At 37.7% G+C, this 288,358-nt stretch overlaps 2 protein-coding genes and 3 pseudogenes across 7 annotated transcripts; 3 read left to right on the top strand and 2 right to left on the bottom strand.

Moving 5' to 3' along the window:
* Positions 1–14,033: 14,033 nt before the first annotated feature.
* On the top strand, positions 14,034–100,376 carry A1CF (APOBEC1 complementation factor). 4 transcript variants are annotated; one of them, XM_004462395.4, is made up of 12 exons: positions 14,034–14,120; positions 43,116–43,259; positions 58,899–59,033; positions 60,818–60,948; positions 65,470–65,708; positions 74,466–74,630; positions 81,183–81,280; positions 84,642–84,915; positions 86,889–87,070; positions 89,728–89,864; positions 90,491–90,642; positions 94,131–100,376. In XM_004462395.4, the coding sequence occupies exons 2-12, from the start codon at positions 43,161–43,163 to the stop codon at positions 94,277–94,279; spliced, it is 1,761 nt and encodes a 586-aa protein (XP_004462452.1). In that variant the 5' UTR covers positions 14,034–14,120; positions 43,116–43,160; the 3' UTR covers positions 94,280–100,376. The 4 variants fall into 4 exon arrangements, with proteins under 4 accessions (XP_004462452.1, XP_004462451.1, XP_071071898.1 ...); XM_004462394.4 differs by having other exon boundaries at positions 86,865–87,070; XM_071215797.1 differs by lacking the exon at positions 74,466–74,630 and having other exon boundaries at positions 86,865–87,070.
* Positions 100,377–134,199: 33,823 nt separating this feature from the next.
* ASAH2 (N-acylsphingosine amidohydrolase 2) lies at positions 134,200–234,560 on the bottom strand. 3 transcript variants are annotated; one of them, XM_058298869.2, is made up of 23 exons: positions 234,306–234,560; positions 214,439–214,527; positions 211,382–211,564; positions 210,672–210,803; positions 207,392–207,588; positions 203,657–203,806; positions 189,428–189,604; positions 187,698–187,825; positions 186,485–186,562; positions 171,571–171,691; positions 169,460–169,585; positions 165,611–165,697; positions 163,218–163,322; positions 162,999–163,080; positions 158,338–158,453; positions 157,082–157,176; positions 155,395–155,434; positions 153,490–153,585; positions 150,498–150,593; positions 148,297–148,443; positions 141,921–141,980; positions 139,161–139,249; positions 134,200–137,233 (listed from the first exon to the last, which is right to left on the bottom strand). In XM_058298869.2, the coding sequence occupies exons 4-23, from the start codon at positions 210,796–210,798 to the stop codon at positions 137,044–137,046; spliced, it is 2,307 nt and encodes a 768-aa protein (XP_058154852.1). In that variant the 5' UTR covers positions 210,799–210,803; positions 211,382–211,564; positions 214,439–214,527; positions 234,306–234,560; the 3' UTR covers positions 134,200–137,043. The 3 variants fall into 3 exon arrangements, with proteins under 3 accessions (XP_058154852.1, XP_058154853.1, XP_023445701.1); XM_058298870.2 differs by having other exon boundaries at positions 211,382–212,311; positions 234,306–234,387; XM_023589933.3 differs by lacking the exon at positions 211,382–211,564 and having other exon boundaries at positions 234,306–234,432.
* On the top strand, positions 234,238–236,829 carry LOC101416576 (zinc finger CCHC domain-containing protein 10 pseudogene; annotated as a pseudogene).
* A 7,672-nt stretch (positions 236,830–244,501) lies between these two features.
* On the bottom strand, positions 244,502–245,392 carry LOC101416150 (centriolar and ciliogenesis-associated protein HYLS1-like; annotated as a pseudogene).
* Positions 245,393–283,870: 38,478 nt separating this feature from the next.
* Positions 283,871–284,976, top strand: LOC101415715 (gamma-aminobutyric acid receptor subunit gamma-3 pseudogene; annotated as a pseudogene).
* The last annotated feature ends 3,382 nt before the right edge of the window (positions 284,977–288,358 follow it).

Below are 288,358 nucleotides of genomic sequence, written 5' to 3'. Positions count from 1 at the left end.
CAGTTGGGCTCCCATCTACCATATGGGAGGCCCTGGGTTCACATTCCAAGGCCTCCTTGTAGAGGCAAGCTGGCCCATGCACCACGGAGCACTGACACAGTAAGATGACACAGCAAAGGGTGACAAGCAGACACAGAAAAAATGTGCAGCAAATGGACACAGAGAATAGACAACAAAAAACAAGCCACAAAGGGGGGGCGGAATAAATAAAATAAATAAACAAAATTTTTTTTAATTAAAAAAAGAATTCCAAGGGAAGCGGCTGTGGCTCAATCGATTGGGCTCCCGTCTACCATATGGGAGGCCCTGGGTTCACGTCCTAAAGCCTCCTTGGGAAGGCAGGCTCACCCGCACCCTACGGAGAGCCACCAGCCTGGGCACCGTGGAGTGCCGCTGGCCCACAAGTGCTGCGGAGAGCCAACTCAGCAAGGTGATGCAACAACAACAATAACAAAAAAGGGAGACAAGCAAAAGAATGCAGAAGAACACACAGTGAATGGACACAGAGAACAGACAGCAAGCAAGCTGCAAGGAGGGGGAGGGGAATAAATAAGAATTCCAAATAATTTCTGTAGAATGTCTACCCTACAGGAGGTGGAGCATAAGTACCCTCTCCTTAAGTGTGGGTTGTGCATAGCGACTTCCTTCCAAAGAGTGCAATATGAACCAGGAGGAATAAAGAGCAATTTTACAGTAGAGAAACCTGACAAATACTATCTCAGTCAAATGATCAAGGTCAGCATCAACAGTGATAAGTCATGTTGATACTAGGTACCCTTGATATGATGTGACAAAAATGGTAACCACAGTCTAATTTTGAGAAAAAGATCAGACAAATCTCAATTAAAGGATATGCTGCAAAATACCTGACCAGTAATCCTCAAAACTGTTAAAGTCATCAACAAACAAGTTTGAGCAATGGTCACGGCCAAGAAGAACCTTAGGAGACACGAGGACTAAATGCAATGGGGCAGGCTGGATGGGGTCCTGGAACAGAAAAAGGACATTAGGCAAAAATTAAGGAATCCTGAATAATGTATAGATTTTGGTTTAGAATAATGAATCAATATTGGTTCATTAGTTGCAACACATGTACCAAACTAGTGCAAAATGTTAATAACAGGGAAAACTGGCTGCAAAGGTATAGGAAAAACTCTCTCTACTATCTTCATCATTTTTCTATAAATCTAAAACTATTGTAAAAAATAAAATTTATTTAAAAATACATTTGCAAAAAAGAATCTACAGTGCACTTGTTCTAAACTTTAATAAGCATTCTTTCAAAAGCTTTAAAATAAAATGTACCTAAGAAGAGACTGCAGAGCTATTAGAGCAGACAATTGTCCAATTTGACTTCTGTATGTGTATGTATATAAATGGAGAAGCGGTTTTCCTGTGGCAGTATAAGCTGAGCTTAATTTGGATTCATTAAAGTTCAGTTAATTTTTTTTTTTTTTGAGGAGGTATCAGGGAATTGAACCCAGGGCCTCATACATGCAGGCACTCAACCACTGAGCTACTCCCACTCCTAGCTAATGTTTTTATTCTGATGAGCTTTACCCATTCAAAACTGATGTCTGCCTCCTTAGCCAGAAGTCTACACTACTAGAGTCACTTGATGAGTTAGGTGAGCCAAGGCTTACCTGGGAATAAAGGTAAAATCCTCTAGGTGTGAGGGTTTCTTCCGAAACCTTGCCAGTGCCCAGCAGTCTTTGAACGAAACTAAGGAGCATTGAGTACAGTAGTGCTCAGCACAGTAGCAAGCACTTTACCCAGAATCTCTCCCTTTCTCTTTACAGCACTCTTGAGAGGTAGGTATGAATACTCCCATTTAACAGATGAGGAAACAAAGGTTCCATGATGACAAGGCTATTATGCCAGAACTCAGACGCAAACCGAAATCTTTCTGACATCCCGCTTTCTCTGTGTGACCTGGAATAGTTCTGATTTTGTATGACACAGGCAGCAGAGCCCTAAAGTGATAAAATTATTTTTAAAGGTCTTTCTGGCCACAGTCAATGGAAAACCTTCTATGAGAATGTATAAAGTTCACAGAATGGTGAAAATTTCCATCAACTTTCCTACTAATTTCTTTTTAAATCAAAAAACAAAAACAAAAAACAAAAAAGTCCACTGGCATAAAGTCAGTAGTCAGATATTTGAATTCAAAGGATCTCAGTAAAGTAGGTCTTGCTGGATTAATTGTGCCTTTAATTGGTGTTTTGGTTCAATACCCTCTTTGCTGCAAACGAATCCTCAATAAATGCAATTAACATGAAGCTCATTTTCCAAATGAGTGAACAGAATTGGGTAAGGTTGTAAAGTTTCATTGTTCCATTTTCAGTGGTACACCATTGTATGAAGCTAATGGGTTAGAAATAATCTGTGTGGACAGGCCAAAATATTTCCAGCAATGGAATCCAGAAATATTTTGGTTGGCCAAAGCAAACACAATGTGGGATGCATTTTAAGCCATGAGCTGCCTTCCTCTCCAATTCTCTCACCCCAGGATGCAGGCATATTAGCACTACCCTGAGCACTAAGCACGTGTTTTAATTCGTGCTTTAACATGAACTGAACACACTGTGAGCCCTTAATCTTTCCCTTTTACATTTCTGTCAAATAACAATAACATTAATAAATCTTTCTGGATAGCAAACTGATCATATTATCTGCTTTATTTCAATAATCAATAGCTAACATTCAAGCCTACTATCATATGTCAGCCAGTGGGGTAAGCACTTCACAATTCTTAAAATATCCTTATGACATAGGCATCAACATTATCCTCAATGTAAAGTAAAGGAAATTAAAGCATCAAGAATTCAAGCAATTGCACTAAGAATTCACAGTAGTGGGGGGTAGGAGTGCTGGAATTTAAATAAGCAGGAAATCTAGCTTGAGAGCCAGAATGCTTAGCCAGTACACCTTCTGTCCAAGTCCCTAGCAGCACTTCCACTCAGCCATATGACCCCAGGGGAGTTCTAGTACTGATCACCTAATTCAACCCTAGAATCCACCAACTTGACCAGATCATAAGATTGGAATTCAAGTTCCGGATCTGCTTGTCCCGATTCTTTTCTTAATGTTCCCCTTCGAACTGGAACTTTTCCAGCCTTTCATAGTTCACTTCTTTCCAGGACTCATATTCCTCAATTACAAGAGGATCAGACTAAAGACGTTTCCAAATGCCATATTTCCCTTTATTTCCCTCTGTGGATTGGAGCTTCTGATTCAGCGGTTCACCTGAAAGTCCACTCTGAGTTCCTGCTTGCCCAGAACTATAACTACCACCAGTGCATTTGCCTGACAGGCGCTCATATTCCAAAGAGTTGGTAGAATCATGATCATGGAATGAAAGAATCACAGAGTTTTATTGCTGGAATGGAAGTTAAGGTTTAAAGGGTGTTGATGATGATGGTGAGGGGCAAAACTGGAGCAGAGATCACATCTCCTGATGTCATTCCAGGATTCTTCCTACTATCAAACTGAAATTAGCTGCACATCTTCGCATTTGCCCAAGGTTGTGTTTCTTTCTCTGTTTATTTTAATGGTGCAAAATGTAAGAAAGAGATTGGTGAAAGCTAAATGAAGACCAGAGAATTGGAAAAAAGTGTGGGGGAAAAAAAACTTCCCCATTCTTTTTTCCCCATGCTCACTCCTTGAGATACTCTCAGCTCCATACAAATAAATAACACTCTGCAACCAGCCACTTGTCAACACCTTCTATACAAAGTCACTTCTGTTCCTACGACAAGAAAAAAATTTAAAGTGAACCCACTCAGGCTTGTCTTTTCTTGGCCCAAATGCATTCTAACATATCAAATTCAGTTTTGGTTAAGCACCGTTTTATTAGCCACCTGGAAAAAGAGAAAAAGAAATAGTATTGTGTAGATGTTATTTTAAAAACAAATAATATACTAAATAATATCTAAATGTATTTTTCTTATAAAAATCCAAACAATACTGAAGCAAATATTTTCAGTTGCCCAAGTTTCTTCTTTATAGTAGCCGGTACTTTATTGTGAATATTACTTCCTCTCAAACATCTTTGAGAAAAATAACTCCTGGACATTCTTCCTTTGGATTTGTTGCTTTTAATTCATAGTTGCCTTTCCTCAAATGCTTATTTATTTTGATTGTTCATTTCTTAATTCCATCATTGTCAAATTTCAAATATTGTTACTTTGGGTTTCCTATTATATAAATCCAAACCTAATTCAATATAATTCCATTTTCCCTAAAAATGACCTAGAAATATGAGTAAAACCTAGCACATCCACACAAATGCATAGCTGTGTCACAAGAAGGAATGGAAATCCCAAGGAGGTAAAAACAAGAAGGAGCCAACAATTGTCAGGAACTGATATCAGCACCAAAGGGGAATGAATTTGGGTAACCTTGCATGGTCTGCGGGCCTGACAGAGACAGGGTGTTGATACTGAGCTCCCTCATAAAGCCAGGACTCTTGAATGGATCTCCACCACCCAAAATGAAAATATATCCTGAAAAAAAATATTTGCCTACTGGAAAAGGAAAGTCGAATTTATCTACCTCAAACTTACTCTGGATGAGATAAAATTTCTTCTGATGTTTATAACCACTGGCATTTCCTCATGCAGCTTTTAAGGTTAAATGTGTATATATATACAAATGCATGTGTATATGAATTTATGTATACATATCCATGTAGTAAATATATGCATATTATCTGTATAGTCTTAGAAATCCCAAACTGAAAAATTAATATTAAAAAAATATCCTAGAGGGAAGCAGCTGTGGCTCAATCAGTTGGGCTCCTGTCTACATATGGGAGGCCCTGGGTTTGCATCCCAGGGCCTTCTTTTTTTTTTTTTTTTTTTTTTTATTGATTTTGTAATAATATTACTTTAAAAATATATATGTGAGGTCCCATTCAACCCCACCCCCCCCACCCCACCTCTCCCCCCCCGCCAGCAACACTCGTTCCCATCATCATGACACATCCATTGGATTTGGTAAGTACATCTTTGGGCACCTCTGCACCTCATAGTCAATGGTCCACATCATGGCCCATACTCTCCTCCATTCCATCCAGTAGGCCCTGTGAGGATTTACAATGTCCGGTGATTGCCTCTGAAGCACCATCCAGGGCAGCTCCATGTCCCAAAGACGCCTCCATCTCTCATCTCTTCCTGCCTTTCCCCATACCCATCAGCCACCATGTCCACTTTTCCCAATCCAATGCCACCTCTTCTATGTGGACATCAGATTGGTTGTGTCCATTGCACCTCTATGTCAAGAGGAGGCTCAGATTCCACATGGATGTTGGATGCAATCCTCCTGCTTTCAGTTGTAATCACTCTAGGCTCCATGGTGTGGTGGTTGTCCTTCTTCAACTCCATCTTAGCTGAGTGTGGTAAGTCCAATACATCATATTGTAGGTGCTGGAGTCTGTTGAGGCTCAGGACCTGGCTATCACATTGTCAGTCCAGAGATTCAAATCCCCTAAATATATCTTAAACCCCAACATTAACTGCACCTCCAGCACATTAGCATGAAAGTCTTATGAAGGAAGATCCCATCTGAGTCCAGATTCATCACACATAAACACCAGTTCCAAAAAGGGGCCATCTGACCTGGTAGTTAACCCCATCGGCCATGACCATAATTCCCATGGGTCTCTTTAGCCCTCGAAGGAACCGATATCTGGGGGTTGTATCTGCTTTATCTGTCTCTCTGACTCTGCTCAGTTGTGCATGAGGGCAATCCTTCTGCCAGCCTCCAGACTCTTTTTTAGAAACTCGTAGCCATATAAACTCATTTCTCTTTTCCATTTCCCCTTTACTTTAGGTCAAACAGCATTTTAAAGTCATGTTATTTTATGTAGACAGGGATATTCTGCTGATCCACATTGAACCTTCCGTATAAGGTCATTTTCCAGTTGCATCATCAGTTGGTAGTTGATAGTGGTCCCTCCGTTCCAGGGAGGCTCATCCCCGGGTGTCATGTCCCACGCTGGGGGGAAGGCATTGCATTTACATGCTGAGTTTGGCTTCGAGACTGGCCACATTTGAGTAACATGAAGGCTGACAGGAGGAAATTCCCAGGCACAGTGTTGCTCTAGGCCTTGTTCTTATTATAGGCTTATCAGCTCACAAGCATAGTCATTAGCATCCAGGGCCTTCTTGTGAAGGCAAGCTGGCCTGTGCCTGCAGAGAGCTGACCGCCTGTGCCGCAGAGAGCTGGCGCAGCAAGATGACGTAACATAGGGAGAAGAGCAGACACAGAAGAATGTGCAGCAAATGGACACAGAGATCAGACAGCAAAACAAACCACAAGGGGCAGGGGTATAAATTTAAAAAAAAAAAAAAGTATCCTAGAGGAGGAAGCAAATGCAAAACCTCTCTGGAAGGAAATACCCTGATCCCAGGTGGCAAACCCAGATAGCCCAGGATTCTAATATTAAATATATAAAAGCATCTGCTGTATATAACTTTACAATATAAAATGACAAAACTACAAGGACACAGATATCAAAAAGAGAGCTGACAGAAATAACAAAAAAGAAGACAGACTACAATAACTTCAGATACTTTATTGTGTATAGATTATAAAATAAGTATATTTATGATGATTTGTGAAATAAAAGATGGAATTAAAAACAAGAAAAAGAAACAAGAACGTATAGCTCTATAAAAGAACCAAATGTAAGTTTTACAAAGTTTAAAAGCTCAATGGGGGCGGCGGACTTGGCCCAGTGGTTAGGGCGTCCGTCTACCACATGGGAGGTCCACGGTTCAAACCCCGGGCCTCCTTGACCCATGTGGAGCTGGCCCATGCGCAGTGCTGATGTGCACAAGGAGTGTCATGCCACACAGGGCTGTCCCCGTGTAGGGGATCCCCACGCTCAAGGAGTGCGTCCTGTAAGGAGAGCCGCCCAGCGCGAAAAAAAGTGCAGCCTGCCTAGGAATGGTGCCGCCCACACAGAGAGCTGACACAGCAAGATGACGCAACAAAAAGAAACACAGATTCCCGTGCTGCTGACAACAACAGAAGCAGACAAAGAAGACGCAACAAATAGACACAGAGAACAGACAACCGGGGTGGGGGGTAAGGGGAGAGAAATAAATAAATAAACAAACAAACAAACAAATAAATAAATAAATAAATCTTTAAAAAAGCTCAATGGATAAGTAAAATAGATTTCAGTGTTTGAAGGAAATTGGCAAATTGGCAGTTGTATCTGAAGAAATTACCCAAATGTATATAATCAGAGCTCTAGAAAGAGAGACTAGAGAGAATGGGTAAAGGGCAACATTTGAACAAATAATGGTTGAGAGTTATATAGAATTGATGATGACTTATGTCTGCAGATTCAGGAAGCGCCAGGCTTCTCAAGCAGTCTTAATAAGAATATGAAATTGTTTGTGGTAGAACTAAGAACCCAGGTCTACCCAATTTAGTTAAACTTAATCTGGAAAAATCATGGAGACCTGGAGAGGTGATAGCAATTTACTATGTGCCAGGCATGGTACAAATATATAGCTCATTTAATCCTAATAAAATATTTATGAATTAGAGATTATCAGCCCCATTGAACAGATGAAAACACTGACATTCAAAGAAGTAAGTAACCTCCCAAGATGCCTCAGCGAGTAAATGGCCAAGGTCTGTGCTTTGTGCTCCACCCTCATGCACTTTCCTGGTATAAGACCACTTTAAATAAAATGTCTCATCTCTTACTTTCCTCTTCAAAACAGCGGAAGTTCCCCCCCCCCACCCCCAACCTAATCACTTCACAGAGTTGCTCTAAATATAAAACACAAATACATATAACAATGTCTTAATTTCTATAGTGATCTGCATATTTATATTATTTACCCCGCAAGGTAAATGCCTGGTGTTAACCACCTCAAGTAGATAATCTTGAACACTGTGTCAGAGTTTTTAAAGCAGTGTATTTGAGACCATGTAGAATCATACTTTTCTATTAGCTGGGATAATGGAAGAAGTACAGTTAACCTTTAAGACTCCTTTGAAAACCGGTTTAATATAAAATTAATTTAGGTAAATATTTACTATGAATCTGGCACTAGGTTAAGCACTTTCCTTGTCTTCTCTCTTTTGAGTCTCAAGGGAACTCTGAAGTAGATGTAATCTTTATCCCCATTTCCTGAAGTGAAAATAGAGGTTTAAAGAGGTTAGATAACTTGCCTGCGGTAAGAAGCTAGTGAGAGGTTGTGTTAGGCTTTGCACCCAAGCAGCCAGACTGCAAAGCCCATGCTTTTAAATCTTATACTTTCCAAATCCTTATAACTGACAGGCCATTGTAAAGATCCAATAAAAGTGTTTTGAAAACTGCAAAGCACATTTCAAAGGAAAGCTTCCATTTTGTATAAACCAAGATGAACTCAAACTAAGAATTAGGCTCTTCAAGTAGTAGCTTAGTTTTGTTTGACATGTTGATATTCTCTTTACAAAAATCTTGCCTTGACCTTTAGGTTTTCTTTTTTCATTGGACAATATAATAACACATACAATTAACATTCTATTATTCTATTTTTAATTTATTCTTAACCCCCAAGTTATTCTAGTATTTAAGAAAATTAGAAAATGTGCCCTTTTTATTTCATTGAAATATGTTATCTTACTGGAAGGTTTACAAAATTAGTCCTGATTTGAATTCAGGCTGTTATTGTATCCACATCTGTCTTTTTACAAGAAAAAAACAAACAAACCACGAATGCTGCCTAAATTGCCAAAAATAGCTTCTCAGATTCTTTGTTAGCATGAAGGATGCAAAATAGCAAATAGTTGGAAACAGTGTAAGTGGAAAAAAATCTTGTGTGGGGAAATGTGTGTGCATGTGATGAGGACACATAAATGCACGCATGTATGTGTTTTAACTTTCCTTCTTCCAGAATGTCCCCTACCTTTCGAAAGTAATATATCTTTTGTCAAAACTTAGTAAAATTAATTCAAGGAAATATGTAATGACGTGGTATTTAAGAGAGAAATTATGTGGTAATTCCCTCTATACAAGTTATTGAAAAATTAGTGGAGATTTTTCTAAGGGAATTACTTTCTTAACAGAAAGGTGAATAGGGCATAACACAGATTAAATCCCCAATAATCAGTGTTCCCTGGTATTAATTAAAGAAAACCCAGATTTGGCCACTAGATTCTAAAATTTCCCCTCCACAAAAATCAATGTTTGTTTTTGGGTTGTTTGGATTACACAATCTTTCTTTAAAAAACAGAAAGTGGTTTTTAAAAACTTTATTTTCAAGAAGACTTATTAAAGAGAAGAGCAGCTATGAAAAAAAAAAAGGATTGACGTGGAGAGATACTCTATCCACCTGCTGCCATAGGTTTTTAATGTAGCATGGACTTCAGATAAATTCTCAAGTTCTCATTTAATCCTACAATTATGTGATGTTGAAAATTCCATTCAAATATGCCAGGAAAACCAAATACAATTTCATAAACAGAACAAAGCTAGAGAGGATGGGAAGTGGATGTGTGGATCTGTATGGAGGTGTTTAAGCATGTGTTTTAATGAGTTCAACACTAGATGGCTGTAGTTACAAAACCAATACATTTCACAATATGATATTGTGAGAACAGATGGGTTCTAACCCATTAAAACAAATTCTGCTATCTTCCAAAACCTTGTTGGAATGAAGAAAAGCAGCATCAAGCTTTCAGGTTTGAAATGTCATGAATTTCTAAAAGAGCGGGCATGAATCCTAGGAGTCCTTATTTCACACAGATTAAAACAAGAAGTTGCACTGTCATAGCCTCAAGGATGTAGATTGAATCTGCTCTGCATTTAATCACTGTATACTCCAGTAGTACTCTCTTATTTTCAAATCATTTTCACCTCCTCCAATTCACTTGACCCTTTCAATAATCAGTGAATAAGGAAGACAGATGTTTTCTTCATTAAAGATGTAGACACTGAAACTCACACAAGGGGCAGAAACTTGCTCAAGGTGACCTAGCTCATAACTGAGCACTCTGGCTCAGAGCTCTTTCTATACACTATGCAGGGAAAGAGAATTGGGTCTTTGCTCTCTGTAGTGTGTTTGACATGGTCCTTCCATTCTTTAGAATGCTCTCTTCTGTTTAGTTAAATCCCCTACCTACCTACTCAGCAAACATCCACAGCTGAGTTTTAAATTGCTTACTAACTGAAATCGGTGAAGAAACATTTTGGTAGCACAGGAGAGGGAGGATGGCGGAGAAGGGAAGCTTATTATACTTGGTAGGTAATCTTTGGCTTTGAATTATAATTCTTTTTTTTTTTTTTTTTTGAATTTTATGTTTTACCTAACCCAGAAATGACCAATATTTGAGGGGGGGGTGGGAGTTGGTTTTTTTTTTTCCTAAATATGCCAGCTCTACTGGGTGGCAAATTTAGTCTGGCATTAAAAACAAGATTAGTTTAAGTCCATATGTCAGATCATTTGCATGTGAATAATCAATGATCACTATCATTTAATGAGAATTTACCATGGACCTGGTATAGCTTACTTTGCAAAACTTTTCTTTCTGGAACATTCACATCAGGGTAAATCCAGTCAATTGCTGCATCCAGTAATTTGGGGTCATCCTTTAGACTTTCTCTCTCAGTTCCCACATCCTTTCCATACAAAGTCTAGTTGATTCTACCTCCTACACATTTCAGGGAACCCCATCTACTTCTCTCTATCTCCTTTCCCATCATCCTAATATGAACCACCTCCACCTGCCTACCCTATGAGATGTCTTGCATCCTTCCAGTCCAAATCAATAACTCTTATTTGAATGTGTAAATGAATAAAAGAATTCAAATGATGATTATTTAAGACAAGCATATTTTGATTTAAAAATGGAGGGAGGGAGGGAAAGAGGTAGGCAACATTATCCCATGGCAATTTGTTCTCATGGCTGCAGATGAATATTCACCAATAGATCTGGGGGCTCCCCTTCTTAAATCTTTCACTGATGTCCCATTGCTCCAGGAAAACATTCTAAACCTGTAGCAAGTCTGAGCCTGGCCATTTAGGAATTAACCTTGGCTTCATCACCCACTCCAGCCACTTTTGCCCTCTTTGACCCTCTTGCTCTTCAACTGTCCTTCTATAAGTTGTTCAAGTAGGCAAAATTGATTCAAACTCAGGGCATCCACATATATGTTTCTACTGTCTAGAGTGCCCACCCTCCATCCACACATCCTTCAAATTTCAGTTTAAATATCTTGTGTTTAGGGTAGTCTTTCCTCAACTCCCTCCCTTACCCACTCTCCCTGCCACAGATTAGGTCCCTGTGTTTTATGTCTCTGTTTGGCACTGCTTCATAGTACTTATTATAATTATAATAGGTAATCACAGGAGTAAGCATTTGCTGAATATCTGTACCTTCTATATGGCTTGTTAACTGTGAATTCCTACACGCTAGCATGGTATTCTGCAAACTTTTAAAATTGTGATCCACAACTTAAAATATTACATCATAACCCAGAACACATATACACATACACATGCAGCTAAAACAAAGATTTCATGAACACTGTTTACCCTTTCAATATGCAATTCACTTGGTATTTTCTATTCTATATTCTCTGCTTTTAATATGTTGGATGCAAACTACTTTGTAGATTTTATAGCCTACTAACAAGTTCAACCCTCATATTAAATAAACATTGATTGAACATAATGTTTAGCATATCATAAGTCCTCAATGAATTTTCTGGAATAAATCAGTGAAATAATAATATTTACCAGTCATTATTTAAATCAAGTTTATTTTTACAAAGCAAAAACAAGCCTTGCTATCCCTTGTTAGCTCCCTTGCTATCCCAAGTTAGCTCCCTTGATTAGACTGATGAGATCAAGGTCATGAGTTTAATCCCCTTCTAGTGGCTTGGTTTCTCTTTGTTCCAGGACTACTGACAGTACCCCCTCCCTTCAGGCCTCAGGAAAAAGAGAGACTGGGTCTGTAGTAGTCAGCCAAAGGGGTACTGATGCAAAATACCAGACATCGGTTGGTTATTATAAAGGGCATTTATATGGGATAGGAGCTTACACTTACCAGGCCATAAAGCGTAAGTTATTTCCCTCACCAAAGTCTGTTTTCACATGTTGGATCAAGATGGCTGCCAACGTCTGCGAGGGTTCAGGCTTTCTGGGTTCCTTCCTTCCCGGGGCTTGTTTCCCTTTCCTCTGCAGGCTTACTTCCTGGGGCTCCAGCTTAAGGCTTCAGCATCAAACTCCAGTATCAAAAACCCCCAACTCTATCCTTTGCCATGCCTTTTATCTGTGAGTCCCCACCCACCAAAGGGTGGGTACTCAATGCCCTACTGACACAAGAAGTTTACTTGATTAAGTAATCAAGTAAACCTCTAAATCCAATATAATCTCATATGCCCAGAGGGAAAAATCAGTTTACAAACATAATCTAATATTTCTTTTTGGAATTCATCAATAATATCAAAACTGCTAGAGGGTCCATTACTTTTCACTGTGGAAAGAAAATATCTTATCATTGCAACAAAAAGGTTTTTAAAATAGAAAGGAAAAATGTTTTCCAGCTATATCTTAATAATGCCACTAAACTGATAAGTGGCATTGGCTCTTGTGAGCAATAACTGAATTGCCCTACTTGGAACTGTCAGGTTTTAGGGCCATTTTCAGTGGTTCCCAAACATTTTGGACTAACATGATTACCGTAGTTGATTCTGCCTTGTTGAATGCCAGGACACATCGGGTAAGAAACTAACAGTGTTTTCTAACTAGTTAATATAATTCCTTCTCTCACCTCTTATTTTTTGCTGGCCACTAGGTACTACAAACCCCAGCTTTCCTGTCTTCATCTCCACTCATCACCTCCCAGACACCAAGAACACAAAAAACAAAGGAACCCCTCCCTGGCCCGGCAACCTTGCAATATCAATAGTTCTCTGTAGGACACGGGCAAACTCAGGGGAAGAATTCCCTGCATATTTGGAACCTGTAAAAGCCCAGACTAAGCTTTCACTAGCAAAGCCAATAAAGACAATTTTATGAGGGGATCCCCTCCCAAAGAGGAAGTAGAGGGCAGTGTCCCTTATGCTCAGTCAAGCTGGGTGGGGCATCAATGTTTCCTGCAGGCCTCACTCCAGGGGCACAACTTAAGGGGCAAAACAATTGTTCTGCAGCCTTTTGGGTTTTTTCTAACCCTCTAATTCTAGTTTGGGGGCCTGTGGCTTATAAACCCTTTAACCAAAATTTACTCAAAATTAGGAAGGTTTGGGTCTTTTTTCTAAAGAGGATTTTATTATTTTCTAGGAAAATAATAGACTAGAGCTCTGACCAGAGAATTTAAAATAGGTTTTAGAAAATATAATTTTTTTTAATTGTCAAGAGAACACAGTTGCCACTGGAATTTCAAGCAATGACCAATAATCTCGACTCTATTCCTAACTCTCATATAAACTCAGAATGTAACACTGATTATTGAGCTCTCACAGTCATTGTTTCCACTTAAACTGTGAATCAGCAGCTTGTATAAAAAGCAGCATGTTTTCCCCAACCTGATCTGGTCCTATTTCCTTGGTTATGTAAATGTTTCATGTATTTTCTGTTTGTAAATCAGCATTTATCTACATACTTGACCAAGAATTTTATACTTTACTCCATGTAATACAGTGACATAAATAGTGTAAACCAGAGAGGAGAAATATTCTCCTAAATTATTTTAGGATTAATGTCCATTTGGCATAACAGAAAACAAGAGAGCTAATACAAAGAAAAACTTAGCTACCCAATTCACAAACAGCTCTACTTTTAAAATACATAAATCACTAAATCACCTTCAAAATAATATTTCCGCCAATGGTTTTTAATGCAAAATTCATTTTAATTTTGTAAACAAACAACAGCTATGGTTTTGTAAATTCTGTCTGGGAAGTAGTGACCCAATTATCTGGTCAAAGGGCTACATGGATGTGAGAAACAGAATGAGTTAAAGTTTAACTCCTAGGAATTGTAAACCAAACCTACAGCCACTGAACCTTTGGAGTTTGATATGATGATTAGAACATAACCAGAGTGACACGTTGAATTCGCCATAATCAAGGAAACCTTTTCCGGGTGGGGATCTCTGAAATCATTCAGGTACGGTCCATGTGTTTTTCTTTTTCTATTTCAACTCTGTGAAACTGTGTATTGTGGTACCAGGGGGAATGCAGTGAAAATAGTCTTTACCCTCTTCTATTAGAGAGCCTAATCCAAAGAACTGTATTGTTTATTTTTATACCAGTGAAGTAACCTGAAAACAAAAGAATACCTTGAAATGATCATATAATCTCAAAATGAGAAGCCTGTCATATTTTGTTCCTTTATCTAATAAATTTCCGGGGCAAGAAAATACAAGATTTGCCACTCCAGGTTCAAGAATCGGGCTAATGTTCTGAGAAGTTTATTTAGCTCTAGCCAGAGAGCAGGGACAGCCGTGGTTGACTGCCTGTCCCAGTCCTAGAAACCTGGAAAACATTAAAATGTAATTAACAAAGGAAATAGCATTAATATTCACTGGCAGATTCCAATATCTCTGTATGGTCATAATTCCTATCACACTTTAGAATTATATATACAATATCGCCTTCCCTCTCCTTCACCCTGCATCGCTACCCCCACAACCAAAAATCAAAAACAAACCCACTTTGGTAAAGTCTTGATATCCTGCTAATTCAAAGGAATTCCCTAAAGCTTTTCACTTTTGACTCTAGCAGAAAAAGAAAAAGAAAAAGGGAGAAAGGGAGGGAGGGAAGGAAGGAAGGGAGAAAGGAAGGAAGGAGGGAGCGAGGAAGTGAAGGAGGGAGGGAGGGAAGGAGGGAAGGAGGGAAGGAAGGAAGGAAGGGGAAAGGAAGGAGGGAGGGAAGGAAGGAAGGAGGGAAGGAGGGAGGGAAGGAGGGAAGGAAGGAAGGAAGGGGGAAGGAAGGAGGGAGAGAAAGAGGGAAGGAAGGAAGGAGGGAAGGAGGGAGGGAAGGAAGGAAGGGGGAAAGGAAGAGGGGAAGGAAGAAAGTACAGAAAATAACTGGCTTTTGAGTGTGTTAAATCCCAACCTTGGGATCGCGAATCATTAGGTCTTTTCTTCCCAGAGTGGTTTGGCAACTGTGCTAGAGTGGATGTATTTTCACATTATCATTTTGTTCAGTTCACAAAGATGGGTCCCAACCAAAAGATGATGGTTTTTTTTAGAGAAATAAGTCAATTAGAAACCTTACCAGGAATATTCCATTTCTAACAGAAATTTCCTAAACTCTCTTACTGGAATATTTTTGTTCTATGATTACTAAAGTAAGTTCCAAGAAGAATGAGCTGCTAAAAAAAGTTTCTTTACCATAGGATGTGTATTGTGTATCTCCAAGGAGATAGAGCATGATTTGTGCATTGTACAGGATTTCTGTTTTGCAAAACATACATCAGTAAACGACTCTAGTTATAATATAGGAGCATCAGAAATGTGTTGCTCTGGTCTGAAAACATCCTTTATAATCTCTATTGAGGAACATGTAATGGGAACATAGGTCTGGACACAAAAGTGAAATCACTTATTGTCAAAGTGCTGAGGCCTTACCCTATTGAATCAGCATAAAGGTTCATTTTTCAGGGCCACATTTTCTGGAATAATATTGACACTGTCCATTTTAGAAAATTCTCACGTTTTACTGGCCTAATTTACTATTTATCAAGTGTAAGGGAATGGTAAAGATAATTGGCAAGAAAATAAAATAAATTGTCACGGGCAATTTTTACAAAACGATATAATGGATGTGAACACATGGATTATTTAGTCATTTCCCAGTGGGCTAGTACCAAGTTAGTTTTGTGTCCTTTCAAATATTAACATTCCTCCCACTATATTCAGCAAACATCAATAAATGAGGCTCATGCAAAAGGGGCTGAATCTTCTGGTAAATTGAGGAATAAGGTGGTTAGACAAATTATAGCAGGTTTTATTATTATATGAGCACTTTGAGTAATAATAACAGACATTGATTGAACACTTATTGATCACTATAGTACCGAGTACTATTTTCTGCACTCTCCTGGAATTATCTCATTTTATTCTCAAAATATCAATATGAGGTAAATACTACTAAAACATTTCACAAGTGAGCAAGTTGAGGCACAGCTAAAGTTTCCTAACATGCTCAATGACACCAGCTATCAAGTGGCAGAAATAGGTTGCATGACTAGTTAGGATGGACCTGACTCCAGAGTGTGAGCGTGTAACCATTACTGTGCTCACAAGTACTGGGGACTTACTATTTATGTAAATACATTCATTCCACTGTGAATATCCAAGGATGTAGCCATGCTGTGTTTCTGTATTTACAACAGAACCTTTTTTTAAGTAAACCCTCATTAATATCCCGGAGAATTGGTATTCCTCAGAACACAGTTTAGGAAAGAATGAATTATTCTCATAGCCCATCCCAGCATTCCTCACAAGAGTCAATCGAGATATCATTTTAACATCTAAGGGACTTTACAGTCTAGTCATCCTCCATCAGACAGGGCCATGCCTAGCTCAGAGACTTTTAAAATTAATTATGAACGATTAATGCCTCTGACAGATCTGGGTTGGAAAGTCTGTTACAAAAGTCTCTAGGTTTGTGACCTTGGGCAGGTTTATTTAACTTCTTTGAACCTCAATTCCTCGACTATGAAATGGGTTTATAATCTGCCCAATAGAATTTTGTGATAATTAAATGAGATAAGATAGATGAAGAGTCAAGCATAGTCCTTTGTGCATAGTAGGAACTCTGCAAAATTCTGTTTTCCATTTCCCTCTTTGTAACAACTTTCAAAACAAGGAGTTTACTAAAAGTTTCCAAGCATACCCATTAGTTCCTCTTTGTCAAAACTATACTAATATAATTTAAATACAAATCTGTAGATAGTCAGATTTTTATTAATCACAAATAGTGACCCCATTCCATTTATTTCGAGAAACAACTCTTAATTCTATTTTTATTATTTAAAAAAAAAATAGCAAACATTTATTTTAAAGAATGATGCTCAAGAAAAGTCTTGTTTAAAAGCCCAAATCTCCTTTCACTGAAACCCACAGGACACACTATCACAGTGCAGGTTCATTTCATCACACAGCCTGCTGGTGCTAATAATCTGTTTCAATAACTGTCTTTTAAAATATTATTACCCCTTAGAAAGCTAGGCAGTATGCTCAGTACTATTGCACAATAGTTTTCACTACCTTATGTGTCTCTAAATGACTCAATAAGTTCAAACAAGACAGTATTGATTGAACGAGGATAAACACCATTTTATCTTATTCATGGAAACAGTAACCAGGCTGCTCTAAAGTGCAGTTCTAGCAGTTCATACTCACCCCAGGAAAAGCATCCAGAAAACAGCAGCACTATTGCAGTGACATTTTATATTAGAAACCTAAATCCCATCTGCGACTTGGCCATGTTTACTGTTGATTGGACCAGGAAAACTAATGTATCATTTTAGTCCATGAAATCTAACAGAATTAGGTTATCACCATTAAAAATTGTTTAGATTTTTAAATTTAATATACTTAAATTTTGTTTGGAATGTTCTTCATTGATCCAAATAAAAAATTTAATTATTAAATTTAATTATTTTGAAAAATGTTTGTCTTGACTAAAATGTACTGGCATCTTAAGTTCTCTGATGTTTTTTAAGATCTGTTAAGCTAAGCTTTTTTTCCTATATGGATATGTATGTGGAATTTTACATAGATAGGTATTAACAACCATATGGAAATCATTTTCCTGGTTTGCTTATTCCAAAAGGGCTCTTGCTCTGCTGGTAATATTAAGGGGGAAATAGTAATAAGGATATGTTAACTCCCTCTACTTGGAAAAGTTGTATATAGTGTTCTGTCCCACAATGCTGTGACTAAGGAGAATTAAAATAATTAGACCAGAGGGAATGGCTAAATGAGCAAATTGATTTGCAATTCTATAAAACCCCACCTTCAATGATATAGTGATGTCTTTCCTCCCTACAGCAATTAAAAATAACTGTTTTAGAATGCCCAATTGATTCAAAGAACAATGGATTTAAGCAACAGAAAAACTACTCTTACACCTGGCTTCCTTAGAATATTCTAATTTACAAACTGTTTCATGTGAAGAATTTATTTGCATTCTTTTAAATACCAAATTTCTTCATAGCCAATTTAGTATGCCCACTTTCTTCTTGATAATTGAGCCAGTATTCATCATCCCAACCGTGCAAAGCTGGTTAATTAAAAGACACTCTCAACTAGAGTTTATAACCTAGCTTTACTTTGAGTTTATAACCTAGCTTTACTTTGGTAGCATAGTGCTGATTATGCAGTGGACATCCAACTATTATGCTAAGCATTAACTGTCTTATTGATTATTTAAGAGGGGAGGGAAGACAATGAAGAGAGGACATAAGGGACCCATGGAAGATGAGAGGAAAACCAGTCTCATGCAAGTTCCTGAAGAAAACAGTCCGAAAAATAGTTAAACTGGTCCAGATGCTATGACTAATATCGTGAAAGAAGTGAAGGCATGGAGGATTCTTCAAAATCTCCTAAGAGTCCTCTAAGAAGCAGACTGACAGGGCACTGGCGAAGCATTACAAACAAATATGAATTTTTCCCTTTTCCGTAGCTCATCTTTAGGACTTTCTCCATTTCTTCTCCTGAGATTATGTTTAATATTTATCTTTCAAGCTGGAGCCTTCTGCATGTAGGAAGTGGGTTTATTAGATACACTTAAACCCTAATACCTATGATTATTTGCAGTGGAAGTCAGAACTGAGAATCTGATGCCATAGGGACAGAAAAGTTGTGCCAGTGCACGGAGGTAACTATAGGAAGAATCACCTTTCCGATCTTTCCTGAAGATCCCTCTCAGAGCCTCACATTCAGGCATTTGCCATCAACCAATTAGAACTGGCATCCTGTGATGATAATAGTGGTGATTTTAACAACAGCTCCTTATACACTTATGTAGTTCCTGCCACGTGCCAGCACATAGATTAATTCATTTATTAATCACGATCCTTTGGCATAGGTACTATCGCTATGCCATTTTTCTGATAAAGAAGTGGAGACTTCAAGACATGGAGAAACTTGCCCATGGTGGCACAGTTAATAAGTGGTCATTATAAATTCCACTGTCCAGCATTTCTAAGTCAGCCACATTCTCTGCACAAATGTGGGGAGACAGATTAATAGCCCCTCCATGGTTAAGTAGAATATTCCTTCTTGAGTCCTACCCTTCTTGCTACTCCCAGACTCATGCACTAATGCAGCCAGAGACCCATTTTGTGAGTTCAAGAAGCTTCCAGGCCCAGATGACAGAGGGAATATGTGCATGCAGGGGCTCCATGAGCATAATGACAGGCCAAGTCACAAAAGCATCACTGAAAATACAAAACAATTGTTCTCAATCACTCGGCTGCCTTAAACTCAAATTCTGTTAGTATCTGAGCTAATAAAGTTAGAAAGAAAGAATTAAATCTTTTAAAAATTATTCCTATGATTAAATTGTTCACAAACAAGTAAGTTGTTTACTTCCTGTTACTAGAGTGTTTATTTGCCTTATTTATTTAAAATGTGTGATAGGTATGTTCATATGAGATATGCTTATTAAATAATGGGTTCTTTATTATGTGCAATTTTCAACTTACACGAAAGGTCTTAGAACATATTGGCAGCATAAAATGAGGTCCTACTGTACTCTAACATTGTGTGGAGAAACTGGAAAATTAGGGAAAAGAGAAGAAAGCCGGGGATAATAAAAGAGGCTATGTTTGATATCCATTCAATTCAACACAGATGTAATAAGTAGCTTCTAAGAGCCAGGATCAATGCTAAGGGCTGGGGTTACAAAAATCAATGAAAAATGTGCCTGTCCTCAAGGAGTTTATGGCCTCCCTCTCTCCATCTGTACTTGCACAATCATGGTTCTGCTCTTTTTCTTTTTTTTTTTTTAATTTAATTTAATTTTTTAAAATTTCTTTTACCATCTTTTTGAAAAAATTTTATTTTTGTCTTTTTTTTTTAAGATACATAGATCACAAAAAATGTTACATTAAAAAATATGAGGTTCCCATATACCCCACATGCCACCCCACCCTACTCCTACCTTATCAACAACCTCTTTCATCATTGTGGCACATTCATTGATTTGGTGAATACATTTTGGAGCACTGCTGCACCACATGGTTTATAGTTTACATTGTACTTTACACTCTCCCCCAGTCCATTCAGTGGGTTATGGCAAGATGTATAATGTCCTACATCTGTCCCTGCAACTCCAAGTCCCAAAAATACCCCCACATCACACATCTTCTTCCCTCACCCTGCCCTCAGTCAGTCCCATGGCCTCTGTCTCCACATCAGTGATGCAGTTTTTTCCATTGCTAGAGTCACAATAGTTCTGTAGTAGAATACCAGTAACTCCACTCTAACCCATATTTTATTCCTCCATCCTGTGGACTCTGGGATGGCGATGTCCACGTCACCTCTAAATTGAGAGGGGGCTTTGAGCCCTGCCCTTTTTTCTTGACCTATCTGACCCTTAACTGATCTTTCTGCCTCTAATCATTCTCAATAAATCTCCCAGAGTCATCTTAATAAGTCACACAGGATCCAAGATTTTTCCATACTGACTGCAGTGATGCCATTTTCATTTAATTCTTGCCTACCTCACCAGCCTTATCTGTTGTCACTCCCACTCCCTTGCCCCCTCCCAGACACTGCATTCAATATTCTAACTATACTCAACTTCTTCTAGGAACCCAACACATCTATGCTATTTTCACTCATACTTCTGCCCCTAAAATCCTTTCTTCTACCTTCTTCACCTAATTCCTAGTCATCCTTAAAACTGGTTTGAGTAGACAAATGTTTTTATATTTGAAATTAATATAGGTACAATGTTAGGTAATCATGATGGTAACAAAACTAAAATTGGCATTAATTGAAAGGTCATGAAATGTGAAACAATTAAAAGTTATGGTACAAAAAATAACATAATGAAAGGAATGTTTAAGAAAATTACCCAACGTCATGCAGACTGTATTAAATTTGAAAAAACTAGAGGCAGAATTGAGACAATAATCCAAATATGAAGTGGTGGTAGCATAGATGATAAACAATGGTGGTGGGAATTCAAAAGTTAGGCAAAGTATCAGGTCTTGGTAACTGACTAGAAATGATGATCCAACAACTAAATAAGGGCAGTTTATTCAGATGCATGTAAATTATCACAAAACCATTTTGGTAGATTGAATTATGTCCCTCACAAAGACGTGTTCAAATCCTATACCCCAGCCAGGTTGGTGTGAACTCATTTGTAAATAGGGTCTTTGAGGATGTTAAGGCCTAACTGAATCAGTGTGGACCTTAGTGTAGTATGACTGGAGAGCTTATAAGCAGAGGAAATTGGGCACAGTTACAGTAGAAGCCATGAGAGACTTCACCATAGGATGAAGACAAGTTTATTACCAGCAAGACACTACCAGAGATGACATTATCAGAATGCTACAGAATTTGGGAAAAGTATGACCTACCAATACCTTGATTTTGAACTTCTAGCCTCCCAAACTGTGAGACAATAAATTCCTGTTTAGGGAAGTGGATTTGGCTCAACAGATAGAGTGTCTGCCTACCATATGGGAAGCTCAGGGTTCAAACCCAGGGCTTCCTGACCTGTGTGGTGAGCTGGCTCATGCACAGTGCTGATGCACGCAAGGAGTGCCATGTCACACAGGGGCGTCCCCTGCATAGGGGAGCCCCATGCGCAAGGAGTACACTCCCGCAAGGAGAGCAAAAAAAGAGCAGCATGCCCAGGAGTGGTGCCGCACACACAGAGAGCTGACGCAGCAAGATAACACTACAAAAAGAGACACAGATTCCCAGTGCCACTGGTGAGAATGCAAGCGGACACAGAAGAACATACAGCGAATGGACAGAGAAAACAGATAATGGGGGACAGGGAGGAGGGAAAGGGAGAGAAATAAATAAAAATAAATAATAAATTTTAAAAAATTTCCTGTTTAGGCCAATCGGTTTGTGATATTTTTCATAGCAGCTGTTAGAGTCTGAAGCTGGGTAGACCCCAGAAAATCTTGTTCATAAAGCTAACCCATTCCTGTGCATATAAACCTGCTATAGGTGGGACCTTTTGATTAAATTACTTAGTTAATGGTGTTTGCTTAGATTGTGTGACCCAGGGTGGGTTTTAATCCTCTTACTGGACTCCCTTATAAAAAGAGGAATAACAAGCCACAGACACAGAAAAAAGCCACAGAGACAGAGAGAAGCCTCTAGAAGTTGATGAGCCTGGGAGAAAGAAAAGCCACAGCAGAAATCCAAAATGGAAAGCAATGAGGACCAGAGGAGAAAGCAGAGACCAAGACCAGCAGATACCACCACTGTGCCCTGCCACATGAGAGGAGTCCAGGACCATCAGCAGCTGGTCCTCAGGGAGAAAAGCACCACCTGGTGAAGCTTGATTTGGACATTTTCACAGACTCAGAACTGTAAGCTTTTAATCTAATAAATTCTCATTGCAAAAGTCAATCCATTTCTGGTATATTGTGCCCAGAAGCCTCCCCTGGAGGCAGAAGCCACCTTGGGAGCTGTTCTGCAACTGGAATTGGAAGCTCCACTTCCCAAAAATAGGGGAGGAAGAGATAGTTGGGCACCAACTTCAGCTACTGTTGGGTAAATTCAGTGGAGTAAAGTATAATCCTAAGAGAAGCAGATTGAGCCTGTCCAAGTCAGAAAGAGGCCAAGGCCACTATTTTAACTCCATATGTGGCACAAGGGGAAGGAGGGTGGATGGAAAATCATAGTGCTGGTAGGGACCGGCTTCTTTCTATCCAGATCAGATTCTAGGTATAGCCTAATCACCAGCCCCACCTTTCAGAGGGAGGAAGCTGGGAGAACCTATGACAGCCTCTCCAGGAAATTACTGGCCAAGCCTCAGAGGCCAGTGATTGTCCTACTTTGGCAGCACAAGCTGCCCCAGGAACTATTCTGTGGCTAGAATTGGAAGCTCCATTTCCCAAAAAGCAGGGGAAGAGGAGATGTGGCCACTGATTTTGGCTACTGATTAGTAGACAATGCTGGCTAAGGTATAACCCTAGGAACAGCTGGGGTGTGAATCTCTCCAAGTCAAAAAGAGCCCGAGGGAAAGTTGGGCTGACTGAAAATCACAGAGACTATAGGAAGCAGTTTCTTTTACCCAGATCAGCATGCAGCCCTAACCTAGGCTTCAGTCCCACCTCTGGCGAGGAGGAGACTGGCAGGCCCTACACCACCCTATCCAGGTGACTACAGGTACCTTTGGCTGCCACAGACTGAATAATCTGAAGTCTACAAGGGCAACTGCAGTCATCTTGGACCCACTCTGCATAGCTCGCTGCCCACACCTGCAGCTCTAGCCCTACCTCAGGCAGGGAGAAAGGAGTGTGAAGCCTCATCAGTCTCTCTGGGCAACTACAGTCTAGGTGTGGACAGCTTGGATTATTCCATACTGCTGTGACTCTGTCCTTTCCCTGGCAAAGGAGAAAGTTGGAAGAAGCTTCATTGGTCCCTGGGGCAATAAGGGCAGCTTGAGCCTCCACAACTTATAGCACCAACTACATCCTTGGCTCCTACTGCAGGAGAAAGTGCAGAAAGCCCTAAACTAAAGAGAAAAATTGAACCCAAAATAAATACACTAGTAAGCCAGATGCCAAGACACCAACAAAAAATTACAATCCACACCACTTGACAGGAGCTATGGCCCCAATAAAGGAATAAGATAAGCCTCCAGATGACATAAAGGATTTGATACAACTAATCATAGATGTTCAAACAAATCTCTTTAATAAATTCAATGAGATGAGTAAAGAGATTAGGGATATTAAGAAGATAAGGAGATATTGGATGAGCACAAAGAAGAATTTGAAAGCATACATAGAAAAACAGCAGATCTTATGGGAATGAAAGGTGGAGTAAATGAAATTTAAAAAACATTGAAATCATATAATAGCAGAAGAAAGGATTGGTGGCCTCAAAGAAAGGGCCTCCAAAAGTGAACATACAAAAGAACAGATGAAGAAAAGAATGGAAAAATTGAGCAAGGTCTCAGGGAACTTAAAGACAGCACAAGATGTGCAAACATATGTTTCATGTTTGTCCCAGAATGGGAAAAGAAGGGGAAAAGGGCAGAAGGAATATTTGAAGAAATAATGGTAGAGAATTTCTCAACCTTATTGAAGGACATAGTTATCCATGTCCAAGAAGCACAACATACTCCCATCTGAAAAAATCCAAATAGACCAACTCCAAGACACATACTCATCAGAATGTCAAATGCCAAAGACAAAGAGAATTCTGAGAACAGCAAGAGAAAAGCAATGCATAACACAAAAGGGATACCCAATAAGGTTAAGTGCTGATTTCTCACCAAAAACCATGGAGGCAATAAGACAGTGGTCTGATATATTTAAGATACTATAAGAATAAAACTTCCAGCCAGGAATCTTATATCCAGGAAGACTGTCTTTCAAAAATGAGGGCAACATTAGAATATTAACAGATAAACATAAACTTAGAGAATTTCTAACCAAAGACCAGATTTTCAGGAAATGCTAAAGGGTGTGCTAGAGCGAGAAAAGAGAAGACAGGAGAGAGAGCCCTGGAAGAGAGTCTAGAAATGAAGATTATATCAATAAAAGTAAATAAAATGTCAAAAAAGTGGGGAAAATAAAATATGACAGACCAAACTCAAATAGGAAGAAGCCTAACCAATAATGTAAAGCACTTATATTCAGAAAACTGCAACTCAGTGTTAAAAGAAATCAAAGAAGTTCTAAATAACTGGAAGAATATTCCATGCTCATGGATTGGACCACTAAATATTATTAAGACATCAATTCTACTCAAATTGATATACTGATTCAATGCAATCCCAATAAAAATTCCACCAGCAGGTTTTTTTAATTGAAAACACAATTATCAAATTATCCTGAATAGCCAGAAACATCTTAAAAAGGAAAACGGAACTCTCATCTCCAGACTTTGAATTATATTACCTAGCTATAATGATAAAAACAGCATGGTACCTTCATAAAGACAGACACATAGATGAATGGAACCAAACTGATGGTTCAGAAATAGACCTCACATGTAAGCTCAAGTGATTTTTGACTAGCCTGTGAACCCTACACAGCTCATGCAGTACAGTCCATTCAACAAATGGTGATAAAAGAACTGGATATCCATAGCCATAAGAAGGAAAGAGGACCCCTATCTCACACCTTATACAAAAATTAACTCAAAATGGATCAAAAACGTAAAAATAAAAGCAAAAACCATAAATCTTCTAGAAGAAATTGTAGGAAAATATCTTCAAGCCCTGGTGGTAGGTGATGGATTCTTAAAGGAGATAAGAGGAGAACTGATGAAGGAATGTGCACACAACTATGTGATTTACCAAATACCATTGATTGTATACTTTGGATGAATTGTATGCTTTATTAATACATATCAATAAAATTGATTTGTTTTTAAAAATAAAAAAAAAGAGGAGAACTGAGATGGACTACTGGTGTTTAACGTATGTAGAACTTTTAGTTAGCTTCCATGTAAAAGTGTGGAAATGTATAGAGCAGATGGTAACCAAATAGTGAGTAATAGCTAGCTTATAATGGGGAAGTGGCTGAAAATGGTAGTCTAGGGATGTAAATGCCAATTGACAGAATGCTAGAGAATAATCTAGGAACTGAATAGCACAGTAAACCAAAACGTGGATGAGAATTGTGGTTGATGGCACAGATGCAAGAGTCCTTTGAGAGCTAGAGCAAATGTACATCACTACTGCAGGGTGGTGGGAATGTGGAGAAGCATGGGAAAAATACAACTGAAGTGACCTATGGATTTTGTGGTTAACAGTAATAATGTAATATGGTTGCATCTATGCTAAAGATGTACTGTGTTGGTAATGGGACAGTATGGAGAATATGTGCCAAATGCACACTATGGACATGACAACAATCAGATATTATTTTATCAATAATAAATGTTCCACCACAGTGTGGTGTATTGATAGATGGATGTTGTTTGGGAATTCTGCACATGTGCATGATTGTTTTATAAGTTTACAACTTCTGTCATAAAAAATATATATTTAAAAAATAATAATAGGTTGAGTTGGGTGAAAAATACACCAAAAGTAAGATAAAGACTATTATTACTAGTAAGATTTTGACAATATTCTTTCATAATCTGTAACAAATGTCTCATGACAACGCAAGGTGTTGGTGGAGGGTTGATGTATGGGACCCCTGTATAATGTTACACATGTTTGCTTTTACTTATTTTACTTATTGTTTATGCATGTTCATACATAAATGATATAAAGATATTAATAGGGTGGGTTGGGGGAAAATACTTTGGTTAGTAGTAATATTTTGACAATGCTCTTTAATTTTTAGTTTAAAATGTTTAACAACAGTGCAGGGTAGGGTGAGTTATGAGAGTCCTGTATGATGCTATGTGTGTATGTTTTGTACATTCACAACTATTACTATATACTTGTTGTTTATGTATGTTTATGTATGAGTGATATGCTTTAATAAAATAAAAATAATTAAGCCTATATCCACACAAAAACCTTTACCTGGATGCTTACAGCACCTGCCAATTTTCATAGTGCCAAAAATTTGAAGTGGGAAGTGGACTTGGCCCAGTGGTTAGGGCATCTGTCTACCACATGGAAGGTCCACGGTTCAAACCTTGACCCTCCTTGACCTGTGTGGAGCTGGCCCATGCGCAGTGCTGATGCGCGCAAAGAGTGCCGTTCCACACAGGGGTGTCCCCGGCATAGGGGAGCCCCATGCGCAAGGAGTGAGCCTAGCATGAAAGAAAGTTCAGCCTGCCCAGGAATGGCGATGCACACAAGGAGAGCTGACACAACAAGATGACGCAACAAAAAGAAACACAGATTCCCATGCCGCTGACAACAACAGAAGCGGACAAATAAGAACATGCAGCAAATGGACACAGAGAACAGACAACTGGGGGAGGGGGGAGAAGGGGAGAGAAATAAATTAAATAAATCTTTAAAAAATTAAAAAAAAAAAAAAAAGTTAGAAGTAACCAAGATGCCCTTCAAAAGGTAACCGGATAAACAAACTGTGGTACATCCATATAATGGAATATTATTCAGTGGTATAAATAAATAAGCAGTCAAGCTATGAAAAAGACATGGAGAAACCACATAAACCTACTGCTGTGTGAGAGAAGCCAATCTAAAAAGATATGTATAATTCCAACTATATGACATTCTGGAAAAGGCGAAACTATTGAGACAGTAAAAACATGGATTTCTGGGAGTGGGGGTATAAGAGGGATGTATAGGTGGAGTACAGGACATTTTTAGGGAAGTGAACCTAATATGTACAATACCATAATGGTGGATACAGGGCATTGTATATCTGTCAAACCCTTGGAACTGTATAACACAAAGGCAAACGGTAATGTAAGTATAAGCTGTGTTACTAAATGAATTCATTTTGGTTCATCACTTGTATCAAATATACCACAGTCATGCAAAAATATTAATAATAGGGGAAATTTTGTAGAGGGGTGTATATTGGAACTCTTTGCTTTCTGTTCACTTTTTTCCGTAAACCTAAAACTGCTGTAAAAATAAAGTTTATCACTTAAAAACTAAACATATATGCAAAGAAATTCAGCTCTTCCCTTCAGATTTTGTCATTCCAGGATTTTCTAAGCTCTACCACTTTCTTTCCCAAGGGACCTTGAGGAAATTTGGAGATGGTGAAAGGGTTGCATATTATTACTGAGTGAAGACAACGTACAAGTCTTAGGAAAATCGCAGCACAGAAACCAGGACTTCCCTGGGTTATGTATAACAGAGGGGAAGTAGAAAGCTATTAGTGTTTTCTGACTTTATTAAGCTCCTTTTTCTCCCCATAACCCATCCTCCTCCCCCCACACATGCTGTTAAAATTTTCCAAAATCCTCTTGGAATTAAAAATTCTTTATCATTCATCTCTCAATCTTCAATATTGCCAAGGACAGGCCACTTAGGAGAATTTCTCTTTCAGAGTTTCTGATATTCCTGTCCCAGGTGAGCCCAGTTGGAGGCTGGGTGAAGTAGTGTTAGTGTCAGAGCTGGTTACGAAAGGAAAAGTTGTATAGACAAGGTCTCTTGTGCAGAGCCTGCTGCCAACACTGGCACCAGGAGTTTATTCAGTCCTCATATATAGATATTCATGTGTACGCATGTGCTCATGAATACATACACACACACACACACACACACATACACACACATAAGGCCTTATGGGGACGAGATCTCTCCTCTTAGCCAGAGAGATTGGGGAAAGAAGAGGATAGGAATTTGAGGCACGTGGCAAATGGAAAACGAGATCAAAGGTACCTAAGAAGAAAGATAAGAAGTAACTGACAGGCCTGGAAGACCTGATGGGCTTGAGTACAGAACAGCTCTAGGCTTACAATGCAAGAGAATCAGGACCATAGAAATAGGACTAACAGGTTAGACTCTTTCTTCATAAGTAGTGATGGCACCAGGGAAGGATTTTAAGTAGGAGAAAAATAGAAGGGGTCACTTTGGGGAGATCAATCTGGTAGTGGTATGGAGAGCAGATGCAATACCTAAAGGCCAGTAGGCAGTTAAGTTTCCTTCTACTTTTTTGGCAGAGCTCAGTATAAGTGTAGACATGGAAGAAAGGGTGGGGCATGGGAGAAGCAATAGGTAAAGATAATGTATATATGTATAGAAAGCAGGAAAAAAGTCAAGATCCAAACTTCATGAGGCTAAAGCAGGGAGTCTGTTCTTCTCCATAGTGCCTCCATTGGTTGGCTTGGCTAAGGGGATTCGTAAGCGATATTTTTGGTGCTAGTTCAGAATATGTTTAATAGTGGTACATTATTTTAAGGATAGAATCCTGCTTAGCAAGTTATTATCACAGTTAAGTAATACACTCAAACTGGACAACTCCTTTGTTTGAGCTGAAGATTCTGGTGAAGTTGTTTGTAAGAGCATGATAAAAATAGAGAAAGGAGAGATTTAGTGGAGTAAATATCGCTTGCTAAAATTTACAAAACCTTGCAGTTAAATTTCAAAGTCCTATTTTGACAAGACGTACATAGGTTAATATTTTCTCTTCTTGTCCTTCCTTGTGTAATTTATAGTTTCAAACAAAATCCCAGGGATTTAAAGAGCTTCTTATTGATATTTAAAGGGCATGTTAAGCAAATATAATGGTGAAATGTCTTTTGAAACACATAAAATGAGCCTCTATAATATCCGCTTGCTGAATATATGCTAAAAAGCAAAAGGTATTTTAGTTGGACCAGAAATTATGCAATTGTAAACAGATTTTAAAATGAAAATAAATTATTTTATTTCAAATAACTTTTTCCTCAAACACAATAAAAATGACTTGCAGATGCCAGGATTATTTTGTAAGAATGATGATCTGTGAGCCAAAGACACATGCTTAACTTTCCCAAGAGTTTGGGCATTTTAAAAATGATATTGTGTCTTATTCCTCATTTTGAAATAATAGAGAAAATCAGGAAGAATGCCCAGCCCTTGCATATTTGTAATGGCCTGATTTAATCCAAGCATATCACACACACACTGTAATGCAATAATCACTTGATTATTACACATTGCTAGTATACATTGGTTTGTTCTTTTTCTCTAATAAATTCTAAGTCAATAAATCCAACAGTATTTTTTCCTGATACAGACAGTTTTACTTTTTCCTATACGTTTTGCTATTTTAAGTTACTATATTCAGGAAGGTGAATGGATTTTAAATAATGTCCTATCAAGAAGCAGTAATCAAAATATCAATGGTATCCCCTGTACATCTTTGCAATAATTACCATTTCTCTTCCAAGTTGTGTCTGTCAGCACTGCTTCTCTGCAACAGTTAATACTTTGTCTTAAAAGTATGATATAATAGAAAAAGAACTAAAAGTATGATATACATTCTAGATGGGATCAGCAATTTCTTTAGCCATGGATGTTACAGAGGCAGCAGAAGAGAGACTAAAGTAAAGGATTAAAGTATATGGGGATCAGAGAGTAAGAGACAGGAGAGAGGGAAAAGAAGAACAGAAATGGTGAGGATTTATATGGTCCTCTGAAGATGGTAGTGGAGGAAGGGGAGAAGGTCCTCTCCCAAAATGTTGTATTCAGTGCCTTTGAGAAGCCGTTGTAGCTTTAGTTACTCCATTAGGTATTTGGTCTATAAGGCCATTCACACTCCAGAAGAGCTCAAGATCAATGGAAGGAAGGAGCCAACACTTTAAAATAATAATAACCATCATGAAAGCCGAGTCAGATCCTGCCAAGTGATACATCACTTGGAAAACCACAGAAACTCTACAATCTGCTAAAGAGTGATGTTCCCATGAAATGTGGCCCAGCGTATTATATAGAGCAGGCAATGACCATGTTTCCTTATTAGACCACATCCAAAGGGGGAAAGATCCTAGATGTGTCCAAGCAAGCTGTCAGATAATCCATCCACAACACTACTTGGAGGAGCCACTAGAGTAAGAGTCCAGCTCATTTCCATTCTAGCAAAAAAGCTAAATAGATGACCAAGACCATCAGTCCCTATAGAAGAAAACACAGACTCTCAGTATTATCCTTATCAGCTGCATCGTCATGTCATGTGTGCTTCACAGCAACACTTTAAGGGTAACTGGGTAGATATTATCTCATCCCACCTGCTTATTTTTTAAGATGAGGAAACTGGGAAGAAGTAAACAAATCATTGGTCTGCTATATATTATCTGTGAGAACTTGGGCCCATTAACTAACCTTTCCCTGCCATGGTTTATTACCTGTATCACAGAAATAATAATACCAATCCCATTGAATTGTTATGAGAATTAGGAAAATGATGTTTCAAGTTTTTAAAACATAGCATACAAATGTTCAGAATTGTCATGACAATTAGATAAATTATGGCTCAGGTTTTTAGACATAGTATACAAGTGTTCAATAAATGCTACCTATACTTATTGTTGTTATTATTTTTATTTCAAATCTTTTAAAATTTTTGCCACTTGATAGACTAAATATGGTATCTTGTTTTTATTTGTCCTTTCCTGATCACTAAAGAGGGTGGCAACATTTAAATAATTTTATGAGCCATTTTATTTCTTTTTTCTGTGAATTGACTATGCTTTTCCTTTGCCCATTTGTCCACTGATTTGTGAATCTTTTGTTATGGATTTAAAATTACTCTTTGTATATTACAGATATTAATTTTTGTTTATTGTATAAATAGCAATCACTTTCTTCCAATCAGTGGCTTCTTTTTAACTTTGTTTATGGTTATCTCTTGCCATTCCAGAAGTTTGTCATTTTTATATAGTCAAATCTGTTGGTCTTTTCTTTGTGGCTCTTGATATGCTTAGTTAGGAAGACCTTCTGTACCACAAGATTATAAAAATATTCTCCCATATTTTTTATTATGGTAGTTACACAATATTTTTAAAGGTTTTTTATTTAATCTACTTAGAAGTTTGGTATCATTTATGAGGTTGTGTGCCAAATTTATCATTTTTTTTTAAATTGTTCACACTCTCCCTGTGATTTCAGATAGCACTTATTGGAAAATTCCAATATAAATAAAACTTTTTGGGCATAGACTTTTTATTCCATTCCAGATCGATTTGCCTATTCCTGTTCCTATTTTCATTCCTACTTTTGATTAGGCTTGTTCACCAAATCATTCCATATTTTCAATACATGCTGTGGTTTTGTTGCACATTTTTCCTGCCAAATGAACTGGGGAATCAATTTGTCAATTTTCAAAATAACTTCATTAGGATTTTAATTAGAATTGCATTAAATTAATTTTGGAAGAATTGACATCTTTACAATATTAAGACTTCTATGTATCCGGACCTTTAAGACCTTTATTAGAATTTAATCATTTTCTTCATAGGATATAGTATAGGTCTTAGTTGTTACTCATTGTTTATTTCTATTTGTTTTATAGGTTTTGTTTATATTATTCTAACTTTCTCATTTTATTTGTTATAGAAAATATGTATCTTGTAATTGCCTTTATAGTATCCTTTTATTAGTTCTAACAGTTCATATAATTGAATTACTTGTTTTTAATGGGAATGAGTAATTGCAGTGTTTCATTACTAAGTATAATGTTGCTGCAAGTTTCTGATGTTCTTTATCAATTTAATGACATTTTATTTGGTTGCTATGTTACTGAGAGTTTTTAAAAAATCAATAGTGGATATTGAATTTTATTATGTGCCACTTTTACATTTACTGGGATGACCTGTGTTTTTTCTTCTTTATCAAATAAGTGAGTTATACTAACAGAATCAATTCAATGAACAGTGTTGAAATTCTTTGTATTCTTCTGACAAAACCATCTTGTTTATCATATTTTATTCTTTTGATAGTTTGCTGTATTCAGTTCATACCTATACCCATAACTAATATTAATCTACAGTTCTCTATTTTGTGATATCTTTGGTTTGTATCAGAGATATGATAGGTCTGTAAATTTTGTAAGTGTACCATCATTTCCCATGCTTCAAAAGACTTTATATAACAAAAGAATTATTCGTGACTCAAATGATTTCTGCAACTTGCCGTACAAAACCAGTTGGATCTAATAATGTTAGTCAGGGAGAAAACTATTGAATATTTTTCTCTATATTTTATGATTACTAGTTTATTCAAATTTTTAACTTACCCTTCAGGCAATATTGAATGTGAACTGCAGGTGCACTGAATTTTTATTTTTCAAATTATTGGTAAGAGCATTCTCTTTTTTTTGTTAACCTCTAGATGGATCTGTGCTTATTTTCATTTTCCCCTCTCATAATTTTAAAATATATTTCTCCTGTTTTCCTTGTCAGACTTGCCAGAGGTCTGTTAATTTATTGATTCTTTGGATTACTTTTATCTATTAACTCTACAGATTTTTCTATTTTATGAATTCTTTTATCTTTGATTCCCTCCAATTTATTTTATCTCATTTTGTTTTTTTCCTATGTTCATTAAAATGCTTGGTTATATTATTTTCAGCATTTTTGCTTTTTAATAAATTATATAGCTTCCTCAGAATATGGTCTTGAACACACCTCAGTTTTTTATATGGTGTTTTCATTGTTATTCACTTATTAGTGTAATTCTTAATTATAAGAGTAAAGATTTATATTATAAAAAGCTAAAATTCATTAAATAATTAAAATTGAAGAAAACAAATGCAATATATTAATCTATCACCAGAGATAACCAGTTAGCATTTATAATCAGATTTTTTCTATAAATATAAAAATTGTTAACACAAATGAAATCTCACCACACATTTTGTTTTGTAACCTGTTTTTATACTTGATTAGATTGCATAACTATCTGTCTAAATCATTTACTATTATTATGGATCATCAGATTTATTGTACCATTTTTTATTTAATTTTTCTGTCACTGGATATTTAGGTTGTGCCTAACTTTCATGGCAATACTAACATACTCTGTGAGAGATGACAAACTTACAGAGTTTCAGAACATTAGAAACTTTTCCTACTGAGAAGTGAAAACAAACATAAATGAAATAACTAAGTCAATTATCAAAGCCATATGAATGAGCTAAAAATAATGGATTCAAAAATGCATTTCTCTACCCCTCAGACAATTGCTAGAAAGGAGAATAACCATGTAACAAACCACAAAGATGGATAATCATCTTATCCAGTAAACCTTATTAAGAAAAATCTTCAGGTATCTCAGTGTTCCTATTTTTCTTAGAACATGAACACTGGACCTTAGAAAAATTAAAATCACAGTGGCAGATTTGAAATTTAAATGCACATTTGTTCTTTTTGAAAAATGTATAACCTATTAGAGAAGGAGGATTTTGTCAACGATTACAACTAAAATTAATATATTCCCTATGACAACTTTAATATCTTATCTTTTTAAATTTGAAGCCTTGGCTAGGCCCAAATCAATAAGGCTCAAATTAATACACGATTCATTAGTTTATGCCTTCACAACATAGAGAGGATTCTGGTTAATTAATTTTTTGTTTGTTGATATATATTGCTTTTTTAAAATGAAAGGTCACATATCAGATATTCATGCAATGCTTATTCTCTATTAGTTTTGTTATGGTTCATGATATGGTGGCCAAATGAAGAAACTATCATATTAATTTACTTCCAATAAAATCTTAAAAGCAATTTTAAGTCTTATTCCAAGGTTAGAAGCTAATTTATATTTCTAATCTATAAATTAGAGCTAATTTTTATTTCTTTTATCATGTAATGCATTTACAGCATATGAGGAAACTGAGGTCCAGTGTATACTTTGATCATAAGTTCTTCACAAACTATTTCGGTTCAACCTGGAACTCCTTCTGTGTAAAATTCCTGGGGAAGACTAAGAGGCTGAAATTCATAACACAATTGGTACAACTTTCATGTTGCATAAGAGTTATGTCCAGCCTGCATCATGCAATGTCAGTGTATAATAAAACACTTGGGAAAGACTGGATTTGGTTTGGAGAGGTTCCAATGGCAAATGAAGCCATCACGGATGTGAAATGCACGTGGGGCACTTTGCTAGCACAGCCCCTTCTCAATTACAAAAGAACACCTCTCCTCTGCTTACCAAGCCAGGCTTTCCTCTGATTCAGTTTCCTTCTCCACCCTCTTCAGAAAAGCCAAATAAAATAGCAAAATAGAAAATATAATATTAACAGATATTCCCAATTTCCTAACTCTCAGCTGACTAATAGAATGCTTGGTATATAGCAGATATTCAGCATTACTTGTTAGTAGGTGTTGACCTTTTTTGTTAAAGTTGAGGATAATTAATTCATTCAATTTTTAACCAAGCAATCTTCTAACTTTAATTCTCTGTTTTTATCTTTCATTGCCTTTGGTTCTTTTTTGTCTGTCATTCACAGCTACTATTTTTTCTTTTCTTTTTTCCAAGCAATTCTTTCTTCATGGTTTAAGTGTGCTTTTCCTGAACACACTTTCTTTTCTCATGTCTTGCCCAATTTACTATTTTGAAAGAGTAAAAAAATAAGAAAACATTAGTTTTCCTGCTTTTTCTTTCCCAGCTTCCAGCTTATGTTCCAGTAGCATATTAAGATCTTTCAGTATTGTCATAAGTACAGCCAAATCTAGAAAACAAATCTCACTTAAAATCTCTCATATTTCCTCCCCCAACCTGGCTCTTCATGTAGGAATGATTTTTTATGTAAAATAAATGCATTTCCTCTCTGTAGATCAGGGTTATAATTATATAGCAGCACATAGTACCCAGAAGACAAGTCCAGATTAGAAAAGTCAGAATTTACCCACTACCTGCTCCTGTCTTCCAACTTTTATCTTATCTTTGTTTCCCTGGCACCTTTCTTGAGCCAGGACCCATGGGTGCATAAGGCTATCAAGGTCAGGGTCCAAATTGCAGATATGACCTTGTCCAATATTGAACTCTGGCAATTACCATTGAGCAGTCTCAGCCAAGTGATGAGGTAAGTTGTTCTTTCCAATACATTCGTGACTTTCAGGAAGGCAGAACTCTTGAGTCCCAAAAACTTTTTTAAGTCCTCCTTTTCTTATTAAATGGCACTGTTGCAAGTATAAAAAAAAAAAAAGAACATGAATCCAAATGTCAACCCTATTTTTCAATCATTTTGTACTCTTAAAGTCTTACTATTCTGTCTCTCTCACAAATATGTTGGCATATCCATAAAGACACCACAAAAACCAGTTTCTCACATAAAGTAAGGTCATTTCAGGATAGAACTTTCAGGAAGTGATTGGAACAAAAGAAGTAATAAGATTAGAGTGTTAGATTAAGATTAATTTTACTTCTGATCATGTATAAGCCAGTGTAATTTATAAATTGTAATTTATAAATTGCTAATCCAAAGTCTTTAATGTATTTATTGAGCACTTAGCATAATGTCAGACTAAGCCTTCAGGGCAAAGGTGAACATAACATGATCCCTAGATTCAGAAAGCTCACAATTTATTGAGAAACATAGACATGTAAACACATACAGTGTAACAGGGGTTCAGTGTTTCTTGAGAGCATTGATGAAGGGGCACATAATTTTACCGCTGGATAGCATCAGCGAAAGCTTCACAGAGCAGGCAACATTTTAATCAAGTCAGAAAGTAGTGGCAGGGCCAGTGTAGTGAAGGTAGGAGATGTGAACAGAAGGGAGGGGAGGGGACTTCCTGGCAGAAAGAGCAGAGGCATAAGAAAACATAGTGATTCCATCTGGGGTGTGTGAATGATGCTACAAGGGAAGTCTAGAATCTAGTCCTGAGGGGAAGATGTATCGTGCAGAGGATTTGGGAACTCATCCTACCCACAAATGGTTTTAACAGTTATCAAACATCAGTAATCACTTAAAGAATTTAAAACTTATTCAATTTAATCCTCAAAACAACCTATGAAGTATAAACTATTATTATCCTAATTTTATCTATGAGGAAACTGAGGTTCGGTGAGTTTCCATTAGGATGAAGGTAGAGGAGTAAAAGACAGGAATATTTTTCTATAGCAAGTTTGGTGGTAAGTAGACATTTGAACAAAGTGTTCCATTCTCAAAACAGAAATATACTACCGGAGGGGGTGAGAAGACATTGATCAGATTAATGAAAGTTAACAGAGGTACAGGAGACCACACCATTTCCCACACCATTTTTAGAATCAATATAAGGGAAAAAGAAGGAAACTATACAAGGAAATACTGGCATCTTCAACAGGCCCTTCCTGGAATTACCTTTCTATTCTTCCCTTGCTTCTCTCCTCCAACATGGTATATTAATAGTAATGGTAAGTCATGTTGGAATGCTACCTAATGAGGAAACTAATGCTTCAGGGGATTATATGATTCTCTCCTGGAATACTGAGTATAACTTTCCTCCATTCAACCTCAATTTCTTTGTCCCTTTCTTCTCTGAGCCATTCTCATCTAGTTAACCACACTGTTAAACGAACATGTGGAATTTCTTATTGTAGAATCTCCGAATTGAGAAGTTGAGTTGTTTCATGATTATATTGCTTCTCTCTCTCTCCTCTTTTAGATTTTGTATATCTATGCCTAACTCTAATCTAGCACTTCTTCTATGCCAGGAACTCTTCCAGAGCCCCTTTAATATATTTATTCATGTAATACAACAACATAACCCCGAGAGAGATATCATTAGTGGCTTAATTGAGCATTTGAGACAACAGGAGGTTTAAGAACTTCCCAGGGCACAAAGTAAGAGGCAGAGTGAAAATGTGAGCATGGGAAGTCTAGCTCCAGGGTCTGTGTTCAGGCTCCATCTTACTTGACTCAGCAGCATTTGACATAGCTGATTACCCATTTGTCCTCATACTCCTTTCTTAGTTTCAAAAGCACCTTATTCACCTGATTTCCCTCCAATCTTTCTGGTTGCTCCAGATCCAGTCTCCTTTGCTGGTCCGTCCTTACCTTCTTGTCTTCCCTAAGTTGAAGTGCCCCAGAGAAGGGTCCTTGGACTTGCCCTCTACTCAGTCCCTAGGTAATCTCATCTGGTTTCATGGATATCGTCCTCTATACCGATAACTGCCAAATCAATATCTCGTCCTTGACTCCTCCTTTTCTCTCTCAGAATACACACAATTTATCCCTAAAATACGTCCAAGATCTGACCACTCTTCACCACTCCACTGTCACCATCCTAGTCCGAGTTATTATCAACTTTTGCCTGCATGTTGCAATAGCTTCCACCTATCTCCTTTCTTCTCTCTTTGATGCCCCCTCCCAACTAGAGTGAGGCACTTACCTGGAGTGCCAAATTTAAGGGGCCACCAAAAAACTCAGCAACCAAGACAAATAATATTTTAATGCAATATTTTAAAAAAGGAAACAATGTAAAACATGAATAATGGATAAAATACCAACATTTAAAATAAAACATATCAAACCCTGTATATACATGACTTACCTCACTTGCCCTACCCCAGTCCTGGCCCTGACACCAATCTCTTGAATGTACTCTCAACAACCAGAGTGATCCTGTTAAAGCATAAGTAAAATCATGTCACTCTTTTGTTTCTGCATCTCAGTGCAAAAGCCAAAGTTCTTACTGTGACCTGCAAGTTCCTCCATGACCTGATCTCTCATTACCTCTCCGACCTCAAATCCTCCTTATTTGCTCAGCTCTGGACTCTACCATACTAACCTTCTCACTATTGTCATTAACAGGCTATCCCCTCAGGGCCCCTACACTTGCCAATACCTCTCCCTGGAATGCTCTACTCCAAATGTCTCTCTTAACTCTAGCAGGTCTGTTTCCAAATTCACTTTACCAAGGTCACACTATCTAAAATTTCACCCATACACATATATCACATTCCTCTTGCACTCTTTCTTTTGTCTCCTTATAAATTATCACAAGCATACTATATATTTTACATACTTATCTTGATTATTGTCTCTTACCTACTAGTAAATTCTAGAATATTGGGAAGGGGGAAGATTTGTTTTGTTCTCTGCTACATTCCTAGGAACTAGAAGAATTCCTGGCAAATTGTAGTATTCAATAAACAATGGTTTAATTAATAACTGATATATACTCATCAGTGCCTTCTTCTAACATCAGAGTCTTAATGACTGTGATATAAAGGTTTTGAATCACGTTGCCTCAATAAACTAAATTGGGAACTCAGAATACAGTATTCTCAGGTCTGAAAAAGCTATAAGGTACTAAAATTAGCAAAAGTATTTCAAAATTTTATTTCAAATTGACCTAATTTTTTAACAAAAGCTTGACCTGCTTAAAAGATAAATATATCTGAGAGTCAAGTCTACTCCTTAGATTAGGTCAGGGTAGAAAGAGAGGGTTGTTTTGAGAAATAAAAATTGAAGATTTTTCCTATCAAACTCTGCAATTTATTTCCATGTCCTGATTTCCAGTGACTTGAGACTATATTGATGTTATACAAATTGTTTTTTTTCCTTTTTTGCCTCTTTTTTTCTTTTTAAAGACGTTTTAGATTACATAAATGTTACATTGAAAATATAGAGGGACTTCTCATGTACCCCACATACTTATCCCCAATAAAAATAACAGATTATTTTTGATAAATTAAGAGTAAACTTGTATGTGGTCAAAAGACCTTTCTGATGTCAAAATACCTTCAACCTACTTTTCTAATTATTAACCAAAACGAAGGGTAAGTTTTGCAAGTGCAAACTTGTTTCACCATTAACTGTTATCTTTTTGAAGGAAAAGATGAAGTTCAGCAAAAAGCAAATCTAAAACCTGGCCAAGAGACTGTAGACTTTGCCGTTAATCAGCTGTAAGGCATACATAAACAACCCCATCAGATCCCAGTCCATCCATGGTCTCTCTACTCTTGTAGATTAAATTCTGCAATTCATACCAGTGGGAGAGTGTGAAAGTGTCCTGATGAACACACACAATTTTAGTAACATCTAGGTAAAGTGGAAGAGTTAGATCTTGTCTTAAAGGCTAGTTTTCTTTGTAAATCGTCACTATGTCTTTTGTGGCTTTATCTGTTTGTGTGTTTTAAAATGATACCATCTTAATTTGTATTTTTATAGAGATTTCTATGAATGTATTCACCAGCAGTTTAGGATTATAAACTGAATCCAGGTTTTACTTTACCATTACTTAGTTGTGCCCATAGAAAGTATATTTACACTGTAAAAGTGTCATTGTAAGTACAAGTCCCAACTCAACCTGCATTACTACATATATATCAAATCTCCACTATGATTTATCAGACAGAAACTTTCTAATTTGTCTTGGTCACAGTACAAAGTTAGGGTTTAAAAAAAAAACACTGCCTTTTGCAAGGTAGTACAAAGTATTTTTGCACTGAACTGATTTGCTAACTGAAGGAGTTAGCAGAATGCCCATAAAACACAATGAAACTGGGACAGTGCATGGAACTGGCATACAGACAGCACTAACTGGTCACTTCTTGAAAAAATGAATGAGTGAAAATGGAATTGGCCAGTGTAAGAAGCAAGAACTATCAGACAGGTCAAGGGCAAGAATACCCATGCTTATTTACAGAGGATGACATTGTTCTACAGCTAATGAATATTCTCATTCTGGAATTTCATATTTTTTTCCTTTGCTTTTCTAAATTACACTGAAAATGTAACTTTTTAAAATGATGCTTATCTATTACTCTGGGAACTTATTAAATTCTATTACTTCAGTAATACAATGCCTTGAAGCTGCATTTTACTGCTTCACTTTTTTCCCTTGTCATTCAGTTTTTTACCCAGTTTCCTATTTTATTAATTGGTCTATTCATTCTGATTCTTTAAATGACAACCAAAAGCAGTATAGGAAATCTAAATGAATTGGACAGAAAATAAAAAGAAGGATATTTAGACAAATACCTTAGATTTGCATTTTATTCCAACCACTGTGTAACACATTTACTCTGTATTGTTTGGCAGAACTGTTTAAATACGGTGAAAACCCAGCATAAAACCTGAACTGAACCACCCATATCCTAACCCAGCAGGGCAGCATATGCCTCTACAGACATGGGACCTGAGGGCCTCTCATCCCCAAAGTCTGGAACCTTCATAATGGCCATTATCCTTGCCCCAGGAAACTGGGGATTTGATCAACTATAGCATTAGGAATGGAGTTCCAATCGTGTTCCCCAAAAAGAAAGTATAGATAAGAAAATACTGGTTTAAGTATCTATATCTATATACACAAACACGGACACACCTAAACTTCCATAATTTCTTAGAGTTTGCAGAGGTCTTCACATTCTTCCCAGTCAGGTCTACTTGTCCATGAGCCAGGTGTTCGTAGGACCTTCCAACAACTACTCAGAAAGACCCATCTTCCTGCTTTGTTAGAAGTGATGTCACATTTTTATTCCATAGAGTAGTTTGAATGGTGATTTCTGTGTATCTGACACCAGCACATCCTGTTCTAGGCATTATCTTTGGAGAGTAATAAGTGGATAAATGTGTTAGGTAAGACAAAGAATAGATACATGAAGTTCAATTTCTGAAAAATTTGACACCCTACTCTAGCTGGTCTGATTTGATGACGTGCCCTTTCCCACATCTGCCATGACCATTCAGCATATTCTTTTTTAAAATTTTCTTTTATTAGAGAGGTTGTGAGCAGAATAATCATGCATAATGTGCAGAATTTCCATCCATTACCCCTCCACCAACACCTTGCATTGTTGTGGGACATTTGTTATAAATTATGAAGGAATAGCATCAAAATATAACTACTAATTATGGCCCATAGCTTACATTTGGTACATTTTTTTCCCTACACACCCCCTATTATCAACACACTGTATTAGTGTTGTACATTTGTTAAAGTTCATGAGCGAATGCTCTTATATTACTGTTAACCATAGTCCATCATCTACCACATGGTTCACTGTGTTATACAGTCCCATGCCTTGTACCATCCATTCAAAGCGTACACTCAGTGTCTCTCACTTTCATCACAGAGTTGTACAGTTATTGAAAATTTTTTTATTCTTTTATTCTTAAAGAAGATTTAGATCACATTAATGATACATTAAAAATATAGGGGGAAGGGGAGTGGGGGGTATATGGGGACCTCATATTTTTTTAATGTAACATTAAAAAATAAATAGACAAAAAAATATATAGGGGGATTTCCGTATACCCCACCCCACACACACAGACTTTTCCCCACTAACATCTTTGATTAGTGTGGTACATTTGTTACAATTGGTGAACACATATTGAAGCATCGCTACTAACCATGGCCAATAGTCTACATTACAGTTTACACTTTCAACCATACATTTTTATAGGTTTTGGCAAAATATATAATAGCCTGTATCCATCATTCAGAACAAATCCAGTGTCCCAAAATGCCCCATGTTACACCTATTCTTCCCTCTCCCTCACCTCAGAAACACTGGTGTCCATTGCATTTATATCAATGTTACATTTTCCATTGCTAGAATAATAAAAATAAATCTACTTTAGTCCATAATTGTATTCCTCAATGTGGAGGATTTGGGGAGGTGATGCCCACTCTGTTTCTGATTGAGAGGGGGCTTGGATCCAATGCGACAGATGGATGGAACTGTCTTGCTTGTCATTGTAGATACTCTCTGTTTTTTGGGATGGGTGTTGTCCATCATCATCATTTTATCAGTTGTCCACCTCAGTAATTTTTGAATGTTTCCAAAGTCCAAAAGAAAAAATTTTGTATTCTCTCTATTATGTTTCATTAGCATTGATACAGAACTTTCTTTTACACTGATGCATGAATATTACAATACTACTGTTAACTATAGCCCATAAGTTATATTAGATGCATTTTCCCCCTCCGTCATCATATTCTTACCACCTTGTAATAGAGACATATATTTGTTCTAGTTCATACAAGAACATTCTTGTATTTTTACTTTTAACCACATTGCTCATCCACCACCAGGTTCACTATGTTATTAAGTCCCTAAATTATTCTCTCGTTTTTTTTCAATTGACATTTATGTCCCTAGACTACCACTTTCAGTCACAATCACATTTCTAAACCAGCCGTGTTAGGTATACTCACTACATGAATTTGGCATTTTCTTCTTTTCTTTTTATTTATTTTTTTAGGAGGTACTGGGGATTGAACCCAGACCTTATACAAGGGAGGCAGGCACTCAACCACTGAGCTACATCCACTCCCCCTCGCCATATTCTTTTAGTTGAAGTGAGCGAATTTGTTTTTGAGAATTTGATTACATCCTCAGAAAACTGGCATTATATTGCTAACCTGCATTCTAATTGGAGATTGGGTAATATTCATTTTTGACTTCTACATTTCAACTAAAATTGGACATATTTTAAAAACTCTTTTTTAACTAGGTAGCAGAATCTGACATTTGACCTGCCTGAGTGTGTGTGACTGTTAGTTGCTCTAACCATGACTCATTTACAGAGAATGTTTCCGAAAGATGTCCTTTATGAAAAGGACAATTTGGACTTGTCAATGGTAATTTACTTAATTTATCTTAAATTTGGTTTCAGTGAGCAACCCTAATTAACCTGATTTTTTGCTGATAATCACTCTCAATGGAATCAAATCAAAAATCCGGGGATGGATTGAGCGGCATCCAGAAGGAAGCAGCGCTCCGCGCACTCGTCCAGCGCACAGGATATAGCTTGGTCCAGGTAGGAACTTCTTGTGACATCTGCTGAGAACCACTGAACTTGCAGAGTGGTGGGAATATTAGTAGTCCTAAGACGCAAAACGTGAACAGTCATTTCTGTACCTCTTTAAGTGAATGCCCTGTTTAAGGTTACAATTTTCCAAAGAAGAAGGGAATTGCATCATTTCAGCTTTGCAGGTGACCTTGAAGGTGATGTTCTTACTACTCTGAATTAGCAACTCAGCCTTGACTCATTTGAAAACAAAATCAATGCATACTTGCAAGGGCCATCATAAGCCATTTTAATACAAGAAAAATTGGTTTGAATTTCTGAAGAGCTATGTGAAAAAGGACTAACTTAGGATTTGTGGGGATGAACAAAGAATTAATTACCCAAGAACTAGCCTTAATTTCCAGCGTAATTATTGTAGATGTAGGAAATCACTAGGGATGGGAGTGAAGGAATGACCATTGAATCAAACTAGCTATTACAGTTTTTTTTCTCAGAACATCCACCCATCCATCCTAGGATATATAAGATTAATGCCTGTCCACATTCAGCATTTTTAAAAAGGAAAAAAGAGAAGGTCACAATCCTAAAACTGCCTAATCATAGACATTGGTTATTCAAAAGTGTTCGTTATTATGATTGTCTTAATGATCACCTCCTTTGAGAATGTATAATGCATTAAAATGCAAACCAGTATTAGGTATATAAATTATCTTATTTAAGGAAATAAGGCCATTCTTGTTACAGTAAGACAAAGTATTTTTTTTAATTTATTGAAATATATCACTCATACATAAACATACATAAACAATAAGTGTATAATAGTTGTGAACTTACAAAACAAACATATATAACATCAAACAAACATATATATAACATTTCACCCTACCACCAATAACTTGCATTTTTTTAAACCTTTTTTAACTAATAATTAAAGAGCATTGTCAAAATGTTACTACTAAACAAAGTATTTTTCCCCTAACCAATCCTATTATTACAAACAAATCTCCTTAATAAATTCAATGAAATGGCTAAAGAGATTAAGGATATTAAGAAGACATTGGACAAGCACAAAGAAGAATTTGAATGCATACTTAGAAAAATAGCAGATCTTGTGGGAATGAAAGGTGCAATAAATGAAATTAAAGACAAAGTATTTTAACTCCTAAGCTATTGTATTTCACACACCTACTTTTCCAACTTTACTAAATCTGAGTACTATTATGAATACAGATGTCAGATATAGGTATTAATAAAATAGGCAACAGTATCTTTTTATTAGATGGTCCTTTGGTCAGATTGCAGCAAAATGTACTACATTTAGTTTTCAATTAATCTTATAAGTTGTGGTAAGCTTTTTTAGAGATAAAGGATGCTCAAAGTTATTTATAATTCTTCATGCTAATAATGCTTATTTAGACTCTTCCTATTTTCTGAAAATATTTATTATTATCTGGTTGAATTTTTTAAAGTGTCATTTAAACCATGGGATATAATGACATATTACAAATTTTATTTAGTGCTTAATAAAAGTCAAATTATCTTAAGATTGTAGTAAGTTTTTGAATGTTTTTCTCTTCAAAATTAATATTCTTCAAAATGAATGATTGATTCCATATAGTTATATGCAGCTTTCCAGAATATACAAGGGATATTTTATAATTCACAGAGAAAATTCTATACAGTCTATGAAACAAATATATTCAGAATAATAATTTTTAAAGGTCTGCTGAGATACAATTAGCTGAAAAGAGCTTTTTATTTCCTTTGTAATCAATATTCTCATAAATGTTTTGAAATTTTTTAAAATTTCACTCACTTTTTTTCTTAACTTCTCGATGTCCTGAAACATTCATACAAAGTCAGTGATAACAGAAAGCATTTCAACCCTTCTGAGAAACAGCTTATCAATATTTATATGTAAGCATGTTCCCCTTCTGGAAATATATTTCTAGTAGTCCAGATTATAATAATAGAAATATGTGCAAACCTATCAGTGTGACATTAAGTAAATATACCTCAATATCCCCAAATGTAAATGTATAAAAATAATGAAATTATTAAGTAAATTATGAATTATAATTATTACACTGAGCAAGCAGAACTCAGGGGCAATACTCCCCAAACAACTTAAATTGTTTATTTAATTTTATTCTGGCACCTGCTTCTTTCTTTTCCTCCAGATGAAATTAAGGGCAAGTTGTAACTTTTCTGGTAACTTTCAGATAATAAAAGATGTTCCAATGAATAATTAATATGTCTAGTCCAGTATAATAATCAAAACTTCACTTCAAAATTACAGCTATTTCCCTTTCCCAAGTAGGTGGGGGTGGAAGGTGATTTCTTTTCCTATTTCCTGAAGTATGGTTTTACTTTTCCTGTACCATGTTGCTAACAACAATTTCTAACTCTGGGTTGAAGCAGTTGGGAGGAAATAAAAAAACAGGAATCCCTTCCTTGACTGGCATTAGGCTCTGTGGGCCTGACAAGTATTTAAAGCTTGTGGGGTATTTTTTAGGATTGTCAGAGACATCCATACACAGTACTGGGGTTTGCTCACCTGGCGGTATTCTCCTCTGTCTAGTCAATCTCCTCAGCCTCAGCCTTATTCTGTTGAGCTTTTTGACCCTCCAGGCAGCCCATATGGACAGGATATAAAATAACCCCTGACTCCCACATGTGGCCAACTTCTAATCTCCTGGAAACACTAACACATTCACTGACCCAGTAAAATCTGGAAGTGCATGTGACACAAACCACCACCTCTCCTCTCCAACATCAAAGTAGTAGGCCAACCCATCACTCAACCTTATATATTTTAATAGCAAGTTACATCCACCAGCCTTGAGTATTCCCCAAATACAGAAACTACATATGAAACCCTGGGTGCTTTCCTTACTTCTCTGTCCTGATTGAAGCAAAATGAGAAGCACCTCCCAACTCCTCCCATTTAGGGAGCACTAGAATTCACAACAAACCAGTAGTGCTCTCTAAAAGTACTTGCACAAACTCCAAAACCTCTCTTCTCAAACTCTCAAACCTCTTTTCTGACCTGGAGGGTGTTCAGTTAAGAAGGCATAAACAGTTTCCTGTTTCCTCTTCTTACAAGTCCTCCTTGATGGTCTAGTAATTTGGTTTACAAAGTGGGCCATATCCAAAACAGACCAAAAGAGTCGCATTCCATCTTGAAATCCTGTTACCAATGAAATATTATTCATTAAAAGTGATCATTTAAAAATTCCACGGGACAGAAAATTGTCTCAATTATTACAGCTATGCAAATAGTGTGTGAATTAAAATACTTTAAAAAATAGATTCAAATAACCATGTAGATAATTTTACAAACCTAACACTAGGATTCAAGAACATTTGAACATTTTGCTCATATAGAGAAAAAGCATTATGACTTTTTTGCCTTTGAAATTAAAAATATTTTTAAATAACATACCCCTAAATATATTTGGTCAATCTGCATATTACTTTTATCTTATATACTCAATTACATTCAGAAATGTTAATAAAGAAGATTTAGATCACAAGTTAATAATAACAATAATAATAAAAACAAAAAATAATAGTAAATATCTATTGAGCACTTACATGCTAAGTATGTATTAGCTTATATAATCCATACAACAACATTAAGAGGTAACTTCTGTGGTTGTCCCCAATTTCCAGATGAGGAAAACAAAGCACAAAAAAATTAGGTAACTTGTCCAAAATTTAAAGGACGGGATTCCATTGCCAAAATTTCTGACAAGATTTATAGAACTTTTTTAATGCACATTTTCAAAGAAACTTTTATATTAGATCTATTTAGTCCATTATGTTTACATTTAATGAAATTTCCCCCCCAAAATATTTTACAATTTGGCATTTTGAATTTATATATATGAAAATTAATTTTTTCTTATGCATTGAACTCCATATATTGCAAATTCTAATAAACATTTTGAAGATTTAAAAAAAATTGATCAAGATTTGTAGAATTAGGAGTTGTTATAATGTGATCTTTAGGATAGCAATTTTAGAGATGAGTTTGCCAGGACAAGCAAAAAAATAATCTTTTATTGGAACATAAACTTTGTAACATGATTCACTTCAAGTAATATTTGACATCAGAATGATTATTGGAGCAGAAACCCTCTATTAATATAGAAACTTAAAATTTCAGAAACTAGCTATCTAGACCTACACCTCTAATCAAGATATAAATACATACATGAGCCAGTTCAATCATTAAAATGAATTGGAAAAACCTTCTGCCTTTGGCACAAATTGTGGAAAATCATCAAGACTTCATGTCAGAAGACCCGTAAACTAATCCGATCTCTACCACATACAATATTGGACAAGTACCTTAACTACTCTAGAACTTAATTTCCCAGAAGATCAACTAGGTTCTACCCCACGTTAATAGTTTTCATTTGGTGATTCTAGTAACTGTCGAATATGGATCTAGTCACTGATTAGCAAGCTGATTTGGCTGAAAGAAGAGAACCACTTTCTAGACACATCCTCAAATTCTTTGCAGCTTAGGGAAAATCCTTTAGTCTGCTCAATACTTCAGTCTTCCTTTTCGATTATGGGAAAAATTAGTATGATCATTCATCAAAAAGAGGGCAATTTCAGGTTTCCTTTTTCAAAAAATCCCTGTGAAGATAAAGAAAAGGCTTAATACAATCCAGGTAGCATACCCATGAAATAGTAATTTAATGATAATTTAAAGTTTTATGATATTTACCAGTTAAGATTTGAAGGATTTCAATTTGCTGTATCTTTGCAGTCTCTGATATTGAATATTGAATACTTGCAAAACAAGAATTAATAAATAGTGGATAACTAATTTTTGCTTTCATCACTAGCAGGACAAATTCAGCTGTCAAAAATAGAATTTTGTGGGTTACTTAATAACATGAACCAGTCTTTTATATAGCATCTGATGCAATGACATCAGTTATGAGGGTTTGAAAATAGATTGTGATTTTTTTTTTATAATTGGATGTCTTTGACTATTCATGGCTGTAAAATTTATCAGAGTACTTCAGAGAATAAAATAGACTTAATGGAGTATCCTGCAGACACTAAGCATTCAATAAATATTATTAATAAAAAAATGTATAATGCTGACAAGTTTAATTTTAAACATTGCAATTGCATAATTCCATATAGAAATATTCTGGAAGGAAGTATGCTGCATTTGTCTCTGGGTAATGAAACTGCATGGGTTTTTCCCATTTGTTGCAATCTTTAATGTACTTCCAAGATTTTCTAAAACTAGCATACATTTCTTTGATAATCAAAGTAAAAAGAATCACATTATAATGTTCCTTTCCTCAAAGAAGCATTAATGATTGTGAGCTCTGTGACATGTGATGTGATTTCTACCTGATATTTCCTCCTTAAAACCAGGAAAAGAGATTTTCTAGGTTAGAATATAATCTGCAGTTTTCTAAGAAAATTCCCAGTAACATAGATAAGCATTTAATCTTCCTCAAAGGAAGGGGATGCATCCTTCTGTGTCCTGCCCACTTATGCTAACTCAAGCGCTGAACCTTCATTCATTTATTAACTTGCTTATTGATTCAGCAAAGAGAGACATGGTTCTTGCCTTCAAGAAGATTATTCTCAGGAGGAAGAAAGAAAATAAACAAGTAAAGAGGGAAACGGACTTTGGCCCAGTGGTTAGGGCGTCCGTCTACCATATGGGAGGTCCGAGGTTCAAACCCCGGGCCTCCTTGACCCGTGTGGAGCTGGCCCATGCGCAGTGCTGATGCGCGCAAGGAGTGCCCTGCCACGCAAGGGTGTCCCCCGCGTGGGGGGAGCCCCACGCGCAAGGAGTGCGCCCGTGAGGAAAGCCGCCCAGCGTGAAAAGAAAGAGCAGCCTGCCCAGGAATGGCGCCGCCCACACTTCCCATGCCGCTGACGACAACAGAAGCGGACAAAGAAACAAGACGCAGCAAATAGACACCAAGAACAGACAACCAGGGGAGGGGAGGGGAATTAAATAAATAAATAAATCTTTAAAAAAAAACAAGTAAAGAAAAAAAAATTATTCTAGATCATGGTAAGTGCCATGGAGGTCATAAACCAGGTTGTGTGACAGAGAACAGCAGGGGCAAGATGACAAGCTGAGACTTACAGAATGAGAGCAAACGACCTTGCAAGGAGCCAAAGAGGAAACCGTTTCCCTGGCAGAGTTGATCACTCGGGCAAGATTCCTTAGCCAAAATGTTTGTAAAAGCGTAACACCTTTGAACAGTAAAGACATTAGTGTGCTTTCATTTCAAAGATTCAGTGATATTACAAAGGAAAAATGAAAGATATAAGTGGGCTTCATCCTTCCCTCCCTCATTTGATCAGCCATGAGCCTGGTTTCCTGGGAAACCTTGTTTGTTCCCTCAAACAAGAAACAAAATAATGCTTAATTTCCATCCCTCAAATCATGGATCCATAATTGTAATCACTTTTAACTCTGATTTCCATGCATATTCCCTTGTATGAAGTTTCAATGTAACTACGTATTTAATGCTAATTTGTTCAATTAATCAACAAATACATACAGGCCAGAAACTAAAAGGGATGGTGGTTGACCAAAATAAATCTGATTAGAAAAACACCCCTCTTCTAAGAGTATCTTGTGTTAAGTTATCTTTCCCCTCTCTCTGGTTTGGGGTAATGCTCTTTGGTAATTTTAATTGGGTATTTCTCAAATTGGTCTTTGTCTACAAATAACACAATAAAAGTAAGTATCTTTAAGAACCAGAGTTGACCAACTGGCTTCATCTAGACTGACTCAGAGAGAAGCAAAGGGCAAAACACTGGAGCCCTGACATTCTTTTCCAACCACTGCAAAAAAATCCTGAGTACAGAAATAGGAATTTGACTTCATAGTCAAATATAACTCCTGAGTTCTGCTCTTCCTTTTATTGCCTATTCCCACCACCTGCTCATGCCCCTGCTATCCAAGGATGAAGTTCCTTTACAAAGAACACCAATACCAATTTTTAAATAGGTAGAAATAAGCATGAGAACAGGATGGGACCAGTAGATCATCACAGGCATGTGTTTCTCCAAGCTTTACACCTGCACCACCCACAGGCCAACTTTATTTTAAAGCTCAGAAGTCTTACTTCTACTAGTCAGACATACATGGTGTGGGGAACTCCAAGTGCAGGAGCAGTTCTATGACTCCTTTGGTGGAAACAACAAGTGCCCAATATACGATGGGAACTTCTGCACACCAAGAAACAGAAATGAGTCCCAGAAGCTATTTACAAACAGCAATAAATTTTTCTTCAAATAATCTACTAAAGCATTGGTTATATATGAGGTCTACGCAACTTTGCATTATGATGCACAAGACGTTTTCTATTTTATTAGCTTAAATACTGGCCCAAATATGTGCAAGCATGGCTAGGTCTTTTGGATCTTGGAGTCTACTTGCAGGTGACTTCAGATTTTGGTTTTTTAACACTACCTGTTTGGTTTGGTTTTTTTAATACAGATCAGTAACCAAAAATAAGTGACTCTTCATCATTAGGACCTACAAGCTGATCACTATCAGGCTCAAAGACAGCTTTCAAACACAGCAAGGCAAAGAAGAAAAAGTGCAGTAATGGATCTGTATAGGACTTGGCAGTGTGATCTTTAATAACATGTAGCCAAAGTTCAGGGCAGAGAGCTGAGAAGATGTTAAATGGTATATTGACAGGGAGTTAAGTATCACTGAGTCACGTAGTGAGAGGATTATTCAACTTTCAATTCTCTTTTAAGCTTTCTGATAAGGAAAGTTCATTGTTGCAGATAGTCTTAAACACCCATTCAGGCCCTGCCAATCTTTTTTAACAAAGAGAACATGACTAGGGCTCAGAGCTTTTAGTGGATAACAGTCTACCTAGAATGTGATTATGCTTTCCTTCTTTTATAATTGTTTTTATGATTACCTTCCACTTCTAGGAAGTAATATTGATTCCAATTGTGAGAACAATATATATTTTCCTTTTTACTCAGGTTTCTTTAAGTAAAAAAGTGAATCAATGCAAGAAAAATCATTAAGTAATAAAATATGTGTCAAGTAGATATGAAATTGGAGGTACACTGATTTTTAAGATTCCAACAGCATTCCCGTAAAGCTTCCTCTTGGCTAACTCGTAAACCATAAAATATTTTCCCACATTTAAATATGCTGTTAAAGTCAGTATCCCTTTCACAAGTATCCTAACACCCTCACAGGGCCTTTGCAATTATCTAGTCAACAGTCAACCCCATTCCTTTACAGATGTAGAAATTAAAGTCTGAAAGGATTCAGTACTTTGCCAAGGCACTTGGCTTGTCAGAAATTAAAATCCATATGGGTGTAGTAAAGAAAACAATGACAGTATAAAATTTCTCACATGCCCAAAGCAAGTGCATAAAATGAGATTATGCCTGACATCTGCTGAACTAATAAAGAATAAGAAAGCAATTACCCACATTAAATATTTTTTATTATGTCTTTATCAGAATATAGATAGTTGTGCATAATTTAACCAGGTCACTAGGTACTGTCACACTATAGAAAATATTATAGATTCACCTTAAAAAGGCAAATTACATCTGTAAATAAATAAAAGTTGGATAGGCCTATTGAATAAATTATACACTCCAAAAAGATAAAAACCCAAAGTAGATGGAGGAATCACAAAACCTTTCACCTACTTAATTTTGGGATGGACTTCGGAGGTTCCTGTCATTGGAATAGGGTGGTAAGGTGCACAACATGAGCCAGAAGCGAGCAGGAGTACAACAACCCTTGGCCTCTAAAAAGGAATGCAGCTTTGGAGTCCATCATTATGTGAACTTTGTAAACAAAGAGTCTTAGAAGTAGTAGGCATTTGACTTGTTTTCATGTAGAAAAAATGAACACATACAGAAAATATTTTCTGATTTCTACTTTTGAGAAAGGATATTCTTGAATTTAACATTCCAATGAATTGGCCAAAATGTAAATTACAAAAAACTTTAAATGTGCAAGTTATTTTTCAAAGTCTGTTTGCTTTTGAATACTTTCAAAAATAGAGACAGTAAATTTCTAAGGGTAGTATGCCACACACAATCCTCAAAGAGAACGGGAAAATAGTTAAAGATGGTATTATTAAATTAACCAGTTTCACAGTATAAATTGATTCTGCCTCCACAAGACAACTACTTAAAATGAAATTCATGACTATTTTCCTAGGCAGTAGGCCTTCAATAGTCAGCCTTCCAAAGTGAAGTAGGGATATGATTCATAATTTGCTAGTAGTTGTTTCCACAGGAGAAGGATAGCAAACATTTTTTTTTTACTAGAGAAGTTGTGGATTTACAGTAGAGTCATGCATAAATTAGAGGACTCACATATACCACCCTATTATTAACACCTTGCCTTGGTTTGGTACATTTGTTACAACTGATGAAAGCACATTTTTATAATTGTGCTATTAACTACAGTCCATGGTTTAACTTAGGTTTTTCACTGTTTACGTAGCACTTTCATGGATTTTTAAAAAATTCTATTCTATTTATATGAATACAACCTAACAATTCTACTTTTAACCACATTCAGATATATATTTCAATGCTGTTAATTAACATATCTTTAGATCAAATGTGAGTCCTTGTGAATATTGAAACAAATGGATAAATTTTCAAGAACCAGAAGCCATTTTCATCTTTCTTCATGATTTTTGCTATAGACACATGCCACCAGTAATATTTATTTAGAACCCATTAAATCCACTCACTATTTCTATTCAAGTTTTCATAACTAAACTTTTTCTCATTTATTTAAATGGAAAAACCACCAATTTTATGTGACAATTACATTTTTTTCTAATGAACATTAAAATAAATGCATAACTTTTCAAATAAAAGAATATTTGCCCATAGACTACCCAATGTCAGCTCATTGTACACATTTTCAGAAACATTAGTTTGTATGATAAAGTTAAATTAACATTTGAGTATTTTTTTTCCTGCCCTACCTATTTCTCTCTTTGTTTCTAAGGCTATTTCCATATTTTCACAAATTTTAATACCTTATTATTTTAATTTATATGTCACAATTGTTATATCCTTTTTACTTTTAGAAGAATGATATCTACCATTCATATGACACATACCTAGCAAGGATTATGGAAAACAGTGAGAATAATGCCAAATTCTAGAGTATGTTTTAAACAGATTCTGCTTTATAGAAATTCCCAATGTAAAATAGATTTTTACTAACATGAAGTGAAGGTAAACAAACTAAATGCACAAAATGGATAATTGCCTCTTATTAGAATTAATGAAATGAATATTCTCTATCACTGTTTATTATGCTCAGGCAACAAAAACTTGGTAAGCAGACCAAAGACAAAATCCCTCCTAGGAGGATCCTTTTGATACATCTTTCTCAAGGCCCCTTAGATTTACCTGGAACCCTATCATATAATGAGAAACTTGGTATATAGGTGGAAAGTAATAGAAACAATGTCAAATTTAATAAAGACTTTTATTTGGTCTCACAAATCAGTAACTGGGAAAATATAGTTTAAATTCATGAACTGCAATAGATATAGTCCAGAGAGATGTTCTCAACTCATGGGCATTAATTCTAAGAACAGTCTGCAGGAGTTCAGCCAGAGCCCTGTCTGTGCCCACTGCTCTGCGTGTGGCCCTGGTGACAGGCAAACTTGTGAAGTGTAGAAATGCCAAAAAAGCATGTAGAATGGCCAGCACTGGAGCAAACAGGAGCAAAAATAAATGCAAACTCAGTCGATTGGAAAATGGATAGAAGACCATCTGAAAGCAGTTTAATAAGGAAAAGTACCAGTCTCTTCCCTCATGGAGAGAAAATAACAAAGAGAACCACAGAGATGATTAGAGATTTAGAATATAAAATTTCCAAACAGGCATTAAAGGAACTGAAAGTACCACTCAAGAGACTGACTGAGGGTTCATTAATGAAAGCCCTTCCAGTTTATGAATGTGCTTATTTATGGGGGAAGACCACCACCTGGTCTCCAGGTTTAGTGAAGTTGAACAGGGTGAGGTAGGTGTAACATGCAATATGTAAAATTATGAAGAAAAGTCTTCACAACTTTTGAACAGTATATATGCCCTAATGGCCACAAAAGCAGGATTTATGGGACCTTATTCTAGTGGGTTTTTTTTTGCAATAAATTAAACTTGTATGACTTTAGAAAAGTCACATAATCTCTCTGGACTTAGTTTTCTCAACTGTAAAATGGGCATATTGGGCTAATAAAAGAGCCAAAGAAAATTTGTATAATGATTACAAGTATGGGCTTGGGATTTAAAATTTTTCTCTGTCACTTAACTGATTGAGTGACTTTGAACACATTCTGTGCCTTAGTTTCCTCATCTATAAGATGGGAGTAATAACAGCATCCACATAGGTTTGTTGAGAGGATTCACTAAGTAAATATATGTAAAGCACTTAACACTGTGCCTCACTCAGTTAGGATTAGCTGTTTTTATTGCTGCTGTTATTTTGTGCAAGTAACAGAAGCTAACTCTGGCTGATTATGCAGAAAAAGAGTTTATCAAATGGGTATTGGTTCAAGGACTTTGTGTTTAGAGAACTAGTTTCAAGGCTAAGATTTTAGGAGAAAACCCAAAACCACATCACAGATCTGGCATAAGAAAGTGTGTCTACTATCATGGAGTGCTCAACACTAAAGTTTGCAAGATTGCCATTTTTCACCAGAATTCAGTTTTACTTTACTATAACCTTGACTGTCCCAGATAGAAGGGAGCTGAAAAGGTATCTGATATTTTTAACTCCTATAGAAGGCAGTTTTTGCACAGATTCCCCAGATTTCTAAAATGTTCAACTGCTAAGTGACCAAAATGAACTCGGTCCCTCCAACCTTCATACTAAGACTTATTGCTTGGAATTATTTACTGAAGAAGGTTGTGTAAACCAAGGTCGAGAAGATGGTATACATAATCTCTTGAAGACCTATGGCTTTTTTATAAAGGGCTTGAAATATCTGTGATGGAGGAATTTCTAAATACTCTTGACATATGAACTGAGTTACTGGGTAAGCTCAGGATCCATTATTTAAATTAAAGCCACTGGATTTATAGTTATAATTGGGTCCACAGCTTTTAATTTACATAGTTGAAGGTTTTCACCTACATATATGTATCCTAAAGAAAGAAAATAGTTTCCATTCTTCAAATGAAAAAAAGTCCCTGGAATTTAATAAACATTTTCTCATGGAAAATAAAAATCTATATTCCTTCTCTCTGAACTATTAATACATGTGTGTTGCTTGGGAGAATGTATTCCAGGAGAACATTAGCCAGGAGGGGAAAGAGCAGTTATAACTGGACTTTATCTATTTTAAACTCTATAACTATAAAAATAGTGCCTGAAATACCAGCAGTCTAATACTCAACTGTCCTTTCCAAATAATGGAAGCTATTCTAACCCCATGACTAATGACCCCAGTGCCTTAAATTGTCTTCAGTTGGCCTGGACCTCTGCTACTGATGTATTCCAAGCTGGTGGGTGGTTCACAGAGCAAATTGCCTCCAGTGTATGCACTTGGTGATCTCTGAACTAGTAAGCCTCTTTGCTATCCCGAAATGTTTCTTAAGAATTTTTTTCAAGTGTCCATAGAAACCACCAAAAGATAATTAATAAGGTTTCCTACCCATTTATTTGGGTTCGTGAGTAGATGACTCCTTCCAAATACTTGATGTGCACAAAATTGTTTGGTTGGTGATATTTTAACAATTACAGAAAGAAAGTTTAAGGGAAGGTAAGAATAAAAGGTCAATCTGCTGGTTGCATATTTAATTTCATGCAATTAGACAAAGCTTGTCAAATCAGAATTTCTGTAATAACCACTTTACCTAATTTGAAATGAAACTTTGGTTCTCTCAAGCTGAAGGATAAAAATGCTCTCAAATTTATACAAAATGTATTCCAATAATGTATTGAATATTATATCTCCTAACATTTAAGATATACAGAAATGTACTCAGAGACACTATCATGACCCAAATGGAGAGAGTTGGCCCAGAGAGGTAGATGGTGGTTTGACCATAGAAATATGCCTCTCTGCAAGAAATAGATGTGAAATATGTTCTATCCAAATTTTTGGGTAATGAAATGATTGGAAATTAGAAAGAATTTTAAATGCAACAGGGAATTTTCTATTTAACAGCAGGGTCTCTTTTTTTCTACAAAGTAAGGAGTATTTTAATGTATGCATTTGTACTAAGTGACTATGCTTCCATATATCAAGGTAGCAAAGTATAGGGATTATTAAGGCGATCCCAGACTCTGAAGCCAGTCTGCCTGGGTTCAAATCCTGACTCCTTTAGTTCCTAACCATATAACCTGGCATGTTTCTGAATTTCTCTGACCCTCAGTTTCTTCTTCTGTAAAATGGGGATAATAGTCCTGAACCATGGCACTCTTATGAAGATTAGAACATTATCAGGCATGTAATAATACTAGCTAAGTTGTTTGTTAAATAAAGGTTAAATACCTGTAATGTCTCTGGAAATATCAAATTTTTATTCTTAAGAAATTCTTGGGTAAGATATAGGCCACTGAATACAAGTTATTCTCCTATAAAATAAAACATTTTATTTCTCAGATTGCTCAGTGATACAAAATTTTTACTACTGGGTAATCCTATAAAAATATCCTTACAAAAATCCTGTAAGAAAGAAAAACACAAGAACTCTTAAGGCAAGAATGTAAATATTTCGTAAGATAAACGTACCCAGTTTCTTTAAGTAACAAGTTATTGAGGCAAGGTAGAACATCTGATATCTTCTTTTTAGCCTAATTTTTTATTACCTTTTTTAAATATACATAGATCACACAAAATTATATCTTTTTATTATTATTATTTGAAGCAACATGATATAAATCATTAGAAATAAAAAAGTGAATTATGACAACAGGCCTCATTTAAATAACGTGATCCAAAGCACCTTTGTGTTAACATCATAAATAAAATAATAGAAGCTAGCAGATGTTGCTTAAGTGGTTGACACCTGCTTCCCATGTACAAGGTCCCAGGTTCAAACCCTGGTACCTCCTAAAATGAACAAATAAACAAACAACAACAACAAAAAAAAAACAATTCTTATTGAGGAGCAGATGTAGCTCAGTGGTTGAGTGTCTGCTTACCATGTACAAGGTCCTGGGTTCAATCCCTAGTACCTCCTAAAAAAATAGTAATAATAATTATAATAAAGACTCAAGTTGATATACTCTATATAAAGATTCAACAGTAATACTACATATGATTCCACCTTGCTTTTAAATAACAAATAACTGTCTTACAAAACAATGTCTTTAAGCAACTAACACGTCATAAAAATATACATGGAAAACTATTTGGAAAGGCAGACAAAATTTTCATAGTAACCACTTTTAAGAATGGTAGGGTTAGGCATTGGGGAATTTTTCTTTTTACCTAATCCCTTACTATACTATGTTTTTCTGCTGGCAATGTGTATCAGTTTATAGTATAAAACTTTTTAAAACAGCAATTTTGGAAGTTACTAATGAATACTGGTGTTTGGTCCCCTTATATTTTCCTTTCATCAAAAAATTACAACAAAATACAATGACGATGAGCTCCAGCTGTGCTTAGGTGTGGTGTAATTTGTTTGCCTTTACCCAGCAAACTAATAGTTTCAGATCCACACCAATAGATTAGGCCCAGACTTCACTTTGGGACCCCTAAAGTTACTTTTTGGTCTTTAATCCCTAGAAATAATAAAGATGGTTAGCACTGCAGAGAAGCACCAATGCTATTTCTCTACCCCAAAAGGACATTACATTTACCCTAGCTTTGTTAGGATAAAAGAAAAAAAAATCCATTTGGACTGACAGCAGCATTGCTCTCATACAGAAATTCAGCATTAGTCAATACCACTCACCATCTTGTCAGCTTTGGAAACAGATTTAAATCCCTCACTGGCTATCCCCCAAATTAGCCAGTCTACTCCTTCAAATGCTAATCCTCATAATGTTTCTATTTAGGGGCCACCTCGCATTGCTTGGCATATGGAACAATCTAAATCTAAGGAGCCAAGAAGGAAATTAATAACTATTGACTATATAACACATGCCAAGAGCTGTGCTGTACATATTTTATGCATTATCTTCTTTAATCAAAATCTGAATTTTATTAATACATCAGAAAACTGAGGTTCAGAGAGGTTCAGTCATTTGATCAAGTCCCCATAGCTAGTGAGTGATGGAACCAAGCTGTCCAGCTCCAGAACTCATTCACCATGCAGCCTTCAACGCGAAATGAGAGCCCCTGATTCAAATCAGTCAGCTATTTTGATGATCAGGGTTTGGTGACTTTGTATGATAGGAGAAAAAAAAATCATTTATATTTGTTCTAACACTTTACATGTTTTCATGATGTTTATCTCAAGCAATTCTCTGAAGCACAGAGAATAGTATTAAAATCTAAATAAAAGAGACTTAATTTTTATCCTCTGACCAGTCAACTACAATTACTCACCAATGATAAATTATCATAAAATGATTTTGAAAATTAACCAAGGAAATCAAACTAAAAATTCTATAATTTTCTTCTCTCCCTCACACACCCACATCCCACCCTGGATTTGCAGGAAAATGGACAAAGAAAATATGGTGGCCCTCCACCTGGTTGGGATGCTGCACCCCCAGAAAGGGGATGTGAAATTTTTATTGGAAAACTTCCCCGAGATCTTTTTGAAGATGAACTTATACCATTATGTGAAAAGGTGAGTCCAAGAGTAAAAATAATTTTATCTTTCCAGGGAAAATAGTACTCTCTCTTCACTTTGCTTTCACTCTCATTCTTCTTGTCAATGGCCATCTAATTGCCATTTCTCAATCATGGACAAAGTTAAAAGCTTCTGAACTGTTAGTAATTGTCCCCTTATTATCCTGGCCGGAATCAGCTCTTTGTTCTGTTATTGACAGCTTAAACTGCCATTGTTAATGACTTTCAAATCTATATCTTGTTCCCAGTCTCTCCACTGACATGGCCATCGTGCAAACTCAGTGTGTCTATCAATCTAGAATAACACTACAACAACCTGGCTAAAATAAGGTATTGCTCAAATTTGACATTTTAATATGGCTTTATAAAATGCAACACTTTCACATAAAAAGAATGTGTATGTTTGTCATGATTCAAACACATGCTGATACATATTAATCCAAAATGAAATTTTCTTCTACACGTCTGAATTTCTCTTCTGCTGTAATGAATCGACAAAATTAAGAATGTGACTTCTCTAAGTCAGTATATATTTATTAAGGAATACATTTTCTCAGTTTTAATTCCAGATGATATTTTGTTATTAAACCTAAAGTTAAAAGGAAATAACATTGGAATTTATTTTCAATAATTTATCAAGTGGTTTTGAGCAACCTAGAAAATTTAATAAAAATAGAAGCTTAGTTATTTCTTTCCCTAAAAGCCAAAATAATTGTGTGTATATATATACATACATATATTTCCAGACATACATATGTATACACACTTATATATATGTAACTTAGCCTCAAATTCAGAATCACTCCCTATGTTGTATGTACAATCTCATTTGACATGTGGATAAATTATGAGACCTGAAAATGGGCATCAAGAAATACCTCAAACATAGAGATATTGAACGTTTTCCTAAAGAGCCTGGAAAAAATAAGCACCCAATACTGAACACCTCAGTGTTGGGTGAGACTGAGCTAAGGGGTCATCACCCACTGAGGTGATATCATGCACTCAAAGACCTCTTCTGTCTGCACATGCCCCTCATGTTTGGGCCACCCTTCCTTACAGCAGCCAGAAATAATAAATTGCTGGGCCTGAATTGCTAAAAAAGAGTTGAGGTGAGGGAAGGGAGGGGACTATGAGCCAGTAGAGGAGGTGTGGCTAGGGTGATAAAGTATGTGTCCTCTTACAATGGAAAGGCCTGACCCTGTGTCACTTGTGTGAAGACTAGCACTTATCTTCAAGCCTACAGAGTGAGGAAGTGACAAGGATCTGCAGATCATCTTCTGTAACACATCTTCTGTGCTCACTTTGATATCATGGTGAAGGGAGAAAACAACAACAACAGACAAAAAAATTAGTTTAGCAAGGTTCCAAGTGACCATTCCTTGTTTCTGTTCTAAACATCAGTGGATAAAATATGACCAAGTAAAGAAAAAACTTTGGAGACTTCAGAGGTTAGAATCTATCAAGAAATTATACTTCCCATGGCAAATGTATTTTCAGGTCCCTAAGTCATTGAATGAATTCCCAGATAATTGTATGCAAAAGGTCATTAGTTCTGTCAAAACATATTCTATTAACTCTGGCTGAAATGCCAGTTGTACATATTTTCCTAATTAAGCTTGCTTTTTCCCATGAGTCAGATAACTGATCTGAACCCAGAATGAAAACCACTCTACATGAGATACAAATAACAGGAGGCAGACTTTAGAAAACATGGTGTGTATGTGAGTGTTTGGAAGTACAGATGTGTAAATATGAATTTTCTCTCTCTGTTACTTACAGATTGGTAAAATTTATGAAATGAGAATGATGATGGATTTTAATGGCAACAATAGAGGATATGCTTTTGTAACATTCTCAAATAAACAAGAAGCCAAGAATGCAATCAAGCAACTTAATAATTATGAAATTAGGTAAGATCCAGCTCTTGTAGATTAAAAGGGAATAGATAATACACTTGTATCTATTTTAGCCAAGCCAAAAAGAAAATAGGTTAGTTCTTTCCCTTAGTAAAAATCAATTCCATTAAATATTTATTTAATGTAAACACTATAGAAGGCGCCAAGCTTAGTTCTGCAAAATGTTCAAAGTACTAAATTCATTATTTATCCATTACTTAAATATGTTCTGGACACTGTTCAAAATGCTGGAAATATATCAAGGAACATCTCCCTATCTTCATAGCAAAGAAATTAACACACAAGATTATTTAAAAGAAAATGAAAAAAATAAAACTGTGCAATGGGATACAGCTGTGTGAAGTGATGGAATGAAAAATAACATTTTCTGTGGTATGGAAGTTTGATCTGATACTTGCTTGAAAAGAGTCAGTGATGACAGTCACACCTCGGGGAAGATTATTCCAGAGAAAGGGAGTACAGCAAGTGCGAAGGCCCAAAAATGACAACAAGCTTGATGTAGCTGGGAGACAGAAAGAATATCAACATGGCTGCAACAGAATAAAGAGAGGAAGGTTGAAGGTAGTGCAGTTGGAAAGCCTTCTATGCCATAATAAAGAATTCATATTTTATTCAAGTAAAAGGGGGAAATCATAGGAGGGAGGATTTCATTTAGATCTATAGCTTTAAAAGGTCTATTATAATATTCTTTCATCAGTTGTAACAAAGGTACTACAGGAATACAAAATGTTAAAAATGGGCAAAGGTATATGGGAACTCTTTATTTTCTGCATTACCTTTCTGTAAACCTACAACTTATCTAAAAAGAAAAAATAAAAATAAAATTTTAAAAAGCAAAGATAATGCTATCTGCTGGGTACAGAATGGACTAGTATGAAGACTAAAAGAGGGAAGGGGAAGCCTTGTAGTCTAGACTGAGGCAGAGATAATGGTGGTTGGACAAGGAAGTTAGTAGTAGAAGTAGTGGAAAGGGACCAGATTTGGAACATAATTTAGAGATTGGTTTGTCAAAACTTGCTAAATATTGGATTTGAAGCATGAGGGAAAGAGAAGATTCAGAGTTGTCATCTAGAACTTTCACCTAAGTACTTGCAGATGTGGCAGTGTCATTAACAGAAAAGACTGAGAGCATTGCAGGAAACCCATACAGAGCTCTGTTTGGGGCATTTTACATTTGAGATGCACCTTAGACATGCCATGGAAAATATTGAGAGTTGTGGGCTCTCTGATTCTGAAGTCAGGAGAGGGGTCATAGTTGGACATATACATTTGGGTATCAGACAAGGATAGATAGAATTCAAAACCATGGAGCTGGATGTAGGTGCCGGGGCACTAATGGTGCTGTGCCATCAGAAACCAATTTTTATAAACACGAAATAGGGATAGCTTCATGAAACTTCTTGATTTATAAAACTTTCTCTTGGAAAAAGAAATGTCAGAAATCCTTTCTTAAAGGAAGCCCTTGGAGGAAGATTAGTACAGCAGTCAAAAGCAATAGCTTTGGAGCTAGACAGGTTTCCCTTGAGTACAAACAAGTGACAAGCTCTCTGAGCCTCAGTTTCTGCATTTGTAAAGTAGAGACAATAATACCCATTTCATAGGTATTATTGTAGGGATACTATAAAAATTTCAAAACATATTTGAGCTATTCTATATTAGCATATTTCATCAATTCTAAAATGCACTTTTTCACAACTATTTCCTTTTTGAAGTAGAACTGCATCTTAAAATTGATGGTGCCTGAACTTTATGATTTCAGGGATTGGAAAGTCCCCTGATCCTTGGTCTTATAAGGATTATTCCTCAAATGGCTTTTGAGTTGAGATGGATGTCAAATTGATTATGCAAGGAATCAACAGGGTGTGTCATATGTACTTAACACATTGCTACACAGTGGAGCCTGTCAACTCTTTTTGAAAATAGATAGTGTATGAATAATGAATACAATTAATCCCTCATGGTCCTGATAAGTAACAGTGTCCTCTCTGAGTCTCAGTTTCTTCATCTATAAAATAGAGATAAAAATATGCCTACCTCATAGGAGTGTTATGAAAAATAAATGAGATAATGCACATAAAGTTCAGTACTTGACACATATCAGGCACCCTATAAATGTCTGCTGAGAGTGAGGGTAGTGGCGATATGGGAAAGGGAGCAAGAAAAATAACAGAAAATTTGTAAAGAGAAAGTTTTTGTCCAAGATCCTAGTTGAAGTTCAGGTTGGATGTCAGGAACAAAATGAAAGCACAGAGAAACTTTGAAAATTAGGTGGTGGAATAAATGGAACATGAAATAGAGGTCCCAGAGTCAACCTCACCCACTTCCCCTTCTCCTTGGACCAGTCCTGCTGGAGAGAGAACCTTGAAGAAAGGAAAAAGTCTTCAATTTCCTTTTAGCCACAGCTTCTCAGGGAATTAAGACTTATCACAAGGCTCTTTTTATCCAGAAAAGAGGGAAGTGGGTATAGCTAGGGGTTGAGTGCCTGCACCTCAGTGGTTGAGTGCCTGATTCGCATGTACAAGGTCCTAGGTTCAATCCCTGGTACCTTCTTAAAAAATAAAAATAAAATAAAATAAAAAACAGAAAAAAACACCTATTATCCTACACTTTATGAAATATTCACTGAGCATCACCTAAATGCCTGGCTTTCAGAGATGGTAAAGCCATGCCTCAGCTTCTGAAATATGTTTCTTTTTCCCAAGTAATTTTGAGAAGGGAACCTGACAAACCACACAAAAGAGTGGATATGGAAACTCTAGGATCCCCCTGCTGTTAACTCATACCTTACTATAAAAACTAATGTAATTTCTAAATAACCTTGGAAGAGAGATTTTTTTTAAAAAGTTAAAACACCAAAAGATCACTTCATCAATTTTTCTCTCCCAAAAAATGACATACCTGGGACAATGTTTACCAGGCTGCATCTTTGGCAGGTCTGATAAATGCACCTGTGTTCTTCAGCAAAGCACAGAACATATCTAGAGAAATAGCCCAGTCCTGGTCACTGCCACAAAACCCAACACCAATAGTTCCAAGGAGTCAGACCAATCTCCCACTCATCTAGTTGAGAGTCTTCATACATAATTAATAAGTACTTATTAATAAGGGCACTTTTCCAACTTGTAATAACTGGGTTATTACAAAATTTATTCCAGCCTAATACACAACATATAGAAAACCTCAAAAGGCAAAAGCAATAAAAGTTAAAACCATTCCTCCATAATCCCATTACTCAATGATACTCATTATGTTGACATTTTATTGTTGATCTATCCAGACTTTTCTATACATTTTGAATCATAATTGCTTTCTCACGAACTTATTTTACAACCTGTTTTTAAACACAGCAGCATATTGTAATTATTTTTCCAACTAGTAACTATTCTTCTACATTACCATTTCTAATGACTGCAGAACATTCTATAGTATAAATGCCCATCTTTTATTTACCAGTGATTCTCAGCCAAGAACATTACTGTCCACTCTAAGGGGCAATTAGAAAGATGAGGAGAGAGTTTTGGGTGACCTGGGAGGGATCAGTGACTATTAATGGGCATTGTATTCTACAGTATACAATGAGGAAATATCCAGCTCCAAAGCCAGTAGCTCCTCATTTGAGATGTATTAAATCAGTTCTTTCTTGTGGGAGATTTTTCTCATTTCCAATTTGAAGGACGTTATAAACAATATAGCAATGATCATCCTTCTCTATAATCTTGGTGCTCATCTCTATTTCCTTAAGATGCATTCCTAGAAGGGGCATTATTTGGTCAAGAGTTAAACACACTTTTGATACATATTGTCAAATACCGTCCAGAAAAGTTTAAACAATATGCACTCTTGCTGATAAAACTGTACTTCAACTTGTTAATAAGCAACACAATACTGTGGGAGAAACAGAGACTGAGAGCTCAGAGGCCAGTTTCATCCCCTAAAATCTAAATAATCTTAAGAAAGTCACTTAATTTCTTGAAGTCTCAAGGTCTTTATCTTTAAAATTGAAATAACACCTTTTGTGCCCATTTCACAGGCTCCCTCTGTAAGTCAAAAAAGAAAATATGTAATAATCTGTTCAAATATAAGAGACTATTTATTATAGCAATCACATCAGAACAGCTTTTCTTTAGAGTTGAAAAAAAAAAGGGTTCACCAGGGGTTGCTAACTCAAACACCTCCGGGGTCACAGGCAGATGACAGGAGTAAAGCCAACTGGGTACTAAGGCTGTGGCACCTGGCCTCAGTATTGGAGAGGCATTGAGGAGTAGTAGGGATTGAAGATCCACATGGATCCACATCTTGACTAAAGAGAGCAGATGCTACTCAGCTTCAGACAACTTTTTTTCCTGGGAAAATGCAGAGCCAATGTTGACAGATTTTGTTTAAAAAGAATCCATAATTCCCCAAACATTCAAAATCTAATGCCATATCTGGCCCAGGGCCATACATTTTTAAACTCTGTCTTAAACCTGAATCATACAAGTATCTCACCAACTGAAATGCTTGCCGGTTTTGCAGAAATGGGCGTCTCTTGGGGGTTTGTGCCAGTGTGGACAACTGCCGATTGTTTATTGGAGGAATCCCAAAAACCAAAAAGAGAGAAGAAATCTTATTGGAGATGAAAAAGGTCACCGAAGGAGTCATCGATGTCATTGTCTACCCAAGTGCTGCAGATAAAACCAAAAACCGGGGCTTTGCCTTCGTGGAGTATGAGAGCCACAGAGCGGCCGCCATGGCCCGCAGGAAACTGCTACCAGGTTTGTAAATCCTTCCTTCCCCTCGGTGCTTCATCCTCGCTACTCCAGCCTGCCACCCGCAGGCAGGTTTGCTCATTAGCACAGAAAACAAATGCTTGTCCTTTTTTTTCCCTTGTATATCTTTGATTTTGTTATAGAATTATACTGTATTTTAAACTCTTTATTCTTTTTATCCATCCATCTCACAATTGATCCTCTTAAAATTAAATATATAATTTACATATGACAATTTAAATACATCAAATTAAATATATCAATTTAAAAGGATTTAAGAATCCTCAAAATTAAATACATCAATCAGTTTTTTTATATAGAGATTTTATTGTTAAGCTTATTTGAAATAGAGCACTTTACTTATTACAATGTAGAAATGATAAACCTGCAAGTGATACATTATCCCAGTGACAAATGTACTTTTATGATGACTCCCTAGTGATTAATAGCATCTGTCTAATTTGGGGCTGAGAAATAATATCTGTTCTCAGAAAGGCACCCATGTTAGGTGCTCCATTGGCAGTGTAGGTCCCATTTGGGCAATAATCCATCCTTTCCTGAGTTTAAAGGCAGTGTCTTTCAAAACTCAAGGCAAGACACTGCCTCAGCCAGTACCAGGCCTTTCACTCAGATCAACTTAGGAAAAATTGTTTTAAAGTTCTCCACTCATTCTCAAATGTTCACTAAAAAGTACAAAAGGTATTAAAGTGAGTTAAAATTAAAATGATAAGGGGATTTAAAAAATGATAGTCTGGGCACATTGGAACTACCTCTTCTCCAGAACATTATGGGAGCATCACTGGAATTAAACACAAAGCAACAACAAAAACACTGAGATTTTTGTTGCCCTGTACATGTTCTTTAAAACAAAGCAAACTGGTAGAAATAGACTTAACTCTAACTCTCGAAATTTTCAAAATTGGAAGATGGCTTCTGGGCTTAGGGAAATGTTTAAATAATAATTTCAGCTTAAAGGAAAAAAATATGAATTAACTCCAAAAAATGCTGGATCTAGCAAAGAGGTAGATATTTTTTATGTTGAAACTTTCATGTGCTGCTTCTTCCTTCTTCTTACCCATAGTTATGTCGTCTAACTCACAGGTCCATAGAATAACTAAAACTCCTCATGGGGCATGCCTAGTCTCTTGGCCACCCAGACTTAACATTTTGCTATCCTCTTCAACTCCTCTGTCCCTTCAATGTCAACAATTTGGTTGAAAAGTCTCTGTTTCCAACCTGCTCTTGGGCCACCATTGTAGACTAAATATATATTCTTAGCCTTAGGTTATTTTTTTTCAAAGTCTTCTAATGCTTCTCCCAGTTCTACTCTATCTTTGATGCACGCCACTCTCAGCCCTCTACCTGGTCCAACCTGTACATTAGCACCAGACTAATGTTTCCAGAATATTAATATCATGTCATCTTTTTCAAAAAGTTCTTACAAACAGTAGCAATTCAATATCTATCTGCTGACAGACTGAATGACATAACTCACTAGCTCTGAGAGGTCAAAACATGTTTAAAAATATTCACCGGCTTCTTGCTGCATCTGAGATAAAGGCTACATATCTAAGTTTGGTGTCCAAGGCCTTTTATTCATGGACCCAATCCTTGGCAACCTTATTTTCTACTTTCTATTCCCTAATAAAAACCCTTCTTTTCTATTAGGGCAGACCGCAATGTACTAGGCACCACCGTGCTCATCTCTGTCTCCTTTACTTCTAATGCTGCATCCCCTACTACAAAGACCTGCCCTCCTCTCTGCTCACACTTGACCTTGGAGCCCCCGCCCAGCCACCACCTCCTTGAGAAACCCACAGTCAATATTCCAGTCCACACTGATCACTTCCCTCCCTCTACTTAGGACCACTCATTTTCTATGAATACAGATATGTACAATCATTTTGGGAGTGGGGAGGATGACAACTGCAGAGGATCCAGAATGGGAGAAAGACCTATTTCAGAGTCCAAAGAGCCACATTTCCTAGAGAGTTGAATCTTCTATAAGCCTCCCCATCTCTTCAAAATACGTAGCATCCTGGTTCACACAGAGAACTTCTGTCTTTACCTGAGTCAAACTGACAGCTGATGTGGTCGGGAGGGCTGAGTATTTGAACCTCAGAAATTTCAAACACTTTTTAGGCTTCCACCTAAGGCCTTAACTTTTCCCTGTGGGTTTCCTGTCCAGGACCTAGCAATACAGAGTCTATCTCATGCTCCCCATCTTCTTCATGATCTGAGGAAACTCATCATACCTATGGCCCTTTGAGTTGAGCTCAGTTGTGCTTCAATCATGTATTTCATCAGACTGCCTCATCAGCAAATTAGCTAGCTGGGACACCTGGTGAATGAGCTAGTCAGAGAAAATGATTTTATTTTTTTACTTTTAATTTTAATTTTTAAAGATTTAGATTACATAAAAAATATAGGGGATTCCCATGTGCCCCACCCTTCCCCCTCCCACACTTTCCCATATTAACAATGTCTTTCATTAGTGTGGTATATTTGTTACAATTGAACACATCTTAAAGTATTGCTACTAACCATGGACTGTAGTTTACATTATAGTGTACACTCTGCCCCTCACAATTTTGTAGGTTATGATGAAATATATAATGGCCTGTATTCATCATTACGATGTCATGCAGGATAAATCCAATGTCCTGAAAATGCCCCCATTTTATACCTCTTCTTCCTTCTCTGCCCCTCAGAACTTCTGGTGGCCACTGCCTTTATATCAATGATAGAAGTTCTTCCATTGCCAGGATAACAATAAGTCTATAATAGAATAATAATAAGTCTACTTTAATCTATCGTTCATTCCCCAATCTTGAGGATTTTTGGATGCTGATGCCCACTCTGTTTCTAACTGAGAGGGGGCCTAGGTCCCATAGGGCAGATGGATAGAAGCTATCTTGCTTGCATTTACAGGCACACTCTGTTCTTTGGGATGGGCGTTGTCTATAATCATCTCCTTCTTAGCTGTCCTTCTTGAATCCATTTAACAGGAGAGTAGGTATTACAACTCTTCTGAGATTCAGGACTCAACTGGCACGTGAACAGACCAAAGATTTAATCTCTGAGACATATATTTAACAAGCATAGTGCTAATATAGGTTCAAATAAAAGGGGTAAAAGAGTTATGTGTAGGGAAACTATAAATGAGTCTAACTCTGTTACACTGGGGAACAGAAATTCCAGAGTAAGGTCTACTGACGGGAAACCAGATACTTGAGCTTGTCTGTCCTGCTTATAGTATCTGAATATCTCTAGAGGCCCTGGGAGCCCTACTGTTTGGGGCACTGTTTACCGTGGCAATCAATGAGATCCTGCTGAGATTGCATCGTGAAATCTCTGGAATGACCTCCTGGCTCACTTTGGAATCTCTTAGCCATAAAAACTCATCTGTATTTAATAATTCCCCTTTTGGTCAAGGTCTTTTTCCAGATGCATTGCTAGTTGGTGCTTGGTAATACTCCCTCAGTGCCAGGGAGTCTCATCCCCGGGAACCATTCTCATGCTGGGGGGAAGGTAATATGTTTATATGCTGAGCTTTGTTTAAAGAGAGACCACATTTGAGCTATAAGGAGACTTTCAGGAGATAACTCTTAGGCAATATATAATACTAGGCTAAGTTTCAATTTCATAAGAAAAGCTTTCATAAATACAATCATCAATATCAAGGGCCTGACATAATGGTCTCTCTTCCTTCACTAGGCACTGCCCTTGTACTCAGGGGATTCTTGCTACTCTATTAGAGAACGTAGCAGGACTCCCCAGGACGGGAATTCAGTATTCTTTCGGTTACTGTGTGGGTCTCCACCCACCACGGCGACATCCATGAACACTTGAAGAAATTCATATGCCTTAGAGGCATGCCTCAGGTGCACCCATCCCTATCCATCCCCCCTTCACCAACACCCCACCCTAGAAATCCTCCCCTGCCACTGTTGTGACCCTTCTGTGATACAAAATCTCTCCAAAAACAAAGCCAACAAAAGAACCAAATAAAATTAATAAGAAAATGATATAAGAATAGTTCTAAAAATAAATAAAATACAAATTTTTTTAAAAATTGAAAATAATATTAAAAATTTTTATACATTGTGTCTTTCAGCACTGTAAGATCTCTTGTCTTATATAGACAGTAACAATTTCTTCTGTATATTCCCTCAGTGTCTTATTTTTCCATTGTATCTTCAAAGAAGCTTTAGCTTACAGAAAAGTCACATAGAAAATACAGGGGATACCCATATACCCCATGCCCTCCCCCTTTTCCACTCTCCCCTATTAATAACAATTTACATGTGGATGGTACAATTGATGTACAAATATTGAAGCATTGCTATTAACCATGGTCAATGGGTTACATTATGGCTTACATTTTGAACCATATACTTTTTAGGTTTTGATGAAATTTAAAATGACCTTCATCTGTTATTGCAAGAACAATTCTAATGCCTTAAAAATGCCCTATGCTCCATCTATTCCATTCTTCCCTACCCCTCTCCTTGGAACATATGGTAACCTCTAAGTTTCAATTTTTGAAAATAAGATTCGTAGTTACTTGCAGTAATATTGAGGGTTTAACATATTGGTCTGTTTTCTTTTATCGGGTACTGTCTGTGTTCTCAAGGAATTCTTGTCCCTCTAATTGAGAACACAGCAGGACTCCCCAGGATGGGACTTTAATATTTTCTTGTTTATTGTGTGGGTCTCCATCCAATGGGATAACACCCTATGACAAGATGAACACTTTCATATTCCATAGAAGCCTGCCCCAGGTGGGCCCTATCACTTGTGGGGGGCGGGGGGAGTTGGGTTGGACTATCCATGGAACTGGGAGGAGGGGTGGAAGAAGGAGCAGGTGAACTCTGGGGATCAGCAGGTCTGTGATTAAAACTACAATACTGGGAATGTTCTTTTGGCAAATACGGTAGACGAGGGTTACTGACATAGGGCATCAGGTGGAGCAGTTTCATCTATAATGAAACCTGAGCACAAAATCTAATACCCACTTGAACCATTCTAACTATTATTTCACTGTATAATCATCAACAAAGGATTTTGGTCATTTTCAACCCTTTGGAAAGCCCAACTTTAAAGAACGAGAGGACCTTTAAGAACCATGATAGACAAGAACCCCTTCTTAATTGATCCAGACTTGGAGACAAAGAAAACTGTTGTCTAAAGTGATATAATTACTCTCCAGCCCTGGCCTCCACTGTTAGTAGCTGTCAGCTCTCCTTTGACATCTTTGCTGACCTATGTATGGAACACAGGTGTTGCATCCAACTCAGAGGCCATCAAAGCTTTGTACAGATGCTCTGAAAAAGAAAGAAACCATTGTAACAGGACTTAAGCATTTATGTCACACTTAGGTTCTCATACTCTGACACAATGGTTTTCAAATTTAGCTTGCATCAAATTCATGAAGAAGTCTTGTTAATATATACAACTGATTCCCGATTCAGTAGGATTGGGATGGATTCTGAGAATTTACCTACCAAGTTCCCAGAGAATGCTGCTGTTGCTCAAGGACCACAAATTTGAGAACCAGTGATCTGAATATTGTCCATGCTGAGTCAATGAGAGTCACTAGGGGAGGTTTTAAACACTACCAGGACCCAAACACAACCTCTGACCAATTGAATCTGCTTCTCTAGGGTGGACAGTGAGGGCACTGTTGTTTGTAGTGCTCTAGATGATTTTATTAAACAGCCAAGTTTTGTTTTCCATGACTAGGTCTATCAGCTAATGACAAAGGGCATTCAGCTGAATGGAAAGTGAACACCCAAACATGGGGAAATCTAAAGTACCTAGCCATTGTGCTCAAAGAGCATATATTCTAAGGAAATTAGATATACAAGAAAGTAGACAAAAATATCAAAAGCAGAGTGAATTACTGAACCAATAATTTAAAAATGATAAACTAAGTCCTTCATATGTATCATCTCCTCTTGTCTTTACAACAATCCTATTAAGTAGGTATTATTATTCCATTTTTAAAGATGAGGAAATTGATGTCTAGAAAGCTTACATTTCCTAACCAGGATTACTGATCCAATATTTGAACACGTTTGACTTCAAGCCTCATGTTCTCAAATCACTCTGCAACATTGACTTCCACCAGAGGCCTTCATGGGGATATTTGTGGAAACCACTGCTTCATATACTTCCTCTCATTTTTTCTGTCCACCCTAGCCTTCTGCAGCTCTTCAGGCCCAGGGAAGGCCTACCATAGATGCAGACTGGTAAGGCAAGTCAATGGGATAGAGCTGTGGTTCTCAACTTTGGCTCTATGTTAACTAAGGAACTTTTAAAAATCCTGAGGTCCAGACCACATATCTCAGAATAGAGGTGAGTGGGGGCAGTGGTGAGCTGGTAAATCTTTAGATGGTTCTCTGGGGACATCAAAAATCCTGATGTCCAGGATTTTTGTAGCATTTGCTGGTTTCTGTGTTATAAATAGTCACACTGTGGCTGATTGCAAGCTACCAACATGATGTAGACTGGTTCATAAAATTCTGAAAATTTAACAGTCTATTCTGGCAAGCCAATAGGGGATGGCTTCAGTAAACCATTGGGTAAAGCCCAGACTTCAGGCTTTTTCAAAGCTCTACCAGGTGATTAAAGTGTGAAGCCAAGTGTGAGAACCCCGGACTCTAGGAAAACAGAGTTACCTGGATTAGGTATCTTGGAATAAAAGGCAAATAGCACAAGCAATTGTTTTAGTTTCCTTGGCAACTCAAACAAATATCATACAATGGTCGGCTTAAACAAAGGAATTTTTTGCTCACGGTTTTCATGCTAAGAGAAAGTCCAAATTGAGGTGTCATCAAGCAGTGTTTTCTTCCTGAAGACTGGCTTTGTGGGACTGGCTGCCAATGATCCTTGGTCCTGGACTCCTCTGTCACATAGAAATGCACAAGTGCAGGCTTTCCTGGCCTCTCCCTTCTCTTCCATATTCTGTTGATATTCAGTCTCTGGTTGCTCTCTCTGGTGTTCTCTCTTGTGTGTGAATTTCATTCTGTTTGTAAAGCACTTCAGTAAAAGGATTAAGACCTACCCTGATTGGGTTGGCCACACTTCAACTGAAGTAACTTCATCAAAAAGACCTACTTTGGGAGATGTGGCTCAAGCAGTTGGGCACCTGCCTCCCACATGGGAGGTCTTGGGTTAGGTCCCTGGTGCCTCCTAAAAACAAAAGAAACAAACAAACAAACAAACAAACAAAACAACTCAGGGGACCTGATGTAGCTCAGTGATTGGGCACTGACTTCCCACATACAAAGTCCTGGGCTCATTCCCCAGCCCTCATAACATAAAAAACAAAACGAAACAAAAAAAGCAAATCCTACTTACTACGAGTTCATACCCACCAGAATGGATTAATTTTAAGAACGTGTTTGTCTGGGGTGCATACAGCACCAAAGCACCACAGCAGTGTAAAACCTAGAAGGGAAGGGAAGAAAAGGAAGGGGAAAAGAATGAAAAGAAGAGAGAAATGTTGCTGGGAATCAATGAAGAACAAATTAGCCACTGCCTGGAGGAGGAGGATCTGGCCTGTCCAGAATAGCGCATCTGTTTATTCTTCATTTGTGTTTTAGAATGCCAGTGCCACAGATGGTTTCACTGACTGCTTCTCAATGAATCAAAAGATTCATTTTGATTGAAAATAATTTCCTTCCATATATAATAATTAAGAAACTAAACTCTTACCAATATTGAGGATTGCTGATTTTGTTCTCTCAAGCTCTTTATTGCATCCAGGACATAACTTGTTCTCATTTGACTAATAAAAAACCAATAAGATTCCCAGTCAAATCGAGAGCTTGAGTTGACCATCACCCTCCCTTCATCATCTCATCATGAATAAGCACTGTGTAGGAGTACAGGAGCTGAGTCACACAAAGCAAAGTGGAGAGTTTGTGAAGTATAACAGCTGGGCAAATTATCCTCTCTAAAGCTCATTTTCTTTTCTGTAAAATTGAGAAAATTTGTAATTCTGTAAAATGGAAAATATATAGTATGGTACAAGATACTCAATATATTATAATTACAGGAATTCAAAAATACATTTTGACATGGATAGGAGGAGTTAAATCCTCATCATATACTCTTCCATTGTGCTTCACCTGTCTTCTTAATTTGGATGCTTTTTTCCAGATTCCCAGGTTGCCCATTTTCTGACAGAGAGAGAATGAGAAGGGAGCACATTTGGTCTGAACTCTGAGCAGGTGTGACAAAGAGAGCACATCAAGGGCTGCCTGGGCCCTGCTCACCCTTCCCCAAGTACCATTATTTTTGACTTCTTAGTAGTGGTGTCTGACCAATGTAAAAATACAGATTCCAACAGCAGCAGTCACACTTCCTCATGACCCTTTTAGTGTTTCATAAAGTCAGACTCTATGTCTAAGCCTTAAATCCATTATTTCCCTTTTTCTCCTTCTGCCATCTCACTTTCAACCCTGTGAGAGCTGTCCCAACACCCACACGTACCCACTGCTACCACTACAAACTACATCCTGATTCCTGTTATACTTCACAGTTTTAATCAGCCACTAGTCACACAGAACTCCCTTCTAACTTACTCTTAAATTTATTCTGAATGTCTCTTAAGATCAATAATCACCTCCTTTAATACTGGTTGTCTTGCTCAGGCAAGACTTCAAGGATCAGTTCAATTTAAAAGGCCATCAGGATGAACTAAGACAGTGTTGTATTGATTTCTTCAATCATGCTTGTGATCACTTTCAACAGGAAGAATTCAGTTGTGGGGACATCCTATTGCAGTGGACTGGGCAGAGCCAGAAGTAGAAGTTGATGAAGACACAATGTCTTCAGTGAAAATCCTATATGTAAGAAATCTTATGCTCTCTACCTCTGAGGAGATGATTGAGAGGGAATTCAACAACATTAAACCAGGTAGGATATATCAAAATGTACTTTAAAAGCTCAAATAATTGAGCTGTTATAAATAGGATAGTTTAATATGTATCATTAAATAGAATAGCTTTTATGTTTATCTTCCTCATAATTGCATGCAGAATACTCAAATTGTAACCCAGTTTTTGGATGTGACAATAAGGATGTACAGTCCTACCATATTCATCATTATAATATTACATTTAACTGTGTGATTATTTAGTAGATACATATCTCTTTCTCTAAACTGTAAGTTCCATGAGGTCTTTTTTGCTTCCAATATCTCTTTTGTCCCTGTCTCTGTGCCTCGGGCATAGTTAATACATAATAAATACTTATTGAATTAATGAATGCAGGCCCATAAATTTAGGTCTAATGCAGGATTTCTCAACTCAGCACTATTGACATTAGGGATCAGTTAATTCTTGGTTGTGGGGACCTGTTCTGTGAACTGTAGGATGTTTAGTAGCATCCCTGGCCTCTCCCACTAGATGCCAATAGGACCCCCCAAGTTGCAACAATCAAAACTGTCTCTCGGCCTTGTCATATGTTCAGGGGCGGGGAAAGGGGGGGCGCGTAACATTGCTCTAGTTGAGAACTATTAGCCCACTGGAATAGAGTTGTGACTTTAAGTATATAAGTAAGGAGGTGACAATTGATTCTAGGAAACTCAGTTGAGTGGAGAAGAAATGTAAGGAAGAAAGGGAAAGTAGAGGGGCATAATTAGTTGCTATTTGTCAATACGTTTTAGTATCATTTATAGGCCATAAATTAATTTATTATCTCTTTTTTCTCCATATGGTAACTACTATACTGAGACAGTAAAGCATTTTAAGAAACAAGATCCAAATGAACATTTTCCAAAGTCTGTTCCACAGAACAATAATTCCACAAACTGTGATAGATGTTACTCATAAAAGATATATACAGTCAAATAAGTTAATAAACATCAGATTCAACAATATTAAACAGATTTTTTTTATTGTAGGATTTGTCAGAGTTCTTAACTTTTTAATGTGCTTTGGAAGCCTCAGAAGAGGCCATATAGGATGCCTTTTTCCTAAACTTTTGGACCATAGATCCCCTTTTTGGTGAACTATCTTATGGAATTAATGTATCTTGGAGCACACTCTGGGTAATGCTAACCTAGGCTTATCACAGTGCTAACAGTATCCTTCCGTAATTGAGAATGTTTCAGTCTCTAAGCAACAGCTCTTTAGGTTGTTGATAAGCATGGGCCACGGTGCCATCATATTCAATCTGCCCAAAAATGCTCATGTCACATACTCCTGTTGCCTATTTCCAACTCTGTTCCAGGTAAACAAAATGACAAGCTGAGGATTGGCTCTGAGGGTAATTAGTAAGATTCACCAAGGATTTATCTTTTTCCAGCCTTCCCTGGCATTTTAATATAATGGTGTGGTTCCATACCAATAGGTGGGAATCCACGACTAACATGGAAATAACGAATGACTGACTGCCTCACTATGTGTCAGGCCTTGGGGTGGGTACTTTCACAGCACCTGTATTTATTCATCACAACAGCCACATGACATAGATTTATCTGTTACTGCCATTATTTTCTAGATAAGAAAACCAAGACCCAGACCAGTTAAGTAGCTTGCCTAGGGTTGAACAGCTAGCAAGTACTAGATCCATGCCTGGTTAAGAACCTCCTCTTAACCAATTCTGTGATCCCAGTACCCATCCTTATTCCATTCTCTCATCTATTCATTCAACTATCATTTCTGCAAAGCTTGCTATATGTTCAAGGAGTTTAAGATGCTCCAGAAGAATAAAGGCAATGGCAACCCCTCAGGGGGTTAGAGGAGACTCATGTTTTGCAGTGAATTTAATCTGTGCTCTGAAAGTTGATACAGTTGTAGACATAGGAATTTGATATATATGTGTCTAAATAATGCCCCACTATCCCTTACTATGCTTCATTGACTTTGTCTTCCCAGAAGAAAAATATTATTTTTATATAATTAAGACAGGATTAATTAAAACAGTAGTGAGAAACTATGGAAAGGCTATCAGCTTTCCCATTCTGCATATTAAAGAGAGATATGTTCCTGAGCCCTGTTAATTATAATGAAAACAATAAAAGGTGACAATCGGCATGCTGATTTAACCATGGTAGTGGTTAAACACGTTTTCACTCTAGGTAAAAGCTCTGTTTTTAAAATTGAGTAAGCAAAGTTTTTTAAAAGTTTTAATAATAAAATTTAAAGTATAAAGTTCAACCATCTTAGTATAGCTTTTTTCTTTTTCTTTTTGTATCTTATCATCAACATGTGTAGTAGTTTCTCAACATAAAAATAAGATTTGATACATGCTACATCATGGATGAAACTTCAAGCATTGAGTGAAATAAGCAAGACACAAATGGAAAGCTATTGTACGATTCTGCTTATAGGAAGTATCTAAAATAAGCAAATTAATAGAGACAGAAAGTAGATTAGAGGTTACCAGGTACCGAGGGAAGGGGAAGTTGGGAGTTATTAGTTAATGGGTAGGTTTCTGTTTGGGGTGATGAAAAAGTTTTGGTAATGGTTATATTGATGATGGTAGCATAATATTGTGAAAATGTAATTAATACCACTGAATTGTACACTCAGAAATCATTAAAATGGGAAGTTTTCTAATATTATTATATTATACTAATAATATAAATAATGATTGCAAAATATTTGTAAAATGCCTATCTATAATTTGAACATTAAATTTCCCTTTGTTCTGCCCAGCTCTTTCTCCTCACTCTTAAAGTAATCTCTACTAACATTTTGGTCCCTGTATTTCCAATTCTCTTTCTGTATAGTGTGTAGAAATATACAGAAATATATTTATATGTATGTATGTAGGAGTTTAGGATTTCAAAACATCATGCTATAAGGCAAATCATTATCAAGTTATGGAAAATTTTTATTTAAAGTCACCATTGTGCTAATTGTTTTTCTCTTTTGTGAGTCAAGACTCTCTTCTGAACCTAATAATACACTTATAGTCAAGATTTTTAATCTCACTATATGAAAGGAAATGAGATTAGTGGGTACATTTTTTATTTTTGGAATGTTACATGCAACAGTTTTCCTTTCTTCTTACTCTTCTGCTCCATTACTCTATTCTTTCCTCCCCTTCTCCTTCTTTCTCTCCCTCTCTTTTTTCCTTTCTTCCTTCCTTTTTTTATTTCTTTATAAATAATTACCCAGTATTTCAGTATCTTCCCTATAAAAGCTGTGGTCCTAATCTCTAGTCTAAGGAGAATACTAAGATATGAGATAGTGGCCTTGACCTTAAAAAATATCTATTTCAGTAAAAGAGAGAAAAAATATCATTCAATCCATAAATAGGTAAATAGAGAGAGAGTGTATTTATGAAAGTGTGTGTGTATAAACATAAGGGGGAGTAATGTCCTGAGAAACTGTGATGATAATAGCACATTTGTGGGAAGTGGATTTGGCTCAATTTCTGGAGCATCCACCTACCACATGGAAGGTCCAGGGTTCAAACCCAGGGCTTTCTGACCCATGTGATGCGCTGGCCCACGCGCAATGCTGATGCATGTAAGGAGTGCCGTGTCACACAGGGGCGTCCCCTGTGTAGGGGAGCCCCATGCACAAGGAGTACACCCTGTAAAGAAGAGCTACCCTACATGAAAAAAGTGCAGCCTGCCCTGAAGTGACGCTGCACACACAGAGAGCTGATGCAGCAAGATGATGCAACAAAAAGAGACACAGATTCCCGGTGCTACTGATAAGGATAGAAGCGGTCACAGAAGAACACACAGGGAATGGACACAGAGACAGACAACAGTGGGGGCGGGAGGGGGGTGGAGGGGAAAGGGGAGAGAAAAAAATTACTCTTAAATAAACAGCACATTTTTTATTTAAAAAAATAATAAAAGTGACCTTTTATTTAAAGTGAGGTAAAATGATGGATAGTGTTGGGCAGAGAAATTAATGGATATTAAGGAATCAGAAAACGAAGCTTTTCTTTTCTACTTACCATTTAATACTAAGAGTTCCTTCTATATGGACGAAGTATGTTACTGATAGTGACATTGATTTCTTGTGTTCAGTACCTCAAGCCTTAGCGCCTCTTTATTCTGACAAGCACTGATAAGGGCACAAGCTCTGCTGCTTAAATGTACTTATCAGTAGAAATCAGATGTGTCTTTGGCCTCCTCTTCCCCCACAAACCCAATCTTGTTAAATGACCACTTGTTGGCTTTTGACATTTATGAAAGAATACAAGCAAACTTACATAAAAATTAAATGACATGGGCTGGGGATTAAATTGAAATGGCTTCTTTTTAAGATTCTCTATGATTTAAAGGACAACAGTGAGTAAATACTTGCAATGCAAGTTTGACATCAGTGAGTGGCCTTTTCCCTATTCCATTATGTTTACCTTTCTCAATAGCAGCTTTATGGACAGATCACCTTTTATTCTTCCTCAAAGAAGTGCTGCAGTGGAATAATGCACTCTAAATGCTACTAACCCTGAAAGTGAAGTATCTGCTAGTTCAGTGCTTTGCTGGGATAAAACTTCATATCATAAAATCCACTCACCTGGTAGATGTAGACACATAGTTTTTAGTTCCTTGACTGAATTGTTAAAAGCTGTTGTTAAGTGTAATTCAGTATAACTGCTGTATAAGTTCATTTATATTATCAGCAAAATAATACCTAATAGCTAAACACTGCAAAGTATAATTAATTATATGCCAATATAATGCCTAGAGAAATAGTCAATATTATAGTCAATATTATTTGCAATATAGCCATTGATGCACTTTATTTTTCAAGACGAATAAAAGTCAATTGTTTTCCTGCAGTTCTTGTGACTGTCTATGAAAATATTTCTTCGACTTTTCAAATATGTTGTTTCATATATGGTTCCTTTAACAAATGACATGGAAGTAGAATAAAGCGAAAACACTATTTTAAAAGAGAAGTACAACCTTTAATCTGTTACTTAGAATTGTTAATGCTTTTTTCATGCTTACTTGGAATTTTTAACTTGAAGTCAATTGTAATAGGGTGAAAATTGATTACTCAAGAATGTGTGGCTGATACAGGGAAAATTCTTCACTGTGGAAAAAAAGGGGGGAGAGCATTTAAAAATAACAAACCATGTTTTGGAAGCTCAGATTTTCTTTTATTATTTTGTACCTTTTAAATTTAACAACAGGGCTTAGATATTTCTATGTACATACATATAGGTCTATTTTATTCTCTTTAAGGATTCCTTGGTGTTTCTTGGTATAAATGCAACATAATTAATCACTCCCCCAAAAATGGAATTTAGGTTGCTTCATTTTTGCTATTACAATAGTAGTGTAATTGGTATCCTTACATGTGATCCTAGCGAGTATTTCTGCAAAAGACATTCCTCAACGTAGAATTAGTGGATATCTATATTGTTCCAGCCTTTAGCCTTTAGATATCATGAACAGAATGGTAGGATACCATCTTGTGTCTCAGATGTTCTTTCAGAAAAAAAAATTTTTTTAATCAAGAGTATTAGAAAAGAAGATTTGTGTTATAGTTCCTAGCTGTGCATACTCATAAATCTCACCTAGTCAGAACCTTAATTTCCTAATCTTTAAGTTAGAAAATAATTAAACTTAAGTAAATTTAATTAAAAAAAAAATAAAGTAAATCATTGCTAAAGTCCCTCCTAATTCTAAAATGCTGTTATCTAAGACAAAATAGATAAGGTATTTCAGGGGAGGGAAGGGGAACATAAAGTTTGAAAAGGCAGTTCCCTAAATATATGTTTATAAGATGACCAATAATTGAGTTCACCTCTATTCAACAAATATTTTACCATGTGTTAGATGCTATTTTTACATTATATAAGATGCAAAGTAAGATGTCATCTCTGCCCTTCAAGAAGTAAAAAACACAAGTCCATAACCAATTATAATAAGGAATAATATAGGTGTCATAAAAAAGTACAAAAAAATCTTCTTGGGAAACGGACTTGGCCCAGTGGTTAGGACGCCCGTCTACCACATGGGAGATCCGCGGTTCAAGCCCCGGGCCTCCTTGACCCGTGTGGAGCTGGCCCATGCGCAGTGCTGATGCCCGCAAGGAGTGCCGCCCCACACAGGGGTGTCCCCGGTGTAGGGGAGCCCCACGTGCAAGGAGTGCACCCGTAAGGAGAGCCACCTAGCGCGAAAGAAAAGTGCAGCCTGCGCAGGAATGGCGCCGCCCACACTTCCCGTGCCACTGACGACAAGAGGAGCGGACAAAGAAACAAGATGCAGCAAAATAGACACAGAGAACAGACAACTGGGGTGGGGGGGGGATTAAATAAATAAATAAATCTTAAAAAAAAAAAAAACAAACCTTCTTTTGAATGTGTAGATTTTAAAAACCTGGACACATGAAATTTTCTTGATGACATCCTTACCTGTGAGTATTGGATCCCACTTCACCCCCCAAAAAGTGAATCAAATATTCTTGGAAGCTAAACGCTGAATATTTCATCTTCAGTGCTATCTCAAGTTTGCTAATGGAGCTACTTTCACTCTATTTACAGGTGCTGTGGAGAGAGTGAAGAAAATCCGAGACTATGCCTTCGTGCACTTCAGTAACCGAGAGGATGCAGTTGAGGCTATGAAAGCTTTAAATGGAAAGGTAATGAAGTAGATCTTTTGATAAGTAACTTACTAAGGACCAAGAAAAATTATGTAGAGATTCCATCAATATTTGGTGTGGAAATTTTATTCAAAGGAACAATCTTACATGACTAGGTCACTAAGGCTTTCTCTGATATGGCTACCTTAGTCCATTTAAGATACACAAAAGAGAAGTGATGAAAATACAATGAAAAGGTGGCTTATATGTCTAACTCTACCTCTAATTTTGATTGATCTTAGACAGGTTGCTGCCCTTCAATTTCCTTAGAGAGAGAGAATTGGAGTATATTATTTCCAAGGTATTTCTCCCACTTCTAATTTTCTGTCATTACCACAAAGAGAATATCACCTTTGTAGTGAAGTGTTTTGGAGGCTGTTGATGAGAAAAGATGTCAAGATAGTTGTTACCATTCTGCCCTTCAGAGTTTGATCTCCCAACTCTGTAAGGCTTTGAAACTCTCACCTTGCCGAGACTGGAGTCTGGGGAAGACCAACTTTTGCACACTTGCTACTAATTTGCTTATAAAAAATAATATAATATTTACATAGCAATCTAATAAAAACTGAAAACCTGCTGTATGTAGTTATAATACTAAGTAACATCTGAGATACAAAAAGAATCAAACCAAAAAAGGGACCAAAGGGCTAAAATTTACCTGAGGTATAATACAGGTAGGTACACAAACACCTTTGCAAAGGACAGAGAGCTAAGAATCATAAAAAAGTGGTAAGAAGGTTCAAAGGAAGGAAAGGTGGTTCATAAACCAGAAAATCCTTATAGAGATGAGAGGATAACATCTAGGAGAAGTCATGAAAACCAGGTAGTAATCCAATAGACAAGATATGGAAAAGGAAAGACAGTCTTAAACAGGGGCACAGAATTTGGAAAGAGGCATGATTGGAGAACAGCAAAAACTAGATCAATTTAGTTAGAACACAATGCATACAGAGCTGTTTTACTGATTGGGCTTTGCATCTGTCAAGGTCTCAATAGGACACAGATGGCAAAGGGGCTAAGTTATAAGGTATGGGGGGAGTGGTAGGAGGATTACAAGATATAGTACAGGAACTTGGGGCTTGCTGCAGTGATGTTGTTACCAACACTCATGGAGTCAAAGTGACAGGGTTCTGGAGAAATAACAGGAATCCTGGAAGAGGAGAGAATTGTGTAGAGCAGGTCTTTTTGAGAGAAATAGTGACCTTTGGCCAAGAAGCCCAGCCAGCCCAAGAGGACCCCTCAGAAAGGAGGCCTGGAGAATAAATATCCTGAACTCACTGTTCGCCTTCTCTTCAATCTCCTACTGGGAATCCCCATTGGCCAAATTCAATCCTATTCCAGACCCTGCACTGGGAGATCCTCTCTTTGCCCTACAGAACTCCCTTCACTGTTTTCCAGCCTCCTCCTTCTCTGGAAGGCTCTGGGAGGCTGCTTTATATGGAATCCTGGACCTTCTGGATTATGATTCCTAAATGGAAGAAATAAAGGTGGAACTAAAGTGGGAATGGAATGTATGAAACAACTTTATGTGGGATTATGGGGGATGAGTTCAAAGGACTCAGGAGATTCAATATATGGATGAGACAGAAGGATGAGTCAAGGCCATTATAAATTTTCAATATGGGGGACAAGGATAATGCTTTAGGGAAGTCAGGAAGGGAAGCCTATTTGGAAAGAAATGTGATGAACTGAGCTTTGGATGTGACTGTTCATTTATTCTATAAATACTTGTGCATGCTTATAATCTGCAAGACAGTTTCCTGGGTTGGAGGCTATACCATAATAAGAAATAGTTCTAACTCTTGAAGTCTAACCAAAGTACTAAATACTGAATTTGAAACACTGTTGGAGGGGCAGAGGAATGCAGAACGAAATCTATTACAAAAAGAAATCTAACTTTTCAGTAAGGAACTATTTCATTCAAAATAGCTTTTGATATGGAAGTGCCTAAAAGCAGAAACCAACTCAACTCTCCTAACTCAAGGCAGGACTAGAGATATAAAGAGTCTTACCTTCAAGGGCATCCCCTTCCTTCAATACTCCAAGTCTGTTTATTCTAATTGCATCAACATGAATATAAGATAGTTGAATATCACCTACCTTCAGACTGTCTCTCAATGTGTCCCATCTAATATATTTGACATTGCTATATTGCTACTAAAAAGTAGAATAGATACATGAAACTGGGGACAAACTGCCCAAGAGGCTGAGTGAAATGTCAGAGCTCAGGATGACAAGCAGCACAAGCTTTGTCTGGCAAATATCAATGATCAGGAACCACTAAGTTGTTCATGAAATCAGAAAATAAGGATACACACTCCAGCTGCTGTGAAAGAGAACTTTTGCACAAACACTTTATATCATTTGTTTTCTTTATATAAAATAGAGGCCCAGCTCATTTTTATTTGAAAGAAGATGCAAATGCTTTCTCATAGGATAAGGAACACATTGATCTATCAAGTATTTCCTGAGAGCCATCTTTTTTGCATGCAAACAATGCATGGAAATGAGGTGCTTATGTAGACCTACCTACATTATCTTCAACATTTTGTAATATCAAAAGTTTCAGTAGGAAAAGATGACATCAATAATTCTTGAGGACTCCTTTTAAGTGGTGCATGATTTGAGAAATCTCAATGAAGCACCTGCCAGTCATCCCCATTCATTAGTTCCAAACAGTTCAAAAGAGATTCCTCTAAATCACAAGTTTGTTTCACAAGGAAGTACCTGTGCAGGACATTGCTATAGCCTCCTAGATTCACCTTCCTTGAATAAGGCCCCACTTAAGCCTTCTTCCCCAGGGAAAACTTACTATTGTACAGCTACTCTAAGAAGCAATATTTTCACTGTCATCTGGAAAGATCTGACTATACCGTCCAAGCCAAGATGTTAATAATTGTTAAGCTCTATTTACCAATTTCTTTTCGCCTTCATTGTACTGTGCTAGGTTAGTGGTGGCCACATTCCACCCACAATGAACCTAAATTTCTTAGGATTATATAATCATATAAATGTAATATTTAAATATATAGAGAGAGCACTAAAAATGTTACATAATTCTCTGTCTCAGTGACTGTATCCAGATAATTTATAACTAATATATGAATGGACAGTGGCCAATATGTTCCTGCCAAACCCGTTGACAGTTTATGTAATTTGCCAACAAAAACAATCAGGGAAAATTAACTGGCCCATAAACACAAACCTATAAAAAGACAAGACAAGCTACATTTGAATTAAACAACCAGTAAAAATGGCAGCAAATGGGCTAACACTTAGGAGGACACACGTTGCTGGAGGTCTGTCATACTTGGTTATCTTCATATTTTCTCACATTGTTTTTTCTTTCTCTTTATAACAGGTGCTGGATGGTTCCCCCATTGAAGTGACCCTAGCCAAACCAGTGGACAAGGACAGTTACGTTAGATACACCCGAGGCACAGGTGGACGGGGCTCCATGCTGCAAGGAGAATATACCTACTCTTTGGGTCCTGTTTATGATCCCACCACAACCTACCTTGGAGCTCCCGTCTTCTATGCCCCCCAGGCCTATGCAGCGATTCCCAGCCTTCATTTCCCAGCCAACAAAGGACACCTTGGGAACCGGGCCATTATCCGAGCACCTTCTGTTAGAGGTAACACCAGCCAGCTCTTGCCTTAGAGTAATCCCAAGATTTCAAATTACTTGAATTGCAATAGCCTTAGAAAATCAGATGGGTCTACTGGGAGAAAAGGACTGGAAAATTGTTTACTAAAAATCAAATATTATACCAGCAGTTTCCTTCCATAAAGATTTTTTTTTTCACATTACAACTGGTTATTAAGAAAACCTGGTCTGAACATAACTCAAATGAGCCTAAAGTACAAACTTGATCTATACATGGGGCCATAAAATTTGCATGTATTAATACTGTTTCATTATCATTAGCTTCTTCCTTATCACAGGACAGCCACCTTGAAGTCGTATGTGACTCATTACAAAACCTCCAGGTGAGAGCAGAAAAATCCAATGCAAACCATGTACTTCAAAGTGCAAAAACATTTTAAGGCATGTGGTACTGGACGGTGACTCAGTAGCAGCATCGTCATGCATAAACCACAAATTATCATAAACCTATTCTAACAGCTATATGAGATGCTCTCATCTGTTCTCCCTCAAGGAATATGTGTTATGCCTTCATAAAAAGTAACACTATTAAGGAAACAAATGTATTTCTCCAGGATATGGGGAGCTAAAAAGCAAATTCCAAAGAGGGGAAGAGGGGTCAATATGACTGCCAGACAATTAAATATTTTCTATTTGAATCCGGTAAGAATTCTAACTGTTTAAGCAGTTTTCAGAGCTCAGTTGTTCAAGCAAAGTAGAAGATAAGGAAAGCACTTTTAATTTCTAAGAAACTAGATTGTTTCTGCCTTATGAGCTCCTTCAAGGTAGTTGTATTGGGATGTGACTAATACCAATAGTGTCCCAGTCCCTTCCTTCAAATAGGACACCCATCTGGGCAATTCAACATTGAGTGCATTTTTAAATCTTTCCATCGGATTGACTTAGAAGAGAGAGTACACCACAATATTACTGTTGAAACACTTATCTTACAGTATTTCGCTATTTTTTAAGAGAACTGTATTGACTATCCTAGGGGCTTTCGTTTTCAACAGCCTTAAAAGTTTGATATTCACAATACAATTAATCCCACCAAAATGTCATGCAAAAGAAATCACTAGAATTTCCTTCAGGTTAACCAGCTATATGATGACAAATTATATAATTAAAACATTCTATATTTATACTCTACAATCACATCATTAAGAATCCACACATTAAATATAAGCTGTCAACCAGTTGGAATGTTGAAAAAAGATAAACTTCACTCCAAGAGAAAAAATATATCCATTTCATAATACGAAAGGAATCAATGAATGATATTTATGGATGAGATTAATCAATTTAATTTGCCTTATTTCTATATGGCACCAATAAGAAATCAAATTAGCAATGTGGCAAAACAAAAATCAAAAGGAATCTATGCATGAGACTCAATGGAAATTTAAGCCTCACATTGACGGAACATAGGAGAGAGGGTGGTAAACTTAAAAACACATTTTCAAAATGTTGGGTTTCCAATAGATCAGTGGGGGTGAGATTACTGGGGAAGCTGGATTCATTTCTGATTTTCTGATCAGTGACAGTCTACTCAAGACTGATTTCAATACATTTTGTCATATTAAATTGGGATATTTTAATAAATGTCTTCCCAATTTTGACTTACTATTTAGCAAAATATCAACAAAAGGCTAACTGAAGACCAAAATTACAAAGTTTTTTCTGTGTACCAAAATGTTAAAGTTTCTCATGTATTTATCAGTAGTTTTGATAGAATTGCTTTCTGCCATAGGTAGTTTTAAAGGAAAAATACCCATGACTAAACCCTATGTTATGTTGAGTGTCATGTTAGAATCCTAGAATTTTCTTCCCATCTTCAGGGCAATAATCAATGTGACTGGGGCTAACTTTTCCATTACAGTAAGATTCAGGGTGATTTTCTGGTGGTTTGATTCGGTTTAATCATTCTTACATTCCTAGAAATTTACATGAATGTACCTGTAGGGGCTGCGGGAGTAAGAGGACTGGGCGGCCGTGGCTATTTGGCATACACAGGCCTGGGTCGTGGATATCAGGTCAAAGGAGACAAGAGAGAAGACAAACTCTATGACATTTTGCCTGGGATGGAGCTCACCCCAATGAATCCTGTCACTTTAAAACCCCAAGGAATTAAACTTGCTCCCCAGGTGGGTAAAGTTATTCCAGAGATAACTTCTTATAGTTGGACCAGCAGTCCGTCATTCACTTTTCATCAAATGACTTGACATGATCTGTACTTGGACTATTGTTTTTTTCTTTAATTTGAGGGAATGCTGGGCACTGATGCTACTGTTCCTTTAGAGACTTTTTCTTTTCTTTCATTGCAAAGTTGAAAACTTAGTCTTCCACTAAAATGCACCAAAGCTGGGAGTTATTAAGAATTGGCAACCAATGCTTAAATAAAAATGAAATGAGGCAAAGAATCCAACTCAGAATAAATGACTTTTGTGTGAGGGAGATTGGTTGGCAAATAGGTTGGTTGACAAATAACGAGTTTTCATGACAAAAAGAAACCTGAATAAACATCTTTGGATAGAAACACTGTATTTTATTTTAAAAGACAACTTCTCCATGGTGTCTAGGTGAATCTTTAACTAAGAGATGCCATTGGTCATATCAAATTTCAAGCATTGGCATAAAGATTATATTTGAGCATTGGCATAAAGGTGAATTTTTATTGTTTTCATTTCACTTTTCTAAGTTTCCATGTTTCTACATTTTATTATTGGAAAATTAACTTATTCCAGTATGGAAAGTGAATAAGAAGGTTAAAAATAAAACAAAACGGGATCTGTGTTAACCCTAAGACTGTTCCCTGTGGTTATGCAGTATAGGCTGACCTCTCTGAAACACACTTTGGCTGAATGACCAATATCCAGTTGTTCAGAGTTACAGTTTGTGTATCCTGAAGAAAGCTTCCCTACCCTCACCCCAAAGGTATGAGCCTCATATTTATGGAAGTGGTGTTTATGAGTGCTATAATAAAATCATAAAATAATTTTTTCTGAAAACTGATCTTGGGTATTTTGATAGAATTAGTGGCTTTTTATACCCACAAATTAGTTCATCTGTCTACTAAGGTTTCTCCTAACCTGATCTAGATAATTAAAAAAGGATGAAAAAAACACCTATGAGAGCAATAAACTTAGTAATCATTTGTTTGTTCAATCAACACATATTAGGCATCTGTTATTCACCAAGTATTGTGTTAGTTCCTGGAAATGTAAAAGAGAATATAATGCAATCCTTGCTGTAAAAATAAAAAATCATACAGCAATCCAGTGGGGGTCAATGATACATAAACAGATAATTATAATGAAATCTGTTAAGTGTAAGGATGGAGCTTTGCTCAGGGAACACAAAAGCTAGTTATCCAATCCCTCCTGGGTTAAAACCCAAAATAAAGAGTCTGATTAAAGTACAAAGATACCTAGAAATCTTTTAAGAAAATAAAATAATAATAAATGCTGTGTTATAATTCTGAGAACTACTATAGCATGGGTCAAGATCTCTGCTTTTTATATTAAACCCAGGCTAGAAATTGGTCACATATTAATATGTGAGTAACCATCTCTAATACCAGTGGGAGTCTTTTAATGAGTTTGTCTCTGAATTTCTGTAACTCTGGCTTAGAAATTGATGACCATGCCACCTCCAACAAATGGAGGCACCTTAACAATGCCATAGTAGACTTATGAACATCCAACCAGAAGAAAAGAGGGGTGAGTACTGTCCTCCAAAGTTAGTAGCTGGAGTTGACACTCCTTTAAGTCATGTTTGCACAGTGGAAATAAATAGGCAGCTAAAGTTATTTTGCTCTTGCCCAGGAGCCTTAGAGAATGCTTTGAAGATGGCAAGAGATGCTATGAAACTCTGAGTATTAAAGAGAAAAGTTAATAGGAAAGATAGGAACAACTCCCAAATTTAGTAAACTGAAAACTACCATACTATTTAACCTGAATTACTGTTAAAACAAATGAGAGAAGAAGCTTCATTAACACATCCTGGAGTCTTGTTCGGGCCTACAGTTATTTTCTCAAACTTATGCCCTGTTTTGCACAGTTTCCTGAATTTGCTGACTAGTGGGAGGATCAGGGCTTGTGGACCACCAAGAATGGCTTCAGGATGAAAGAAATGTGAGCCCATAGAGAACATTTGGTTTGGAGTAATGATAGAAGAAGGAGGAAATGCAGGAAGGTGCTACCATTCTGATAATTGTGAAAAATATCCAATCAAATAAAGATATTGGCACCTTGCCAATCAATGACATTGCAACTGTCAATACCCACCTGCTAATATCATCACTAAATATTAATCCACTAAAATTTCTATATCTATTTTTAAGAAAATATAAAGTTAAACCTCTATGAATAAATAACATGAAATAAGAATATATTCACAGGTTATCTTCTCTGAACAATTATAAACAGAAGGAATTGAGGGTAATAATGAGAAAAACCAACAACAAAATCCTGGAGCACTGATTTATTAAAAATGGAATAAACATTTCAAACAGAAATCATAAAATTAAGCTCTCAGTAAAAAGTTACAGCTAATGGGCTGACCTAAAAACATATTAGAGTAAATGGTATAGAAATGATTTTTATGAATTAGTAGATATAACATCTTAAATGGAGTTCAAATTGAGTTCAGCCTAAATTGTATGAGTCATTAAACCATGTGGCGTTTTATATCATTTTTATATGAGCTTAAACTCTGAAGATTAGAGTTTAAAAAACTGAAAACTGGAGAAATAATGCAAATGTGACATTTGAGGGGAATATCACTTCTTTTCCTCTTACAGATATTAGAAGAAATTTGTCAGAAAAATAACTGGGGGCAGCCAGTGTACCAGCTGCATTCTGCCATTGGACAAGACCAAAGACAATTATTCTTATATAAAATAACCATTCCCGCTCTGACTAGCCAGAATCCTGCAATGTACGTAACTTCTCCACATTCTTAATCATTCCTACCTAGGAATTTTTTATTTAAATGCAGATTTTGAGATGTGTAATTGAAATGTGTGTCCTAACTATGAGGTTTGCATCTGAAACCCCTTTTAGTCAATGAAGACTGTGTAGAAGGTATAATCATTCAATGAAAAATGGCAAGAGAAGTAAAATGTAAAAGGAATGAAAACTAGAGCCCGTTCTTTTATCTTTGCAGTATTTCGGTTGAATCATATGAAACTGCTATTTAAAATATTTAAAATTTTGGGCCAAAGATATGACATCTCTGATAGCGGATATCACCTTCTGAATTTTATCTTGTGGCTGTCCTGCTACATATTTCAGGAACTACTGTGTTTCACATGTACCTTTAAAAAGCCATGAAATGAGTTACAAGTATGTCACAGGAATCTCATCCATTGTGGATGTTCTAGATCAACTGACAAATACACATCCATGCATATATATTTAGAAGCTTTAATAATAAAGAGAAGAAAAAATACCCCCCAACATTCCATCATCCAATTATCTTTAAAGCTAGCAGTCCCTTAGGTTTTGACCGGGCTCAGCAGCTCAAGTTTAATAATGAATACCCTGACTGACTATGCTTTCCAGCCACCCTTTCACGCCTCCAAAGCTAAGTGCCTATGTGGATGAAGCAAAGACCTATGCAGCCGAGTACACCTTGCAGACCCTGGGCATTCCCTTTGATGGAGCTGAGGCTTCGGCTGCAGCTGCCACTGCTGCTTCCACTACTGCTTTTCCAGGTATGGAAAATTGTGCCAGAAACGGCACCCTGCACAGTGTTTGGGAGGCCCCTTCTTGGTAATGTGGACTCAGAGTATTGCTTTTGGAACTCCACCTACAATAACTCTGATTTGCAAGATCTGTGACCAAAGAGTTTGCCAGATGAGTGGACCATTAAAGCACAGGGCAGGAGAATTGGACTGGGCAGTAGAAGTGGGTTCTAGTCTTAGCTCAGCTTTAAGGAGCTGCATGACCTTGAATGAGTCAATCTCCTTGAATCTGATTTGTTTTGTTTTGCTTTTTTACTTTTAATGTAGATCACTGTTTTAGTTACCTTGGCTGCTCAAGTAAATACTATTCAATGGGTCATCTTAACCCGTGGGAATTTGGTTGCTCACTGTTTTGGGGCTGGAAAAAATTTCAAATTAAGACATCATCAAGGCGGCACTTTCTCCCCATAGTATGGTGTTCTGCAGCTGGCAGCCAATGATCCTTGGTCCTGGGCTCCTCTGTCACACGGGGTATTGGTCAGCCAAAAGGGTGCTGATGCAAAATACCAGAAGCCTGCTGGCTTTTATAAAGAGTATTTATTTGGGGTAGGAGCTTACTGGTACCAGGTCATAAAGCATAAATTACTTCCCTCACCAAACTCACCGTCAACATGCAAAAAGCCTATTTTCACATTTTGGAGCAAGGTGTCTGCTGATATCTGTGAGGGTTCAAGCTTCCTGGGTTTCTCCCTTCCAGGGTCTTGCCTCTCTCTGGGTTCAGGGTTCCCTGTTTCCTCCACAAGGTCAGCTGTAGACTATGAGGCTCTCTAGCTTTCCCTTTCTCCACAAGGTCAGCTGGTCCATATGAACTTCAGTTTCTTGCTTTCCATGGCTTTCTCTCTTTCTGCCTGAATTTCACTCTGTTTATAAAGGAGCTAGTCATAGGATTAAGACCCATCTTGATTGGTTACCTGAAGTAACCTTGTCAAAAGATTCTACTTAAAATGTGTTCATGCCCACAGGAATAGTTTAAGTTTAAGAACATGTTTTTCTTGGATATACAGTTCCAAACCACCACAACCTCAGTTTTCTTAAATTATTTTAAGTTAGCAACTCTGTGTGTGTGTGTGTGTATGTGTATGTGTTGTGAGACAGAGAAAGAGTAGAAAGGGGAAGGGGAGTGGGGGGAGAGACATCCTTTCAATATGTGAATAATCAGGCCCTGATTAATCTGTCCTATAATTTTGGTCTGAAGCATATGCTGATTGCTTAAAATACAGTCTACCTGTGGATAAATATGACTTCAGGGGCCACATTGAAATGATTTTTCACCATTTTCATTATTATTTCATTTTTTTCATTAATTATTAGCAAATGCTAATAATTAAAAATCAAAACTCTAGAAATTAAAGGTGACCAGGCAAGAAACTTAGTTTGGAAATTTTTCCTTCAACTGTTAGTTTGAGTAGCTGCATTCTATTTTTATTTCTTTTGAAGAAATTAGTCGTTCTGACTTGTCATTGTGTCAGCGTACCTCCAAAAGGCAAAATTAGGGAGGTCTGACTAGACCTAGAAATATGATATTCTTACTGATTGATTCATATATTGTTCTTGTGTACGTGTGAGAACTTCCTAATTCCTCACACCCACAATACCTGGGGCTCACATTTTTTTTATTCCTTAAAAATTGCACATCGCCTCCATTCCAGCAAGTAAGACTGAAGCAAATTATGCTTCATACATGAATGTGATCTTAATTCTAGCTTTGCGTCTCTGTAAGAGCCTGGAGAAGATGTGGTGAGTCCCTGCAAGGTCACTAGGTCCTCCCACTGCAGTGCTGGGCCATCAGACCCCTGGACTGCCTTCCGCAGAGCAGTGTGTTTACATGTCTGTCCATGGGGAGCAGGGCTTCTCAGTTCTCAGAGAAAGTTGAGTTTCTGTCTTGCAGAAAGCTGCATCCTAAAGACACCTAACTTAAAAAACATGAGCCACTGTTGGGAGGCTTTTCAAGTTTGCTTCCACATTGGAAAGGATTTGCTTTTACCCAAGAATGTTTTATCTTATCCTCTCTTCTATTTGCTCCTGAAACAACTAAAAAATATTTAGGGCATGAGAATTGTCTTGAGAATGACTAAGTATTTGACAACCTCTGTTATAACTTTCCTGGGAGTCAAGCAGATAATATTAGGCTCCAGAGAGGAATCTTTGAAACACAAAGATACCCTTGCACTTAAAAAATTAGCTAAAATGAAAAAAAGAATATTCAAAACCCCCAAAGGTAAAAACCTGTGCATTATATATATATATATATATACACATATACAACATACTCATACTTATATATAAATTCCTTACTTTAGAAAAATTGTTTCCAAAAATATGAAAGTAATTGTTAGCACATTTTTCATATCCTTGGAAAATGCACCAAACTTCAGTAGCACATTAGTCAGCATTACTGCCCAAAATGAAGGAGCCAAGGAATGGATTCAATTTTTTAAGAAATAGTCCAGCCAGCTTCCTGCCACCATTTCCTGAGAAGCCACAAGAAAAAAAAAAAATCAATGTGTCTGGGATAGGTGAGACTTCACAGCACATGAACCAAATAGCCTTTTTACAAAACGAGGCCCTTGTCCTTTGTTTAAGCATATTACTCCCTTTTACTTATTATCTTTCACAATTTTTGGACGGTCTCAGAAATACTCAGGTTTTTGGTCTAAGACACAACAGAAAACTTTTGCCTTGAGATAATAGCTACTGTACTTTCTTCTTCAAAAGTGAATGTTAATCAGCTAGACATAGTTTTAAAGTTAAAGCAAACAGATGGTTTCTTTACCATTCAAGTCGTTTGGGTCTCTGAGAATGCCAACCAGCATCAAGGCCTCTTAATACTCCAAAGACAGTCTTGATGCTGGAGCAAGAAGGAAATGCATTTGCCATTCACTGCTAGGTCTATAGACAGGATAGCTGTTTGCTTTTAGAGTGTTATATAGAAACACATCCAAAAACTTTACAATATTTTTCCTTCTGGTCTACCCAGTCTCTACTGTACTTGGATTAAGACAATGGTCTTTAATGTTTCCTTTGGGCAGTGGTGAGGAAACAGACCCTCATAGTCCCCTCTACCATACCTGTGCTAATCTCACAATCTCCATCTCTCATTTATAAATTCTGAAACCCTGTGATAAAGTACTAAATATCATACTTTAATCAACTGAGGATCTGCTTCTGTTTTTTGGACCTCATCCTCAATGTTTCTAATTCTCTAATTTGTGATGTGATTTTGACACAGGTGACATAACCCCCCTTTGAGGAATGTGGTCCTAGCGTTTTTTAAAAGGCCCTTTTAAAAATACTTGAGTCCAGATATTTGTGTCCCCTGAGAACACCTTTTAAAATGCATATATTCATTTCTAGCTTTTAGCAATGCTTAATTTTCATATTCCTAAAAGAAGATAATAAACCCAGAGAGAACAAATCTGAGTCCTTTTCATGAAGTTTTTCTTTCCTTCCTCTTCCAGGATATGCTGTCCCTAACGCAACTGCACCCATATCCACAGCCCAGCTCAAGCAAGCAGTGACCCTTGGACAAGACTTAGCATATACAACTTATGAGGTCTACCCTACTTTTGCAGTGACTGCCCGAGGGGATGGATATGGAGCCTTCTGAAGATATTTTTCTTTTAAATGAAGAATAAGACACACAAAACCCTATATAGAAGAAATATATCTCTAACTCAGTCCCATAATGATCATAAGCAATGCCTTTCCTAAAGTAATGCCTTTCCTGAGACTGTTTTGCTTACATTAATTGAGAATTGTGACAGAAGAACCTTATTCCTAAATCACATCAAATGGTTAAGAAGCCTTTTGTCTAATGCAGAACACTAAAGAGCCATTGCCCCACAGGTTATTCCTCCAAGGTTCTTGGGTATCCAGGGAGTGTATTTACCAACCCTGACAAAGCGGAAGGAGATCTTTTAGCCAGCAAGAGAGTTTAGGACCTGAGCAGCCCTGGAATGTCAGTCACAACAAAAAGTAGCCAAGTCAACTCCAGTGTCTTAACCTCTGGCTCACAACTGTGTTTATGATATGCAAACTCACAAGAGGTAAAGGGAAAGTAGTGTGGATGTTTTTCAAAACCGTTCACCACTGCCCACTGTATGAGGCATGATTGCTGGCCTGAGCTCATGAAAAGCTGTCAAAGATTTTGTGGATTCAGCATCACTTCTGTCTGATCATTCCATCCAGGCACTCTGTCATAGGTCAGGAGCTCTCTGTTCCCTGCAACCCCTTCCCTAGAAATTGATGTGATGTGTAGCAGGTATGTCTAAAACAAATCCAGGCCCACTGTTTTTTGAAACTCATTACCCCACACATATTTTTTCCCTAGAAATCCTACCCTTCCCAAGGATCCCCACAACACAATAATCATTCCAACTTGAAATAACTTTTTCTCATATTTAAAATTTTGACTTGTCCACCTTGATTTTATTTCATCTCACCTCATTTTGTGCAGCTCCATTGTCATAAAATAGGGATAAAGTAAAAGAAAATCTACAGAATATTACATATGATACTTGTTCCTATTCAGCAAAATGGCTAAAAAGTCATTTCAAACAAACAGAGAAGTGATGATTTACTCGTGTTTCTTTGATCTTTTTGCAGGACCCAGGCTACCATCCATCACTGAGAGACAGTTATATTAACTTGGGTTTAGCCTTGGACTAACTCACTTTCAGCCAAAAAATTCTTCACCCCTCTTTCCTTTTATTTCCAGTAAGCATCAGATAGCTTTACCATATCTGAGTCCTTTTGTCTTGAAGCTGTCACAGGAAAACCTTACACTCATCACTGCTGATTAAAAGCTGTTTCTTTAGACACTCAGGAAGACTATTTACTAAAATACCCTAAAGTTCTGGGCCTTCTCTCCAGGAATATCTGATGGGGAAGGGAGGGCAATCCCGTGCTGGAGGTAGGTTGAAGGCATTACTCTTTTGCCATACTTGTAAATGACTGCTTTGGGCTCAAAAAAGATATCCTCTAAATCCAAACACCAAATATGTATTATTACTACTCTAGGCTCAACAGTCATTTAAAACACACAGTTCTAGAACTTCCATTAAAAAACAAATCCCTTGCCCTTGTAAAATTCTGTAGGACTAAAGGGAAAACAAAGCATAAAGGCACAGAAACTGTTGTCAACTGCTGAATGGAAATCTGTGATCCTAAATCAGGCCAAATTCCATCAAATCAGGGAAATTCCAAGCTCAATTAAAGGTCTTTTAACTTCAAATAGATATCCAAGGCCTTCCAAGCTACAGTTGAAACGGAAAGGCCTGTAATTTCTGCTTTATATTTGGTCTCTCATATTCCCTAGGCCAGTGGTTCCCTAACTTGGCTGCACATTAGAAACACCTGGAGAGTTTTTAAAACCACCAAAGCCAAGATTACATCTATACCAATTACACCAGAATGTCTTGGGGTTGGAGCCTGGCATCATATTTTTTAAGATCCCTCGGTGATTCTAACGTGCAAGTTAATTTGGGAACTGCTCTATTCTTTTTATTTCCACTATATCCCTTAATTTTGCTTCTTTCTTATTTCTATTTTGTTAAATAGAAAAAAAAAAGCAAGGAAAAATTGTCTACGTTAATACAATTTGCATTTTTACATAAATTCATCTCATACAAAGTATGAATTCGAATATAATTCAGAATGGCTTCAGACTGATTCTTGGGCCAGACTAACTCTAAAAATGAGAAAGTGAAAAATTCCCCTTAAGCAATTCATAGGTCTAAATTTACACTCACCCACAGACCTGTTTTTATAATCAAAGAGAATAATTGCACCAGTATAGCAAATGCCCATTGGGACAGGCAAATTCCTACTCAGTTCGAAATGAGCTTTCCAAAGTCCATAAGCAAAAGTTGTAATATTCCTTAAATATTTGAAAATAAATAAAAAGGAGCATCCTGCATGTCTAATCAATGCAAAATAGAAAGCTTAATACAGAAGAGTTTTAAATTTAAGCAAAATGAAAAGGCAAATTAATTGAGGAATTGCCTTATGAGAAAAATCATTATTCTGGGTTAGGTCATAGTTACTTTTGAAAAGAGTAAGAGCAGAGACCTAAATATATAGTAATACCAATATCAAGAAAATTAATGCCAGAACACCATCTCATATTTTTAAAGGAAAAATACAAGTAGTCATGATTTTTGCCTCCTTAGAACTGATTTTTTTTCAAGTGGGTAGACCTAATTTGTTTTTTTACTGAAATCTTACCTCATTTTAGTACTATCTGGAGAATATGTTGAAATCCATTAGAATATGTTCTAAAGTGTCAGCATGTATACTGTGATCTATACTTGTATTTACTGTCTTCACATTAAGTAATGTAGAACAATCAAATGGGATTTTTTAAATCAAGGTTAGACCCTATGGTTTATTCTGCATCAAGTTTATATTTTAGAATTTAAGAAATTAGCTCCTGTTTAACATTTATCACACTTTGTGCATCACTATCCATTTTGCTGTTACTTCTTACTTTATTGCTTCCTAATTCTCATAAGAAAATGAAATTAGCCAACCAACCAAATGATAATAACCAATGCCCAAACCAATAATTTAGAAACATCTAGTAAATGAGAATTCCATTTCAAAATTTTGGTAATTAATAGCTTATTGAAAATTAAAATCAGCACAATATTACTTTAGGCAGGAGGAAATGGAACAGTAATGAGATTAGATATCTATTTTCTTACCTGTAAAAATGCTGGCCCTTCCAGATTGCTGTACTTCAGCCCATCCCATTAATATCAATAGTAGATCACTTTCAATTGCAACAAACATAATTCTCCTAGATAATTGTTTGCTACCACCCTATATCATGCTAAACCACATTGTGTTTATGTAACAGAGTCCAAAATGCTGCTAGAAAGCTACCTTATGTTAAGAAAATATTGACTTCAAAAATATCTAACAAGAGAGGACCTATTTCAAACTACAGTAGTGGTGGAATAGAAACTAAATAATTAAATTATAGCTTTTGTATTGATAAAAGCTATATGGAAAATTACTTTTAGTTTTTCTTAAAGATATAATAAACACACACTCTTTCAGCCACATAGATCAGTTTTTCATAAAGATTATATCAATATAATTTTCAATTTACATTAATTCCCACTATATTTTAAATGACTCTATTTTATAGTCAAGACTTGCATAAGTGAGCCATGATTAGAAATCTATAGGGGCAGGGAGATTATCCAGGATGCCTTTTGTAGAATAGGGCCAAAAAAGAAAGTTCATATTTTGAGTAAATTTTCTTGCATTCAGGGATTCAAAGTTTTTTTTATTGTTTAGCAGCTCCAGCCCTATCCAAAATTTCCTAAAACTAATTTGCAACTAAAATGTGCCCAGGTATTCACATAACTGCATGATCATTTGTCCTCTCCTTGGATTATATAGAAGTTCCCAGGGGAATGAAATCATGCCTACAAATTAGTAATCTAGTTAGAGACTTATCACTTTTTATGATTTACAAATACACTTTTATATACTATAGATACATTTGTTAAAAAAAGTCAGTCTCAAATATAACACTATAAGGGAAGTTCGTGATAAATACTTGTAAAAGAAAATATCAATAGCATAACTTAGAAATTTTGTTATACTTATTGGAAGTCAAAGGAACAAGGCAACAAACATTCCTGTCTGACATACAAAGGTTTTCAACAGAAAATGCTGCACAGAGCTGGATTCCATTGTCCTGTTAAACTGACTGTCAAATTTGATGCTAAAATTTTACTTCATTTGAGTAACATCTTGAGAATACTTTGGATTTTACAGAAAGTATAATGTGTTTAGCGGATTACATGTTTGCTTTTGCCTTGCCAATGTTAAAAGAAAGCAGAGCAAGTCCCGCTATAATGAATAAGACTATTAGGAAAACGAGATCTTTCCGACACCCAGTCCCTGCCTCTTTTAATTCTGGAGTGAAAGAACCAAAAGAAAAAAAGTTTTGATTAAATAGCAAATGATCACAGAAGAATATTCCACTGCCCCACCCACCCCACCCTCACCCCTCCAAATGCCTAGCCTTTAAAAAGTCAGCTTTTTCTTACAATGTTTATACAGAAAGTAGAAGACACAAGGTTAGTATGAAGAGTAGTGTATATATGAAACACATAGGCTCAGTTATGTGTGTTACTTGAACTAATGGAAGGGGCAATACCAAAAAGCAGCACTTAAAAGTAAACAAGCTGCCAGTAGGAATGCCTTGGAGACTTAAGAATACTGACTCGACTCAGGGTTTATCAGTATCTCTCTGGGGTGATAATATGTCCTGGTTTGTCAGAACAGACTTGGCCCAATCCTTTTCTGATCCTAGGATTCCTCCCACTATCCCTGGGCTGTGGGTGCTGAGTTCTTACATCAGCTGGCAACGCTAAGAGCCACAAGGACAGGGTGGGGAGGGAACAGGATGGATGACAGCTCGTGGAGACACTTGTTTGGTCTCCCGCAATTCATAGGGCTGTTGTTGACTCTTAAATTTGCTGGTTCCTTTCTTCTTGAGCCAAGCTACTTCACCCTAAACCATAAAAGATTTCCCCTGTAAGCTTTCACCTAAAAAATTATGTTGCTTCTTTCACTTCTTTTCTGTGTTGCACAAATGTGTTCAAACATTAACTTCTTTGATGTGGCTTCACCATTATGGTTACTCATGAAATATTCATTACCAAAAGTCTTCACATAATCCTGTACAAAGGTTTCATTTTAAATGGAAGCTAATATTGACAGGAATTTTCCTTTTCATAGAACTTCCTTTTTATTCTTCCTCTATTCTTTTTACTAATACTGGGAATTAAACTAATTATATAGCATATATTGCTATTAATCCATAAACCTATTCTTCATAAAACATTATTTTAGTGGGTTTGACTAGTCTATGCTGGTTAAACATACCATGCACCTATTCTTGTGCCAGAAACTGTGAATACATCTATATTTTTAAAATTTCTCTCTTCACTGGGGCACACAGTCTAATGGCCATTCCGCATTTTTAAAACTGAACATAATTGCACTTATTTAAGTATATTAGTAATGAAGTATACATACTATTTTATTAATATAACTTTTATTTTAAAACTTGGCATTTTCTATTATAATTCCTAAGGCTTTTCAGGCTCACATATTGTAGACGTCTATAGAAATCAATCCATCATTATCACTGTTTTAAAAATCTCATGTAATTGCTGATGTTTTTAAACCTATTCATTCATAGTTCTTTTTTATTTTTCCTTTTTTTACTTTTCTGCCTACAATATAGGTAGATATTGTTACCCTCATCTCTTAATGGAAAGCAAGCTGTCAGCAAAATGCATTTCTAGTTTGTAGGTGTTACTCTCACTTACGTTCCTTTTATTATTATCGGTATTATTTATGCAAAGTTAGTTAGTTGAGGTACCAAAACAAAGGGATAAAAACAGTGTTAAAGTGTGTGCATAAAGCACTTATTTTTGTACATTAAGTACAATGTGTTATAGAACTCTATAATCCATCTAAATAAATTAAGTAAAATTACACCATTCATGTATTGGGAACATAATCATTGGTTTGGAAGAAATAAACATAATGGGCACTTTAGGATCATAAATTACATGAAATGAGAAACAATGCAATGTTGTGATAACTGCTGTAATTCAATATGAATAGTTTTAATTGACTTACCAAGTACGTTTATAAAGTTTTTAAAATATCAACATGAGTCTCTGATTTATTTTTTCTTTTCTGAAAACTAAAGAAGTTTTATTCTTTTTGAGTAAATAACTGAATATTAAAGACCCATAATTGCAACCTGCTTTTGTTGACTTCTTTACATGCACATCTTATATAAAAGTTCCCTCTGGTGCTTCTTCTGAGAGTAAATGGAACTTTTCAATAATTAGGTGATTTTCCAATCAATCAGAAAAACAAAAAATAACACTCAAAAACCAAAAATTCAAGAAAGCATGACTCCAGCGAAGGGAAGGAGTTGTCTCTGAAGCCAGCATTTGTCCTAGAGATGTCTGCTGATCTCTGATGGCCTTGAGCAGGATTCTGCAAACTGTTCCCTGGGAGTCAAAACCAGCATCTTGTTTTATGTTGGCCTTTGAGAAAAACATGGTTGGTATGTTTTTAAAGGTTTGAGCTAAACATGGTTTTTACATTTTTAAAAAATATTTACAAAGAAAACAAAAACAGGAAAAATTTGTGACCAAGATCATATATGGCACACAAACCCAAAATATTTACTATTTGGCTCTTTATAAAGCATAAAAAAATTTTACTGTGAAAGGATGGAAGAATGAATATTGAGGAAAACTAGCACAGCATTCCAAAAGTACTTGTGTCACAGGAAGGATGTGAGAAATAAAGTAAGGCACATGAGATCGTTCAGCACTGGGTTTGGCATGTGGTAGATGCCTATGAATCTTGACTCCCTTCACATGCCCTCACCAACTAAAAGGAAACCACCAATATACCCCAGAGTACCTTGAAGTCTTGACACTTCTGACAGTACAGCTTGGTATGGAGGGCTCCCAATGATCCTCACCTCCTGGGTTTCACAACCTTGCGTAATTTCCTCTCCTTTAGTGTGGACTGGACCTAGTCACTCAATTCTAACCTATAGAAATGGCAAAAGGATGGGATGCCACTTCCAAGATTATGTTATAGACAACTATGATTTCTGTCTTGCTGACATCTTGTTGACTCTTCTCACTTGCTCACTCAGATGAAGCAAGTTCCCATTTTGTGAGCTGTTCTATGCAAAAGGCAATTGGGCAAGGAACTGAGGGCTGCCTCCAGCCAACAGCTCATGAGGAGCTAAGTCCTGCCAAAAGCCACATGATTGAGCTTGGAAGAACTTTCCATTAGAGGCCATTTGATCCTTGAAATGACCACAGCCCCAAGTGACACCTTGATCCCAACCTAAGAGAGACTCTGAAACAGAAAATCTAGCGAAACTACTTCTGGATTCCTGCCCCACAGAAACCATAAGATAATAAATGCTTCATTTAAAAAAATGGAAAGCAAGCATGCATGAGGATATGGAGAAATTGGAACCCTAATGCACTGCTGGTGAGAATTTAAGAGAGTGCAACTACAGTAGAAACAGTTGGTTGCTCCTTGAAAAATTAAACATGGAGATGACAGCAAGATGGTGGTAGGGTAATTTGCTCCTAGAGTCAGCTCCTGCTACAGGGCAGTTAGTAAACTCCAAGAGCTCTCTGCAGCTAGGTGAAGCACCTGTTTGGGGGCTTCAGGAGGTCAGAAGGGCATCCTGCAACATTCTTGAAGAAATGGAAGGAGGAGGCTGCCCATCTGCAGAGAAAGCTCATAAGTAGAGTGTTCCACACCCCAGAAGCCAGTGCCCATCCTCCACCAGAGGTGCAAGCCACCCCAGGAGCTGTTCCACTGCTAGAATTGAAAGCTCCACTTCCCAAAAATGGGGGAGGAAGAGATGGTTGGGCACCAACTTTAGCTACTGATGAGTAAAATTCAGTGGGCTAAAGTATAATCCTGAAAACAGCTAAAGTTTATGCCTGTTCAAGTCAGAAAGAGGCCGGAAGCTGCCACCTTAACTCCGCGCCTGTCACGAGGGGAAGGAGGATGGACTGAAAATCCCAGTGCTGGTGGGGACTGGCTTCTTTCCACCCAGGTCAGATTGCAGGTCTAGCCTAAGACCAAGTGCCACCTCTGACAGGGAGGAAGCTACAGGGACCTGCACCAGCTTCTCCAGGAAATTGCCGGCCAAGCCATGAGGCCAATGATTGTCCTACTCTGGCAGCACAAGCCACCCCAGGAGCTGTTCTGTGACTGGAAGTGGAAGCTCCAGTTCCCAAAAACAAGGGAGGAGGAGATGGTTGGCTGCCAATTTCAGCTACTGATTGGTAGACTAAGATGGATAAAGAATAACCTTAGGAACAGCTGGGATGTGAATTTGTCCAAGTCAGAAAAAGGCCTGTGGGGAGGAAAAAGGCCTGTGGCGGGTATTTTGACTCCACCCACAGTCTGAGGGGAAGCTGGCCTGACCAAATATCACAGCGATGGTAGGTAACGGTTTCTTTCACCTGGATCAGCCTGCAGCCCTAGCCTAGGCTTCAGTCCTGCCTCTGGCAGGGAAGAGGCTGGCTAGCTCAGCACTAGTCTATTCAGGTAATTGAGGGTACCTTTGGCTGGCACAAACTGAATAATTGAAAGTCTACTGGGGCAACTGCAGTCATCTTGGACCAGCACTGCATAGATTGCTACCCACACTTGAAGCACCATCCATGCCCAGGCAGGGGAAAAAGGGGCGTGAATCTTCATCAGTCTCTCTGGGCGACTACAGTCTAGGCCTGCATGACTTGGATTATTCCACCCAACTGTGACTCTGTCCCTACCTCTGGGAAAGGAGAAAATTGGGAGAAGCTTCATCCATCCCTGAGGCAATAGGGCAGCTTGAGCCTCCACAGTTTATAGCACCAATTACATCCTTGGCTCCTACTGCACAACCAGCAAGGGAGAAAGGGCAGGAAGCCCTAAACTAAACAGAAAAACTGCACCCAGAATAAATACTCTAGTAAGCCAGATGCCAAGACACCAACCAAAAATTACAATCCACACCAAGAAACAGGAAGCTATGGCCCAATTAAAGGAACAAGATAAGCCTCCAGATGACATAAAGGAGTTGAGACAACTAATCATAGATGTCCAAACAAATCTCTTTACTAAATTCAATGAGATGGCTAAAGAGATTAAGGATATTAAGAAGACACTGGATGAGCACAAAGAAGAATTTGAAAGCCTGCATAGAAAAATAGCAGAAAGGTTCTGTAAGTGAAATTAAAAAACATTGGAATCATGTAATAGCAGATTTGAGGAGGCAGAAGAAAGGATTGGTGAGCTTGAAGAAATGGCCTCTGAAAGTGAACATACAAGAGAAAGATGAAGAAAAGAATGGAAAAAATTGAACAAGTTCTCAGAGAACTAAATGACAGCCAGAGATGTACAAACATGCATGTCATGGGTGTCCCAGAGGGAGAAGGGAAAAGGGGCAGAAGGAATATTTAAAGAAATAATGTTAGAAAATTTCTCAATCCTACTGAAGGACATAGATATCCATGTCTAAGAAGCACAATGTACTCCCATCCGAAAAAATCTGAATAGACCAACTCTGAGACACATACTCATCAGAATGTCAAATTCCAAAGACAAAGAGAGAATTCTGAGAACAGCAAGAGAAAAGCAATGCATAACATATAAGGGATACCAAGATTAAGTGCTGATTTCTCACCAGAAACCATGGAGTCAAGAAGACAGTGGTCTGATATATTTAAGATACTACAAGATAAAAACTTCCAGCCAAGAATTTTATATCCAGCAAGATTGTCTTTCAAAAATAAAGGTAAAATTAGAATATTCACCTTTAAACAGAAACTGAGAGAATTTCTAAGCAAGAGACCAGATTTTCAGGAAATACTCAAGGGTGTGCAAGAGCCTGAAAAGACAGGAGAAAGAGGTCTGGAAGAGAGTCTAGAAATGAAGATTATATCAATAAAAGTAAAAGTGTCAAAAGAGTGGTGAAAATAAAATATGACAGATAAAACTCAGGTAGTCAGGAATAAACTTAACCAATGATATGAAGCACTTGTATTCAGAAAACTGCAACCCAATGTTAAAAGAAATCAGAAAAGCCCTAAATAACTGGAAGAACATTCCATGCTCATTGATTGGAAGACTAAATATCATTAAAATGTCAATTCTACTCAAATTGATATACAGATTCAATTCAACCTTGATAAAAATTCACCAGCATTAAAAAAATAAGTTGAAAACATAATTAACAAATTTATTTGGCAGGGTAAGTGGTCCTGAATAGCAAGAAACATCATAAAAGGAAAAGCAAACCCTCATCTCCGGACTTTAAATCACACTACCAAGCTATAGTGGTAAAAACAGCACAGTACTGGCATAAAGACAGATACAGAGACCAATGGAACCAAACTGAAGGCTCAGAAACAGACCTCACATGTACCATAAAGTGATTTTTGACTAGCAAAATGGTGCTTAAAGAACTGGATATTTATAGCCAAAAGAAGAAAAGAGGACCTCTATCTCACACCTTATCCAAAAAATAACTCAAAATGGATCAAAAATCTAAAAATAAAAGCAAGAACCATAAAACTTCTAGAAAAAATAGTAGGAAAATATCTTCATGACCTGGTGGTAGTTGGTGAATTCTTAATGGAGATAAGTAAAGAACTGAAATGGACTCCTGATATTTAATATATATAGAAGTTTTAATTAGCTTTACTGTAAAAGTGTCGAAATGTATAGAATGGATGGTAAAAATACTAATAGCTAGTTTATAAATAGGGATGTGGCTGAAAATGGTAATCTAGGGATGTAAATGCCAATTGACAGAATGCTAGAGAATAATCTAGGAACTGAATAGCACAGTAAACCAAGAGGTGAATGAGAAGTGTGGTTGATGGTACAGATGCAAGAGGGTCCTCTGTGAGGTAGGACACATGTATATCACTGCTGCAGGTTATTGGGAACACATGGGAAAAACACAACTGGAGTGACCTATTGACGGTGGTTAGCAGTAATATATAATATTCTCGCATCTATGCCAAAGATGTGCTGTGTTGATAATGGGGCAGTATAGAAAATGTGAGCCAAATGTGGCCAGTCTCAAAGCCAAACTCAGCATGTAAATGCAATGCCTTCCCCCCAGCGTGGGACATGACACCCAGGGATGAGCCTCCCTGGCACCGAGGGATCACTATCAACTACCAACTGATGATGCAACTGGAAAATGACCTTGAATGGAAGGTTCAATGCGGATCAGCAGAATATCCCTGTCTACATAAAATAACATGACTTTAAAATGCTGTTTGACCTAATGTAAGGGGGAAATGGAAAGGAGAAATGAGTTTATATGGCTACGAGTCTCTAAAAAAGAGTCTGGAGGCTGTCAGAAGGATTGCCCTTATGCACAACTGAGCAGAGTCTAAGAGACAGATAAAGTAGATACAACCACCAGGTATTGGTTCCTTTGAGGGCTAAAGAGACCCATGGGTGCTATGGTCATGGCAGATGGGGTTAACTGCCATGTCAGATGGCCCTTCTTTGGAGCTGGTGTTTATGCGTGATGAATCTAGACTCAGATGGGATCTCTCTTCATAAGACTTTCATGCTACTGTGCTGGAGTTGTAGTTGGTGTTGGGGTTTAAGATATATTTAGGGGATCTGAATCTCTGGACTGACAATGTGATAGCCAGGCCCTGAGCCTCAACAGACTCCAGCACCTACAATCTGATTTATTGGACTCACCTCACTCAGCTAAGATGGAGTTGAAGAAGGACAACCACCACACCATGGAGCCTAGAGTGCCTACAACTGAAAGCAGGAGGATTGCATCCAGTATCCGTGTGGAATCTGAGCCTCCTCTTGACATAGAGGTGCAATGGACACAACCAATCCAATGTCCACAGAGAAAAGGTGGCATTGGAGTGGGAAAAGTGGACATGGTGGCTAATGGGTATGGGGAATGGCAGGAAGAGACACGATGTGGAGGCGCCTTTGGGACTTGGAGCTGCCCTGGATGGTGCTTCAGGGGCAATCACCGGACATTGTAAATCCTCACAGGGCCCACTGATGGAATGGGGGAGATTATGGGCCATGATGTGGACCATTGACCATGAGGTGCAGCGGTGCCCAGAGATGTACTTACCAAATGCAATGGATGTTTCATGATGATGGGAATGAGTGTTGCTGGGGGGCGAGTGGTGGGGTGGGGGTGGTGGGGTTGAATGGGTCCTCATATATATTTTTTTAATGTAATATTTTTACAAAATCAATTTAAAAAAAAATCCATGTAAAAAAAAAAAAAGAAAGAAAATGTGAGCCAAATGTATATACAATGGACATGGTAACAATTAGGTGATATTATCTTATCTGTAACAAATGCTCCACCACAGTGTGGTGTGTTGATAGAGGGGTGTTGTTTGGGAATTCTGTATATGTGCATGATTGTTTTATAAGTTTACAACTTCTGTCATAAAAAAATTTATTAAAAAAATAATAATAAGTTGTGTCAGGGAAAAGCACACCAAATGTAAGATAAGGACTTTAACTAGTAGTAAGATTTTGACAATATTCTTTTGTAATTTGTAACAAACGTCTCACAACAATGCAAGATGTCAGTGGAGGGTTGATGTATGAGACCCCTGTACGATGTTATGCATGTTTGCTTTGTAAGTTCACAACTTTTACTATACACTTAACTGTTTATGTATGTTCGTATATAAATGACAGAAAGATGATAATAATAGGGAGGGTTGGGGGAAAATACTTCAGTTAATAGTAATATTTTGACAATGCTCTTTAATCATTAGTTAAGAAGGTTTAACAACAATATAAGATGTTGGTGGTAGGGTGAGTTATGAGAGTCCTGTATGATGTTATATGTGTTTGTTTTGTATGTTCACAACTATTACTATACACTTATTGTTTGTGTATGTTTGTGTGTGGATGATATATTTCAATAAATTGATTTTTTTTAAATCTTAAAAAAAAATTAAACATGGAATTACTATATGACCCAGAAATTCCATTCCTAGATATAGAGTCAAAAGAATTGAAAATAGGTGTTCAAACAAAAACTTGTACACTAATGTTCATAGAAGTGCAATTCACATTAGCCAAAGGGGGAAACAATCCATATGCCAATCAACTGATATATGGATAAAAATGCGGTATATACATAAATGGAATATTTTTCAGCCATGAAAAGATAAGAAACACTGATAATATGGATCAACACAAAGGAATAAAAAGAACAAGAAATGGCAACAACATGGTCAATATATAGGATTTTTTACTGATTATTTAAAGGTCTCTAAAAGTAATTGACTAATTTTAAAAATACAATGTAGATGCAAAGGAAACTAATGTTCACATAAAACTGAAAAAGCAAGGCCTAACTATAGGCTGCCTATAAGAAATGCACTTTTTAGAATTAATATGTTAAAATTTAAACTATGGAAAAAGACATATCATGTATGACTAATCAAAAGAAAGGTGGAATGACTATACTAATATCAAAGTCGATTTAGACCAGAGATTATTACCAGAGATAAAGAAGTTCATTTCACATTGATAAAGGAGTCGATTAATCAAGAAGGACATTATAATCCTAAACATGTATGCACCTAAAAAGAGACCTTCAAAAAATATTAAGTAAATTGATATAATTGCAAGGAGAAATAAACAGATATGTGATTATGGCTGGAAATTGCTATAACTCTCACCACAATTGATAGCAGAAGGAGAGAGAAAATCACTGAAAATATGAAAGATTTGAAAAATATTGTCAACCAACTTGACAGTCAACATTTGTAAAATATTCTATCCAGCAGCAGCAGAATACATATTCTTTTCAAGTGCACCCAAAACATTTACCAAGATAGAGCATATTCTGTGCCATAATAATTGTAAAAGAATTCAAGTCATACTGAGTATGTTCTCTGACCACAAAGGGATTAAAAAGGAAATCAATAACAGAGGCATATTTGGAAATCCCCAAATACTTCTAAATAGCCTATGCATCAAAGAAAAAATGTAAATTGAACATATTTTAAACAGAATGAAAATGAAAACACAACATATCAAAATATCTGGGATACTGCAAAAGAAGCACTTGTAGAAAAACTTATAAAACTAAACATCTATATTAGAAAAGAAAAAATCTATATTAGAAAAGTCTCAAATAATGACCTCCCCATCACCACTAAAAGAAAAACCTAGATAAAGAACAAATTAAACCTAGAGCATGTAGAAGGAAGAAAATGCTAAAGATAATAATAAAAATCAATTAAATTAAAAAGAAAACAGGAAAACAGTAGGTAAAATCATTGAAACTGAAAGCTTCTTCTTCCATAGGGTCAAGAACATTAATAATCCTCCAGCCAAACCTGTGAAGAAAAGGGGAAGAAACATCAAATTATCAATAACAGTAATGAGAAAAGGAACACTACAAATTTTACATTTATTAAAATAACAATAAGGAAGTATTATGTACAAATTTATGCAAATAAATTATACAACTTAGAAGAAATGGGCAACTTCTTTAAAATAACCAAAACAAAAGCAAGAAGAAATAGATAACCATAATAGCTCTTGGCTATTAAAGAAATTGAACTTGTAACTTAAAATATTCCTACAAAGTTCTAAGGCTAGATGGCTTCGCAGAAAATTGAAAAGGAAGGAATATTTCCCTACTTAGTCTATGAAACCAGTTTTACCTTGATACCAAAACCAGATAAAGACATTATAGGAAAAGAAAACAACAAACCAATATCCCTCAATAATGTAGCTGCAAAAATCCTCAGCAAAATTTTAACAAATCAAATACGAAAATACATAAAAGGAATAATACCTGATAAACAAGTGGAGCTAAGACAGAAATGTAAATTGATTAACAAATTTCAAAAGAAAAACCATATAAGCATCTCAATAAATGCAGCAAAAGCATTTAATAAAATACAATATTTATTCCCAAATAACAAATCCCAATAACTAGGAAATAAAAAAAGAACTTCTTCAAAATGATAAATGGAATCTAGGAGACGCCTACAGCTAATACCATATTGGTGGTAAAAGACTCTTCTCCAAGGAACAAAACAAGGTGTTCTATTTCTCCACTTCTATTCAGAATTGTGCTGGGGGTTCCAGTTAGTGGAATAAGACAAGACAAGAAAAGAAAAAGAATCCAGGTTGGAAAGAAAAAGTAATGCTTCTTTTTTTATTCATGGCCTGATATTATGTAGAAAATCTAATGGACGCTACCAAAAAACTATTAGTACTAATAAGTGAGTTTAGTGTGGTTGCAGGATATAAGATCAATATGCAGAAGTCAATTGTGTTTTTATATGATAGCAATAAACAATCCAAAATTTAAATTTAAAAAGCAATATAATATAAAATACCATAAAAATATGAGATACTTAGGGAGAAGCTGACAAAAGATGTAAAAGACTTGTATATTGAAAACTGCAACTAATGCTGAGAGAAATGAAAGAAAGTCTAAATAAATGTAGAGTTACACCATGCTCATGCTCATGGATCAGAAAACTCAATGTTGTTAAAATTTCAATTTCTCCTCAAATTGATCTCTAGATTCAATGTAATCCCAATTCAAATCTCAGCAGGATCTTTTGTACAAATTGACAAGACAATTCTAAAATTTATATGGAAATGCATATAAATATGCTAATGCAACTTTGAAAAATGATAAAGTTGGAAGTCTTAAACAATTTGACTTCTAGACTTATTATAATGTTAAAGTAACCAAGCCAGTGTATTATTGTTGTTAAGATAGAGAAACAGATCAATGAAACAAAATAGAGTCCAGTAATAGACCCACACATATATAGACAAGTGATTTTTGACAATAGTGCAAAGTCAATTTGATAGAGAAAGGATAGTGCTTTTTAAAAATCCCATCATGCTCAATTGGATTGTATTTTTGTATGCAGAACAATAAGTTTTGATCCACACCTCACAAAAATTAACTCAAAATAGATCATAGACCCAAAAGTAAAATCTAAAATTATAACACTTCCAGAGAAAAACAAAGGAGAAAATCTTTGTGACCTTGGGATAGGCAAAGATTTCTTAGATGTGACACTAAAAGCATTATCTGTAAAAGAAGAAGATGATAAATTGTACTTAATTAAAAATTAAAACTTACAAAATTCAAGAAAGAAAAATAAACTACAAACTGGGAGAAAATCTTTGCAAAGGAAACATCTTATAAAAGATGAGTATCCAGAATATTTAAATAGCTCTAAATCTCAACATTAAGAAAATAAACTGCCCAACTAAAATTGGGCAAAAGATTGAATGGACACTTCACCAAAAAAGATATAGAGATGGCAAATAAGCACATAAAAAGATGCTCAGAATCAGTTTTAAAGGAAATGCAAGCTAAAACCACAACGATATGCTACTACACATGCAGTAGAATAGCCAAAATTAAAGACTGACCATACCAAGATGGCAAGGATGTGGAGGAACTGGAACTCATCCACACTGCTGTTAAGAATGTAAAATGATACAATCACTTTGAGAAACAGTTTGGCAGTGTCTTAAACATATACTAGCCATATGATACAGCCATTCTGCTCCTATCTGCTTACCCAAGAGAAATGAAAGCATGTTTCCATACAAAAACTTATAAATAACTATTCCTGTCAGTTTTATACGTAATCATTAAAAAGCTATCCAAACAATGGAATACTATTTAGCATCAAAAAGGAATGAACTATTGATACATTAAAACATGGATGAATTTCAAAATGATTGTGCTAAGTGAAAGAAACCAAGTAAAAACAGTACATACTTTATGATTCCACTTTCTAAAATTCCAGAAAATACAAACTATAGTGATAGAAAGCAGATCAGTGGTTGCCTGAGGATGGAGGGGTTTAGGGTGGGGTAGGGCAAGGGAATTACAAAGGATCACAAAGGAATATTTCTGGGTGATAGATATGTTCCCTATCTTGAATATGATGGCGTTTTCACAGGTACATAAACATGTCAAAACTTATCAAGTTACATAATTTTAAAATGTAGTTTATTATATGTCAGTTACACCTTATAAAGCTGTTTTTTAAAAATGTTAAATATATACTTATCTATGATCCAGTCATTCCATTCCTAGGTATTGACCTAAGATAAATAAAGGCATATTTCCATGGAAAAACCTGTACACATATGATCACAGCAGCCTTATTTGTAATATCTAATAGCCAGAGGGAAAAGTCTATTAACACATGAATGTATGAATGAATGAATGTATGAATAAGCAAATGTATGGTATATCTATTCAATGGAATACTACTCAGCAGTAAAAAGAATGAATTATTGATGCATGCCACAACATGAATAAATATCAAAATAATTAGGCTGAGTGAAAGGGACAAGATATAATTCCATTTAAATAAATTCTAAAATGTGAAAACTCATCTATAGTGGGAGAAAGCAGACCAATGATTGTCTGAAGGGAGAAAGCAGATCGGAAGTTGCCAGGGTAAAAAGACAAGCAGGAAGGATTGCAAAGTGGTGCTAGGAAACTTTTGGAAGTGATTGATATATTCATTATCTCGATTGTGTTCATTGTTTTCTGAGTATATGTCGAAAATATCAAAATGCAAAATTTTATTGTGCTGCTTAATGTCGGTCAATAATACCTCAATAAAAATATGTATATGGAATAGTAAAAGCAGCAAGGTGAGCAGAGAAATCAAGGGATGAGGATTCTCGTGATCTGAGAACAAGGAAGAATTGGCTCAGCTAAATTGCCATGGAACCATCAGCAAATCCTCTGTCACCTCTGGTCCCTCATTTCTGATTCTGCAGTGTGAAATGGTTGGGCTCGAAGTTTTCAATACTTCTAATAGGTCATAGTACTACTTTTAATCATTGACATCAGGGTCTTCAGAATCAATTTTTAAAAGACCAGAGAGCTTCCTTAGGAAACTTCAAAATTCATATTATCTAAAATATAGTCACAGTTCACCCTACACATTTCTGAGTCCCTAGAGAAAGAACTATATCCTCCCCAAACTATGTAGAATATCAGAATAAATGCCCTCAGCAATGAAATGTTTTTAAATGAAACCCAATTTCCCTTATCTTGATAACACCAATAGACTTGCAGTTCTGCAGATACTACCAGATATAACTTTCTGCTGTTCCAATGAGAACACAACCAGGGAAACCTAAATTTGAGAGATAATTATCTTTCCCTACCTGTTCTTTCCAAAGAGAATGGTAAAGTGTGAGCTATATTATCCTATATCGTCCATCTGGCAGTTATGAAAATTTAAACTCACATGTTTGTATGGCTCTACATTAGGCCTTATTAGTACTCAGAGCCAGCTGTCTTGGCTTGCTTTCTCTGATAGGAACTGAGATAAATTGGAAGCTTGGCTTTATTTCGTGTTAGAGGTTGTGGATTTTATTGTTAGTCTATTGTGCCTTAAATGCCTTGAGAAACATAATCCAATGCCCAACCACTCTCCCATCCCCCAACCAAATGATTTATGAGCTAAAACACCCAATCTAGTCCTGACATGATGCCAAAATATTCTAAGGCTGGGGATTAGATTGAGCCAAGGAGACAGCCAGGGTCAGATAATGATTCCTCTCATCTGCTAATGAAGCAGGCTAGATAGGGAATTAATAGACGGATCTTGAAGTCCGTGGCAAGATGTCCACGTGTCATTTGGTACCCCCAAGATGGCTGCTGGAAGACCCTGATTAGATTCTGCCATTCGGAATGAGAGTTCTTCTGGAAACCAGAAGCCCCAGATACTTTCCAGGGGCCTCACAATTGGACCCTCCTTGGGATTGATATTTGGGGTAATTAATCAAAACTGCAAAGAGCTGGGACTCCTCCTGTGTCATTAGCAAAGGGGCCAGATAATTAATGGTTTAAAAAAAGCACAAAGATCTTTTGCTCTCTCTTACTTTTGCCCTGTCCTGGTACCAGTTCCTGTTCATGCCTTATTCTGGTTTCTTTGCCCCTGCCTGGATCAATACACAAGTAAACCTGGGCATTTATAATCTATAATAGGAAATTATATTCTGTAAATCATCCCTCTTTATCACTCTTCAGTGCCTTCCTCTCTCCCTGGGGCCTATGCTTTGTTATTTTCTACCATTTCTCTTCTCACCATTCCTTAATAAATCACTGGCGTAACTAACCCAACGTGCTCTTGAAATTCATTTCTTGTAGCTGAGTCAGGAACCTAGACAAAACCCAGTAACACTTCCATATAGTAGAAATTACCTAAACATGCACAACATTTACATGCATCTAAAGCGCCTGACTAAATGCCAGGGACCCACCTGGGAGCCATGAGACTCTAGTTCTGGTCCCAGACATACTGCCAATTAAACCTGTGTCCTTGGTCAAATCATGTAAGGTGTCTGGTGGTTAGACCCCTCCTCAGTAAATGAGAAGAGAGGCCTAGAGCAAGGGCTCCCATGATCCATTGCCTTGAGGAACCAGTTAGGTAACCCAAATGAGTGAAGGGCCCAAGTAGGATACTTGGGAGTCCTCACAACCGAGGTCAGACTAAGAGTGCACCCTCTAATAAATGCCTTCAAGATCAATTAAAACTGGAAAAATGAAATAAAATAAAACGTGTGAAAAATAAAACTTTCCTACAGCCTGCCATTTGCAAACACTGGCCTCACAGATCTCAAAGATCTCCTTCCAACTCTAAAAGCCTAAGACTGTCCAAGCCCAAGGGCACTGGACAGTGTGTGTGCACGTGTGTGTGTGTGTGTGTGTGTGTGTTAGCTTAGATCAAGTGTGACATCCAGTGGCCTGCCTGGCTAATGACACTTTCAAATAGCCTGGGGGATTCTGTTCTCTTTGGCACATAATCTTCCTGAAAAGATTTCTAATGAAGAAAGGGAACTGAAACTACTTTTCTCCACTGGGTTGCAGGCACGTGAGAGGAACTTAAACATGGTTTCCCATTTATTCTACCCATACACCACAGTGACTCCGCAAGGCTCACCAAAATGGTTGGGGAAATAGAAAGAGACATAGAAGTTGACTGATTTGCCCTCCTAACTTCTAAGCTTGTGACTAAGGCATTTCAAATACAGTCTGACTCCTGAATCCAAGCTGTATCTACTCCACTATTTGGGGATTTCAGAGAAGATGTACATTTTATAAACGTGGAAATTAGTCTGAAGGAGGTTAAGAGTATCAAAAAAGGAAAACAAACAAAATGAGGCTTGCAGAAGAGCCACCAGTTAATTCTGAGTTCCAGTCCATAGTAGAGATACTTCACCTCCAGGAAACACCCCTGGAGCACTAACTGGTCCCTAAGACCCATCCCTTTACCTCAAGGAAGGGGTAGACTTACCACTAAGCCCCCACCCTGGCAATTCGATTAGAAGTGAGTCTAGTAACAGTTTCATATGAAGAGTTAATAGCAGAGAGGATTACAAAGAAGAACTGATAATTACAATGTCTTTATAATGTGGGTAGGACCAATTAGTAAAGGGCCAAAACTCCAGCACACTTTAAACTCCAAAGGCTTCATCCTAGATGGCATAATAATTAATATCCATAATGATGACTCTGAGTCATTAAGAAAGAACAAATTATTCCTACAGTCTTATGCTTAATAAAGTAAGGAAATATGTAATCTAATTTAGAAAGATTAATATCCAAAATAATGAGTGTGGACATTTTCTGGGCAGTTAAATAGCTTATCTTGAGGCCTGTATTGGTTTGCCACATCCTAAACCCTGGAGCATATTCTATACTAGTCAGCTGCCATCTCCTATATGGCCAGAAATTGTTCCACCATAAGCCTTTGGTTTATGCCACAAATGTGGAGACATGGTTCTCAGATAAGAACTATTTTCAATATTCACTGCATCTTTTGCTCAGATAAAGACTACCCACTTTTCAGTTCATTCTCAAAGCAGTGTCATGTTCAAGAAACAATTCATAAGGAATTTACTTACATTTCTCAAATGACTTGGAAGGGAATTCAAATAAAGAGTCCACAATAATCTTGGTAAAATCCTCTCTATCCACTCTCTTCAAATGTTGCATCTACTCTGAAGCCTAGCTCTTCTGGAAACGTTTTCTCTATTCTCCATCAACTGTGCCATTTATTCTGCCTGTAATTTCCCCTCAGCTTCTGCCTGCCCTCCTCTTCTCCTTTATCTTCTTAGCCGTTCCCACCTGTCAAAACTTAACCCATGCTTTAGGATTCAACCCAAACATAATAAAATCTCCCCTTCAAAGTAGTCTCCAATCCTCTCAATGAGAACTATTCTCTTCCTCTACTGCTATATTATACTAGCATTTTTATTCTTTCGTGTTCCTATTCTTAATGATACCTTACATTTCATTTATTTGTCCCAAATTCTGTTGCCCCTGTTATTCCCTGAGTTCTCTGAGAGAAGGGACTATCTGTTGCTTTCTTGTGCACATAGTAGTTGAGTAAGATATACCAATAAATTGTTGACTACTGAGAAGCTGTTGAATTTAAAATTTCAGAGAAACTCAAACTCTTAATAATTGTTTTACTTGAAAGATTGAAGATCTTTGTAAAGATCTTTTTGACTTGCTGACATGCAATATCATTGGACTTTTAACAAATAACACCTTTGAGTATTTCAGGGTCCTCATTTAGTCAACAAATATTTATTGAGCACCTACTATGTACCAGATGGTTCTAAGTGCTGACAGTACAGGGGTAAACAAAAATTATTTCATATTTTGGTAGTATACAAGTTCACAGTGTAGGAAATTGGACTTGAAGTTTATTAACTAATACTTATTCAATATGCCAGATTTTCTCTGTGAAGTACAGAGAGAAGAATGTGGATAATTGAGATCTCTGGGAAGCTAGAATCCAGTTAACCAAGATTTTGCCATATTTGTCATCGAAGCAGTTAGGAAATTAACATTTGTGGAACACCTGCTTTACTGAGATCATTTGCTAAGTAGTTTTACTTAAATTATTTTATTTATATCATACAACTTCCCATGAAGCCCTTGTTATCTCCATTTTATAGATCAGCTGAAGACTGAATTTAGGAAAGTTGTTCAATGACACACAGCTGCTAAATTCCAAAGGAGATCTAGACCATGGTTGATGTAAAATTTCCTCTTCTCGAAGATAGTGCTGCTTCTCAAACTCAAAATTACTAACAAAATAACCTTTAAAAGTAAATTTTTCTTCTTTGTTAAGTGAGGAAAAGCATGACCATCTAGAGGAACAAATCCAATGATTTTATTGTATTCTAGGTCCTCCTTACATGCTCCTTTCTCTAAGAAATTTATACCTGACATTTCCTCTGTTGGGAAAAAATGCCCCACCCCGGCGCCTTTTCCTTGTTTTTAACTGGGGAACTGCACTGTTTGGGCCAGTGAGGAAAAGAAAAAGAAAATTGTTTATTTTTAGTTCAAATCTCAGCACTTTCCAGGCACTTTACTACTAATCCACTGTAGCCTCAGTTCAACCAGTGCTATTCCATGTTAGTTTTGGATGTAGGATCACTCTTCTTTGTTTCTTGATAAGTCTTATAAGGGATTTGTTTCTCCACCTCTGCATAAGATAGTAGATTAACTGGCTAATCATTTGGAGCCAAAGTAGTGCTCAGTGAACCACGAAAGACCACCAATACAGGTGGAAAACACATATGACTTATATTGTTAAATTATATAAATTATATTAACTACACATATACATGACCCTAAGCTCTTAGCAGGGTCACTTTGCATGTCTTTGGAAACCACAGCGTACCTGAACTATTTCCAAGATAATATTTGCAAAAGGACTTTGAGAGAAATATATGAAGAGAAATTTACTATTGCTTCAAAGGCCTTTGAGGTGACGGCCTGTGAGATTGACTCTTTCCCCGTCTTTTCTTTGAATTCTCATTTGAAACTTTTTATTATCTCTTCTTGGCACTATTGATGGCTGTTCCTACCTCTCTTTGGGCTTTTTCCATTGCATCGTGTGTAGTCTTCTTATCTTTCTTCCCCAGGAGACTGTGAGCTTCTAAGAATCATCTTCTTACCAGTATTTTTATGACTATTTCATTTGTTCCCTGACCAGTACCTAGGCACTCAATGAAAATTTGAGAAATAAAATAATAAGTAATAAAATATACATGGATTGATTTGGCTTTGGATGTCATCAAGAGCTAGGAATAAGCTTTAGGTTCCAAAATCCTAAAAAGCACTACTTGGGGTGCTGATGTAGACAGTTGAGATTTCCTCTGCCTTATGAAGTCCAGAAGAAGGAAAGAATCTGGGAAATACCTAGAAGATGGATCTATGTAGTGACTGCATATTTTGAATTTATGAGAATTCCAGAGTTCTCCGAATACTCTGGAATACGAACCCAAGAATAACACTATAAAGAGGAATTGAGTGGAAACCCTGTGATATTTCTAGGGTGAATGCAAAGAGGGAACCAACCAATTTTGTTTGTTTGTTTGTTTGGCTACCATTATTTAAGCCCTTGCTGTGTTCCAAGCAGTGTTCTAGCATTTTACATTTATTTATTTATTTATTTTGCCAGGAGGAAACAAATCCGTTTTTATTGATGCTACTTATTTTACTTACTATCATGTAAAAACAATTGAAAAAATTACATATCAATTTTATTTCCTTTTTTTCTCTCCCTCATTTTTTTTGTCTTTATTTTTTTAATATTACATTAAAAAAATATGAGGTCCCCATATACCCCCCTCCCCCTACTCCTCCCCCCATAGCAACAATCTCCTCCATCATCATGAGACATTCATTGCATTTGGTGAATATATCTCTGAGCACCGCTGCACCTCACGGTCAATGGTCCACATCATAGCCCATACTCTCCCACGGTCCACCCAGTGGGCCATGGGAGGACATACAATGTCCAGTAACTGTCCCCGCAGCATCACCCAAGACAACTCATTTAAGCTTCAAGTTTGCCTATAAGATAGTTACTGTGAACCTTGTGGTTTACTAAGTGGCAAACAGGGATTAGAGAAGTTAAGTATCTTGCCAACGGTCACAGGTTAAAAAGTGGTACAACTAAGGTTTAAGCCCAAGTACTCTAGCTCTAGAGCTGAGGTTGATAACCACTCTGGTGGCTATGGAGCGGGGACTACTTGGGTCTCTTTAAGAGAATCTGCCACAAGAAGCATCTTTAGATACACCGTGTCCTTCATGCTGAAACCACACTTACCCTGGGCTTCTCTCAGCCAATGACTGGTGGAGACACTAGAACTGGGTCATTTCTGACCAAAATAGTACTTCTCAACTAAACACCTTTGCTTTTAGGGACTCCCCTATCACCCTGACCAAGTCTTTCTCAAGACTGTGCTTTGGTCTTAGGATCCTCCTACCCAATCCTTCCTTCCCTCCCTCACTCCTATCACAAGGGCCAGATCTGCATTGCAATCGATAGGTTCTCCAATCTGTTTCTGCTCCCTCCCCCTTTTAACTTAAACAGGCACTTTCCCAAATAAATCTCTTGAATGTCTAATCCCATCTTCACATCTGCTTCTTGGAAGACACGGATGGTACTAGGCATTGTCCGAGGAAACAGGTGATAAAATGGGATTTCAGGGTTAGTTCATTCACTATCCAGCTGGCAAGGAAGACCCCACCCCAAATGGAATGTAGGGCACAGATAGTCCCTGGCACAAGGTGGCATCTCAGTTGCTAAATATTTCGCTAATGGGGACCTGTGGAAAATGCCCTGGTAGAGGGGAATGCCCTTGCCAATACAATGATTTCAGGCATTTGAAAGCTATTGGGAACAATTCCTACAGAGATAACAGAGGTGGTCAGTCATTAGCAAGTTATATTAATGCTTCACTGAGGGCTATTGTGAAAATGAAGGTAGTTGCCAAACAGCTAACAGCTAAGTGAGAGACCCTCTCTGGCAGCTTTTCTCCTGCAGTGGAAAAGCAGACATATCTGAGAAGCAGAACCAGAACTTGATAATTAGAGTTGCAGAACTCCAGAGACATTTATTTTTTTTTTTTAAGATTTTTTTTCTCTCCCCTTCCACCTCCCCAGTTGTCTGCTCTCTGTGTCCACTAGCTGTGTGCTCTGTGACCGCTTCTATCCTTATCAGTGGCACCAGGAATCCGTGTCTCCCTTTGTTGCATCACCTTGTTGTGTCAGCTCTCCCTGTGTGTGGCACCATTCTTGGGCAGGCTACACTTTCTATCACGCTGGGCGGCTCTCCTTACAGGGCGCACTCCTTGCGCATGGGGCTCCCCTATGCAGGGGACACCCCTGCATGGCACGGCACTCCTTGTGCACATCAGCTCTGCACATGGGCCAGCTCCACATGGGTCAGGGAGACCCGGGGTTTGAACCGTGGACTTCCCATGTGGTAGGCGGATGCCTTATCCATTTGGCCAAGTCTGCTTCCCTCCAGAGATATTTAAATGTTCAGCAAAGACAGATCAGTTATGCTAAGGCTTCTAGTTGCAGACCCTGCAAGAGCTTACAGAACTGACCCACCCCTCTACAGTAAGAACTAGTACTTATCCTATATGGGAAGATGCTGCCGAAGTTTCTCCCCTGCAAGAAAACAGGTGACCCCTTAGGAGCTGACCCCCTCCTCACCCTACTGCCAGGCCAATTATAGGGTTAAATCCATTATAACCCAGCTTGAAACATGCTGACACTGATAAGAGAAGAAGAGGTTATATCCCAAAGGAATGGCAAGAATTGCCTAGCAAGTACAGCAGGAGCCAAAGGAGTATCCCTGGGATTGGACTGTGAGGGTGCTTAACCAAGGCACCAAAATGTAAGGAACAATTTTCTTGGGACATGGGATTCAACTCTCTGGGCAGGATCACTGAGAATGGGGCAAACTCACTGTATTAGTCTCCAATTGCTGCTATAACAAATTACCACAAACTTAGTGATTTAAAACAATACTCATTTAATATCTTACAGTTCTGGAGGTCAGAAGTCCAAAAGGAGTCTTACTGGACTAAAATGAAGGTGTTGTCAGGACTATGTTCCTTCTGGAGGGTCTAGGGGCAATCTGTTTTTCTGGCCTTTTCTAGCTTCCAGAGGCTGCTCACATTAGTTGACACATGACCCTTTCCTCCATCTTCAAAGTCACAGTATAGCATCTTCAAATATCCCTTTTTTTTTTCTGACTATCCTGCCTCTATGTTTTAATTACATTGGAAACACTTAAATAGTCCAGGATAATCTTTTCATCTCAAAATCCTTAATTTAAGCACATCTGCAAAGTTCTTTTAACCATATAAGGAAACGTATTCAAAGTTTCTGGGAACTAGGATGTGGACATGTTTGGGGGTCATTATTCTACCCAGCACGGGTTACTCATAGAAGCCTGGAGAAACCAATGGCCCACACTGATTGACTAGAAATGCCTAGATTTTCCTGGAAGATGGTAGAGGTAAGAACAAAAAGGCTTAGAGGGATGGCATGCTGGATGGATATATTGTAAGGCCCAGAGCACATACCATCGACCAAAGCCCTCAGGAATGTGCTGGTGACAGGGTTCCAGCATCACTAAGAAGTTTGATCACTATAGTATGGGGCTGTAAAGCAGTAGAAGATGCAGTCTCAGAGCTGAACTTGCTAATACACATGAGGAAGATGGGCCCCAAAGCAAGAGAGGCCAGTGGTCAGTGTTTAAATGTCAGAAGCCAGGAAGATACAATCACCTTAACAACTAACAATGTCAGAGGGGCAACCCAAGGGCCTCGACCCACAGAGACTTGTGAAGATGTTTAATAGAATTCAGTGTCCCTACAAGCAAAATAAGTGGCGAGCCAATAAAGGTGCTGCTTAACAAGTACAACCAGAAAAAGGCAAGAATACAGCAGCAGGAGGCTAAGGGTGACTGCCCCAATAATAAGTCAAGATCCTTTGCTCAGTCCCCAGATCTGAATGAACTTTCAGATCCAGGACCTACTGACTAAAGAGGTGGCATAACCCCAAGAATAAAGACCCAGGAGCACTGTGGCAAATATATACTCTAATGATTCCCTTCCTCCAAAAAGACCTATGGAGGTTGACCCAGGTGACTGTGAACTGGAGAGAGGGGAACACCCATGAATTTAAAAACTATTGGACATAGGATCTAGGTTGACACCGAATCCTAGAGACCCCAAAGTATCATTATCACTCCTGTTAAAGTGGGGCTTATTAGGTGTCAGAAAATCAGTGGAGACTGATTAAAATCTTGCTTACAGGACTCTGCCAGGTCCACAGACCTACCCAATGGCTGCTGCCATTTACTTGAGCTAGTTGGGCACTGGTCAATATTTAACAAATGCTTCTTTGGGCTCTCGAGTCAATATATTTCACACTTAAAAATACTGCTCCAATCTATATACAATTACAGAAGACTGCCAGCTTTTAATGGTGTCCAGAATAGGAAAGGGCTCTGCAGGAGGTCCAGGCTGCACAACAAGCACGTGCTACATAATCCAGCAGGTCTTACACTGTTGGAGGAGTCCGTGATGGTAAAGATCATTGCAAAGTTTATGGCAAGCCATAATGAGACATTCACAAGAGATACCTGGAGTTCTGGAGTCATCTGCAGTAAAGAATATTTGCCTTTTAAGAACCAGCTCCTGGTGTGTTACTAAACCCTAGTAGAGATGAAATGTTTGGCATCTTCTTCTCAAATGATTTCAACGATGCAAACGCTATGTTAAAATGAATCACTGTTATAGCTCCCCCCTCTGAGGACTCAAAGATGGTCCAGAGGAAGCCAGGCTGGAAGCCAGGCTGAGGACCACCTGAGGAACCCAGTAGCCCATCATTTGCAGCTGTACCATCATCTCCATACCAGATGATGCACCTCACTTCTCCATTAACGTAAGTTCCTTTCCCATCAACCACAGGGTTTGGGGTTTAAGTGATTCTTCTAAAACTGTGAGGGGATTTGTTGAGAAGCTGGATCCTAAAAGTCAGTTTTGCCTTCTATCAGCACCTCTATTTCTTAAGCAAGTAGATCCCTGGCAGGCTTGCCTTTAAATCTGTGGAGTTGTCACCCTTGCTCTTGGACCCCCAGAGTAGTTGTCCACTATTCTGCCACTCTATGCCAGAGCACCAAAAACCTCTCTGAATCTCTCAAGCACTCCTAGTTCAGCAAACTACCAGCCATGGCAGTTTAAAGAGAGATTCTGAACAAGGAAGATACAGGCAAACATCAGGCCCAGTTCACATCTAGCCACACAAAACTATAGCTTCTCCTTGGACATGTGGAAACTAAAAAAGGTCTTCTAACTTGGGTACCCTGAAGGAATGGAGGTGCTAGCAAACCTACCAGGCATCTAGATTCAAACCGAGCACACAATGGGAGGGAATGTAGCACACACTCATCATTTGCGTAACACAAATTTATTTCCATGATGTTCCATGATTATATCTCTAATCCACATATAAAGTCTGAACTTTCCTCTTTTCAAACATTTTAAGGCTACCTTTTTAAAATCCATGATTTGAAGGGAACACATCCAAAATATATTCTACAACAAGAGCCAGACATTTAAAGTTTTATAAATCTTGTCAGCAGCTTTCCTATGTGATTGTCTTTATTGGGGGTTATTATTATTATTGCAATAATTTGGAATGAAAGAAAAAAGATATTCAGGATCTCATATGGGCCTCAGTTCAGCTCAGGGAGTAGGTAAGTTCACTTCCTTTTGCCATGAGTGGAAACTGAGCCTAGCACTCACACAGAGTAACAGACAGCACTACAATTCAAAGAGCCCATCTTGCCCTGGCTCCTATCCTAAAGGCCTGTACGAATCCAACTTCCAATATAAAGTACTCAAAATAGCCATATAAAAATAGCTTCTGTACAAGTAACCTAGAATTTTCTGTTCCTTTATATATGTTCTCTATTGGTAAGGTACAAAATCTATAACCCCTTCTAGAGAGTGCCTTTGGAAATTGAATCTCAGGGAATTAGGCTGTAAATCCTGCTTTCATTCCTAAAATATCTAAAGCTTGGTATAGAACTGAGAAGGGATGAATCTTGTACAAATTAAGAATCCCCTGAGACATCATTCCTCACCAGGTATCCTCCAAAACAGGGTAAACTCTGAAAATAGAAGAAGTGACAAACAAAGATCATCCATCCCAAGCAGGCCATGATTTCCAATATCCAGGAGTAAAGAATTACATTTGGGTTAAGGCATTGCTTCTCCAAGAGGAGCCAACTAAAGTGTCTCTAACCCAGGGAAAGGCCAACTGAAGATGAGGTTCCTGTGACCCTCTTGGTCAAGCAGAAGGGCCTGTTCTCAGCCGTGTGATACTAAAATGGCCTGTTGAGAGGCCATTGGGCACAGTGGGAATGGCATGCACTTTGGAATCAACAGGGCTGAGTTTTCTTTCTAGCACTGCCACTTTCTAACTATATGATCTGCATAAGTTGCTTCAACTCTTTCAACTCCCTCCTTGTAAATTGGGTATAAATCAATTAATATATCTGAAACACTTAGCACAGTGTCTGGCCTAAGAGAGATCATAAGAAATGCTGAATAAATAGGCAGAGTTCAACAAATTTAGGAAATATTAAATAAGACATTAAACAGACTTGCCTTCTGAGGCTCTAAAAATTTCTGTTATACTAATGTGAATCTGTGAGAGAGGTTTTGAATATATACTAGTTTCCAAACTTATTGGATCATGGGCCCTTTTTTATGGCCCTAATAACAATTCTGGGAACACCAATTTGGAGCAAAATCTAATAGACCCTTAACAAATGTTACTTGCCTCCCTTTTTCTCCCACCCAGACTTCTTTATCTCCTAAAATTAGCATCCAAAAAAAGCACTTTGGTTCTTGTGGCAACAAGGCTACCAGAAGTGTACTTTTGGGTTTTTAATCTTTTAAACTCTACTGTTTTGAAAAGGAAACAAACGATTCAGCATATATGGACAAGATAATTGTGATTTTTATTATATTGAATTAAAAAAAAATAGTTGTGAGAGCTTTTCAAAAGAGTTCACCTATCAAAAGATTATAATGCAAACTCAGTTAAATTATGAAGTTAAAATATGATCTTCAGTAAAAAGCAAAAGATTTCTTCCCATTCTCATCTGGAATATTTTTACAGTACTACTTCCTTTGTGATTCAGTAGATGGCACTGCAGATTTAATATAGGGAAAATCACACTAAGTGTAGATTCATCCTGGGGTGAAATTTCTGCTCTATTTTATCCTTGCTAGTGTCCAATATTGTCCATTGGCCTAGAGGGGAACTTATGCATTTTGCTGGAGTGTATGGGTCTGGGACAGGGGGTGAAGTGGTGAGTATGTAAGAAATATTTTTTTGCTTCTCGTAGAAACTCTACCTATCTATCTTACCGCCTTGAAAAGGGGACATTCATAGAATTCCACAGAACAGAAAGGGCAAATACAAGACCCTCATTCTGCCTCTATCCCATCTCCCACCAAATTGGATGATGCTAATCAATCACAGCACTCTCCCTTTGGACCCAAACACTGTGTCTCAAGCCTTTTCAATACATTTCTCCAAGCAGTGTTGTGAATCAATCAACAGAGGCACCGAAGATGAAACCTGTTTATAATACTTAACCACAGAGTTCAGAGATTTTCCAGAAATCCTTGATAAGACTCAAGAGTTGTTTAAAAATGTATCCAAAATTTACTAGATGGCTTATGACAGAACCGGGACAGAAATACATGCCTCTTGACTCTCGCTGAAGAGTTTTTATTCCACCCTGTTTTAATCCCCTACTGCTAAGAGTCAGACTATTTATGTACAAGCCCCGAGGGCCAAGTCCAAATAATTATGCTCAAGTGGTCTGTCTGGTCTCAAGGGCCCCATTTCTCTCACTTAGAGAAGGGAAAGGGAAGAACAGGCAGAGGTTAAATTCAAAATCAGTTGGTGCAGACTTATTTTTGTGACTAGCCTCGCAAGCCAATTTTATCTTGTCCCAAGATAATCCTGCTCTGGTGACCCCAGAATGGCAGGACCCTCCAGTTGCTCCTACTCCAGGCCCTGCCACCCTCCAAATGCCAAGGCTTTTTATCCCGTGGCTCTTAAGACAATAAGGTATCAGTTTTGAGTCAAATGACAGGTCCCTTTATTAATACCCCTTTTTAGGGAACTTCTCATGATTTTTCAGCTTCTAGTTCTGTCGTTCTGAAAGTGTTCTGAAGCCTGAGGGTGAAGCTTTGAAACTATATCCTGCTTCTCTTTTTCCCAAACTACTGTTGTTTGCAGAATGAGCATTTCCAGTGGGCTTCTGAGAATTTCTAATTGAAATTCAATCAGAATTTCAAACTTTATGCATCCAAAAGTGGCGTACTAACCTTCTGATTCATTCCTGATTTTCCCCTAGCCGTTGCAACTCTTTTTTCCAGAGACCCAGTTTTGAAATCTCAGTCATTTTCTATTCCTCTCTGTCCTTGACTATATTTGTATCTGTCAAATAACTCCTGTCTGTTCTGTATCCACTCTTTTTAAAAAGTTCAATAAAATATTCCAAGCATTCAGAAAAGACAAAAATAAAAATGGCATAATGAACATTCATGTATCCACCATCAAGTTCTAGCAAATGTTTGCATTTTGCCATATTTCTTTCATGTTTTTTAAGAAATAAAAGCAATGTTTACAGCCAAAGATCTTGTAAACCTATTCCTGATTCCATCTCCCTTCCACTGACTCATTCTTTCAGTCAACAAATATTTACCAAGAATTACGAGGTGCCAGACCTTGGTCTAGGAGTGGAAATATATCAGTAAGTTAAACAAAACCCCTTGCATTCTTAAACCTTACACAACCCAGAAGTTATCACCATCCCAAACTTGATGTAAATTTTTCCCACACTTTTTTTTTTCATTTATTCCATTGCCTATATCCACAAATAATACAGTGTTTTTTGCATGTTTTCAAACTTTCTCTAAATGGCAATTTACTAACATGCTATACATATGATTCTTCAACTTACCCACTTTGTTCAACATTTTGATAATTATCTTGAAAAATGTAGCCCTAGGTCACATACCTTAACTACTCTACAGTCCTCCATTGTATGGACACAATAATTTATTGATCCATTTTTTCCTGTTGATGGGCATTTAAGTTGCCTTGCAAAACTTCACCATTAAAAAATACACTGTCAGGAATATCCTGTCCTTGTCTTAGTCATTTAAGGGAATTCTCAAGATTATATTCCAGGGGATGGAATTGCTTATCCACGTGGTTTACTCCTCTGTAATTTCACAAGATATTTCACCAAATTGTTCTCCACAGCAGTTGCATCAATTTGACCTCTCACCATCATTGCTCTGTATTCCTGCTAACATTTGGCATTGTCAAATTTTTTACTGCTTATCAGTCTAATGCCAGTGATATGCACATGTGTTCCCTGATTACTAAGAGGTAGAGCATCTTTTTACATGCTTATGTGACATGAGACTTTCAACTTCTCCAAATTGACTGTTTCCTAGCATTTGATAGGTTTTTCTCTTAGGCTATTTGTCTTTTTCTTTTAGATTTGTACAATTCTTTATAAATCTTATAAACAAATTCTTCGTTGTTTATGTCTGTTGCATATCTTTATGGGGCTCTTCTTTGAAGTTGTTAAAATGTCTTTTGCTAACAAAAAATATTTAACTTCAATGCATTAAAATCTTTCAATATAGTCTATATGATCTTACCCTTTTTTAATTCTTACTTTTAAAATACTTCCTTACCCTAGCTCAAAAATATTTTCCTATACTTTATTTAAAGTTGAAGTCTTGCTTTAAGATTTAAGTCTCAAAGCCACCTAGATTAGTTGGAATTAATGGATTAGTGGAATTAATTTATTGCTAGGAGATAAAGAACTAATTTCTTTTTCTGACAATCAATAGTAACAGAATCATTTATTGAGTATTCCATCCTTCCCTCACTGATTTGTAATGTCCTCTTTTTCAAATATTAAGTTGACATGTAATTGTGGGTCTGTTTCTGGATCATTATTTCTTCCAAATAAATTTTAGAACCAGTTTACAAATTTCCATGAATATCTCTGTCAGCATAGTGATGGGAATTACTTTGAACTTATAAACTATTTGGAGGGAATCTTCATATCTACAATACTGAGTCTTGTCATCCAAGAGCATGGCATTGCTTAGGCTTCATGTCCTTCAATAATATTTTATAATTTTGTCCACAAAGCTCTTTTACATTTTTCATTAATTTTACCTAATTGTTATTGTTATGGTGAATGGAATCTCTACACTCTTCTTTATATCCCTTGCCCCTCTCTTTCCCATTTCTGCAACCTTCATTACACCTCACCTGAAGTAGTCTATCAGTCCTCCTTACTGTCTGTTAAAATTTTACCCACATCACAAGCCAGACCTGTAATGCCTAGAGACCAGGAATAGCCCTGTACAAACAATTTGAACCTCTAGTCCACCTTTTTCTTAGATTTATATCAATGTTCCTCAAACTTGAGTAATAAATGAACTTCTGTTAAAAGGGAAAAAATTCCTTAAAGATCCCATATTTTTACTTAAATTCTTATTAAAATTAGCAAAGTATGCAGAAACACAATTAGGCAAAAATTCCTTTGTTGTATCAATTTTCCGCAACTATGAAAACAAAATAAACTTTAAAATATGAAATACACTGAGAAATCACAGCACCCTAGGCTTTAGGGCCCAGAGTCACAGTGTTCCTCTGACTAACCTTATGCTCTGTGCCTAGATCTACCTCACAAGTTACCAGGAGTGGCTGACTAAGCATCCAGATTTTCCAGGTCCTGGATCCTATTTTCCTTCCATTTTTCTCACCTCCAGAGATTTAATTACCTAACTTGACAGTAGAGCTATCTTACTATCACAGGTAACCATACCTCGAAATGAAGCGCTTGTGATGGGAAAGCAGAACCTCATCTTCAAAGATCCCCCAAGTCCTGGACAAAAGCTTTGCCTCTCTCTTTTATGGGAGAGTAAGGAGACATATAATATCTCCCTGAAGAATGGCTTTTAAAAAAACAGTGCCCCACCACCAACACTACCAATTAAGGAGATAAGTGAGATGCTCCAGGACTCTACCACTCACAGAGGTTTTAAGCAACAAACAAGAACTGGCAAAACCATCATTCTCAAGACAAGCACCAAATCAATAAAAACTTATACCTTGAAAACCGAAGGCTCTTTGGTGCCCTAACTGGCCCCTCCCTACTCCTTCACTGACAGTGCAGAGCCCACCTATGTTCCCAGGGTGGGTCCAGTACTGATTTGGAAGGAGCAGAGTAATCTTCATGTACTTACTGGACACATGTATGTCTGTGTCAATCTGGTGGCCACCTGAAGGGCTGCACCAGGACATACATCATAGGCTGGTCACCCCAGAAGTTGCTCACAGAACTCTCCTACTGAATGCTACAGGGAAACAGTCAAATCACAGCTGTCTGGGTCAAAGAATTGCCAGCTGTGGGATATACAGGGTAGCACCCAGAAGTGAAAAGACAGTTTCTTAGGTAATAGGGGCATTCATACCCATGTAAATAGGGGAATTCCTAGAAAGATGAATGCATATTCAGGATAAGATACATGTGCAGAAAAGATGGGAGGTCCCTATGCCTTTGTCTCAGGCATGTCTTTAAATTCACTGTATACTCTGAAAGGTATCATTTGTTTGTTGTTTTTGCTTAGAACTTGGAACTCAAGGAAATCTCTGTCATAACACTAGCTTGGATAAAGCTTAAGGAACAGATAACTGAACATCTAAATTCCAGAGATAACATATAAAAATATAAAAAAGTCCAGGCTGGGAGCAGATATGGCTCAAGCAATTGAGCACCTACCTCCCATATGGGAGATCTTGAGTTCAGTTTCAGTGCTTCCTGAAAAAACAAAAACAAACAACAAGCAAACAAATGAAAAAATAACTCAGGGAAGTTGATGTCGCTCAGTGGTTGAATGCAAGTTTTCCATATACAAGGTCCGGAGTTCAATTCCAAGCCCCCTCTATCTGAAAAAAAAAAAAAAGTATAGGCTGCAACAAAAGATTACACACAAAGAAACAGGAAATTATGGTCCATGCAATGGAGCAAGATAACGCTTTAGAAACCTTAACAAGGAATTCCTAAATGTGAACAAAGAACCAAAGGAAAACTATGGATGAACACAAAGAGAATATCAATCAAGAGATATTCATGGCAGCAAACAGTGCTGGAAACCACAATAACAGAAAATTTAAATTCCCCAGAGGAGTCAACAGCAGATTGGAGCTGACAGAATAAAGTATCAGAGAACCTGATGATAAGACTATTGCAATCATCCAACCTGAGAAACAGAAAATAAAAGAATGAAGAAAAATAAGCAGAGCCTAAGAGACCTGTGAACACCATTAAGCACACCAAATACATATTGTAGTAGTCTCAGAAGGAGAAAGATAGAAAGGGTCAGAGAGAAATTTTGAAGAAATAGTGGCAGCAAAATTCCCAGCTTAAGACTTCAGCATCAAACTCCAGTATCAAAATTCTAACATTAAGAACCCTCAACTCTGTCCTTTGCCATGCCTATTATCTGTGAGTCCCCACCCACCAAAGGATGGGACTCAATGCCCTAATGACATGGCCCAGTCAAAGCCCTAAGCATAACTTAATCATGCCTGGGTACAGATTAGATAATAAACATAATCCAATATCTACTTTTGGAATTCATAACCATATCATACTGCTACACCAGAGAATCAAAAACAAAGAGAGATCACCATACCATTTCCCCTAGATCAGTTAGGAAAGATCTGCTTTCCAATTTGATACAAATATATTGATATTTGTTCAAGTCATAGTAGAAGAAATTTTCTAAATTACAGCTTTCATGGATAATCAGTATACTAGCATCAGGTTATAGCTGCTCTAATAGTGAAATGTAGTTGTTAAAAATGAAATGGAAGTTTATTTTTTCAGTTATCATCTTAGAATAATAAGCAGTCCAGGGTTGATTTGACAACTCCAAACTGTCAGGGACCCAGGCAACTTTTACATATATATATATTTTTTTAAGATTTATTTATTACCCCCTGCCCCTTTGCTGTCTGCTCTTATTATCTGCTCTCTGTGTCCATTTGCTGCACATTTTCCTATATCTGCTTGTCTTCTCTTTAGGAGGCACCAGGAACTGATGCTGCAATCTCTGATGTGGGAGAGAGGCGTTCAATCACTTGAGCCACCTAAGCCCCCTTGTTTGTTGTCTCTCATTGTCTTCTCCTCTGTGTCTCTTTTTTGTTGTTGTTGCATCATCTTGTTGTGTCAGCTCACAGTGTGGGCCAGCTGGCCTTCACCAGGAGGCCCCGGGAACCAAACCCAGAACACCCCCCCCCCCCCAAATATGGTAGACAGGAGCCCAATAGCTTGAGCCATATCTGCTTCCCTAGCTTTTTTGTTCTTACCATCTTCAACCTGAAGCTTCCAACTCTGGGCTCAAGATGGCTGCTCCAGCTCTTGCAATCATACTCATTACACAGCTATTAAGAAAGGAATTTGGGCAAGAGAGTATATGTCTATTCCTTTTGAGAACACGTAGAAAATAGAATGCATCACTTCCTGTCCCATACCATTGGTAAAATTATGTGAGTGACACCAGATGACTACACTTGGCAGCCAGAGAGGCTGGGAAATATAGCCCATCCCCAAGACTAAATAAAACTATCACTATGGAAGAATGGAAGAGCAGATATGGGGTGGCCACTAACAGTTTCTGCCACATCCAGTCAACGCAGTAATACCTCCCTGAAATCTACTTCCTTTTTCCCTAGTTCATTTATAGTGCCACTATCACCCCAACATTTCAGTGTTTTTTCCAACTCTTTCTCCCCTTCCTCATCTAATCAATTCATAAGTCATGTCCATTCCAAATGTAGAATATTGTATACCTATACCTTTCCAATCCATTCCTGAAGCCATCTTTCAGGGTCTGGTTTCAAAGTCCATCAGTCTAGCCCACTCTAATAGCTTAATTCTCTTCCTATTCCAATGCTGCCTATACAAGTATCAGAGATGTGAAAAAGGATCAGTAAAAGCAGGGTGTGATTGGGGTCAGTCATGGGTTAAGTTCACAATGGTGAACTTTTTCAGTTCCTACTATTTTCTAGTTACAGGAATTGTCTTATATTACCGTCACTGGTAGCTAAATTAATTAACAGCTAAGTATATTAAGCACTTACCATGGACCAGGTACTGTGCCAACAGCTTTACCTTATTTTATTCTCAGAACCTAAGGAACTAAGTACTATTATTTCTTTCATTTTATAGTTAAGGAAATTCAGATGAAGAAACTAAGGCTCCAAGAAATTAAGTAGTTTATTTGGGGTCTGACATTAGATAAATGGGAGAAACAAGTTTTGAATCAGGCAATTTCCAGAATATTCTCTCTTAACTATTAGCTTATATAACCTCATAACAATCATAGAAAGCCATTAGTACTATCACTATTTCATAAACCAAGAAGGGTAAGTAAACTTCCCAAGGTCACAACCATAATTCAATTGCAAGTTGACTAGATTCCAAAGCCCAGATTCTTTCATCCACTTTATACAACTTCCCACTTATACTTCATGATGATAAGCTACCCCTTAGTCTGTGAAATGTTTTACATTTATGGACTATTGAGGTTAAGTTAAACTGATAAAAGAATGGTAGTAGGTCAGTCCAACACCATCCATGTTCTGGAAAGACACTCAAAGACTCTCCTCTTCATGGTGGTATCAACTTTCTCTATAAAATGACACATGCTAGTTTATTGGAATTCTCTTTAAGGAAGTCTTCTGCATTATGGCCCAAGTCTGTTGGCCGCTTAGGGGATGTGTTAGATCCCCATTTGACTTTGTTCCAAACTCACCATTGCTAAGATATTAGGTTCTTGTGTCCATCTAGCTTACCCTGGAGTTGAGTAAAAGGTGAATTTGTCTTATCGAATAGGAAAGCACAATAAAACAGAGAATATGGTTGAGGCACCTGGGTCCAGGCAGTGGGGTGGTAGATCTCCTATTCTCTGGCTAGTGATGAGCCAATACCCTAAGCTTCTGGTTTGCCCATTCTTCTAAAACACAAGCAGCAAAGAAATCAACAGACTGCATCTTTAATAACTTTCCACTCAGTAGGTATTGAAAAGAAAAATTTAAAAGCATATTTGCAAACACGGGTGGGTAGAAGCAAAGAAATGCCTCTTCTTAATAAACTAAATTCCAAGACACAGGGTCACAGCCCATGAAGTCAGAAAGGAGATACCCAGTAGGTACTTTCATCTATAAAGAGGTGGTTTCCTTAAAGGAACCAATCAGTTTCCTTGGTCATAAGGGGCATGTTCTATTAGAGTAAAGGGCAAAGACATTCACACACATTTATGCCATAGGTAACCGTCTCAAGGTGAAAAATTCTAATACAAGTATAAAACCAACTTGCTATTATGAAGGCAAAGTTCAGTGCCACATCTCTACCACTCTTCTCTTGCATTCTAATTTCTGCCTCCATTAATTGCTTGATATTCCCTCAACATGCAATCGTTTACTGTGCACACACATACACCTTTATCTTTCTCCTAGCCAATTTCTATTATCCTTTAGGTCTTAGCTTAGATGTTATTTTTTCCAAGAAACACACTGCACAACCCCAAAACTATATTAGGTGTCATTTCTGTCCCCTTCAACTACTGTAACAATATGGAATATTCTGTACTTAAACTGCCTGTTTACGTGTCTGCTTATTCCTTTAAACTCTAAGTAACTAGAAAGAAAGAATTAACTGTGTCATTACTATATCCTTAGTACTAAGCATAATATTTGCCACAAAGTATATAGGTGCTCAATAAAATTTACTGAATGAATGCGTACAATTTTATTTACCACATTTGGCTTTTGTCTGTGTGTTTTTTTAATTAACAAGGTTGTAGGTCTGAATGCCTACATTTGTCATATAGAAAGCAAGTCCTTTTCATCTTCATAGTGCCAAGATATGTTCTTTTCTAAAATATATTTCCTAGGTAAATTTAGTTCCAATTATTGAAGAGGGCAGTTAAGTTAGGTGTGAAGATATTACTGCTTACCTACTATGGCAATCATTAGGGCTGGCCACAAATACATGGGTTCTGTCACTTGCCCAGTCAAATGTGAGAAAATATGTGTATAACTCAAGAACAGGTATATGATTCCCCATGTTCATTTCCCCCAATCATTGAAGCATGCTTTGGATGGACCCTCTGTCAGCCTAATCCTTAAGTAAGAAAATGTGGAACAGATCTTTCAAATGATTCTGATGGACATATTGTGAGATCTAGAAAGAAATCTCTACTGTTGCAGCATAACTAATTCACCTTGACTAATGGTTATTTTATAACAGTTACATCCACCATCTCTTTTTTCTTGCTATTAGAACTCACCTCCCTCTCTACTGTCAGTAAATGCCAAATATTCTTTTACTTAGCCTCCCTTAAAACTAACGGTAGCTCTGTGAACCATTTCTGAATAAGGAAATATAAGAGAAATTCTACTTGTGTTCCTACTAAATATCTTCTACCTTCTAAAAAGAATTTCTGAAATCCTTCCTCTTCCTTCCTGCTGCTGCATGTAATTTTAGGAAGACATTAGGAAGCCATCTTTTGACTAAGGGGACAAACCTAAAAATTAAAGTCAAATATGTTAAGAAAAGAGCCTAAGTTTCTGGTGACATGATTGAGTGGATGTATCAAATCTGATTTTTTTTTACCTCAAGAGTTACTGCTATGTGGGATTGTAAATGCCTTTAATGTTTAGACCACTGTCAATCAGGTATATTTTGCAACTTATAGCTAAATGTATTCTAATTAACTATATGGGGAATATACAAATTTCCCTCTCTGGAATCATATACAGTGTGAGATTCCAACAGTGGTATAAACCAGTGGGTCAGATTGGATACAAATACTTAGGAATCAAAAGCATCATTTGAAAGAACTGAGGACTTGAAATAATCAGATAATGATGGCATCTTTTGGCTAAAGATGAAATTTATGTGCTCATATATCAGAAGAGGAGAGTAGGTCTGCTTACACTGGAGGAAAAGAATAATAGTGTACATTAGAATTTACGAGTAAGCTCACTCTTGGTTTTTTTGTTCAGAATTAGCTCATAAAACAATTTTACAAATTGTTCATAAAACAATTTTACAAATACTGCCTAGAAAACTCTTAATTTTTGTTACCCTGCTAGAAAAGAAGGCCGAAAATATGTATTTTCCTAGCATATCTTCAGAGGGTGCAAGTAACTGATGAAAAAGTAGTTCCCTTATGTTTGGGTGGTTTATTTACAGGTCATTTATATTACTATCCCACCTGATTTACATGGAGCCCATCACCTTTTGTTCCATCTGTTTTGGGGGAAAAGTATTCATTTGTCTACATTACCTCTCAGAAAAATACTTTACCAAATGTAATTCTTAACTTATTAATTATTCTATTGAATATTGATAATTTTACATAATACTCATCAAAAGATGTAGACATGGAATAGGTATCTTTCAGTGCTTTTCGAAGACAGAACAGCCTTAAATCAGAGTAGGCAGGGTACAACAAATAAAACACACTTTGACATGAGAGACAAAATATTCTCCAAAGTAGTTCTCCCAAAAACCCAACCCTTTATTTTCCACATTCACCATGAATTTTCAAGCATATTCTCCACATGGTTTGGCTCCAATGACCCAATCTCAGTAGCATCCATAAATATAGATTAGATCTATGTTTTCATACTGACAGATAGTCATTTTGTGTTGTTCTTTCATACTCTGGGGAATAATTTTGGCATCTATAATGCAGGTATCTTGTTTTATTTGTACATATAAAATGCAGAAAGAACAAAAATAAAAAAATAAAAAGCAAAGAACAAAAGAAAAAGAAAAAATCAAAAACAAAATGCAGAAATAGAACTGCATAGGTTGGAGGAGAAGGAAGCTGGCTTGAGAATATGTTTCTATGGGTTATTTGGGACTGAGAGTATGGGTCCCAAATACAGATCTAGGCACATAAGGATCATAGGGAAATATAATGGGAATCACAGGGATACTGAGGAAAGCCTCAGGGGGAGAAATGGAGGGGGTGGACTATAATTCAGATGCCCTTCTGATAATGAGAACTAATTTTTAAAATCATAACATAGGTTCAATATAGTTTTTCTGTCTGGGGTCAACTACTTTCAGAATCATCCACTCTTTTAGGTCACTGAACTTTTACTTTAAATAATGTGATGACATTAGGAAAAATTATTACTACCCTTTGAAGTGAAATTAGGTAACTCTTCAGCAGCTTACTTCCATAGAAGCAGCCTCTAGAATACTGATTGATCAAAAGTGTTCCGTGTTCATTCTATTGTGATTAAGCATGGTTAAATGATTAACAATGTTTCACATTTATTTTTTAAAATAAGTTTGATTTTTCCTAAAATACTAAAGCTTTTGCACATATACTAAAATAGGACTTGGGTTTTGGAAATTTACTTTGCAGACTGGGAGCTTCTAGCTTTGGTAATTTTAAACACATTTAGTAGTTTCGGGAAATCAATGTCAGAGTGTCATATTTCATTCTTTGAGTTATGAGACATGATTCACAATATATAAAAATTAACTTTAGAAGATTATTTTCCAAATTGTCTGGAGCCTCTCCCCCTGCCTCCTGAAGTAGAGTTTCCAACACAAATGATACACAAGATGTGACTTTAAAATTACTTATTTTTAAATGCCCCCCTAGAATCTGAATATCAAATTGAATATTTCCTCCTTCAAAATAGTCACTTTTTGATGCTTATGCATTCATCCCAAATATAACCAGACTGATTGTCAAGATCCAAGCAATAGTACAAAGCTGAGCATATGCATGTCTTAATAAATATTGTATGATTGAATGGGTCCCTGAAGGAGTGAGCAAGTAATAAAAGAACAGATGAATAGATTTAGAGCCTGACCACTGAGGACTGCCTTCCCATTTAGTAACACTGGCATTTTATTATCTACACTAATGACAGAGCTTTGTTTTGGGGGTGGGGGTGAATATGATTAATGAAAACAGTAAGTAATAAGAGACAATCGATTGGGGTAAGGTCACTTAGGGATGCACAGACATGATCAAAATATACATGTCTGATTTTCTTATAATTGGGCTCTGAAGACAATTTCAAAAATGATTTGAGGATCAACAACAACAATGGACTAGGTATATCAATTCCACTGTGACTGTTCTGAATGTAAAATACTCATTCAAGTGTAAAAAAAAAAAAAACTGGCATTTTAAATTTTCTGTCTCTGTAATTGGACTCACACATTTACTGCCAAAGTTTATATAACACTTTTGAAATGTGATTGGGGGAAGGTTCTGTAAACTTATGTTAATCTTAAATTCACAAAACCTTAGTTTTCTCATCTATAAAATAAAGAATATATCTAGATGATTTCTATAAACTTTTCCAGTACTAACATTCAATAATTCTATAAATAAATAAGTGAAACATTCACCCATCTTCATTTAGCCTTACTAACATTTCAGAGTTTTAATTTTGAAGAGAACTGTTCCTTTAAAACAGCCACAATAGCCCCGAGGGAAATCATGCTTTAGGCTATACGTACCTGACCGCAAGGTACACAGTTGTTGTAGCAAGAAAAATGCGGCACAGACATCTGATACACACATGGGGGCATGTACACACCTCTGTCCCATTAGCCATGAACTCTCTGTTCCCAAACAGGAACGGTTTAGAAGTCAATATGGTAGTTTACATTCATGTCATGTGAAATCAGTTATATAAATTACACAAAGCTGCTCTTTAAATGATTTTCCAACTTTTCCCTAAGTAGTTACAATTTTAAAAGTAGAGGAAGTGCCCTCAAATGGAAGTATGACGGCAGGCTTGAGAAAATCCTGCTTCCGATTGTGTCCAAAATATCTTATTCGGTAGATTCCAGGCTGGGCGGTGGCTGGAATATGCCATTCGATCGTTGCATTGCTCTGACCCGCTAATCCCTTGTGCCAATAAAATCTGTTGGTGGAAAACAAAAAGACAAATCCCAATTTTACTCTTAAAAATGTGTGATTAGATAGTCATTCTTCCAATGAATAATCATAGAGTACTTACTACAAACAAGGCACTATTTTAGATATTGGGGTATAGCAATGAACAAAACAGACATAAATTCCTTCTTTCTAGAACAGAACGTATAAAGAAAGGCTATTTGTAGAAACATCTTTTTTTGTTTACCCTTTCTAGCTACCTAAACTCTACACATCTATTCAGGAAGGCTTATCTGATATTCAGGACACAGGTTGTCACCTGCTTTAGAACTGCAATAGCATCCACTTAGCCCTCATCATACACTGCCTCAGCTGACACTTCTTTTCACATCTAGATTCATTTTTCAAAAACATATCTAATGAGTGCATGTGACAGGTTCTATTCTAGAAGAACTGAGGATATGGTAGTGAACAAGACAGACATGGTTCCAAGTTTCATGTAGCTTATATTCTCCTGAGGTGGAGGTGATAAGAAAGGCACTAAACAAATAAACCAATATATAATTTTTAACATGATAAGTGCAATGAAGAAAATAAGACAGAGGCCTCCCTAAAGAGTTGCCATTTGAACTGAGGTCTGAATAATACCAAAGAGCCTACACATATCTAGAAGAATAACACTTAAGAAGAAGAATACAAAGTATTTGAAGCAGGAACAAACTTGGTTTGGGCCAAGGAAGAGAAAACAGGATTAGGGTTTAGTGAACTATGGACGAGTGGTCAAAATGAAAGAAACTGACAGAGTGCAGATCATGGCAAGATGTTCAGATATTCTTCTACATATAGTGAGACACAATAAGCTACCTGACTGATGTCTTCACTTATGGAGAGAGTAAATTCTTTGCGCACAGAGGGTATGTCCAACATTCTATTTTTCTCAGTGATAGACCCAGTGATCTCAATAAATATTTGATGACACTATTGCTGATGAACAAGGCACATTATATATAATGTTTGACTGCTATTCTGATTTTGAGCTCTTGGAAATAAATCATTATTTTTTATCTGTATAGCCATTTTTATAATAACAACATATTATTTGTTTTAAAAAAAATCACCTATACCCCAGAATCCTAAATATCAGAGAAAAAAGAAAGCCTGTTTTTATATATGGCTACCAAATGGGTCACAGGAGGGTCAAATTCTTATTTTTAATTTACTACATAAACTAAATCAACATACAAATGACCACTTAGCTTGATGCAATCTGAATTGGAAACAAATTATCAAATATTTTACTGATTTCCATGCCACTATCCTATGGTATGAATTGAGAACAGAAAGATTTTCTTATTTCACACACATTTTCAAATGTTCAAAATATTTATTTAGTTCAGGAGACTGGTAATAAAAGGCACTGAGATAAGTCTCTCACAGGAAACTCAGTAAGTACATTCTCTCCCTGCTTGAGTGAGGAAGAGCTGAACACTCAAGCCTCTTGTGTTTCAGTAACTCAAATGAATAACTGCTGGTCACATGCAAGTGTAGGAAACATGTCAGGTTTAAGACTGTTGTTATTTTCTCAGAAGAAGTGTCAGTCTCCACAAAGTCATCTCAACACCCTCACCCAGCATCCCTTTCAGGCAGTTTGCATGAAGGCTGGCCAGATTTCATGAGTAAAGCCTGTGGTCGTGGAAAAAAAAGAACTGGCAGGTGTCTGTAAGAACGGAGGCCACAACCTCATTAGCAACTCACCTTACAGAAACACAGCACACTGCTTTGTAGAAAAGTACAATCAAAAGGAAGTCTAATAAATCAACCAAACATAGCCAGAAGGTTCTTTGTGAATTTAATAGCAGTACCATGTATTGAGCCATTCTTCCCATTCATTTTCCCTGCATTACTAACCAACTATTTCCAAGACCTGAAAGACAATTTTCAACAGGCATGCTCACCTAGTTTCCCAGGAGGCATCATTATGCACTATCTGCCATGCAGCTGAAGTGTTTTCATATTTCTCCACAGTGAGGAAAGTGTCATGGGTCTGAAATGCAATTAATATAATCCATCAGGCACTTTACAATCACAAGAAGGAAACTGATATAGATACTCTCCTTGCGGACCAAATGCTAACATACTGATAGCTTGTTTGAAATATATTAGAATTGCACCAAATTCTTAGGTGTTCCTCTTAAAATTTTGTAAAATGTCTTCGGAATATTAATTTATCCAGACTACTAAAAGCCATAAGTTTTTTCAGAAATTTGAATGAAGCATAGTTTTAGAGCTGATAGAAAATTCTGAAAATTAGGGCAGGGTGGAGACTGGGAATTGAACTGCAGATTTTAAAATGCTTTTTCATTACACCTTTATTTGTCTATAGTCCAAGACTTTTGCTAGTCACATCAAGATTTAGAAGAGAAAATGGGAAAGTTTCTTCCCTCTCCACCTCCAGGTAAATGAGTTGTTAGTTAATGTACCTCCCAAGAGAAAAAGAATTGAGAAAACTATAAATTAACCTTGTCCTTAGGTGCTAAAGGCAATTCCTATATTTTGCCACAATGGGCTCCTAATTCACATCATAAGAGGATTTTATTTCTCCTTTGGAAAAAAATGCCATAATTTGTTAAAAGTGATTTAACTTCAAATAAAGCACAGATTTGAATAATATGGAAAAAAGGCTACAAAAGCTGTAAAACTCCAATTTCCCTCAAAATCTTTTAGATTGTGGGCCCCTTAAAGCCAGGACTTGTGTATAATTCACCTTTGTTCATCACTCCCTCCTTACCTCTTATTTATAGGTGCTCAATAAACCTTGCTGAGTTGATCACTTATTTAAAGTTGTTACATAGGATCATTTAAAAGTTTTCTCTAATTAGTTGGTTGATGGATTATACTCAGTAAAGAAGTTTTCATAACCATGGCGACTTGTTAAAAAAAAAAAAACCTGTTTCTGTCCAGTCAGTGCAGTGACATTGGGGACTTCAATGGAGTAGAAGATAGAGTAGGACCCAATGAATACTAAAATAGAAATAGGAGAAGAGTTCTCGACAGCCGACAGCTGATCCTCTCCCCATCTCCCTACCTCCATCTCTTACGGATGCAAAATTAGTTAATGCAAGCTACTTAATCTCTCTAGCCCTCAGTTTACTACTCCTCTGTAAAATAGGGATACTAAAACCTAACTCATTGGATAGTAGAAAATTAAATTAGATTCATGTGATATTGTCCATAAACCACTTAGCCTGGTACCTGCAAATAGTAAGCACTTGATAAATGGCAATGACAAAATGATAACATGATTACTAATAATAAAGGGCACTAGAAATTGTTTTATGACAAGTTCCAGAGCATTTTTAGAAATTAATTCTATCCTCAAAGTGTTTTAAACATTTTGTCCTCCTGCTCCTCCCTATCCATAACAACCATAGTATTTCTCCAACTGAAGGCTATCACATGATTACTAAATGTGAGATTTTGATATAACATTTTGATATCTGCAGAAAAAAATAATGTTATGGACATTTAAATAGCTCCTGGAATAGTTTGACTTCCTAGAGAAATTATTTCAAACAGGTGCTCATTGACTATCCAAGCAGTAGAACATTTTTGCCCAATGTCATATTTGATATCATATTGCTACAATTGCTATCACAGCAATAAAGACATTTTAATAAACAGAAATTGGAAGAAAGGTACTTTGTATTATTAAAGACTGCGGCCCTGGGAAGAATAACTTATTGAGAGAGTGAATGCACCCTGAGCCACACCAAAAAATCTGACCTTGCAATTACTTTCATATGCTCACTCACTTGTTTCCTCTATATAATTACTCATTGTTTGAATTTTTACAAGTAGAATATGTCTATGTATTGCTTGTGTAATTACAAGAACATTCTAAGAGACTGAAGATGAGTAAAATTACTTCCTTTTATTAATAGACATCTTACATACTTACATGTTTTTCATACATATATAATATATACAAATTTATGCATACATACATACATGGCAAAAACAAAAGTCTAAAATGTGTAACAAACTATTAACAGTTATTGTCCTGAAGAGCAGGTTTGTGGAGAAAGGGGTACTTTCACATTCTACTTTGTGTGCTTCTATATTGTTAGTTTTTACATTTATTTTTGTGTGTGCCATTTTTCAAGACTAAATAAATAAATGCTCTACTAGCGCAAGTAGTAAAGTATAGGAAGTAGCCAATGCTAGTAAAAAATAAATAAAACATGTGGGCCAGTGCTCCAAGCCATCTGTGCCCTTCCATGGGATCTGTGGTCTTCCCACAATAATAGTGCTAAATAGGTGGAGAGGACCAAAAAGGGAGCAGGAAGGAAAAAAGATACACTTCACTTGCTTGGACCTTTGATTTTTTTTAACAAAAATAGCAGAATTGCAAATTTGAATACATAAATGAGATTGTGTTCAAATTAACATCTTCTGAAGAGACAATGCAGTTCTCTATGCATTGTGCTATATATGGCCATATGGAGAGGCAGTTAAATGTTGCCTGTGTGCTTTTTTTCCAGACTCAATTCTATAACAACTGTACACACTGAAAATTTACTCATACCTACAAAATATGAGGCCAAAAAAAGTTGCCACATTTTATCTTTGTGTTTTGAAACTCCTAGAGGGAAATTCAAGTGAATGAAAGGCCAAAACATGGATTTAATCTTTTTAAAAGCATCATTAATGCATACCTGGTTCTCTGCTGAATTCTTTGGGTTAGCACCTACAAATACAATTTCAGCAACTTCTCCCTGGAAAAAGAAAACTGATTTTATGAGTTCTAATGCCATGTTTTCTTTACTGTGCTCATATTTAATACATTATTTATTACACGTTCTAGGATTCTTGGTTGCTATGTGGATTCTAGTCTATTTAAGCAAGTGAGTTATCTTCTAAGAATATTAAAGAAATTACTCTTGCAACAATGAACACAGAAATTTTTGCCCAGTGGATATTCCAGTTTGGCCAATAAATTTGCTTGTGGTAGACTCATATGTAGTTGAAGATCAATTGTTCATATTAATAACAGTACCTAAAAATGGATTCTTCAGTCCTTGGTATTTTCCCTCCAGCACACAACATACACACACACACAGAGGATAGATTGAATCACATAAGAGAAGTCAAACGTTTCCATGGACCACTTATACTTACACTTTTTTTTTAAAGATTTATTTATTTTATTTACTTCTCTCCCCTTCCCCCTTCCCACCCCAGTTGTCTGTTCTCTGTGTCTATTTGCTGAGTGTTCTTCTTTGTCTGCTTCTGTTGTTGTCAGTGGCACGGGAATCTGTGTTTCTTTTTGTTGCGTCATCTTGCTGTCAGCTCTCCGTGTGTACGGAGCCATTCCTGGGCAGGCTGCACTTTCTTTCATGCTGGGTGGCTCTCCTTACAGGGCACACTCCTTGCACGTGGGGCTCCCCTACACAGGGGACACCCCTGCGTGGCACAGCACTCCTTGCACACATCAGCACTGCACATGGGCCAGCTCCACATGGGTCAAGGAGGCCCAGGGTTTGAACCACAGACCTCCCATGTGGTAGACAGACACCCTATCCACTGGGCCAAGTACACTTCCCTATACTTACACTTACACAAGATGGAGTACCTAAAACAACTAAAATACTGGACAAAATATGTATATAACAAAGATTTTTAAGAGAGTGGGCATAAAACAGGGAAAGACAGTGATCCATGAGAGGCAGGAAACAATGTCAGCTCAGCAATTTCCCCAGCTTAATACTTTCAGAGAGTTTACAGGTCATGGTACAAGAAGGGGGAACTCAGGAAAAATCTGGAAGTCTCGATAAAAAAAGGATTTGAGGATATGTGGGCATCCATAATGGCCAAAGAGACTTAAGATCACAACACATAGTACCAGAGAGAGAAAAGTACCAAAGAGAAGAGATTGCACAGAGAGAGAACTCCGGAAATTTGCAGACTGGTCCTTTCAACTCTGCAAGCATGAGACCAAACTACTTGAAACCTGGAAAAGAACTACCTAAAAGAATTAAAGGGAACAATCCTCAAACTCAAACAGAGATGTAAAAATTCCACAAGCAGATTGAAAAGCCTCAAAATTTTTATCCTAGACTAAAAGCTGCTCTGGTCCTGTTTAAGAATCATGTAAGTAAGAACCAAAAGAATAAAACTCTTTCCAAATAAATAATCACATCAAAGAACAAAACTCAAAAATATTTACAGGAATAGAAAATATCCAGCACCTAACAAGGTAAAATTTACAATGCCTGGCATCTAATAAAAAGTTATCAGACATACTAAGCATAAAAAAGCAGAAAAACTTTACTCATAATGAGGAAAAACTCAATCAACTAAAACTGAACCATATATGATACAGAATTAGTAAACAAGGGCACTAAAACAATTCTTACAGGGAAACGGATGTGTCTCAACCAACTGGGCTCCTGTCTACCATATAGGAGGTCCAGGGCTCAATGCCCAGGGCCTCCTGGTGAGGGCAAGCTGGCCCACATGGTGAGTTGGCCCACATGGAGTGCTGGCCCACACAGGAATGTCATCCCATGCAGGAGTGCCACCCTGTGTGGGAATTCTGCCCAGTGCAGGAAAGCTGCCCCATGTAGGAGTGCCGGCTGACACAGAGAGCTGGCACAGCAAGATGACACAACAAGAGACAAAGAGGAGAGAAAATAAGAAGACATAGCAGAACAGGGAGATGAGGTGGTGCAAGAGAGTAATTGCCTCTCTCCCACTCCAGTAGATCCTAGGATCAGCTCCCAGAGCCACTTAATGAGAATACAAGTAGACACAGAAGAATACACAGTGAATAGACATAGAGAGCAGACAATGAGGGAAATGGGGAGGGTGGGGGGGGGAATAAATAAAATAAATCTTTAATTTTAAAAAAAACTTTATAACTATATGCCATATGTTCAAGGAGCAAAAAAAGTGAATGAACATGTTAAGTACAGATATGGAAGGTATTTTTTTAAAAAAGAAAAAAAATTCAACACCTAAAACTGAAAATTACAATGTTTGAGAAGAAAATACATTGGATAGAATTATCAAATTAGACATTGCAGAAGAAATGATTAGCAATAAAAACTTAAGAAAATTCAAAATAAAGAAAAAATAAGATGAACAAAATAAACAGAGCAGCAGTGAGCTGTGGGCCAACTTCAAGCTGCCTAATATAGGGTTTGGGGCATTCCCAAAGGAGAGCATAAAAAAGGAAATCTAGGAAAAAATATTTGAATAAATAATAGGAAAAGTTTCAAATTGACTGAGAACCATAAACCCACAAGTCCAAGTTGCTCAATGAGCCCAAGCACAGGTAACATAAAGAAAATTACTTCAAAGTTAATCAAAATCAAATTGCTTAATACTAGAAATAAAAAGAAAAGTCCTAAAAGCAGCCAAAGAAAAAAGAGATATTAAAAAGAGAAGAACAAAGATAGGGTGATAGCAGATCTTTCTTTGGAAAGAATGTAAGCAAGAGGATAGTAAGACCACATCTGTAAGGTACTATGATATATCTGCTGAGGACTGAATCATGTTCCCCACATGTCCCAGCCCCAGTCCTGTGGGTGTGAACCATTGTAAATAAGACCTGCAAAGATGTTACTAAAATGGGCCCAAACTGAATGAGGGTGGATTTTAATCCAATTGACTGAAGTACTTAAATGCAAACAAAATGGACACAGGAAGAGAAGTCACAGGGAGCAGCCAGAAACTGGAAGTCAATGGAACTTGGAAGAGAAAGGAGAAGATGCCACATAACAGAAAAACCAAGGAACACCAAAGATTGCTGGCCAGCCAGATGACCCTCCTAACTGACCCTAGGAGAAGTCTTCTACCCTCTGAAACCATGAGCAAATAAATTCCTGTTGTGAAGTCAACCATTGTATGGTATTTGTTTTAGCAGCCAGGAACTAAAACAATATCCAAAAAATCCAGTATTCAACAAAAAATTATGAGATATGCAAACAAGAAAGGATTATCCATATTAAGAGGGAAAAGCCACCATCAAAACTTTCTGGGTGACCCTCGATGGTAGATTTTGCCAACAAAGACTTCTAGTGGTTATTACAAAAATGTTCTAAAAAGTAATGGAAATGACGTTTAAAGAATAAAAGGAAAGTATTATAAAATTAACATTTTATATTAAAATTAACAAAGAATCTCAATAAAGAGAAAATATTAAAAGGCACAAATATAGAAATTCTGGAGCTCAATTTCAATGGTGGAAATGAAGATTTCACTAGAGGACCTCGACAGCATTTGTGAGATGATAGAGGAAACAATAAGTGAACCACAAGACAGATCAATTTAAATTATTTTATCTTAAGAACAGAGAAAAAGATTGAAGAAAAATTAGTAGAGACATGTGGGACAATACCAATGGGGCCAACACTAGTGAAACAAAAGTCCCAGAAGTAGTAAGAAAAAGACAAAGGAACCCAAAAAAAGTAATAAAGAGACAAAGGAACCATATTTCTTTTTTGAAGAATTATGATTGAAAACTTCCCAAATTTGAATGAACATTTCTTTATAGATCCACAGAACTCAACAACCCCCTAGAAGGATAATCACAAACAGGTTCACATTTAATGCATAGCATGAAACTGGTGGAAGACATAAACAAAGAGAAATCTTAAAGGTAGCAAGAGAAAAATAACAGAACACATACAGGGGAACTACAATAAGATTACAGTTGATTTCTCATCAGAAACAGTGGAGTGCAAAAGGCAATGGAATGACAGTTTCAAGTCGTAAAAGAAAAAAATAAGACAACAAAGAATGCAGCAAAACTAACTTAAAAGATAAAGGCAAAATAAAGGCATTCAAGATAAATAAAGCCTGATAAAATATATTATTAGCAGAATTGCCTTCCAAGAAATACTAAGGAAAGTCCTTTGTCTAACTCTAAATGGTAACTCTTACTAGAAAGTGAAAAGCACTGGAAATGGTAAATATGTGAGCAAATATAAAAGATTCAAAAATATTGTTTCCAAGTCTTCTCTTAACGTCTTTAAAATGCATAAGATTGTGTAATAAAACAATAGTTATTAACATTGTATTGTTGTGTTTACAACATATATATGTAATAAATGTGACAATATAGAATAAAGGAGAAGAAAGTGAAGAGTAATACATTGGAGCAAACTTTCTACATTGTTTGAGTATAAAGTTAACATTATACTGAAGTAGATTTTGATTAGTTAAGATACATATTAGTCTCTAAAATAGCAACTAAGAAAACAATATATATAGTTTAAAAAAGAGGAATAAAAATGGTACACTAAAACATATAAGTAAGCTATGCTTCCAGCTTAATAAACAAGAAAAAGCAAAGTAAAATCAAAGCAAACAGCAGGATGTAATTCAGGGGCAATCACCGGACATTGTAAATCCTCACAAGGCCCACTGGATGGAATGGGGGAGAGTATGGGCCATGATGTGGACCACTGACCATGAGGTGCAGAGGTGCCCAGAGATGTACTTACCAAATGCAATGGATGTGTCATGATGATGGGAATGAGTGTTGCTGGGGGGGAGAGGTGGGGTGGGGGTGGTGGGGTTGAATGGGAACTCATATATATATTTTTTTTAATGTAATATTATTACAAAGTCAATAAAAAAAAAAAAGTCAATGAATCAGAAGCCAGAAAAATATTAGGCAAAATCAATGAAACTAAAGGTTAGTTTTTGAATACACAAATTATCAAAATCAGGAAGAAAGTGGAAACATCACTACTAATTCTACAGAAACATAAAGGATTCTAAGGGAATTTTATGAGCAGCTTTGTGTCAACTTAGACAATTCATATGAAATAGAGAAATTCCTAAAAAGACACAAATTTATAGAAATGTACAGACCAAATTCTTAAAAGACAATTGATTGAAGAAAAAAATGGAAAATCTGAATAGGCCTATATCTAAAGAAATTGAATTAGTAATTAAAAATTTGCCATAAAGCAAAGTTGAGTACCATATGGCTCCACTGGTGAATTATATCAAACATTTAAAGAAGAAATAATATCTATCTTTCTCATACTTTTTCAGAAAATAGAGGAAAAAACACTTCCTAAATTATTCTCTGATCATTATCCTAATACCAAAGGTAGACAAGGACAATACATGAAAGGAAAATCATTGATAAATATCCCTCATGAGCATGGATGCTAAATTCCTTATCAAAACATTAACAAACCAAAATCAAAACAAATTTTAAAAAAAGGATTATGCACCATGAATAAAGGAGATTTATGCCAGGAATTGGAAGTTGACTTAAAATCTAAAAAATCCTTTAATGCAATATACCATATTACTAAACTAAAAGACAAAAACTACATTACAACCTCAGTAGACAGAAAAAAATCCAACACACATTCCTGACAAAAACTGTTAACAAAGTAGGCATGGAAGAAAACTTTCTCAATTTCATAAAGAATATGTCAAAAAAAAAAAAAAACTAAAGAAAATAATATATTAATGGTTAAAGACCAAATATTTAAATATTTTCCTCCTAAGATCAGAAACAAGGCAAGATGTTCAGTCGCACAACTTCTATTCAACATTGTATTAGAGATTCTAGATAGTGCAATAAGGAAAGAAAAAGAAAAAAGAAAGAAAGAGAGAGAGGAAAGGAGGAGAAGAAGAAAGAAGACATCCAGTAAAGAAATACAGAGAGAAATAAGTGAACCTGATATACAGGACATGATCCTACAGATAGAAATTCCTAGGGAATATATTAAAAAACAAAACTACTAGAAGGAATAAATAAGGTTTCAGGGCAAAAGATCAATTGATCAATATAAAAATAGTAGTGGTACATATCCTGCTGCATTTCTTCGCTTTTCCTATCCTTGATTTAAGAGACAACTCTCAGCTGCAGCTGAGTGGTTCCATAATTTGTATTTTACAAATTCAATTTTACATAATTACCATCTGAAAAATAAATATTTCCCCATTCTCAGTATTATTTTTGCAGAGCCTCTGCAAAGATAAGAACAATTGTCAAAATTATCATTGCTACCCCTAAAAATCCACTCCCAAAGAATTCCAAGATTTCTTTATAAGTCTTACCACTCTGTACTGAGGTTTCACTGGCTGCAGTACATCCCCAAAAGTTTTGCCTGTTGGTGTATTATCCACAATATTAGGAGTTAATGGGAATATCAGATTTTTGAAATATGGAGGCTCTGGACCACTGCTCAGATTGGCTACTGTGTCCTGGAACAGAAAGCATTCGCTTACAGTACACGGTGTAGAATCAAAGGCTAGCACCCCTAGATGTGCCTTCACTGCACACATACTCCAAGAGCTAACAATCTCTAACAAAACATGAGGGGAACCTTGCTGAAATGCAGACCTAGACTTCCATAATTTCAACTTTTGCCATTAGAGGAAAGTTTTTCTTAGACAACACTTTCATTCCCACAGGCTATATAGCACATTAATCAGAGTGCAAGCTTCGAAGCAATTAATTCAGATCTAAATTCTGAATCTTCCATTTTTAATGGTGTGATTTTGGACAGGATAAGTCTTTATAACATGACTGTCATTATTCTTTTATGAGGCTTTTTTTTTTAATTAGAGAAGTTATGAGTTTACAAAACAATCATGCATAGTGTCTTATTCTTTTCATTTTTGAAATGTTTTAAGCCTCTCTCACCCAGTTAGTACCAAATCTTTTTCTGAGTCCATCTCTCTGTTATTTAAAGAATATAATAAATATATTTTTAATTTAAAATCATTCTATGTCCTGACTGGCTTAATCTATGTTTTTATCACCATTATTAGTGTTATCAAAACACTAATATCAAATCTGAAATAGCCTTTCATATGTTATCAATGTATACATTTAATATTTATAGCTATATGAGGTAGTTGTGTATTATCATTCCCATTTTGCAAATGAGAAAATAGGCTTGGGCATACTCAATGATTTCCTCAAGATTACATACCTAGTTTTAAAATGTATAACCATAAAGTTGACTGTGAAAACAAAATTTCTCAAAATGAATTGCATTTTTCTTCAATAAATATCCATGGTTGGGAGAGTTATAGCTCAAATGATTGAGCACCTGCTTCCCACATATGAGGTCCCATGTTCTATCCCCAGAACCTCCTAAAAAAAAAAAATCCATGGCAAGAACTATAGACCTATGACTGTAATGAAGTTAAACAGTGGTTAATCTCTAGGAATGGGTTATAGGTTTATACTTCCTTGTATAATCTGATCATTCTATAAGTAGGTATAACTTTTATCATGAAAAATAAGGTTCTACTTTGAGAAAAATGTATCAGACTTAAAATTAAGAGGAATTTTATGATAAAACAATAAACAGATAATTAAAATATATCCCAAATATTTATTAAATTTACATTGTCCTAAAATTTCAAAACCAACTAATTAAATAGAAGCATATGAAATTGCCAATATTCAATTTTTTATCTATAGAATCAGGAATTTCTTTTTTTTTAATTTAATACATCCAAACAGTTTCTTTAAAAGTGTTTTATTGTCTTTACTATGCTGTAATTGTTTCACGCATTTTATTGGGACTGTTGGCTTTATATAAGGGTCTGCTTATTATTTTATATTCTTTACCCTGGTTGTTGACTAATCATCTATCACAGTGCAGCTTCATAAATAATTACACCCAAAAGGGAAGATTTCCACAGGTGAAGTTCCCTTAAGTGAATAACATGTTATATACACAGAGTGTGCCTTCCAAGATATGACAATGTTTCATCAAATCTAAGACTCCACTGGATTATAACAACTATTAATATTTTTGAACCACCAACAAACTAAAAGCATGCTAAGTATTATTGTAAGGTTCTACTGATGCATCGCAAATTCAGAGATGTTATAACATGAAAAATGAGCATCTTAGAATTGATGTTCATTTCAGCTGGCAAAGTGTTTGGATGACAGAACTCTAGTTTAACTTCACTTACAATAAGCCTGGTCACTTATCATCACTGAACCTATTTGCTCACCTGAAAAATGGGGAAAATGATACCTCTTTAACTATCATTATGATTGTGAGGATAATATGAGACAATATATATGGAAAATAAAACTGTCACCACCAAAGGATATTAATTGAATCTGAATTTTACTATCACTTTCATTTCTTAAAGCTATCTTGTAGCTATTAAATTTTTTTAAACCATGAAAGTTTTGAAGGAAATTGAACACTCGTAGCAAAGGCTCTCCTTTATTTGTTCTACACCCTCACACCCCTGAGACACACACACATACAATACTTGGTTACCGTAGCAATGGCCTTAGCAAGGCCTCTGAAGAGCTGGATGTAAGCAGACAGAGTATGTGGTCCATAAATAGTAGATGCTGCCTCATACCGCTGAACCTGCAGGAGAGAGTTGTATGTGGTTCTGCACATCTCAGTCCATTTATAGAGGTGTCACATCTTAGGTGAGGGATGACACTTGAAGATCTCACATAATTCAAAACTGGCAAAACTCAAGATTTATTAGAACAAAGGAGACCAGGCATTTCCCATTAACCAGCCAAAGTGAATGACTCCCATCAACTACATATTAAAGACAACGGGTTCTCTTAGTTTATGCCATTTGGACTGTTAATCCATTTAATCTGAAGTAGAGGAATAGCTCCTATCTTATATCTATTGTAAGTACTTGTAAATGCTAATCTCAAAAAAAAAAAAAAAACCCCACAAAATGCCCTCCAAGGGCACACAGCAGGAGAAAAACAGGCTAAAAAGAGTCTTAGGAACTCCTAGATATATTGAGCGCTCATGGTACTATCTGGAGAAAGATATTTAACCCACCCCAAAGACAACTACATTTCCTATTACCTGAATGCCAGGCCTTTCAATGTTCCACAGGAACATCAAATTAATCAAATCTAAAATGGAATTCATCATCACAGACATATCAGGTTTCCCTGCAGCCTTGTCCATCTCAGTCAATTCCATCCTCCCAGTCTCCCAAGTAAGAATCATCTGGCAGGTATCTTAAACCCCTCTCACTCCCTCATCCTACATCTTGTAAGTCTACAAGTCATGTTATTCTATCCCCTTAAAATCTTTTAAGTTCTTCCATTTTCTTCTGTTTCTACTATTTTTACCTTAATTCAAACTCTTATCTCACCCAGATAGTAACTTAGTAACTACAACATCATAATCAGTTCTCACTTCTAGACCTGCCCTTCCAATTAATTTTTCACACTGCCATCCTAGTCTACATTCTAAATTACAAATTTGATATGAACATTATCTTGCTTTGAATCCTACTGCAGTTCCCCCAAACCTTCCTTAATGAGTCAAAGCTCTGAAGCACAGCACTTAAGTCCCTCCATCAGCGAACCACTGCTCCCACTCTAGAAACTGTTTCATTACCATCACCATACAATTATTTACTCTATAGTACTCAATTAATTACAGACCCTTAAATGTGCTAAGTTTGCATATGTAGTCCCCTCTATATGGAACACCTTCCTAACTTTTATTTGCCTGACTAACCTTTAGTTACTTAGAAACTTTCATTCTCAAGAACTCAGATAATACATCTTCCTGAAAACCTGCCAGTTCCTGTCCTCAAATAGGGTGACCTCAATCTAGATTGGTGTTCTTTCTCGATGTTTTCATAGCATCTCGTGCATACCTTTCACAGACATGTAATCATCTGTTGTAGCCTCTGCTTTACACTAGACCATTAACCTCTAGAGGTCTTGAGAGTTGGGGCAGATTCTTACTCACCATTAGGCCCTAGTCAGTAGTTTACAGAGTATGTCACAGCAGATATTTGTGGAATGAATGAGTGAATAAATGAATGAGTAAATAATAATCCTTTAAGGATGCATGTTCTTAAGCTAGGAGACAATCTAGTAGGGGTTCCTAACCTTGTTTTTGCATGGGCTCCTTTGGCAGTCAGCTAGGCCTATGGACCCCTCTCAGAATACTATTTCTAAATACATAAGATAAAATACATGGAATTGAAAAAGAAAACCGTTTAGAGGGAAATGAGCTTGTCAAACTATAATAAACCAATTTTGTGATTATAGTAATACATGCACCTTTCCATTCCATTATTAAATAAGTTCTAGCAGCCAATCTAATAACTACTGTGATTTCAGAAAGTGATGAGAGTAAGATATTTCCAGATCTGCAATCGCTGTATTTTTGATATGAAAATATCCATGATTCCTACTGGCGATAAAGTTGGAGGTACTGCTATTACTACTGTGTATTTGTTTTGAGTCATAATTGAATGAAATGCAAAATAACACATAGAGATCAGTGAAAAAAATCTGTAATGTTTCCCATATATATTTATCCAAGTTAACTCTTATTCAGCAGAATTTCCTAGAAGGCAGGGACCTTTAGTAAAGCCTGCAGAGAGCATCAGGGGAGATTCCACAGCTGATATCCCTGAACATTTGTCAAGATGTAGACTGCATGCCTCTGTACAAACTGCCAAGATATACCAGCAGCTACACTGTATTAGAAATCATTAATTATGGGCTTCTGGGCTGTTTCAACTTCTGTTGGGCTACTTTCTTAACTTATTATAAACAAAGAAATATTATAGTCACCAATCTCCCTAAACTCTATGAGACTGTATCTTAATCTATACCATGGATATAATAATACCCAATGCCATAGCTTATTGTGTGGATTACTTATGATCATGTGTACTAAGTGCTAAGCTAATGCATTAAAAAAATAGTAACTATCAGGGAGCTGATGTGACTTAAGCAGTTGAGTGCCTACTTCCCACATAGGAGGTTCCAGGTTTAGTTCAGGTCCAAAAAAAAAAAAAGCAAAAACAAACAAAAACACCAAGCTAGAAGAGCCAATGTGGCTCAGTGGTTGAGCACTGGCTTCCCACATATGAGGTCCCTGGGGAAGAAAATGTAGCTATCAAAATGGGAGTTTTTCCAGGTTCTACATAGGGTTAAGGCACCAAAGCACCAGCTGCATTATAGATAAGGTTAGGGATGTTGCACGCCACAACCCAAGATTATTACCAGTACCCTCGATAAAGTAATTAATTTCAGGAAGAGTGGAAGTCAGTGAGACTAGAATTCTGACCTGAACTTGGAAATGGTGAACCTGGAATTCCCAAATACAACCTCTAGTCTATCATTCTCTTACCTGCTCTAAGGCAAAATCATCTCTCAGAAATATGGTTTTTGGGGAGTCTAGAAAGAAAACCTGCATTTGACATTATAGACTTGATCGAGGTATAATTTATTTAAATGATGAGAACTCTTTGTTTTACCTGGTATTCTTCATAGGTGGTAATGTAATGGGTATAAACATTGCATAGACCCGAAATAACAACAGTCATATTCTGCATCCCATAAGAAGCAAATTCCTAGGAAGGAAAGGCAGAGACCAATAAATTACTCTTCACCTTAAACTATACTCTCATTCCAGTTTACATAACATACAATCATAGATATGAATCATCAATGTAAGAGGCTTCTTTTACCAAAATTCTTCCTAATGAAATGTAGAATGGTACAACCACTGTGGAGGACATTTCCTAAGAAAGTCAAATACAGACTTGCCATGTAACCCAGCAATACCACAGTTATATACCCAGAAGAACTGAGAGCAGTGACACGAACAGACATCTGCAAACTGATGTATGTTCATAGCAGTATTATTCACAATAGCCAAAAGATGCAAACAACCCAGATAGCCATCAACTGATGAATGGATAAACAAATTATGGTGTATACCCATGATGGAATATTATGCAGCTGAAAGAAGAAATGAAGTCTTGAAGCATATGACAACATGGATGAACCTGGAGGAACTTGTTGAGTAAAGCAAGTCAGATACAAAAGGACAAATACTGTATGATTGTGCTATTATGAACTAAATATATTGTGTAAACTTATGGAGTTAATAATTACAATATAGGTCACCAGAAAATAGAATGAAGGTAGAGAATGGAGAGCTGAAGTTTAATCTGTGAAGAATTGGTGTTTATCTTTGGAAAAGAATAGAAATGGTGAAAGCACATCATAGTGTTTGTAACTAGCAGAGCCATTATATGGGTATGACAGTGGTTAAAAGGGAATGTCTAAGGACATGTATATTACTAGAAGGAAAGCTAAAAATGTAACATGGGATGGTGTAACAGTGAAATCTCACATGAAGAACAAATATGGGTAATATTGCATATATAAGTTTTTTTTATAAAATTTAAATATAAATAAACTAGAGAGACAGAGACAGAATAGCAGTTACATGTGGCAGGCAGAGCAGAGAAATTAGGAGGTGATGAGTTTTTATTTGTTTAGCAGTTATGTACAGCAGAGGAAGTATAGGGAGATTGAGAGGTCATGAGTTTTTGCTTGTTTGTTTGTCTGTTTTTTGTTTTTTATTATTTATTATTGGAATAATGAAAATGCTTTAATAAGGATTAAAGTGATGACTGCACAACTATGTGATTATACCAAATACCATTGATTGTACACTTTGGATAGATTTATGCTTTATTAATATGTATCAATAAATTGATTTGTTAAAAAAAATTCTTCCTAATGATGAAAACTGCCTGGCAATGCAGAAATATCAAGCAATCCTTTTTGAAAATTTACAGCCATAACTCTGCACAAGTAAGCAAGCCAAAGAGGCAATGAATATCATAATGATGTTGCATTCACGAGGCAGAATCTTCTTATTACTAAAGCACAGATTTTTAAAATCAATTTCCTAATCAGAGTAGTTATTTCCAGCTTCAAGTAACAGGACATGTGCTGATTTTGCCATTTGAGAATCCTTTTCAATACTGAATATAGGAAAGTCATAAATGATGATAAAACACAGAATTCCCCACATGTGAGGAATTTTATTTAGACTGTTGACTTTAAGATATTAAGGTATTTAGGGGTTCGTCACTGTTTAATAAAAAAAAAACGTCAATTGTTAAATTACCTACGCACAAATACCAATAAAATATTTTTAACAAGGCAATTTTCTTATATTGTTAAAGTTTGGCCTTATATACCAGTTTTTCATATTCACATTTAAACAAGAACTATGAAATGTTGGTCAACCAAGGAAAGATTATTTTAAAAGATACCAGATCATAAAGATAGGGAGTTTTTCCTCTTCCCCAATATGAAAGCATTTAGGAATTTAAAATTTAGATATTTTATTTTTAACTTACTGCTTGAACAGCCTCCCGTAGTCTTCGTCCAGACATGGTCCTGAGTCAAGAAAACAGAATTAACTGTTTTCCTATTGAGAATGTGTTCAAAATATGTAGAAAGACTTGCAGTGAAATTCTAAAAGTTACCCTGGCTCTTCACACAATCTAAAGTACGTAGGAACTCAATGACCATGCAAAATGAAAGTTAAGCTTTTTCCCTGACTTTCCTATCGTCCAAACAGATTTTAAAGCAAATTCTAAATTAGAATCAGTCAACTAACCAAAGGAGAGAATCAGAATTGATTAACCCAATGGCAAATAATCAGTCATTTTCCATTCATTGATTCAACAGAATTATGTAGGTTGCTTCTCTGTTATAAGAGCTAAGGAGGTAGAAATTATATTGTTCTGGTCCACAAGGAACTCCCCATTTCACTCAGTCATTTAATCCTTCAATTACACACTGAGCACCTAATACATACCACGCCCACTTTCAAGGTGCAAGGATTCAGTATGGAGCTTACATTCTTCTGAGGGGAGATGACCAATAAGCAGATAAAAAAAACTAGAGGACGGTAAGTCCTATGGAGAATAATAAAGCAGGGTAAAGAGAAAGGGAATGGTAGTGGTCATTTGGTGATGATAGTAGTAGTGGTGATTAAGGCAGTGATAGTGGTGATGGTACGGTGGGTGAAGGCTATTTTACATAGCCTGATCAGGACTAACATCTCTGTGAAAGTGGGATAAGACCAAAAAATGGAAGGAATAAGAGCCATCCATGGGGATAACTGGAGGGAAAGTGTTTCAGGAAGAAGGATCAAAGTTCCTGAGACAGGAGCGTGTTTGGGAAGTCTGAGAACTGCAATGAGGCCAATGTACCTGAAGCAGAGGGCAAGGGAAAGAGCCGTAAGAAATCAGATCAGAGAGGTTGCTGAGGGCCAGCTCAAGAAGGCCTTGGAGGATAATGTAAGGGTTTGAGGATACACCTGGACTGAGACGGAAAGCTATTTTAGGGTTTTGAACAAGAGATGACACAATCTAACTTGGGTTTTAAAGAGATTAGTCTGACTGCTATGTTGAGAAAAGATTATAGATGGGTAAAGGAGAAAGCAAGGAGACCAGATAAGAAGTTTTTGCAATAATCTAGCTGAGAGATAATGATGGCTTACACATGAGGGCAGTGACAGAAATGGTTGTTCAGAGTATGCAGAATTTGATGGAATGAGAGAAAAGAGAAAAAGAGAAGATTAAGGGATGACTTCAAGATTTATGGCCAGAGGAATTGTAGTATATAAAATTGTCATTTACTGAGATAGGAAAGACAGCAGATGGAACAGGATTAAAACATTCCTCCTTGTTTTTATTGCCTAAAGTAATTATTTCAAGTACCAGTATTTTACTATTATTTCAAGCCCTTCTACTGATATGATAATTCATAGCATCATTTTAATTTGGAATGGTAAGTTTTCAAATGTTCATGCTTGCTTCAAAGCTGCCTTGAGTTACCCTACCAGTAACAGAAGTAGAGAAATTTATTCCTCAGTGGATCCAACAAAAAAGGGTAAGAAGAATTGTCACTGTTAGAAAACACAATATAGTAGGATTCAAAAAGACCAATATAGAAATATCTGTCACTGATAAGGATTCCAACCAAAAGGCACAAATAATAAAACACATTTTTTACTAAGAAATAAAAAGAACTTACGTAAACTCCCCAGGGATAGCAGTTATGGCCAAGGACCCAAGAGTAATAATCTGAACATCAACAATATCTGGGTGCCAGGGATGAGGTATTGACAACTAAGAACCCAAACACGAAAATTGTGTTAGGCATATTACTCTTACTATGGCCAAGAAACAAAAAATCTCCTTTATTAAAGAACTTAAAATGTTTTTAGCTGGTTTTGATCTTTAATCCTACAATCATAGATTTTCTTTCCAGTTTATGACATATTATTAAATATTGTATCTGGGTATTTATGTCCTGGTTATAACAGGTGACTCGCAAATGCCAATTTCCTATTAAGTTGGTTTTTTTCTCATCAATGAGGTTTTTGGTTTATTTGTCATTGTGGAATCACAATGTGTAATGGATAAGCAAGAGTTCCCCTAGAATACTACTGTAACTATCCTCATACAGACAATAGAATCAGAAGTTTCATCTTTTGGAATGGCCTAATTTAGTGGTTACCCTTCTTACTCTAGTACAATTTTAAAGTTTTCAATTCCCAAATCTTGCCTTATTTTCCATAGTCTCTCTCAGAGAATCTATCCTTTTCCAAATTCAGATTGGTGTCGAATTTTTTCCTTCATTACTTCTTTTCCATTCTCTCTTCTTTCCCAAGATTTTTTTGTTTGTTTGTTTTGGTTTTAGGCAGTACCAGGGATTGAATTCAGGACCTCCTACGTGCAAGGCAGGCACATCAACCACTGAATTATAGTCGCTCCCTTTCTCAAGAATTTTAATTGAATATTTTAAAAATCTATTTTTTTTACTTTGACAATTCATGCTTTATGAACACAAACATGATCTTTTGACTTGTGAAATACATGTGAAAACACATGTTCCAAAGGAGTGTTAAAAGATTGCATTAGTAAATACTGTTGCCTGGATATGTTGAGACACAAACTGTTCCTTTTTATATAACCTAATATGTTCTCCTCTGCAAAGATTTTTATGTGGATACCCTTCCTGGAGCCAATAAAAATGAATCCAGAATAGGGTAAATGCTAATCCAATCTCCCTTTTCCAGTGTTTGAATTGCTCTGTTTCTTTATCATTTTTACAAAAAGGTTGTCACTTATTCATTAGTGTTAGATCCATAGCATCCATATTTGAAATATTAAAACTTTGATGTGGGAATACCTGAATAACACCTCCCACATCAATAGAGATCTACCATTCATTATTTGACAATTCACAAATTTAAAAGTAAAAATATAATAATCAGGACGCATTACCTCTCCAGTGTGAAAAAGGATTGGCTTTGGTTTATGACATTCTTTGATTTCTTCGGATGGCTTGCCCAGGATCTGGTCCCGAATGGTGTCCCACATTGGACTGTCTGCTGTTGTCCCTATTGTAAATGTTATGATCAATATGATTTATTGAACCAACCTTCTGAAAAAAAGCAATCATTTTCAATAATATTGCCCAGCAATCCTTTTAGGAGGTTCAGAAATTCTATTAAAGTTGTTGCTAAATGATACCAAACAGTTTGAATAATGTAAAAGGCAAAATTTTCTGTGTATCCTAAAGTAGAAGCAATTAATTAGTTCAGTCCTCAGTGTGGTCAAAAGAAAAAAAGAATATGTTTTGTTAAACATCTGTGAAGTGTTATTTCTATTGCTCTTGCTCCCCATGTTGCAATTAAAACAATATAATATAATAAACTATATATCTATGAACTAAATCACTTTTTTTCCTGTTTTGAAAACTAAAAATGACACATTCAATCTGCAGTACTGGCTGTCTTGTTTTTGGTCCCTGAAGGAGCCTTCCTGATTCTCCATTTAAATACACACACACACATATACAAACACACAAGCTGTAAAAACCAAGCCCGAAATCCATACTCTGGGGGAAAATTTGTTAACTACAAATCCTATGACCTGAAAATCTGTAAGCCTTCAGTGAGTTACAATAATTATAAGCATGTATGCACCTAATAACAGAGCATCAAGATACATGAAGTAAAAACTGACAGAAATGAAAGAAAAAGTCAACAATTCATCAATAATAGTTGGAGACTTCAATAGCCCATTTTCAGTAATAGACAGAACCAGGCAAAAAATCAAAAGAGAGATAGAAGACTTGAGAAACACTGTAAAACTACTAGATCTAATAGACATCTATAGTGTATGCCACCCAAAAAGAGAACACACATTTTTCTAAAATGTACATGGAACATTTTCAGGATATACCATATGCTATACTATAGAACAAGCCTCAGTAAACATAAAAATTTAAAAATAATATGAAGTATGTTCTTTAACTGCAATAGAATGAAAATAGAAATCAATAGCAGGAAAAATTGGGGAAAAGCACAAATACGTGGAATTTATACAACACACTCCTAAATAACCAATGGGTGATAGAATAAATACAAAAAGGAAATCAGAAAATACTTTAAGATGAATGAAAATGAAGACATAACTTATCAAAACTTACGGTATGGAGCAAAAGTAGAGCTTAGAAAGAAATGTATAGCTATAAATGCCAATTTAAGAAAGAAGAAAGATCTCAAATCAATAACCTTATCTTCCACATTAAGAAACTGGAAAAGGAAGAGATGGTCTCACACTGAAACAAGGGTAAGGAAGGAAATAAATATTAGAGCAGAAATTTATGAAACAGAAAAACAAGAAAGAAAAAAATAATTATACAAAAAGCTGGCTTTTTGAAGAGAGCAACAAAGTTGGCAAACCTGTGGCTTGATTGACTAAGAAAAACAGAGAGAAGAATCATTGTATTAGAATAAGAAGTGAAATAGGGGACATTACCACTGACTTTTCAGAAATAAAAAGTATTATAAAAGAATACTTTGAATAATAGTATGCATGCCAATAAGTTAGATAACTTTGATTAAATGGAAAATTCCCAGAAAAACACAAACTACCAAAACTGACTCAAGAAGAAATAGACAACCTGATTGAATTAGTAATCAGTAACTACTCACAAAGAAAAGTCCAGGCCCAGATGGTTTCACAAGTCTACCAAATATTTAAAGTATGAATACCAATTCTTCACAAACTCCTCCAAAAACTAGAAGAGAAGGAACACTTCCCAACTCATTCTATGATGCCAGTATTACCCTGATACCAAAACCATTCAAAGACATGACAAGTAAAGAAAACCAGACTAGTATCTTTACTAATATCTTTTATAATTTTAGATGGAAAAATCCTTAACAAAATACAAGCAAACAAGGTTCAACAAAAAATAAAAAGAATTATCAACTAGATCAGGTGGGATTTATTGCAGGAATGCAAAGTTGGTTTAACATCCAAAAACTCAATTGATAAAACACATCATCGCAATAGAATAAAAACAAAAATCACATGATAATCTCAATAGATACAAAAAAAAGCCTGTGACAATATCCAATACCCTTCAAGATAAATACACTCAAGAAACTAGGAATAGAAGGAAATTTCCTCAGCCTGATAAAGGGCATATTTATCACAGCTAATATCATATGGTTGAAAAACTGGTTGTTTTTCTCTTGGGTCAAGAACAAGACAAGGAAGTCTGTCCTTATCTCACCCATTCAAAATTGTACTGTAGATTCTAGCCAGGACAACTAGAAAATCAAAAGGAAATAAAAGGCACCTAGGTTGGAAAGGAAGAAGTAAAACTATCTCTATTCACAAATGACATAACCATGTACAGAAAAAAAGCTTAAAGAATCCACTGAAAAATTATCAGCACTAATAAACTAGTTTAGCAAAGTTGAAGGATAAATTATTAATAGACAAAAATAAATTACATGTCTGTATACTTGCAATGAACAATATGAAAATGAAGACAAGAAAGCAATTCCATTCACAATAGCATTAAAAATAATAGACTACTTAGGAATAAATTTAACAAAAGAAGAGTAAAACTTATAGTCTGAAAACTACAAAATGTTGAAAGAAATTAAAGAAGATCTAAATAAATGGAAATGAATCCCATGTTCATGAATTGGAAGACTTAATATTGTTAAGCTGGCAAATCTCCCTAAATCAATCTACAGGTTCAATGCAATCCATATCAGAATCTCAGCTGACTTTTTTGTGGAAATTGACAAGCTGATTCTAAAATTCATATGAAATTGCAAGGGATCCAAAATAGATAAAAGTCTTGAAAAATAAGAACAAGTAGGAGTGCTTACACATTCTAATGTGAAAACTTACTACAAAACAAAAATAATCAAGAAAGTGTGATACTGGCCTAACAATTGACATATAGATCAAAGGAAAGGGATTGAGAGCCCAGAAATAAAACCATGTGTCTATGGTCAAGTGATTTTCAACAAGAGTGCCAAGACCATTCAGTAGGTAAAGAACAATCTTTCCAAAAATGATGTTTGGACAACTGGATATCCACAAGCAAAAGAATGAAGTTGGACTCACATCACACTAAATGCAAAAATTAACTCAAATGGGTCAAAGACCTAAATATAACAGCTAAAACTGCAAAACTCTTAGAAGACAACATGGGAATAAATCTTCATGACCTCGGTTTGGCAAAAGGATTCCTGGATATGAAACTAACAATATGAGCAACAAAAGAAAAAATAGGTAATTTGTACTTCATCAAAATTAAAACTTTTGTGCTTCAAAGAACACAAACAAAAAGTAAAATGACAAGCTACAGAATGGGAGAAATTATTTGTAAATCATGGATCTGATAAGGAACTTGTATCCATAAAACCTAAAGAACTCTTTCAACTCAAGAATAAAAAGAAAAATAACTCAATTAAAAATATGTAAAGCATATAAATAGACTTTTCTCCAAGGAAGATGTACAAATGGTCAATAAAAACATGAAAAGATGTTCAATATCATTGGTCATCAGGAAAAACACAAATCAAAACCACAATGAAATACCACTCCACACCCACTAGGCTGGATAGAATAAAAAATCAGATGATAAATGTTGGTAAGAATATGGAGAAATGGGAACCCTCAGACACTGTTTGTAGGAATGTAAAATGGTATAGTCTCTGGAAAACAACCTGGCAAATATTTAAACATAGAATTAAACATAGAATTATTACTATATCACCCACTGCTACCGTATCACCCAGAGATTCCACTCCTAGATACATACCCAAGAGAAGTGAAAATATAGGTCCACACAAAACTTGAACATGAATGTTACAGCACTACTATTCATAATTATGAAAAGGCAGAAAAAATTCAGATGGCCATCGAAAGATGAATGCATTAAAAAAATAAACAATGGACTATTATTCAGCCATTAAAAATAATGACATACTGATTGATACATGTATGAACTTCAAAAATACTATGATGGAAGAAAGAAGCCAGTCACAAAGGACCACATATTATATGATTCCATTCATATGAAATGTCAAGAATAGGAAATTCTATAGAGACAGAAAATAGATCAGTGGTTGCTTAGAGCTGGGAGAGGAGCAGGGAGATGAGGGGTTGAGAGGTGAGAACTAATGTGAACCATTTCACATTACTCAAGTGTTCTAACATTGACTGTGGTCATGGTTTTATATCTGTGAATATACTAAATACCATTAATTGCATACTTTAAATGGGTAAATTGTATGGTATGTGAAGAGCTTCTTCATATTATTGATGATACAACAATCCCCTTCCCTACTCTCTCAACCTCATCTCAGCCCCAGCACAACTTAATTAATCATCTATAGATCAAAATGCAAAAAGAATTTGCCTCTGATTATATTTGACTTCATGGAAAGATAAGTCCTCTACCCCTGGGAATTATGGTCTATCATATACAAACCTGCAAAACCTGCATTGCCCTGAGTTTAAAACTAGAAATAATCAATGTACTGGCTACCATGAAATCCTATCAGGGAACAGAACTCTAAAGCTCCATAACCTGGAACCACGGATTTCAATAGACTTCATCTTACCCTGTGTAAAATTGAGGCTTCCAACTCCATCGATTGTGCCAGCTGCAAAGCTGTAACCCAGTGCCGGTTTACAGGTTTTTGCCTAAAGGAAAGATTTTTACAAACAAAACAAAAAACCAAAAAGGAAACAGAAGTTAAGCTGCAAGTACATAATGAGATCAGCCCGGAGCTTTACCCTGTGGCATAATAAGCTTTACCCTGTGACTCACTGACACTTACTGTGTGGGTGGAATTGAGCCAGATGGTGACATCCGTCATATTCACCCACTGGTGAGCTGAAGCCAGCGGCCCAGTTACCTCCTGGGAGGCAGAGGCATACAGTTCCTAGAAAATCCACAGATTTTCTGTTACAAGTGAATACTACTAGAGCAACCCAATAAATATTATTTTGGAATAGACTCCTACCCAATTGGATCTGAAACTGGGCAAGCCAAAACCAGTTTTTGAACAGGGGGATTAGTGTCCTCAGTTTTTGTAACCTTTTCTTCTAAGCTTGTTTAACTGCAGGTCTTATAAGAGCATGAGCAGAAAATACTGACTCTTGTCCTTTAGATGACCTTTGAGACACTGGGAACAGAGATCACCTCTCTCGGTACCATGATCATGAGGTCAGGGAGACACAGGAAGCAGATCAAAAAAGGGATCCTTCAATCAGGACGATACAGCCTAAAATCCACTCTACCACACATGGACAACTCTATAATTAACCAGTTGGACTGTGCCAAGTCAAACCTCCCCACTTCTGTCCCCATCTCTCACCTCCCATATAATCTCCCTTAGCACTCAGATTGGGGAGACAGATTTGAACCTTGTCTACTGGCGCCATGCCAGTTGACTTTGCATTAAAGTTCTTTCTTTTCTCAAAATCCTGATGTCATAGAATTGACCTCTGTGCACATCTGGCAGGGAGCCCTTGCTCCCTAACAGATCTAGCTAACAACCTAAGGCACTTGCCAGAAGCTCAAAGGCTCAGAGACAGTTGACCTGTATCTGATACCCACAGATATGAAAGTATGGTGGTACAGGATGTAACACAAATAGTCCCAATCTCACTTGAAAAGATAGTCAAGAAAACTGTCCCTGCAGCACCACCCAGGACATTAGGAGTGTATCTTCAGGTTTTCCCACATTTCCCTCTCAGAAGCCTTGAGTCTGCTAACAGGGCTGGTGTCAGGGTGGCTGGAAAGACTTCCAGGCCCCACTTAATAAACTGCATCAGCTCCCACACTCACCCTTTGGTGTCCTTTCCTTTATCTTTTCTTAATTTCTTTCTTTTGTACTTTCATTCTTTCTTTCTTTTTGATATAGTCAATTGATGCTTTTTCAATTTTATGGAAAATGTGAATAAAATATGTATGGAATATTTTGTTTTTATTGACCTGTATCATACACCACAGAAACACCCTCCTTCAGCACAAATCTCCTTGCCTGATGCTTAGCCCATTTCCACTCTGTCCCCAGCCCAGTTTCAGCAGCCACACGTGAGCTCCCAAGACATGTCATCAGCAATACCAGCTACAGCCTGCCTCCTCTGATCAAGTTGAAAGTTGTGCCTTACTCAGAAAAGAACTCAGAATGTGGGGCAAACCTCTAAGGGTCCCAGGCCCATAATGGTAAAATTCCTGACACCAAAGTGTGTCACTGGCACATGCCCTAAATAGAATCTGTTTAAAATAATTCACTAATAATACCACAGTAATTAAAAAGAAACTGTAGCAATTAGGCTGGCTGGTACTACCAATCTTGTGTCTGATGTTCTTTAAAGTGCTTTTGTTCTTCCTTAATTGCTCCTGAAATATATTTGAACCCAGGGAACAAGACATTTACTGAAAACACACACACATACAAGACAGAAGTGTGAGTAAGCTGTAAAAAGGAAGGGATTTAACTGTCTTTACCAGGAATATAGCAGTCTGAGGTCACCCTTTGTCTTTTCTATCAGAAATGTGTCTTCACAGAAACTGATGCAAGATATGGGGGCAAAATGGAAAATAAAATGTAGGAGAGGGAGGAGGGTAGAGTAATTCATAGTAATCTGACTCAAGAGCAGATTATCTCTTCATTAACACTTTTTTAAAAAGAAAAGAAAAGATGGATGTTCTTTGCCATATGGAAGACTGCTGGGAACAAATCTGAACCCAAACTGAGAGAGCTGGGAGTTATGCTGCTCAGCTTTGCCTTGTTATTGAAGGAAAAGTTAAGGAACGGTCAGGTGATTGGTAGGCAAAAAACTGCGAGACTTCCAAGAACTCCTTTCCTAATTTGGATCAGTCTGATCATATCTGATTGTACGTCAATTGAAAATTTTACAAGGTTCCTATCGCCCCACTATGGAAAACAAAAGCTCTGGCTAAACTAGAATGTTTTCCTGACTACTTGGTTTTTAAATGTACCTTCCCTAAGAAGTTAGATCTGAGCAGAGAGAGGTTTCCACACGTTTTGTGAAGGCAACCTCTAGAGCTGGCAGGTAACAGCATTCAGCCTTGCAGACTCCAGATGCAGCTTGAGCTCTTGCTGTCTTTCTTATAATTTTGGGCTTCCTAACATTCAGCGTCAGTGGATTTTAAAGAACGATTTGAAAAGGGGATGAAGTAGCTGGGCCCATGGCTTACCTTTGCTTTTTCATACAAGGCCCGTCCTATAATTTGTGTGCTTTCGAACATATCCCTTCCAGGTCCCTTAGCCATGCACATGCTGGGCTGGAACAAAATGAGACAAGATGGGGTTCTTAGTGAAATAAGCCATTATTTTAAGGAATGGAAAATTACAATGGAATATTAGCAGATTGTTTCAAGCATTTCTTTTCATAAATTCTCTCAAATTACAGACTAAGAAAAACAAAACCATGCATGGAATTAGAACAGTGAATATCTTCAGAAATAATCTCTGGCTAGCACCTTAAATTTAAAGATAAGGAAATTGAGGCTCAGGTGGGTTAAAGGATATCTGAGCTAACATTTGAAGGTAGGGCTCTCCATTTGTTACACATGTTTCCACTTCCTTGTTCTTGCCTATGACCCTTGCTCATGATCATGTTAAGCTGAAGCTCAGTTAAAATTACAATTATCCCTTCCACATCATAAATTTCCCCATTTTAGTTTCAATATATAGGGAGTCGGCATATGAAATTAAATGGGAATTTGGGGGGAGTTTTGTGGAAGCCACAGATGACATGCAAAGCCCAGCAGAGGATACAGAAAAAGTTTAGAAACTCAGAAATGCATAAAATATATGTATCGTATTGTATAATATCACCTATGACCAAATACTTAACCCAAATTTTACATTAAGGTAGACTAAATACCCCATAAAAGAAAAAAAAAATTAGACTTCTTCTCTGGTACAAAGAGAGGGCCAAAAATATTTTACATGGATTTTCCAGATTACGGAGGCATTATACCCCTAACCCCTGTAATGTGGAAGGGATAGCTGTATAGTGGAACAATTAGCTGGTCCTTTAGGGTAAAAAAAAATCAACAAATAAAATCTGTCTCTGTACCTTACTTCTTACTTTTTAAAAAATTGACTCATAACATACTTAAATATTATAAGTGGAACCAAAAGAATAATAGAAGAAAGTATGGGTGAATATTCTTTATAATTTTAGGGTATGGAAGACCCTTCTAAAAATTATAAAAACAGGCTTAGCAAATTTGACATTTTAAACATTTTAAACTTCTATATAGGTAATAAAAACAAGAGTGCAAGTGAATGACAACTGTTTAAACTGGGGGAAATTTTGCACTATTATGACAGAACTCATATTTTATATACAGGAGCTCTTAAAAGTCAATAAGAAAAAGTAATGTTTTCTGAATACCATTTGATTTATCCACATTAGTTGGGTATTCTCTTATTTGCAGTAAAGAGCATCCTAATAGATATACCATAGAAGATAGGTGAAATAGATATTCAAAAAAGAAGAAAATGTTCCTTTGAACTTTAAATATGTTCACTCTCATGAACAATTAAATGTGAATCAAAACTACTAAGAGATAACTCTGCATACTGTGTTGACAAAGAGTAAAAGATTTACAAGCCTGATGTTGGTGAGGGTTTGGAAGAACTGTCACTCCTGCATTGTGGGTAAGAATGTAATTGAGAGGGCACTTGGGCAATATGCAGCACGTGTTAAATGTGCTTTCTCTTCAACAGCAGACTCACCTTTAAGAATTTGCCCTGAGGTGAAAATCATACATATGAGAACATATGTTATGACAAGGATAATTATCACAGCAAGGCTGTATGAAGAAAAGAAGAAACAAAGGGATGAGAGGGAGAGAAAAAGTAAAAGAAGGCGGGGGAGAGGGTGAGGGGGAAGAGGAGAAAAAAAAATTACCCATTGGCCAGTCGGGAATTGGTTTACTAAATTATAGTACTTAAAACTGAAAATTACGGAGTTAGTTTAAATGTTATTGTAGAGCATATTTACTGGACATAAGGAAGCATATTAAAGAACAGCATAAAAGTATGATTCCATTTGTGTTAATTTACATGTGCATGTATGTTCATGGAAATATAAATAGTTGTCAGAAATGGCCATTAAAATTTTAACAGTTTAATCATTGTGAGTCAAGGAGGGTGCTCCTTGAGGTACTTCATATTTTATGAATTTTTAAAAGTTTTTTGAATTTTTAGTAAGCACATATCATTTCTTAACATTAAAGCTATTTTCTAAATTAAACAAAAATACTTTTTTAAAAAACTACATTAAAGCAGATGTGACACTACTTACCCATTCCCCTTTCTTTTTCGTCAGAGAATCCTGACTTTGTTAAGATACCATCTCCCACCCCCACCCTGTGAGATCATGTGACCCTATTCCTAACTCTGGATAAATCTAAGGCAATCATGGCAATTCCCTAGCCCTTGCCAATGACTGTTTCAGGAATCCTAGTTTAAGCCAATCAACACAGTCATTCTCTTGGCAATTGTTTTGGTCCAGTGGTGTACAAGTGATTTAAATTGGCCCAGTCAGATTGATGAGAAGAAATTTATTACAGGGTTGGAAGTGAGTTTTTCTCTCTCTCCTACTGTACACATGGGGGAAAGCTCATGCTCATTGCCTTCTTACTGCCAACAGTCATTTTGCGAACTTGTGGGAAGCCAGTCCAGCACATGAATGGCAAATGAAAAAAATGAAATTCTGTTGCAGGATGGTATATGATTTTTGTTGTAATTTTTTTCTTATAAAAGTAAAATACTCTCATTACAGAAAAAATATAAAAACACAAGAAGAGAAAAATGGAATCCTCCCCTAACAAAGAGGGAAAACTATGATTAACAATCCAGTGTTTTTCACTTGGTCTTTTTACTACCATGCACCTATTTTCAAAACTACAACCATAATGAATATGCAATATCAAATCCTGCTTTTTTTACTCAACATTGAAGAGTGAGCCTTGCCCTACATTATTAACATGATAAAATATTCCAAGATAAAATATTAAATTTTTGCATGATATTCTATTGCAAAAAACTATCGTTTATTTATGAATTTCGGAATATAAAAGTAACCCTAAAATCTATTGTGAATTAATAATGTGTGAAAATTTTGCAAATGAAGGGTAACAAAGGAAGACTTTCTATGTAAAAATAATATATATAATACAAGAGAACAATTGTTAAAACTGTATTGCTCATTGGATGGGGTTAACTGGAATAGAATAGCCCAGAAAGAGTTTTTGATAAGAGCAATATCATACATAAAACATTTTTTTAATACAAAGAATAAGAACCGGAAAACCAGCATCTGCTGTTCATACAGAAGTTCATGCAAAAAATCTGAATAAACATGGGAAGGACACAATTAAATGAATGATGGTATAGCCTTACTTGTCTTTAAAAATTATCACACAACTCTGTATATACTCATAAAAGGATTTGCAGGACAAAGTAGGTAGAAAATTCAAGTCCCAGACTAATAAAAAAATACACAAACGTAAGATTTGGTTCATGAATGCATAGACAAATATATAAAAAGCTGTGAGAGCAGTAACTTCTGGGAAGGGCAGAGGGTTGAAGAGATGGAGAGGAATACGGACTTTCAATTAACACTACTGTCCATGCCTCCACATTGTTTGAATTCTTACAATAAGATTTTTTTTCATGTAATTTAAAAAGAAAGTAAAACCAATTTTGATCGTAGAAAAAGAGAAAGCAATAGACATTATAATCTGTGAGAAATGTCTTGGGTAGCCAGTTTTTGGCACAAATTTGTAACTTCAGAAATGCCATTCAAAAAACTTAGCAAATTAAGTGGGAAATGTAACTTTACCCAATTGAAATTTAGTGATTTTGGGGGATGGAAGGGTACTTTTGAGAAGAACAGGTGCTAGGGGTAAATAGGCAGGTATACACTTGAAGAAAATATATTTGTAAATTAATGATGAATATTCAAACATAAAATAAACATGAGATGGAAAATCAAAAATTTCATATTCCACAATTATTATACCTACCCCACCAATAGGACAAGAGCTATTGGCATTATCACAGGACTCCCCCGTGTTGATGCAATGTGGGCCAAGAATATTGGGGGACACATCTCCCAGATTTGATGAAGCAAAAGCAGCTACATATGGACCCTGCAAAAAGAAACATCCAATGGACTTTTATTCTTTTTATTTCTATAGTGACTTCCATTAAATGCAAATATTCAATCCACTCTGGTGAACTATTCAAAATCATTTCTAGACAAAAGCAGGATGTACAACATTATGAAAAAAAAAAACTATGTGAAAAGTCTCACACTACAATCAGTGTGTGTGTGTGTGTATAAAATTACTGAAAATATTCCAGTTACCAAAGAATTTGCTTTAAGAAGAGTGTTTCATACTTATACCTCAAACAAAATCATTTGACAACAGTGTGCAAAAACAAATAACAAATTGCTAACCCATCAATCTGTTAGTGTTTTACCCAGAGCTCAGAGATCCATTTGACCTTTAAAAAGAAATATCTATAAGATTAAAAAGAAAAGAACAAATTCACATTTTCCTGGTGCAAAACTGAACCTAAATGGTAATCCACCTTCCAGATCTGCCCTCTGTGTATATTTCCTCTATTGTTTCATCCTAAAGTAACAGCACATTACCTTTTATTTTATTTTATTTTTTTTAAGATTTATTTTTTATTTATTTCTCTCCCCTTCCCTTCCCACCCCCCCACCCCCCCCATTGTCTGCTTGTCTGCTCTCTGGGTCCATTCGCTGTGTGTTCTTCTGTGACTGCTTCTGTCCTTATCAGCGGCACTGGGAATCTGTGTTTCTTTTTGTTGTGTCATCTTGTTGTGTCAGTTCTCCGTGTGTGTGGCACCATTCTTGGGCAGGATGCACTTTCTTTTGCACTGGGCAGTTCTTCTCACAGGGAGTACTCCATGTGCGTGCAGCTCCCCTATGCGGGGGACACCCCTGTGTGGCATGGCACTCCTTGCACGCATCAGCACTGCGCATGGGCCAGCTTCACACAGGTCAAGGAGGCCCTGGGTTCGAACCGTGGACCTCCCATGTGGTAGGTGGACGCCCTATTCATTGGGCCAAGTCCGCTTGTACAAGTCAGCTTCAACTGGTCTACGATCCCACCTAAAATCCCTCAAACTTTCTTAGGAAAAGAGATAAGCAGGTATGGGAAGTCAGAAGTCTTTTTTGATACTAAAAAAAAAAACTATATATATATATATATCAAAGTGCTTAACACCTAGCCAGTCATCATAAATGGAAACTTTCTTTCCTTTTCCCTGAAGCAGCAGGCTACAATAAAAAATTACAAAGGATGAATTATGTCAACAATTGAGTTAAGAGATTAGACTGACTATTAATAGGGCTAATATCTTTTAATGGAACATTTAATCTGGGCAAGTGCTGGGGCTTTCACCAACCCTGATCATATATTCTTCAACATTTGGGGCATGGATGTAGGGGTCAAATAAAGCTTGTCCCTCCTCCCACTTATCTATCTGTAGTTATGAATTTATACAGAGCCTAGGGTTTTTCTGGAGCACATGAAATGGGTTCCTGACCTGCCATCTCTCATCTTCTTACTCATTGGTTTCAAGGTTACAAGATGATGGATTGGGGTTGCCTCTCACTTAGGCCTTCTTGCAGGAAAGTAGAACAGGGTCCTTGAGAGGGCATTCACCATTAAGAGGGAAGTCTGGCCGGGTGAGAAGGACTCTTCACCTGTCCTCACTCAGATTCCCACACTATCAAGAAGGTGCTTAATACATTTTACAGCTCTAAAAATAAAATTAAATATCAATATGTATTATATTTTCAGGTTGATCTAAAACCATTTTACATTGTAAAAATTTTTAACTTGCTCTTCCTCACCCAACTAATCGTAACTTATGAAACTATAAGTGGTATATAAAACAAAGAGAAAATACATATTTTCCATTTTTAGTTTTCCTTTCCCCATTAGGGAAATAGTGAAGTCCTTCAATCCAAGCATATCAGTATGTGAGGTCCACGATAACACTTTCCTCTGGAGATCTGAATTAATTATTCTGAACATTGCCTGAATTATGACACTCGGAGGATCAAAAGGAAACTTTCAAGGACATAAATTCTCACCTGTCCAGGTAGATTTCCTTTGTTCTTCTCTTGCTCAAAAAGGTAAGATGCATAACCCAAATTGTCACTGTTTACAAGATGGTTGCTGTTGTTCATGCTGACTGGGTGGACGGCAAACCAACTGTCAAAGGGCAAGAAGCCTGAATTAATCAAGGGAACTAGAGACCTGGAGCAAAAAGCAAGGCTGGCACTTGCATTTCCTCCAACAGGAAAAGAAACTTAAATGAAAGGCAGTCTGTATTTAGGCTCTTTCGATGTTAATGAGTTTAAATTACAAATAATGTACTCAAGAAGTCTGACCATTTATTTAAATTAAAAATACAAAACTCCATTTTCTCAAATAGTTCATCATCGTCTTCAACTGACACGCCAAATTAATTATATAGATGTAGATCTTTTCCTCCAAGACAGGTGCACACACAATAATTACTCAAATCAATGTGAACCAATTCAATAAACTTTACTGAGAGTTTCCTGTAAGACAAGCACTGAATAAACTATGATTTACTCTTAGAATCATGCCGAAGATAGGGAAGGGAACAAATGGCTTTAATACAGTGTGACAAATGTTTTAAAGAAATCAGCATAAAGTGTTAGGAGATCACAAATGAGGGAGTAATTAATTCTAAGGGCATTCCAGGGAGGGGGAACAACAGTAAATGCATGGAGGCATGAAAGGATGTTATGCATAATTCACTGTATCCTTATGCATAGTAATACCTCATTTTGATGTAAAGATAAAAAGTTTACAAACTAATTTCCCATCTGTTACCTTATTTGCACCTCACCACAAACCTTGGGAGGTAGGTTGTTAATACCTCCATTCTCCTTAGGAGTAGCGCATTTGTCATAAAGGGTCAAGACTCAAGACTGGGTCTTGTGACTCATTGTCCATTGCCCTTTGTAGAACCAAACCTCTACATAAGTGAAAGAGAAAATATTTAGAGTAGAAGACAGTAAAGCAGATTAACTAGAATGCTCAAGAAAAGAAATATGCCAGTTCATAAAGCTTCAGAGTAATATAAGATTTTTTCATTTTAAAAAATCTTTTGTTGATTAAAGTATTTGCTGAAAATTTTTAAAACATTTCAGTTTACAGATTTACATTCCTATATAAGTAAAATAGTGCACAAAATTGAGCGTTTATTTAATGACTAAGGAAGTCTTAGGACTTCAGGGTTATCATTCCACAATTCAGTTCCCTTTGCACAATAGATGAAAGGTAAGTCAAAAGTGGCAGCTCAAAGCCCACGGAGGCTGGGCAGATAAGATAAATGAGTTAAGCTGGTTGGCATAAAAGGGAGGGTTGTGGACTGTGGAGATGTGAGGGCACTTGCATGGTCTGAAGGCTAGCACCGCTACTCTGCTCCAGCCAAACATTGACGTCTGGGAGTATTGGCCCAGTGCTGCCAGATCTTCCTTTTTCCTTTTTTTTTTTTTTGAAAAAAGAAGACACAAATCCAGGCTTTTATGAAAAAAAATCCTGATTTTAAAATGTTGAATCTGGTTTCTTCAACAAATAAATAGCACGGAAACAAAGGAGGGGGGCTGTTACTAATTAACAGTCTTAAGGCACAGAGTCAACAAAGGCAGTGTGTTGGACTTTGTTTGGATTCTGATTCAAGCAAGGCAACTGCAGAAAAGACTATTGATACAGTAAGGGAAAACTGAACACAAACTACAGTTTAGATCTCATTAAGGAATTACTTTTAATTTTGTTGGTTGTGATAATGGAGAGTGGTTATAGTTTTAAATAAAGAAATCTTTATCTGATAGAGATACAGAAATACATACTGAAATATTTATGGGTGAAATGACATGATATCTGGAATTTGCTTTAAAATATTCTACCAAAACAAACAAAAGGGAGGAGGGCAAGGGATGAAACAGAATGGCAGAATATTGCTAATTGTTGAAGTTGGATGACAGTTATGTGGAGATTCATTACACTTATCACTCTAAATTGGTGTTTATTTGAAATTTCCCATAAATAGTTTTTGTTTGTTGTTTATGTTGGCATCCATTTTGAATTTTTTAAAGCACAGTGTCAGGCCAAATCACCAATCTGTAGGCTTGAGATGCATAGTAATTCAGTCCTTGAGATGCCCATTGGCCACTGTGAAAGGTGTAAGTTTAGACTGAAGATGTTCTAAGGTCATTTCTTGCAAGGCTTCTATATTTAAGAAAACCTTTATATTAGTTTCTTTATTTGGTTTGCCTTTTTCTCCTAAAACCCAAGTACCAAGGGAAACTGTAATCAACAAATTTTTTCCAGTTAATTGGATTCTTTTTGGGCAGGGATTTTACTCTATTTAGTTTGGGAGGAGAATGGGGTAGTGGCCATGGCAGTTCCATAGTTCCCCACCCAAACTACTTTAGTCAGATATGAGTGACACTGAGTTCAGCCAAATTCAGCCAGACTGCAATCCCTCTAGTGCAATCAAAGGGAACCCACAGAATAAATCCATCAACATCAACATCATTTAGCTCTTGCTAGGCCACGCACTTTGTTTTATTCTCACAAAAACCGTTTGAGGCAGCAGTACTGTCATGATCCCCATTTCACAACTAAGGAAAGTAAGTGGCAAAGTAACCTGATCAAGTCTCGCTGACCAAGGTCAGCCAGTCATAAGTTAGAAAGCAAGTTTTGCAGACTGAAATCCATGTTCTTATGCACTGTATGGAATGCTAGCTTTGCCCCTTCTGTCCATTCACTTGCTCATGCAATACACTTTTAGTTGATTTTGATTCTGTGCCAGACACTGGAGACATAGAGATGAATGAGGCATCAGCTTGCCCTTCAAGAATACTTCACAGAGGATGTGCCATTTGAGTCCGTCTTTAAAAATGAGTAGGAACTTGGTAAAAGGACCACTGAAGAAAAGGCCCTCTTTGCAGAGAAAATAGAGTACACAAAGGTACAGAGATATGAAAGAGTACAGTGTGTCCAGAGGATGGATAATCAGAGTGGCCACAACAGAATAGATATGGGCAGGGAAATATGGCAGTTGTTTCATTAATTCAATCAACATAAACTTATTTGTAGCCAAGTTGGTCCTTGGCCTTGTGTTAATCCCAAGAAACATAGCGAAGAATCAGATGTGCTCTCTGTCACCAAGGAACTTTGGGTTAACCATGATAATATCTGAGGAGAAAGCAAATGCTCAGAATTTTGGTCTCCTAATTAGATTGCAGTCTTGAGTTCAATTTTATTTTATTTATTTTAGGCCTTAGTAAATAAATTGAACTTTTTCTCCACAAGACTGAAATAATAAATATTTTTTTAAAAACTGTTATTTGCATTTCAAACAAGGAAGATGTACTTTCCTCTCTGTCCTTTGAAATATTTGCTCTTAAAATACCAGCCTTGTCTATGAGTCTCCAAAAAAGAGCCAGGAGGTCATCAGGGGGCGATGCTTATGCATGCCTCAGCAGGGTACCAGAGACAGCCAAGCTAGATGGAAACCCAGGTGCTGGTTCTCCTGAGGGCTGCAGCGACCCACAGGTTCTATGGCCAAGGCAGATGGCTCTGGAGTTCAGGGCCATGTCATTTGGCCCTACTTTGGAGTTTGTGTTTCTGAGTGTGATGGAGTTGGACTCAGATATAACCTTTCTACGCATGCCTCTTCTGTTACTTTTACCGGACCTATGGTTGGCATTTGGGTTGGTGTATACTGAGGAGACCTGAATCTCTGAACTGTCCATGTGATGGCCAGGTCCTGGGCCTCAGCAGACTTGCAGCTCCTACCCTCTGGTTTCTTGGACTTACCCTGGCCAGCTGACAGGGAGGTGAAGAGGATCAACCACCATACCAGGGAGCCAAGAGTGCCTACAGCTGCAAGCAGGAGAATTGCATCCATCATCCATGTGGAATCTAAACCCCCTCTTGATGTAGAGGGGGACTGGACATAGCCATCCCAGGTCCACAAGATGGAGGAATAGAGTATGGTTTAGAGTGGACTTACTGGTATTCTGCTGGGGAACTATTGTGATTAGTAAGGGAAGAAATTGTAGTAGTGATGTGGAGAGGGTGGCCATGGTGGCTGCTGATGGTCGGGAGTGGGAAGAAGAGATATGGTGTGGGGGCATTTTCAGAATTTGGAGTTGTCCTAGGTGGTGCTGCAGGGATGGATGCTGGACATTGTGTGTCCTGTCGTGGCCCACTGGGTGGACTGGGAGAGAGTGTGGACTACAATGTGGACCACTGTCCATGTGCAGCAGCGGTTCTCCAGAATGTATTCGCCAGGTGCAGTGGATGTGCCACAATGATGGAGGAGTTTGTTGATGTGGGAGAGGTGGTGTGGGTGGGGTAGGGGTTATATGGGGACCTCATTTTTTGAATTTATCATTTAAAAGAAAATAAAGAAAAAAAAAAGAAAAAATATACTAGCCTTGTCACAGCAACCAAAGTGCTATAGTAATAGATGGATACTTACAGAGATCTGCAGGAAAGACATCATTTCATTTGAAAAGGCTGTACTCAAAATTTATTTTATCTGGTCAAAAAAGTATTCATCAAAACAAAGTTCAAATGAGGGGAAGAAAGTCTTGGGTAGTTTCTGAAGAAGTTAGAATACATGAAAGGAATAAACATGTGCCTGATAAAAAACATTTTAAAATAATGATTTTATCACAACTAGGATAGAAAATAGGAAGTGGGGCTCTGCTTGAGTCATCCTGATGTAATCAAGAGTACTGGGGAAAGTCAAGAGATTTGGGATCTTATCCTAGTTTGTGGCAAAGTTAAAATTTCTGGATCTCAGTTTCCTGAGATTAAAAAAAATATTTTTTACTATGTTTTGTGATTCAATAAACAACATATTATACACATATTATAATTATTTTTGCCTCGTGTAAATGAGGCATTAGAAGCAAAAGATCTGTGGGGCCTTTTTCACTTCAGACATTCAATTCGGACATTGCATGCTTGCAACTCAGAAACAGAATAGAAGAGTGAAATGCAATATCAAGCCCCTTAAAAATTTTAAAACAGTAACAAAGCCATACCAAATTCCATTCTCTCATAAGTGGGCCATAATGTCCAGTATGCTGGTAGTACACTGCACAAAGATGACTGACAAAGGGGATAAATAGAGCCTGAAATCCAACCCTACTCAGCTCACCAAGATAGGTACCTCAGGCAGCCCAGAGAAGGGGCTGCCTTTGTGTGACTTACTCCAAGAAACTATGTGCTACATGCAACTCTCTCCAACTTAAATGTCTACCAAGAGGGAAATTGAATATTAAGCATCCGTTTGGGGAAACGGACTTGGCCCAGTGGTTAGGGCGTCCGTCTACCACATGGGAAGTCCGCGGTTCAAACCTCGGGCCTCCTTGACCCGTGTGGAGCTGGCCCATGCACAGTGCTGATGCGCACAAGGAGTGCCGCGCCATGCAGGGGTGTCCCCCACGTAGGGGAACCCCACGTGCAAGGAGTGCTTCCGTAAGGAGAGTCGCCCAGCGGGAAAGAAAATGCAGCCTGCCCAGGAATGGTGCCGCCCACACTTCCCATGCTGCTGAAGACAACAGAAGCAGACAAAGAAACAAGACGCAGCAAATAGACACAGAGAACAGACAACCGGGGGAGGGGGGGAATTAAATAAATAAATAAATCTTTAAAAAAAAAAAAAGCATCCATTTGAAAGTAGTGCTCATGAGTATTTGTAGTAACATGGGAGCTCTTTGACTAAATACAACAAGGGAATCCATATGGCTTAGTGGTTAAAAATATCAGTTTTGGAGTCAGATGCACATGGGTTTGATTCTTAACTCCCCTACTTGTTAGTTTTGAGACCTTGAGCAAATTACTCAACCTTTTGAACCTCAGGGGTTCATATCTGTAAAATGAGGATAATTATAGTATCCACCAGAGGTAGGTTGAACTCTATACCCCAGGAAAAAAGCATGTTTTAATATTAATCCATTCCTGTGGATGTGAAACCATTGAAGATAACATTTTGAAGACGTTATTTTTAGTTAAGGTGTGGACAACTGAATCAGGTTGAGCTTTAATCCAGATTACAGGAGTCCTTTTTATTTTTATTTATTTACTTTTTAAAGATTTATTTTTTATTTATTTTTCTCCTCTTTCCCCCCTCCCCAGTTGTCTTCTCTCTGTGTCCATTTGCTGTGTGTTCTTCTTTGACCGTTTCTATCCTTATCAGCGGCACTGGGAATCTGTATTTCTTTTGGTTGTGTCATCTTGTTGTGTCAGCTCTCTGTGTGTGCGGCACCATTCTTGGGCAGGCTGCACTTTTTTTTGCGCTGGGAGGCTCTCCTTATCAGGCGCACTCTTTGCGTGTGGGGCTCCCCTACGTGGGGGATACCCCTAAGTGGCACAACACTCCTTGCGCGCATCAGCACTGCACATGGACCAGCTCCACAGGGGTCAAGGAGGCCCGGGGTTTGAACCTTGGACCTCCCATGTGGTAGGTGGATGCCCTATCCATTGGGCCAAGTCTGCTTCCCAGGAGTTCTTTTTAATAAGAATTCAATTCAGGGAAGCAAATTTGGCTCAACTGATAGATCATCTGCCGACCACATAGGAGGCCCAGGGTTCAAACTGGCTCACACACAGTGCTGATGCATGCAAGGAGTGCTGTGCCACACAGGGGTATCCCCTGTGTAGGGGAGTCCCACATACAAGGAACATGGCCCTCAAGGGGAGCCGCCCCATGCAAAAAAAGCTCAGCCTGCCCAGGAGTGGCACCACACACTTGGAGAGCTGACGCAGCAAGATGACGCAACAAAAAGAGACACAGATTCCTGGTGCTGCTGACAAGAATGCAAGTGGACACAGAAGAACACACAGCGAAAGGACACAGAGAGCAGACAATGGGGGGGGGGGGGGAAGGGGAGAGAAAGAAATAAATAATAAATCTTTAAAATAAATAAAGAATTCCATTCAGACAGAGAGAGAGAAAACCATAAGAAGAGGCCAGAAATCAATGGATCCAGAAGAGAAGGGAGAAGACACCAAGTGGTTTGCCATATGACAGGCAGGTCAAGGAGCCCCAAAGAATTCCAGTAGCCAGTCTGAGTGCCACAGTCTTTAGGGAGACAGCAATGCCTTGATAAAACCTTGATTTTGTACTTCTAGCCTCAAAACCATGTTAAACCACTGTTTAAACCAGCCTGTTATATGCTATTTATTTTAGCAGCTGGGGAACTAAGACACTACCTCACAGCATTTGGTGATAATTAAAGGAATTAATACATGTAAGGTCTTAGCACAGAGCCTGGCCTATACTAAGAATGGAATAAATATTCACTATGATAATATTGATGAAGATGGTGGTAACAATGATTATGATGAAGATAAGGGAAAACAAGTTACAATTTCTGAGTAGAAATATGTATGTGATTTATAAGGATTAATTAACTCAATTTTAAAATACATATTGTGTATGTTAACAACATATATTCAAACCATATGGGCATGAAATGATTAAATAAGGATACCCTGCCCTCTTGTGGCAGAGACTTGAGTATTTACAAAATGCCCCTGTGCTCTTATTTTCCAGTCAGTCCTATTTGCAGGGTAGGGCATGTGAAAACTGGACAATAAAATACATACAGAAGGACCATTCACTCTTCATTAGACTTTGCATGAGTGGGAAGTCAGGCTTTAATGTAAAAGATACTGGAATTCCACCTTCCATCTATTGTGGCATGTATTTGGCATTAATTACCCTACCTGTCCAGGTTTGGCATCACCATCCCAAAACCTTCAAGACTGAGGAATGAACAAACTTCAGAGGGGAGGAGTGGGCTATATGGGAATCCCCTATATTTTTGATGTAACATTTATGTAATCTAAACCTTCTTTTAATGGGAATTAGACGTGTCAACTGATAGAGTGTCCACCTACCATATGGCGGGTCCAGGGTTCGATACCCAGGGATTCCTGACCTGCGTGGTGAGCTGGCCCACGTGCAGTGCTGCTGCATGAAAGGAGTGCCATGCCACAGAGGGGCACCCCTACACCCTACGCAGGGGTGCCCCACGTGCAAGGAGTGCACCTTGCAAGGAGAGCCACCCCACGTAAAAAAAAGTGCAGCCTACCCAGGAGTGGTGCTGCACACACCAAGAGCTGACACAGCAAGATGACACAACAAAAAGAGATGCAGTTTCCTGGTGCCACCTGACAATGCAAGCAGATGCAGAAAGACACACAGCAAAAGGACACAGAGCAGACAACAGGGGGGAAGGGGAGAGAAATAAATAAAAATAAATCTTTTTTAAAAATAAATAAATAAATAAATAAACCTTTAAAAAAAAATAAAGCACATTGTTAGTAGATGGTTATTCACTGTATTATTCTTTAAGATTTTCTGTATATTTGAACATTTTTATAATAAAAAGTTGGGAAAAAATTACCCTATCTACCATTAATTATCCTGATATTAATCTTCATTAATTACCCTGATACACCTCTTTTTTACCTCCCTCACAGTCCTCCTCAATCTACCTCACTGCAAACTGCTTAGTGGAGAAGAGAAAAGGGTATTTCATTGTGTTATATTGGAAGGGTTATCAAGTCCATGATGTTACCCACAGGGCAACCTGAATTTTAAATAGGGAGAATACAGACCAAGCTTATCAGATTAAAGAAAGCCGTTGAGTTGTAACACAGAGGAGCCCTTCTGAAGTTATAGATAAACCTGCTGTCCAATATACTCAAGACTCTTTCTGCCATCTCTGCTCTGGAGAAAAGATGTACTTTCTCAACAAATACTTTTGTTATCTTCAAAAGTCCTAGGTAAAAAAGCCTCTCTGGATAATGTTATTGGAGAAACATCGTTTGGGTGGATTTCAGTAAGTTACTGCAATCAAAATTCTTGGGCTCTAAATGGAATGATTAAGTGATCAACAAATGATAAAACAAGAAACGGTCAGTAAGGGTGTATTTTTGTTAATTCAGTTTAGGGATTGAAGAAATTCAGAGGAAAACAATAGTGATTTGGCTTTTTTGGTCTATCACTTGGCAACAATTGTGAAGCATCACAATACCCAGTCTGTCAAGAGTCACCAAAACCTTTCCAGAGGCCATTTGACAATTTATGGGAGAAGCCTAAAAATATAAACACTCTCTTTGGTTCAGCAATGCCACTTGTAGGAATTTACCTTAAAGAAGTTATTGCCAATATACAAGATATCTGTTCAAGAATATTTATCATAGTGTATTTTATGATAGAAAAAACTATTAACAACCTAAATATCAAATGACTGCTGCTTAGTTGAGTAAATTACACATACATATAATGGAATTGTACATAGCAATTTAAAAGGGTAATTTAAAAAACACTAATGCTGATAGGTATTCATAAGATGCTACTAAAAGAAAAAAATATACCAAACTATGTATACGATGAAATCCCACTTTTTAAAATAAAATTTTAAATAAACAAATTTATAAGTGTACTGAAGACAAAGTCTAAAAGGCTATGTAACAAAGTGTTTAATAGAAGTTATTTCTGAGTATCAAGACTGCCAGAAGATTTTTTAATCACTTTTTTTTTTGCTCAAGTGGAAAATCTGAAACATATATAAACAAAAGGAAGATTTAAAAACCAGTTGATAGCCACAGTAACTGGATAGTCTCAGTAACTGGAGATAACATTAACATTTTTATAGTATATTAAAGCTATGCATACTATACATGTAAGTGGAACCAAGTAAGTACCCCCTTTAGAGAATGACCTTTCAGTCCAGTTTATTTATGTTTACACATTCCATGTAGGGAAACAAACGGAAGAAAATGCTCCTGAATATTAACCATGGTTGACTTTGTGTGATTTTTTCCCCTGTCTACTTTTCTATATTTTTCAAGTTTTCTATGGTGAGTATATATTATTTTTATATTTTAAAAAATGAGGAAAATAATGATAATCTTGAAGATATCTTTGGGTTAAGAACTTTCCAGAAACCCAACAATCATATACCCATGTCTCATACCCATGTCTCATACTCATGATGACAACTGGCTTTTATGGCTTTAGTTTCTAAACTTGGGGCAATTTAAATTACACAAGCATGATATATCACCCTTGTCATCAAAAAGCCCTTATCAAGCACCTTCACTTTACAATGGGGCGGGCCCGACACAGGATGAAAGCACACTTTGCAATCCTGGCCTCTGCAACCCTGGAGAAGAACACACAGACAAATTGATGAAAAGGTTAGAGCCAGAAGACAGCATCAAGTTTCAGAACAACAAAGAAGGGGCGGAACAGGAAAGAGACAGTCAATGAAAGATGTGGGAACAAAGAGCAGGACTTTGTAAACCAATTAATGCTAAAGGTGAAAGTATTTATGAAGACAAAGAGAGGGTGAGTTGGAGAAAAGAGAAGAGATCAAGAATGGTTTGGTGAGGGGCTGTCACAGAGGTTCAGCATTTGCTACTTGAGTGGGGTTAAATAGACCAAGGGGAGAGTATAGGGGATAAAATAGAGAGCCCTAGAGAACGTAAGTGCAGACATTACAATTCAAGAAGTCATAGATGGCAGAGAATAGTTATACTCCCCATTGAATTCTATAAGTCAATATTCAAATAAACTAATGTCATTACATAAACTGGATTTTTCTGTTTGTACACAAAATTATTCAAGTTGACCAAATCACTGCTCCTATTGATCTTAAAACTACACTTAAAGGGTGGTCCTGTAGAACTACTTTCTGTAAGAACAAAAAGATTTGCAATGTATAAAACAGAAAGCAACGGAGCTATCATTCAAATGTCTGCTCTGACCTTATAGTTCCAACAAATAGGAACCATGTCATACCAAATCCTAGAGTCAGACAAGTAGGGAAAAAGAAGCGAGTCCATGCCACTCCCAAAAACTCAAGGAAGAAAACTCTCCCTGAAGCTAAGAAGAGAAGAATAACAAGCCAGAGTCTGTCTTTTTGCAGTGTGCTTGGGGAAATGAACCAGTCTCCCAGCTGCCACTCCCAGGAGGACCTCACTAGAGTGACTGTGAGAAGAAGCATGTATGCCACAAACCAGAGCTGCCGTTTGGATTATCCTTGTGACTTTTTTTTTGGCTAGGAACATTTGAAATGTTTGTTTTCTCTCTTCAAAGCTTCTTCAAACACATGGTGTCTTAATATACCAGGCTCTCTCAAGACTCCATTTCATTCATCTCCTCCAGTGGATGGCGGATCCACCATTGATGTGCCTTCCAGAGTCCTCCCAAAGTGAATTTTTAAAATGCCACACAAGTACATTTTTATTCAGAACATCCCAAACGTGCTCCCTATCTCTGCAGAAAATTTATTCTGTGTTTTTGTGTAAGGTACTATCAGGCAAAAAGACAGAAATGTTTTCCTAACACAGATCAACTGGAACAAATAGTGGTCTCACAATTGTAGAAGACTTAATGGTTCATGAAATAGTTGCACACACATAATTTTATTTCATTTCTCAGGTTACCACCCTTCCTAACCCTTCGAGAATTGCCAGCCCCAATTCCAACTTAGAGCACTTTAAGGATTTTCCATTCTCCTTAAGGACCAAAATCTTTACCATGATCGCCATAGAGTTCGACTTTTCACTTTACCTCACAACACCCTCCTTCATTTCTCTCCCCTCCAGCCACATGGACCTTCCTTCAGTTCTTCAAAATGTATCACAGAACTTTTGCATATGCATCCCTCTGTGTTAAATGTTTTTCCTGCCCTCTATCTTCCCAGTTAATTCCTGTTCTTCCTACAGATTTCAGCTTCATTGGCATAAGAAGCCTTTCTGAATCTCCCTGACTAGAGCAAATCCTTCTAAGATAAACGTTTTCACAGTTCTATCTATATACCTTCCTTTCTTAACACTTAACCTGATTGTAGTTTTACATGTATTTGTACAATTTTATTTTAATATTTTTTGTCTCCACCAGTAGAGTGTAACTTCTGTAAAGGTAGCAACTACATCTACTTTTGTTCACCTGTGTATCTCTAGTATTAGCTCAGTGCATGGCACATATATTCCCCAAACACTTAACAAGTGAAAGAATGAATAATAGTCCCTGCACAGAGAGAGATGTTACATCCACATTCAAGAAATGCAGAAATTGAATCTCAGAGCATTTAGGGCATTTGCTCAAAGAGCACAAACACAGGAATTCTGATTCCAAGATCTGAGAATGTATCATTCCAAGGACTGGGAAGTATTGCAGGGCACGCTGTAGGTGCCTAAGGCAGAATTACTCAATGCAGAAATAAAGGTAAAAATGAAAGTAGGAAGCAGTGAACTCTGAATTTCAATATGATTTTTGATGTGAAGAGAATAGTCTTAGCGTCACTATAAACTACTCTTGGGACATTGATCAGGTCACACCACCTTTCTAGGCCTGGGTTCGCCAGCTGAAGGTTGAGCTAGCCGATCTCCATGTTCTACAATTCTGAGCTTCTGTGTTTCCAAACTCCCCACACCTTGGGATTCTGTCCAATAGCAGGCACTTACATGTGGTGGCTGAGTTACTCAGGAGTCCAGATTTGACTTTATGCTTTAGATCTTTTTTAATGTATTCAGTGAGTAATTATCACTGTGCAACAAGAGGCAATTGCAGGAGCAATTACATCCAGGATAACATATGGCAGCTACAGAAGCAATGGAAAGTAATCACAGGACATTATGCACAGCAGACAGAAAAGTATTGCTATAACCTTGACAGTTGACCTTGGGACATTCAGATATCCAATATAGTTACATGCAAGGAGACAAAGAACATCTGGCCACAAAAATAACATTTTTAAACTTTCTGTTCCCATTGTTAAATGATTCAGAAACTAAAAGAGAGAGAATCATGAATGGTGCCAGTCATTAAGCCAAGAGTTAAATAGAAACAATATTACAACTATTATAATGGAAAAGCCACCTTCTCTTAACGAATTTGGGATATTCAGTGTAACTAGCCATAGATGTACACTCTTATCATGCTGATCAAATTTCCCACTAAAGTGCTCCACAATCTAGAGCTAGCTCACATTTCCTGATTAATCTCTCACCAAGTCCCTGACCTGGCCCACACCCCAGCCTCAACTTGCTCTTCTTCATGATTCCATGAAAAATCCCATGGCTTCTTCAAGGTACAGTTCAAGTGTCATTTTCTCTTTGAAGCTTTCCACCAGACTCCCAGGCAGAACTTAGTGCTATCTCTCCAAGTTCCAACAGCATTTATTTATGTCCACATGATAACGTTGATGACCATCTGACTTAGTTAGGTTACTTGCTTAGCTTCCCATCTCTCTATCTCCTGCCCCCAGCCATTTCCTGAGTCCATACCATTTTGAAGATAGAGACCTTGCCTTGTTCACCAGAATATACACAGTTGAATACTTGACATATAGGAGGTGTGTTGAACTGAATGCCAAGAAGCAACTAATCAATAGATGAATTTATTGTGGTGGAAGAATGAGTTCTATTATGCCAGCCCATATGACAAATTAATTTTAACAGAGAGTTATCAGATTTATTCCCCAATTTAAACAGAAAGGAATGACTCCCATGCTAAGAATTTCAAGCACTCTGCTATGCCAATAATGGAGTTGTTTGGAAGAGGTTGAATCTTATTCCACTCCTTACCATTTAGCTAAAATTATTAAAGTCTTAGAATATGCCAGGCACAGAGTTAGACCTGGGCCTGTATTATCTCATTAAATGCTCAGACAACTCCTATGAAGTATTATTATGCTCATTTTCAAAGATGGTAGTTGAGGAGAAGTAGATAAGTAACTTTCCCCAGGCCATAGGGCTGGTAAATGTCAGGACTGAGATTTGAATCCAAGTCCAATCAACCCCAAAACCTGAACTCCTTACCATCATGCTGCTCTTCCCTAGTGACAGAGCCAACCCTGGTGTCTGAACTAGAAGTCATAGCCTTTAATATTTTTCTCTATGCCTTTTTTACTTTTAATTCACTGATAAGTTTGCTCACATAGAATCTTTCACTAGGATATTCATAATTCTACTTGGTAGACCCCTCACTACCTTCCCTAACAATTATTATCTACATTTTTAAAGACTCACTCTATCCCACAACTTTAAAGATAAGAAAACTGAGACACATAACAGTTATATAACTTGTCCAGAGTCACATAGCTAGTAAAGATAAGAGCCCAGAGTTAAACCCTAGACATTTGACTCTAGCACCCAAGCACTATTAGTCACTTCCTTACATCATTTTGAGGAATTTCTGCACCATTTGTAAGTCCACAGGACATGGTAGATCCTTTTACAGAAAAACTCACACCCAGTTAATTCCTGAGAGTCCAATTCCCAAGACCAAAATCATATATGAATGTGAATGCCTCTTTTCAAAGAAAACAAAATCCACAGGTTTTCTCATATGTTGTCACTGCCAAAAAACAGTACTAACAGTTACCCTAATCGATTCCTTTAGGTTGTGTCAGTTCTGCTTTCATCATTGATTGGCATTGTCCTTTTAAGAAAATGCAGGTAAATAATCTCAAATTCATAATCACTTGTCTAGTTGGTTAGCTTATTTTCTCCTTTTTTACCAAGAGATAATTGTCCACCATCACAGGATTTGCACAAAGGAAATCTTATATACTCTAATAACTGCTAACACTTACTGAACCTTTATGTCATGTGCCAGATGCTGTACTGAGCTCTTTACCCAGCCAGATCCCTCTCTTCGGTAACACTCATCTTCACCTCCTTTTCAGATGAACTCAGCCCAACGACACTGGGAACTCACCCAGGCACACATGGCAGGATGCTGGATGTGTGGAGTCTGCACATTTAACCAGTTGACTTTTTTCCTCAGCATCTGCTGGCACTATTGTATTCCCCCCACCCACCCACCCCCACACACACACCCTTGGAATTAAGGAAAGTTCTCTTGACAGAGTTTTTTGTTTTTTGTTTTGTTTTGTTTTTCAAAAAAAGGAAACAAAGTACCTGATAAGGCCCAGGTCTTCTCCATTCAAATCCACCATTTTCAAGACTACCATTTCCTTGTCTGTGTTTGAAGAATACCTAATCAGCAAAGCAAAGAAACTTAGTGAGTTCTATGCTAGGGCTTGAGCATCATGTATGATAAACAGTAGAATCTGACACAAAAATAAAAACAAAACACCTCTCAGTAAGACTCCCTGACAAGCAACAGTCCTAAACTGAATGCATACCTCGTTCCTCAGCTAAGGAGGTAGTTTGTAACTGTGACCAAATTTAAGAGAACTAAGTTGGATAATTAGAGCGGAAATATATTTTATATAATATTATATAATGTGTATATATTTCTGACAAAAAGGATTGTCTTTGAAATTTCTACTCACTTATCAAATTTTAATGGAATTTCTTAAAAGGAATATGCAAAACTGAAGGCATTCACGATCTGCAACTTAAAGCATTCTTTGATACCCTTTCAAGGGAAACCAGATTATATTTTCTAAAATTCAACTTCAAAAACTATTGAAAAATATGCAGAGAAATGCAAGCTGTCAAGTGGTCAAGTTGAAACCAAGACATTATTTTACAGTGCCACATTAGCCAATTACTTCTCACAAATCTGGTTCATCACATAAAAAACAAAAAATAAATTAAAAAAGAGAAAATAATCCTCTCCCTCAGTTTTTCCATTCAATTATGTGGACTTAATTTCTTGCTCTTTATTCCAGTCTCTTATTCTTATTTCCTTCCCTTGCTACATCCTCCTGAACTAAGATGATTTCTTCTGTATAACACATAATATTAAGAGCTATTCATTAATTTAACAAATAAATGCCATGTACAGTATTATCTCCATTTTACAGATGAAGAAGCTGAGATTCAATAAATCAAGATAAGTAAATCATTAAAAGCCACACAACAAGGGGTGGTAAAGATAAGATAAGATAAGACCACATTTGTGCCTGGTTTCTAAGTCTAGGTTCCATAAAATACCCACACTGACTCTCACAGACAGCAAATTGGAAACAAGTGTTCATGGGTTGGTATGGTTCTATATTCATTTTTATTATTAATAGATTGCCTTAGACTATAAGCACATTTTAAAATAATTTTAGCTTTATTACTTCTCTAGGAGTATTCATCAGGTAACAATCTGTACTTACATTTTGTTGCTGTTCCCTAAAGGAAACACAATGATTTCATGTTGATAAATCCACCTCACCTTGCTCTCTCTGCCTCGGGATTCTGAAGGTAAGAATAAGGGCTTCGGTTGATCTGTACATCATCCACATTTCCTTTATTGATAAAGATTTTGCCTGGTTTCATGTTTGCATGTGCTATCTCAATACTCTGAAGGTTGAAAAAAGGAGTCGTAAATTTAGAAATCATGGTGGAGATAATGCCTTAGTCAAGATAACAGAAGAGACCTATGGACAGTTTCTTCTTCTCCAACCTGGGGCCTCTATAGAATGAAAGACAGGAGAACCAAATAGGATGTGTCATCCAGAGGGAACAGAACTGACCTTTGCATTGGAGAGAGAAGGGCTGGACCTAGGGAAGGAGTGTGCTGATTCATACCTGAGCTAGCCAGGAGCTCCATCTCCTGCTCTCCCTGGACTGCTCTGCAGCTGGGCAAGGGCTGAGCTAGGCGCTATGTGTCATTTCAGTTATCCAAAACAGGAGACATGTCCCATAAGACTGGAACAAGATTGGCTAACTCCTAAATGTCCCCACCTTCCCTACGCTCTCCATCCCACCACTCTCTAAAGCAATGTTTTCCAAACTTTTTTGACTGTCACAGTAAGAGACACATTTTCATCCTAACTTAATATACACCAACATCTGCATACTGAAATGTTTTGCACAAACTAACTTTAAAATTTGTTGTGCACTATAACATGTTTCAACCTATTTTATTATAACTCTTTTGTTCTAATGCTTATTGCACCCAACAACATTGATTTCATAAGCTATTAATAGATTGCTAGCTGCAGTTTGAAAAACACTGCCATAAAGCAATTTCTGTCCTTGCCAGCTAGCTTTCTGGATTTAGGGATGTGGGAAGGAGTGTTGATGAGTAAGAGTAGAAAGAAACTATACCTGGAAGGCAAAGGAGTGGGGGGGGGGGGGGGGGGGGGAACAATATAAACTATAATCCATGTGGTATAGCAATGCTCCAAAATGTATTCCCCAAATTCAATGATTGTGCTACAATGATGAAAGAGGTTGTTGATGTGGAAAGAGTGGGGGTTGGGGTGAGGTATGGGATATATGGGAACCTCTTATATTTTTTAAAGTAATATTTTGTATGATCTATGTATCTTTTTTAAAAAAGACAATTAAAAAATAATCATAAATTAAAAAATAAATTAAAAACAAAATCATGAGCAAGGGTCCTAAGCAAGAGAACAATAAGCTGGAAGGCAGAGGAGAGAAGTAAAGATATACAAACCAAGAATGGGGAGGAGTTTGGGGAATTTGATAGGAGCACACTGGAGGTCTAGAACTGCTGCAGAGGATTTGAGAAATGAGGATGTGTTTATAAATTAGGTTCCCTTTTTGCTTTTTGGGAAAAGCAAGATAAGATTGGAATTATTTGTAATTAATTTTGATTCCTTGTTGGGTTGCTTTGCACATGACTTTATGTGCAGATCAGGCCACGTGGGCCCTATAATTTAGGAGGGTTTCACACAAAATGTTTTCTAGCTTTTTGGCTGACTACATGGGGCTTATTGCCATGGAACTCTCCTCTCCCACTCAGTTGGTGCCTCAGGCCTAAGAGCCTACAGCTTAGGAAAAGAAGTCAGAAGGAAGTCAGGAAGAGGAAAGAGTGGTAAGACTGAGCTCAGGCCCACATCTATAGGCATCTCTGCGTATCACTCCAACCACTGCTAAAGCACTCGTAAACAACAGTAAAGACAGCTGCCCCAGACTACCTGGCTCTTTGCCTACCTTCACAATGCCAGAAACCACGTACTGAAACGTTCGATTGCTGAATCCTTCACTGGCAATTACAAACACAGTGTACTGGAAATAGCCTGCTGGACCTGAGTGTGTGTGAGTGCCACTCAGGATCACGTTGTCTCTTCTGTACAGCGAACCATATTTACTCTGCAGTCTGTTCAGAACCTTCCAGGGGGAAGAATGAAAAAAAAAAAAAAAACAGAACTAAGACAAGGAAAAACATAGAAGCTCAGCATGAGGAAAGGCTATAAATTCCACCACTGATCCATACCAACAACGTCCCTGTGAAGTGACCCTTCAGCTCTTTTGCTCGAGTAAATCATTAAAGTGATAACAACAACAAAATAGTGACAGTAATGGTAAAGGTAACATTTAATAGATGCTTATTTATACAGGTACAATGTTAGGTGATTTATAAACATTGTGTCATTAAAAAGTCTTTATAACAACCCTAAGAGATAAGGATTGTTAACTCCATTTTAGCTGAGAACACTGAAGCTCAGAGAAGCTAAACGATTTGCCCACTGAGCTAGTGAGTAGCAGAGGCAGGACCAGGTCCAAGGTTCTCCAGCAGAGAACACGGACTCTTAGCTGTTCACCACGCAACACTTAATATTAATATTGAGTCACTGTCATAAGTACTAGAAATACATGAAATCCCTACCACTAAAAATTTTTATTCAAATTAGGAAGAAAGGTAATAAAGAAATAGAAATGTAATATATCATATAGTGATAAATGCTATAAAGAAAAATATTGTTGGGCAAAGAAAACGAGAGTGATGAAGATTAGCGAGAAAAGGTCTTTCTGAAGAGGTTACGATTCAGCTGAAGCTTAAATGAAGCGAGCAAGCTGGTCATGCAAAATCTGGGCAAGAAGGAACAGAAAGTGCTGAGGCTTCTTAACTATTCTGTTGTCTCACTTCCCAAGATGAAGAACTCAATATTTCCTGACACAGCCTATTACTCTTATTGTACTGGGGAAAGCCAGTCACTGTGATGTGAGAACACTCTGGCAATCCCACGAAGAGGCTCATGTGGAGAGGAAACATCTTGTCAGTATTAAATTGCTGGCCGAGAGGGTGAGCAGCCATGGAAGTGGATCCTTCAAGCCCCTGTAGCCTCAGCCACCATCTGAGTGCAATCTCGTCCTACACAAGTGACTGTGCACAACCTCTGTTCTAACACAAGCCAGAACCACCCACCCCAGCCATTCTTGGATTCCTGGCTCACAGAAACCACAAGCAATGCATGATTATCATTATTGTGAGCCACTGAGTTTCCAGATGATTTGTTAAATAACAGTAGATAACAGAAACAAAGAGACTTGGTAAATGCTCATTGAAATATTCAATCAATCAACATCCAAATGCATGAACAGTATCTTGTATGGTACACACTCATAAAGAACACAACGGAGAGAAAGTAAGTGGTATAGCTGAGTACTTATTTCTAATTAGGCTTTAATCAACTGCAATCTGGAGTTTGGTATTATTTTTGGTTTCTTTGTGTGAGACGCTTTTAGGTTTTTTATGTCATAAATCATTAAAATGATCTACTAAAAGTGTCAATCCCGAAGCAAACTTCCTCGATATAGATTAATACCACCTAATACTAGGGAAAATGATGAAAGTTCCTTTAGGACATGGATGGAACATATTGCTTATCTCATGTACTCAGTCAATTCATTGCTGGTTTATGACAGGAGTAATATGTTAAGAAAGATTCTGAGGCCAAATCTAAAATTAGCAAGAAAGCACTTTTATTAATTAGCGATATCTACCTAGTGCATGGCATAGGCAGTATTATGCTGATAAACTGTCTGTCTGGAAAAAGCAAACAAACCCTCATTTGTAGCATATTCCAGTTTCTGTACTGTAAATATACCCAGCATGATCAATTTAAAGCTACCAAAAACTTATCATCCAGCTCATAAAATTCCTGAATTTTTAACAATTGACTCTCATGAGGTGATACTGGTTGGTTTCAGCACATCACTGCTACATAAGGGAGTAGCAGCTTATGGGCTATTTATTTAACATATAAAAAGACATTCATTCAGTCTTTCAGTTTCAGAAGAAGAGCTACATCACTGATAAGGCCAATGAATCAAGAAGATTTTACAAGACATCTTGCCTTCTTAAACTCCCCACATCCCAAAGACAGACTGCAAGTTACCATGTCCACATAAGCAATACTGTGATACCAGGTGCATGTGAAAAGGAAATGAGATCTAACTAGACCGAGATCCCTCTGACCAAGCAGCCTGCATTTTCTCTCCAAACAAGCTTCTGCATTGCTTCTGTTTGATACTAACTCTAGCCCCAACACATATTACCCTCACATATTTTTCCACATGATAAGTACTGCCTGGAGGAGAAATGTCTATAAGAGAATGAGAAATGATCAACAAAGAGACACTGTGAAAGCTGAACAAAAAGGCAAAGGCTGGGAGAGAACTATGGGAAGATGGAGGAGTAGGAAGCTCCAGGAATCATTCCCTCCACCAAAACAACTATTGAACTGGCAGGTACTATCTAAATCGACTACTTTGAAATTCCAGTGTCTAGTGGAACACTGTGCAGCATCCAAGAAAGTGCTGGGGGAAGAGGCTGGTAAACTGCAGTAAGTACTGATGAATTTCACTCTCCCTGCAGCAGAACCATACTCCAGTCCCCAGCTCAATGGCAGGCAGGAGTGGAGACTGCAACCCCGGCTCCTGGTGCAGCTTCCTGGTACCAAGGTGGGACATAAAGACCTAGTCCTCTAAACCCCAGGGCTGTGTGGCCTGATCACTGTTCACTGCCTTTGATCAGCTACTTCATATCACTGGAGGCTGGCTCTGAAGGCAGCAATTAGCCCAATCCCAGTCAGGCAAAAGCAGCAAAGAAATTTTAAAGATAGTACCTTCCCTCAAAACTATGGAAAATAATAAGAGGCTTATAGGAGAGGCTGCTGGCTCCTTTCTGGCCCCTTTCCTTCTCCCTCCACAATGCAGAGTAGAGCTAGACTGTACTGATAGTGGATACCAGGTCCTGTTCCAGATGGTGCAGAGAGACCCTCCAAGAGTACTGAGAAACCTGCATGTCAGAGCCACTCTATCAGAAGGAAGTCTGAAAAAATTGAAATAGGAAACTTCTCTCTGGCTTGTCCTCCCAGAATTTGTCCTGAAGGCAGAGAAGCACATTGCAGACACAAAAACAGTTAAGAAGCAATTAAGTCGAAGTGGCCTGGAAAAAAAGAATGCCCTGCATTAAGTCAAATAATACAGCACCCAGGAAGGAGTGGAAGTCTATAAGAAGGAATCAAGGAGGCATTCATTTGAATCCATGTAGACTGAAAGTGAGACAATTCCTAACACCACTAGCAAACATGAGACTAGGAAAGCAGCTGGCTCCCTGGCTCCTCACTGGCTGAGATAAGACAGAGTGGACCCTGTACTTCACATTTGCCTGAGCTGATCTTCTTGATAGGATGACTAAGCTCTAAAGGAAACCACCAGCCAAAGCAGAACTAATTTGCAAAGACTGTGAAAGGTGCATAAAGCTTTGGTTTATTTGTTTTGATTAGCTCCTGGCTTTCAAGGAAATCTCTGTCACAGCACTAGCTGGATACAAATTTAAGGAATAGACAGATCAGGGACTAAATCCCAGAGTTAACACTTTAAAATATTAAAATTACAATGTACAACAAAAGGCTACAAGACAAAGAAACAGGAAATGATGGCCCATCCAAAGGAACAAGATAAAAATCCACAGAAAACATCAGTAAAGAGGAACAGACATTAGACATACTGGACAAAGACTTAAAGTGATCATCAACATGTTCAAGGAGATAAAGAAAAACAGAAAAAAAACAACTAAAGGATACAAGGAAAATAATGAATGAACAATAAGGAAATCTCTTTAAGATACTCAATGGGAACCAAACAGAAATACTAGAGTTGAAGTGTCAATAAGTGAAATTTTAAAAATTCCCTAGAGAGTTTCAACATCAGCTTGGAGCTTACAGAAGAAAAAAAAATAGTCATCTTGAAGTCAAGACAATTGAAATTATTCAGGCTGAAAATATATGAAAAATACATTCAGAAAAAAATGAGAAAGAACTCAAAGTGGTATCATACAAAGAAAACTCAAATAAATATGAAAGTAGGCATTAATTGAAAATTTGAGGGTTAAAAAAAGGTATAAGACTTACAAAGGCAAAATAGCAAAATGGTAAAGGAAAGTCCTGCATTATCAATAGTTACATTAAATGTACTAAACTTTCCAGTCAAAAGGCAGATATGATAGAATGTATTTAAAAGAAAAAAAAAGCATGACCCAACTATATGCTATCTGCAAAGAAGGGATTCACCCTAAATTAAAAGATATAAGTAGGCTGAAAGTGAAAAAATGGAAAAAAATATATCATGCAAATAGTAACTAAAAGAGATCTGGGGTAACTATACTAATATCAGATAAAATAGACTCTAAGTCAAAAACTATTATGGGACAAATGTAACTGATAGTTAAGAATTAAATAATTATGATTACCAAATCATTTTATAGATGTCTTTATATTACAAAATAGACCTAAAGAATCAAATTGATGTTCCAGAAATCAACACATTTATGGCCATATGGTTTTTAACAAGGGTATCAAGTATTCCCAATTGGGAAATAATAGACTCTTCAAAAAATGGTGCTGAGAAAACTGGACGACCATCTGCAAAAATCAACTCAAAATGGATCGAAGACCTAAATATAAGAACTAGATCTATAAAACTCCTAGAAGAAAACATAGGGATGCATCCTTGGGTCTTTGTGTCAGACAAGTTTCTTTGCACCCAAAGCATAAGCAACAAAAGAAAAAAATAGATAAATGGACCTCATCAAAATTAAAAATTTGGGGATATCAAAGTATTTATAATAAAAATAAAAAGACAACTTGCAGAATGAGAGAAAATATTTGGAAACCATATATCCGATAAGGATTTTTTTTTAAGATTTATATTTTTGTTTATTTCTCTCCCCCGCCCCGCCCCCCTCCATTGTCTGCTCTCTGTGTCCATTCACTGTGTGTTCTTCTGTGTCCACATGCATTCTTGTCAGCAGCACCAGGAATCTGTGTCTCTTTTTGTTGCATCATCTTGCTGCGTCATCTCTCCGTCTGTGTGGCGCCACTCCTGGGCAGGCTATGCTTTTTTCACGTGGGGCAGCTCTCCTTACAGGGCACACTCCTTGCATGTGGGGCTCCCCTATGCAGGGAACACCCCTGCATGGCATGGCACTCCTTGCACAAATCAGCACAGCGTGCAGGCCAGCTCACCACACAGGTTAGGAGACCCTGGGTTTGAACCCTGGACCTCCCATATGGTAGGTGGACTCTCTATCAGTTGAGCCAAATCTGCTTCCCTCTGATAAGGATTTAATATCCAGAATATAAAAAGAACTTCTACAACGAAATGACAAAAAGACAAACAACTCAATTAAAAAATGGTTGTCCAAAAAGATATACAAATGTCCAGAAAGCACTTGAAAAGATGCTCAACATCATTAACCATTTAGGAAAGTGCAAATCCAAGCCATAATGAGATTCTATTTCCACATACACTTGAATGGCTACTATAAGAAAATGGAAAATTACAAGTGTTGGAAAGGATGTGGACAAATAGGAACATGCCTTTGTTGTTGATGGGAAGATAGTCATTATGGAAAACAGTTTGATGGTTTTTCATAAAGTACAGAATTATCATATGACCTGGCAATCCCACTTCTAGGTATATACACAAAAGTATCAAAAGCAGGGGCTCAAGCAGATATTTGCACATGGATGTTCATCACAGCATTATTTACAATTGCCAAAAGATGGAAGCACTCAAATGCCCATTAAGCAATGAATGGATGAAAAAAATGTGGAATAAAAAAACGAAAAAAGTTCTGAGACATGCAACAGGATGGATGAACCTTGAAGACATCATATATAGCTAGATACAAGAGGACAAATATTGTACGATCTCACTGATAGGAAATAGTTAGAATAAGCAAATTCACAGAGTCAGAGTCAGAAACTAGAATATAGGTTACCAGGGGTCAGTGTAAGGAGTTAATGCTTAAACCGTACAGAGTTTCTATTTGGGGTGATGGAAAGGTTTTGGTAATAGATGTGGTGATGGTAGCACAACATTGTAAGTGTAATTAACCCCACCGAATTATATATTTGAATGTGGTTACAGAGGAAATTTTAGATTGTATATTTGGTTTTTTAAAAAATATAGACTTTTGCAACACAGTGAATCCTAAAGTAAACCATGGACTATAGTTAAGAGTACAATTTTTAAATGTTCTTTCATCAGTTGTAATAAATATACCATGCTAATACAAGGTGTTAATAATAGGATGGTATATGTATATTATGCACGATTTTTCTGTAAACCTACCTACAACTTCTCGAATAATATATATACACACACACACACAGATAAGTTTTTTTAAAAATGTAGCCGTGACCCATGAAAGCATTCACTGAGATAGCCTAGATCTTCTGAAAATTACCACTCATTCTCAGAAAATCTTGTGGCACTAAAAGGATTTGTTAAGTAGGGACTAAAAAGCAGAATACAAATAGAATTTATACTGTAAAATTTTGTAATAGTTAGATGAGGGATGTAAAGTAATATGTCGTGAAAAGTTGTCTTTTAAGGGTAGAAGAATGAAATTGTCCTTTACTATTTTATATTATTTTTGAATTAAAAGTCCTAGTGTCACATAATTGGGTTTTCTACTTACTGGTTGAGTGACATTGGCCATATCACAATCTCACTGACTTTCAGTTTTTCGTGTGAAAATGAAGAAAGCAATGTGTATTTTACGAAGATTTTTTAAGGACTAACTATATGAAAGCACTTTGTAAAATTTATACAAATATTAGCAGCAGGCTATTTTAAAATTTTGATTGTAGAAGAAAATAGAAAGCGTACCTATTATGAAATTATTCCATCACTAGAATAAAGGAAACCGTTTAAGTGTGCTTGAAAAAGTGAATTATCAACACTCACTTCACTTAGTTATTAAGTAAATTGGATTCATTTGTTAGGTATTTTATTTAAATTCTCAGGTTTAGCCTTCAAATTTGCTTTAATTTGGACTGTTTAGACTTTTGAGGTTTCCATTTGTTAAAACCCTTAGCTCTTATTACTGCTGCAAATATTGATGTGTAGCTTTGGCCTGTAGCTATCAATGGAAATCAGAAAATCAATAAACTTAATAACTGTTCATTTCCAAACAAAAATAAGTCAAGACCTGATGTCCTTACAATTCTTCAACCAACACAGGAAAATAGTGAAAAAAAGAACTGCCGGTCAAACTTAAAATTCCCCTAACCTACCCATTTTTCACTCTTAAAGAATAATGTTAGGTTTTTAGAATTAAATATATTTCTTTACATGTATTCAAGAATCAAACTCTTAAAAAGATTTTTTTAAAACTGTGACTTCTGAATTTTAAAGCAAATGAAAAGACTGTAAATGGGACACAGAAATCTTATCCTAAACGGAAATTTCTGATATGGATTCAGACACATGGGACTTTGTTCTCAGTTTCTATTTCATTTCCTCTTGCTAACACACTTGAGAAAATGACTTAGAAAGAGTAAGAAAGTCATCCTGTTTTCCTTCCCTGCCTCACTGCTAAGACCACCTTCCCTAATCTTCATTCTAGGCTGGAAATTTCAGTAATCTTGAACCTGAGACTAAGAACCTCCCTAAAACCAGGTTTTTCAAATAAGTTTAATGGTGCTTGATTAGCTACATTTATTTTCACACCTTTCCTTGGGTTAACTTGGGATAACCAAGTGAGTTCATATAAAGGTCTTCCTGCTGGATGGCAGATTGCATGGAGAAGTATAATTAGGAAGAGCTGGCTAAATGGCACCCACTGTTGTCTTGAAAGCATCCACAAACCAACACATTAAACCCCTCTCCCTTTCCATTCCACTCTCAAAGACTATCTTTTGGCTTTCCTATTTCCATTAATGACCACACCATCTCCCAGTGAGAACCTTCTTTGATTCTTCAGAAGTGTGGGACAGTATAGTGCAGTGGTAATGAGCATGGACCCTGGTACTGAGGTACCTTAGTTGCAATCCTAGCTCTATCAGTTCTGAGCTGTGTAACCTTGGACAGGTTACTTGGTTTCCCAATCTGTCAAATGAGATCATAATAGTCATAATTAATATAGATGAAGAACTTAGAACAGTATCTGGTTCATCGTGGGTGATTGTGTTAGCTTTTCTATCTATTCATCCCTAAAACTCATTAGCAATTAATTTTATTTCCTGTCGCCATCCAGTTTCACTTCCACCTGTTGATTTAAGGTTTACATGATTTAGGGGAATTGCCAACCAAAGTTAAAACCCTCCCCTACAAACCTAGCTTCCCTTTCTTGTTATTTCAGCCTTCCAACACTTTGTAAAATTCCCTTATATTAATCCCATCTGTTTGAAATACCTAGAGTGATTACAGATTTCCTAACTAAACCCTCACCAATAGAGCCTGGCTATTAATTTAAAGAACCTGCTAAATTGTGCCCTCACCACTCTATTTCAATCCACATCACACATCATTGATTATATTTATATTACATCCCCACAAGTTTCCTAAGCTTCCCCATTACCCATGGAATTGAAAACAACATGATATCCCAGGCTCTTCACACTTAGGACCAATCCACCTCCTAAGTAGGTCTCCAACTATATCCCAAGAGATGTTCTAATAGACTTCTATCTGTTCTCTCAAAAGAGTTTACATTCCTCCCTTGCATCTTTGCTCATGTTGCCCCTTCCATTTTATATCTCCCCCTCCCCATCTTAAGCATTCAAAATTCTGCCCATTCAAATGTTACTTCATCTATTAAAGTTTTTTTTTTTCCTGATTTCCATTTCTTGACTATCCTTTTGTGTTGGTTAAAAAATAAACCTTCAGAAGGTGAAAACTAATTTCCCTACCCTTGGGTGTGGTCTGGACTTACCAACTCCTTTCCAATGTTTAGAATATGGTGAAAGTGATGCTATGTAACTTCTGAGCCTAGGTAATAAAAGGCATTGAGCTTTCTTCTTGCTCTCTCTTGGATCACTTACTCTTAAGGTAAGCCAGCTGCCATGTCATGAAGCTAGGAAGAGGACTAGCTCATGAGGAACTGAGACTTCCTGCCAACAGCCTTATGAGGAAACCATCATGGGATTGAATCTTACAGCTCCGATCAAATCTACAGATGACTGCAATTTTGACCAACATCTTGACTGCAACTTTATGAGATAACTTAAGCCAGAACCACCCAGCTAAACCACTTCTGAATTCCTGACCCACAGAATGTGTGAGATAATAAGTGTTCATTGTTTTAAGCCACTAGATATGGGATAATTTGCTACATATTAATAGATAACTAATACACCATTGTAATTTACTTCTTCATTGAATTATAGTTATCTGTGTATTTCTGTTACAATCCTTCCTCCTCTCCCCCAACTAGATAGTGAGCTCTTCGGGCACAGACTATGACTCACCTATCTGTGTATCCCCTGAAGTTACTAGCATTGCAAAAAGCAGGTGGTCAAGATGCTTTATCATAATTTGTTGTGAATGCTTCAAACCAATGCAAGGTATTTGTGAAGGCATGATGTATGGGAGCCCTATGTGATGTTATGCATGTTTGCTTTGTAAGTTCACAACTTTTACTGTATACTTACTATTTATGTATATTCATAGATGAATGATATACTTCAATAAGTTTTTTTTAAATGAAAAATAAAAGCAGGTGGTTAATATATATTTTTCCCCTAAGAGAATGGAATAATATCACTGCTAAGAACGTGGGTTCTGGGTTTAGTAATGTCATCAAGATGGCAACATAAGACATTGCTGGGAATGTTTCCCCTTAGAGACACCTATGTAAAAGGGCAGATTCAACTTGCTTGGAATTCTGGAGCATGATTCTGGAGACTGGAGAAAGACTCCACAAATGCTAAATTGAAGAAAACAATAACAACAAAAAGAGAGGGAGGACAATGGTATGGACCTGCCAGTCAAGACCCCTTCCCCCCCACTGGATACCACATGGTTTAAGAGACACACAGCAGCAATATTCTGACCTGGGGACTTGCACCCAGGCAATGACTCAGAGTCCCAAGCACAATCAGGCACAGAGACCCTAGTCGTTGGTGTGTATGAGCATTCAAAGCAGTCCCCCAGAAATCAGACTCACCCATGGCAGAGATATTGACAAGCTGGTACACATCCAGCTGAGTCCCTAATTGCTGGTATGCCTAAATGAAAAATATAAACAAAACTGGCATTTTTGAACACTGACCACATCTTGCTCTGTGGGTCAGAATTCTTGAACAAAGAAGTTAACAGAGGCAAAAAAAAAAAAAAAAAAAAGCCACATGAAAAGGGGCAACTGAATCTCTGTAAGGCAGTATGGACCGAGGACTAAAAATTGGAGTGGAAAGGCAGTGCAGAGTGTAGGAGAGGAGTTGAGCAAATCATAACCTCTGGGGAGGAAAATTTGTACAAAAACAAAGAAAACAGCCCAGAAGTCCCAGAGGAGGAACAGGGGAAAGTAAATTCTCTCCTGAAAGAAAAATAGTCACACAAAATAGAGTAGCCTTAACAGTTACACATGCCCAGCACAAGAGGGAGGTACAGAAAGAACTGAGAAACTCTGAACTGTTAAAATGAGCTACTCTAAATGCTTGCTATCAACTGCGCCAAGCTTTGAAGAAGCCTTAACATATAACCAGGCTACACTGAAACCCTAAGTAAGAGGAAACTGACTTCCAGAATTAGCATATTGTAGTTTGCCAAAGTCTTCCAGTGCAAAGTACCAGAAATGGGTTGATTTTATAATGGGAAATTTATTAGGGGTAAAAACTTTCAGTTCCAAGTCTGTGAAAATGTCCAGATGAAGGCATCATGTTACTTTCTCATCAAAGTCAGCTACTTGTGATCCTGATGCCCCATCACATGGTGAGGCAAGATGCTGCCATTGTCTGCCAGGTTTCCTGCCTTCCCCTCCAGAGGGATAACCAGGAACATGGCTTATATCTTTACAGGCATCCTCTCACAGTTTTGGCTGCTCTGCTTCTCCCTGAGCCCAGCTGTGAGTGATCAGACATTTATTTCTCCAGCCTTGAGCTGCTCTGAGGGCCCAGTCTCTTAGGAGTGTCGTGCCTAAGCTGCTGAGTCTTGAGCCCTTTCTCTCACATGGCCATGTCAAAATGGCAGAGCTCCCTTTTCTGTGTGTCTCCCTTCTCTGTGTGTCTCTCCATTTATATAAGGCTCCAATAATAGCGCGGAAACCCAACCTGAGCCATGCCTCACTGACATAGTCCAATCAAAAGATCAAAAGCATCCTAAGCAAATAATCTAATCAATGTCCCTTAACAGAATGTAATGCAATAAAAAGATGTCACACCCAAAGGAATGAATTAGTTAGAAAAAACTTTATTGGGATTCACCAAATTCAAAATGTCACACATATCAAAACAATCAAATGCCCAAACTTAAACAAAAGATCTTAAGCCATACAAAGAAATAGTAATAGATAGCCAGGCAAGGGAGCAAATTCAAACTTCGTGGAAACATAGATGGTGTAACAACTAATCAAAAATGTTCAGTCAAATCTTCTAAATCATTTAAAGGAGCTAAAAGAAAATATGGATACAAATAAACTAAATTTGGACATAGAACTAAAGGATATAGGGAAGACAGTGTGTGAACAAAAAGAAGAATTAAAAAAAATTTAAAAAGGAACAGAGTATATAGAGATGAAAAACACAGTAATGGAGATTAATATACACTAGAGATGTTTAACAGCTGATTTGAACAGACAGAAGAAAGCATCCGTGAAATAGGATAATTGAGAGTGTACAGTCAGAAGCTAGAGAAAAGAAATTTAAAAACTGAGCAGAGCCTTAGGGATCTGTAAGATAGCATGAAACATACCAACATATGCATTATGAGAAGAAGAAGAGAAGGAAAAGGGGCAGAAAGAATATTTGAGGAAATAATCATCCAAAATTTCCCAAATCTTAAGAAAGACATCCAAGAAGTCTTTCTGTACATGTCCGAGAAATATAAAAAATCCAAACTGGATATAGCCTTATAGCCCTACTACAGGACACATACCAATCAAAATGTTGAATGCTAAAGATAGAGAATTCTAAAAAAAAAAAAAAAAAAAAAGATAGAGAATTCTGAAAACAGCAAGAGAAAGTGGTTATTCACATACAAAAGATCATCAATAAGGGTAAATGCCAATTTCTTATCAGAAACTATGGAAGCAAGAAGGTAGCAGTATGGCATATTTTAAGGTATTGAAAGGAAAATAGTGCCAGTCAAAAATTATTTATCTGGCAAAACTGTCCTTCAAAAATGTGGGAGTTTAAAGCATTCACAGATAAACAAAAATTTAGAGAGTTCATCATCAAAAAATTGCCTAAAGAAATAGTAACAGGGGTTCTTCGTATCAAAAGATAAAGATAGGAGATGATAGCTAAAAGCTATATGAAGAAGTGAAGAGCTCCAGTGGAGGTAATTATGTTTCAGTGCAAATCCCCATAGTATGTTATCCTCAGTATGGAATTCTATCTCCTATAAGAGTTAGAATAATACAACTGAATAATAAATTATCATATTTGCATATTATGAACACAAAATATAAATAGGTAATGTGCGACCAGAAAAAAAAACAAAATAAAGAGGGAAAACAAAAGGGCATAGGAGTAGAAACTGCATATGCTACTGATGTTAAGATGGTATCTTTTTGCATTATTAGGTTATAGACTTAGGTTACTTAATACAAATCCCAGGGTAACCACAAAGAAAATATTTAAAATATTACTGAAACAGAAATGAGAAAGGGAAAAATCAGTTAAATCACAAAAGAGCAATTACACACAAAAGAATACTGCAATAAAGGAAAAGATGGACAAAAAGATATATAAAGTATAAGAAACTAAGAACAAAATGGCTGAAGTAAGCCCTGCCTCATTGGTATTACCCTGAATGTAAATGGATTAAATTCCCCAATCAAAAGACACAGATCGGCAGAATGGACTTTTTGAAAAGCACAATCCAAATGTAAGTTATTTACAAGAGACATATTTTAAACCAAAGAAGTAAATAGATTGAAAGTGAAAGGAGGGGGAATTTTTTTCCCATGCAAATAGTAACCAAAAGAGAGCTATAGTAATATTAGGCAAAATAGACTAAGTCAGAAACTGTTGCAAGAGACTAAGAAGGACATTAAATATCAATAAAAGAGCCAATCAAAAAGAAAACAAAACAAAATAAAAGGAGTCACTCCAACAAGAAGAAACAACAATCATAAATACTTAAGCATATATGCAGTGTATAAATATGTGAGGCTGACAAAACACTGACAAAACTGAAGGGAGAAATAGACACCTCTACAGTAATAGTTGGTGAATTCACTTTCATCAATGGACAGAACATCTAGACAAAAAATGAATAGTCAAATGCAGAACTTGAACAATACTATAAATAAACTAGACATAACAGACATATACAGAACAATGCAAAACAGCAGACTACACATTGCTCTCAAGTGCATATGGATAGTTATCCACGATAGACCACAGTTAGGTCACAAAACAAGTCTCAATACATTTAAAAAGATGGAAATTAAACGAAGTATCTTCTTGAACCACAGTGGAATGAAACTAGAGATCAATAAAATGGAAGAACTAGAAAATCTACAAATAAATGGAAGTTCGAAAACACATTCTTAAACAATCAATGGGCCAAAAAAGAAATCACAAGGGAAGTTTAGAAATATCTTGAGATGAACAAAAACAAAAACACCACTTTTAAAAACCTATGGGACACAGTGAAGACAATGCTCAGAGGGAAATTTACAACTCCCTAAATGCTTGTTTAAAAAAGAAGCCCTCTAATCACAGACCTAATCTCCTAAAAAAGAACAAACTAAACCCAAAGTGAGAAAAGGAAAGAAATAACAACGATTAGAGCAGAGATAAATGGAACAGAATTTTTTTAAAAAAATCACAAGAACCAATGGAACCAAAAGTTGACTCTATGAAAAGATCAGAAAAATTGACAAACCATTAGCTAGACTGACAAGGAAAAAAGAAAAAGAGAGAAAATGTAAGTAATTAAAATCAGGAATAAAAGGAATCTCTCCTCTCAATTACTTACCTCCAACCTGAGTCGTTGGGATACCATGCCTATGTCAATGCTGACAAAAACCATTCGATTTGATCCATCAGGTTCCGCCATGATAAAAGCACGACTAAACAGCCTTGTGAGGATGCCCTGTGCAGTCTGGCCACTTTTGCTATATCCCATCTAAAGAGGAAGAAAGAATCAGAACTGCTCTGTTTGACTAACTTGCTACTGAAAAAACAGTCACAATTATTAAAAAAATAGACTACCTATGAAAAACAAAGAAAAAATGACACTCTGGCATGAAGTGAGATCATATAGGAGTTTTCAAGAATAACACCAAGTTTTCTGCATAGAAAAACTTGAAGGCAATGTAACAAACCAGGCTAGCTGGAGCTATTCACAGGGCTATAGGCAAGAAAGGCGCTGGGTAACTCACAAATTCCACTATCACATTGGAAACCTTAGGTAGGGCCTTTCTCTTCTTTGAAATGGATCCTGTTCTCCAGCCTGTTTAAAGGTACTATGAAAGGAACTGTTTTCCCTATGTCCACCTACATTGCTCAAGAACATCCTGAAGATTGAAGGGTCCCTCACTCGTATAGCTGATTTTTTTCTGAAGAAAACTTTATCTTTATGTGTATGTAATCATTCCTGAGACTATTTCACCCTGGCTTTTTACCATATTGTCCCTCCCTAAGCCAAATCAGATCAAATACACATCTCCTAAGTTCCTTCTCTCACCACATCCTAAAGCCCAGGGCTGTACCAAGACCTTTAGAATGTCCACTCTACTGCTTACTATACTCCTCATCTTAGTGTTTATTTAGGATTCCCATAACAGGGCCACTTTTCAAAATGGAGAGAAGGGAGTAATTCCTGGAATTCAAAGATTATGTGGTAGGAGGCAGAAAAATCCCATTGGACAGCCCCATGTACTGGTTTCCTAGAAAAGGGTTAATATAAATGAAAATTTCCACTATCATAGGCAAGAGTTTGCATCCTAGCAGCCAATAGGCCACACCAGGCCCAAAGAAGTATTTTGTTATGCTCACAAATATTGGCCCACACCATATATCCAGTCTGAACTAGTGTTGCTAGGCTGCCAAAAGCAATATACCAGAAATGGGTTAGCTTTTACAATGGGGATTTATTAGCTTACAAACTTAGAGTTGTAAGGCCATGAAACGTTGATACCAAGGCATCATCAAAATGATATATCGTCCCTTCTATTTGAACCTATAGTTGGTGCTGGAGTTGGTAGGTGTATGTCCAAGAGATTCAAATCTTTGAGCTGGGCCCTGAGCCTCAAGAGAGTTGCAGTTCATTGGACCCACCCAGGACAACTAGAAAGGAGGTGATGATGGACAACCACCATACCAAAGAACCAAGAGATTCTACAACTGCAAGCAAGAAAGTCCCATCCATCAGCTAAATGGGACCTAAATCCTCTCTCAAATACAGGTGAAGTGGGCATCACCATCCCAGAGTCCTCAGGTTTGGGGAATGAAGTATGGACTAGAGAGGACTTACTGGTATTTTACTATAGACTTATTGTGATTCTAGCAATGGAAGAACTTTTATCATTGATGTGGAGGCAGTGGCCATTGGAATTCTGAGGTCAGGGAGAGGGAAAACAGCTGAAATATGGGGGCATTTTCAGGACTTGGGAATTGTCCTGAATGACATTGCAAGGACAGATATAGACAATTATATATCTTGCCATAACCATACAAAATTGCATGGGAGAGAGTATAAACTACCATGTAAACTAAAATCCATGCTTAGTGGCTATGCTCCAAAATATGCTCATCAATTGCAATGAATGTACCACACTAATGAAGGATGTTGTTAATGTGGGTAAATGTGGGCAGTGTTTTTATGTAACATTTACATAATCTAAATATCTTTAAAAAAAGAAAAGTATCTTCTTCCTGAAGAATGGTTACTGATACTCCTGGACTCCTCTGTTACATGGCAAGGCACATGGTAGCATCTAGTGCTCTCTCACTTCCATTCTGTGTTTCATTGCTTCCAGTTTCTTGCTTCCTTGCCTTTCTCTCTCTGTCTGAATTCCACTCTCTTATAGAGGACTTCAGTAAGAGGATTAAAACCCACCTTAATGAGGTGGTCACATCTTAAGATCCTATTCACCAAAAGATCTTACTTACATTGGTCTACAACCACAGGAATGGATTAACTTTAAGAAAATACTTTTCTTCAAACAATCACAGTTGTTATTGGGGATTGAATAGTTTCTCCTACAAAAAGCATGTTCAGGTCCCAACCCTGGTACTGCAGATATGAACTCATTTGTAAACAGGAACTTTGAAGATGTTATTAGTTAAAAGTGTTCAGAGAGAATGCTACCATCCCAGTGCTGGGAGATGGTGGGGTCTGTACCCCAGTGTTCATGGAGAGCCTAACCACCATTCCATTTTTAAGAGGGTGGGATCTTCACCCCAATGTTTGGGGAGAGCATGGCTGCAGTGCAAGCACTTGAAAGGGGTGGGCTGTTGCTCTGGCAGGCTTAGAGGATACAACCTTGATCCACAGATGACTCTCAGACCTCGAAATATAATAGAGTTTGCCCTGCTGGGTTTTGGACTTGTTTGGGACCTGTGACCCCTGTTTTCCTTCTAATTTCTCCCTTCTGGAATGGGAATGTATACCCCAAGCCTGCTCCTCAAATGTGTACTGGGAGCAGACAACTTGTTTTCTAGGTTTCACAGGTCCATCAGAGGATTTTGCCCCAAGACAGACCACACCCATAACTGATTTTGATGGGAATTTTTACTTAGCCTTGTTTCTGAAATGACATAAGGCTTTTGAGATATCGTGATGGAATTAATGTATTTTGCATGTAGGAAGAACATGTCTTTTTGGGGTCCAGAGGACAAACTGTTGGGGACTGAATGATGTTCAGGTCCTAACCCCAGTCTTGTGGAAGTGAATTCATTTGTAAATAGGAACGTTGAAGATGTTGTTAAGATGTGCCCAAATGGAATGAGGGAGGGCCTTAATCCAATATGACTAAAGTCCTTACAAGCAAAGGAAAAGAAGCCATGAGGAGCAGCCAGAACTTGGAAGTCAACAGAACCCTGAAGAGAAAGGAGAAAACACTCCCATGTGCATTGCCATGTGACAAAAATGCCAAGGATCAAGAATCACAGACTGCCAGCCCCAGCACAGTCTTGGGGAGAAAGCATTACCTTGCTGATGCCTCAATTTTGACTTCTCCTAGCCTCAAAAATGTAAAGCAATAAATTCCTTTTGTTTCAGCCAATCCATTATGGCATTTGTTTTAGCAGCCAGGTTTTTCAAACCTGAGAGCCTTAAATTCTCAAATCATCAATCCTATGATTTTCTGGCTTTGCTTGAAAAACTGAGATTCTTGTATTGTAACAACCAGCTAGATGACTTTCTAATTTGTAATGTAGTCCCTACCACCTTCTACTGCCCTCTAAACTGAGTATTCACTTACATTTATCATCTTACAATAACCTTCTTCACTCACTTATGGTACCTGCCTATCCCCTATAGTCCTGCCTCTTCCTCTAATAAAATATGGACAATTGACTTAACAAGGGAGTTGTGGTTGAATAAAAGGTCCTCTCTTTTTTATAGTCACAGTGTTAGACATCAGTGAAATCAACAGAAAAACTAGAACAAGAAAGTGATGATTGAATAATGAGGAATGAATTCAACATGCAAAATACTAAAATTACTTATTTCATGGTCTACTTGAGAAGCCCATCATTTACCTACCAAAGTGATATCTGCTACTTGTCCTGTGCAGTCAGCTCGCCCAACACCAATGTGGTAGCCACTGAAGTTCTGAAATAGTGGAGGCTCCGGGGTGTAAGTCATTGGAGAAGTTTGAGTGGCTGTGGGGTCTTTGGTGATTGTTGAGCCCTGAGTAGCTGGGGGGTTTTGGGTGGTTGGAAAAACTTGACTACCTGAATCTAAAACCAAAGTAAGATATTTGAAAAACAATATTTCAGTCGCCTTATTTGTCCATGTCAAATGATCAATAAGAACACATATTTTTCCAAAGGAAAAATCTTTGTGTATTCTCTCATATTTAAGATCTACAGTAAGAAATATCTTCAGGATCCCCAATAATATTGCAATCCTAAGCAGGATTTTTTCTTGGACTGGAGACATTTTCAGCCTAATAATCAAGTCCTCTTTCAAATGTCCTTCAACTTCTCATCATAATTCATTTCTTGTTAAACTCATCCCCCTTCACTGGTCTACCTTGCAATTCTATTATAGCCAAACAAACCATATATCAGGCGCCTGGCATACAATCTACTAAATCCATCCAGTCTTTGATTTGTTTCTACCATTTTCTTCATGAGGACTCTCATTCCTTTCCCCTTCACCAACCACTCTCCACCACTCCCTTTAGATATTTGCATCATATCTCAATCCAGCTCAATCCTCCAGCCTCAGAAGAACACCCTGGCTTTCTTTACTCTGCTCTGATCTTCCTCAACCATCTGAAGAATTATTCTTAATGTGCTGTAGATCATTTTATACTTGTTTTAATAATTTTTATTTCACTATATATGCATGTGTGCATATATAGAGACAAATTCACACACAGTCTGTATTAATGTATGTATGCCTATATGTGTATAGATATTTTATGATGCACACACATACATATGAATATCAGGAGAGGTAGAACAGCCAGAGATTAAGAGAGCAGGCACTGGAAACAAACTGCCTGGGTTTGAAACCTAATTCTACCACTTACTAGCTGAATAAATTGCTTCACCTATTTTAACTTGATTTTCTCATCTATAAAATGGAGATAATCAAAGGGTTGTTTTGAATAATACTTACGTTAATACATATTAAGAATTAGAACAAAGACTGCCACATGGCTATTAGTTTGTTTACAAATTTAGATATGTTATTTGTTTGTTTATGGAGCTCAAGAAAATTTACAGATTACCTCGTCCAACCTACTCGTGTTACAGATGAGAAAACCTGACAACAGGGAAGCAACTTAACCAAGTCTTCACAGAGAAAATGTGATGAATCAGGCATCCATCCATGACCCTCTGATTCTACATCCAATGCTTTTTCACCCACATTCTAGGTGAAGTTAGAATCCATGTCTTCTCATCCTCAAGCCCCCATTTTCTTCAAGACATCAGGTATTTCAAGGAGATAAGCAGGCACCTTTGCTATTGCCTTATTGCTACCTCAGTCCTACCAAGGTAGGAACATAGTGTCAAGGAAAACCAAACCTAGTCACGTGGTCAAAGGCAAGTTCCTTGTAATCTTGATATCTCCGTTTCTCTGTATGCAAATTGGCACCTGCTTTTATAGGAGTTTTATGAGAATTAAATGAGAAAATTTTGTAAAATCCATATCAGAGTGCTTGACACAAAGTAAACGTTCCATAAACAGTAACTTCTACTATAAGAATAGTGACTATAACTATTGATAAAATTCCTGAGTCTCAGCTTCCTGATTATCTAATTTTTTTTTATGAGGTAGTGGGGGCCAGGGATTGAACCCAGGACTGCACATATAAGATCTGGTGCTCAACCACCAAGCCACACCAGCTTCCCTGAGCTGGTTCTTTCATTTTGCTTATTGTTCTTTTTTATTTTCAGGAGGCACCAGGAACCTAACCTCGACCTCCCATATGAGAGGTGGGAGCTCAACCGGTTGAGCCACATCTGCTCCCTGGTTATCTAATTTTAAAAGGCTAATTTCTAAGGATCCTTCTATTCCTAGCATTCAAGACCCTGCCCTGTCCTCATCTGGAACAGAGGATCTCTGTTCCTCTGAGGCTGCAGAGAATTTAAAGGACAGCAACAGGGTAGAGAAAAACTAGAAAAGAAAAGAGGCCATGAAAGGGAAAAGTGAAGTGAAAAATATCATCTTCTTTTCCATTTGGCTTAAGGTCAGACCTCCCTTTATCACAGTCTTTGTTACTCATATAACAGGTATATAAATAACTTAACATTGAAGTGAAGGCTCCATCAAGGACACATGGGTCAATATTGACTACAAACATGGCCTAGAAATTTTTTAAACACTAAATTCATTTCCAACATTTGAAAAAATCACCAATTGTCTAAAAATGCCAATTTCCAGCTTCTCTTGGACACTCAGGAGATCTGAGTCCATGTGACATCATGACCACAAACAGCTGATGCTCAGGAGAGGCCGGGGACTCCACCTCACCAGAATTCCCCCTTCTCCCACCCCAGTCTGCCTCCTCACTCCACCTCATTTACAGAACTTGATTGGTCCTTATAGGAATTTCAGTTTGAGACGCCATCACTTAAACTTTTTTTTAATATCCACCCCCCTTGCAGCTTGCTTGCTGTCTGCTCTCTGTGTCCATTTGCTGTGTTCTCGTCTGTGCTTTCACTTGTCTCCCTTTTTGTTGTGTCACCTTGCTGAGTCAGCTTGCCACTGTGCTTGCAGGCCAGGCAGCACTCCACAGCACTTGCAGGTCATTGGCTCTCTGCGTGTGGGTGAGCCTGCCTTCACAAGGAGACCCCGGACGCAAACTCAGGGCCTCCCATATGATAGATGGGAGCCCAACTGAGTGAGCCACAGTCTCTTCCCCAACACTTAAACTTTTCATGAACTAATTGATATTCTTTGGGTCTTGCCTTTCCCTCCCTGCACCCCTTTCAGGAGAAGATGATGCCAAAGAGGAGGCAAAGAGAAAGAAAAGAGCCTGGAGCAAAAGCTCTAGTTACTGGTCATTGAAGAATCTTGGGCTGTACTTAGATCAGAGGAACAGTAAAAGGCAAATAAGTGCATGTCAAAATGCCTGTCAATTGGCAATTTGGGGACAAAGGTAAGCTTGATTTAAAAAAATGCTATCAATGTAGAAAGGGCAATTAATGTAAGAGGGAAATGGCCACGCCCGGTTGCTTAATTATACAGTGAATAGTCCAGTTATCAGCACCATCAACAGACACTGGTTCTCGTTTTGGTACTACCAGTAATAAAGAAATTGTCCACAGGCCTAGCAACAGCATCCAAGAGAGCCCACGGCACTTGCCTTTGTGGTTTTCAATGGTCCCACTGGTGATAAACAAGAGGCTGAGAAGGGCCACCGTGACTGCAGTCATCATCACCAGGAAGAAAATTAGGAATATCTCCAATGTGGAGAAGGTACGTTTGGCCATTTTTCCTATAGTAAAGAAGGAATGGAGTATGTGAGAAATCTGTACCATCTTCACAATAATTTTGTAAATCTACAACTGTTCTAAATAAAGTTTACTTTTTATAAAAAAGGAATGGGAGAATAAATAAAGAAGAGCAAGGAAAAGATAGAATCACAAATTAAGATGCACATGTTTCAAGCTGCCCAAACATAACATGTCTTAGCTTTTTCATACTAATAGACTATATCAGGGCTGGCAAGTACAGAGCACACTTGCCACTAGCTCCTTATCCCAAACCCAAGACAGATAAGACCAATGAACTACTACTTACTGGATAAGCTCAGAAGTGGTTTCTGAATCCTTCTCAACACAGTATTCCTCCTGGCAGACACCAGTCATCATCTATTATTAGCAACTGAGTAAAACCTATTTGTATTCTGTGATGGTTAGGCTAATGTGTCAACTCAACCAGATAATTGTGCCCAGTTGTTTGGTCAGGGAAACACTGGGCTAATTGCAAGACAAGGACATTTATGGACTTTAGTGACTAGTAAGTTTATTGCAAAAATGGCTGATGACATCTACAAACAACAAAGGTGATTACCTTTGCAATCATACTCAGCAATGAGTATGTTTTATCCAATCGGTTAAATGCCTTAAAAGGGGAAGTGATTTCAGCATTCAGAGAGAATTTTCCAGCTTGACTTCCGACAGCCAATGTCTCCCGGGAACTCATCAAGGACCTTCATCAGAGCCTTTGGTTTGCAGCCTGCCTCCGGAATTTGGACTTGTACATCCGCATGGTCATGTGAGAGAATTTTATAAAATCTTATACTCTTTACAGATATCTCTGTTGATTCTGTTTCCCTAGAGAACCCTGACTAATACACATTCTTTGGCTACATCATATTGCTTTCCTAACATGATTCTGTTTATGTGCCATCTGTACCTGGAGTGAAGTGCTTCTGTCACCAAGGATGATTGATGCACCCACACTGCTTGTGCTTGGGACCTGCCTGGCTGGGGTTGCAGATGAAGTAAAATTAACTTGTCCACACGTAGATGAAACCTATAATCTTGGCCTTGAAACTGTATCTTGTCACTTTTAATTACTACCACATAAGAAAATGGCATGAAAAGAGGGACTGACACCTCTGATCTCAAGCCAGGCATTAGTGAAATTTCCATCCTCAGTGATCAAAAGGATCCCACACATTTTGCAAACCCTATATCAAAGGATGGGAATAAAAACTGTCCTTGTGTTCCACAAAAGCAGAAAAATCCTTACAGGTTCTTGAAGGGGTTTTAGAAGGACAATCTGTCATCACCCAGAGGGACTATAGAAGCTAAAAAACCATAGGAAGCAGTACAATATAGTGGTTAAAAACTGAATTCTGAAGTCTGACTTCATAGTTCAAATCTCATCTCCTTCACTTATTGAATTACCTTGGGAAATCCTCCCCCCACACTAAACCTGTTTCCCAATCTGTTAGCAAGGATATGATAATGGTCATTTGAGAATACCATAGAGTTCCTATAAAAATAATATGAAATGATGCAAGTAAAATATTTGTTCCATGGAATATAACCAGCGCTCAAAAATTTTAGCATTTATCATTAGGTACAAAAATATAGCAAAGACTCTGTGCCCCTCTCCTTCTTAAAGGGAATTTATATGAGGCCATTATTAAAAGATTATTGGAATTTCAGGTGAGCCTTCAAAGCCCATTTTCTTCATCTGAGCTGTGAAATGGGATTGGAATCTCAAGACTTTCCCCCAAATTGGGAATATGTGGCTAAGATGCTGCTATCCTCATCTGGCAGCCAAAAGATGTGTTTAGTATGGCCCAGAAAAATTTTTAATTTGACTTAGTTGCCAACATGAAAGATAGATTTTTACATACAAATCTGATACTTCAAATTTTCTTTTAAAATTTTTCAGAAAATACAGCAATAATGGGCCTATGTTTCCATGAGCCAACAGTTTCCTAAAACTTAGTAGCTGCTGACTCCAACCTGACACTCTCCCACCCAGTGTGCCTTATCCATCTAATTTGCTGTCTGGTCTTTATAGCCATTTGCTTTTGCAATCTCTGAGCTCAGTTTAAAGATCAGTCTAGGGAAGTGGATGTGGTTCAAGCAATTGGGCACCCCCACCTACCACATGGGAGGTCACAGGTTCAGGTCCTGGTGCCTCCAAAAGAAGATGAGCAAGACAGTGAGCTGACACAACAAAGAGACTCAGCAAGGAAGCACTATGAGAAACACAACAAGCAGGGAACAAAAAAAGATGAGCAGACAGCAAGCACAAACAACAAGAGGGGGGGAGAAATAAATAAAATAAATCTTTTTGTAAAAGAAATTAATCTATCCATAGACACTTCCAAGGTAAGCCTGAACTATGAGTAGAAAAGAGGACATCTTCCTGAATTTCCTGATTTATCGGGAAGGCTTACCTCATTCATTTATCACCACCAGTGGGGACAACTTCAAATCTAGGGCAAAACAGCTTAGGCCTATATCTTAGTCCTAACTTCCACTGGCATTTTTCAGAAGTCAAGAAACACAGCTAAACTGTGCCTCTGAAACTTTGATGATCCAAATTGGTTTAAGAGCTCATTAATTACTGCTTCAGAGCAAATGTCAGATCCATTATCTCTTATTCTTGCTCAAAGCTTTGGTTTCTATGAGCCTTCCCACTAGCCCAAATAGTAGGAGAGAATGTAAACTACAATGTAAAGTGTAAACCACGGTTAGTGGCAATGCTCCAAAATGTGTTCATCAGTTGTAATAAATATACCACACTAATGAAGAATGTTGTTAACGTGGGAAAATGTGGAAGGGGTTGGGAACAGGGCATATGGGAATCCCCTATATTTTTTATGTAACATTTATGTAATCTATGTATCTTTTTTAAAAAAATAAAAAACTATATTTAACAAAAAATGGATGGATGACTGACAGTTGCAAACTCAACATGATTGCTCACGTAAATATGGTCACATGGTAGGAGACTATGTATCAAAAGACATGGTATAACCAAGACTTTTTTTTCTACTTTTGCTCTGCTGAATTGATTACCACCACCAGCAAGAAAGGCACTTGATTTAACAATAGTGTTTACCTGCACTCTACCTTTCTCCTTTACTCTATCTTTTCTCACCAGCTCATGTATTTTACCACTCTTTAGCTACCAAAAAGATCGCTAACATATTATTCTTCTCAACCCACTTAGCTGACTGCCACTTTATCCCAAATGACATTTCCTTCAGGGAAATTAAAACTTAAGTTAGTACTATTTGCTTCTCATTGATGATTAAAATCTGAATTTGAACACTGAAGCAAATGCCTTGTCTGCCTGCAGAATGGAAACTCCTTACATCTTAAATGATTCTGTACTTCATAATGGTTACCACTTAATCTAGCATAATCTAGCAAACTGAGTTACGAGGCCCAAATATTGCAATAGTAAGCCACTTGCTACATCTTTACCACACTGATGTCCCTGCTTTTCAAGATGGAGACAAAAGGTATAATTTGGCAAATGGATTTCCAAAACTAAGAAAATGGGGTATAGCTCTCTGGCTTTATCATGATCTCTGAGACAGTGTTGATTCAAGATCCCTTCTTCCCTCCCATCCAAGAAAACAAATATTCTTACCTGATTCAACAATTCAACAGAGATTCAGAATCTCTTCACCTTTTGCTTCCACTTTGCTTGGCTTAGACTTCTGAAGCACTTTCTGAAACCTATCAAGGAAAGACTTTCAGAGTCAAGTCCAAGAGAGTTAGAGTTCTCATTGGTATACGTTTGAGGGATTGGTACAAAGATGAGATCAAAGTATACAGATAACAAAGGCCTTATACACAAAACTCTCCCTTGGGATAGCCTGATACACAGGTAGAAGCTGCAGAAGGCCCGCTGGGCTGAAGGTCATTTTAGCCACAATTCTTCCAGCATGGCAAGTTCTGTGTGAGGCCCACAACCTAGAGCCAAATGATTGCACCTGCTTTGTTTATCACTGGTCATTCCACACCAGAGGGAGTAGGAGTATATGCTGGTCATTAGTGTGGACTATGGATCTTACTGGACAATATTTATACCAATTTCAGAACAGAAGAGTGCTTTTAATTTTCAGATTTTTATGTGTAAAAAGAATGAGATTACCTAAGAATATGAGTAATAAATAATATACAATTGAGTAAGAATGTTATGCTGCCATTAAATCAATATTACGGAAAAAATTATGACATGGAAAAACCTTCACTAAACATTAGATTTTTCTAAGTTTACAAAATAGTAACATAGCATTTTTATAAAGTACACATTATTTTTATATGTGTGTTCATAAAGACTGTAAGAAAGTATAGAGGAATGTTAAGTGATTATATGATGGTAGGATTATGGGTGGTTTTGTTTTCAGCTTTTTACCCCTTGATATTTTCTACAATGACCCGATATCACATTTATAATGGGAAAAATAAAATGTTTTCTAAGAGAAAAATAGTTAAACTCCTTTTGGAAAACGTGTGCAATATAAAGGCAAGAATTAAACAATAGCTCATAAAAGACAGAGAGAGCAAGACATAGGCCAAACCCCTCCTTTTTCCCTTGTAAATCCAAGCTTTCGGGGAAGCAGTTTGTAAATAAGAATGATGAAGGCCAATAGGCTGCTTACTTCCTCACAGAGTTGGAAGAGAAACCAGCCCCAACGTTCCAAGTGAAATATTAGAGATACAGTATCTTCAGACAGGACATTTAGTAACGTATCTTAGGTATTTCTCTGCTACTACAGAGAAGAACAAGTCAAATCATGTTAAATGTTTGTTTTGTGGATTTATGTTAGAATTCTTTGGTTACCAGCCGCAGGAGTCCCAAACTAGCTAACTTGAAGGGGGTGGGGGGAAAGAGAGAAAAATACATTGGAAGACAGCAAGAAAAGCTGAACACCTGGGCTGAGGAAGGCCAGGAATCAGGGCAGCTTTGTGAATCTAGGTAGCTGGAGCTCTTGGATCTCTTGGGGACATCACCACTGAGATGAATGCACTCCAACTTCTTTAGGTCTTCGAGTTGTTTTACTTGTGATTCACTTCCTGAGAGACACTATCTGACTGGCCTAGTTCAGATCATTTACTTATCCCTTCCAACAAGACCATACCTAAAGAGGGAAGGGAGGTTCTCCAAAATAAAATAAAAATCAAGATGGAATAGATATTGGGCAGATGAAAACAAAAAACATATACTAGGGACCTGCATTCTGACTTCCTTTCCCCACCCTTCTCCCTTGCAGCAGGAACACGTCCAGAGGAACCCTATGGTCTCTTCCAGATGTTTCCAGCCATCTTCCTCCCCAAAAGGGGGGCATGCTATGGCCCATTCACACTAAGACTGGCAAGGTGACCTCCTATCTAGTCAGAAGAGATCACTTTAATCAGGGTATTAATAGATGAAAATGGCATAACCTCTCCCAGACAATATTTGAATGTCCATGGGTGAGCAATAAGAAGATGAGAACTGAAGAGATTTGGGAATCTAACAGTCCATGTGGGGCAGGCTCATGGCACAGCCATGGCGGCAGGCCCACAGCAAACTGTAGCTGTGCGAGGTGGAGGAGGATGCCTCCTAGCTCACCTTTGTCAAAGAATTTGAGACAGCTGATTGATACACTCCTAAATGCAGAAGTACATTTGCTTCTGGAACATCAAAAGCAACAGCAATAGAATGCAGAGGATGAACAGGAACTGTCAGAGGTCTTCATGAAGACTTTAAGCTACGGAGCCTGCTTCGGTTGGTTCAAAAACAGAGAGACCATTGCCAATGTCTATAGCCTGTTCCTCTAGAAAAAGCTTTGTAATTCGAGTTGACCTGTTTGGCCAACCTTTTCCCAGAGACTGCCAAGAAGCCCAAGGCTCTGATCCCAGCCTGGAAGGGCAGATTGAAGATGAGCTGCAACAAAATCTTGATGATATCCAACAAAGCATGGCTTTCAATATTAATCTCTGAACCTTACTGTAACTGGGGGAGGACATCCTCAGCACAGGGGTTGGGGCAGAAACGCTATTCCAGAAAACACATGGGCTTTCTACAGCCAGAATGAGACAACTTGGTCTTGGTTTCATTGCCATCTCAAACTCTTGGACCCTGGTGACCACGTAGTCTTGAAGGGGCCTTACAGTGGCTGCCTGTGGCTTCCTCAGTGTGCTAAATCTTCTTCAGCCTTTGGGAAGGCTGAGGTGGGATGATTTGACTATAAGCTACGTGACTGGCTGTGTCATACCATTATATTTGGCCCCTGTGTATTGTTTTTATTTTTAATTTTTTTTAGAGAATACTTTATTGGTTTCTGTAAACAAATTCATGCCCCTCCATTATTTTTGTATGTCATGTTTTAATTTTAGTGTGTTTACAGTTTTTTTTTTTCAAATAATTTTTATTTTATTTTTTTTTCTTTTTAAGATTTATTTATTTCGCCCCTCCCCCCATTGTCTGCTCTCTTTGTCTGTTTGCTCTGTGTTCTTCTGTGTCTGCTTCTATTCTCTTTTTTTTTTTTTTTAATATTTATTTTTTTATTTTTTTAAATTACATTAAAAAAAATATATGAGGTCCCATTCAACCCCACCGCCCCCGCCCCCCACTCCCCCCACAGCAACACTCTCTCCCATCATCGTGATACATCCATTGCACCTGGTAAGTTCATCTCTGAGCATCACTGCACCCCATAGTCAATGGTCCACATCATAGCCCAGACTCTCTCACGTTCCATCCAGTGGGCCCTGGGGGGATCTACAGTGTCCCGTAATTGTCCATGAAGCACTATCCAGGGCAACTCCACGTCCCGAAAACGCCTCCACATCTCATCTCTTCCTCCCGTTCCCCACACCCAGCAGCCCCCATGGCTACCGTTCCCACACCCATTCCACATTTTCTCTGTGGACATTGGATTGGTTGTGTCCATTGCACACCTATGTCAAGTGAGGGCTTAGATTGCACATGGGTACTGGATGCACTCTTCCCGCTTCTAGTTGTAGACACTCTAGGCTCCATGTTGTGGTGGTTGACCTTCTTCAACTCCATGTTAGCTGAGTGGAGTAAGTCCAATAAGTCAAAGTGTAGGAGCTGAAGTCTGTTGAGGCTCTGGGCCTGGGTGTCATATTATCAGTCCAGAGATTCAAATCCCCTACATATATCTTAAACCCAGCACCAACTACAATTCCAATAAAGTAGCATGCAAGTCTTGTGAAAAGAGATCCCCTCTGAGTCCATTTCCATCACGCAGAAACACCAGCTCCAAAGAAGGGCCATCTGTCATGGCAGTGAGCCCCTTCTGCCATGACCATAGAACCCGTGGGTCTCTTTATCCCTCAAAAGAACCAATACCTGGGGTTGTATCTACCTTATCTGTCTCTTAGACTCTGTTCAGTTGTACATAGGGCTATTCCTTCTGACAACCTCCAGACTCTTTTTTAGAGACTCAGAGCCTTATAATCTCATTTCTCCTTTCCATTTCCCCCTTACATTAGGTCAAACCGCTTCCCGAAGTCATGTTATTATATGTAGACAGGTATATTCTGCTGTTTCGCATTGAATCTTTAATTCAAGGTCATTTTCTAGTTGCTTCTTCAGCTGGTATGTGGTAGTGATCCCTCGGTGCCAGGGAGGCTCATCCCCGGGTGTCGTGTCCCACGCTGGGGGGAATGCATCACATCTACACGCTGAGTTTGACTGTGAGAGTGGCCACATTTGAGTAACATGAAGGCTGTCAGGAGGAAACCCCCAGGCACAATGCTACTCTAGGCCTTGTTCTTATTGCAGGTGCATAGGCTCAAAAGTGTAGCCATTAGTATCAAGAGCCCACTGTTGGGCCCTCCTTCCTTCCTAATTCTTGCCGTTGCACCTGGAGGATTGCCGCTGCTCTCCCAGGGCCCACAACAGTGACCCCCCAGCCAGGAGCCCAGTACCCCCCCAGCTGTTGTTTTTAATTGTTTCCACTATGAGTATATATAGACATTACCATATACCCTGGGCATATGCCCTGTATAACTCCCTGTCAACCATATATATCCTGTCAATAACATCCCATATCAGTATTCCTCCGCTGCCATTGTTGAACCACTCTGTGATCCAAAACTTCCCGTAAAGTGAATCCCAACATAATGTCAGCTTCAGAAGAGTCTTAGATCACCAAAATTCATATATACAATATACAGTATTTCCCCAGATCCACCATAAAACCTTTTCCCTTCCACAGCAATAATCTTTTAACTTATTCATATCATATTTCCTGAAACTGATGTACAGATTCCGAAACTATAGTTTTCAAACAAGGTAACATTTGTGCTTAGTGTTTACAGTTTTGAAACCAGGCTAGAACAGTCTTACCTAGATACAAAGGGAAAAATTAAACCAGACTGCTATGTTTGAAATTCTTTAAAAAAGGATGACTGTTAATGACTGAGAGCACTTTGGCGCCATTGGCCCTAACCCAGGAGACAGAAAAGAAGTTCCCATGGAAAGCAGACGCACCTGAAGAAAATGGTGCCTTGTGTGGTGGAGCCCGGAGCCCTGTGTTTAAGCAGGAACATTGCCTTTCTCTTGGACTATCTGGCAGAATGTGAATTCAGAGCAAGGGGGCCTGAAGCATTCATATTGCTACCCCAGAAGCCAGACTTTTTAGATCTGAAGTCTCTTTCTCTTCCTAAGAGGGCATCCAGTCCAAGCTCCTTGCTGGTTAGCAGCAGGTATTCTTCAATAGGGGTGATTTGGAAGTAGAGAGTCTGTCCTTTCCTGAGCCATTACAGGTAAAGTCATTTGCTTCAAGGCTAGTTGGGGAAAATCTGAGAGCTATGCACTCTAGCTTTGATTTTTCTGAAGGGAAATGCACCTGTTTTCTTCACAATTTGGGTTTTTTTCCATTGGAGCACCTGCTAGCTATATATGAATTCATGACCCAAGGAAAAGGCTGGGGAAAAAGCGCAGTTGACTTTAAAAGTCTTGATGAGGGAAGCGGACTTGGCCCAATGGATAGGGCATCCGCCCACCACATGGGAGGTCCGCAGTTCACATCCCCGGCCTCCTTGACCCATGTGGAGCTGGCCCATGTGCAGTGCTGATGCGCGCAAGGAGTGCCCTGCCACGCAGGGGTATCCCCTGCGTAGGGGAGCCCCACGTGCAAGGAGTGCACCCCATGAGGAGAGCCGCCCAGCGCGAAAGAAAGTGTGGCCTGGCCAGGAATGGCGCCGCCCACAGGGAGAGCTGACACAGCACAATGGCTCAACAAAAAGAAACACAGATTCCCGGTGCCACTGATAAGGATAGAAGCGGTCACAGAAGAACACACAGCGAATGGACACAGAGAGCTGACAACTGCGGGGGGGAGGGGAAGAAAAAAAAAGTCTTGATGGTTTTATATCAGCTGTTGGCTAAGGCAAAAATAAAATATTCTTATTTTAATGTTCAAAAAATTCCACATGTTCACTCTTCATTAGCAGTTTATGAAGCAAAGTTGTGTCTCCGAACATCCTATCACAGAGGGAGAAACTACTCAACACAGAGTAAAGGCAACTGGAAAAAATCACACAGACTGTATTCAAGCCAGAATGTTTGGCCCCAAAGCCCCATCTCCTAAACCATTAACTGTTAATCATTAGCAACACTAATTCTTTTAATAGTTTACTTATGCGTAGAGAGTAGGGGACTTAAAAGACTTGATGCTAATTTCATATAATCCATGCTAACAGTAACATCCTTTTTCATCCTTTCATTCTTAAAAGAATTGAAGTTTAAATTACTTTAAAAATGTGTGTGTGTGTTTTCTAATTACCATTTCTCACCAAGGAACCAGCGCTCCTGGGAGAAATGACCAATTCTAAATCTGGGACAGGAAATACACAAACTGGTCCTGGAACTTTTTACCAAACCAGAACTTAAAGAAGTTACCAAATCTACTAGTATTGTCTTAAAAGAAATAGAGTCCCACTAACCAAAGATGGGTCAACTTGAGCATCAATAAAAAAAGAACTGCAATGGATTAAAGCAAATCAAACATGTTTAATCCATGATTCCTAATGATACTTAAGAAAAAATCTCACTGGTCACCTTTAAAAGGTGCTACGGAACCTATGTGTTATTCTTAAAATTGGAGAAATATAAAGGGGAAAAGTCAAGAAATCAAGAGTTTACCCTGCTTTTCCTATGTACCTTGGGAAAGCCAAATTATTGATGAGGGTACAGGTTCTCACTATAGAAGGATCCAAGCTACTAAATGAAGAGGATACAGGTTCTCATTATAGAAGTATCCAAGCTACTAAATGAAGAAGGAATGACGGACTTGGAATCCAAATGTTTTGCACCCCTGAAGGAAATAATGGATCTAGCAAGGATCATCAATGGGTGCTCATATCCACACAAAAAGAGACAACCAGACATAGTGTGTCTCTGATGGATGTACATAACTTCACCTCTCAAGTATTGTTACAAAAAAAATTAAACCTATATCAGATCAGTCCTCTAGATCTAAGAGCCTACAGTGGAAATACAAAATATGAAGGCAATGGAATGGGGAGCCAATGTGGTTCAATGGTTGAGAGCCAGTTTCCCGAATATGAGGTCCCAGAATCAATCTCCAGCCCCAATACCTTAGGAAAAAAAAAAAAAAAAAACAGAACAACAACAACAACAAAGACAATGTAAAATAGCAAAGGACACTATTGGGTTACAGTATGCAAAATCCCAACTGCGGGGAACTCTGGAAGACAAATGACCCAGTTTCTTAAACAAACTGGAAGTGGAAAGAGAGAGAAGATGAGAAGAAGAGAAAGAACAAGAAGAAGAGGAAGTAGAGGGAAGAGAGAAAAGCGAGGAGAGAAGAGAGGAGAGGACAAGGGATGGAGAGTGTTCAGAGAAAGAAACGATAGAATGGGAGAGGGGAGAGGAGGGAGTGGGGGAGGGAGGAAGGAAGGGAAGAGAAGAAAGTTATAGATTAAAAGATGCTTAAGAGACATATCAATCAACTATATGTTATAAATCCAAAACCAATGTTATTTGAAACCTGATTCAAACAAACTGTTTTAAAAATTATGAAACAATTGAGGAAATTTGAACACTCTCTAGCTATTTCAAGACATTGAAGTGTTATTGTTTACAATGTTAGGTGTGATAATGGTATTGTGATTACACTTAATTCTTACCTTTTAGAGATGCATTCTAAAACACAGATTTTTAACAAAGAAAAAGAAACAGTACAAAAAGTGCAATAAAAAATAAAACAGTTGGGTGAATGGAATGGATGGATGGATAGGCAGATGGATAGAAGAATAGATGAAGGACAGATGGGTACAAAATAAGTTTCGTTCTTTAAGTTTTGAATGTGCTGATTGGTAGGAGAGAGGTGGGCAGACCACGGAGTTCTTCACTCAATAGCCTTTCTAATCCCTTCTAGTGTACAAACGCTGGACTCCCGTCTGGCGAGAGTTCCAGGTGCAGTTTAGGTTCTGCCTTTCAGATGCACTAGTGTAAGTAAGACTGTGACGCAGAATTAAACCACTTGGGGAAAGAGGAAGGGCATGGGCATTTGTGCTGGTTTGAGTTATGGCAGCATGGCCCTGAGCTGGCAGTTTCCAGATGCTACAATGTGTGCTTCCTTATTCCATGGCCATGCAGAAGCAGCCTCGACCTGCCTAGCAGCTCGATTCTGCAGTTTGCTTTGAGTAGTTGTTCCTGGAAACTCAGTCTCAACTCTCTGTCTTTAGCCTGCCCTATGATTCTGTTAGTTACTTCTATTCCTCAATAAATCCTTTTCCTCTTAAGCTAGCTGGAGTGGATCCTTTCCTCTTCATCTAAGAACCTGCAAAGCTAAATCTCACAAAAGTGAGCACTGGAACTGACTGGAGATTATTTACATTCCAATCATTGGGCACTGTATGCCAAACTGCTTCTGGGAACAGTTGTTTGTTTTCTTGCTTGCTTCTTTGTTTGTTTGGGTTTTACAGTATTTTTTATAGTATGATTTTTAAAGTACATGGAAATGAAATTCTCATTTAAAAAATTAAAGGTTCCATTTTTACAATAATAAACATTTAGTGTAAAAATACAGCCCAAAGCCAAGAGAAAAATAGCTTTGCCCTGTCATCTCCCTAAGAAAGCACTCCAGTTACTCAGAACAGGCAAAGAAAAAGCAATCCTCTGAGTTCTAGGCTTCACAAAAGGACCACATATTATACTATGTATATATATTTGATGTGCAAGTGTGCAATAATATATACACATACATTCCTATCTGCTTTACTCATCATTCTAGAATATTCAGAATAGGTCAAGCTGGGATGTGAAAAGAAATGTGAAAAGACCATAATAATGAAAAGGAGAATAATTTTAAAGTTAAAGATGACAAACAGACTGGCTCAATGAATTTTTCTTTTGGTCCATAAGAAAGTAGTTTTAAGTCCACGTAGTTGCTATAGCACCACTTCCTGTGTGCTGCACAGGACTAAAACATCCCTTTGAGCCCCAGAGCTGTCCCAATATGATCTGACTATAGATGTACCTTCTTACTTGTCATCTCTTCAACCCTGACCTCAAACCAAAAGCAGGAGAAGAGGTCCCGTCTGTTCGAAAATGGAGTGGAAGTTTCTTACTTAACCCCCTCGGCACCCATCATATGCTGAGCCTAAGAATGCAGCTAAGGATGTGCTCATTAGGGATCCCAGGTTGATTCCAGAAGGCAGGTCCCAATTCCAGCTACAGTGGCAGGGTATGGGAGGAAGACAGAGCATGCTAGAGGAGCACATTATAGTTCTCTTTTTCCAGGGAAATTCACAAAACCCATTGTCTTAGTTTGCCACAGGGCTGACAATTCGAAGCACCAGAAATGAGTTGGCTTTATAGGGGGAATTTTATTTAGGGTAAAAGCTTATAATTCCAAAGCTATAAAATGCTCAAATCAAGGCATCACCAGAGATGCTTTCTCACCAAAGTCAGCCACTGGTGATCCTAGGGTCTTGCCACATGGTTAAGCAAAATGGTCACTGATCTCTGTTGAGGCTCCTGCCTTCCAGAATCTACCATCTCCTGGACCTCAGCTGTGGGAAACCAGGAATAGGGCCTGCCTCTGTCTGGGCCTCCTCTCTCAGGCTCAGCTGCTTTGCATTCTGCTTGAGTTCAGCTGTGAGCTATAAGGCACATGTCTCATTTCTTCAACCTTGAGCTGCTTTGTGGGCCCAACCTCTTGGGACTTAATGCTTAAGCTCTGGCTGCTAGAGATCCTCGAGTCCTCTCTCCCATGGCAGGCTCAAAAATGGTGGAGTTCCCTTTTCCTATGTCTCTCTCCAGGTCTCTATTTACATAAGACCCAGCAAGAAAGCAAAGACTCAACTTGAGTCATGCCTCACTGACTAGACCAATCAAAAGGGTCTCATACCCACAGGATGGAATTAGTTCCAAAATATAGTCTTTTTCTTTTTGGGATTCATAAAAGAACTTCAAACTGTCACACCCATGTTTCCAGTGAAGGTATAAGTAGATTCTGATACCCCTGCTTTTCTCAGAAGAAAAGGTGGAAAAGCACTCCAGGGTGTAGATTTTTTTTCTCCTCAGCAGTACCACAGTCCTATCTTCAATACAAAGGGCAAAGATAAAGAGAGGCACTGAGGATATCGTAAGGACTGGGATTTAGATTCTGAAGATTGAGGCTTTTTGACATTAAATCCTCTGAGCTTCTTTTTCTTTATTGAGCACATAGAGATTAACAGAAAACCTACCTTCCTGAAAGATTGTCATATTGACAATATAAAATAAAGTTCTTTGCTAAGTCTATAGCATGATACAAATGAGTGATATTAGTTAGGCTGAATGCCCAAGAGTGATAGGTTCTGTGCCTTTTCAACCCTATGGTATAGTCATCTTTTCTTGGTTCTAAATATCTCCCTATTTGGAGCTTGATAAACTCAGCCTTGGTAGGAAGAAGCATCTTTTTGTTATATTGAAACATCCTAGGAGAGTTAAAATCTAAATAGAATTAGAATTACAAAATTCCCTACTTCCCCACTGTTAGATAAACAGTGTAGGGCTAAACAACCTTTTTCAGAATATCTGGAAATCATTCTCTGATTACTTATCTTTTTCTGAAACCAAAGATAGGAATTTATTGCCTTTGGGAATGACAAATTTGGCCTGTTTGTCATACAAGATTGTGAAGGTAGATTGGGGGAAAACAGGCTACAGCAGCATTTATCATTTCAGGGACAGGGCAATGATATCTTTAAATGTAACTTTTAAATCCCAGCTTCTTAGCATCTTCCATGTGTACAGTATACTTGTAGAAAAAGTCGTACACTGTCCTTTGAAAGAATCTGGAAAAGAAAGAACCAAGAGAAGCAGAATGCAATTTGCTTTTATCAAAGTCCAGGCTGACTCTATATTTTCTTTGGCCAAGGGAATTAAAGAACCTTAGTAGAACTTGACACAAAGGCATATTGTCTGCCTTGTACTGGGAAAAACCAAACCTGAGGAGGAACCTACCTCATAAGAACTGCTCTCTTCCCTGTCTAGAGCAAATGACCTGACAACCACCTTCTCCAGGTGGGTTGATAAATGTCATTCACAGAAAACTGCCCCCACCGCCCACACACACACCCACCATTAGATCAGCCAAGAAGCAAAAGGTAAAGGGAACCAGAATATTCCTGTGCCATAGAGTGAACACAAATCATTTCTCACATTCCTGCTTGCTTCACTTTGTGTACCTTGTTCCCAAAGACAACTCCCTTAAGACCCAGAAGGAAAAGGAAAATTCTTGCTCCTGTGCCTCTACCAAGAAGGACAATGCCTGCAGGAGGACTTACCATCTTGAGCCAAGGATTAGGATGGTAATAAAGGCCAATTAGTCAGGACTAATGAAACTAAAGCAGATCCTACTTCACTAATTCACTTCACTAATCAGAGAACAGGCTGAGCTGCCTTTCCACACCCAGATGCTCTGAACCTTGGATATACCAAGAGATAAGAGATAAAGGTTCTTCTGAATTGGGTAATTACATTGGTGTTTACATAAAGGAATTGATGACTAGTTGCACAGAGCTGTGACCAGCTGTTGCCTCACAAATGAATCCAAAGTTGAGGACATGGTTGAAGACTAGTAAGGTTTCCATTCCAATGTGTCAGATACTTCCTGAGTTGATATATTCCAAATACTTAACTATTGGTTCAGCCTGAACAATGACCAACCTGAACAGATGCTGGAGTACACAAATCTGTTCCGATTATTCCTGCTGAACATCAGTCAGCCTTGGTGAGTTCCTTTCTAAAACCTGGAGTTATGGATAAGGGTTTGACCCCCATGTAATAAGAAAGATCATACAACTCTATGATAAAAACACAAGCAACCCAATTTAAAAATGGGCAAAAGACTTGAATAGACATTTTTCCAAAAAGGAAACACAAATGGCCAAAAAGTACATGGAGAAATGTTCAACATCACTAGCTATTAGGGAAATGCAGATCAAAACTACAATGAGATACCACTGCATACCTTATAGAATGGTCGTTATTTTTAAAAATCAGATAGATAGATAGATTGATAGATAGCTAGATTGATAGATAGATTGATAGATAGATAGAGAGATAGATGGATGGATGGATGGATGGATGGATGGATGGATGGATGGATGGATGGATGATAGATAGACAGGTAGGTAGGTAGGCAGGCAAATAAAAAAAAGAGGATGTGGAGAAGTAAGACAGGTAGGTAGGTAGGCAGGCAAATAAAAAAAGAGGATGTGGAGAAGTAAGAATACTCTTCACTATTGGTGGGAATGTAAAATGGTACATCCTCTGTGGAAGAGTTTGCAGTTTGGTGTTCCTCAAGAAGCTGAATACAGAACTGCTGTATGGTCCAGCAATCCCATCACCGGCAATATATTCAGAACTGAAAGCAAGGACCCAAACTGACATTTGCACACTGATTTTCATAGCAATATTATTCACAATTACTAAAATATGTAACCAGCCCAAGTGACCATCAAACAATGAATGGATAAACAAAATGTGGTGTGTGCATATATATATGCACACAATGGAATACTATTCAGCTGTAAGAAGAAATGCATATAACATGGATGAACCTTGAGGCTATTTAAGCTAGACACAAAAGGACAAATATTCTATGTTCTCACCAATCTAAACAAACTATGATGAATAAACTCACAGAAGTAAACTCTAGAGTACAGGTTAGTAGGAGGTAGAATGTGGGTTGATTATGGGAGCTGATGCTTAATATACATAGAATTTTAATAAAGTTTATTGTAAAACTGTAGTAATGAATAGAGTTGAAGGCAACACATTATAGTGAGTATAAATAACACTGCTGATTAAAAAATATGATTGTGGATGAAAGGGGTAGTCTGTGGACATAAATGTAATTGAAAGGAAGCTAGAGAATAATCTTGGGAAAGTATGACAGTGATTTCTGTGGTAGATGAAGATTGTGGTTAGTAGTGTAAGTATAAGAATGTTCTTCTATAAAGTGTTAAGAATATGGTGATATATAGGAAAATTACAACTAATATAACTTATGGATGATAGGTAACAGTAGCATTGTAATATTTCTGTAGCAATGGCAAAGAAGATATAAGGGACAGCAATGGGGGATAAAGCAGGGCATGGGATTTTTCCTTTTGGAGTAATGAAAACGTTCTAAAATTGATTGAGGTGAAGACAGCACAACTCTGTGATGAAAAAGAGAGGAACTGAGTGTACATGTTGAATGGATTGTACAAAGCATCGAGCAGTATAACACAGGAAATCCAGTGGAAGAAGATGGTCTATGGTTACCAGAATATGAGAATGTTCTCTCATCCACTGTAACAAATGTATAATACTAATACAGGGTATAGCAGTTTGATATAACTGATGAATTTCAAAACTAGATATTGGATTAGTTTGTAATCTGTTCTATTACTGAGCATGATTGAGTTATGATTAGGGCTTTGATTGGGCCATGTCTTTAGGGCCTTGGCCTAATAAAAGGCATGGCAAAGGACAGAGTTGGAGCTTTTGCAAGGATTTCTGATGTTAGAGTTTGACGCTGAAGACCCGGAAAGTCAGCACCCAGAGGAAAGAGAAGCCAGCCCCAGGAAGAAAGGAACCTTGAACCCAGAGTAAAACAAGCCCCAGGAATGTAGGAACCCAGGAAGCCTGAACCCTCGCAGATGTTGGCAGCCATCTTGCTCCAAGTAGACTTCGGTGAGGGAAGTAACTTATGTTTTATGGCGTGGTACCTGTAAGCTCCTACCTCAAATAAATATCCTTTATAAAAACCAACCAATTTTTGGTATTTTGCATAAGCACCCCTTTGGCTGGCTAATACACAGGGTGTTAACAATCAGATGGGCTGGGGGGGAATACACCAAATGTAAGATATGGGCTCCAGTTAGTACTAATGTTTTGATGATGGTCTTTTTTTGCTTGTAACAAATGTTTCACAACAATGCAAGGTGGTAGTGGTGGGGTGATGTGTGGGAGCCCTGTATGATGGCTTTTACTACATACTTATTTTTTATGTATGTTCATGTATGAACGATAAACTTCAATAAAGTAAAATTTTATTTTTAAAAAAATCTAGAATTAGGCATTGGCTGAGGGTTTTCTTTCTCTAAAGACCCAATCATTGAATTATAAACTTTATCAATAGAACAAGTAATATTAAAAGTCATAAATTTGGGAAGCAGATGTGGTTCAACAAGTTAGGCACCCACCTATCACATGGGAGGTCCCAGGTTCAAGTTCTGGTGCCTCCTAAAGAAGACACACAGACGTCGCATCTGCTGCAATGAACTAGACATCACACCTGCTGCAATGAGCTAGATGCTGCACCTGCTGCAATGAGCAGACACCTAAATGAGCAGATGCCAGAAGCCAGCAGATGCCACAGCCTATGGCAAGCAGGGATGGCTCGGGCTATTGGGCACTCACCTCCCATGTGGGAGGTCCCTGGTTTAGTTCCCAGTGCCTCCTTGAGAAGGCAAGCAGACAGACGAGAGAACCATCTGGGGGAGAGGGAGATTAAAAAATAATAATAAAATACATAAATAATTCTGTTAAAAAAAAAAAAGCCCTTAATTTTACATCACACTGCTGAAAAATTAACTCAATCCTTCATGATGGAGACAGGTCACTGGGAGCAGGTTTTACTTTGAGCCTTAAGAGAACTATTAAAGGTTAAAAATAGCAGAAAACCAGCATGATTTTCCTAACAGCCTTGCCAGCACTGCTGGGTGAGGATACCTCCAGCCAAATCACAATTCTTACAGTAACAAAACTGAATTATGGGACAAAAGAAAACACCTTGTTCTAGTTTAAGCAGGTTATAAACTGAATTATACTTGAAAACCCTTTGAAGGGAGAGAAAAAGCACCAATTTGGGAGGAGAAAAATGAGATCATAAATAATATTTAAAACCTTGCCCAGGCAAAATGTTAAGAGTTCTCTGTGTAGGGTTTGTGTTATTTAGGCAAATGTCTTGTAAGCTTGAAATTATTTCAAAATAAAAAGTTTAATGTGGAAAATAGAAAAATCTTGCCCAGGAAGTAGGAGGCTTTGCCTTCGTCACACATTTAAGACAGAGGTAGATAAGTGGGCACATCTATCAGCAGTTCTGCTAAGAGTTGGATACTTCTCAGCAGATAACTAGGGGCATGAAACATGTAGGTGTTTGTAACTAAACAGCACCGTTGTGATGATAATTAACAATGGTGTTGAAGAAACAATGGGGATCAACGAGCCAGAAAATGTGTGCCCCATCTAATGAGGACAGTCATCACTCATGAGTGCCATATGGAAATGTAGGTTTAGTGTTGAGGGAGCTTCCCATTTTTAGGGAAAAGTCAGTAACCCAAGTATTTCTCTCAAATATCTTTCATTCCAAATGTTGGCAAATAATTTTGAAATTTAAAAAAAACTTTAATCACTCTTTAGGTCAGTACAGTGCAGGATATACTGAATATGTGCAGGCCACAAGTTGCAACCTTTGATTTAATCCATTCCTTCCTTAATTAAAAAATATTTACAGGGCAGCATGTGTAGCTCAGTGGTTTGAATGTCTGTTTACCATGTACAAGGTCCTGGGTTCAGTCCCCAGTACCTTCTAAAATATATGTATATTTACAGAGCATCTACAGAGTACCAGACACTATGGTATGCCAAAGGTAAAAAAAAATTCATAAGACAAAATTCCTGCCCTCAAAATGCTTGCCATCTAAAGTGAGATAAAGCCAATGCCTGAGTAATCATAACAAAGCATTATGAGTACCTCTGTACATGGGAGGGAGCCCTAACTCAGAAGAGGGTCAGCAATGACTTTGCCAAAGAAGTGACGTCTAAGTTAAGATCTGAAAAGTGACTGCTAACCTAGTATACCAATTAACTTTGACTGTATTACAAAGCACCCCAAAATTTAATACCTTAAACTAAATCATTTTGTAGCTCATGATTCTGTAGGTTGGACATTTAGGCTGTGTCCAGTGGACAGACCTGCCAACCTGGGACTTGCTAATGCATCAGTAGAGAACTGCTGGGTTGCCGAGGGGTTGGCTGTGAGTTTCTGGTCTAGGATGGTCTCATTTGGAACAGCCCATCTCTGCCCCTCATAGTTTCTCATTCTCGGCAGGATAGCCTGAGCTTGTCCACATGTGGACGTTTCCAAGAGTACAGGTGGAAGCATGCAAAGACTTTTTGAGGCTAGGCTGAGAACTGACACACTATAACTTCTGCTCCATTCTATTGAGCAAAGGAAGTTATTGGGCCAGCCCAGATGAAGGCAATGATCTCCACCTCTTCACATCACAGAATGTGTGAATACAAGGAGGGGTGTAGAATTGTGCTGTACTGGCAATCTACTTCACCTGATAAGAAAGCATGGCATATACAAAGTCTGAAGGTAAAAGAGAGAAAAGGGAGTTTAGGAAACTCCAAGTTTGTTTAGTCAGAACAGTGTTGGTAAAGGGGATACTGAGGAAAGACATGACAAGAGTGGTCAGCAGAGGTCAGATCATGGAGGGCCTTCTATGTACGCAGCTCAGTGAAACAGGAAGATTTAAAAAAAGGCCTTCTCCATGCTGATTATATGGAAAGTATGAAACAGGTAAAAAATAAAAGCAACCCAAGGATCCTAAATAAAAGCCTATGGGGCTCAGAAAGTGGAGGCATCAGTTCTTGATCCTGGAGCTGAATGAATAACTGACCAGCTCAAAGCTTCTATTTCCATTGTTTCAAAGGTACACTCTCACTCCTTCCTGAGGCAAGTCGAACTCCTAGTGGCTGCCCTGACCAATGGCCAGGGCAGGGATGGTCCCCATTAGCCCAGCTTCTCCTCCCGTATCTCTACCCTCTCAGCAATGTATTTGCAATAAAGATTTTTTTCTTGCCCACTGTTCACTTGACCTTGTGTTTTAGCAGAAGAACTAGGCACTTCTTTCTCTGAGGGGGGCAATAAAGAGACTAACAAAGGTCTCATGGCAGAAAGATTTTGAGAAGGTGTCAATTTGATAGACCTTTCAGAGCCAGCTCTTGGCCTCCCTGCTTTAAATAATGAGGCAAGGTTTCCAGGTTATCACTTCATGCCACAGTCATTTCCCTTTAGCAGAGGCAATGTGGTTGGAGGCATGCCTCTCCTCAGCCTTCTACCAAGAAGGCTCTTCACAGGAGAGTGGAGGCCATGCAGAGAGGAAGTGTGTGCTGGCACTGCATAAAATGCAGGGAACTCAAAGAGCATTAATTATTAGAATGGTGATCCCCAGACAGAATTAGTGGCTTAACCCACTTTTTCTTCCTAAACTTTACATAATCTCCTATTCCGGTATTTACTATTTGAGGAGTGTGTGTTTCTCCACTAGACGATTTGCTATTAGAGTCACATCCTATTCCTCTGTATCTTCAGCACCATCACAGAGATTGGCACACAGGATCCAATTTTACAAAATAAGCCAGCTGAGGCTAAAGGAAGAGGAAAGAGCTAATAAGTTGCAGAGACAGGATCTGAATTCACCTCATTTGAGTCCAACAATCACACCACCCTGACACTTGATAGGTGCTCAAAAGATGTAAATAAGTAAACCCTTGCCTTAAAAATCCTTGCTCTGCCCTTATACACCCTATCTTCAAATCACTAGAAAACTACTAAATACATCGAAGGACTCAGCCAATTGGTTCATATAGGAAGTGTTGTGAAGGCTGAACAATGGAAATCAAAGAACCGTAAAGTTGTGGGGGAAAGTAGAAGGACACAGGAGGGATAAAACAAGAAGACAATGGGGTCAGCCTAAGAGCAGAAGTGTTCCTGTCAGACAAGGCTCACCTCACCTCAAGGATAAGACACAACTTTGGCCTTCACAGTTTTTGCTCATGAAATCCCTAAAATAGTTTTCTTTTTTAAAAAGGTTATGTGCTCCCTTGCACATTTTTTAAGATGACATCTAAAATTCTTAGGTTTAAATAGTTGAAAAAGATATGTCATCTAACATTCTATTATATACATATTTAATATATTTTGGTTCAAAACTTTGAGCTACAGAATTAGCTTATTAAATTTGTGGGAAATATCTACTCTGGACTTTAATTTGCCAAATGAACTTCATCATCAAATCAGCCAGTTGAATCAGGAAATGTCTGGTTTCATTTTTTATTTCCAAAAAAACACATTCATACGTAAGTCCTCTCCCCATGTCACTCCTTAATGGTAATTCTAAGATAGACAGATAAACAAGGCACAGAGCCTTTGCTGTTAGCTTGAAACTTAAACAAAATGAGATGCGACCAGTTTCTGTTTGCTTTGTTCCAGGGCTCTTCCTCAGGCAATGCAGTCTGGCATCACCTGGAATCTTGTGATGCCCTGGAAGCTTTTAAATGCTTTGGGACAGTGCCCCATAATAGGATTCCAGATGGGTGAGAAGTCAACTTTTCTTGTCTTTTTTAAAATATTTTTTAATATATTTTTTAATGTTACATTAACAAAATATGAGGTCCCCATATACCCCCACCCCCCTCACCCACTCCTCCCATAACAACATGCTTTTATTTTCTAAAGTGGGAGGACTCAGATGAGTTCTCAAGAATTCTCTCTCTCTCTTTCTGTGTGTGCGTGTGTCTGTGTGTGTGTGCAAAAAGACGTTGAAATGGAAATACCCATGAGCACCTGGGAAGTTTGTAGGCAACTTGGCCCTTGACTCCACTGCCAGTAGAATGCCTTCTACATCCTGCTTCTGCACCTCAGTTGCCCCCCTCCCAGGACTCACTATTCTCAGTCTGGCATCCTTGGCCACCCAGGTGTCTTTCGTGTATCAGCCTCCAGCTAGCGGTGCTCAGGCTCCAAATTCCCTTCACTCTTTCCTTCACCCCTGGCAAAACTCCATGGCTTCAGGGAGAGTGAATTTAAAGAAATATTAAGATATGTAAGAAAATGTGAATGACTGATAGCCCATTCAATTTTAAGGTAGTGTTTGCATTTTTAAAAAGTAATTTATTTACCAAAGGAGACTCCAATTGCTTGGAAAGTCAGGCTAATATAAGAGAAGCAATGAGCCCTGGAGCAAAGAAAATATTCAGATATGCAAGACAGTTTAAGTCCAGTTTTGACCACTCTGCAGCAAGGTTGACAAACAGCACCAAGTATTTTAAACCTACAAGAGGCACTAACTAGGAAAAAGGCATCAATGTCCTATAATCAGTTGGTGGATGATACTGCAGCATCAGAATGGAGCAGGAATGAGATCCAGACAAACTTTACTTAAATTTCTCTATCTTTTGGAAATTCCATCAAATCCAAGTCATTGGAGATAGTTCTAATGTACTCTGGGTCTCAGACATTTTTAAATCTATAAAATAGAGAAACCCAATCTTGCCAGTGTGTTACTGAAGTGAATGGAAGGCCTGGATAATCATAACTGAGTAGGTTTATTAAAAGAAATGAGATTCTGAAGGTTATTTCAGGTCACATCCCATACCCTGAGATTGAAATCGCAAGTTTCTAAGAGGGGAAAAAGGCCATATCCAAGATGATCCTTCTCTCACTCAGGCATATGGTAAATTTCGAGAAGTTTACCCTCTAAGGATTCGAATCTTGTCTTCCAAATTGGAGGGAAAGATGGATTTCTGTCACTTGACTACACCAACTGGACAGATAACTTTTCAAAAATATCCCATATCTCTGAAGGCAGATATGAAGATTCACAGAAGGAAGAATAAATAGATACCTTTTGAATTCCACTGTAACCATGACATTCAAATGACCTGTCCACACAGCATTGGAATTCAGATAGAATTTTTTTTAAAATGTCGTAGCAACCAGAAACACAAATGAGCACAGAGAATCTGCTCCCCCACCCCCCTTGACTCCCATTTCTTATTTTCATGATAAACAACAGGATAATAAACATCTGTTCCTTCTCAATGTCCAAGGGATCTTGTTTGCAAACATGAACAACCATTGCTTTGTTCTCTCGGGAGAAAACAAACCACCATCAATCAAAGCAAAGCTACATACCCAGACCTGCTGCGGCAGCTGCTTGTTCAAAACCGCATGTCATTCCCTCTGCAAGCCAGAGCTCCGGGACGCTTTTGCATCCTCTGTCCCTGCTCTTCTGAGCAATGCTGCAGGTTAACTCTTGGAGGCTGGATGCTCTAACCAGGGAAGCCAAGGCGCATCAACTTAACTAGTTATGTGCTGACTCACACACGGGGCATCCTGGGCTGGACACACCCTGGGCTGGACATGTCCTGGCTGAGCCTGCTGATAAGCAAACTCCTACCATCCCCTGGAAGTCACACCTGCAGTTCTCCATTATGTACATACATGGCCTAGGAAAGAGTCATTCATTTTCTCACACTGACCTGCCTGTCCTATCTGATTGGGAAAATATGAAATTCTTTGCCCACCATATCAACTACACCACTGAGAGGAGAATTTGCAGGTCAGATCACCACAGAAATGTATGTTAAAACCATTTTCAATGAATGCATTAAGCTCTGGGAGATGTGATGCCCCTACTTTTCCAGTTTGTAACTGGATGGCTAAAATTGATTGCACGTAGTCTCCTTGGTAGTTCTGGGAAGCAAATAAAGCAGTGTTTGTTTCCCTGATGCCCTTCCCAGGGGAAACCCAAACTCAGCTTTCTGCAGTGTTGCCTCCATTTTAACATACATGGAAGTTACTGGGGTCTCTAGTAAAAAGTTCATTCTTTGAAATTTTGGGTTCAGGTTTGCAGGTCTCAAATCTGGGACAGGAAAGCAAGCACATTTAAGGTTTGAACAGGTCTCTGAAGTCTACTTCATTCCCTGCTCATCAGGGAGCAGGGTGCAGGAGGCACAGAAGCCTAGAATTCCTGAAGAAATAAGATGCCCCTATCCCAGTTATTGGCGGGTCACTTAGAATAGCAGCTCTAGGGACAAAAACTTGCCTCCCAAACTAGGGTTAGCTAGTCCCTGGTTTTCCTCGGGCCATAATAGTGTCTGCCAAGGGACTCACATGAAAGCGGAATCTGCGGCAAGGTAGGTAGGAGTGGTACACACAGGTATTTAGTAAAAAATGAAGAGCTGGCAGCAGGCATGAACTGGACATGCAGCCATATGGGAATCTGGGGTTAGGGATTCTCTTGTCTTCCCACTGATTGGAGCTGCAGATTGCCAGCTGAGGTTTCTTAGCTACTAACTGGGCTCCAAAGCTTTGGGGCCTCCTTTGTCTAAAGTGCTTCTACCTTGGGAGCCTCGGATCTCCAGCAAAGGGAGTCCAAAGCTGCTAGCCCACAGAACCCAGTCTGTAGACTGAATGAGTGCCAATGGTAATGAGGATAATAATAGCAGCAGCGGCTCCTCTACATGCTGGCTCCGCAGCAGGAAATGTACTGGGTGCTTTACATATTTTCCATAGCAAGGACTGCTAGTTATTCACCAAAATCTATGTTCCCCTCTTCTTCTTGGCCTCCCCTACAGTTGACACTGATGTCTGGCCAATAGAAAGTGAGTGGAAGTAGTATGCACCAATTCCACTCCTGGCCTATAAAACCTTCCCCATGTGTGATCAGTCCTCTGGGCTCCAGGCACAAGCTTGCACAGAGGTAACTACAACGACCTTGGAGGTCACAGCAGGAACAATGTGGAAAGCCTCTAGCATCAGAGCAATGCTAAGAGGGTGACTCCCATGTGCTGACTTATAGCCCAGAGACAGGCAGAAGCAAATAAGCAACATGTAAGATGTCAAGAGACACTTCGAATTTGGACATTGGATTTAGGAATGCTCAGAAAAAAGAAAACACCCACATAGGTCTTTAAGAACAACAGAACTAAGGGTGCAGATTTGGCTTAAGCAATTGAGTGCCCAGGTCCTAGGTTTGGTGCCTGGTGCCTCCTAAAGAAGACAAACAACAAGCAGACATCGAGCATAAACAACAAGCAGACAGCAAGAAAAGCCAACAGGCAGACAATGAGCAAAAAACAATGAGTAAAATAATGAGCAGACAACAAGCAAAAACCAAAAAAAAAAAACCCAAGCAGGGAGCTGATATGGCTCAAGCAGTTGAGTGCCTGCCTTCCACATGGAAGGTCCCAGGTTCTGTTTCCAGTGCCTCATAAAGAAAAAAAAAAAAAGAGCCAACAACAAGCAAAAACAGTGAGCAAGCAGACAAGCAAGCCATGGGGGTTTGGGAGCAGCAGAACCAAAGAAAGCTTTAAAAGAAAAATAAAACAGATTATTACAACAAAGCATTGAAGAAACTAATATAGAAAAAAAGACCAAGAGAAAAAGAGCTAAGAGTGTAACCAGTTCCAGTAGCAATAGCAATGACAGTTCAGCCAGTAATTCTCCATCAGAAAGTGAAGAAACATCTATCTCTTCCCCTCCAATGGACAGTGGCACTGATGAAAGCTCTTCTAATTCATCATCTTCAGCTTCCTCCACAAGCTCTTCCTCCTTCTCTGATTCAGACTCAGATTCCAGCTCTTCCAGTAGTAGAAGCTCCAGCATGGATAGCAGCTCTGAGGATGTACCACCAAAGAAGAAGAAAAGGAAATAAAATTGTTCAATCCATATTGGACTGCTGAACTGAAAACATTAAAGTGATTTTCAAAAGGGAATTGGAAATATATTAAGGTTGAAAAGATTAACTGGTCACACTTGCTAGAGGTCAAAAGTTCCTAAATGGGGCAGTGAACTTGGCCCAGTGGTTAGAGCATCTGCCTACCACATGGGAGGTCCGCGGTTCAAACCCCGGGCCTCCTTGACCCATGTGGAGCTGGCCCATGCGCAGTGCTGATGCACGCAAGGAGTGCCCTGCCATGCAGGGGTGTCCCCCGCATAGGGGAGCCCCACGCACAAGGAGTGCGCCCCATAAGGAGAGCCGCCCAGCAGGAAAGAAAGTGCAGCCTGCCTAAGAATGGCGCCGCCCACACGGAGAGCTGATACAACAAGATGACGCAAGAAAAAGAAACACAGATTCCCATGCTGCTGACAACAACAGAAGTGGACAAAGAAAAATACGCAGCAAAAAGACACAGAGAACAGACAACCGGGGTGGGAGAGGGGGAAGGGGAGAGAAATAAATAAATCTTTAAAAAAAAAGTTCTTAAATGATTACATTTTATGAGTATAAAGAGTATTAATAATGGAGTACATATATAAAGACTTATTTTAAGGGGAATTTTATTTTGCTTTTTTATCTTTAAAATATATCTTTAAATTTAACCAAAGCTGAAATCCAGTAAATCTGTTTTTTGTGATGAAATGGATCTTCTTTCCCAGAGAAATAAATGCCATATTTTGTTGTATATTAATGGTATGTATCTATCAGACATGTTTTCAGAATAAGGCATCAGAATATCAGACAATGAATTTCTAATGTTTTTAGTTATGTGTTATTCTGTAAGATTTAATACTTTGTTACTGTAAGGTTATGAGTCTTCCTACTATTAATAATAGTGCTCTTTTTTTATGTTCACATTCAGAAAGTTTTTCTGACTTCTTGTCCTAAATGAAAAGTTCAGGGAACTTATTAATACATTTACACCTTTTGAGTGGTACAAGTTTCACGTTGTTGTATCATTCACTTTCTTGTGGTTCTTTATGCTACCCTTGTCTGAGGAAAATCATTCTAGAGAAATCTTTTTAAAACAGGGCAATAAATCAGAAACTACATAGGAGTCTAATCTTGATGACTTTTGGTAAATTCAGTGTATCAGAAAAGAAAACAGCCATGTAAAAGGCTATCTTAAGTATAAGTGATGTGAATATCTTTGTGTAATGATGTGCTATACAGGGTACAATTTAAAAAGAGAAAAGAAGAGGAAGAGGTAAATTTTGCAGAAAATTCAGCAATGTAGGTAACCTTTTATTAAAAAGTGTTTTTTTTTGCTTTCATAAAGATTGCCTTTTGCCATTTCTGCAATTACTGTATGACAGTGTACATGGTAACTGTGTTGCAGCAAAGCCAGGAGTTCTGAACAACAGAGAAACCCAAAATAACACTCGGAGATGTGGAGGAACAGATTTATTACACATGGGCTCAGAGGAGAGTTAATCTCTAAATTCTGAGCCCGCACATAATAAATCTGTTCCTCTGCCTCTCCTAGTGTTGTTCTGGGTTTCTCTGTCATTATGAACTCCTGGCGTTGCTGCAACATTTGGTTCCTTGACCGGGAAACCCAACCGAGCTGGCCCTTTGAGCCTTTGGTTTGGGATTGTTGGGCGTGGCCAGTGGAGATCTCCACACACGAAGGAGGCAGCGCCACCTGTCCCCTTGACAGGGCCTTCTTCAGGAAGGGGATCTCTGTGGGCCGCGTCCTCCAACCTGGCCTGACTCAGTGGAGAGGTGGATTGAGCAACATCATAAGATGCTGAAAAGGTAAGGCCCAGGGTTCTGAGTCCCAATCAGGCCGGTCTCCAGACGGAAGAGGAGACTGATCACCTCCCAAAATCTCGAGATTCAAGATTCCAGGATAGGGCAGTCCCTTGGGTGGGATTGTGTAACCTCTGAATGATTGAGCGAATGAATGCGGACTGAGAGCCTTGCCTCAGCTGATCCAATCTGTGGCTCCACGTCCTGCGCTACGGAATCCGCGTGGGCCCCAACCTGTACTCCGCAGCTACGTCATACGAAGAATGGCTAATCCAGACTCTACACAGGTGCCTTAGCTAAGAAGACCCTAAGTTCTCGCGAGAGATGTGGACAGGCGGGCATCTCAATGGCCTCGTGAGGGGCCCCCTCCTTTGTCCTGCAACACCAGTTGAGGGATGGGATCATCACAGTCCAAACTCACAGTCTCAAATTGTAAGTGAAAAAAAAACTTCAAGAAGGGCTTTTCCAGGGATTATAGTGTCCGTATGTCCCCCAAAACTCTCTGGACTCTGTGAATTGGAGTAGCCTAAGTTTGGTGTTAACTAACCCTCAGAAGGAACCCTAGAGGTGGCCAAGGTTCGTGCAGTTTGGCAGGCAGTCACTGGGACCCCAGCCACCCTGATCAGTTTCCCTACATCAATTCCTCGTTAGAAATTGCCCAAACCCTGCCCCCTTAGGTTTGATTCTGTGTTGAGAGGAAGGGTCAGAATAGAGTCCTATTAACTCAAGCAGCTGGACTCGAAAACATAACATAATACAAAAATCTCTGGAAGAAAACCAACTATCCCCACCGTGTGTTTCAGTCATTCCAGGACATCTCCCTGCCCTGGAGCCTCCACAAGCAAATATCCCAGAAACTCCTCCACCTTCAGTCTCCCTGGGTCCATCAGCAGTGCCCGCCGCCCCCCCCCCCCCCACCCGCCCCCATGGGGATCCTGAAACCCCTTTGGCAAAAAAAAAAAAAATCCGATCAGCACAACCTGAACTTCAGATGCTCCTCTGCAAAACACAGAGTCCAGTTCAGATCAGTGCAGGCAAAACAGCCCAACTCGGGAGGCCAATCCTGATTTATCAGCCTTTCACAACTGCAGATCTCTTAAGCTGAAAGCACCACACACACACCCCTTCATATCCAGAAAAGCCTCTCTTATCGACCTCATGGAGTCCATTTTCCCAACCCACCGCCCCACTTGGAATAATTGCCGCCAACTCCTCCTAACCCTATTCAATATGGAAAAGAAATGCTGGATCCTCACGGAAGCCAGAAAGTGGTTGTGGGAACAGGCCCCCCACAGGTGTCTTGGAGCCAGAGGAATGGGCCCAAGAAGTGGTACCAGAAGTTCAGCCAGCCTGGAACTTTAACACAGATCAGGGGCGGCTGCCCTTCAGCCGTATGGAGAAGCCCTCCTCGGTAGGGTATGGGAAGGAGCGAGGCGGCCCACGAACAGGTCCAAAACAGCCTCTGTCACTCAAAAGCCCAAAAAAACTCCCCCAGAAATTTTTATGAGCGACTCCACAAAGCCTTCAAGATTTACACCCCCTTCAACCAAGAAGCCCCAGAAACCCAGAGAATGGTCAATGCAGCTTTCGTAGCCCAGGCGGCACTGGACTTCAAACAAAAACTTCAAAAGCTAAATGGGTTCACAGAGATAAACATCTCCCAGCTCCTCAAAGTCGCAAAGTATTCATCAATCAGGACAAAACTGCTGAGGTGGGAGCAAAAAAAAAAAGTGAATGAAACAGCAGGTCTCCCTGTTAGCAGCAGTCTTAAAAAATCCAGACCCAAACAATCGAGAAAGGCCACCCCAAAAAGAGGGGAACACTTCACCCTGAAACCCCTGCTGCTGCCAGAACCACCTGGGGCCGCCTGGTTTATGGGTCTGGATTTAAAGGATGCTTTTTTTTCTGCCTGCTGGTAGCTCTCCAGAGCCAGTCTCTATTTGCTTTTAAATGAGAGAACCCCAGGACTCAACAAAAGACTCGTTAACTTGGACTCAGCTCCCGCAGAGCTTCAAAAACTCTCCCACCTCTTTTCCTAAATCCTGCTACTTTCTTGCTGACCAAAACTGGAACTCCTGAACACAACTGCACAGAAATAACAAAAAAGTTTATACCAGCTGCCCCAACCTCCAGGACAGGCCACTTTCTCGCCCAGATCTAACCTTATTCACAAACAGCAGCAGTTTTACCAAAAATGGAAAAAGGCTTGCTAAATACTCAGTCACCATGGCTAAACAAGTAGTAAAAGCAGCTCCCCATCTAAAGGATGGTCTGCGCAGTGAGCAGAACTCGCTACAACTGGCCCTACAACTGGCCGCTGGGCAAACAGTAAACATTTACATTAACTCAAAATATGCACTTGCTGCTATACATATCCATGGAACAATGTATAAGGAGAGAGGACTCCTAACTGCAGGGGGAAAAGAAATAAAAAATAAGAAAAATCCTTCAACTACTGGAGGCAGTCTGGAAGCCAAGCAGGGTCACCGTCATACACTGTCGGGGACATCAGAAGAGAACGGATGCAGTTCCTAAAAAAATACGCTAGCTGATGAAGCAGCTTGACAGGCAATCAAAAAGGCCCTCAAACTGCAACCCCACTACTGGTGTCTCACTTGTCCTTTTTAGGGACACATTAAAAAACTAAACTATACCCAGGAGAAACAGAAGTGGGCAAAGAAGGGAAAAAAAGCACCAAACCCCAGAGGAAAACTGGCTACTCCCGGATAGCAGAGTCTTCATCCCAAAAGGGGCTTCCTACACCCTTGTTCAACAATACCACCAGCTCACCCACCTGAAAAAGAGGGCTTTAAAAGTCCTGCTTGGGAAATATTCCTACATCGCCCAGATGGCCTCTCTCTGCACCACCACCATTAACAGCCGATGCCAAACCTGCACTGAAGACAACCCCTCCCAAGGCCCCCAGGCCCTGGCTGGCATCCAACACACAGGAATTGCCCCTCTTAAAAGCTTAACAATGGACTTTACAAAAATAAAATCAAGTCAAGGCCTTCTCAGGCTGAGTCAAAGCCTTTCCCACCCATACTGAAAAGCAAGAGAAATAACTATAGCTTTGCTCCGAGAAATAGTTCCCCAGCACAGGATACCTTTACCCATAAGAAGCAACAATGGCCCAGCTTTCGTGACAGCCCTTGTCCAAGAGCTAGCAAAATGTTAGGAATTAAGTGAAAACCCCGCACAGCATATAAAGCCCCAGAGTTCAGGGAAAGTATAACACATAAATCAAACCCTCAAAACCACTGTAGCCAAGTTCTGTAAAAATAAAAAAAATGGCCCCCCATAAATAAATCTGATCCTATTAGCCCTCCTTAAATCAGATGCACCTCTGGACCATCAGCTATTCACCTTTTAAAATTCTGTTTAAACAACCACCCCAATTATTCAAACCTTCAAGGGAAATCTCAGGCTCCTAGGAAAAACTGGTCAGGATTCTACCCTCCAGCAGTTAAAAAAACCCTGGCCCAAATACACAAAACTGTCCTGTCTCAGGATCCCATCCCATTAGGCCACCCAATATACCTACACTTGCCCAGAAACCTAGTTTGGGTAAAAGGCCAAAAAAAAAGAGACCCTCCAGCCCACCTGGGCAGGCTCACATACTATTATCCTTGTAACCCCCACAGCTCTCAAAGTTTCAGGTATTGCCCCTTGGATTCATCATACTAGAGTTAAAGGGGCACAGTCCAACAAAAAACAAGACGACTAAACAACTCACCCTGTACCTGACTGTCCCTTGAAAATCCAAATTGCCCAGAGCCACAGAGAATCACCATCACCTGACTGGATAAACTCCTGTTCCCTGTAATTTCTGCTTCTCTTCAAACTGCTCAGATTATTGTTTAGGACTGAACTAACAACTACAGTTCCCAAAGACTGGAATGTAGTTTAAAAAAATAGTAACATACTTGTGTTTTGTAAAATGCTTTACTACCTTAAGTTGCTTTTCCACTTAACTCGAGTAACGCCCTATTTAAAAAATTATAAGGACATTAGAGGGGGGAATTGTTGAGAAATCAAAAGGGCGTAACCTTGCAAAAATAGCTAACGAGCCACTCCAGCCTCCGCTTCTGTAAATCAACCTATGAGAACATGGCCTTCACAAAAGAATTATAAAATGAACAACTCCTGCTCCCCTCTTCTGTGATCTAACAAACCACTCCTGCCCCCTGGTTCTGTAAATCAGCCTGCAAAAGCATGGCCTTGCACCTTCTTCTGTAACCTCGCTTGCAAAATTTTGCCTAGCAACATGTTAGCCAATGAGGAAAAGTCATGCTAATCCCACATAAACTCCTATATAAACCTATGAAAACTGAAAAAGGGGGCTCAGAATTAGGAGATTGGCTCTCCTCTGAGCCTGTGTGTAATAAATCTGTTCCTCCGCATCTCCAAGTGTCACTTTGGGTTTCTCTGTCCAGAACTCCTGGCTTTGCTGCAACAACTGGTCACATAGGGCAGTCTACTGCATAAATATGAATGACTTGGATTGAATCTGGTGTGTTTATTTAGCATATACACAATTGAAATTTAGCATAAAAGTCAGGTTAAAAGGAAATACTGCAAAGTATTTCTCAGAAGTAAAATATTCTGTGGTGATGAGTCTATTTGGTTTAACATCACATTATTCTGTGATGTCTTTAAACTTTCTGGAAAACTATCATTTGTAGAAAAATCTTGGTTTGAGTTCAATATTATGAAAATTGTGAATGCTGTCTTTTTTTATTTTTATGAGAAACTAGTAGAAAATTACTTTTGAAGAAAATGGGTTTCTATTTAATCTTGAAATGTATGTATGTTGGGAGTTTAAGGAGACTGCGATTACTTGTAAGTTTACAGAACCGTCTGCTTTCAATGATTGTAAATAAACTCTCAAAATATCATTTCTAAGGCTCCATCCAGCATGTATCAATTGACAGCTAAGTTTAATAAATTAATAATCAATCACATTTGACAATGTTTGTAGTCTCTCTAGGGATAATTTTGGCAGTACAAGAATTTGAAAGAGGGGAAAATTGTGTACATATGTTGCCATACTTGCAGTTGAATTAAACTCTAATTTGTGCTCCCAAGTATTTTTTAAAAGGTCTTCCTCATCCAAATGATCACATGGAGGAGAGCCACTGACTTTTTCAATGACTTCCAAATTATGGGGAAAAAATTGGAGGTCAACTCAATATGTTTGAAAAATATTGTTTTTCAAAATTGTTTTAGGAACATGTAAGTACAATAGTTTGAAGATCACTTGTCTACAGAACAAAGACTAAACTCCTTACCCAAGTATTCAAACTCATCCCAGCTTAAGCCTGTTTCTTTGTCTTTGTCTCTAATATTTATTCCAGTCAATTTCCACTCCAGGCACATGGGTCTGTTTATGGTTCCAGAATGTACCAGACTTTTTCCCAACTCCCACTCCCCCTCAGTTTTTTGTTTTTTTTTTTTTTTTTTGGATTTCCAAAAATTTATCTTTATTAGATAAATTTAACACCCAGTAACTTTAAAATACATGCTAATAAAAACACAACAACACAAACTGACTAAAGGAAAAATTGTTATAGAATAGAAATGGTGCTTATTAATCTAACAAAATAAAAATACCAGGACTTTTTTTCTTTCTCTGGCATGATTTCAATTGCTTAATTTGAAAGTGGTAATTCATAAGGTGAGTGGTATCTGATACTACTTGTGTAACTTGGAAAGGCCAATAAATGGGTGAAGTCCTTACTTTATAATGTTCCATGGGTTTTTGAAGTCAGTTGTTCCTATTTAAAAGAGAGAGAGCTATAAAGAAATATGTTATCCTCAACAATCCTGGGAAAGGAGAAAGGAAAAAAAAAACTTAAAGAGGGAAGGGAAGCTTCGTGGGCATGACACCATTTGCAAGGTCACATCGAATACCCCAGCAAAGGGCAGATGTTTTCTTCTTGGTTGGTACTAGGTAAGTGTTTGGAACATATAAGTACTGAGGATTGGGCTGAGGTTCTGCCCAACACAGCATCTGCTCTTGGACACCCCAGCATAATTCCTTCCTGTGAATTTCACCAGGTAATCTCATTGAGTCTCAGTCTCGTTTTTACTCGAAATAACAGGATACCCGGTCTACTTTGCCTCAATTTTGGTTTAACTGGTGTAGCCTTGGGAGAATGAAGGACTTGGGATGGCTGGTAGCAATCTTGTTCATAAGCTGGAGGGCCTATTCCTTCTCTTTGCAGGTAGCAAATGAGCTGATCTTCTTGAAAAAGTCCTTGGTATTCATGTAGTAGATTAGATTTTTGTGAAATATGAAGTGAGGATTCTCTGTCTTCCTGCAATTGTAGATTCATCAGCCTTTGTCTCAAGTCCCAGAGATCCATGTCACTTTCTGTACCAGATTCAGATTCACTGATAATTGATTCATCTGTCACTAATACTTCCCCACCTGGCTTCCTACACAGCACCTTTCTCTTCATCACTGGCTTTCAGAGTCTTTAGGAGGCCTCTGAACCTATTTCTGAAGGGAAATTACTTTCCACATGTGGGTAGTGCAGTTGTACAGGAAGAGGAGGTCACTTCCCTGGGATAACTGAGGCTTTACTCTAAGTATCATATTGGACAGTCTGAGCTTTTCTCCTAACATCTCCCTCACCCTGCCCTGCACAGATTTGGTAAAAGCTGTAGCAGCTACTAATTTATATTCTTCTGAATCCATATAGGCCCATTTTTGTCCATCAGGTCCTGTGAGTTCTTCCATGGATTTCTCTACACTGTAGGGCCTTCTTCTTTCTGCCCTCAAGACTGCTCAAAGTTGGAGAAATCTTGTGCCCGGGCTCTACTTCCTGAGGGAAGTATAATCATTGATAGGTTTTCTTCAATTAGGCTACCTTCTATTGCACCACCCATCCCACCAAGGTCTGCATCACTTCCCTCAGAGCTGCCACCTGGGCTAGTGGAACGTGAGTTTCTCTCCCTCAGTTTTTAACACTTTTCCAGCTCCTCTCCTCTTAACTAAATTTTAACTTGCTGAAACAGTTTGAAAACGTGTCTGCAAATTATTTGACAATACATCCTTCAAGAGGTGGAGCTCTATGTCATCTACCTTTGAATCTGGGCAAGTCTGCTACTTTTTGTGACTAAAAGTAGGGAATGATGGAAGTGGCATTATGTGACTTCTGAGGCTGGCCATGCAGCTTTCAACTTGTTTCCTGGAACATTCACTCTTGGAGCCCTGAGTTGCCATGTAAGAAATCTGAAAATTCCAAAGCTGCCCAAACATGTGTATGTGGTTTGGGCCCCAGTCCCAGCTGAACTTTTCCTTCCAAGCCATCACCACTAAAGCCCTAAATAATGAGTGAAACAGTCTTAGATCTTCTAAACCAGTCCATACACCAGCTAAATATCACTAAGTAAACCCTGTCAGTGCCACATGGAAGAGAAGCATCGCACACTCAAGATCTGCCCAAATTCCTGACCCTCAAAACCATGAGCAATAATAAAATGGTGGTTGTTTTAAGCCACTATGTTTAGGTAGTGTGTTATAGAGCAATAGCTAAATGCAGCAGACTCCTTCAAGACACAAGGCAAGGTCCATGCTTTTCAAGCATTCTTTGACCACTCTAGCCCATCTATTTTTCTGAAATGCTTGATCCTCTGTGTCTGGTCTTGAATGACTTTTCTAGAAAATGGAGAACTTTCCTATACCATCTGAAGTTTAACTTCCTTTTCCTTCATTTTATCTCTTTGCATCATCTATACAATAGGTTCTTGATGAATGTTTGTGATGGTTAGGCTATTGTGTCAATTCGGCCAGGTAATTGTGCCCAGTTGTTTGGTCAAGCAAGCACTGGGCTAACTGTAATACAAGGGCATTTATGGACTTTAGTCACCATTGACTTTACTGCAGTGGTAAATCATAGATATGTGGTTATAATTACATCAGTCAGGGAGATTGCCATCAGCAATGAGTGAGGCTTAACCCAATCAGTTGAATCCCTTAAAAGTGGAAGTAATTCCAGCATTGATAGAGAATTTCCCAGCTCATCTTTGGACAGCCAACATCTCCCAGAACTCGTCAAGAATTTTCACTGGACTTTCATCAGAACTCCTGGTTTCATCCTGCATGCGGAACCTGGACTTGTGCATCCCCATGGCTGCGTGAGAGACTCTGATAAATATCTTACTATCAACAGATATCCCTTGTTGATTCTGTTTTGCTAGAGAACCCTGACTAATACAATGTTGTTGATTAAGAATATCCATAAGCATAAAGTAAAGGGCTTGCACTGTGGGAGGGTGCTGTTTCCTATCTGGCTTCTGCTCATTTCAAATGCCAGAATCTTGACTATAATAGTCAGATAGTATTTATTCTATCTGGTATTTATTCAGCATTTTTTAAGTGCCTACTCATTACCAGATAATATTTTAGGCATTGGTCATAGAATAGTTAACAAAACAAAGTTCTTCTTTTCCTGGTACTCATTCTAATTGGAGGTATGTTGAAACCAGCTCAACAAAGGAAAGACTCGAATGGGAGGCACCACAGAACTTAAGGAAGAGACACAAGAATAAAGAAAAGATGGAAACAGGGGATTTAGAGTCTCAAGGACTAAGAGCCTCCACCCAAGCTTCCACACTATAGTTATTGAATATTTCAGGGAAGGGAGTATAGCTAATGTTTTTACTCTTTAGATAACACTTTGCCAGAGCAATCATGTCCACATTTTTCCATAGGGTGCAGGGCTCAAATGTTTCTTTCTGCAAACAGTCATGGGTTGTTCAAGACAGTGTTCCCTCTTGAAAGGGCCTGATGCTCAAGGTCCATACCCTCATTTGCTTCTTGGAAACATTTTAACCTCTGGCCCATTATGGAAACAGTTTAACCTCCAGCGGTTTCTCCACAGAGGTAGACAAGCACAAAGAAAACCAAAATAATTTATTAAGCTCTAAACCCTAAAAAGAAGAACAAAGCAAGTAAAGAAGTAGAAGAAAGTTGTTTGATGTAGGAAATTAGATCAGGCCTCTCTGACAAAGCAATATTTCAAAAGACACCTGAAGTAGGTGGAAAGAAAGCCATGCTTATGTCTAGGGAAAGAGCATTCCATCAAGGACAAAGGCTACCAGGCAAAAGTGTGCTTGATGGGTTGAAAGCAGGAAAGATGGCCAGGTTTGAACAGAGAGAACAAGAGAAAAAGTAATGAGAAATGTTGACAAGATGTGAAGGGTGCATATACCTTGCGCCAAAAGTAACAGATTAAGGATTACCCAGTTAGAAGGATTATGAATTTTATGCCATCAATGGCAAAATATGCTTACGCAATTTAGAAGAAGGGTTCAATATGAATATTGTAGACTACAAGACTGGCATTTATTCAAGGTTGTTTTGAATATGAGAGGTAAAAAATTATATACTCAATACCCTTAGGATATGCCCCCATGCCCACAGGGAGTAAATTTTTATAATAGGAAGACAAATAATAAAGACACATGAAAACAGGGGAAGTGCAAAAGGAATTCAGAGTAGGGAGAATTCAGGTGGGCTGGATCAATTTATAGAGGTTCTCCAAAACAATGGTTCTTAACCTTGGCTGCACACTGGAATAACCAGAGTTCCATCCATTTAAGATCTGATTTAATTAGCCTGCCTTATGGCCTTGGCATTGGGATTATTTTAGAGCTCCCAGGTAATTTTAATATGTAGCCAAGGTTGAGAAACCTACTCCAAAGGATATTAGCCTTGAGGTGCCTCTTAAGGGTGGATAGGATTGGATGGGTAGAAGAAAGGGTGAATTGGGGGTGGGGATGGGAAGTGCAAAATAAGTCACTGAGGAAAATAAAGAAATGGGGGATGGAGATGCAGGAGATGGGAATCAGGAAGGGCCTTAGAGATCAAGGTAAGGATTTTATATTTTGCTCTGAGATGAGAAGTTGTTAGAAATTTTTCAGCTGAGCAGTGGCATGATCTGACCATTTGAAACCATACTCTATGATCTATCAGCTAGTTTCTATGTGGAAAACACACTGCAGAGAAGCAAGGTTAGAAGCAGTGAGACTAATTTGGAGATTTGAAATATTCAAGCAAGAGACTTAAATTAGAGCATTAGAAGCGGAGATGATGTGAATTAGTCACAATATGGATATGTTTGAAGGCAGAGCTAACAGGATTTTCTGTTGGGTTTCAGGTATATGAAAAAAATAGTCAGGGATGACTTCAAAGTTCTTTGGATTAAAGAACTGGTAGAATGGAGTTGACATTTCTAAGATGGGAAAGGGTATTAGAGAAGAAAGTTTGGTTAAAGAGGATAAAGCATTGGATATCTCTGCAAAACAATTCTGGAGGTATTCTTTAAATCAAGCTTTATATATCTTACCTTAACCTATTGAATGTACTGAGGGAGAGTGTGAACTATTATCCATGTGGTACAGCTGTGCTCCAGAATGTGTTCACTGAGTGCAATGAGTGTGCCACAATGATGGAGGAGGTTGTTGGTATGGAAGGAGTGGGGGGGGGGGGGGGCGGGGGATATATGGAAACCTCTTATATTTTTTAATGTAACTTTTTTTTATGTATATATCTTCAAAAAATACAATTTACAAAAATGATGGGGTGCGGGGGCATGGAGAATGGGGTATATGGGAACCTCTTATGTTTTTTATGTTTTTTTAATGTTTTTTAATATAATGTTCTTTGTGATCTATTAACTTTAATTTTAAAAGTGTAAAAATTTTTTTAAAAAAAGATTTATGAAAATAACTTGCTGGGATTGGTTTGTAAAGACAGTAATAGGCAAATGTGTTTCCCAAAGGGTCAAAGGTTTTTAGGTGGTACTCTCTTTTTTGGTGGTTATGCACTGACTTTGGTGTGCATTACATATAAATAAAATATATAGAATGAAGCAAAAGCAATTTTTAAGGTATTTTTTAAAGAAAAACGATTATTAAAGCACAAGTGATAAATAATTGTGGAGAAAATTTATGTCAGCTATGTACTAATAGATGAACTTTGGAAAACCTTGGTGTACAATTAATTAATTTAAATACCTTAAATTAATTTTAAATATCTTTAAAGGTAGTCTCTGGTAAGAAAAGCGTTTTAGCCAGAGTCTGGTCTAATCCTCTCCAAATTCTTATTCTTCCACATATGGTTGATCATCTATGGATGCTATGTCCTATACCAAAAGCCAAAAACAGCATTTGTGGATTATTCTCACTCCATCTTCACCTGCAATTGCTCAAAGTTTGCTCTAGCTGAAGTGTCTATGATTTGATTGAATTTCTAGAGAAGAATTGGCTTTCCTACAATAATCCCTTGAACAAGGCCAGTTGCTCTCTTTACTTCCCCTCTCCCCAGGCAGGATGCAGGCAGCTCTGCCCTCAAGCCCATGCAAGTAGCCTGTCTGGGTCTTCATATGGTTCTTAAGCTACCAGTGATCTTCGGTGCTTCTGCTGATGGCTTTCATTGGGAATGCTGCCTTGCTTAGGATAAAACCTAGGAAAAATCTAACCCATGAATCCAGAATATGGCCCCTGCCATTGTCTTGCTGAATAACTTTCAGCACTTTACAGTCAATCTCCAAAACAACCCTTCTGAGGCTACCTCAATAATATCCTCTTCAGATATTATTCTACCATTTTACAAATAAAATAATGTTTGAGGCTCAAATAGCCAGGTGTTCAAAGCCAACCAGCTAGTAAGTAGTACAACTACATAATAAGTAATACAACTTATTCTCTGACACTTAGTTTTTGTTTGTTTTCCATTGTGGTAAAACATATAACAAAGGTTCCCATTTTAACCACTTTGAAGTATACAATTCAGTGATGTTAAGTACATTCACAATATTGTACAACAATCACTGCTATCTAATTCCAGAACTGTTTTGACACCCCCCAAAAGGAAATCTAGTACCATTAGGCAGTTTAATCCCCATTCCCCACTCCCCCCAGTTCTTGGATACCACTAATCTGCTTTCTGTGTCTACTGATTTACCTATTAGGCATCTTTATATGAATGGAAGCCTACATTATATAGCCTATCATATTTTATCAGTCAGCATACTGTTTTCAAGGTTCATGAACATTATAGTAATTATCAGAAACTTCATTCCTTTTTATGGCTGAAAAATGGTCCATTGTATGGATACACCACATTTTATATATCCAAACATCTGTCCACTGATACATTAAGGCTGTTTCCTCATTTTGGCTATTGTGAATAGTGTTGCTATTTGTGTACAAGTTCTGACCCTTAGTTTTCCAATCTGTCCAACGGAAATAATAAGCACTTTGCAGAGTTACTTTACTATAGTTGGGCCTTATACCCCACTTCCCTCACTCTCTACCCAGGACAGCTTGAGGAAAATTCAGCAATTACCATTTAGCAAAGCATAGGCCTTTTGTGTTGCTGAAGAAAGTGTGCAAAAATGAGAAGCAAGGTAATGGGGAAAAGAAACTCAAAAGAAGATTTGGAGGAGCTCCAGAAAAATGGTGTTGGAGTAGGAAGGCAGGGTGCTATTCTTTCACAAAAACAATGGAGAAAAGGCCAAAAGCTGTCTGAGGGACCTGGTTTAGGGGTCAGCAGACCAGGACAGTGCTGCACAACTTCCAGGAGGGCAGAGACATGTAAAATACAAAACAACAAATTTGAGTTACTAAACCTCTGCAGCTACCAGGAAGGGCTTCCATTCACCCTCAAGACATTAAGCCTGGGTAAAACCCCTGGCTCACTGTAGCCAACTGAGAGTGGACCAGATGTCTTCCCCCCGTCAGGTGTTACAAAGGAAGGGGAAGGGTGAGTCAGAGGGGTTCTCTTCAGTGAATTCAGCCAGGAAAACCTGCTTTAAATCTTGGTTCTGACCAGACCAGAAACACAAGAAAGCAGAGCTTGAAAGAAACACCTCTGTGGTTCATTGACAAGCATCATCTTCTGGCCAGCCAGGAAATTGCAAGGAGAAAAAACTACTTTTAGGTCTTTCTTTAGCACCAGCCCCTGGAAGAAAATCTGCACAACATTAGTGATATGCCTACACTGATTTTGATAACTTAAGCTAGGCAATTTTAAAGACTTAGAATAAGTTGAACCAAAAATCAAAAAAGGACTATTAAAAGAAAATACTAATCAATAGAGAAATTGACTAGTAGAGTAAGTTCACCAACACATTCAGATGCCTAGACATCAACAAAAATTACAAGCCATACTAGGAAACAAGATGAAATGGCTCAGCCAAAGGAACAAACCAAATATTCTTATGAGATACAGGATTTAAGACAACTAATTAATGATAATCACACAGATCTACTAAATCAAATCAGAGAATTGAAGGAAAATATGACTAAAAAGTTAAAGATATTAAGAAGACACTGGGTGAGCATAAATGACAATTTGGAAACCTGTAAATAAAAGTAAGAGAGCTTATGGGCATGAAAGACATGATGGATGAGATTAAAAATACATTAGAGGAAGTGGGTGTGGCTCTGACAGTTGGGCACCCTCCTCCCTCATAGGAGGTCTCTGGTTCAGTTCCCAGTGTATCCTAAAGAAGAAACAAACAGACAACAAAGAGACAATGAGCAGACAGTAAGCGAAAACAACAAGCAAACAGACAAGGAGGCATCTCGGGATATGGGAATACATTAGAGGCACATAACAGAATATTTGAATTGCTCAAAGACAGAATTAGTGATTTCAAGGACAGAACATCTGAACTGGAAAAGACAGGATAACAGAAAGAGAAAATAATAGAAAAAAATGGAACAGTTCTCAGGGAATTGAATGACAATACAAAACACATAAACATACATGTTATCAGTATCCCAGGAGAAAAGAATGGAAAAGGGGCAGTAAGAATATTTGAGGAGATAATGACTAAAAACTTCCCAACTGTTATAAAAGACATAAATATCAATATCCAAGAAGGACAACATACCCCAAACAGAATAAATTCAAATAGAACTACTCCAAGACACCTACTATTAGAATGGCAAATATCAGAGATAAAGAGAGGATTCTGGAAGCAGCAAAAGAAAAGAAAAGCATCACATACAAGAGAACCTCAATATTATTAACTGTCAACCTCTCTTCAGAAACCATGGAGGGGGGAAGAAAGTGGTATGATTTATTTAAGATACTGAAAGAGAAAAACTGCCAGTCAAAAATTCTGAATCTGACAAAAGTATCCTTCAAAAATGAGGATGAATTTAAAGTCTTCACAGACAAACAAAAACTAGTGAATAAGCTACCAAAAAAAAAAAAAACAGAATTATGAGAAATACTAAAATGAGTGCAGGCTACCTGAAAGGAAAAACAAGGGTGAGAGAGTTAGTGTAGAGTATAGAAATGAAGATTATTAGGAAGGGTAAATTAAAAGGTAAAAAGACAGGCAATAGTATGATATGAAAACAGAAAGCCAAAGGACAAAATGGATGAAATAAGTAATGCTTTTACAGTGTAACATTGAATGTTAATGACTTGAACTCCCTGACCAAAGACATGGACTGATAGATTGGATAAAAAATATATGTATGTGCCATCTATATGCTGTCTACAAGAGACTCACCTCAGACGTAATGACACAACAGGTTGAAAGTGAAAGGCTGAAAAATAATAATCCACACAACAAATAAATAACTTAATTATAATAGATTATATGCACTAACCTGTGTGCCCCAAGATACATGAGGCACATACTGGCAAAACTGAAGGGAGTAGTAGCTCTCTCTACAATAATAGTTGGAGACTTCAATACACCCCTCTCATCATTGGATAGAACACCTGGACAGAGGATAAATAAAGAAAAAGAGCACTTGAATAATACGATAAATGAACTATACCTAAGAGACATTTATAGAGCATTACACCTCAAAACAGCAGGATAAACATTGTTTTTAGGCACTCATGGATCCTTCTCCAGGATAGACCAATGTTGTTGGGTTACAAGACAGGACTCGATAAATTTAAATGATTGAAATTATGCAAAACACCTTCTCTGACCATAAGAGAATGAACTAGAAATCACTAAAGGATGGAAAAAGGAAACATTCGTGAATATATGGAGAGTAAGCCACACATTCTTAAATAACCAGTGGGTTAAAGAAGAAATTGCAAGAGAATTCAGTAAATATCTTGAGATGAATGAAAATGAGAACACAACATATCAAAATCTATAATACAACACAGAGGCAATGCTGATAGGAAAATTTATAGCCCTCAGTGCTTACTTTTAAAAAGAAGAAAGGGCTAAAATTGAAGATCTAACTGCACACCTAAAGGAACTAGAAAAAGAGCAGCAAACTAATTCTAAACAAAACAAAAGAAAGTAAAAATCAGAGCAGAAATAAATGAAATTGAGGGGAAAATACAATAAAAAGAATCAGCCAAATCAAAAGTTGGTTTTTTGAGACGATCAAGAAAATCAGCAAGCCCTTATCTAGACAGAAAAAGAAAAAAGCAGAAGTGCAAATGAATAAAATCAGAAATGAGAATGGGGACATTATCACCCTTTGGAAATAAGAGAGATCATAAGAGTATTCTATGAACAACTATATGCCAAAAAAACTAGACAATGTAGATGAGATGGACAAATACCTAGAAGCACATGAAGAATTTACACTGACTCTAGAAGAAATAGATGACCTCAACAAACCAATCACAAGTAAAGAGATTGAAATGGTCATCAAAATCCTTCCAAAGAAGAAAAGTCCAGGACCAGATGACTTGACAGCTGAATTCTGCCAATCATTCAAAGACTATCTAATACCAATCTTGCTCAAGTTCTTCCAAAAAATTGAACAGGGAAGAATGCTACCAAACTCATTCTATGAAACCAATATCACCCTAACACCAAAACCAGATTAAGATACTACAGAAAAAGAAAATTACAGACCAATATCTCTGGTGAATATAGATGCAAAAATCCTCAACAAAATACTTGCAAACAGAATCCAAAAGCATATTAAAGGAATTATACACCACAATCAAGTGGGTTTTATCCCAGTTATGTAAGGGTGGTTCAACACAAAAAAATCAATTAATGTAATAAACCACATTGAGAAATTGAAGAAAAATCACATGATCTTCTCGATTGATGCCAAAAAGGCATTTGACAAAATACAGCATCCTTTCTTGATAAAAAACATTCCAAAAGATAGGAATAGAAGGAAGCTTTCTCAATATGGTAAAGTGCATACATGAAAAACCTACAGCTAGCACTGCGCCCACCAGTGAAAGATTGATAGTTTTCCTGCTGAGATCAGGAACAAGATAAGGATGCCCACAGTCACCACTGTTCTTCAGTATTGTGCTAGAAGTTCTGGCTAGAGCAATTAGGCTAGATAAAGAAATAAAAAGCACCCAAACAGGAAAAGAAGTAAAATTTTCACGTTTCCTGATGATATGATTTTATATCTTAGAATATCCTGAAAAATCCATAACAAAACTTCTAGAACTAATATATGAGTTCAACAAAGTGACAGCATATAATACTAACATGCAAAAATCAATAAGGTTTCTATACACTACTGATGAGCAATCTGAGGAGGAAATCAGTAAAAAAATTATATTTATAATAGAAACTAGAAGAATCAAATATTTAGGAATAAACTTAACCAAGGGACCTTCAGATAACTACAAAACATCATTAAAAGAAACTGAAGAAGACATAAGTAAATGGAAGGACATTCTGTGGTCATGGATTAAAAGACCAAATATCATTTAGACATCAGTTCTACCCAAACTGATTTACAAATTCAATCCAATCCAAATACAAATCCCAACAGTCCTTTTTGCAGGAATGGAAAAACCAATTATCAAATTTATGTAGAAGGGTAAGAGAACCCAAATAACCAAAAAGTCTTTAAGAAGGAGAATAAATCTGGAGAACTCTCACTTCCTGACTTTAAAGCTTATTATTTACATTGGAAGAACAAAACAAAAACAGCATGGTTTTGGCATAAAGACAGACAGAGCAATCAATGGAACTGAATCAAGAACTCAGAAATAGATCCTCACATCTATGGCCAAGGTTGACAAGGCTGTCGAGCCTTCCCAGCACCATTTTTTAAAAAGACTGCTGGGAGAACTGGATATCCATATCCAAAAGAAAGAAAGAGGACCCTATCTCACATCTTATACAAAAATTAACTCAAAATGAATCAAGGACCTAAATATAAAAGCAACAACCATAAAACTCCTAGAAGAAAACATAGGAAAACATCTTCAAGATCTTGTGGTAGGCAGTAGTTTCTTAACTCTTACACCCAAAGCATGAGCAACAAAATTAAAAATAGATAAATGGGACTTCCTCAGAATTGAATACTTTTGCACCTCAAAGGACTTTGTCAAAGAGCGAAGAGCTGCTGACTCAATGTGAAAAAATATTTGGAAATCACATATCCAATAACAGTTTAATATCCATGATATATGAAGAGACACTACAACTAAACCATAAAAAGACAAACTACCTGATTAAAAAATGGACAAAAGACTTGAATAGACAGTTGTCTGAAAAAGAAATAAAAATGGCAAAAAAACACATGAAAAAATGTTCAACATCCTTAGCGATGAGGGAAATGCAAATTAAAACTACAATAAGATACCACTTCATGCCTGTTAGAATGACCACTATCAAAAAGACAGAGAACTACAAGTGTTGGAGAGGATGTGGAGCAATAGGAATGCTTATTCACTGTTAGTGGGAATGTAGACTGGTACAACCTCTATGGAGGACTGGTTGGCAGTTCCTAAGAAAGTTGAATATAGCCTTGCCATGTGACACAGGAACAAACATCTGACTACCAATGTTCATAGTGGCATTATTCACAGTTGCCAAAAGACAGAAACAATCCTGGTGTCTGTCAGCTGATGAACAGATAAACAAATTGTGGTGTATAAACACAATGTAACATTATGCAGCTATAAGAAGAAATGAAGTCGTAAAGCATATGACAACATGGATGAACCTGGAGGACATTATATTGAGTGAAGCCAGACAGACACAAAAGGACACTGTATGATTGTACTACTATGAACTAAATATATTGTGTAATCTCTAGAATTACTAATTATAATATAGGTCACCAGAAAATAGAATGAAGTTAGAGAATGAAAAACTGAGGATTAATCTGTGCAGAATTGGTAAAGGTTGTTTGTAAATCTTTGGAAATGAAGAGAAATGGTGAAACCACATCATAGGGCTTATATCTAGCAGTGCTATTTATTACATGGGTATGACAGTGGTTGAAAGGCAAAGTCTAAGGTCACATATTAAGGGAAGGAAAGCTAAAAATTATAACATGGGACTGTATAACATGGTAAAACCTCATGGGAAATACGAATATGGATGATATTATATACATAAGACTGTTTTTACAAATATACAAATACAAATAAACTAGAGAGATGGAAACAGTTGTACAGCAAATATATACAGCAGGGGACGCATTACGAGATGGAGAGATGATAAGTATTTATTGTTTGTCTGTTTTTTTGTTTTTTCTTATTATTATTGAAATAATGAAAATGTTCTAATAATGATTGAAGTGATGAATGCACAACTATGTGATTATACCAAATACCACTGATTGTGTAATTTGGATGAATTTATGCTTTATGAATATGCATCAATAAAATTGGTTTATTTTTAAAAGTTGGGAAAATAGAGAAGCAAGGCAGAGAGATTCTGAGGAAGAGGAAGGGATACCTAATGGGAAAATCTAATTCCATGTCTTCACTTTTAATTTTTGTCATTATTCAGGTGTATTTAGTTACTCAGTTGCATTTAGCCTGTGAAAATAATCTGTATGTACTTTTCTATATGTAGGTAATACTTCAATAAAATTTATGAAAATATAATAAATTATAAAATACTCTCCGACTCAAACTGGCTTAAATAATAAGGAAAGTTATTAATTCTAACAGAAAGACCAAGAATGGCAGCCCCAGAGTCAGTTACTTCTATATCCAATAATATCATTAAGGACCCGGTTCCTTTCCATGTTGCATCTCTGTCCTCAAAGCCGTAGAAGTTATATCTAGACATTATATCTAGATCCAACCCTGCCCAGAGGAATAGGGTTTTTCAACTTTGGGTCTCTTTTTAAGGGCAAGAAAAATTTCCTAGAAGGAGTTCTAGTCATTTCTTATAATGGTAAACATATATCTACTCAAAAACCCAGTAACCCCACATTGGGTATTTACCCATGAGAAATGAAAACATATGCACACATCCACACACCCACACACACATGTCAATGTATTCAAGAATGTTCTTAGTTGCTTTATTCATAATTAAAACCTGGAAAGAGTCCAGGCCTCAATCCACAGAAGAGTTGGATAAACAAACTGCAGTTCATTCATTCAGTGGAATGCTGCTCACCAGTTAAAAAAAAAAAAAAAGAATTACTAATACAAAGAACGTGGATGAATCTAAAAAATATTATGTGAGTGAAAGAAACCATACACAAAGGGTAAATAAATAATGTATGATGAAAAAGGTAGTATAGTGGATGTTTGCCTCTGGGAGTGGCAGAGTGGAGGGCTGGTCAGGACTGATTTAGAAGGGGCATAAAAAGGAAATTTCTGGGGAGATGGTAAGGTTCTGTATCTTGAAAGGTGTTTGGATTACGCAGGTGTATGCATTTATCAAAATAACAAATATGCACTTAAGATGTGTATATTTCATTGTCTAAAATTTTATCTCAAAAGAAAAAAACAAAATTTGAACTTCAGTTAATGATATGCATGCTGAGGTATTTAGGAAGCTGTGAATTGATGTCTGTAATTTACATTGAAATGCATAAAAAGGTAAGATTATTTGATAAATGAATAAAGAGAGAGATGAATTGATATATGATAAAACGAGATAGTAAAATAATGGTAGAATCTTAAGTGGTGGGTATATAGGTTGTTACTATTAAGATCTTTAGTGCACACTTGAAATTTTTTATAATAAAATAAAATGTTAGCAGAGGAGGAGGTATACAGAACAGGACTTCAAGGCCAAACAGATTAGGAAAAATCTGACTTAATGAAATTTAAGTAGGTTTCTTTACATCAAGATATATCGCAACCCAAAATTTGCTAAACACATTAAATATGATGATTATATGTGTTTGTGCATGTGTTTATGCATATATATAATATTCCCTAAGAGTTGTCCTTTTTTTTCCTTCATCAAAACAAAACTGAAAGGGAAGAGATAACTGGGCAAACAGAACTCTGTTCTCTAATGCCCACCTATCCCCCAGAGGCTGCTCTTCAGTGACCCCTGACTCGGGTAGCAGCCCCAAACCCACTGCTTTATTTCCTTCACTCCTGGGCAGAGGAAACGAGCTGCTCTGAATCAGAAGAGAAACCAGTAGGTCTTGAGAGTGCTCTTGGCTGCTTTTCCTGCTCTGACCTCCTTTTAGCAATAGGAGGATTGCCATCCATTCCTCATCATTTTTGTCAAATGTAAAAGACTTGGATTTGAGCCCCTTTCATTTCCCAAAAGAAAATGGATTTCCAGGGGCTTGAGCAAATTCATTGTCATTCCTAGTTTTATTTGGTGATTAGACCGTGAGCATCTTGAGAAATTAAACTAGTTCTGATAGCCCAGATCCACCAGAAGCCAAAGTGACATAGTACGCCATACCTGTCATGCACTCAAGTGACATTACTGATACCTTCCAATCTAATTTTGGATATTTTTTGTTTGAATTCGCACTTGGTGAATGTTAATAGTATGTGGGGGTTATGCGTACTGAATACATTGACATTTTCTTTCCTGGAGAAAGAACCATATTTCTGGCATCCATTCCTCCTCCTCAACAACTTTTGATGTGTGTTGGGCACAGTGGGTAGGAAGATCATGGGACAAGGCCTTCTAGCTAACTTTCCTCCTCCAATTCCTCTGCCTTACCACAGTTTCACCCCTCTGTACTCAGGAATCAGGAGCCCCAGGGGAAACCTTGTTAGGCAGCCCACTTCCCCCTGGGTGTTCTGAATCTAGAGCATCCACTTAAGCTTCATGGGAGGGAGAGCAAGCTATCTGCTCATCTGGTGTCCGCCCCTGAGCACAGGAATCTGCATCAGGTTCCAGCGCCAGCTATGCTTCCAAAGTGGACGTGTGCCAAGGGCACTAATTTGACACAATTCCTTTTCAAGCCTTTGCTTTACATGTTCATCCCTGGAGCATGTAGAGAAAAGGAGCTAGCAAATGCCTGCAAATTCATCGGCTGTACAGAGCCCATGAGACTCACTGAAGCAGTTGTAATGCTGCCTATTGTGAAAAGGAAACTTGTCCCCACTTCTTCCTCCCTGCCAGGGGCTGCTGTCACATTCTAACACCAGCTGGAGGTCAAAAGCCTCCCTTGGCCACTGAGGCCATAATGAACACTGTTCCTGTAAGCCTGGCAATGATGTGACTGTGGCCCCTTAAAGCTCAAAGCAAATGATTTCAGAGAAACCTTTAAAACAAACATTCATTGGCTTCTTCCAAAATAACAATAATAATAATTGTTATTATTATATTGCTAAAATGTTCTAAAATATCAGGGAGCATGGTTACACATCCCCAGTGGAAAACCAGAAGCATACTTTTCCGTGGTCACAGGTTCTTCATTAAAAAGAGAATGCACAAGAGACAGCATGCGTTGGCTGAAACCTCTTCTTCCCTTCCCCTCTTATGCTGATAAATACTATAATATTAGCAGGAAGCAATTCAAGCAATAGCAATTCCTCCATGTGATGACACAGAGCTGGCAATAGGAGAGACTCCAAGCTCCAATAAATCTTGCCAGTCACAGGTGACTCTGTTTAATTGCTGTCCTTGCTCAACATCCAAGATGCTTGTGTTACATCTTTTGAGGGTAGATTAATACTCTAGCGACCATCATACACACACATCAGACTTTTAGAACACTAGAGGGATTATTTCACCAAAAGTAATAAGACGTAAGTAGGTTTAGACTACTGACAATTAATGCTCAGAAATTCAAATAAAGGTTGAGTTTAGGCTTGCACTTGGTTGGTTGGTTGGTTAGCTAGTTTGTTAGTTAGTTAGTTTGTTTGTTTGTTTTTAACCCAGTCTAGCTCTCTCCTTCTATCTTCTTGGGGCAAGTTTTATCTTTGATTGGGGATTCTTTCTTGGCTCCACAGTAAGCCTATCTCTCTCCCATTTCCCCCTCTATAATAGCTGTCATTTACTAAGTACTTAACCTATACTCAAGCATCATCATTGTTCCACATTACACTGAAAGATAGGTAAAATCGTGCCTATTTCACACCTGAGGAAACTGAGGCTCAGAAAAGACAGTCATTTGCCAATAGGCACATTGCCTATAAGAAACAGGGCTGGGATTTGAACCCACATCTGAGTCCCAGTCCACATCCTTATGGATTTGCCATATTTCTACCTGTTCCTGAAGCTTCTCTTTCCCCCAGGAAATTATTCTTATGCTTCATAAAACAATGGAGGCATTCATTCATTGATTCATTCAACATCAAAACTTGCTGAATGCCACATATACAAAACTGAGTTAAACAGAAAGAATTACTTTGCTCACCTCCCACATGTAAGGCATTTACTTTGAACCTGTTCTTTCCCCCTTTATCTGCGCTCCAAGTCTTTGGTTCTCATAAACCAGAAGGAACATACAAAACCCACTTGCTATGCCCTGAAGAGTCTATTTCATTCTACAACAGCAGACAGTTGGAAGGTAACAATTATTTCAAGGGTTTCTTATTGAAAACATGTGAACTAGAGCACCTTCCAGGATCAGGAGGTCTCAAGGAGGTTAGAGTGCTCTAGAGAGGGCCTAAATGATTTAAATCCTTTCAGGATCTACCCAGGCTTGCATTTGCATAGACTAGTTACACCTCTCCAAGCACTACCCCATCTTAGACTCAAGCTCATCTGAGAGGAGTGAAATGTGCAATAAAGGTGAACATAGTATCCTGATTGAAGTTCTTACTCGAAATAATGTCAACTGGGGTATCTAAAGAAATAACAACAATTGCAATTTGCATACTCACCTGAAAAAGGCTTTGGATCACCCAAGTTAAAGCATTTTAGAACCTATCTTAGCCCAGACCCATCAAAAAGAATGAGAAAAAAGTAGTTGACTAAATAAATAGAAAGTCCATTAATTTTGACATTTTCTTTTATTGTTGATACCAAGCAAAAGCGGGTTCTTTTCTCCTGATGCATCTTTAAAGCAAACAATGGAGCATGGTGGCCTTCTGCCCCAAAACTGCCTCCCTGATCTGCAGAAATTCCAATAGTTTATAACACTGGGGTACTAATGAATAATGGGAGTGCTACTGAACACAGGCTCTTCATTAATAAACATTAAGGGGTTGAACAGGATGGATGAGGTTGGGACAGCAAACCAGGGTCAGTCACCAGGATTTAGGACAGTGGTATACAGAACAAAGGTCATTTAACAAGGTCTTTCATGTAGATATTAAGCAGAGGTGAGTGGAGTGGTTACCATCCCAATAGTAAGTACACACAAAGTTAAGCTCAGTCTAGAATTACCATCACAATAGTAAGCATACACAAGGGTGGGCTTAAGTCTAGAGTAACCATAAACAGGGGTGGAATCACTCTAGGCAGCTTCAGAAATTTCAGGTATAAACCTTTTTGCGTTTATAATATAAAGGCATCTATATAATGATTTAATAATCATAACTATTCTTTTTTTAATATATATTTTTTATTTTTAAAAGATATTTAGGTTACATAAATGTTACATAAAAAATATAGGGGATTCCCATATGTCCCGCTCCCCACACTGCCCACATTTACCCTCATTAATGAAATCCTTCATTTGTGTGGTACATTCATCGCAATTGATGAATACATTTTGGAGCACTGCCCCTAAGCATGGATTATAGTTTACATTGTAGTTTACACTCCCCCCACACAATTCTGTAGGTTACAGCAAGATATATAATGGCCTGTATCTGTCACTGCAATGTCATTCAGAACAATTCCAAGTCCCAAAAATCCCCCCTATTATACCCCTTTTTCCCTCTCCCTGCCTTCAGCAACTCCAGTGGCCACTGCTTCCACATCAGTGATAAAAGCTCTTCCATCGCTAGAATCACAATAAGTCTATAGTAGAATACCAGTAAGTCCACTCTAATCCATAGTTCATTCACTAATTCTGAGGATTCTGGAATGTGATGTGCAGTCCACCTCCAATTGAGAGGGGGCTTCAGTCCCATATAGCCAATGGATGGGAGTTGGAGTCGTAGACTCTCTCAGTTCCTTGGTTTGGTGGTTGTCCATCATCAGCTCCTTGTTAGTTGTCCTGGGTGAGTCCAATGAACTGGAGAGTAGCTGTTACAACTCCATTGAGGCTCAGGGCCCAACTGGCTATTTGTTAATTCTTAACCCTCAGTTATAGTGTTCTGAACTTCTTTATAAGTAATTGTATTTATTACTAGTCAAGGTCCCTGTCAATTCTTTCCCAGGTACTGGCTTGGACTGTGCCACACTGCTCTAACACAATCAGAGCAACCAAGAGATAGAGAAAGAAAGTAATAACAGGAGTAGCTCTGGAGTATGGGCTTTGCTTTAAAGCTGGGAGTTCTACAAACCTTTTTTTTTAACTACAGGTATATTTCTAAATGTGAACGTACACCTCTGCTTGGAGTCCAGGAGATTGGAGAGAAATCCAGGACAACTTCATTTCTCTCTGTCTAAACCTGCCCAATACAACTAAGTCTTAGTATAAAACTAACCTGTATTGTCATGAAGTAGCCCAAAAGAAATTTTCAATCAAGGCAAAAGTGATGGACAGTTTGAATATTCTTACTGAGGCAGGTTAGTATAGGGAAGATGAGGTAAGACTTCCTGTCATAGCAAAGAACATGGTCAGCAGACAACATGGCTGTGAGACCCTTCCTGGAAACCTCCTGAGGGATCCTGTGAGACCCTAGCCATGAGGTCCCATTTAGAACTCTTTTTAGGTGTTAGAGGTTTGCAATAATTAACAAGCTGTACCTCAGTTTCCCCTGATATGCTTTGGGAAAAAGGTAAACCCCCTCCCCAGTGTTTGAGAGCAGGCACTTTCCCACAGGTTGAAGAAAGGAACCCTGTAGAGACAGGAGTAAAAGGAGATAGAGATCTTCCCATCTGCATATTAAAGGGAGATGGAAATCTTTACTACCTCTACCTGCATATCAGAGGGAGAGGGAGATGGAAAACCTTCACTACTTACAAACCCTTTAAAACCCTACAGATCAAAAGAAACATTTGCTCCTGCAGCATTCCAAGAAGTCATAAACTTACTCAACCCCCTCCCACTACCTCACTTGAACCCTAAATCCCCTTCCCACTAACTATCATTTCCCAGCCTAGGAAAGTTCTGTATAAATTCAAGTCCCCACCTTCAAGGAGGGGGCTGAAGTCTCTCTTCAGACCCCTACTGCCCGAAACCGGCAGGGGCGAGTCCAGGGACCTGTGGGAAGAAGCAGGGTGGGGCAGGAGTCGAGAGAAGAATGGAGACAAAACAGGATTCTGATCAAGTCTTGTTTATTGGGGGTAAAACACGGGGATATATAGAGAGGGAAGGGAACATGTACATAGGTGATAGGCTGGTCTTGTGGGTGGCAGACGTCCAAGGAGGGGATTGGCCGACAGTTCGCACCGGGTCTGACAGTTCGCACCGGGTCTGCGGAGTTTCGCGCCTTGCGCATGGGTATTGCTGTAGTCACCTGAGTAGAGGTGGGAGGAGGAGAACAAAGAAGCAGGGAGGAGAAGAATAAGGAAATGACAGGGCAGATTTGTGAACTCCGCCATGCTGTGAGATCCGCCATGTTGTGAGATCTGCCATGTTGTGGGAGGTTGTAAATAGGTCTCACAGCGGGTGGCTCCCTATACCCTACCACTGGGAGAGCTTCTCAATAAATTCTTTGTTTATGGTCAATCAGTTTCCATGTCCCAGTAGGAGCCATATTTTCTCCAACATTAGGATCAAAGATAAGCCCCAGATAACCCCAAACAGGCCTCTTCTTGGATTCCTGAGAGCCAAAAGGTAGGGATCATAAGGCAACCAATCAGAATAACAAACAACTGGAGCCCCTCCCCAATATTAGAAGAAGGAGGAGTAAAGGTTTTCAAAAGGCCTAACCCAGGCCCCTCTGTGCACAAGTCAACCCACCGCACCCTGGCAATCCATGTCTCAGATTGTGTATTCTTTTCCTGTTTCTTAATAAACTCTTTATTCCCTTGTCTACCCTATGGCATGTCTTTAAATTCTTTCATGCAGCATAGCCAAGAATCTAGAGGCCCAGAACCCAGAGCATTCCACCTACATATTTGACAAGCCAGACCAAGAGACAAGATGGCAAGTAACACTCCCAACCCCCACCAAAGACTGGTGAGGTTTTCATTAAAGCCTGTCTGTGCCCTCCTTTGTTTTATCAGTGAGGCCCCTGAGACTCACCCTGGGTTTGTTCCTTACTCAGCGCCCAGGAGGCCCTGAGATTCCTCTTATCCATTACCTCCGGGGCCCCTGAGGCTATTTGCCTATAAACCCAGATCAGTTTCTGCTTCTTAATGTCTGGTTTAACTGCAAACTTGGTCCCTGGCAGTGGCCATAAAATGAGCCCTCTCTTGATGACAACCTATCTAAGACTTCTGTAAGAGAAGGCCAGAAGGAAGGTTTCAAGCCAGCCCTTTCCTAGGAAGAATCATGTGGTCCAGAACCTTGGTCTGGACATCTCCCATAGTTTGCCATGGGTGCCTGACAGCACAGCTCTGAGTCCTTAGGGTGCTAAGAACCAGAGCAGTAGCTCCAAACATGTCCCAAGGCCTGAGCAACTTGGGTGCTTCAGTTTGGAGGCTGAAAGTTCAGTCAGGCCCAGATCTGGGATGCCAGATCAGTTGACAGACTTTTTTCACCCATTTCTCCCTAGAAAAATTGGCAGCTTCTCTAGGATTCCAGTAGACTTCCACTGGGGTGTCTTCTCAGAAATTGGGACAATCTGCCCACTGATAGTCTAAAAGGAAGAAGCTAATCTTTTCCTACCATATCACATGGCCACAGTATGGCCAAGAGTGGCCTCTGCACTGGACCCTGAATTCCAGTTAAACCAGTGCAAGAAAGAAAGGACAAACAGATGTGAAGGCCAGAGATATGTGGTCATCTCCTTAAAGAGTTGAGGAAATGTACTATTGTTGTAGAATTTGAGAGGTTCAATTATTTGAGTACAGAGAGGCCAGGACTCAGGAACGATTTTGAGAAGGAAAAATGGTTTATTGATGGCCATCTGGACTCGGGAACTTTCTGTTTCAATCCCGAGCCCCGAACAAGATTTTTTAGTCCCTTTTATACAGAGAGGAAAGGCCAAATCGTCCTTTTGTTTCAGTTCTCAATAGGCTTGAATTAGCATATATTTCCACATCTTAGGTAAGCTTTTAGCATGGACCTCAGGCATTCGATAAGCTTTTAGCATATTTGGTTTGCATTTCCCCTGAATACTTAAAGTTTATAGACCTTACATTGTTAAACTGTTTCCTGCTCACCAAGGGCAGGACTGCAACCTTTCATCATCCCACACCCACAAGTCACAGATAGTTTAGGTTATCTCTGAAGAGACACTGGCCACCTGCGCTCACGTGGATTTCCAGTCAGGTTCCAGATCCATCTATTAATTTTATTTTACCCTTGAAGAGTTTACACCTTTAATTTAAAAGGGGTGCTGAAGGGTGATGGATCTCTTTTCTGTAACTGCTTCCTGCTAGCCATGGGCTGTAGTTATTGCCTAATAAGGTGTAAAACTCTTAATTTATTTTAACTGGAGGAAGATGGTTCTGGCATTCTGTACGAAGTTGGATGAAGTTTTCATATGGTTAATAAGATGTTTACTCTGAAACAAACAAACTTAATTAAAAATTTGGAATACCCGTTTTTAAAAGAGGACATTGGATTACAGAGGTAGACAAGGTTAGGTGCCTATAAAGATGGCACTCCTTCTTAAAAGCTGGTGGGAACAGCATATATATATTTTTTTAAGTTATTCATTTTCAGAGAGAAATTGCAACAGACACTTAGCTTTGTCTGAAGACACATTCCAAGCTGTTCAATGATTGGCATTCATTCGCTCTGTTAGATGCTTCTGGTTAACTGGCACTCCTTGGGCAACTGGCTTCATTCAGGATTAGAACACTAAGTTGGAAATTCTCTTAGTTTTCCCCTGTGGGAGTGATCAGAACTACAGAATAAAGGTTTTTTACATCTTGGTTTTATATGTACAATTTCTAGCAATTTTGACTTGTTTAATAGGTGACTCACCATCAGCAAGCAAGCCTCACCTTTGCTACACAGCAGAGTACATACAGTAGAATATAGAAGTTGACTGAGACTGGCTGAGACTACCACCTTATTCTATAGACATGTTTATTAACTGTTTAGAAAATGATTTTACCAGGAATTTAACATGTCTAATATACTTCTGCACTTGATCCAAAATAGAAAAGACAACATTATAATTATTAGGCATATATTTAGTATGGGATAAAAGTACAGCACTTAATATTAACTAATGTATTACTTAATGCATAAGGATTCAGAGTTGCAATTATTAGTTTTGAGTTTCAGGTTTGTAATACCTTACATGTTATCTCTCCATGAGAGCAGGCCATAATGCCAATTGTGTTTAAGTTTCACTTACAGTATCCTGGTATCATGGCTCCACTTAGCATGTTCTTCAACACAGTGAGCAAGTTGCAACATCCTTGATCTTAGAGAGATTTTCCAGTATTCTACTAGCCTGGTGCATAGTGCTCTCTGGCACTATGGAACAGTGCCAGTCTGGAGGCAATATCCATGGTACACTTGGCTGTACCGAGTCATTATTGGCTGCTCCAGGAGCTTGAAACTGCAACGTAGTTCCCATCGACTTCAGGAACAGAACCAGAGGCTGATATAGCAAATATTTTTAATTGAGGGGTTAGTGACCAGCCTAGCCAATAACTCACATGGAGAGGCAAAATGCAATGTATACAGGGCCTGGTTTGAATGCACAAAAGAGTTTGATAATGTTAAAGTTTATTCGTTGTTTTTATATATATATTTTAAACAATTTAATGCAACATATATATTAAATGACTGTTTACTTACACAGTTTTACCATGAAGATAACAGTAGGTACCTTACTTTAGTAATAGAGGAAAAAAATTATTTTTCATTGTTAAAATGAAAACAGAATATTTCCAATAGAATCAAGATAACTTTTTATTATCATTTACTTAAATGTGTACTTTGCAGTGGCCTTCAGACAGGTTTTATTATTACGAAGTTATTTCTGCTACCAATACCAATTTTAAGTTTTTTAGTTAACAATGACTTCTAGAACTAGAACTATTTAAACATTTTCAGTTTGGAAGATGTTTTACAAACTCTTTATAATTGACTATAATCATATTGACTAGCCACCTCATGTTTAAATAAACTTACTAAATTACAATTACCAGTGAAAGAAATTTACTCTATTTAAGAGAGCATATCTACAATCTTTTTTCTTTAGCCTAATTTCACCAATGTGAACTTAAAATTTTCATTACTCTAAAGATTTTGTACATATAATGTTAATTTAGTTTATAAATTAACTATGGGAGATTACACTCAAGTTAAATAAAATTGAAACCATAATAGTTTATGCAAGGAATGTTCTCTTTTTTCCTTACAGGAAGCTAAAAACTTCCTTTCTTTGTTTAAGTTATGAAAATTAATAATTTAAAAGCATACTGACTACCAGGTTTTAAAACACATTACACAATTACTTAATTTTTTAATCATAACCCAGGAAAGATCTCTCCATAGTTTTTATGGACTTTCCTTTACTTACTGAAATTTGCTAATAGAGCCACTAATTACCTTTATTTTGTTGGAAAGAAATCTTCTGGAAGAAAATAAGGCTCACCAGATTGTGGAGAAGAAAAGAATTTATTTTTAATCTTGCAAGAAGGGGTGCAGAGCCAGATATGGCTGGTGCCCTGAACAAAGAAAAATGACACAATTTATACCCCTAAGCCTAGCATGCAAACCCTTCCTCTGTTTTTCTATAGATTGGATACTTTAGAAGTTACAGCTTATTTGAGATCTAACTTTTCCATGCAAAAGTTTGTGATTTAACTGATTCCTCTATCACATTTCAACCATTTTAGTTTTTACCTGCTCCCCTTTGTCAAGTAAGGAATAGAATTTAGTGCTGAAATGGCACCGACTTAGCTCTTTCTTGGGCATCCTTCTACTGCCCATAGGACTGGCCTAAACTGGTCTCCTCCACTGCTCTCCAACCCAGGAGTGGGAGACTGAGACAGCAGGCCGCCATGTTACACCAATTAACTTTTTTTTTTATGTGAAAACTAACCTAATCTTTGTTTGTTTGTTTGTTTTATATTTCATGGCTGACAGAAGGTTTAAACTGGGAAATTACCAGGCAAACTGATTCTTAATTCCCTAGCCTAGTAGATAGGTTTAATCTGCCACACCTAGTCTTGCCTTTAAAGCTCTTGCAAAGAGGAGGCCCTTTCCCAATTGTTTCTATAATCAGATTTCTATGACCTTTTCATCCTGCTTAGTTTAATTTGGGCTTTAAGAATATTTATTTACATATATAACTGCATATTTAATTAACAATTTGAATAGAGCTCTTTTAAGAATTTTCATTTGTTAATTTGATATTATTATCCTGATGTATGAAGACATACACTGAGCAAATGGGCAAACACGAAGAGTTAGACACAGAAACAAAACTGATTGATATTACTTATAATTTGCATTATTTTATATACTGTTTAGCTTAATTTGGGGTCCCGAAATATATATTACTTATAACTGCATATTTAACCTCAACAATTTGAACAAATAGGCAGGCATGAATAGTTTGACACAACAACATAACTTTAGTTACTTTAAACTTCTAATTCTTACGAGTGTGACTGCAAAACATTTCAAAGACTCCTGAAACTCTTCTTAATTTGCACTATGACTGTGCAGTTTTATACTATGACTATGCAGTTTTACACAAGAATTTTCTTTCTTAATTAATGGATTGTAACCAAAATGTTCTCGATGCTTTAGCACTATTTTTTGTTTCAGAACTTTATATTTTACTTTGAATTTAGCAGAATTTTGGATAAGCAACAAGATTAATTTTATATATATTTACTGAGGCTATTTGAAGCTTCAGGGAGACAGACTGGTTTCTCTCATGAATTGCCACTCTTAGGAACACTGACCGTTAAGGCAGGAGACTTCTCCCCCTCCACCCCCCTTTTTTATTTTGGAGATAATAAAACTCCAGTGGTCATTTAACTTTATTCCATCAGGCAGCAATTTATTTAGTTTACACTTGAATTCATGAGAGAAAGGGTTACTAATACCAGGAGAGGAGACAGTGATGACCCAGCTCTTCTCAATTATGAAATAACCATAGGCAAAGGCAAGGGGTGAGGTTAGGCTTGAAGTAACCATAAGCAAAGGAAAGGTTAGTTTAGAATTTACACTTAAATAATAGTTTCAGTCTAAATTCACTCAGCTATAATTTTAGTTATTATCTTTTCACTGTTTTATAATATAAATGCATTTATAAATGATTTTAACTCTTAGTTACAGTTTTCATTAATTTTTTAAAAACCTGTTAATTTTATAACACCTTTTAAATACCTTTCATTCGACTTATAACATTAAATGTTATAACCATTACTTTAATTTTTCCTTTAAAGTAAAAGAATAAATCTCCTGCAGTTAGTTTGAAATAAAAAGCTACTTTTCAGGATTTGATTTCTAGAACATTATGTTCTTTTAAAAGAGGTAAGACTCTTCTTCAAACACTGAGGAAATGATGAGGTTAAAGCACAAGAAGCTATTTTGATAAAACAGATTTTCTTTGTATACTGATCTTACTCAACTTTAATCATAAAATTTTCCTTCCACAAACCTTCTACACTTTCAGTATTCATTCAGGTTTTGTCCCACACTCTACTCTTTCCAATAATCAATCATTTTATCTTAGGACAAAATCATCTTCTGTTTCCTTAACAATAAAAACACATTCCATATATCCCACATACTAAGTTACCAGGCAAACTTCTTACAATATATAATTGCCATTAATACTAAACAAGCTTGTTAAAATAATGAACTTTTCTTCACTTTAAATACTTAGTAGCATGTAATACCAGAAAGTTTCTTTGGAAGCAAGTTGGCTGGGGAGGCTGGCTGCCGAATAAATTTGTTATAAAATTACCTTTTATTATTATTATTATCAATTCAGTTTTTGTTTAATAATGACTTTCTGCACTAGCCATTTAAATACCTTAATTTAAACAATGCTTTGTAAAACTTTTATAATTATTTATACCTTTAAGACAAATTTTACCTTCACAGAACACATTCTCTTACTTAAAGTTACTACAATACCTTCTAAGACCTGGGCAGAATGCAAACATATTTTGACTTTGACACCCTATGGAGGGAACTTTACTGCATTTATTCCGATTCTGCTCTTCACCCCCTTCACTTCCCCCCCTTCCAGGCAGTCGGGTGCACAACAATCAAACAGGAATGCGGCTTATGAATAGAAGGTGTGGACTCACTGGAAAGGGGCAAGCCGCTCCCCCCTTTCCAGCTTTCAGCCAAAATGGACAGACAGAACCTACTCAAATTTGGCAACTCTCCCAGGGACCCAGCCACCCTGACTGGGACATCCCCAACAAACTTGGGTGCGTGGCACGGACACAGATGGCCTCCAAGCCCCAGCAAAGGGCCAGACCAGAGACAAGACAGCAGAGCATGCACAAACATCTAGACTCCGCAAACATCCAGACTCCTCAGTTTTGCCCCATAATCATTTCACCCCCTTGCCAATGGCAAGGGAGGGCTCCAGCTCAGCTGTAATTCTACTTTACATAAGGACACAACTCCAACACTAGCATTGAGCTGACACAGACAGAAGCACAAAGGTCACTAATTTGACCCACAAGTTTATATATATATTTTCAGCATGGCTGCCCCCACAGCCATCACAAACATTAGAACACTTAACATTTGGTATGAAGTGAATTCATTCACAATTTAGCACCATAACAAAAGATTTCAGCTAGACTTTTTCCACTGTTTAAACTTTACACCCAGACCAAGCTCCACTAGAAAAGCCGATCCATTTTCCTGTAACCAAGTTTTGTTTTTTTTTTTAATCTAGACCAATTTCCAGGACGTTAGGACTTGAACCTATAAACAGCCCTTTTTATTAAAATCAAGCCTCCACTCCTTTAGTGGATATTAAGACTAGTACCAGATTCTAACATGCAGTTAGACAAACCCAAAACACCAGGGCTTTTCCCTGGTTTTTCTCCTTTTCCCAAGCCTAGAGAGAATGGCTTCCCCCCAACTTTCTGGGGCTACTAGGGTTCTCTTGGGAGGTGATGAGCCTCCCCTTCCTAGCAATTAAAGCTAGGGCCTTCCAGACTGCTTACCCGGGGAGTCTTAACTTCTTCCATGTTCGGAGTTCTTTTTCGTTCCCAGAATCTTTCTCTTCAGACCTTCCATTGCCCTCGATTTTTGTCGGGAAGACTCTGGCAGAGCCCACATCTTTTTTGGATTAAATTTAATCCAGGGGTGCCCAGATTTGGGGTTCATCCGAGTCCTCCCAGCTTCCTTGGGGATTTGGAAGGGGCAGCAAAATGCTACCGTCTCTGGCCTTCATTTGTTATCCCTCCGTGGTTGCCAAAAATGTTGTAGAATTTGAGAGGTTCAATTATTTGAGTATAGAGAGGCCAGGACTCAGGAATGATTTTGAGAAGGAAAAATGGTTTATTGACGGCCGGCTGGACTCGGGAACTTTCTGTTTCAATCCCAAGCCCCGAACAAGATTTTTTAGTCCCTTTTATACAGAGAGGAAAGGTCAAATCGTCCTTTTGTTTCAGTTCTCAATAGGCTTGAATTAGCATATATTTCCACATCTTAGGTAAGCTTTTAGCATGGACCTCAGGCATTCGATAAGCTTTTAGCATATTTGGTTGGCATTTCCCCTGAATACTTAAAGTTTATAGACCTTGCATTGCTAAACTGTTTCCTGCTCACCAAGGGCAGGACTGTAGCCTTTTATCATCCCACACCCACAAGTCACAGATAGTTTAGGTTATCTCTGAAGAGACAAAGAGCCTCCCACCCATAGCCCCACATCACTACCAACCAGTCAATTAAAAACTCATGGAAATTACTCAGAGGCAGAACCTGGAAACCCAGTCAGTCTGCCTCAGATATCCATAGAAAGCTGCAGAAACTTTCCCTGAGCCTCCAAACTTCCATTAGCTCCCTTTAAGAAACAGCCTTTGGTGTTTTCAACAATCAAGACCACACCGCCAAGACGGAGAACGTAAGGAGTGGCAGGCATATGGTCCAAGATAGGCTGACCTTTTAACTGCTGCCATTAAAGTCACCATTACCTCAGGGTTACCAGAATCCAGGCTGTACTTCATTCAGCAGGAACCTGGTCCCAAGCTGCCTCACCACCCTGACTGATGGGGCCTTTCCCCAGGGGAGGATGGAAGGGGCCTGAAGCCACATGTGAGCCATCAACCAGGAGGCCTCAGATGACCCTTGACATGGTAGATAAGATTGCTAATTTCTTAATTAACATGGGAGCCAATTACTCAGTCCTAGCCTGCACTCCAGACCCTCTAGCCTCTAGGGGAGTGAATAGGGAATCAAGATCTAGGCCTTTTACTAAACCTTTCCCCTGTAGAAGAGGAAACCTCCTCAGAAGCTATCAATTAAGATTTGAAAGTTCCTGGAAAATGGCTTCCGATGGTCTGACCCTATGCCAAGAGTGTAAAATTCTTTCTTCTGTACTAATCTGTGTTTAACTTTTTGTTTAATTTTTAAAATCTGTACTTACTGTAACTTTGTCAGTCTGCTCATGACCAGGAACTCGTAAATCAGATTTGGGGTTCGCCTATTACAAATTGAGTAACAGTAAAATGTAACCTAAAAATGAGTCTTTAAATGTCTATCTTGCAATTGGATTTGATGTATAATTCACAAGTGGAATTAGTTCAACTGCTGGAAAAGCAGGAAAATTTAGCAACATTAATGTTACTAATAAAATTGTTTTGGGAAGCGGACTTGGCCCAATGGATAGGGCATCCACCTACCACATAGGAGGTCCATGGTTCAAACCCCCGGCCTGCTTGACTCTTGTGGAGCCAGCCCATGCACAGTGCTGATGTGCGCAAAGAGTGCCATGCCATGCAGGGGTGTCCCCCGCATAGGGGAGCCCCACACGCAAGGAATGTGCCCCATAAGGAGAGCCACCCAGTGTGAAAGAAAGTACAGCCTGCCCAAGGATGGCGTCACACACACGGAGAGCTGATGCAGCAAGATGATGCAACAAAAAGAAACACAGATTCCTGGTGCTGCTGATAAGGATAGAAGTGGTCACAGAGGAACACACAGCGAATGGACACAGAGAACAGGCAACTGGGGGAGGGGGGGAGAGAAATAAATAAAATAAAAATAAATCTTTAAAAAAGAAAATTGTTTTAGTTGCTTAGTTAATAAATGAAAGTACCCAATTCATTTTGAAGTAAAAACTTACTAGAAACTTTAACTAAGGGTTAAGATAATTATATAGATGCCTTTTATTATAAAACAGCAAAAGCTGAACTTGCTATAACTGGGTGGATTTAGCAGACACCTACTATTGTGATGGTAATCTCAGTAATTTACTTTATGTTACTTCAGGTCTAACCTCACCCTTGTTTATGCTTCCTATAACAATGGTAATTTTAAACTGAGTTTGCCTGTGCTTACAGTTATTTCAGGATTTACGTCACCCTTGGTTTGTACTTGCTCAGTATTGTGATGGTAACTACTCTATTCTCCTATTCATAGCATGGCAACTTCTGCCCCTTGTGGCTCAGAGGAAGGCAAATTTGAGACACCCCTGTCTCCCATCTTTCCGCTGGTGTTAATAACCCTGCTTTTCCCAATGATTATCTAGGTGGGGACTCCAATTTACCTACTCTGAGCTAGAGCCTAGGGGGACCCCATGACCTTTGAGGCTACATGGTGGGAATCCTTGGCCCACTCTTCCAGTCCAGTGTCTGCCAGAGCCCTGTTATCTCCAAGGACTAAGGATTATACTGAGTGCCAATAATTCTGAAAGCAGCGGGTCATGAGAAAACAGTTTTCCTTGAGACTTCAATGACTTCAGTGAAGATATACTGGAATTACTGTTGCCAATCTAAAGTCTGTCAAAGTCTAAACGGGAAATAATCAAAGCTCTGAAGAAAAGGAAAATGTTGTAGATTGTATTTTAAAGCATTAGGATCAATTTGGTTATAAGCCAATAATTAAGAGGAATAATATTCTTGTGTAAAACTGCATGACCACAGTGCAGATTAATTAGAAATAGCCTTTAAAGAGATCTTTTATTTTGTGTGATCTGTGTATCTTTTAAAAATAAATTTAAAATATATTAGTAAATAAAAATAAAGGGATCTTTTAAATGTTATTTTACAGTTAAACTTATTTTGTAAGAGAATGAAAACTGTAAGTAACATTAGTGAATTGTGTATTTGTGTCTAACTCTCTATTCATGTCTATTTGTTCAGTGTATATTATTCATATATTAAGATGGTAATATCAAATTAATGAATGAAAATCTTTAATAGGGCTCTATTCAAATTGTTTAAAATTAATATGCACTTACATATTTGAATAAATATTCCTGGAGCCCAAATTAGGCTAAGCAGGATGGAAAGATCTTTTCTAAATTGCAATTAAAATAAATTAATTAAAATTATACTAGAACCTAGCAGTCAGTATACTTTTAAAGTTATCCACAGTTTTAGAATTTTATTAAAGAAAAAGAGGTTTTAGCCTCCTGTGAAAGAAGGAAAAAGAACATTCCTTGCATAAACTATAATTATTTCAATTTTATTTAGCTTGGGTATTATCTCCCTAGATGTATAGAATACCAATTAAGTAAATTAACATTTTATGTATTAAATCTTTAAGAGGAAAATTGTAAGTTCATGTTTAATGAAATATAGATCTGTCCTAAAGTGAAATGACTCGTTTTCACAGAACAGAATGAGGAATGTAAGAGAAGACTCTTAAATGGATAAAGGTAAATTTCATTTGTTGCTTACTGTAATTTAATAAGCTTATTTAAGTGTAAAGTAACTAGTCTGTGTGGCTATGGTTAATTATAAGTAGTTCATAAATGTATTGTCTAATCTGAAGTACTGAAATGGCTAATTCTAGGAAGCTATTTTTAAATAGAAACCTAAATTGATATTAATAACAAAAAATAGCTTCATAACAGAGAAACCTGTCAGAGACCACCTCAATCTGCATATTAAAGTGGTGGTAAGGAAAGATCATCTTGATTCCATTGGAAGTCTTAGGTTTCCATAAAATAATAGAGAAAGTAGTTTTTCCTGTATTGCTAAAGTAAAATACCTGTTAACATAATCATGGTAAAGGTGTAGAAGTACAAAGCAATGTATTAAAATAGTTAAGTTCATTTGATATGTTATACATTTCATTGGAAGTGTTTGAAAAATGTCTAGAAAACTTAAAAAGATAGACTTCATTATTGTCAAACTCTCTGATGTATTCAAACCAGGCCTCAATAACATACATGGTGCCTCTCCATTTGAGTTATTGGCTACATAGGTCTCTACCACCCCTAAAATAATAAAAGCATCTACTACCTCTTTGAACATGCTTCCAAAGTGGATGGATAGTATATTGCAGTTTCAGACTCCTGTAGCAGCCAGCAATGGCTCAATATGGCCAGATTTACAATGGACATTGCCTCCAGACTGTCTGGTGAAATACTGGAGCTTCTCCTCCTAGCTTCTCTCTAGGATCAATGATGCTGCACTATGCTGGCTGTGTGAAGGGCATACTAAGTGGGTGGATAATTATCAGAATAATGTGAGTAAAACTTAAACAAACACAATTGGCATTATGGAATTCTCCATACAGAGATAGCATGTACGGAGTTTAGATCTATGGATTGCAGCTCAAAGAGGAACTTATGCATTGATTAGTATTAAGTACTGTACCTATATACCTCATGAATATGATAATATCTCCTCTATTCTAGATCATATGCAGAGGATATTGAACATGTTAAAAGTCCTGGTAAATTTAATTCATTTTCTAAGTAGTTAATGAATTTCCCTATAAGGTAATAGAATGGCTTTCTTAAGTACTATCTTTATTTTGCTTGCCATATGCTTGTCCTGTTATTGCCTATACTGTCTTTGTGACTTTATATCTAGAGCAGTGCCTCTAGTCATACCTCTCCTAGCTGTCCTAAGCATAACTACCACCATGGGAACTCACACTGGCAGTTTATACCAAACCCAGGAGGTCTTCCACAATCTCTCCCTAGAGTTAACCAACAGCATAAAAGAACTCAAGAAAGAATGCCATTTTCCCATCAACTTTGAGAGGATGCAGCCTCTGGAGGCATCTGGCCTTTCTCACTCTTGTGGTCCAGTATGTCATGGCTGGCCTCCCTTTTGGGGCAGCTTACCACCATCTTCTTTATCCTTTTAGTAGGACCACATATTTTTAAAATTCTAATGAAATTTATTTCTTCCAGAATCAGTGCCTTCCAGAAAAAGATATTAGGTACATGGGGACTTCATCCTGTTCCAACCATAGTGCTGGACCCATCATTTCTCAAACTCAATAAAATAGCCAGAGGGTTTTATACTCTATCAGGCAGGGCCTATTCCCCCTAACCAACAGGAAACAGCTACAGAAGAATGACCATTGCCCTTCAGCTCCCCCTTAAGAATAAGGGTATAAACTTTCTGGGGGTTGGGAGAGGCCGGTTAGTATGGGGAAGATGAGGTAAGACTTCCTGTCACAGTAGAGAACATGGCCAGCAGACAACATGGCTGTGAGACCCCTCCCGGAAACCTCCTAAAGGATCCCATGAGACCCTGGCCACAATGTCCCATTTAGAACTCTTTCTGAGGTCAAAGTGAAGCCCCAGATAACCCTAAACATGCCTCCTCATTGGGCCTCTGAGAGCTAACAGGTGGGGGTTGTAAGACAGCCAATCAGAATAGCAAACAGCTGGGGCCCCAACATTATGAAGGAGGAGGAGTAAAGCTTTTGAAAAGGCCTAACCCAGGGCTCCATTTGCACAGTTCACCCTGCAGCATGCCCACAATCCATGTCTCAGATTGTGTATTCTTTTTTTGTTTCTTAATAAACTCTTTACTCCCTTGTCTACCCTATAGTGCATCCTTATACTCTTTTATGAGGCATAGCCAAAAACCTAAAGGCCCAGAACCCAGAGCATTCCACTAACATTCCCTCATCTTGGTCAGAATTTCCCACACACTTGAGTTACTGATTTACATAGAATGAAACTCTACAAACAAGTTCTTATGGAAAACTAAAAGATTGAAAAGTGAATGACTTTATAGAGAAGACCAGCATCCATGGATATTGAAGAGAAGCTGAACAGTAGCTTAGTGCAAAAGTTCTCACATTAATGCTTCTACCTATAGCTGGGTTTTATGGACTTAGACAAACCCAGAATGCAATATCTAGGCTAGTAGCACATTCTTTCGGGTGAATACTTTACTGTGGTCTGGTGTAGAAAAAAATATCTGTGGATGGTTCTCAAGACTCTCCTAAAGAATAGTCATTTAACACATTTGACAGCATGCTTTGAGCACAATATCAGGCACTGCAGAAAACAAGGATTCAGATGATCTAGTAGAGACATGTTGAACAACCAACTCATTATATTTCAATCACTATACATTTCCCTCCCTATCCAGGTTTAATCAGTTAAGTTTTCTCTCAGGTTGTTTATAAAATCTCAAGAAGAAAAGTGGATTGGTAAGACGTTCTGGTTAATTGAAATTTTTAGTTTAATTAGGATTTATTCAGGAACACTTTTTTTTTTTAATTAGCAAAGTCTTTCTAAAATACTTATTCTCTGCTTTGGAAAACAGAATAGAGTAAAAGCAACTTATCATTTCTTTGGTGACATGATTTTGAAAGTTGATTCTCTTTGCCCAGGGCTAAAGACATATACACAAGAGCATACCTAAGATATTCCCTGAAACAAACTTTTTAAGGAGAAAATAATTTCCATATGTCTGTTAGATTTCTCATTGTTCCCTTTTTATTTCTTAAAATTTAAAGAATTTAAGTTGAATTTAAGAATTTAGGATTCTTCCTCAACTGGGGTTACTGTTTTGTTCTTTAGAAATACCTGAGCCTATAAGCTTTCATGAGGGTAGGGACCCTTGTCTTCCTTGTTCACCACCTGTTGCCCAGTAATCAAACAAATATTTGCTGAATAAATAAAAGAAGGGATGGAAGAAAGGATGAACATAGGACTGGCTGAATGAATTGTTAGACTTGAAATTCATAGAGTTCTCTAGCCAGCTTCAAGTTTAAGGTCTCCTTATGGTCAGGCTATTTTTAGTCCTTTATTGTCAGATTTCAAGAATCCAACTGATAAAAATTCTGCAAAACCCCAAGGACCTGTAAAACAAACTAATACAAAGATTTAAAAAGCAAAAATAAAATATTAAGACCCACACAACCTTCCTCAACCACTCCCAAAAGAGAAAAGAGCATAACCATCCAAAACCATGAAAAAACAGTGAAGAGCTGGGAATCCAAACACTGTACAATGTTAGTGTTTTGTGAGGATCATTATTATGGAGACTCAGGTGAGGAAAGGACGAGACACATGAAAAACACTTGAAAAAAAATTTTTTTTTTAATTTCTCAGTTCCTAGAGATTGAGTCACAGGATGCCTCACAAGGCCTCAGTGAGAAATGCCAGAAGTGTGCGGCTCAACCAAGTGGCTGGGAAGCTGAAGAAAAGCATTTGGATGAGGGGACAATGGCTTTTATAGCATTATAGTAACAGGGCTTTAGCAGTTGGCCAGTCAGGTATATGGTTGGGGAGTGTTTATTTGAATCTGGCACCCCTGCAAAACCAGATGGAGCTCAGGCTTGTGAAGATTGGAATCTTTGGGGTTCATTATCTGACAAGAAATGAGATTCAGTATCAGAAAAGGACATTAGTAGCCATGGTTATATGTGAAAGAGACCTGGCATGAGTGAGACATCCTTGACCAAGCATGGGCTCTTAGTTTTGGCTCTCTTGTTACAATTAACCACAAGAGGCTGCTAGAGGCTGCTAGTGAAATGTCATGCTGGAAGCTAGGCAATACTTAGGGCTCTATCATGTGATCTCAAAGGGTTGGGTTTTTTTGATTTAAAAAAAAAGTCCGTTCTGAGATTTTTAATTTATCACATTAAACACACACACACATACAAACCACAAAATAATGTTTTGCTAACCACTATCAATCAATCTGGCATAAAAAGCCTGGTGTAATTGAGGTGTCATAGGTATAGAAAGTAGTGCCATGTTCCAATCCATCCTCATAACAGAGACCTTTAATATCCAGGCATGGACAATCTACTGAGGCCCACTGAGAGTGGGTGTATGATACATCAAAATGCTTGCGATCTTCTGAGGAAGGTATTATACATCAGCCCAGAGTTCACCTAAAATTACTTCTATGAAAGTTTGTTATATAAAAGCTAATAGAAAGAGCCATTAAAAAATAATAATAAAGAAATTGAGGCAAGAGGAAAAAAAGAGAAACAAAATTACTGCAAAGAATGCACACTCTAAAATTCTATACAGATTTTAGAGAAGGACAACAAATTAGACTGTGAGCTTCTGGAAAAGGAAGCACAATCAGTGCAAAATTTAACATCTATAAGATACAAATCAATCAACTTCAGGGGGGGGAAATCAGTTCTAATTAATACTGAGGCTGAGAATATTTCTGTCATGAAGGCTCAAAATTTCTATCTTTATGACATAATATAGCATATAGTAAATAACACCATCCAATAGTTTCTTTAATATTCTTAATGAGGTCTGAGAGGGCCATAATTGTGGTAGCAAAACTCTTAGTTAAAAGCGACAGCAGCAACTGCCAACATTCTCTCTACTCTATACACACTTTTGAATTCTCAGGTCCCGGGGCTGGCAGCTACAGACAAAGGGGGCCCCTGGGATCCACCTCCCAGGAAAGGGGAGAGAGATGGACATAGCCTAAGGTTGACTCAGCTTTTGATCCCCAAATGAGGTCTGCTGTGTCTCCTGAACACGTCCAGGTTGGGTGGGTTCCTGCCACTGTTTGCCTTGGAAGCCAGCACAGGACTAAAGAGACCGGACCCTCTCAATCTCCCACTCCACTAACCAGGACTGGTTGTTGAGGAAGCAGAGGAGAGTGAATATTATTTCCTATCTGGGGTAAGGGAGGGGGCTGCCAGCAAAGGTTGGAGAACTGCCTCTGAGAAAGTGACTTACGAGGTTCTTAGCCTCCAGACAGGATCCTCTATCACATTGATCCAGTCTGTGTTGCAGCACCACATTTTGAACCAGGCTTTGAACTGAGAGAACTGCTAAAGAGCACCATCTGCTGGCAGAGCAAGAAGTGCACCTGAAAAATTAGAAGTAAATAAGTCAGAGAGGCTTTTTACAGCTTTTACAGCCACCCAACCCAAGGCCCTTGGAAACAGGTCTGCAACTCATAACTGGGTCCAAGGCCCATATTTGAGCAACTAACAGGGACAATCCTAAAGACACAGAACAGACTGAACCAAGAATCAAAGAACAGCAGTAACACACAGCCTCCCGCCACTAAATCCCTACAAAAGAGAGAGAAATTGAGCATCTGAATAAACACATTATCCTAATTAGATGCCTAGACATCAGCAAAAAATTATAAGCCATACTAAGAAATTGGAAGAAATGGTCCAAGAAAGGGAATATATCAAAGCCCCAGAGAAGAAACAGGATTTGAGACAACTAATTGGCAAGGTGCTCACAAATTTCCATGATCAAATTAATGAGTAAAAGACAATATGGCTAAAGAGATTAAGGACATCAGAAGATACTGAATGAGCACAAAGAAGAATTTGTAAACCTGAACAGAAAAGTAACAGTGCTCATGGGAATGAAAGACCTAATAGATGAGATTTAAAAAAAACACATTAGAGGGGAGTGGATGTAGCTCAAGTGATACCCAAGCAGATTGAGCACCTGTTTCCCAGATACAAGGTCATGGGTTCAATCCCCAGTGACTACTAAAAATTTTCTTAAAAATTTTTTTAAACATTAGAGGTATACAACAGTAGACTCAAAGTGATAGAAAAAAAGAATAAGCGATACAGAAGAAAGAACAGCTGATATTAAAGAAAGATAACAGAGAGAAAAGAATGGAAAAATTGAGCAGGGGTTCAGGGAGTTGAAGGATAATATGAAAAGTAACAACATTCATGTCATGGGAGTTCCAGAAGGAGAAGAGAAGGGAAAAGAAGCAGAAAGAGTATTTGAGGAAATAATGGCTGAAAATTTCCCAACTCTCATGAAAGAAATGAACTTACATGTCCAAGAAGCACAGAGTACCCCATTCAGAATACAAGTGAATAGACCTACACCAAAACATACTACTCAGAATGCCAAACATCAAAGATAGAGAAAATTCTGAGAGAATAAAAGGAGAATAAAACCATCACATACAAGGGATGCCTAGTAAGACTTAGTGCAGATCTCTCATCAGAAACCATGGAGGCAAGAAGAGAGTGGTATGATACAATTAGGACACTGAAAGAAAAACTGCCAGCCAAGAATTCTTTACCCAGCAAAATTGTCCTACAAATATGAAGGTGAGTTTAAAATATTCACGAGCAAACAGAAACTAAGAGAGTTCATTAAAAGAATCCACCTTTGCAGGAAATATTAGAGGTAGCCTTACAACCTGAAAGAAAAAGACAGGAGAGAGAGGCTTGGAGGAGAGCATAGACGACAAGAATAGCAGAAAGGATAAGGAAAAGAGTAAAAAGACAAATGGTAATAAGGTATGACATATGAAAACTAAAGCATAAAATGGTGGAAGTTAATAGTGTGTTTACAGTAATATCATTGAATGTGAATGGATTAAACTCCCCAATTAAAAGATATAGGCTACAGAATGGATAAAAAAATCACAAGCCATCCACATGCTGCTTACATGAGACTCAACAAAGAACCAGGGATACAAACCAATTGAAAGTGAAAGGTTGGAAAAAGATACTCCACACAAACAGTAACCATAAAAGAGCAGGAGTAACTATACTAATATTGGACATAACAAAGCTTAAATGCAAAACTGTAATAAGAGATAGAAGGCCATTTTATATCAATAAAAGAGACAACCCACTAGGAAGAAATAATAGTCATAAATATCTATGCACCTAACCCGAAGGCCCTAAAATACACGAGGCAAATGATGGCAAAACTGAAGGGAGAAACACACATCTCTAAGTTGAAGACTTCAACATGCCACATCATTAGATAGAACACAAAACAAAGATCAACAAGGAAATAGAGTACTTGAACAATATGATAAATGAGCTAAACTTAACAGACATCTACAGAATGCTGCACCTGAACTCAAGGGTTATACATACTTCTCTAGTGCTTGTGAATCTTTCTCTGGTCACAAGGCACATCTCAATACATATAAAAAAGATTGAAATTAAACAAAGCACCTGCTCAGATCATAATGGAATGAAAGTGGAAATCAATGATAGATGGGAAAGTTAAAATCACAAATGTCTGGAGGGTGAAAAACACAGTTCTAAATAACCAATGAGTCAAAAAAGAAATTGAAGCGAAATTAGTAGCTATATTGAGACAAATGAAAATGAGAATACAACGTATCGAAACTTATGGGATTCAGTGAAGGCAGTGCTGAGAAGGAAAATTTATAGCCCTAAATGCCTATTTTTTAAAAAGAAGAGCTAAAATCCAAAAGCTAAAAGAACAACTGGACAAACTAGAATGGCAAACCATCCCAAAGCAAGCAGAAGGAAAGCAATAATAAAGATTAGAAAGAAAGAAATTAAATTGAGAACAACAACATCAATAAAAAAAATGATAGGGAAATTTTTTAAAAAACAAAGCCTGGCCGGCTGCGCCTTCGCGGAAACCAGGGCACCTGGCTCTGCGCGGGGTTGGGCCCCGAGGGCCCCGCGTCCCGCCGTGCGCGGGGAAGCCGCTTGCACACCTGCGCCCGCGGGCTGAGCAGGCGGCCGGACACCTGTCCCTGGGCGGCGGGAGCGCGCGGGAGGCCGCGCTCCGAGGGCCCGGCGCCGAGCGGCCCACACCATGGCCCGGAAGCTGCTGCCAGTCTGCCTGTTCTCCAGCTTGCACCCGCGGTCCAGAAAGGTGGAAGAGGATGAATACGAAGACTCCTCGGCAAACCAGAAGTGGGCGCTGGCTCCAAAATCCCAGGACACTGATGTCACTCTCATTCTCAACAAGTTGCTAAGAGAGTATGACAAAAAGCTGAGGCCAGATATTGGAATATAACCGACCGTAATTGATGCTGACATTGATTCAAACAGTATTGGGCCTGTGTCATCAATAAACATGGAATACCAAACTGATATCTTTTTCGCTCAGACCTGGACAGACAGCCGCCTTCGATTCAACAGCACAATGAAAATACTTAACTCTGAATAGCAACATGGTTGGATTAATATGAATTCCAGAATAATCTTTCGCAATTCCAAAACTGCAGAGGCTCACGGGATTACTACACCCAATCAACGCCTCAGAATTTGGAATGCTGGGAAAATCCTTTCTACTTCAAGGCTCACCATAAACGTGGAGTGCCAGCTGCAGCTGCACAGCTTCCCCACGGATGAGCACTCGTGCCCACTGACTTTCTCCAGCTATGGCTACCCCAAAGAAGACATGATTTATAGACGGAGAAAAAATTCAGTGGCGGCAGCTGATCAGAAATCGTGGCGGCTTTATCAGTTTGACTTCATGGGTCTCAGAAACACCACCGAAACTGTGACAACATCTGCAGGTGATTATGTTGTCATGACTATATATTTTGAATTAAGTAGAAGAATGGGATACTTCACTATTCAGACGTACATCCCGGTATACTTACTGTGGTTTTATCTTGGGTGTCGTTTTGGATCAAAAAAGACGCTACACCAGCGAGAACAGCATTAGGTATCACCACGGGGCTCACCATGACAACGCTCAGCACCATCACAAGGATGTCCTTGCCAAGGGTGTCCTACGTCACTGCCATGGACCTCTTTGTGGCTGTGTGCTTCCTGTTCGTCTTTGCTGTGCTGATGGAGTACGCCACGCTTAACTACTATTCCAGTTGTAGGAAACCAACTGCCACAAAGAAAACATGTTTGCTGCATCCAGATTCCTCAAAATGGATTCCTCAGCAAATAAACCTACATACCCCCTCTGTATGTATAACATTTCAGGTGCAAATATTTCTGAGAACCTCTGCTAAATTAAGACTGCATTTGAACAATGTTATCATTTATGTTTGCATGTTCTGAAGATCAATGAGAAATACAAGTGCTTTGGAAAAACAGGAGAAAATTAATCATAGTTCTTCTGCCCAGGGTTTTCTGTATTGTAGCCATATTTCTGGTTGTTTTCTAAGCATTTAAATAATGCACATGCATATATTTTAGGAAAACTAAGTCCTGATCTATGTATTGTTCTATAGTCTGTTTTTGTAACTGAAAAGTTAATTATGAATGGGTTTCCCTGTCATAAATATTATTTCACAGGATCATTTTAACAATTGCATCACATATTCATGATTGATGCATAAGCAAATAGAAAATAAATAGAAAAAAAAATGTCCATTTTGCCTCTCCACACTTCAAAATATGTACTGTTCGACATTTTAGGAATAAATATATAATGTATAAGTATTTACTACAAATCAGCAGAAAAGTAGTGCATATGAATGTGGACTTGAAAAGGCTAATACATTTGAAAATACACAAGTTTTAAATTAAATTAAATACACAATGTAAATTTTCTCACATTAGATTAGCAAAGATTGAAACAACATTTTGGGGGATGGGCACACTCATTTATCTTTAATGAACAGTCTAATATATGCATTAAGAAAAAGGCTGGTTCTTTGTCAAGATCAATAAAATTGACAAACACTTAACTAGACTAACAAAGAAAAAGAGAAGGCATAAATGAATAAAATCAGAAATGAAAGGAGGTAAGTTATGACAGACCCTACATTTAAAAAAGTATCAAAAGAGGGAATCATGAGAATCTGTATGCCAAGAAACTAGGCAAAATAGATGAAATGGGCAAATTCCTAGAAATGCACAATCTACACTGATGCTACAAGAAATAGAAGAACTTAACAAATGAATCACATTTAAAGAGATTGAATCCATCACCAAAAATCTCCCAACCCAACAAAGAAAAGTCCAGGACCAGATATCTTCACAGGTGAATTCTGCCAATCACTTCAAGAAGAATGAACACATATCCTGTTTAAACGCTTCCAAAAAATTGAAGTAGAGAGAAAATAACCCAGTACATTTTATGAAGCCAACGTCATCCTAATACCAAAGGCAGATAAAGACATTACTAGAAAATAAAATTATAGATCAATCTCTCTAATGAACATAGATGTAAAAATTCTAAACAAAATACTTGCAAATAGAATCCACAGCATATCAAAGGACTCATATACTGTAACTGAGTGGGATTTATTCATGGAATGCAAGGCTGGTTCAATTAAGAAAATCCATTAATGTAATACACCACAAATTGAAGGAAAATTCTACATGATCATCTTGATTGATGCAGAAAAGTCATTCAACAAAATCCAGCATCCTTTCTTAATAAAGACACTTTGAAAGATAGGAATAGAAGGAAAATATCTCAATATGATAAAGGGCATATGTGAAAAACCCACAGCATACTAAATGGGGAAAAGGTGAAATCTTTCCCTCTAAAGTTGGGAAAAAGATAAGGATGCCTACTGTCATCATTATTATTCAACATCGTGCTAGAAGTTCTAGCTACAGCAATTAGACAAGAAAAAAAAAAGGCACCCAAATAGGAAAAGAGAAAGTAAAACTCTCACTATTTGCAGATGACATGATCCAATTTTTAGATAATTCTGAAATGTCTACAACAAAGCTACTTGAGCTCTTAAATAAGTTCAGCAAAGTGGCAGGATACAAGATCAACACACAAAAATCAATAATGTTTCTCTACATGAGTATTGAACAACCTGAGGAGGAAATCAGGGAAAAATTCCATTTACAATAGTAGCAAAAGGTCTCAAATACCTAGGAATCAATTTAACCAAAGAAGTACAGGACCTATATGCATAAAACTAAAAAACAATGCTAAAAGAAATCAATGAAGACCTAAACAAATGGAAAGACATTCTGTGTTCATGGATTGGAAGACTAAATATTGTGAAGATGTCAATTCTACCCAAATTAATTTTTAGATTCAATGCAATACTAATCAAAATTCCAACAGAACTGCTTTACAGGAATAGAAAAGGCAATTACCAAGTTTCTTTGGAAAAGAAAGTACATGTACATAGCCAAACACATTCTAAAAAAGAAGAGTGATGTGGGAGGAATTTCACTACTGAAATTTGAAACATATTACAAAGGTACAGTGGTCAAAACAGCATGGTATTGGCATAAAGATAGACACACTGATTAGTGGAATAGAATTAGGAGTGCAGAAATAAACCCTCACCTCTACAGTCAACTGGTTTTTGACAAACCTACCAAAGCCATGTTAATGGGACAAACCAGTCTCTTCAACAAATGGTGCTGGGTAAATTGGATATTCAGAACCAAAAAAATGAAAGAGGGCCCCTGTGTCATTCCCTATATAAGAATCAACTCTAAATGGATCAAAGACCTAAATATAAAAGCCAGGATTATACAACTACTAGAAGAAAATGTAGGGAAACTTTTTAAAGACCTTGTGGTAAGTAGTGGTTTCTTGGACCTTATACCCAAAGCATGAGCAACAAAAGAAAAAATAGATTGATGGGACCTCCTCAAAATTAAACACTTTTGCACCTCAAAGGACCCTGTCAAAATAGTGAAAAGGCAACTGACTCAATAGGAGAAATATTTGACAATCATATATACAATAAATGTTTAGGGTTCATGATATATAAACTCAACAATAAAAAGACAATATGAGCCAATTAAAATATGGGCAAAAGATTTGAATAGGTATTTGCCCAAAAAAGAAATACAAATGGCAAAACACACACACACAAAACTATGTTGAACCTCACTAGCAATTAGGGAAATGCAAATCAAAGCTACAATGAGATATCATTTTATATCTATTAGAATGGCTACTATTTAAAAGACAGAACTACAAGTGTTGGAGAGGATGTGGAGAGATAGGAATGCTTATTCATTGTTGGTGGGAAAGTAGAATGGTATAGCCACTGTGGTGGGCTCTTGGCAGTTCCTAAAGAAGTTGAATATAGATTTGCCGTGTGATCCAGCAATATCATTACTAGGTATATATCCAGAAGAACTGAGAGAAGTCACATGAACAGACATCTACACAACAGTGTTCATAGTGGCATTATTCCCAATTGCCAAAAGATGGAAACAACCCAGGTGTCCATTAACTGATGACTGGATAAACAAATTGTAATGTATACACACAATGGAATATTATTCAGCTGTAAGAAAAAATGATGTCATGAAGTATATGACAACATGGATGAACCTGGAGGACATTATGTTGAGTGAAGCAAGCCAGACACAAAAGGACAAATACTGTGTATTGCATTGT

This window comes from Dasypus novemcinctus, chromosome 6 (assembly GCF_030445035.2).
Source record: "Dasypus novemcinctus isolate mDasNov1 chromosome 6, mDasNov1.1.hap2, whole genome shotgun sequence".
Taxonomy (NCBI): domain Eukaryota; kingdom Metazoa; phylum Chordata; class Mammalia; order Cingulata; family Dasypodidae; genus Dasypus; species Dasypus novemcinctus.
The sequence above is the reverse complement of the archived record's forward strand: the minus strand, read 5'-3'. Positions and strand labels throughout refer to the sequence as shown.

Excerpts from the sequence above, each read along its gene's own strand:
- ASAH2 (XM_058298869.2), bottom strand. The coding sequence starts at position 210,798 with ATGGCCAAACGTACCTTCTCCACATTGGAGATATTCCTAATTTTCTTC. Across the intron at positions 155,435-157,081 it reads GCTATCCCTGGGGAGTTTAC|GACCATGTCTGGACGAAGAC; the intron begins GTAAGTTCTTTT and ends TTCTTGACTCAG. Across the intron at positions 150,594-153,489 it reads CCACCTATGAAGAATACCAG|GTTCAGCGGTATGAGGCAGC; the intron begins GTAAAACAAAGA and ends TCTCTCCTGCAG.
- A1CF (XM_004462394.4), top strand. The coding sequence starts at position 43,161 with ATGGAATCAAATCAAAAATCCGGGGATGGATTGAGCGGCATCCAGAAG. Across the intron at positions 60,949-65,469 it reads CTTAATAATTATGAAATTAG|AAATGGGCGTCTCTTGGGGG; the intron begins GTAAGATCCAGC and ends CCGGTTTTGCAG. Across the intron at positions 74,631-81,182 it reads ATTCAACAACATTAAACCAG|GTGCTGTGGAGAGAGTGAAG; the intron begins GTAGGATATATC and ends CTCTATTTACAG.